This window comes from Chiloscyllium punctatum, chromosome 9 (genome assembly GCF_047496795.1).
Source record: "Chiloscyllium punctatum isolate Juve2018m chromosome 9, sChiPun1.3, whole genome shotgun sequence".
In the NCBI taxonomy this organism is placed as follows: domain Eukaryota; kingdom Metazoa; phylum Chordata; class Chondrichthyes; order Orectolobiformes; family Hemiscylliidae; genus Chiloscyllium; species Chiloscyllium punctatum.
Window position 1 is genome coordinate 127,672,126 of NC_092747.1, and position 288,358 is coordinate 127,960,483.

Here is a 288,358-nt window from a genome sequence, read left to right on the forward strand (position 1 = left end):
GGTATGGCAGACATTAATTCAGCAATCTCACTCAAAGTAATGTTGCAAGAATAATGTGGAAATGGAAAAGTCACACTGGTACAGGAGAGTTTGTTCTTTTGAGTTCGCTGTTTCAGAACATTATGAGGACAATCGCACGTTTTAGAAGGGAGAGAAATATTACACAAAAAAGTAAAGCTTTAAAAGGAATGTAGGAGCCAAGAGATCTTGGGTTCAGAAAGAAAAGACAAAATGATTAAACTGAGATTTTAGATTCTATAGTGGGGATTGATTACAAAAGCAGAAAAACACTGGTAATTGAAGAGAGGTAATTGATTTCTGTGCAGTTAGAACATTGTCTTCAAAATTGACTGGTTACAGTAGGAGTGCAGTACTGACATAATGAGGCAGGCAAGTCAAGGGATGGCATGAGGACTGTGTGCTGGTGGGAGCGGACTTGAACTGTCAGATCCCTGACCAGACGGAATGGATCTAGGAATATCCTGTGGAAGAATAGCAGCTGGTAGTCTTCGTGCAGTCTGTGTAGTAAAGATGTGTGATTAGTGACATGGTACAACATACTTGTTCAAAGAAATGTTGTTATGCCCGAAAGGGTAGACAGACCCATGTCCAACTGAGTTGCCAGGGCAGGAGGAAACAAGAAACTGATGTTTGACCAGCAGAAGGACTGCTTACTAAACAGGACCCATACACATTGTAGGTACAATGGTGGAGGACCCACATGTGCTTATCTGAGGGGCAATCTCCACATTAGAATGCAGTATACATTCGACAAAGTGACTGAGCAGGTAAGTACACAAAAATATCTGAAAGAACTGCTGATGCAGAATATCTGAAACAAAAACAGAAATTGCTGGAAAATCTCAGCAGGTCTGACACGTCTGCAGAGAGAAAGCAGAGTTACTGTTTCAGCTCCAGCAACCTTTCTGCAGAAACTGGTGGTTGGTAGGAAAAGGACGGTCTTTGTGCTGAAGAGGAGGTAGGGGCAGTGGGGGAGTTTAACCAATAGGAGATGGAGCCTAAAGAGAGCAGAAAACAGTTGGACAGGCAAAGGATTGGGTAAAAGGTCACTCGGGGGACTATTAGTGACTGACAGTGGGTTATGTGTGTTAGCAGCTTGTGTAAGGGGTAAGGACATGAGAAGGTGCTCAGCCCCAAATTATTAAACTCGAATATTGAGTCTGGAGGCTGAAGGGTCTCTGAGTGGAAAATGAGATGCTGTTCTTCCAGCTTGTAGTTGCTGTGCTGGAGTACTGTAGCAAGCCTAAGGCACGGATATTGGCCAGGGAACAGGGGGGTGTGTTGAAGTGGCAGGCAACTGGACAAAATGGAGGTGTCCTGCGAAGCAATCATCCAGACGGTGCCTCACTTCCCCACTGTAGAGGAGGTCAGATTGTGAGCAGCAAATAAAGTAGACAAAGGTCAGTGCAGTCTCCCTGTTCAGAAAAAAATTAAATTCAAAAGGGTTTGCAAAAGAAAGTGAATTAGATTTTTTTTCTCTTTCATATGGTAGGGGAAGTCTGCAATGTAATTTTCACCTCAGCCATCTGCACTTTGTCTCTGCAAACTTTTGTTATCTTTCATTTTTGCTCATACTCCTCACTCCCTCCCACGCATCCTAACAAGGCTCTCTGTATTAATGCAGGAAACACCTTGAATCTCAATCAAAGCTTGGAACATTGCAAGTCACTTATCAGAAAGCTGAGGAACAACACCCTGTGAGCTAAGATCACTGAACAAATGTTTGGATAGCTTGCTAACTTTGACACTGGAATTTATGAGATGGTTCCTCAACATCCCAAACTTTAAAACAAACATGCAAATTCTAAACTCTAGCCCATCATTCCAAATACATTTCAGGTCATCAGATGACCACAGAGTAAAGTGGTTCTCTGGTTATTATGGTGGATCTTCAAATGAGAACTTCCACCTTCTCCATAGCAAATTGCGAAATTAATTTGAAAGAATTTGCGACATTTGTAGACTACAATCAGAAAATCACTGAATTATAAAAGCACAGCTGCTTCATTATTGTCCTCGGGGAAATCAGAATCCATTTCTAATTCAAGGTTCTGAAATTTTGTGGCACTTCAGGTGCTTAATTTTCACCACATTGTCTGGAAACAGGAGCTAGGCCAATGCTGAGGTGAAACTAATTGCAATCATAATATTCACTACTTTTTCATTCATTAATTGATATGGAGCTTGGTTTCCCACATGATTAGAGCGAGTGTGAGCAGGAAATGATTCAGGTTAGACAACTTGAAGCAGGTGGGACTCACTTGGATTCACCATGACAGATCGGAGGGTGCTGTCTTCCCTGAGGAAAGCTGAGCATCATACCAAGGAGAGGGGAGATTCTTATGAGAATGGGAGGACCAGCTCCCAGAGTTAAGCTACTCCTCTCCTCCTTGGCCTAACCCATCCTTGAAGGAGGCATGCATGTACAATCTGAGGGAGAGAACTCATTGAGGATGAAGCGTTCCCTTCCTCTATTGTATAACCTTCATGGAGAAGGCATTGGACAAGGCTGGGTCACTGGAGAAATGGAAACCAAGCCAGGTGAGACTGCAGTCCCTGTTGCCACCTAGTGGTTACAAATGGTAAACTAGTGATTGACAGGGCACAGAGTTACTCCACAATGAATGGAGAAATATTGTTAGCCTTATAATGCAGATGTTTCCACTTTCTGCAACTGGTTCTCAACATATTTTTGGTGTCTCCAAAAGTGTAGGTATAACTCAAGGATCACTCACCCTCCACTTCGGTCTCTGTGAGCTCACAGCAACACAAAAATGTATTGGGTCATCCTGTAGGTGTGTTGTTCACAAATCCAGTTCCTTTCACTTTAGTGTAGATAGACTGTCACGAGGTATTCGGGAGGAGGCTCCAGGCAGAGAGGTACCTGCGGTCTGTTTCCTTCCAAGTATAATGGACAGATACAGCTCTGCATGGCTTGCCACAAATACATCATGCCCTGGGGAGTCAGTGCAAGGGTGGCTTTTTCTTGAGATGTAGTCCCACACGTTAGTGTGCTGTGATGGGGTGAGCAGTCTTCAGTGAGGAATTAAGCAGGTCATCGAGCCCCTTTGTAGCACAATGGGTCAGGGTTCTGAATGCAGGAGTTCCTCCAGAGAAGGTAGTCATCCTGACGGAGAGAGACATATGCACCTCACTCAGAGTGCATGCACAAACTGTGCGCTGATACGTACTGGAGTGATGTAAGCAGCTGCGTGGCATTGGGTTGTAAAGTGGTGCTGGTGGTGGGAGTATACCAGCTGGTGCCCTCTGTCAGACCCAAAGAAGGGGCTTAGAATATCATGGAGGATGGACAGGATGCCACCCCTCAGAGGATGCAGATATCCAAGTACCTTGGGAATGATGCCAGGTAACTGCCTCTGGAAGTGCCCCAGGTACTGGGTGCAACTCAGCTGCGAGGCAAAACAAGTGAGGAGGTCACTTCTATATTTTCCCAATTCACTCAGGAGGCTCGGTGTAGGACTGGCTGAGCACAGTGCTCTAATATGGAGCATGGGATTGGTACTGTGATTACTGATGAAATAATAAAGCATTCATCTGGAACATCCTGCAGTGACAGGAAAAGTGGGATTATCTAGTGAAAGAGATAATGTGAAGTAATAACCTCTGGACTGATGCCACTCTGCCACTGGTAGGAAGTGATTAGAAATTCCAGTCTGCACATTGCATCCACATGGGAGCACAGACCCTCAGACTCTCATGTCATGCCTCACAATCTGGATACTCTTAATTCAAATAAGTCTCCTGACCATCTTTTCCACAATTACTTTGGTACGGTTCATTAATTCCTTTGGGAGTTTAGTACTGCAATTGTGTTGCAGTTTGGATGACTATATCCAGTTTCAGTTATCTTGCAAATGCTTTTCTGAATGTTTTTAAAATGCCATTATTAATCTCCATTACATTTCAGAAAGTGATTCCTATTAATATGTACGGTATACAGATTGGTTGTCTTAAAGACCAGTTTACCAAATCTTCAAACTGGGATCATAATTAGCTGTTGAGTTCCAGCACGATAACATGTCTAGATCCTGATTATAAACATGATGAAGTGCACTTATTTTGTGAAGCCATAGAGTTACAAAATAAAAAGCTACATCTAAACATCTAGGCAGCCTTTACAGAGAGATTTGTTGTATTCTTGGGTATTTCTTCAGCTAAGGTGCACTAATTTTGAATTAATTAACCTTGTTACAATTGCAGACCAGACCACCAAATTTATGTCAGCATCAGACTAGGGACCAATGTTTTATTTTGCAATTAGGTGAAAAGTTTGATTTTGGGAACATAGTAAGAAGATTTCAGCTTTGAACAAATGTCAATAAATGTTATTATATCACGTTGGAACTGTAGTATAATCTAAAATGTATTCATAAGTTATTTCTAAAACCAGAATTAACATGTCGTAAACATTGGTAATAGCCCATGACCACACACACTACAGTGCATACTAAACATCACATACAATCAAGATAGAGTTCATCAATTTGTTAACAATTACACACTTCACCACCACTCCCACCCCCCCCCCCACCCCACCCACATTGTTAATAATACATTGAGTCATTAAGTCTCATTAAAATTGACAAGGGATCCCAGTTCTTCCCTTACTTCCGATCTGGTTTGAACACCCTGTCAATGGCTGCTTTGTTACAGACTGCCTCAATAACTGCTCCCATTCTGTTTATGTCCCTCCTTTCCTGGATCTAAACTCCTTCTGGACTCCAAATGTACTTTGCTGCTCAGTTATAAGACAACATCAGTTCTTCACTGACAGCTAGCTTCACCAAAAAGCTGAAACTACGTTTTTCCCTGAGCTTGAATCTCACTCAGTTGCATCAAACAAATGTTGTTCGTGAGCTTTTCACACACCCACTCTCACAGCTGCACTGACCTATTAATGTTTGTAGGCTGCTTCCAAGCATGTCACAGGTTTCCCCAAAACAGACCCAATGATCTTCCCACTTCCTCAGCTCTCCAAGACTTCGAAGTCCTTCTGCCAATGCTTAGCTACCTATTAGGTCCCAAAACTTCACCTGAGTTTGAATAGCACATCATTCAGCTGCTCCGAAGATTTACTGAATGAATGTAGGTTTAGCTGTTTTCACAACTGTGCAGCTAACTACAGAACATAGAACATTACAGCGCAGTACAGCCCTTCGGCCCTTAATGTTGCGCCGACCTGTGGAAGCAATCTGAAGCCCATCTAACCTACACTATTCCATATATCTATCCAATGATCATCTAAATGCCTTTAAAGGTGGCGAGTCTAATACTGTTGCCGGCAGTGCATTCCACACCCTTATTACTCGGAGTAACGAAACTACTTCAGACATCTGTCCTATATCTATCACCCCTCAATTTAAAGCTATGTCCCCTTGAATTAGCCTTCACCATCCAAAGAAAAAGGCTCTGACTGTCCAATCTATCTAACCCTCTGATTATCTTAGGTGTGTCAACTGAGTCACCTCTCAACCTTCTTCTCTCTAACAAAAACAGCCTCAAGTCCCTCAGTCTTTCCTTGTAAGACCTTCCCTCCTTATAAATCTCCTCTGAACCCTTTCCAAACCTTCCACATTCTTCCTATAATGCGGTGAGCAGAACTGTATGCAATACTCCAAAAGTGGCCACACCAGAGTTTTGTACAGCTGCAGTTGACCTCATGGCTCCAAAACTCAATCCCTCTACCAATAAAAGTTAACACACCATTTATCAACCTTATCAACCTGGGTGGCAACTTTCAGGGATCTATGCACATGGACACAGAGATATCTCTGTTCATCTACACTACCAAGAATCTTACTGTTAGCCCACTACTCTTTATTCCTGTTACTCCTTCCAAAGTGAATCACCTCACACTTCTCTGCATTAAATTCCATTTGCCACCTCTCAGCCCAGCTCTGCAGCTTATCTATCTATTTCCTCTGTTACCTACAACATCCTTTGGCACTATTCACAACTCTACTGACCTTAGTATCATCTGCAAATTTACTAATCCATCCTTCTATGCCCTCATCCAGGTCATTTATAAAAATGACCAACAGCAGTGGACTCAAAACTGAACCTTGCAGTAGACCACTAGTAACTGAAATCCAAGATGAATATTTCCCATCAACCACTACTCTGACTTTCAGCTAACCAATTTCTGATCCAAACCGCTAAATCACCCTCAATCCCCTGCCTCTGTATTTTGTGCAATAGCCTACCGTGTGGAACCTTATCAAACACCTTGCTGAAATCCATATACACCACATTACTGCTTTACCCTCATCCACCTGTTTGGTCACCATCTCAAAGAACTATATAAGGTTTGTAGGGCACAATCTACCCTTCACAAAACCATGTTGACTATCTGTAATCAACTTATTCCTTTTGAGATGATTATAAATCCTATCTCTTATAATCCTTTCCAACCTTTACCAACAACTGAAGTGAGGCTCACTGGTCTATAAGTACCAGGGTTGTCTCTACTACCCTTCTTGAACAGGGGAACCACATTTGCTATCCTCCAGTCTTCTAACACTATTCCTATGGACAATGACGACATAAGGATCAAAGCCAAAGGCTCGGCAATGTCCTCCCTGGCTTCCCAGAGACTCCTAGAATAAATCCCATCCGGCCCAGGAGACTTATCTATTTTCACACTTTCCAGAATTGCTACCACCTCCACCTTGTGAACCTCAACCCTGTCTAGTCTAGTCGCCTGTATCTCAGTATTCTCCTCGACAACATTGTCTTTTTCTAGTGTGATTATTGAAGAAAAGTATTCATTTAGCGCTTCCCCTACCTCCTCTGACTGCACGCACAACTTCTTACTACTATCATTGATTGGCCTTAATCTTTCCAGAGTTATTCTTTTATTCCTGATATTCCTATAGAAAGCCTTAGGGTGTTCCTTGATCTATCCGCCAACAACTTCTCATGCCCCCTTCTTAACTCTTTAGGTCTTTGCTGGCTAACTTGTAACTCTCAAGCACCCTAACTGAGTCTTCACGTCTCATCCTAATGTTAGCCTTCTTCTTCCTCTTGGCAAGAGATTCATCTTCCTGAGAAAATCATGGTTCCCCTGCTCGACAACTTCCTCCCTGCCTGACAGGTACATACTTATCAAAGACCCGCAGTAGCCGTTCCTTGAATAACCTCCACATTTCAATTGTGCTCATCCCTGCAGTTTCCTTCCCCATCTTGTGCATCCTAAATATTGCCTAATCACATCGTAATTCCCTCCCCCCAGCAATAACTCTTGCCCAACTGTATATACTTATTCCTTTCCATATCTAAAGTAAACATTACTGAATTATGGTCGCTATCACCAAAGTGCTCACCTACCTCCAAATCTAATACTTGGCCGGGTTCATGACCCAGTACCAAACTCATGGACCACGAGTTGGAGCTGCCCCCCCTCCTCCTTAAGGCTCCTGAAAACATGATCAGAGACATCACGAACCCTGATACCTGGGAGGCAACACACCAACTGTGAGTCTCTCTCATTCCTACAGAACCTTCTATCTGTCCCCAATGACTACTGCTTTGTCCTCTTCCTCCTTCCCTCCTGAGCAACAGGGACAGACTCTGTGCCAAATAACTGTGCCCAATTGCTTGCTCTGGTAAGTCCACCACACACACCCTGCACCCACCCCCAAACAGTATCCAAAACGGTATACATGTTGTTGAGTGGAATGGCCACAGGAGATCCCTGCACTGCCAGCTGGTTCCCTTTCTGTCCGCTGATGGTAACCCATCTCCCTTCTTGTACCTGAGGTGAGACGACCTCCTGTAACTCCTCAATAACCCCCTCCAGCTCCAGGTCCCTAATGCAGTTTGAGGAGCTGGAGTTGGGTGTATTTCCCACAGATGTAGTCAGCAGGGACACCAGTGGTGACCCTTACCTCCCACATTCTGCAGGAGGAACATTCAACAGCCCTCACCTCCATCCCCATTGTTCTAAATTCCCAACGAGACTACAGAAAAGCTAAAACAAAAAGAACCAGTGACCTTACCAATCCAGTGCACAGAACCCTTTATTTTGGTTAGAGGAGGAGGATGGGTGGGAGACGCTTACCGAGTAGCGTTTCGGGAAAAGCAACCGCACAACTATAAAGCCTCACTTACCCAACAGCCCAGTGTCCACTCCTGCTCAGTGCGCGCTCCGGCTGTACATGAAGAAAGCTTTTATATATTTGACATTTACCTTCCCATCATGCCTCTGGACCTCACTGTCACTCCAGCTGCCACTGAGAGATGAAGAAAAAGGAGTCCATTTCTATTCTTCTGTCTTCCAGACTCACTGTCTTTATCAACTGCCTATAAACTTCAATCTCCTCTTTAGTGTGACACCCAAACTTTTATGAGTGAAAACATTGCAATAATCCCCTCCCCTATTGTGAGACAGAAAAGAGAGTTATTAATATTTTGTAACAGTCAAAATGTAGTACTGTTGAAAATGATGGTGCTCTAAAAATTGCATTCTTATACTGAAAATGGACTTCATCAAGTAAAAAAAAATTTTAGGGGAATCATTGATATTATAAATGTATCCCAACAGATCCTTCTCCTTCAACTCAACAACACCTTCACTGTCATCAGCTGGTGTGCAGACAGTGCTTGCATCTGTGTACCAAGTAATTGTTAATGTATTCACAGAGTTGTACAGATAAGGGTCTTAGGCTAATGTACTTACCAGCCTGCTGCCAGAACACAGTGCTGCACTTGGACTACCAAGATCCACAGCAAAATCCTGGACAATGTCAATTAATTCCCAAGATTTAGGAGCCTTATTCAAAAGAGTTAAAAAAGTCACACAACACCAGGTCATAGTCCAACAGATTTATTTGGAAGCACTAGCTTTCGAAATGCTACTTCTCCATCGTCACCTAATAAAGGTGAAAGCAATTGCCTCCAATTAAACCAATTGGACTATAACCTGGTGTTGTGTGATTTTTAACTTTGTCCACCCCAGCCCAACACTGGCTCCTCCAAATCATTCTTCAGCAAAGCCATACATCGAATCACGTCCCCAGTTCCAGCATAGCCTTTGGCCAACTGTGAGAAAGAGTATTTGATGACAAAGACCTGAAGTCTAACACCAAGCTCAGTTTCTACAGGGAAGTAGAGTTAGCTACCCTGCCATTGGCACGGGAGCACAAGGGATTGGAGGGTAATAAATGAGCATGGATTGAATATTGGTTCATAAGCAGAATGCAGAGAGGAGGAATAAATTGGTAATCCTTTCATTAGCGACTGTGACTAGTGAGATGCAACAAGAATCTAGCTGCTCAAAACCTCAACCAATGATTTGGATATGGTGAGAGGGGTATTTGTAACAGATCCAAGCGCGCATATGGTACATCAATGGGTGGTAATGTGAGTTTGAAAGGAGCATGAAGAGGCTTCAGCGTAGTTAGACAGATTAATTGAAAGGCGAAAGTGACAGGGTAGTTAGACAGATTAATTGAAAGGCGAAAGTGAGGACTGCAGATGCTGGAGATTAGAGCCGAGAGAGTGGTGCTGGAAAAGCACAGCAGTTAGGTAGTGTCCAGGAAACAGGAAAATTGACATTTCGGGCAAAAGCCCTTCATCAGGAATTCAGATTAATTGAAAGGGTATGAGCATGGCAGATGTGATACAGTGTGAGGTCATCCACTTTGGCGGGAGAAACAAAAGTTGCAGACTATTTCTTAAGCGATGAGAGATTGGAAAGTTCTTCTTCATAAGTCACTAAAATGTAGCATATGTTTGCAGCAAGCAATTTGGAAGGCAAAAGGTATGTTAGACTTTATTGTAAGAGGATTTGAGTACAAGTGCAATGAAATCTTGTTTAAAATATCCGGGGCAGCAGTGAGACTGTACCTGGATTATTGTGGGCAGGTCTTGCCTAAGGAAGGTATAATTACCACAGAAGGAGCGCATTGAAGATTCCTGAGATGGTAGGATTATGCTATGACAAAAGATTGAAGAGATTAGGCCATTTTTCACCTCAGTTTAGAAGATCGAGAGGAAATCTCATAAAAACTTACAGCATTCTTAAAGGATTTGACAAAAGTCAGTGCAAAAAGCATGTTTCCCCTCACTGTAAGGTCTGGACCAGGAGACACCATTTCAGAATAAAAGCCGAGATGAGGATGAACTTCTTCACTCAGAAGGTAGTGGAATTGGAGCTCTCCATCCCAAAGGTTATGTGCAAGGTCAGTCATTAAATGAGTTCAGACAGAGATTGATAGATTTCTAGTTGCTAATGACATGAAGAGATATGGGATATTACAAGAATATGATATTGAGGTAAATGAACAGCCCTGACCAAGAATGGCAGAGCAGGTTTGAGGGGATGAATAGCCATGCATTTAATTGAAAATTAATTTGAAGCATGTTTTGTTTGGATATTTTCAAAGTGGGAACATAGGAACAGGAATAGGTTGTTAATCTCCTCGAGCCTGGTCTGCCAATTCAATGAGATCACTGCTGACCTGTAACTCCACCCCACATTCATAGCTTCACTCTAAATCACTCAGTATGTTTAACCAGCCAAAATTCATCAACCTTAACCTTAAAATTAACAAATAATTCAACATCAATTATTGATTTTAAGAGACAGTCGTGAACTGAAGAGTTTTCAAATTTCACTCCTGAATGGTCTGCCTCTAATATTTTGATAATTCTCTCTAGTCTAGGACTCCCAAACTTCCAGTCTATTTTATCTAGTGTCCTTTATTTTGAAACTCTTACCCTTGAAATTTGAGGAAATATAGTCATCTTTATTTAATTTCTCCATTTACCTTCACCCTTAGAGTCCAGGGTGCCATTCTACTAAGTTTATGTTGCCCTTCTTCAAAGATCAAGATATTTAACCCACCATGTGATGGTAAGGTAGCTGTTTACTCTACTTGAAGTGTTATCCAACCAGGGCTTTGCATGAGGCTTCTCTATCAGTAGTTACATTGCTGCCAGTTCATTTATTGCATTTGATCAACATTCAGATGTTCTGATTCATTTATTCATAATGTGTTTTTATCACATCAAATAGTCTGACACCTTGGAACAGGAACAGTTCAGCTTGAAACTCCTAAATAAAAATAAAAGATCAGAGTCCAAGGAAGAAAGTTGATTAACTCATATTGCAGTCAGAGATTTATGAAAAGAAATACCAGGTATTATTTCAAAGTTATTTCCATAGGATTACCTTAGTCCTTCCAATTGCAATATTTTTAATACTTTGTCAACTTGAGTTATGTGGCATAGTACCAAGTACAAAAATGAAAACATTATATGACTCTTATTAATGTATCATTATTTATTTCTCTCCAATAAAATGTCTGATTAGGATCAGTTATATGCATGTTTTGGACTGCTTCAGTTTCTGAATATTAGTCAATGATACAAAGAGTATTTAACTTCCAGCAAACCTCTGACTTTAGAAGGCAAAACCAGTAAAATCTTGGAAATGTCCAAACTGGTCCAACTCATCTTGTATTCCTTAACATGGACGTTCGGTTTGGACCAGTGTGCTCAATTCCATGTTTTTGCCAATTTTTTTAAACCATTTTTTTCTATTTTGTGCAGTGAAGGAAAGGTCATTGATAAATTAACTGAAAATGGTTGTCCACAGATTCTGTAATGAGGAACTCTTGCAATGATGTCTTATGACTGAAATTATTGGTGTTTCATAACCACAATTATAATCTTTTGTGCTGGTTATGATGGGCATGAATCAGTTACTGTTGATTTTCCCCATGATTCCACTGATTTCGATTTTTCTCAGATTCTTTGGAATCATGTGGTTAAATTTTCTCTTAAAGTTAAGGGAGTCAAAGTCACCTCACCTCTGGTAATTATATTTTTTTGTTCATGTTTGAACCAGCTGTAAAGTGGCTTGCAGTTGAGTGGTCTTGAAGGAACCCAAGGGGAGTAACAATGAGCAGGTTCTCTGTGAGTAAATGTCACTTGTTAGGGCTATCAATGACAGCATCCACCACTTCTCTCATATTTAAGAGGAGACTGATGTGGTGGCAATTGACCAATTAGGTCTGTCCTATGTTTTGTGAAATGGATATATCTGAGTATTTTGCACATACTTGGACACAACTCAGTTGAGGAATTATGCTTGAATAAATTGGCCAGCTTAATTTCAAAGTAGACTTTATTCATAAAAATATAGATACTATATCACCAAAGTTGACATTACATGAAGTGTGAAATCAGTTTCTTTCAGTTCAGTGTGTAACCATTTGAAGTGTGTTGCTGTACTTACAATAACAGTTACTATTTGTAATAATAATTTCCTGACAAATATATTGCTCCAGTTTTGTGTAGTTTCCAGCTCCTTGGTATACTGTAGTAGAAAGACTATGTATAAATGAAGCAGAATTAGGAGCTGAGTCAACTGAACTCATTGAGAACATGTGTGTATTTTCACAAAAACTGTGTCCTCTGATCTCATTGAGCAGAGGTCCATGGAAACAACAGTGGCCTTTACTTGATGACCACTAGCGCCAGCAATGAAGGTAACTAGGAAAATAGATTAGATTCCCAACAGTGTGGAAACAGGCCCTTCGGCCCAACCAGTCCACACTGACCCTCCGAAGAGTAACCCACCCAGACCCATTTCCCTCTGACTAATGCACCTAACACTATGGACAATTTAGAATGGCCAATTCACCTGACCTGCACATCTTTGGATTGTGGGAGGAAACCAGAGCACCCGGAGAAAATCCACACAGACACAGGGAGAATGTGCGAACTCCACACAAACAGTCACCCGAGGCTGGAATCTAACCTGGGACCCTGGTGCTGTGAGGCTGCAGTGTTAACCACTGAGCCACCATGTCGCAAGTTAGTTTCCCAGCTTGAGGTCTAATGAGTCATTCCTCAATGAGGGCTTGGATGTTCTTTCCCATTGTGCCTTTCTGATATTTGCTCAAAGCATGATGCATGTTCCTGAACCCTGGAATATGCCAGTCTGTGACCCCTGGTCATTGACTGCTCTTTTCACTGGAAGAACAGGCCAATGTCAGACTAAAGAGCACCTTTTATTCAGCTGGTGGTCCTCCAGCAGCAGTTCATGTTTAGCTTATGGCCCTGGAGCAGTCCATAGAGACCAGAGTCCTACATTGCAGAGCTGGTGTGAATAAACCTGGACTAAACCATTGCTTGTCTTTTCTTTATCTGAGGCTGGGTTTGAATAAACAATGCAGCTTCCTGACTAAGTTTGATCTCAGGTAGGAAAGGGAGATCCAACAGCACAATTCCTCACCTGACTCCTGTACAGACCGATGTGGCGCTCTCTCAGTAGTCCCTTAGTGTGGCCTCAGCGTGGACTTCCAGTGTCAAGGTGAAGCCCAGCATGGTGTGGAGTCAAGGCATGGTTTGGAATAAAGGCTAGGAGCAGGTGTGGACTGGGTTGGAAGGACTGTTATTCAGAACTTTTATTTCTTTATTTTTCTAATTTATTTCCCTGAGAACTTGTACTGACGAATCTGTATTTAGGTACCTTTACACCCAAGATGATGTAGTAAGTGGCAACTTGTGAACTTTACACTGTACTCATGGGAGTACACGTGACAATAAAGCTAATTCCAATTCAAACAGGATCATAGGACACATAATTTATAGCAAAAGATTACAGTGTCATGCAACTGAAACAATATATTGAATAAACCTAGAATTAGCAGCAGTCTAGGTTTGTTCAATATATTGTTTCAGTTCTATGACACTGTAATCTTTTGCTATAAATTCTGTGTCTTATGGTTCTGCTCCACAACCACCTGATGAAGGAGCAGTGCTCCAAAAACTAGTGCTTCCAAATAAACCTGTTGGACAATAACCTGGTGTTGTGTGATTTCTGTCTTCATTTATAGGAAAACTTTGACCTTACTGTCTCTATGATCAAGGATTTTTATCCCTTGTATACCATATCCTTCCTGACTGACTGTTGATAGAACCTAACAACAGGACAGTGGAGATGGCAACACTGTATGCTCTGGAACTTATTGATAAACTTTTGGATTTCCAACCATTAACCAAAACTGTGCAGCTGAAGTTTGTGTAGAGCAGTCAGATCTAATTGAGAATTCCCCACATCCCATTTTGAAGAACACATGACTCCTGTTCGTGTGTAATATTCTGTCAAGGGCCTCCTACTGATCCAACTGGAGGATGTCTGTGTCCAAACATAGGTGATCATAGGAAAAAAAACTGAAAGAACTGCAAATGCTGGAAATCAGAATGAAAAACCGAAATTGGTGGAACCCCTCAGCAGGGCTGGTAGCATCTGTGGAGAGAAATTAGAGTTAATGTCTTGGGTCCAGTTTGTTTTGGGGGACGGTTGCTGCACTGAACATTAACTCTGATTTCTCTCTAAAGATGCTGCCAAACCTGCGGAGTTTTTCCTGCAATTGCTATTGTATTAGGTGATCATATCCCTGTGTGGTGAGATCTAGAGCAGTCTCGTTGGGATGTGTCTGGTATTGCAGTGCACTACTCTGGCTGGACGGCATACTGAGACATCAATGAAAGGTTAGCCACTGGGCACTTCGAGAAGATTAACCTTTCCTTTCAGGAGCTGTTGGGAACACTGGCAGAGTCTGTTCCATCCAGTAACTGTTTCAGTGTTCGTGTTAAACGCAGGAGATGGGAGTGTACAGCTTTGACCTGTCACTGAGCCGAGCTCTGACACAGGGTTCACCAACTATTTGTACCAGAGGTGTTTCCAGTAGCATGGGAATATACAAAGGAAAAGCCGTGCTGTAGGACTACCCCAGAGTGTACATTTACCATATTACAGTTTGATACTCCTGACAGTTCCGCGGAGAATCAGGATCGGGAGAGATGAATTTGTTAAATGTTTGATTAATGAAGGCCGCGTTCTCTGCTGGAACCTGACTGGTTTATTTCTGTTGTCTGTAGGCTCCTGTTAAACACTGACGATCCACACAGAGCTGCCCTGTTGCTGTGATCTCCACACTGTCTGTCACTTAATTTGGCTAGCGCCTGGTCCCTCCAGCTCCAGCCGCTCAGAGAAGTTGATCGTAAACCTGACGCATCTGAAGCGTCACTTGAAGGGAGGCGGTTTTTTGGTCTGAAGTGACCTGGTATCCCAGTTTACAGGCAACCCCGTGATTGGAATGGGAGCAGTGTGGAGCAGTGATGATGAGTGAAGGGAAGAGGCGGCTGGCTGCCAGGAATTCCGTGCCTACAGCAGCAAAGGAAGGCTCTATCCCAATGAAGAGGCTCGGCAGCAAGGAACCATACACCCCTCGGTATGGGCACTACTGCTCGTAAGTAACCTAGCCAGACCCATTCCCCTACCCTAATACTCTAGATTTCCCCTGACCTACCTTACAGAGCACAGCTCGAGATGAGAGTGGTGCTGGAAAAGCACAGCAGGGTCAGGCAGAGCACACAGCACAGCTCCCCAGCGGTTCTCTCATTGGCACCTCCCTGCTGCTCAGTGCTGCTCAAGTTGGAATTGTGTCTGGATCCGTTCATACATTTAATACTTAAGGAAATCACTGGAAAGTTGCTCATTGTTGTTGTGGGGTGTCCGCGATTTTGTGGTTGTCTTTAGAATGTGACTTCTATGGACAGTATTTGAAATACTGACTGATATTTATGTTGCTGTATGGTGAACATGTGGCTCCGTTATATCAGTAACAGCGCGTTTAAATATTGGGGAACTGATAGATCCGTAAAGTCAGCGGAATTTACAGAGTTCACCTTCTTCCGCGGAGTTCATTGTTTCACAAACACACTCTCTCTCTCCATGCCGCTATCTTTTTGTTTAAAGTCAGACAACACCAGGTTATAGTCCAACAGGTTTAATTGGAAGCACACTAGCTTTCGGAGCGATGCTCCATCATCAGGTGATAGTGGAGGGCTCGATCGTAACACAGAATTTATAGCAAAAATTTACAGTGTGATGTAACTGAAATTATACATTGAAAAATTAATTGTCTGTTAAGCCTTTCATCTGTTAGAATACAGTGATAGTTTCGCTTCTTTCATGTGTAAATCACAAAACCCTTTTTTTTAAAAGTTGCATTCTCAGGTTAGCTGTTAACAATGGTGATAGTTAGACAATATGTTGAAAGTGTTCACTTTTTAGATTAGAATCAATCTAAACATCAGGTCATAGACAGAGAATACAGGGGGCTAACACCTTCAACATATTGTCTAACTATCACCATTGTTAACAGCTAACCCGAGAATGCAACTTTTAAAAAAAAGGGTTTTGTGATTTACACATGAAAGAAGTGAAACTATCACTGTATTCTAACAGATGAAAGGCTTAACAGACAATTAATTTTTCAATGTATAATTTCAGTTACATCACACTGCAAATTTTTGTGTTATTGTGTTAAATTCTGTGTTAGGATTGAGCCCTCCACTATCACCTGATGAAGGAGCGTCGCTCCGAAAGCTAGTGTGCTTCCAATTAAACCTGTTGGACTATAACCTGGTGTTGTGTGATTTTTAACTTTGTACACCCCAGTCCAACACCGGCATCTCCAAATCATAGTCCATTCAGGTTTATTTGAGTCAAGATTAGAGTGGTGCTGCAAAAGCACAGCAGTTCAGGCAGCCCCCCCCCCCCCCCCCCCCGAGGTTTATTTGATATCCGCAGCTTTCGGAGTTGTCTCAGTCCTGACCTTGTACTCCCACCACCCAGCCCAAGCCCAGCACCTCCTCACCTTCGTTTAAACTCAGCGACAGTCACTTGCCGCTGGGAACCTTCAACACCAAACGTCTGTTATTTCTGACACCTCCACCTTGAAGTTGAACAGATTGGTCGATAAAGTTTACGGTGGAGGTGGCTGATAGTTTCACGAAGATCGTCTGGATTATTTTGGAAGGAAGGCTATTTTTGTCAGTTACAGAAAGGATTATAGAATCCTGTTCTTCTATTCTGAACTTATTCTGCATTTGACACTTATTTCAATGGACTGAGTTACAGGGAGAGGTTGGACAAGCTAGGACTTTTTCTTTAGAATGTAGGAGATTGAGGGGGGATCTTATAGAGGTGTATAAGATCATGAGAGGCATGGATAGGGTGAACACACTTAGTCTTTTTCCCAGGGTTGGGGAATCGAGGACTAGAGGGCATCAGTTTAAGGTCAGAGGGAAAAGAACAGAAGGGAACCTGAGGGGTAATGTTTTTATACAGAGGGTGGTACACAGATGGAATGAGCTGCCAGCGGAAGTGATTGAGGCGGGTACATTAACAACATTTAAAAGGCATTTGGACAAATACGTGGATAGGGAAGGGTTAGAAGGATGTGGGCCAAGGGCAGGGAAATGGGGTTAGTGTGGATGGACAGTTTGGTCAGCATGGACCAGTTTGGGCCAAAGGGTCTGTCTCCGTGCTATAGGACTCTCGACGCTAAAGGTTACCATTCTAGATTTTTGACCTGCAGAAAGTTGGTCCTAGCTGCTCGTGACTAGAGTTTAATAGCTTCCTGTCTGTATTGTTATGTCCAGCGAACTGGGTGACCCCTGGGCAGAATAAAGGCCAATTCACACATTTCTGCAGCAATTTAAATTGGAATACTTAAAGTTCTTTTTTCTGCAATAGTACAAGTTCACATGGAAAAGGGGAACACTTTCCTGTGCCTCTCTATACTGAGGCTTAGTCTAAGGACATGATCATCTGCCTCCAAATGTAACACTTTATGAAACACTGCAATAAACCTGAAAACAAGAAATCACAGGTCAGGCAGGGTGGATAGAGAGAAAGCAAACTAACGATTTGAATCTAGACGACCTTTCCAGCATCTGCAGTAACTTGCTTCTACACTGCAATAATTGTGCATTTGCCCGAGTCCTATTAATGATCTCCATCCTACTGCTTCTCAAAGAACCTAAACAAAGCTGTGTCTGGGTAATAAACTGTTCCGGATAGGACTTGATCAAATATGGGGATGGCTCAGAGCTAAGTAATAGTGATTGGGGTTTAAATGTGCTTTTGCAAAGCAATACGCTCTATCTCTAAGACTGGCAATGTGGCACTCATTCAAGAAAGGATAGTTTCACTGAAGGATACTATTGGAATCAATTCTGAGGGACAGAATTAATCTGCGTTTGAAGAGGCAGGGGTTAATCCAGACCGGTCAGCATAGTTTTGTTAGGGGCAGGTCATGTTTGACCAAGTTGACTGAACTTTTCAAAGAGGTGGCCAGGTGTGTAGATGAGACCAATGCTTTTGATGTATTCAACTTAGACTTCAGCAAGACTTTTATAAGGTCCTGCATGGGGTGCTATTAGCAAAGGTAAGATCCAAGGAAATCTGACAATTTGGATCCGCGATTGGCTGAGTGGCAGGAAACAGAGGGTGATGCTTAATAGGTGTTTCAGGTTTTTTTAACTGCAAGTCTGTGACTCACAGGGATCAGTGTTGGGGCCCTTGATCTTATGTGCTTTATGTAAATCATTTCGACTTGAATGCAGGAATGTTGATTTGTTTGTAAACCATACAAAAATTAGTGGTGGTAGTAAATAGTGAGGAGGATAGCCTTAGATTAAAGTGAAAATATACAGGCTGGTCAGATGGACGTATCAGTGGCAAATGGAATTCAATCTGGATAATTGTGAGGCGATGCATTTGGGTGGGACAAACAAGGTGAGGGAATATGTGATGAACCGTAGGACCCTAAAAAGCACCGACAATCAGAGGCACTTTGGTGTGCATGTACACTGGTCCCTTAAGGTGTCAGGGCAGGCGGATGGAATGATGAAGAAGGCATAGGGGATATTGGCCTTTATTAATCAAGATATAAGATCAGGGAGATGATGCTGGAACTGTAGAAAATGTTGGTTAGGCCATTATCTGGGAACTGTGTGCAGTTCTGAACTGAAGAAGATGCAGTGGAGATGACCAGATTTTTTTGTCATGTGTACTGAAGTACAGGAGTATAGTGACAAGTGACTCATGACACCACATGGCCCCATCTTAGGTACAAAGGTCCCAAGGTTAAAAAAAACTCAGTTACAAAGTAATAAAAGAAGCAAAGTTTAAAATGTTAAGCATTACAGTCTCTCATTGAATAAGTAGTAAAGTAAATAAATAAGGTAATAGTAAACACTAAAATCCTTCTTTATGTACATTAGAAAAATAAAGGTATAAGTTAAATGAGTGCTTGTTGGCGCCCCAATTTCTTCTGCTTAGCTCGTTCTCCGGAAAACTGTTCTTGATGCTACTGCAGATACCAGGGGACCTCCCTCACCACTCGCTCTCCCCACATATGGCCGTGATGCTATCGGTGCGGAAGCTTCCTCCCCTGATCTCCTGTCTCTGGAACATTCCAGCTGGCCTCACTCACTGCTGTCTGTCCCCTGGGATGCCAGGCCGAGGGATCATCACCGGCCACTGAAAGACTCCCACGATGGGCTGGGAGGATGGCTCACTGCATCCACGCTGAGGCTGGGTGAAGAAAGAGGAACACAAACAGGAAAGAGAGAGAATGGGCAGAGAGGACAAACTCTAACTGAAACCATCTGCTCTGCCACTTGGAAAAATGCTTGGGCTGGTGAATTTTAACTATGAAGAGAGACTGGAACTGGGATTGTTTTCCTTCAAGCAGAACAGAAGAGGGAGAGAGGGGCATAGGCAGGAAGAAACTTTCCACTTTGATGGAGGCATCAATGACCAGGGAACATTGCCTCTCAACCTTCTACCAGTTAAAATCAATGTGAGAAAAAACATTTTCACTCAGAACGTGGTGGCAGTCTGGAAGTTACTGCCTGTAGATGTTGGAAGAGACAGAAACCCTCAATATTTAAGAATTATTTAGCTGTGTACTTGTGATGCCAAGACACACATGCAGGAAAATGGATTACAGTAGTTAGATACCAAAACAGGAATTGATGGAAAAACTCAGCAGGTCTGGCAGCATCCGTGGAGAGAAATCAGAGTTAATGTTTGGGTTAAGTGACCTGAAAGGTTAACCCTGATTTCTCTCCACAGATGCTGCCAGACCTGCTGAGCTTTTCCAGCAATTCCTGTTTTATTTTCTCTGACTTCCAGCAGCCACAGTTCCTTTAGTTTTGATTAGAATATTTGGTGGTTGTTTTTGACTGACAGGATGTTTTGGGCCAGACTCTGACTCTAACCAGATTTTCTTCATCAAATAAATATTCATGTCCATTATTCTAGTGAAAAATCATTTCCACCTATTCCAATTATTGCTGGTCACTGATTTTAAACTCCAGGTCACTTGCTGTTCTAATTCTAATTACATTTACTATGGTTAAATATAAAGTGTTCCTTGATCCACTCTCTCCATTTTTGACTTGATAGTGAAAGAGTGTCAAAGTTGAAGAAATATTTATTGTGACGCAGGAACATGTCTTGCCATGTAATGTAGTAAGACTGAGTCTTGCTTGGTCAGATCTCAATAAGGGGAGATGTATTAGTAAACATTATTTTTATATGCAAACTATACCTAGAAATTTCAAATAATTATGTTGGAATTTCCTAGAATCATCTTTTGCTTCTCCTACAAAGTGGCATCCTGTTTTCAGGAGGTCCTCCTTTCCTGTTTTCCTGATGCATACTTCTACCTGATGTTAGGATCTGGGAGTGAGGACATCTGATTGTGTATCGCTCCCAGAGCTGTATCTACTCTTTTTCTTTATTTGTTGTTCCCTTAAGTCGAGCCTCCATTAAGACTAAGAGCAGCAGGCCCATGATCACTAATTAATGTTGGCCTGTACATTCTTCACCAGGAATAACCTTGTTGATTACAGAATTCCAATCACTTGTCTGCCACTTGGGACTCTCTCTGCCTCCGTTTTGGTTGATGAAGTGGTGAGATTTTATTGCCAAAGCTGTTCATGGCTGCAAGGTCAAATGCAATGACAACATCCAGAATATTCAAACCCTGTTGGTGTGTAGTTCCTATGCTGTGTACTTTCTTTTAGCCTGCTCTGGCCACTCCAAGGTGACCATTGAGATCTTCAGTACAATGATTGTTTTCTGATGGTCATTTTGGCAGAGGAGTTCTTCCATGGTCCTCCAGAGGAGATCTTCCATGGTCCTCCAGAGGAGTTCTTCCATGGTCCTCCAGAGGAGATCTTCCATGGTCCTCCAGAGGAGTTCTTCCATGGTCCTCCAGAGGAGTTCTTCCATGGTCCTCCAGAGGAGATCTTCCATGGTCCTCCAGAGGAGTTCTTCCATGGTCCTCCAGAGGAGATCTTCCATGGTCCTCTAGAGGAGATCTTCCATGGTCCTCCAGAGGAGATCTTCCATGGTCCTCCAGGGGAGTTCTTCCATGGTCCTCCAGAGGAGTTCTTCCATGGTCCTCCAGAGGAGATCTTCCATGGTCCTCCAGAGGAGATCTTCCATGGTCCTCCAGAGGAGTTCTTCCATGGTCCTCCAGAGGAGTTCTTCCATGGTCCTCCAGAGGAGATCTTCCATGGTCCTCTAGAGGAGATCTTCAATGGTCCTCTAGAGGAGATCTTCCATGGTCCTCTAGAGGAGTTCTTCCATGGTCCTCTAGAGGAGTTCTTCCATGGTCCTCCAGAGGAGATCTTCCATGACTTGGAGGCAGCTCCACATATTGCTGCTGTAGAAGATGTTCTAACCAGCTTTTAGCTTCATGGCATGCCCTCCTGTTGACCTTGTCTCTTGAATGCGGCAAACATGGCTCCTCCTCCTTTCCATCAGGTCTACCAGCTCACTGGATCTCCTGGACATGTGACAGAAACTAGTAAAAGTCCTTATTTCACTGTGTACATTTGAATCATAGAATCCCTACAGTATGGAAGCAGGCAATTCAGTCCATCAAATCCACCCCACCCTACCCCACCCAGACTCAGCCCCCTACCCTATCCCTGTATTTCCCATGGCTAACCTGCACATCTTTGGATTGTGGGAGGAAACTGGAGCATCCAGAGGAAACCCATGCAGACACTGTGAGGACATGCAAATCCCACACCAAAGGGTGGAATTGAACCCAGGTCCCTGGTGCTGTGAGGTAGCAGTGCTAACCAATGTGGCACCTACTTATAGGTTTGTGTAGTGCTAATAGATTTCTGTTTATTTACAATCCAGCAAAGTAAATAATCCGGCTTCATGGTCTGTTAGTCACTTCCAGATCTTGTTTTTGTTACACTTAAATAAAAACATTCGCAGCTGAGAAAGGAACTTTGGGTTTCAGCTTTTAATTAGAGTGGTGTAGTCCTGTGAAGTCTTTGTAATAAAACAGCTTTGGTGACCATGTTCCTGAGAAGGAGAGGATATATCGTGAACTAAGGCACCTTAGAGTGAGGAATTAGTTTTAGTCCTAGACCCAGAAATGTAGGAGAAAACCACAAAGTGGTTACATGTAACTGTACTTATAAGCCTGTGTATGATGGTTTCTTCCCAGAGCTACCTGTATTATGATCCAAAAGTTTAAGTCACAAGTGACGTAATCCTGCTGAGGTATTAGACACGGACAGTGATGTTTTGGGTACTGTACCGGAGTTATGTTTTGGATACTATACTAATGTTGGTTCTTTGTAATTTTATATAAGTAGTGCTTTGGGATTAATGAGATGAGGAGAAAGTGAGGACTGCAGATGCTGGAGAGTCAGAGTCGAAAAATGTGGGCTGGAAAAGCAGGTTAGGCAGCTTCTGAGGAGCAGGAGAGTTGACATTTTGGGCATAAACTCTTCATCATTCCTGCTCCTTGGATGCTGTCTGACCTGCTGTGCTTTTTCAGCACCACACTTTTCAACTTTGGGATTAATAGGATTATACGCTGTGTATTTAATCACCTTTGAATTGATGTTGTCAGTTGGTTCATTCGACTTTCTCCCTTTTTTTAGTAAACTGTTGTTAAAACAATGTCAGTAACAGCTTATGTTTCAGTGAGAGATCACTGCATTTAAGCTAAAATAAATCAAAATATGATCTATTAAGCCAGGTTCTTGTCTGGGATTGAATATTTTGGGTAAGGACATCAGCTGGGATCAGAACACCGTTTTCCTAGCAATGCATTCTTACCACCAGAGTCTTGCCCTGATGCAGTTCGACATGTAAAGAGTAGATTCTGAAATATGGTAAACATCACATTACTGAATTATCTTAATCTAATCCATTTCACAATATGAATGAAGACATGGTCCTTTAAAACTTTTACTTGGCTGTTATTGAAAGTAGTTAAATAAAAGGTAAAATCTTTAACCTAATTCAATTGCAATGTGATATAATAACATTTTAGCATTATTTCCTTGCAGCAACTCTACCAATCCACTTTAGCCATCGCACTTTCATATTTCATAGAATCACTACTGAGTGGAGACAGGCCCTTTGGCCTAACGAGTACACTCTGAGCCCTCCAAAGAGTAACCCCCTCAGACCCATTCCCCTACCCTATATTTACCCCTGACTAATGCACCTAACCTATACATCTCTGAACACTATATGGGCAATTTGCCATGGCCAATTCACCTGACCTGTATATCTTTGGATTGTGGGAGGAAATCAGAGCACCCAGAGGAAACGCACACAGACACAGGGAGAATGTGCAAACTCCACACAGGCAGTTACCTGAGGCTGGAATCGAACCCAGATCCCTGGTGTAATGAGGCAGCAGTGCTAACCATTGAGCCATCGTGCTGCCTTTATTGATTCGTAGTAGTCAGCTGTGCTCCAAAGCAATCCATATGTTGCAAATCCTGTTCAAGTAGCATTTACATGCAAGATGCAATTACTACACAACTCTGGTTAGAATAATTAATCCACAATGATCAATATTGATGAAAATTAAGTAACAGTAATCGTAGAGTCATAGAGTCACAGAGATGTACAGCACGGAAACAGACCCAATCTAGTCCCACCAATCAGTACTTGGCTCATATCCCTCCAAATCCTTCCTATTCATATATCCATCCAAATGCCTCTTAAATGTTGTAATTGTACTAGCTTCCACCACTTCCTCTGGCAGCTCATTCCATACACGTACCACCCTCTGCATGAAAGAGTTGCCCCTTAGGTCTCTTTTATATCTTTCCCCTCTCACCTGAAACCTATGCCTGCTAGTTCTGGACTCCCTGACCCCAGGGAAAAGACTCTGTCTATTTATCCTATCCATGCCTCTCATGATTTTGTTAAACTCTATAAAGTCACCCCTCAGCCTCCGACACTGCAGGGAAAACAGACCCAGCCTGTTCAGCCTCTCCCTATAGCTCAGATCCTCCAACCCTGGCAACATCCCTGTAAATCTTCTCTGAACCCTTTCAAGTTTTACAACATCTTTCTGATAGGAAGGAGACCAGAATTGCACGCAATATTCCAACAGTGGCCTAACCAATGTCCTTAATGGCTAAGCTCATGGGTTTACTGTAGCCCAATGATATTTAGACTTTGGATTATCTGGTTTGTTTTTGGCTGCTTTTCCCATTGATGCTATGACAAAATATTAGCTACGTGCCAACATTTTTAACAATCAAAAAAAACAATACCACAATTTAGAGAAGACCTCAGAATGGATCCTGACCTTACTCCTCCTAACTTATCACACTTGTCTAAAACTCTCTTCTTATATTTAATAATAGGCATATTAGATTAGATTAGATTAGTTATCTTTGAAGTTCTGCTGAGAAGACTGATGAAACACATTAATGCTAAATGAGAATAACTTTATAGAAAAAATTACAGCATCTGGCAAGACATGAACTGCCTTACCAATAGTGAACAATCTAAATAAGCAGATGTTTGAATGGTACATGAAACTGACCATTGGTGCACACGTTTGCGTCAGTACATTTCAAGCAAATATTATATTGTATATAATTTATTACATGTTGTCACAAGTTTCTAAACAGGATTATGAATTTATATCTGGTTTGTTTCAACTAATCAGATTTCAGTGACTGAAGACTTTGTGTTTTACTCCTAAAACAGGCCTCCAATTAGAAACAGGGTTCGAGATTAGAGTTGAGATTAAATTTAATCAGAAGAAGATACACTATTAAGACAAATGTTTCTGCTTAATGGTGATATTTTAAAAATCAGCTTTGCAGTGAACATTGTCCAACAGAGTAATTGCCTGGGGACAAAACACTTAAGATCTTTTTAAGGCCAGAATGCACAGGGTAACCTTTCCTGAATTGCTCAAAATATCTGTCTAAGAAAACACGATCAAAGAAAGTGCATTATGCACGAGGGAAATGGAGCACTTGTGTGTGATGACCCATAACAAGAAGCTTCTTTTCCAGACTCAGTCAGTGTCTTCAGCCTGAACTACATGTATTAATTGTTCTGGTTGTTTCTGATTCTAGCACCAAAGGTCAGCCAGAATTCCCTCTTCTGATGCCTATTTTGATCATCTGTGAAGACATTGTGTTAGGTGAAGATCAGGCTTAGCTATGGTATTCCGCCCCCAATACTGACACTTGCAGTCTAGATCGAGACACACAGTGAGACTGGGTGAGGTATGGAATGGAAACTGGGCGCTGTTATCCTGAAGGTAAAAACAATGACTGCAGATGCTGAAAACCAAATACTGGATTAGTGGTGCTGGAAGAGCACAGCAGTTCAGGCAGCATCCAACGAGCAGCGAAATCGACGTTTCGGGCAAAAGCCCTTCATCAGGAATAAGGCAGTGAGCCTGAAGCGTGGAGAGATAAGCTAGAGGAGGGTGGGGGTGAGGAGAGAGTAGCATAGAGTACAATGGGTGAGTGGGGGAGGAGATGAAGGTGATAGGTCAAGGAGGAGAGGGTGGAGTGGATAGGTGGAAAAGAAGATAGGCAGGTAGGACAAGTCCAGACAAGTCAAGGACTGTTATCCTGAACACAAGTGCCAGCCTTCTGGGAAGAAAGGGAGAAAATTGTAAAGAGGGAAAAACAGAAAAAAAGTTTGCATAATATGGAAACAACAACAACAACACAAATAAACAGTCAATAACTGCTGAGTGAAAATCATTGCCTGGATTTTTAAACAAATCCAGGGTTGGTGTGGACCTAATGGCCCAAATGGCTTGCTTCCACGTTGCAGAGATTCTATGATTTCTCTGAAAAGAATTGTTTGAAGTGCTGTCAGTTGAAAGTGGAATCTTCAGTCAAGTAATCAATTCATTTTATTGAGTGATTGTTTTCTGTGCGTTAGGACAGGCTTGTTTTAGCTGCTGGATATCACAGGATGATTTACTGTACTGATCTACTTCAAGTTAGTTAAAAATGGAAATGAAACAAACAACTGAATGTTGCCTGGTGATGTGTTTCTGTAGTCTGAAGAGCAGGTTTTAAATTATATGAAAAGGTTTCTCATTGCATTCTATCATTGACTCGAATGTATATTGCATTTGACTTGTAATCTGTTTGTACCACTGTGATTAAATTGAAACACCATCATATCCCACGGGAGACAAACTGGCTGAATTGTTACTCTTACAAATGGGTGGAATGGGTAAGAGGTATGAGGTCACAGGTTAATGGAAAGCCAGCCTGTCTTTGATCTGCTGTTTGAGCTGAGGATTGATGATCAATATGTTCATGTGGTATTGTCTGACCATTTAATTATGATAATGGAGCTAGCACTTCACAAGTGCATTCGATTTATTTCCTGATCATTTGGGTTTCGAGACCTCGGTGAAAGGAACTGAATATATTGAGTTAAAAATCACACCACACCAGGTTATAGTCCAACAGGTCTAATTGGGAGCACACTAGCTTTCGGAGTGACGCTCCTTCATCAGGTGATAGTGGAGGGCTCCTGATGGAGCGACGCTCCGAAAGCTAGTGTGCTTCCAGTTAAACCTGTTGGACTATAACCTGGTGTTGTGTGATTTTTAACTTTGTACACCCCAGTCCAACACCGGCATCTCCAAATCATGAACATATTGAGTGTATTGTTAATGCCTTTCCCAGCAGTATTTATGTTCAGGGAGAGGGAAGGAACCTTTTCTCTCAGTACAACAGACTGTCCAAGAATTGGCATTAACTGTTTGCTCACCTCTAACCCTGCCCCGAACCTCCCCAATCATTATTGGATTTCCCAATACCAGCGAACCACAGTCAGAGCCGAGTCTGTTTCCAGCAATCTGGATCATCCCCCATCCTTCATTAGAACCACTTTCTCTGTAGCTGCAACTAAACCTGTACTACTGCCATCTCCTTAACCTGACAAAGCTCCAGACTTTTAATCAGTCTGCCTGGGACAGGAAACAGACAGGGGAAGAAAAGAAAATGACGTCTTTTAAATAATGTCACTGAACAACCTCCTCCTGCTTTGCGTTAATCTGCTCCCCTACATAGAATGCTTCACCAAATTAACATCCACATGACTGGTCATACCATCACAGAGTCACAGAGATCTACAGCATGGAAACTGACCCTTTGTTCCAACCCATCCATGCCGACCAGATATCCTAAACTAATCTAGTCCCATTTGCCAGCACTTGGACCATATCCCTCTAAACCCTTCCTATTCATATACCCATCCAGATACTTTTTAAATGCTGTAATTGTACCAGCCTCCACCACATCCTCTGGCAGCTCATTCCATACACATACCACCCTTTGCATGGAAATTGCCCCTTAAGGTCCCTTTTAAATCTTCCCCCTCTCACCCTAAACCTATGCCCTCTAGTTCTGGACACCCCCACCCCAGCGAAAAGACCTTGTCTATTTGCCCTTTCCATGACCCTCATGATTTTATAAACCTCTATAAAGTCACCCCTCAGCCTCTGACACTCCAGGGAAAACAGCCCCAGCCTGTTCAGCCTCTCCCTATAGCTCAAATCCTCCAACCCTGGCAATATCCATGTAAATCTTTTCTGAACCCTTTTCAAGTTTAACAACGCCCTTCTTACTGCATGCAATAATCCAAGACTGGTCTCACCAATGTCTTTGTGTAAACACAGCATTTTCCACCCAAATTATCACAGCTTAATTACTTGCCGTAGCCAAAAAAATCAGTTGGGAAGCATCACATCCAACTTTGTACTTTTTCTGATGAATCAGATCTTTATCATTCTAGTTTTAGCTGGAATATCCTGCTTTTGAATGAGTCTAAACACAATTGGAATTTCTTATTACTTGTTCTGTGTCACACTGGGAGAAAATGTTTTAGGTATTTCTCAGTTGCATTTACTGGAATTCTTTAACAGATAAACCCTTGGGGCATCTAACAGTAGGAAATCAACCTTAATATCAACAGAAATAAAGTATTGCAGGGAGAACTATTTCAGGCAGGTTTTTACATAAACACGGTATCTAAATATTAATAATCACTGCAAATCCTTTCTTCATAAATCTTTAACCAGCCTCAAAGGCCACCATACTTTTGTATAGAGTTGTAGATAGAACACGATTCTTGTCCTTTTGCGGATGTCAGTTGGCAGGCGTGAAATATTCATCATGAAGCCTGATCAAAATTTAAAAACTAGCATCTTCCCATCCTTCTATTTCAATTAGGAAATGAATTGGTTTGTAAAGTTTCTGAGAATTGAAATACATAGTATACACCAATTGGCACAAAGGTTCATTAAGGACACGAGTGATTGTAGCATACTGGGGTTTAGGTTAGCTATGGAAAAGAACATTCTAGAGTGAAAACACTCAACTGGAGGAGAACCAATTTCAGGATGTTGAGAAGAGATTTAACTCTGGGAAATCCAAGTCAAAGACTGGAGGCAAGGCTGAACTCTGAATTGCCTTTAAAGAGGTTTTAGTTTGAGTACAGAGAAGGTACAGGTGAGTGAGAAAAGTGGGACAAGGAAAGCACAATCTTTCTGGCTGATGGCAGAAAGGACAATAAGATGCAACAGTTAACAGACATACATAATAGATGTCAGATTAATAATGTAAGTGACATCCAGACTGAAAAAAAACATTCACAAGGAAAGTGGAAAAGGAAATAAATGAAACAAAGAGAGTGAGAAGAGACCAGCAACTAATAACAAATAGAATCTAGAGGTTTTCAATTGGCAGTTGATGTAGCAGAAGGTAATAGCAGGAAGCATGTAACCAACAAGTGACCATCAGAGGATTTGCACATCATGTTGGGGGCATGCCTCAGGTACTCACTGAGCACTTTGAATGAGTCTTTATGAAAGATGCTGCTGCTGAAGTGATAATGAGAGAGGAAGGAGTGAAACATTTGAATAGTCTCTGTAGCATTTTCAATCATCACTATCTAAACACTGCCTACTAATATATCCACAGGATGAATACAGGTGCCGAGAGAAACATGACACTCAGATGTATCGGAAGACAGACAGATATCAGCCATAAACAGACCACGATGACTGGGAGAGGTTCATGATGTTCAGGAGTCTGTCTACCAGACCCAGTTTGTTAGTTCATCATTAATCCTCAATGTCAGGTCAACAATGTTTGAGGAGAATGCCCAAATTCTAGAAGGACAAGGGAGTTTGTAAATCATGTGCTTAAATAAACTTCATTCACCAATAAAGTTATTAGGAATGACAAAAGCAATTAAACTTCTGAAAAGATCAAGGAATTGATGCTACCCCAAACACATATTGTTGGAATTATCCTTTAAGGCTGTTGTAGGTCTTTAAGTTAAAGGAAATCTTGAAAATATAAACGGTGAGAGATGTAATAGGACAGCTGACTAATTACACATTTACATCATCACATAAAAGAATGATTTATTGCATTGGATAAAGACACATTTTTCATTATCAGCCGTAAATGTAAGTTTTACTGATTAAAATTTGTCACTTTGTTCTATTCTTGTAATTTACTTGAAAGTAATGTTTGGATTTATTGTTTCTATTGCCTGGAGTATCTGATACCACTCTAAGGTCACTTTTCTTTCTCAGTGGGCTTTGTTTTGGGCTGAATATCTCAAGGTGTTCTTGATAATTCAGATATTAAAAGTGCCCCCTTAGTTTTCTGCTGCATTGTCTTCTGTGTTCGAGTGTTGTCCTGATTTTTACCAGGTTCGAGACCTTCTCTATCGTGGTGAAATCTAGAATCTCAAAACCAACCCTGAACCTGGTCTCTCTCTCTCTCATTTTACTGGGGGGGAGGAAGGTGGGGGGTGGGGGGTGGGGGGTGGAATTGGAGATGCACATATCCTTGGGGGCAGCTGGCCATTTCACCAGCCTCCTCTATTGAAATGTAATAGAATGAAATCCCTAGAGTGTTGAGATGAAACCAAGTCAAAGCATGTCTGTTTAGGGCATTTCTTTTGGATAGCCAGGGTATGCTGAGAGCTGAGGTAACCCTGAGGATGTGGTTCCCAGATACCTTGGGATTGAGAGGGGAGTGAAGTGCCTTTGAGACAGTTAACTGTAGAGAAGATCGTACCATTTATGCACATAGATCCCCTGGAGCTGTTGAATTTGTTGAGGTCTGTCAGTAGTTGTCCAAAAGTTCTAATGTGGGAAGAAGTGTCTAGAAAGCTCAATACATGGCTTACCATTGACCATAAATAGAACAGAATGAACCATAAAGCAGCTGTGGCTATGAGTGGGTCAGAGGCTGGGAAATCTGCAACAAGTGAGTCACCTCCTGACTTCCTAAAGCCTGTTCCAAAATCCACAAAGACTAAGTCAACAGTGTGCTGGAGTGTTTTAACCTCATCTGCAATTCCATCCATATTAGCAGCACTGTGGGTGTGGGGATGGGTAATGAATACTGACCTAGACAGTGATGCCACTATCCCAAGAAGGAATTAAAAAAGTATACACGCACATGAAAGAAAAGATACATATATGCAGAAAAATCTAACAGGTCTATTGTTTAAATTCCAATGAGTACTACACTCTTGAGTAGAAACACTGTCATTTATAACTCTTTAATTTGCCAAATGGGAGTGTTGCTGGCTAGGTCACCATTTATCACCCTTCAGAGGGTATGGTCAGCTGAAGTACTGTAGTCCATTTGGTGTAAGTACATTCACAGAGATATCCCAGACTTTGAGCAGGGACTCTGTCAGAGCTCCAAGTCTCATGTGGCTTGGAGGAAAGCTTGCAGATGGTAGTGTAAGCATATGTCTCCAGGCTTTGCCTTTCTAAATGGTAGTATTTGTGGATTTGGAAGATGGTCTTGAAGTAATCTTGATGAGTTGGCACAGCCCATTTTGTAAATGGATATTGCCAGTACTATATATTGGTGGTGAATGGAGTAAATATTGAAGGTGATGAATAGGATTAAACAGGCTGCTTTGTGCTGGTTCGCATTGAGTTGCTTGAGTTTCATTAGACCTGCACTCATCTGAGACACTCAATGATTTATCACCGTAAGGGAAAAGAGTGGTGGGTAGAATTAGGCATTAGTTGCATGTGTTGTCATGGGTGAGGCATTGGGAGTGTGTGGGGTGGGTGAGACTGAAGGGGGTTGAGTGATTGTCAAAGCTGTAGGAATTTATTTTTATTTCTCCCTTTTTCTTCTGGGAAAGGTACGGCAGCGTTTGGAATTGTAAAAAGGTCAGGATCACTGAGCTGTAATTGCATCCCAACTCCACATTGCTGATATAGGACAAGGGATTCCACACAAAGACCTGTATTCAGTACTCAGGGTGTGGAATGAGCACAGCCTCCAGTTTTGATTCTAGTTGGAATTAACTGTGTAATTACAAATCTAATTAATTGGTGGTTGCTCTGCATCGGTTAGAGATTTTGATCATTAAATCTGTGACTAAGCGTGGATCTCTTCCAATTTCACTTGGCTGTTTAAGTGCATTCTGAACTTGTTCAATACTGAAATTGAAGTTCAGGAGAGAATTTTGAATTTCAGGGAAGCTAACAAATGTTAGCACCTGGTTTGTAAAGTACAAAATACTTGCTGGTCCTTATTGACTAAAGCTTGTGTGCTCTGCAGTTTGGTTACTAAAATGTTGCCATTGAAGCCAGATAAACACTGACCATGGGAATACCACATTTTATAGTAAGTTCCTTCTTACTGGCTAGCTTCCTGTCATTCCCGTTTTCAAAATCATGTAGGATGAAAATGTATGAAGTAAACTCATTAATACCACAATGTTAATTCACCTGCATGACTGTGCACCCAAGGGGCAGGATAAGTCTGTTTTGACAAAAGGCGGAGTAGAAACACTTGCAAGTTGAATTTTAGTATACATTTATGAGGAAAATCAGCAATATTGCAAGTTACAAGATGAAGAATAATAAAGTCTCATCTCTCTATTGTGCAGGCTATATTGTGCAGAGGAAAATAATTGAGGACAGATTACATTAACATCTATATTTATATGTTATCTTGGCTACCTGATAATCAGAATGATTTCCCTGTTTCTTTCCTATGTGTCAGGTCGGTGTATCTTATGAAATAATGCTCACAAATTCAATCCAATCGCATGAAAGGCTGTTTGTTTGCTGATTGTAACAGTGTTTAGACATCATTCACTTTGTACTTTGGCACTGACTGTGGCTTAATTTTGCACAAAATTGGCAACACCATTTGAGGAATCAGTGGTTGAACAGTATCAGAAATTGGAAACTCTCTCACTGACCTCTCTGCTCCGAGAGAGGAATGGTGGACATTGCATGAACAGATTAAGGAATTTTGCTTTGAATGTATATAATTTGGGAATGCTTAAAAGACAAGCATTCAGTTTTTCAGTATTCATATCCTTTATGAAGATAGCCATCAGGTATGTTAAATGCATGTATTGAGAGGTTGTCTTTTCATTTGACAAAAGCAATAAGTTTTAAATAGTGTCATTATAATCCGAAAAACAATTAAGATTTTCCATGCAGAGTGCAGAATTGTCTTATCATTATAAAGGTGTCAATGAAAACTTAGTTCAATACGAAAAACTAATTTCTTTCAGCATTGAGAGTGCTTCTTTTTCTTCACTCCTGGGATGTGGGTGTCACTGTTTGGCCAGCATTTACTGCCCAATCCCAGCTGCCCTTGAACTGAACGGTTTCCTCGGCCATTTCAGAGGGAATCGAGAGTCAACGATGTTGCTCTGGATCTGGGGTCAAATTTGACCCAAAGCTGTATTGTGGCCAGGAGCTGGGTGACCCTGGTGGAACCCAAACTGGGTGTCACTGAGCAGGTTATTGCTGAGCAGGTGCTGCTTGACAGCACTGTCAATGACACCTTCCATCACTTTTTTGTTGATCGAGAGGAGACTGATGGGGCAGTAATTGGCCAGGTTAGATTTATCCTGCTTTTTGTGTACAGCACATCTTAGTAATTTTTCAAACTGTTGGGTAGATGTCAGTGTTGTAGCTATAATGGAACAGCTTGGCTAGGGGAGTGGCATCTTTTGGGGCACATGACTTCAGTCCTGTTGCTGGAGACTGGAGGCCTGTGACCAGTGGAGTGCCACAAGGATCAGTGCTGGGCCCTCTACTTTTTGTCATTTATATAAATGATTTGGAAGTGAGCATAAAAGGTATAATTAGTAAGTTTGCAGATGACACCAAAATTGGAGGTGTAGTGGACAGTGAAGGGGGTTACCTCAGATTAAAACAGGAGCTTCACCAGATGGGCCAATGGGCTGAGGAGTGGCAGATGGAGTTTAATTCAGATAAATGTGAGGTGCTGCATTTTGGGAAAGCAAATCTTAGCAGGACTTATACACTTAATGGTAAGGTCCTAGGGAGTGTTGCTGAATAAAGAGATCTTGGAGTGCAGGTTCATAGCTCCTTGAAAGTGGAGTTGCAGGTAGATAGGATAGTGAAGAAGGCGTTTGATATGCTTTCTTTTATTGGTCAGAGTATTGAGTACAGGAGTTGGGAGGTCATGTTACGGCTGTACAGGACATTGTTTAGGCCACTGTTGGAATATTGCATGCAATTCTGGTCTCCTTCCTATCGGAAAGATGTTGTGAAACTTGAAAGGGTTCAGAAAAGATTTACAAGGATGTTGCCAGGGTTGGAGGATTTGAGCTACAGGGAGAGGCTGAACAGGCTGGGCTGTTTTCCCTGGAGCTTCGGAGGCTGAGGGGTTTACAAAGGTATATAGAGGTTTACAAAATTATGAGGGGCATGGATAGGGTAAATAGGCAAAGTCTTTTCCCTGGAGTTGGGAGTCCAGAACCAGAGGGCATAGGTTTAGGGTGAGAGGGGAAAGATATAAAAGGGATACGCAGAAGGTGGTACGTGTACGGAATGAGCTGCCTGAGGAAGTGGTGGAGGCTGGTACAATTGTAACATTTAAGAGTTCAGTGACAATGTCACTACACCATTGCCTCCCCCTGAGCATGACCAATCCTGAGGACCTGATCGTCTGCATCCCATGGTTTGAACAGAAGTGACTAAAGAAATACTGGATGCATTAGGTTATAAGTTTTCATTACTGAAAACATCCCAGAAGATTTGGAAAACTACAAATGTAGCACATCTGTATAAGGAAGTGGTGAGGGTGGAGCAGGGGGGAGGGGGAGGTGAAGCAGGAAACTACAGGCTACTTGACCTAACATTCAATATTGAGAAAATGCTTGAATCTATTCTTAAAAAGAAAGATAGGATCAAGACATTTAAAAACATCTTAACAGTCAGGCAGGGTTGACATGGTTTTGTGTAAAGGAAAACGTGCTTGGATGGAACAAATAGGAATGGATAAAATGGAACCAATCCTTAACACCGTAAGAGATAGGAGCAGGAATGAGGCTATTCAGCCCATTGAGTCTGCTCCACCATTCGAAAATGGCTGATAAGTTTCTCAACCCTGTTCTCCCGCTTTCTCCCTGTAACCTTTGATCCCCTTGACAATCAAGAACCTATCTATCTTGGTCTTAAATACACTCAATGTCCCGGCCTCCACAGCCTTCTGTGGCAGTGAGTTCCACAGATTCATCACTGTCTGGCTGAAGAAGTTTCTCCTTATCTCTGTTATAAAGGATCTTCTCTTTACGCTATGACTGTGCTCTCAGATCCTTGTCTCTCCTGCCAATGGAAACATCTTCCCAATATCCAGGCCATTCAGTATTCTGTAAATTTCAGTCAGATCCCCCCTCATTCTTCTAATCCTTCCAATCATTTGTGTCTGTAGATTGCTGCCATCAAAGGGGAGTGTCAGAGATGCTGACCCTCTGATAGCTGACTCTGAATGAAGCAACACTAAAGTCAAGGGCTGTTCATGTGTAAATTAATAGTGACTTGGAGACTAGATAACTCTGTGGAGTTATTTCAATTATTATCTTTTTCTCTCTTTCCCTTGCCTTTAACAACTTCACACCTTGCTCAAAAAGCATCTTCACTTGGACATCTCCTCTTTATAATAATCCTAATTTGAAGTAAGTCAGAGAGGCCTTCTGTATTTGATTTTCCCAGAAATTAAACAGACAATTTAAAATTGAATAAGCTTGTGAAATCTGCCATTCAAAATGCAGGACAGTTGGAATTAAAAAATGATTAAGGTATTTTTACTTATGAAATATCGTGCCATATATTGGGTGCCATTGAACAGTCCCAACATTCAGATATAAAAGGAAGATGGGATTGATGTACACATTAACACTGTCAAACCTCCGGCTGTGTTTCCTTTGGTATCTCCACTGGAATCCATTACAGAATCATGTAAAATCACACATCACTTTGAGAATCATTTATTTTCACTGCAGAAACTTCATTTTAATTACTTCAATACAGCGAACAAAGCATGGCAATACTGTTAATCTCACAGCAGATTGATTGTACTTTTTAAAATTTGAGTACCTCATTCAATCATAATTAAATATGAGAAAACGAAATGAGGAGAAATTGATAGTACTTTGATTCAAAATATGAAAAATCCATAATTTGCTTGAAGTGAAAGTATATCACTGAAGGCAGTGTCAGCTGTAGAAGCCAGAAATTTAAGCCATTTGTACCTTTTAGAGAGCTAGATGCAGAGAATATTTTTTAAAAAACTGCTCAGTTATCAGTAACTAAGTGTAATAAAGGGAGATTTACAAATATGACGTTGAGAGGTTGGTTTTCTGAATTGGTGCATGGAGCGATGGATTTTTATTATTGAGGCAGGTGGCTCATCCCCAGATGTGACCTGGTTATAAAAATACCCAGAATCCCACTGATGTTTGCTTTTGAAAGTGCTTATTGTTGGACCCACTGAGTGTGAAAGCAGGACGGGACAGTGATGTCTGCAGTGGGGTGGTTCAGTATTGGGACAGGCTGCTTCGAAGGCCAGCCTGGAACTTTACAGCATCATATCAGTTGTTTCAGAAGCTGATAAGCCCTTTAACCTTCCCTACATCTCATCTGCCACAATAGTTCATCATGCCCCCTGCCAATTAATTGCTGACGTATGGCCCCTCGTACCCACAATCCCATTTAATACCCTGTGACCACCCACCTATGATACACGTTATGGACCAGACCAGACCCCTAAAATCTTCTTATTTTAAAGGCAGATGGAATGTGTCTGTTCCAGATGCAATGCGAGTGGTCAAATTACTTCGCATTAAGCAAAACACAATTTATTTAAACACTATAGTTAAAATGCAATCAAAGAAAGAGGAATTTAGAGTAACTTAACTCTATTGGTAAATTTAACAGAATAATAGATCCAGTAACATTTACTAATTAACTGTTCCAATATAGCAACATCCCACAGACACACCAGGTCACCCTTTATTTACATGGGCTGTGACCAGCCAGCTCAGATCCAGTGCCTGGACTGAGGAGGCTTCCTGAATCTCCTGGTTATTATCAGGGGCTCCCCTGATTGGGGCTGTTAATCTGGGCCAATCCGGGAAATCCATAATCATTAAATTCCATCTGGCCTCGGTTCCAATCACTAAAGAGAGTCAAACTTTGAGAGTATTAATTCTTTAAGAGATATGAGTCTAGAATTAGAGCTGTTATATAATAATCCCTTTATCACTGGATTCTTGAATGTCAGAAACAAAGGGCTAGTTCTCACTTTGGGAACACTGCTTGATGGGATTAAGACATGGAGGAGAGAGATGACATTTCTAAAATAAGGAATTGCTGCTAAAAGAAAAAAGAACATTAATATTTAGGTTTTGGGACATAAGTGTCTAAAACATGGTTCTCCAATAGCCTTTCTTTAGAAAGAAATTCACCTTCTAAACTTTAATCATCTTCATCATCAAACATCTCTCAAAAATTGAACACTTGCTGCATTGAACCAAATTAACAGATATGGATGCAGTTAGAATGTGGGTATACTGCAAGTAAACATTATGTTTGAACTATTTGTCCCCCACTTTCACAATTCTTCATGCAGCTTGCCTGAAAACAAGCAGCAACAGAACTCTGGCCGTGTTTCTGGAAATGTACAAATTTACTGGAGATGAGCCCCACAATGGTTTCAGCTCGGTTTCAGCTCGGTTTCAAATAAGATCAGGCTCATTGTGACCAGCTTTCACTCTTCTTCTTGGGGAAAGTGGCTGGGGTCAGAAATGCAGGTGGGATTTCCAGCTAAGTGGTTATCTTTATCTCAGCCTTGCCTCCTTCTCTGTCCAAAGCAATACTGAAAATTTATGTCCTTTGCGTCTTTTTAAATGCCAGGATGAGCTCCCAACAATATTTGTATCATAACTGAAACCACCCGTTTCCAGCTCTGTCACATTGTCCAAATCTGCTTTATAATATAATGCAGTACTTAGTCCAAACGCACACCTCTTCCTACAGCAGGTTTTTGGTAAAGTTATATTAATCTGCATTATTTCTTCTTTAACATTTTGATTTTAAGGTTGAATATAGATTTTAAACAAAGAACAAATTGCATTTAAATCTTCAGTTCTGAATAAGAGTCACTTGACTCAAAACATTGACTTTGCTTCCTCTCCACAGATGCTGCTAGACTTGTTGAGTTTCTCCGGCAATTTCTTTTTGTATTTTTTCCCAGTGTCTGCAGTTCTTTGATTAATTGCATTTAAATGATGCCTTTCATGTTCCAAAATACTTTACAGCCAATGAAGGACTTCTGTTGTATTTTTAGGAATGACAGCCAATTAGAGCACAGCATGTTTTTGAACAGCAATATGAGAATGACCAACCTTGCCATTTTTGAGTGATGTAATGTGAGGGATAAACATGAACTGACACAGCATGGAGATACTCTCTGCTCATCCTAATAGGCCAGATGCAGCCTCTGTTTAATTTCTCATTAAAAGACCAATCTACTATGACTTCTGGTTGCTGTTAATTTTGCCACAATTTTTTTTTGTTTGTTTTTGAACATGTACATGGAATGCGCTGCCCGTGGGAGTGGTAGAGTCAGAATCATTGGCGACCTTTAAGCGGCATTTGGATAGGTACATGGATGGGTGCTTAATCTAGGATAGAAGTTCGGCACAACATCGTGGGCCGAAGAGCCTGTTCTGTGCTGTATTGTTCCATGTTCTATGTTCTATGTTCTACATTTGATGCATTTGCCTTTTAAAAGACAATAACCATCAACAGTCAGCTGACTGTCAGGAATCAGTTTGAATCTATCCTTCCTTTAAGATGATGCTTGCTGTAAGAACGATTGGCCTGATCAGCAAAATAGTGAAATATACACATGACACGAACGCACACACGTGCGTGCACACACACACACACACACACACACACACACACACACACACGGATACAGGTACTCTGACACACACACACACACACACACACACACACGGATACAGGTACTCTGACACACACACACACACGGACACAGGTACTCTGACACACACACACACACACACACACACACGGATACAGGTACTCTCACACACACACACACATACACACAGGTACTCTTTCTCACACACGCACGGGCACACACAGACACAGCTACACACAAACACACACGAGGACACAGCCACATACACAAATGCACATAGACACACGCATGCACACACTGACATGGACACACACACACACTAACACATGGACACAGCTACATACACAAATGCACACAGACACACACACACATATACACTGACATGGACACACACACACACGGACACAGCTACATACACAACCACACAGACATACACACACACACACATACATGAACATACATACACGCACACACAGACACAGACACGCACAGTCAGGATAAAATCAAACAGAATTTCACACGAAAGTTGGGAAACTGTTAATTTATTAATTTCACTGAATTAGCAATTAGTTATAGGTGCTAGCCTCTGGTGACAGTGCTTCAGCAAAATTAAAAAGAACATAATTCAGATTAGTTTTTTCCCGTATAAAAATGTGATTCCAGAATATTATTTTTGGAGGACAATAAGTGGTTTACAGGACACTGTTCTACTTTGGAAAGTAGTTTTCAGGAACGCTGTTGAACCTTTGTTTCAATGGAAATCATTTCCTTTCGTGCTTTAGCACGTGTGGACTTCAGGCAGAATGACCAGTTCCATTAGTTCCAGTAAGACAGGTACTTGTGGTACTGTCCCTTCCTTTGAACTGGGAGGCCCAAGTTGAAGCCCCACCTTCTACAGAGGTGCATATTTGAATATGAAGTTTCAGAACAGGTTTCAGAACAAAGGAAACGGGTGGATTAGACAATATCTAGCCCCAAAGGGAAGTGCAGCTATTTCAAGGGCAAGAGCTCAGCAGCATCAGGCTCAATGGATTACAGATAAAACCAAGTTCTTTAGGGAAGTGTGCAGCCATCCAAGGCCAAGTAATATTGATTAGCTTTTCTGGCCTTTCAAACAGAAAAAGTAACTTGTAGCCTTTTCTCCCATCTCGAGATGCAGAAGCTGATTTTTGTGGTGCACTCCTAATTAACCCTTTACCCAAACAAACAAAGTATACCCTTTTTGTTAGTGTCTACGTCCCACCAACCAGCCATGAGGGCCAGAATAAACACAGAATGTGCCTGACCCAGTGTGCTCCTAAGGTATTGTTGGTGTCTGGCTGATGTCACACTTGACCTTGATATTTAAAGTCGGGTTGATGGGCCTTCTCCAGGCAGTTTCACCCGTTATCCATTCTGCAGCCTCATTAGTTTCTTTTGTAAATTAATGCAAAAATTAATCCTGCATGAATTCAGAACTGGATTGAAATTAAATCAGTTGGCATGCCCAATTTTCCAAGTCTTCTGAAGTTGTTCACAAAAATACTTCATAACAACAGTTTTGAATGTACAAAACTGACCAGAGTTTTAAGATTCAAATAAAAATAATGCAAAGTATTGTAATTGTTCATTGTTAGTCATTCTAATAAACCTTGCTAATGAACCAACAATCTCTTTCACCTTGTGATTTTATTAAATATTATATGGAAATGTGAGCAAATTGTAGAATTTCAACCTTTTTTCTTAAATTAGAGATGCTGAATGAGCATGAAGCTAGATGTATTTCTACTTTAAAAAATCTTTCTTCTCTTATATTTAGCAGTCCTTTTGGTGGGGAGAGACCACGGAGACAAACTGTGCAGAAAGGGAGGAGACAAGCATTCCGGGGGCCAGCTTACATGTTTAATGACAGATCCACCAACCTAACTCCTGAAGAAGAAAGGTTTTTAGATGCAGCTGAATACGGCAATGTTCCTGTGGTCAGAAAGATGCTGGAGGAATCCGAATCACTGAATGTGAATTGTGTTGATTACATGGGTCAGAACGCATTGCAACTGTCTGTCGCTAACGAACATTTGGAAGTCATAGAGCTCCTGCTGAAGATCGATAACCTGTCCCGTGTTGGAGATGGTTTGTTATTGGCCATCAGTAAAGGGTATGTGCGAATTGTGGAGGCCATCTTGAATCATCATCTGTTTGCTACAATGCACACACTAGCTCTCAGTCCAGAGCAAAGAAACCCAGGGTACAATGATTTTTACGCCTATGATGAAGATGGCACAAGGTTTTCCCATGATATCACTCCGATCATTCTGGCAGCTCATTGCCAGGAATATGAAATAGTTCATATCTTACTGAGAAGAGGAGCCCGGATTGACCGACCCCATAACTATTTTTGCAAATGCAAGGTGTGTACAGAGAATCAGCTGAATGATTCTTTCAGCCACTCGAGATCTCGAATCAATGCCTACAGGGGCTTGGCAAGTCCTGCCTACTTGTCACTGTCCAGTGAGGACCCAGTACTTACTGCTCTGGAGCTGAGTAATGAGCTTAATGTACTTGCCAATATTGAGAAGGAATTTAAGGTAAGTTCAAATTCCTGCTGCCCTCTTGGAATCGATAATGGATAGAACCCATAATGTTAACTTAATCAGAATAAGCCAGTCATTCTACATTGGACACTCATGTTTTCCACATATCACAGTAGCTTATTCTATACTTTAATTTAACCCATTGTTATGGGGAAGTGATGGCCTAGTGGATTATCACTGGACTGTTAATCCAGAGATCCAGCTAATGTTCTGGGTTCCTGGGTTTGAATCTCACTATAGAATATGAATTCAATAAAAAAATCTCTGGAATTAAGTCAATGATTACCATGAATCCATTGTTAGAAAGATCCATCTGGTTCACTAATGTCCTTTAGGGAATAAAGCTGCCATCCCACATGTGACTCCAGACCCAGCAATGTGATTGATTCTTAATGACCCTCTGGGAAATTAGGGGTAGGTAATAAATTCTGGGCCTAGCCAGTGATGCCCGCATCTTGTGAACTAATTAAAAAAAATTAGGAGTTGCTTATATAAAATGTCAAGAGTTGAGATACATACACTTTATTCTTTTGCTTTTGTACAGTAAGAATCAGAGCAGGCCTGATACACTTAACAGTAAAGCTTGGGGACTGTTACTGAACAAAGAGACTTTGGAATGAAGTTATATAGTTCCTTGAAAGTAGGGTTGCAGGTTGATAGCATATTGAAGGCGGTGTTTGGTATGCTTTCCTTTATTGGTCAGAGTATTGAGTACAGGAGTTGGGAGGGTCATGTTGCAGCTGTCGGAAGATATTGTGAAACTTTTCATTTACAGGTTCTAAAACTCGATATTTAAAATAAGACGATTTTCCCAGACATACTTTGTGCATTAGGGAGGGTTATCTACTGCTGGTACTCAGTCGAGATATGACTTTTGACGCACAGTAATGTCGTTGACCTTTAGGTGACCGAGCACTGCCTCCAGGTTAAGGCATGAGTAATAAATGCTGCCCTTGTCAGTGATAGCTGTTTCCTGTAAATTAAAAACGAAAAAGTGATTTTAACATCAGACCTGGGGGAGAGCTTAGTAAGTAACAAACAGAAGTCTTCTTGCTCTGTTTGCTATTAAATATCTGAACTGAATAGGCAAAATAACTATTAAATTATGTAACTACATAGAGCTAAAGGCCAATCTTAAACAGCTTGTGATGAAAAGCCTCTGAGATTGGCCTGATCCATTTTTAATAGCAGCCCTCAGGCAAATCCTTATTAAAAACAGGGAGGTGGACAACATGCAAGAGAAGGATGGGTGCATTAGCCAGGGTTACAGAGAGTGATGGAACAGGGATTGAAGGCTGGATTGATAGAAAGCAAGAAGGATCAAAGTCATGATCTGGAATTTGAAATTGCAATCTGAGCTCATTGAAGTTGCGTGTTGAGATCCATGAGCAGGAACTGACTGGCTTACATTGTTTAAATTAGGATCAGGAGAAACCTTCATCCTCCTCCTCACCCCACATTCAAGTTAGTTTTTATTTTAACAAACATACCTTTTTAATCGAGATATTATTTAAGGGCCATGAAATAGATTGCCAATTATGCCTCATGAAACCAATACTTCTCCAGTACCTGATAAATAAATCAGGCCTGAAATGTGATGCTTCTTTGGTTTCATTGTCTGCGGAATTTACATTGTGAAAGCTCTGATTAGTTTTATTAAATCAAGGCAATCAGAGACTTCAATACACTCTCGGATTCTGGTTTGCTTTATGATTGAAGCAAATACTCTGAAGTAATCATTGGTGTGTCTCTTTCAAAATGAAACTGGCTTCATTGCCAACAGATGGTAAAATCATTGGCCATATTTTAAGACCATTGCAATTTTGGGAACAGGAAGGAAAAGGAAAGCAAATGAACCACAACATTTTGTTGGAAACTAACTATTCTAATAAGTTCAGTTTTCAGAACCATGTGAGATCCGTTATGACATGAACTTTGTGTAAGTAATGTAGTCTTCTGAAAGGAGTGAATAATCAATTCTAATTAACTTCCATCGTTTCTGGGGGGAGTTTCCCATGATCCAGTGTTACACAACAGAAGGTAACTGCTTTGATTATAGCTTCAGATGGCTAAGGAAATACGGCATATCCACAAAGACACACATCAGTGTTTATACATGCCCCGAGGAAGCATCCTCTATGGATGTGTCACAGCATGGTTTGGCAACGGCTCTACCAAGACCGCAAGAAACTGCAGAGAGTGGTGACCGCAGCCCAGTCCATCGCACAAACCAGCCTTCCATCCATTGACACGAGCGATACTTCCCGCTGCCTCAGAAAGCAACCAACATAACAAAAGACCCCTCCCACCCCAGTTACACTCTCTTCCGCCCTCTTCCATTGGGCAGAAGATATAAAAGTTTGAATACACATCTGCCTGTGGAGCATGCAAAACAACATTTTTCACTGTATCTTGGTACATAGAATATGGAACATTACAGCACAGTACAGCCTTTTCGGCCCTCGATGTTGCACCAACCTGTAAAATTAATCGGATGCCCCTCTAACCTACACCATTCCATTATTATCCATATGTGTGTGCAATGCCCATTTAAATGCCCTTAAAGTTGGTGAGTCTATAACTATTGCAGGCAGGCTGTTCCATACCCCTACTACTCTGAGTAAAGAAACTACCTCTGATATCGGTCCGAAATCTATCACCCCTCAATTTAAAGCTATATCTCCTTATGCTAGCCATCACCAACCAAGAAAAAAGGCTCTCACTATCCACCCTATCTGACTCTCTGATTATCTTGTCTGTCTCAATTAAGTCATCTCTCAACCTTCTTCTCTCCAACAAAAACAGTCTCGGTTCCTTCAGCCTTTCCTTGTAAGACCTTCCTTCCATTCCAAGCAACATCCTAGTAAATCCTCACTGAACCCTTTCCAAAGCTTCCACATCATTCCTATAATGCAGTGACCAGAATTGTATGCAATACTCCAGGTGCAGCCTTACCAGTGACTTGTACAGCTGAAGCATGACCTCGTGACTCCGAAACTCAATCCCCCTACCAATAAACACCAACATGCCATATGCCTTTACCACACACCGAGATCTCTCTGCTCATCTACACTGCCAAGAATTTTACCATTAGCCCAGTACTTTGCTTTCCTGTTATTTCTGCTGAAGTGAACTACCTCACACTTTTCTGCATTAAACACTATTTGCCACTTCTCTGCCCAGCTCTTCATCTTACCTATGTCCCTCTGTAACCCACAACATCTTTTGGCATTATCCACAGCTCTGCCTACCTGAGTGTCATCTGCAAATTTACTAACCCATCCTTCTACGCCCACCTGCAGATCATTTATAAAAATGACAAACAGGAGTTGCCCCAAATCGATCCTTGTGGTACCTCACTGGTAACTGAACTCTGGGATGAACATTTCCCCATCAACCATCATGCTTTGTATTCTTTCAGCTAACCAATTTCTGATCCAAATCACTAAATCACCTTCAATCACAAAACTTCTTATTTTATGCAATAGCCTACCATAGGGAACCTTATCAAACGCTTTGTTGAAGTCTAGATACACCACATCAACTGCTTTACCTTCATCCACCTGTTTTGTCACCTTCTCGAAGAACTCAATAAGGTTTCTGAGGTACAACCTACCTTCACAAAACCGTGTCAACTACCCCAATCAAATTATTCCTTTCCAGATGATTACAAATCCTATCTCTTATAACCTTTTCCAACACCTTACCCACAACCAAAATAAGGTTCACTGGTCTATAATTACTAGGGCTGTCTCGACTCCCCTTTTTTAACAAGGGAACAACATTTGCTATCCTTCAGTCTTCTGGCCCTATTCCTGTCCACATGATGACACGCAACAACAACAAATCAAATGCTGTTTATCTGAGTGAATCATACTCCATTAAATTCCAGCTTGACTGATAACCAACTCGCTGTATTTAAACAACCAATACACACCCAATTGCTCCAGAATTTAAATTCCTTTTGATTTAAAATTACAATAAAATCAAATTACATACCACATACACAGATATATGCAACAATGATAAAGAAAACAAACCAAAAATCAAAAAGATGACATTATTTTGCTTTTTTTTAACACAATAAAGTTCTAGGTGTCCTCCATCCAATATGGCCAGCTGTTTTTGCTCAATTGCATCACTGAAAACATCAAGGTTCCTTTTCTTAACTTCTCCCAGTGATGAAAATTTCAAAACACAATGCTTCATTTTTAATTATTCAATTCTTCTCCCTAATAATACCATGAACCTTGGGATTTTTCATAGTAGTTCTCAAATACAATACTTTGAAACTGCCACCTGACTTTGTTTGTTTGCCCTGGCAATCCAATGTCCAATTATACTTCACAATTCCTCGAGTTCAGTTTTGGAAACTGCGGCATCTTTTTGTAGACTGTACTTTGATGAATGGCAATGGGACTAACATTTTCTAAAGATGATGGACATTTTGATTAGTTCTCTGCTGGGCTTTTCCCTCAATTTCTGTTTTTGTTTTGGACTTCCAGCATCTGCAGTTCTTTCGGGTTTTATCTACAAGGTGAAGGGAGTGGGGGAGGATTGTCTCCAATGTGACACCTCTGCATTGACCTCCAAATTCACTCCAGTTTTGTTGTTTGACATCTTTTATTTACTTGCCTTCTAGTTTGTTTGTGGCCCTCAAGAATTCCTGCTCAAACATCCTTCTGCTCTTGGTGGCATTCATGTGTATGTACGATAGTACTTAACCTACATCCTTCACCCTGTCTTCTATATATCCATGTGTTTGTACTATAGCACTTAACCTACATCCTTCACCCTGTCTTCTATATATCCATGTGTTTGTACTATAGGACTTAAACTACATCCTTCACCTTGTCTTCTAAATATCCCTGTGTTAGTACTGTAGTACTTAAACTGCATCCTTCACCCTGCCTTCTATATATCCCTTTGTTTGTACTATAGTACTTAGCCTATAACCTTCACCCTGCCTTCTATATATCCCTGTGTTTGTACTATAGTACTTAACCTATATCCTTCACACTGCCTTCCATATATCCCTGTGTTTGTACTACAGTACTTAAACTACATCGTTCACCTTGCCTTATATATATCCCCGTGTTTGTACGATAGTACTTAGACTACATCTATTACCGTGCCTTCAATATATCCCTGTGTTTGTATTATAGGACTTAACCTATAACCTTCACCCTGCCTTCTATATATCCCTGTGTTTGTACTATAGTACTTAACCTATATCCTTCACACTGCCTTCCATATATCCCTGTGTTTGTACTACAGTACTTAAACTACATCGTTCACCTTGCCTTATATATATCCCCGTGTTTGTACGATAGTACTTAGACTACATCTATTACCGTGCCTTCAATATATCCCTGTGTTTGTATTATAGGACTTAACCTACAACCTTCACCCTACCTTCTATATATCCCTGTGGTTATGCAAAAGTACTTAGTCTACATCCTTCACCCTGCCTTGTATATATCCCTGTGTTTGTACTATAGTACTTAAACTACATACTTCATCCTGCCTTCTATATATCCCTGTGTTTGTACTATAGTACTTAAACTATATCGTTCACCCTGCCTTGTATATATCCCTTTGTTTGTACTATAGTACTTAATCTACATCCTTCTCCCTGCCTTCTATACAACCCTTTGTTTGTACTATAGTACCTAATCTACATACTTCTCCCTGTCTTCTATATATCCCTGTGTTGGTATTATTGTACTTAAACTACATCCTTCGACCTGTCTTTCATATATCCCTGTGTTTGTATGAAAGTACTTAATCGACATCCTTCACTCTGCCTTCTACATATCCGTTTATTTGTCCTATAGTACTTACTCTACATCCTTCTCCCTGCCTTCTATATATCCCTGTGTTTGTACTATAGTACTTAATCTACACCCTTCTCCCTGCCTTCTATATATCCCTGTGTTGGTATGAAAGTACTTAATCTACATCCTTCACCCTGCCTTCTACATATACCTGTGTTTGTACTATAGTACTTAAACTGCTTCCTTCACCCTGCCTTCTGTATATTCCTATCTTTGCACAATAGTACTTTGCCTTCGATACATCCCTGTGTTTGTACGATAGTACTTAAACTACATCCTTCACCCTGCCTTCTATACAACCCTTTGTTTGTACTATAGTACCTAATCTACATACTTCTCCCTGTCTTCTATATATCCCTGTGTTGGTATTATTGTACTTAAACTACATCCTTCGACCTGTCTTTCATATATCCCTGTGTTTGTATGAAAGTACTTAATCGACATCCTTCACTCTGCCTTCTACATATCCGTTTATTTGTCCTATAGTACTTACTCTACATCCTTCTCCCTGCCTTCTATATATCCCTGTGTTTGTACTATGGTACTTAACCTACATCCTTCAACCTGTCTTCCATATATCCCTGTGTTTGTATGAAAGTACTTAATCTACATCCTTCACCCTGCCTTCTACATATACCTCTGTTTGTACTATAGTACTTAAACTGCTTCCTTCACACTGCCTTCTGTATATTCCTATGCTTGCACAATAGTACTTTGCCTTCGATATATCCCTGTGTTTGTACTATAGTACTTAAACTACATCCTTCACCCTGCCTTCTATATATCCCTGTGTTTGTACTATAGTACTTAATCTACATCCTTCACCCTGCCTTCTAAATATCCCTGTGTTTGTATGAAAGTACTTAATGTACACCCTTCACTCTGCCTTCTTTATATCCCTTTGTTTTTACAATAGGACTTAATCTGCATCCTTCACCCTGCCTTCTATATATCCCTTTGTTTGTACTATAGTACTTAACCTACATCCTTCACCCTGCCTTCTATAAATCCAAATGTTTGTACTCTCGTACTTTTCCTTCTATATATCCCTGTGTTTGTACTATAGTACTTAAACTATATCGTTCACCCTGCCTTCTATATATCCCTGTGTTTGTACTATAGTACTTAAACTGCATCCTTCAAGGTGCCTTCTATATATCGCTGTGTTTGTACGATAGTACTTAAACTGCAACCTTTACCTTGCCTTCTATATATCCAAATGTTTGTACTATAGTACTTTGCCTTCTATATATCCCTGTGTTTGTACTATAGTACTTAAACTACATCGTTCACCCTGCCTTCTATATATCCAAATGTTTGTACTCTCGTACTTTGCCTTCTATATATCCCTGTGTTTGTACTATAGTACTTAAACGTCATCCTTCACCCTGCCTTCTATATATCGCTGTGTTTGTACTATAGTACTTAAACGTCATCCTTCACCCTGCCTTCTATATATCGCTGTGTTTGTACTATAGTACTTAAATTGCAACCTTCATCTTGCCTTCTATATATCCAAATGTTTGTACTCTCGTACTTTGCCTTCTATATATCTCTGTGTTTGTTTTATAATACTTAATTTAGATCCTTCACTCTGCCTTCTGTATATCACTTTGTTTGTACTATACTACTTAAATTACATCCTTTTCCTGATGAAGGGCTTTTGCCCGAAACGTTGATTTCGCTGCCCCTTGGATGCTGCCTGAACTGCTGTGGTCTTCCAGCACCACTCATCTAGAATGTGGTTTCCAGCATCTACAGTCATTGGTTTTATCTTCTAACATCCTTCACCTTGCCTTCTCTATATCCCTGTGCTTGTACTATAGTATTAACCTATATCTTTCACCGTGCCTTCTATATATCCCTGTGTTTGCACTATCGTACTTAAACAACATCCTACACCCTGCCTTCTATATATCCCTTTGCTTGTACTATAGTACTTAATCTACATCCTTCACCCTCCCTTCTACATATCCCTGTGTTTGTACTATAGTACTTTGCCTTGTATATGTACCTGTGTTTGTACTATAGCACTTAACCTACATCCTTCACCCTGCCTTCTATGTATCCCTGTGTTTGTATTATAGTACTTAAACTGCAGCCTTCACCCTACCTTCTATATATCTCTTTGTACGAAAGCACTTAACCTACATCATTCACCCTGCCTTCTCTATATCCCTGTGTTTGTACTATAGTACTTAACCTACATCCTTCACCCTGCCTTCTACGTATCCCTGTGTTTGTACTATCGAACTTTGCCTTCTATATGTACCTGTGTTTGTACTATAGTACTTAACCTACATCCTTCACCCACCCTTCTATATATCCATGTGTTTGTACTATAGCACTTAACCTACACTCTTCACCCTGCCTTCGATATATCCCTGTGTTTGTACTATAGTACTTAAACTGCAACCTTCATCTTGCCTTCTATATATCCAAATGTTTGTACTATAGTACATTGCCTTCTATATATACCTGTGTTTGTACTATAGTACTTAAACTATATCCTTCACGCTGCCTTCTATATATCCCTGTGTTTATGCAAAAGTACTTAGTCTACATTCTTCACCCTGCCTTCTATATATCCCTGTGTTTGTACTGTAGTACTTAAACTACATACTTTATCCTGTGTTCTATATATCCCTGTGTTTGTACTATAGTACTTAATCTACATCCTTCACCCTGCCTTCTATATATCCCTGTGTATGTACTATAGTACTTAACCTACATCCTTCACCCTGCCTTCTATATATCCCTGTGTTTGTACTATAGGACTTAACCGACATCCTTCTCCCTGCCTTCTCTATATCCCTGTATTTGTACTTTAGTACTTAAACTGCAATCTCAACCTGGCTTCTAATATATCCCTGTGTTTGTAATAAAATACTTAACCTACATCGTTCACCCTGCCTTCTACATATCCCTGTGTTTGTATTATAATTCTTAAACTGCAGCCTTCACCCTGCCCTCTATATATACCTATGTTTGCACAATAGCACTTTGCCTTCTACATATCCCTGTGTTTATACTATAGTACTTAACCTACATCCTTCACCCTGCATTCTACATATCCCTGTGTTTGTATAAAAGTCCTTCAACTACATCCTTCACCCTTCCTTCTTTATATCCCTGTGTTTGTATTATAGGACTTAACCTACAACCTTCACCCTACCTTCTATATATCCCTGTGGTTATGCAAAAGTACTTAGTCTACATCCTTCACCCTTGCCTTGTATATATCCCTGTGTTTGTACTATAGTACTTAAACTACATACTTCATCCTGCCTTCTATATATCCCTGTGTTTGTACTATAGTACTTAAACTATATCGTTCACCCTGCCTTGTATATATCCCTTTGTTTGTACTATAGTACTTAATCTACATCCTTCTCCCTGCCTTCTATACAACCCTTTGTTTGTACTATAGTACCTAATCTACATACTTCTCCCTGTCTTCTATATATCCCTGTGTTGGTATTATTGTACTTAAACTACATCCTTCGACCTGTCTTCCATATATCCCTGTATTTGTATGAAAGTACTTAATCGACATCCTTCACTCTGCCTTCGACATATCCGTTCATTTGTCCTATAGTACTTACTCTACATCCTTCTCCCTGCCTTCTATATATCCCTGTGTTTGTACTATAGTACTTAATCTACACCCTTCTCCCTGCCTTCTATATATCCCTGTGTTGGTATGAAAGTACTTAATCTACATCCTTCACCCTGCCTTCTACATATACCTGTGTTTGTACTATAGTACTTAAACTGCTTCCTTCACCCTGCCTTCTGTATATTCCTATCTTTGCACAATAGTACTTTGCCTTCGATACATCCCTGTGTTTGTACGATAGTACTTAAACTACATCCTTCACACTTCCTTCTTTATATCCCTGTGTTTGTACGATAGTACTTAAACTACATCCTTCACACTTCCTTCTTTATATCCCTGTGTTTGTACGGTAGTACTTAAACTACATCCTTCACCCTGCCTTCTATATATTCCTTTGTTTGTACTATCGTACTTAAACTACATGCTTCACCCTGCCTTCTACATATCCCTGTGTTTGTACTATAGTACTTAATCTACATCCTACTCCCTGCCTTCAATATATCCCTGTCTTTGTATGAAAGTACTTAATCTACATCCTTCACTCTGCCTTCTATATATCCCTGTGTTTGTACTATAGTACTTAATCTACATCCTTCTCCCTGCCTTCAATATATCCCTGTCTTTGTATGAAAGTACTTAATCTACATCCTTCACTCTGCCTTCTATATATCCCTGTGTTTGTACTATTGTACTTAATCTACATCCCTCACCCTGCTTTCTATATATCCCTGTGTTTGTACTATAGTACTTAATCTACATCGTTCACCGTGCCTTCTATATATCGCTGTGTTTGTTTTTTAGTACTTAAACTGCAACCTTCGCCTTGCCTTCTAAATATCCCTGTGTTTGTACTATAGTACTTAAACAACATCCTTCATCCTGCCTTCTATGTATCCCTGTGTTTGTATGAAAGTACTTAATCTACCTTCCTCAACCTGCCGTCTATATATCCCTGTGTTTGTACTAAAGTACTTAACCTACATCCTTCACCCTGCCTTCTCTATATCCCTTTGTTTGTAGTATAGTACTTAATCTACATCCTTCAACCTGCCTTCTATATATCCCTGTCTTTGTATGAAAGTACTTAATCTACATCCTTCACTCTGCCTTCAACATATCCCTGTGTTTGTACTATAGTACTTAAACTATATCCTTCACCCTGCCTTCTATATATCCCTGTGTTTGTACTATAGTACTTAATCTACATAATTCACTCTGCCTTCTCTATATCCCTGTGTTTGTACTTTAGTACTTAAATTGCAACTTCAACCTGGCTTCTAATATATCCCTGTGTTTGTAATAAAATACTTAACCTACATCCTTCAACCTGCATTCTACATATCCCTGTGTTTGTATGATAGTACTCAAACTTCTTCCTTCACCCTGCCTTCTACATATCCCTGTTTTTGTACTATAGTACTTAATCTACAGCCTTCACCCTGCCTTCTTTCTATCCCTTTGTTTGTACTATAGTACTTAAACTACATCCTTCACCCTGCCTTCTATATATCCCTATGTTTGTACTATAGTACTTAATCTACATCCTTCACCTTGCCTTCTAAGTATCCCTGTGATTGTAGTATATTACTTAAACTGCATCCTTCACCCTGCCTTCTATATATCCCTGTGTTTGTATGAAAGTACTTAATCTACATCCATCACCCTGCGTTCTATATATCCCTGTGTTTGTACGATAGTACTTAACCTACATCCTTCACTCTGCGTTCTATATATCCCTGTGTTTGTACTATAGTACTTAACCTACATCCTTCACCCTGCGTTCTATATATCCCTGTGTTTGTACTGTAGTACTAAAACTACATCGTTCACCCTGCCTTCTGTATATCGCTGTGTTTGTACTATAGTACTGAAACTGCAACCTTCACCTTGCCTTCTAAATATCCCTGTGTTTGTACTATAGTACTTCATCTACATCCTTCACCCTGCCTTCTTTCTATCCCTTTGTTTGTACTATAGTACTTAAACTACATCCTTCACCCTGCCTTCTACAAATCCCTGTGTTTGTATGATAGTACTTAAACTTCTTCCTTCACCCTGCCTTCTACATATCCCTGTTTTTGTACTATAGTACTTAATCTACATCCTTCACCCTGCCTTCTTTCTATCCCTTTGTTTGTACTATAGTACTTAAACTACATCCTTCACCCTGCCTTCTATATATCCCTATGTTTGTACTATAGTACTTAATCTACATCCTTCACCTTGCCTTCTAAGTATCCCTGTGATTGTAGTATATTACTTAAACTGCATCCTTCACCCTGCCTTCTATATATCCCTGTGTTTGTATGAAAGTACTTAATCTACATCCATCACCCTGCGTTCTATATATCCCTGTGTTTGTACTATAGTACTTAACCTACATCATTCACCCTGCGTTCTATATATCCCTGAGTTTGTTCTATAGTACTTAACCTACATCCTTCACTCTGCGTTCTATATATCCCTGTGTTTGTACTATAGTACTTAACCTACATCCTTCACTCTGCGTTCTATATATCCCTGTGTTTGTACTATAGTACTTAACCTACATCCTTCACTCTGCGTTCTATATATCCCTGTGTTTGTACTATAGTACTTAACCTACATCCTTCACCCTGCGTTCTATATATCCCTGTGTTTGTACTATAGTACTTAACCTACATCCTTCACTCTGCGTTCTATATATCCCTGTGTTTGTACTATAGTACTTAACCTACATCCTTCACCCTGCGTTCTATATATCCCTGTGTTTGTACTATAGTACTTAACCTACATCCTTCTCCCTGCCTTCTCTATATCCCTGTGTTTGTACTTTAGTACTTAAACTGCAATCTCAACCTGGCTTCTAATATATCCCTGTGTTTGTAATAAAATACTTAACCTACATCGTTCACCCTGCCTTCTACATATCCCTGTGTTTGTATTATAATTCTTAAACTGCAGCCTTCACCCTGCCCTCTATATATACCTATGTTTGCACAATAGTACTTTGGCTTCTACATATCCCTGTGTTTATACTATAGTACTTAATCTACATTCTTCACCCTGCTTTCTATATATCCCTGTATGTGTACTATAGTACTTAACCTACATCCTTCACCCTGCCTTCTACATATCCCTGTGTTTGTATGATAATACTTAAACTTCTTCCTTCACCCTGCCTTCTACATATCCCTGTGTTTGTACTATAGTGCTTAATCTACATCCTTCACTCTGCCTTCTATATAACGCTGTGTTTGTCCTATAGTACTTAAACTACGTCCTTCACCCTGCCTATTATATATCCCTATGTTTGTACTATAGTACTTAATGTACATCCTTCACTCTGCCTTCTGCATATCCCTGTCTTTGCACTATAGTACTTACTCTACATCCTTCACCCTGCCTTCGATATATCCCTGTGTTTGTACTGTAGTACTTAAACTACATCCTTCATCCTGCCTTCTATGTATCCCTGTGTTTGTATGAAAGTACTTAATCTACCTTCTTCAACCTGCCTTCTATATATCCCTGTGTTTGTACTATAGTACTTAACCTACATCCTTCACCCTGCCTTCTATATATCCCTTTGTTTGTACTTTAGTACTTAATCTACATCCTTCAACCTGCCTTCTATATATCCGTCTTTGTATGAAAGTACTTAATCTACATCCTTCACTCTGCCTTCTACATATCCCTGTGTTCGTACTATAATACTTAAAATGCTTCCTTCACCCTGCCTTTTATATATACCTATGTTTGCACAATAGTACTTTGCCTTCTATATATCCCTGTGTTTGTACTATAGTACTTAATCTACATAATTCACTCTGCCTTCTCTATATCCCTGTGTATGTACTTTAGTACTTAAATTGCAACCTCAACCTGGCTTCTAATATATCCCTGTGTTTGTAATAAAATACTTAACCTACATCCTTCACCCTGCATTCTACATATCCCTGTGTTTGTATTATAATTCTTAAACTGCAGCCTTCACCCTGCCCTCTATATATACCTATGTTTGCACAATAGTACTTTGCCTTCTATATATCCCTGTGTTAATAATATCGTACTTAACCTACATCCTTCACCCTGCATTCTATATATCCCTGTGTTTGTACTGTAGTACTTAAACTACATCCTTCATCCTGCCTTCTATATATCCCTGTGTTTGTACTGTAGTACTTAAACTACATCCTTCACTCTGCGTTCTATATATCCCTGTGTTTGTACTATAGTACTTAAACTACATCCTTCACCCTGCCTTCTATATATCCTTTTGATTGTACTATAGTACTTAATCTACCTTCTTCACCCTGCCTTCTATATATCCCTGTCTTTGTCTGAAAGTTCTTAATCTACATCCTTCACTCTGCCTTATATATATATCCCTTTGTTTGTACTATAGTACTTAAACTACATCCGTCACCCTGCATTCTACTTATCCCTGTGTTTTTACTATAGTCCTTCAACTACATCCTTCTCCCTGCCTTCTATATCTCCCTGTGTTTGTACTATAGTAATTAACCTCCATCCTTCACCCTGCATTCTTCATATCCCTGTGTTTGTACTATAGTACTTAAGCTACATCGTTCACCCTGCCTTCGATATATCCCTGTGTTTTTATTATAGTACTTAAACTGCATCCTTCACCGTGCCTTCTATATATCCCTGTGTTTGTACTATCATACATAATCTACATCCTTCTCCCTGCCTTCTATATATCCCTTTGTTTGTACTATAGTACTTAATGTATATCCTTCTCCCTGCCTTCTATATATCCCTGTGTTTGTATTATAGTACTTAAACTACATCCTTCAACCTGTCTTCCATATATCCCTGTGTTTGTACTATAGTACTCAACCAACATCCTTCTCCCTCCCTTCTCGAAATCCCTGTGTTTGTACTTTAGTACTTAAACTGCAATCTCAACCTAACTTCTAATATATCCCTGTGTTTTTAAGAAAATACTTAACCTACATCCTTCACCCTGCCTTCTACATATCCCTGTGTTTATACTATAGTACTTAATCTACATTCTTCAACCTGCCTTCTATATATCCCTGTCTTTGTATGAAAGTACTTAATCTACATTCTTCACCCTACCTTCTATATATCGCTGTGTTTGTATTATAGTACTTAAATTGCAGCCTTCACCCTAACTTCTATAGATCTCTTTGTACTATAGCACTTAATCTACATCCTTCACCCTGCCAGCCACATATCCCTGTGATGGTACTACAGTATTTAACCTACATCCTTCTCCCTGCCTTCTATATGTACATATGTTTGCACAACAGTACTTTGCCTTCTACATATCCCTGTGTTTATACTATAGTACTTAATCTACCTTCTTCACCCTGCTTTCTATATATCCCTGTGTTTGTACTGTCGTACTTAAACTACATCCTTTATCCTGCCTTCTATGTATCCCTCTGTTTGTATGAAAGTACTTAATCTACCTTCTTCAACCTGCCTTCTATATATCCCTGTGTTTGTACTAAAGTACTTAATCTACACCCTTCTCCCTGCCTTCTATATATCCCTGTGTTGGTATGATAATACTTAAACTTCTTCCTTCACCCTGCCTTCTATATATCCCTGTTTTTACTATAGTACTTAAACTGCAACCTTCATCTTGCCTTCTATATATCCAAATGTTTGTACTATAGTAATTAACCTACATCCTTCACACTGCATTCTTCATATCCCTGTGTTTGTACTATAGTACTTAAGCTACATCGTTCACCCTGCCTTCGATATATCCCTGTGTTTTTATTATAGTACTTAAACTGCATCCTTCACCGTGCCTTCTATATATCCCTGTGTTTGTACTATCGTACATAATGTATATCCTTCTCCCTGCCTTCTATATATCCCTGTGATTGTATTATAGTACTTAATCTACATCCTTCACCCTGCCTTCTACATATCCCTGTGTTTGTACTATAGTACTTAATGTACATCCTCCTCTCTGCCTTCTATATAACGCTGTGTTTTGTACTATAGTACTTAATCTACATCCTTCACCCTGCCTTCTATATATCCCTGTGTATGTACTGTAGTACTTAATCTACATCCTTCACTCTGCCTTCTACATATCCCTGTGTTTATACTATAGTACCTAATCTACATCCTTCACTCTGCCTTCGATTTAACGCTGTGTTTGTACTATAGTACTGACTCTGCAACCTTCACCTTGCCGTCTAAATATCCCTTTGTTTGTACTATAGTACTTAAACTTCATCCTTCACCCTGTCTTCCATATATCCCTTTGTTTGTACTATAGTACTTAATCTACATCCTTCACCCTGCCTTCGATATATCCCTGTGTTTGTATGAAAATACTTAATCGACATCCTTCACTCTGCGTTCTATTTCTCCCTTTGTTTGTACTATAGTACTTAACCTACATCCTTCACCTTGTGTTCTATATATCCCTGTGTTTGTAATATAGTACCTAACCTACAACCTTCACCCTGCGTTCTATATATCCCTGTGTTTGTACTATAGTACTTAACCTACATCGTTCACCCTGCATTCTATATATCCCTATGTTTGTACTATAGTACTTAATCTTCATCCTTCACTCTGCCTTCTATATTTCCCTGTGTTTGTCCAAAATTTCTTAAACTACTTCCTTCACCTTGCCTTTGATATTTCCCGGTGTTTGTATTATAGTTCTTAATCTCCATCCATCACACTACCTTCTATGTATCCCTGTGTTTGTATTATCGTACTTAAACTACATCCTTCTACCTGTGTTCCATATATCCCTGTGTTTGTACTATAGTACTTAATCTCCATCCTTCACACTGCCTTCTATGTGTCCCTTTGTTTGTACTATAGTACTTAAACTACATCGTTCACCCTGCCTTCTATATATCCCTGTGTTTTATTATAGTACTTAAACTGCATCCTTCAACCTGTCTTCTATATATCCCTGTGTTTGTACTATAGTACTTAATCTACATTCTTCACCCTGACTTCTATATATCGCTGTATTTGTATTATAGTACTTAAATTGCAGCCTTCACCCTGTCTTCGAAATATCCTTGTGTTTGTAGTATTTTACTTAACCGACATCCTTCAGCCTGCCTTCTACATATCCCTTTGTTTGTACGATAGGACTGAACCTACATCCTTCACCCTGCCTTCTACATATCCATGTGTTTGTATTATATTACTTAAACTGCAGCCTTCACCCTACCTTCTATATATCTCTTTGTACGATAGTACTTAAACTACATCCTTCACCCTGCCTTCTATTTATCCCTGTTTTGTACGATAGTACTTAAACTGCAACCTTTATCTTGCCTTCTATATATCCAAATGTTTGTACTATAGTAATTAACCTACATCCTTCTCCCTGCCTTCTATATATCCCTGTGTTTGTACTATAGTACTTAACCTACATCCTTCTCCCTGCCTTCTCTATATCCCGGTGTTTGTACTTTAGTACTTAAACTGCAATCTCAACCTGGCTTCTAATATATCCCTGTGTTTGTCATAAAATACTTAACCTACATCGTTCACCCTGCCTTCGACATATCCATGTGTTTGTATTATATTACTTAAACTGCAGACTTCACCCTACCTTCTATATATCTCTTTGTACTATAGCACTTAATCTACATCCTTCACCCTGCCAGCCATGTATCCCTGTGTTTGTACTATAGTACTTAACCTACATCCTTCTCCCTGCCTTCTACTATCCCTGTTTTTGTATTATAGTACTTAACCTCCATCTTTCTCCCTGCCTTCTATATGTACATATGTTTGCACAACAGTACTTTGCCTTCTACATATCCCTGTGTTTATACTATAGTACTTAATCTACCTTCTTCACCCTGCTTTCTATATATCCCTGTGTTTGTACTATAGTACTTAATCTACATCCTTCACTCTGCCTTCTATATATCGCTGTGTTTGTACTATAGTACTTAAACTACATCCTTCACCCTGCCTTCTATATATCCCTGTGTTTGTACTAGACTAATTAACCTACATCCTTCACCCTGCATTCTTCATATCCCTGTGTTTGTACTATAGTACTTAAGCTACATCGTTCACCCTGCCTTTGATATATCTCTGTGTTTGTACTGTCGTACTTAACCTACATCCTTCACCCTGCCTTCTATATATCCCTGTGTTTGTACAGTAGTACTTAATCTACATCCTTCACTTGGCCTTCTATATATCCCTGTGTTTGTACTATAGCACTTAATCTACATTCTTCACCCTGCCTTCTATATATCGCTGTATTTATATTATAGTACTTAAATTGCAGCCTTCACCCTGTCTTCGAAATATCCATGTGTTTGTACTATTTTACTTAACCGACATCCTTCAGCCTGCCTTCTACATAATCCCTTTGTTTGTACTATAGGACTTAATCTACATCCTTCACTCTGCCTTCTACATATCCCTGTGTTTGTACTATAGTACTGAACCTACATCCTTCACCCTGCCTTCGACATATCCATGTGTTTGTATTATATTACTTAAACTGCAGCCTTTACCCTACCTTCTATATATCTCTTTGTACTATAGCACTTAATCTACATCCTTCAGCCTGCCAGCCATGTATCCTGTGTTTGTACTACAGTATTTAACCTACATCCTTCTCCCTGCCTTCTATATGTACATATGTTTGCACAACAGTACTTTGCCTTCTACATATCCCTGTGTTGATACTATAGTACTTAATCTACCTTCTTCACCCTGCCTTCTATATATCCCTGTGTTTGTACTTCAGTACTTAAACTACATCGTTCACCCTGCCTTCCATATATCCCTGTGTTTGTACTATAGTACTTAACATACATCCTTCTCCCTGCCTTCTCTATATCCCTGTGTTTGTACTTTAGTACTTAAACTGCAATCTCCACCTGGCTTCTAATATATCCCTGTGTTTGTAATAAAATACTTAACCTACATTGTTCACCCTGCCTTCTACATATCCCTGTATTTGTATTATAGTACTTAAACTGCAGCCTTCACCCTGCCCTCTATATATACCTATGTTTGCACAATAGTCCTTTGCCTTCTACATATCCCTGTGTTTATACTATAGTACTTAATCTACATTCTTCACCCTGCTTTCTATATATCCCTGTGTTTGTACTCTAGTACTTAAACTGCATCCTTCACCTGCCTTCTATATATCCCTGTTTTTGTACTATAGTACTTAATCTACATCCTTCACTCTGCCTTCTATATAACGCTGTGTTTGTACTATAGTACTTAAACTACATCCTTCACCCTGCCTTCTATATATCCCTGTGTTTGTACTGTAGTACTTAATATACATCCTTCACTCTGCCTTCTACATATCCCTGTGTTTATACTATAGTACCTAATCTACATCCTTCACTCTGCCTTCGATTTAACGCTGTGTTTGTACTATAGTACTTAATCTACATCCTTCACCCTGCGTTCTATATATCCCTGTGTTTGTACGATTGTACTTAACCTACATCCTTCTCCCTGCGTTCTATATATCCCTGTGTTTGTACTATCGTACTTAACCTACATCCTTCTCCCTGCCTTTTCTCTCTCCCTGTGTTTGTACTTTAGTACTTAACCTGCAATCTCAACCTGGCTTCTAATATATCCCTGTGTTTGTAATAAAATACTTAACCTACATCGTTCACCCTGCCTTCTACATATCCCTTTGTTTGTAATATAGTACTTAATCTACATCCTACACCTTGCCTTCTATATATCCCTGTCTTTGTATGAAAGTACTTAATCTACATCCTTCACTCTGCCTTCTAAATATCCCTTTGTTTGTACTATAGTCCTTCAACTACATCCTTCACCCTGCCTTCTATATATCCCTTTGTTTGTACTATAGTACTTAAACTACATCCTACACCTTGCCTTCTATATATCCCTGTCTTTGTATGAAAGTACTTAATCTACATCCTTCACCCTGCCTTCTATATATCCCTGTCTTTGTACTATAGCACTTAATCTACATCCTTCACCCTGCCAGCCATATATCCCTTTGTTTCTCCTATAGTACTTCACCTACATCCTTCTCCCTGCCTTCTATATGTACATATGTTTGCACAACAGATCTTTGCCTTCTTCATATCCCTGTGTTTATACTATAGTACTTAATCTACCTTCTTCACCCTGCTTTCTATATATCCCTGTGTTTGTACTATAGTACATAACCTACATCCTTCACCCTGCCGTCTATATATCCCTGTGTTTGTACTGTAGTACTAAAACTACATCGTTCACCCTGCCTTCTGTATATCGCTGTGTTTGTACTATAGTACTGAAACTGCAACCTTCACCTTGCCTTCTAAATATCCCTGTGTTTGTACTATAGTACTTAATCTACATCCTTCACCCTGCCTTCTACATATCCCTGTGTTTGTATGATAGTACTTAAACTTCATCCTTCACCCTGCCTTCTACATATCCCTGTTTTTGTACTATAGTACTTTATCTCCATCCTTCACCCTGCCTTCTTTCTATCCCTGTGATTGTACTATAGTACTTAAACTGCATCCTTCACCCTGCCTTCTATATATCCCTGTGTTTGTATGAAAGTACTTAATCTACATCCATCACCCTGCGTTCTATATATCCCTGTGTTTGTACGATAGTACTTAACCTACATCCTTCACCCTGCCTTCTACATATCCATGTGTTTGTATTATATTACTTAAACTGCAGCCTTCACCCTACCTTCTATATATCTCTTTGTACTATAGCACTTAATCTACATCCTTCACCCTGACAGCCATGTATCCCTGTGTTTGTACTTCAGTACTTAACCTACATCCTTCACCCTGCCTTCTATATATCCCTGTGTTTGTACTATAGCACTTAATCTACATCCTTCACCCTGCCAGCCATATATCCCTGTGTTTGTACTATAGCACTTAATCTACATCCTTCACACTGCCAGCCATATATCCCTTTGTTTGTACTATAGTACTTAACCTACATCCTTCACCCTGCCTTCTATATATCCCTGTGTTTGTACTATAGTACTTAACCTACATCCTTCACCCTGCCTTCTATATATCCCTGTGTTTGTTCTATAGTACTTAATCTACATCCTTCACCCTGCCAGCCATATATCCCTTTGTTTGTACTATAGTACTTAACCTTCATCCTTCACCCTGCCTTCTATATATCCCTGTGTTTGTACTATAGCACTTAATCTACATCCTTAAACTGCCAGCCATATATCCCTTTGTTTGTCCTAAAGTACTTCACCTACATCCTTCTCCCTGCCTTCTATATGTACATATGTTTGCACAACAGAACTTTGCCTTCTACATATCCCTGTGTTTATACTATAGTACTTAATCTACCTTCTTCACCCTGCTTTCTATATATCCCTGAGTTTGTACTGTAGTACTAAAACTACATCGTTCACCCTGCCTTCTGTATATCGCTGTGTTTGTACTATAGTACTGAAACTGCAACCTTCACCTTGCCTTCTAAATATCCCTGTGTTTGTACTATAGTACTTAAACTACATCCTTCACCCTGCCTTCTACATATCCCTGTGTTTGTACTATAGTACTGAAACTGCAACCTTCACCTTGCCTTCTAAATATCCCTGTGTTCGTACTATAGTACTTAAACTACATCCTTCACCCTGCCTACTATATATCCCTGTGTTTGTACTATAGTACTTAATCTACATCCTTCACTCTGCCTTCTATTTAACGCTGTGTTTGTACTATAGTACTTAAACTACATCCTTCACCCTGCCTTCTATATATCCCTGTGTTTGTACTGTAGTACTTAATATACATCCTTCACTCTGCCTTCTACATATCCCTGTGTTTATACTATAGTACCTAATCTACATCCTTCACTCTGCCTTCGATTTAACGCTGTGTTTGTACTATAGTACTTAATCTACATCCTTCACCCTGCGTTCTATATATCCCTGTGTTTGTACGATTGTACTTAACCTACATCCTTCACCCTGCGTTCTATATATCCCTGTGTTTGTACTATCGTACTTAACCTACATCCTTCTCCCTGCCTTTTCTCTCTCCCTGTGTTTGTACTTTAGTACTTAACCTGCAATCTCAACCTGGCTTCTAATATATCCCTGTGTTTGTAATAAAATACTTAACCTACATCGTTCACCCTGCCTTCTACATATCCCTTTGTTTGTAATATAGTAGTTAATCTACATCCTACACCTTGCCTTCTATATATCCCTGTCTTTGTATGAAAGTACTTAATCTACATCCTTCACTCTGCCTTCTAAATATCCCTTTGTTTGTACTATAGTCCTTCAACTACATCCTTCACCCTGCCTTCTATATATCCCTTTGTTTGTACTATAGTACTTAAACTACATCCTACAATTGCCTTCTATATATCCCTGTCATTGTATGAAAGTACTTAATCTACATCCTTCACCCTGCCTTCTATATATCCCTGTCTTTGTACTATAGCACTTAATCTACATCCTTCACCCTGCCAGCCATATATCCCTTTGTTTGTACTATAGTACTTAACCTACATCCTTCACCCTGCCTTAAATATATATCCCTGTGTTTGTACTATAGCACTTAATCTACATCCTTCAACCTGCCAGCCATATATCCCTTTGTTTCTCCTATAGTACTTCACCTACATCCTTCTCCCTGCCTTCTATATGTACATATGTTTGCACAACAGATCTTTGCCTTCTTCATATCCCTGTGTTTATACTATAGTACTTAATCTACCTTCTTCACCCTGCTTTCTATATATCCCTGTGTTTGTACTATAGTACATAACCTACATCCTTCACCCTGCCGTCTATATATCCCTGTGTTTGTACTGTAGTACTAAAACTACATCGTTCACCCTGCCTTCTGTATATCGCTGTGTTTGTACTATAGTACTGAAACTGCAACCTTCACCTTGCCTTCTAAATATCCCTGTGTTTGTACTATAGTACTTAATCTACATCCTTCACCCTGCCTTCTACATATCCCTGTGTTTGTATGATAGTACTTAAACTTCATCCTTCACCCTGCCTTCTACATATCCCTGTTTTTGTACTATAGTACTTAATCTCCATCCTTCACCCTGCCTTCTTTCTATCCCTTTGTTTGTACTATAGTACTTAAACTACATCCTTCACCCTGCCTTCTATATATCCCTATGTTTGTACTATAGTACTTAATCTACATCCTTCACCTTGCCTTCTAAGTATCCCTGTGATTGTACTATATTACTTAAACTGCATCCTTCACCCTGCCTTCTATATATCCCTGTGTTTGTATGAAAGTACTTAATCTACATCCATCACCCTGCGTTCTATATATCCCTGTGTTTGTACGATAGTACTTAACCTACATCCTTCACCCTGCCTTCTACATATCCATGTGTTTGTATTATATTACTTAAACTGCAGCCTTCACCCTACCTTCTATATATCTCTTTGTACTATAGCACTTAATCTACATCCTTCACCCTGCCAGCCATGTATCCCTGTGTTTGTACTTCAGTACTTAACCTACATCCTTCACCCTGCCTTCTATATATCCCTGTGTTTGTACTATAGCACTTAATCTACATCCTTCACCCTGCCAGCCATGTATCCCTGTGTTTGTACTTCAGTACTTAACCTACATCCTTCACCCTGCCTTCTATATATCCCTGTGTTTGTACTATAGCACTTAATCTACATCCGTCACCCTGCCTTCTATATATCCCTGTGTTTGTACTATAGTACTTAACCTACATCCTTCACCCTGCCTTCTATATATCCCTTTGTTTGTTCTATAGTACTTAATCTACATCCTTCACCCTGCCAGCCATATATCCCTTTGTTTGTACTATAGTACTTAACCTTCATCCTTCACCCTGCCTTCTATATATCCCTGTGTTTGTACTATAGCACTTAATCTACATCCTTAAACTGCCAGCCATATATCCCTTTGTTTGTCCTAAAGTACTTCACCTACATCCTTCTCCCTGCCTTCTATATGTACATATGTTTGCACAACAGAACTTTGCCTTCTACATATCCCTGTGTTTATACTATAGTACTTAATCTACCTTCTTCACCCTGCTTTCTATATATCCCTGTGTTTGTACTGTAGTACTAAAACTACATCGTTCACCCTGCCTTCTGTATATCGCTGTGTTTGTACTATAGTACTGAAACTGCAACCTTCACCTTGCCTTCTAAATATCCCTGTGTTTGTACTATAGTACTTAAACTACATCCTTCACCCTGCCTTCTACATATCCCTGTGTTTGTATGATAGTACTTAAACTTCATCCTTCACCCTGCCTTCTACATATCCCTGTTTTTGTACTATAGTACTTAATCTCCATCCTTCACCCTGCCTTCTTTCTATCCCTTTGTTTGTACTATAGTACTTAAACTACATCCTTCACCCTGCCTTCTATATATCCCTATGTTTGTACTATAGTACTTAATCTACATCCTTCACCTTGCCTTCTAAGTATCCCTGTGATTGTACTATATTACTTAAACTGCATCCTTCACCCTGCCTTCTATATATCCCTGTGTTTGTACGATAGTACTTAACCTACATCCTTCACCCTGCCTTCTACATATCCATGTGTTTGTATTATATTACTTAAACTGCAGCCTTCACCCTACCTTCTATATATCTCTTTGTACTATAGCACTTAATCTATATCCTTCACCCTGCCAGCCATGTATCCCTGTGTTTGTACTTCAGTACTTAACCTACATCCTTCACCCTGCCTTCTATATATCCCTGTGTTTGTACTATAGCACTTAATCTACATCCTTCACCCTGCCAGCCATATATCCCTGTGTTTGTACTATAGCACTTAATCTACATCCTTCACACTGCCAGCCATATATCCCTTTGTTTGTACTATAGTACTTAACCTACATCCTTCACCCTGCCTTCTATATATCCCTGTGTTTGTACTATAGCACTTAATCTACATCCTTCACCCTGCCTTCTATATATCCCTGTGTTTGTTCTATAGTACTTAATCTACATCCTTCACCCTGCCAGCCATATATCCCTTTGTTTGTACTATAGTACTTAACCTTCATCCTTCACCCTGCCTTCTATATATCCCTGTGTTTGTACTATAGCACTTAATCTACATCCTTAAACTGCCAGCCATATATCCCTTTGTTTGTCCTAAAGTACTTCACCTACATCCTTCTCCCTGCCTTCTATATGTACATATGTTTGCACAACAGAACTTTGCCTTCTACATATCCCTGTGTTTATACTATAGTACTTAATCTACCTTCTTCACCCTGCTTTCTATATATCCCTGAGTTTGTACTGTAGTACTAAAACTACATCGTTCACCCTGCCTTCTGTATATCGCTGTGTTTGTACTATAGTACTGAAACTGCAACCTTCACCTTGCCTTCTAAATATCCCTGTGTTTGTACTATAGTACTTAAACTACATCCTTCACCCTGCCTACTATATATCCCTGTGTTTGTACTATAGTACTTAATCTACATCCTTCACCCTGCGTTCTATATATCCCTGTGTTTGTACTATAGTACTTAATCTACCTTCTTCACCCTGCTTTCTATATATCCCTGTGTTTGTACTATAGTACTTAACCTAAATCCTTCTCCCTGCCTTTTCTCTCTCCCTGTGTTTGTACTTTAGTACTTAAACTGCAATCTCAACCTGGCTTCTAATATATCCCTGTGTTTGTAATAAAATACTTAACCTATATCGTTCACCCTGCCTTCTACATATCCCTGTGTTTGTATTATAATTCTTAAACTGCAGCCTTCACCCTGCCCTCTATATATACCTATGTTTGCACAATAGTACTTTGGCTTCTACATATCCCTGTGTTTATACTATAGTACTTAATCTACATTCTTCACCCTGCCTTCTATATATATCTGTGTTTGTACTGTAGTACTTAAACTACATCCTACATCCTGCCTTCTATATATCCCTGTGTTTGTATGAAAATACTTAATCTACCTTCTTCACCCTGCCTTCTATATATCCCTGTGTTTGTATTATAGTACTTAAACTACATCCTTCACCCTGCCTTCTATATATCCCTTTGTTTGTAATATAGTACTTAATCTACATCCTACACCTTGCCTTCTATATATCCCTGTCTTTGTATGAAAGTACTTAATCTACATCCTTCACTCTGCCTTCTAAATATCCCTTTGTTTGTACTATAGTACTTAAACTACATCCTTTACCCTGCATTCTACATATCCCTGTGTTTGTACTATAGTCCTTCAACTACATCCTACACCTTGCCTTCTATATATCCCTGTCATTGTATGAAAGTACTTAATCTACATCCTTCACCCTGCCTTCTATATATCCCTGTCTTTGTACTATAGCACTTAATCTACATCCTTCACCCTGCCAGCCATATATCCCTTTGTTTCTCCTATAGTACTTCACCTACATCCTTCTCCCTGCCTTCTATATGTACATATGTTTGCACAACAGATCTTTGCCTTCTTCTATCCCTGTGTTTATACTATAGTACTTAATCTACCTTCTTCACCCTGCTTTCTATATATCCCTGTGTTTGTACTATAGTACATAACCTACATCCTTCACCCTGCCGTCTATATATCCCTGTGTTTGTACTGTAGTACTAAAACTACATCGTTCACCCTGCCTTCTGTATATCGCTGTGTTTGTACTATAGTACTTAATCTACATCCTTCACCCTGCCTTCTTTCTATCCCTTTGTTTGTACTATAGTACTTAAACTACATCCTTCACCCTGCCTATTATATATCCCTATGTTTGTACTATAGTACTTAATGTACATCCTTCACTCTGCCTTCTGCATATCCCTGTGTTTGTACTATAGTACTTACTCTACATCCTTCACCCTGCCTTCTATATATCCCTGTGTTTGTACTGTAGTACTTAATCTACATCCTTCACCCTGCGTTCTATATATCCCTGTGTTTGTACTATATTACTTAACCTACATCCTTTACCCTGCGTTCTATTTATCCCTGTGTTTGTACTATAGTACTTAATCTACATCCTTCACCCTGCCTTCTATATATCCCTGTGTTTGTATGAAAGTACTTAATCTACATCCTTCACCCTGCGTTCTATATATCCCTGTGTTTGTACTATATTACTTAACCTACATCCTTTACCCTGCGTTCTATTTATCCCTGTGTTTGTACTATAGTACTTAATCTACATCCTTCACTCTGCCTTCTATATTTCCCTGTGTTTGTCCAAAATTTCTTAAACTACTTCCTTCACCCTGCCTTTGATATATCCCTGTGTTTGTATTATAGTACTTAATCTCCATCCTTCACACTGCCTTCTATGTATCCCTTTGTTTGTACTGTGGTACTTAAACTACATCGGTCACCCTGCCTTCTATATATCCCTGTGTTTGTATTATAGTACTTAAACTACATCCTTCAACCTGTCTTCCATATATCCCTGTGTTTGTATTATAGTACTTAATCTCCATCCTTCACACTGCCTTCTATGTATCCCTGTGTTTGTACTATAGTACTTAAACTACATCCTTCACCCTGCCTTCTATAAATCCAAATGTTTGTACTATAGTACTTTGCCTTCTATATATCCCTGTGTTTGTTTTATAATACTTAATTTAGATCCTTCACTCTGCCTTCTGTATATCCCTTTGTTTGTACTATACTACTTAAATTACATCCTTTTCCTGATGAAGGGCTTTCACCCGAAACGTTGATTTCACTGCTCCTTGGATGCTGTCTGAACTGCTGTGGTCTTCCAGCACCACTCATCTAGAATGTTGTTTCCAGCATCTGCAGTCATTGTTTTTATCTTCAAACATCCTTCACCTTGCCTTCTCTATATCCCTGTGCTTGTACTACAGTATTAACCTATATCTTTCACCGTGCCTTCTATATATCCCTGTGTTTGCACTATCATACTTAAACAACATCCTGCGCCCTGCCTTTGATATATCCCTGTGTTTGTATGAAAGTACTTAAACTACATCCTTCACCCTGTCTTCTATATATCCCTGTGTTTGTAGTATAGTACTTAAACTACATCCTTCACCTTGCCTTCTATACATTTTTGGTCTGCTTCTGTTTGACTAGTCCTGCTATTAACAGTCTGTGACCTCATTTTGGGGACATGTGCCCTTCTAAACACAGTGTTTGGTATTGTGTTTGGTATTGCCTTCTATCTTGTATTTTCCCAATCCCTGGACCTTAACGTCCTGTCCATTATTGTGTGCATTCAGCAGCATCTGTCATTCTTTTTCACTGACCTGCTTTGTTCTACTTACAATGGTCAGAATTCTCCATTGGCAAGATATGTGCCTATACTTGATGCTTGGACACTGGCCAATAGCTTAAATGGCAACATCGTTTGGGGAATTTCCAAATGAAATATCTGCAGTCTTGCTCTCTTCTTGGTACTATCCTCCATTCTTCTACATTTGTTCCACTCTGACCATACCTCATAAGCATTCCATAAATCATTATTTTGATAAAATCTTGTCCATTTAACAGCTTGCCCAAGCTTGTCGTCCTTTTTTTTCGAAGACCTCCATTGCTCCTTATCCTATTTCTTTTGTGAGTGAAATATGTTAAGCCTGGACCTTTTTTCCGTGTGTTTGGTGAAGAGGTACCTCAGATTTGCATCACAGCTTCATTCTTTCACTGGTTACAAGACGCAGTTTCAGAAAGCAGGGATGGATAGTCATATCCAGAAACTTTATTATTGACTTTACCATCCTCTGCCTCTACTATTATACACTGAGAACCAACTGCCTTTGGACAGATTTCACATCCACACTTTTATTTCAGTTCATGACCTCCCAAAAAACTAGCTGCTCAAGTTCATAAACAAATTCACACCCGAATACCCCTGATCTAATGTATCCATCACCTTTTCCCTTGTTCCCTGAAGGTTTGAAGGGATGCCTTTGACTTACTGGATGGCAATATCCAGTCAGTGGCTAAGACACAGGTGCTGCAACATGTAGAAAATAGAGGAAAACAAAGGAGGTCACTGTCAAAGAAAGAGACGATTCTGTATATGTATATTAAAATAGTTTGGCTTTAATGCTTTGTAAAAAAATGCTGTTAAATTAAGTTTAATGAATTTCGCTTGCCTCATGAGTTTAATAACATTTGGATTACATGAGAGATAATGGGGCTAATGTTTGGTTTTGAAATTACTAAGCAAGGTTATGCCATTTGAAATCAGTGGAACAAAAGAAAAGTGAGTTCTGTATCAACTGATGTAATTGCTGAACATGCAGCAAGAACAGCTGGATGATCTGTAATTATCACATACAGTTCAAAGAATTATGAAATCTGCTGTAACAGCTTGATGATCTTTTATAACAGCAGGTTGACATATGACAAGGTCTAGATAATCTTCTATAACACCAGCTGCTTGATCCTTCTCCTTTCTCTCTTTTTTGTCTCCCTCCCTCTCTCTGTCTCCTTCTCACTTAGTGATGTGTTGGAAGAAAAGAATGACTGTTGCTGATGTAGAATCTTATCCAATAGCAGGCAGGTTTGCTATGATAACTGTTTCAAACCTATAGATGATCCAACTGGAAAAGCTGCTGTGATGACTGGGTGATTATGGAATGGATAATGGAATGATGTGGAACTGCTGAGGGATACTGAGCATCCTGATTTAAACAAACAGAGCAACTTCACTATGAACTGCCTGGTCTTAACATCTGGCACCACCTTTTATTAAAAATGTGATGATCCACTGTAACAGCTGCTGCACTGAGTCTCAGGAAAATAGTTTCTGGAAAAAGGGAAAAATGCTGATTTTGTGTTCCAATATTGTTTAATTTTCCAAAGGAGATTCTGAAAGTGAATAACTCAGATTACAAATACCCATTTCACCCTTAGCTGCACTAAGGTCTATAAGCTAACAATAAAGATTGTAACATTGTTCCTTTGGGAAGATGTGGAGGTGATATAGAGGCTCATACGTTGGTGCTGCAGTGCACTCTGCTGTTGACTGTTAGGATATGGCTTCATGGTTTGAGAAGAATTTTTAGCCTAGACCTTCTACTAGTTTTAACTAATTAAATAATTATAATGTTTTCACACGGTGGGTGGTGCGTGTACAGAATGAGCTGTCAGAGGAAGTGGTGGAGGCTGATACAATTATAACATTTAAAAGGCATCTGAATCAGAAGGGTTTAAAGGGATATGGGCCAAGTGCTGGCAAATGGGATAGATCAGGTTAGGATATCTGCTTGGAGCAGATGAATTGGATTGCAGGGTCTGTTTCTGTGCTGTAAGATTCTATGACTCTATAAGACTGCAGTTAAAATGATGGCAATTTCAAAATTGAGGCTGACTGTTTTCATTTGGAAAATTGATAACTAACAGACTGTTATTTACCAAATTTGGTGCTCTCATACAACGGAACCATCTTTTCCTTGAAAATAAATGCAAAGAGATTTGTTTGGAAGATGCTATGATCACCTCCTGCTTTCCTTTACCATGCCTCTGCCACTTCATCATCCTGAAAACTCACGGCTTTGCCCCGTGCTGCCTCGAGGGGTACTCCCCTTTGTCTCACTAATGCAGACTTCTCTGCTTTTCCCACGCTGATGTCTCTCAGTCAACAAGACAAGTGCAGATTCCAGAAATGTGAAACAAAGAGAAAACCACAGATAGGTTTGATACTACAGCCAGCACTATCTGTGGATTCTTTGGCACAAAAATGAAGTGTTAGTGATTAGTAACAGACCAGAGCAAAAATATTAGCCTGTCTTTCCTCTCCACAATTTTCGAAACATTCCACACTTCTCATGTTTTCTGCTTATGTACCTTTGTTGCCATTCTGTTTACCAAGCAGCTGGAGGAGAGAAATGAGAAAATAGATTCATACAAATTTCAAAGGTATCCCTCAAAATCTTTGATTTTTCAGTCAAATTGCCTCTTAAACTCTAAAATCCAGATGAGTCTGTTCAGTCCTTTTCTGATAAGACTACCCATCCATTCCAGGAATTAGTCTTGTAACCATTGTTTGAACTGCTTCCCACAGATTGACATCTTTCCTTATATAAGATGACCAACACTGTACACAATACACCTGATGTGGTTTCATTAGTGTCCTGTATAACTGAAGCATAACTTCCCTAACATTATATACAGTTCCCTTTACAATAAATTATCACGGTCAATCAGCTTTCCCAATTACTTCCTGCACCTGCACACTAACCTTTCATGATTCATGCAGAACACCAGATCCCTCTGAATCGTAAAGTTCTACAATCTCTCACTGTTTAGAAAATCTGATTCTTGTTTTACTTATTCTGCCAAAATGGATAATTTCACTTTTTCTGATTTATTGCTGTCACATGTACCGAGATAGAGTGAAAAATGTTTTGCTTGTTGTACAGGCAGATCGTACCATAGAAACTGCATCAGGGTAGCAGAACAGAGTGTGGAATACTGTGCAGCCACAGAGAGGGTGCAGAGAGAGAGAGGTCAACATTAACATTTGAGAGGTCAGTTGAAAAGTCTGATAACAGAGGGGATGAAGCTGTTCATACATACTTGCAAACTTTTATACCTTCTGCCCAACAGATGAATGTGGAAGAGAGTATAACCAGGGTAGGAGGAGCCTTTGATGATGTTGGTTGATTTCATGAGGCAACAGGAAATATAGATTAAATCAATGGATGAAAGGCTGGTTTCTGTGATGGACTGGGCTGTGTTCACCACTCTCTGTAATTCTTGTGCTCTTGGGTTGAACAGTTGCCAGACCAAGCTGTTATGCATCCAGAGAGAATGCTTTCTATGGTGCATCTATAAAAATTGATAAGCACCTTTGTGGACATGCTGAATTTCCTTAGCCTCCTGTGGAAGTAGAGATGTTATTGTACTTTATTATTTTTTGCTCTGATGTGTGTAGATCAGGACAGATTGTTGGTGATCATCACTCCCAGGAACTTGATGCTCTTGACCATCTCCACCTCAGCACCATTATACAGACAGGGGCATGTCCTCCACTTTCTGTAGTCAGTGACCAGCACCATCATTTTAGAATTAGAATCCTTACAGTGTGGAAACAGGCCCTTCGGTCCAACAAGTCCACACTAACCCTCCAAAGAGTAATGCAGCCAGACCCATTCCCCTATCCTATCACCTATATTTATCCCTGACTAATGCCCCTAAATTACACATCTCTGAACACTATGGGTGATTTAGCACGGCCAATTCACCCAACCTGTACATCTTTCGATTATGGGAGGAAACCGGAACATCCCGGTGGAAACCGACGCAGACACGGGGAGAATGTGCAAACTCTGCAGAGACAGTTACCCGAGGCTGGAATCAAACCCAGGTCCCTGGTGCTATGAGGAGCAGTGCTAACCACTGAGCCACTGTGCCACTCTTGTTGACATGATGGAGAGATTGCCACCTTTACATCATGCTGCTTAGCACTCAGTCTCTTTTCTGTGTTCTGTCTAGTCATTGTCTGTGATTTGAACTACAATGTTGGTGTCATCAGTAGACTTGCAAATGGAATTGGGGCAGAATTTGGCTGCACAGTTGAGGAGTACAGTAGGGGGCTGAGTACACAGCCTCTGGGAGCACTGGTCTTGTGAATTATGGTAGAGGAGGTATTTTCATCGATTCTTACTGATCAGAGTCTATGGATCAGGACGTTGAGTGGGGAGCTGAGACCTAGGTCTCAGAGTTAGAGATGAGTTTGTTTGGGATTATGATGTTGAAGGTGAAACTGTACTCAATAAGTAGGAGCCTGATGTTGGTATCCTTGTTATCCCGGGATGAGTGTGGGGCCAGGGAGTTGCTGTCTGTTGTGGACCTGTTGCACTGGTAGATGAATTGTAGTGCATCAGGGCATTCATAAGCTGGAGCTGATGTGGTACATGAGCAGCCTCTGAAAGCGCCAAATAACGATGGAGGTCAGAGCCACTGGGTGGCAGTCTTTGAGGCACAATGCATGATCTTTCTTTGGTACTGGGATGATGATGGTGGTCTTGAAGCAGGAGGGGACTTCAGATTGTAGTAAGGAGAGGGTGAAGATGTTAGTGAATCCTCCCACCAGCTAGTCTGTACAGGGTCTGGGTTTTCTTACAGTACATTCTATTTGCCAGACCTTTGTCCATTTGTGCAAAATACCATATTCTTTTATAGCTTTCTTATGTCTTCTTCACAATTAACTTCCCTATCTTTATCATCAGCAAATGTGCTAACCATACCTTCTGCCTCTTCATCTAAATTATTTATCTGAATTAAATATATTTGAAATCCCTGTTATATCTTGGGGACCCGGGTTCAAGTCCAATCCATTCCAGAGATGTGTCATAATATCTGGGAACAGACTGATTTTAAAAAATGCATCTTGCCAATCTGTTAAAATAAAGAGCCCAATTTCTGCTTCCTGTCAGTTGGCCAATCTTCTAACTATACAAATATACCCTACTACACCCTGAGATCTAACATAGCAATGAGGATTCAACAGCAAAATCAATACATTAAAGGATTAGGGCTGTGAGCATTGCTTTGCCATATTCCTGGTCATTTAATTGTGTGTCGTTAGGTCACATGACTATCACAAGTGGTGCCAAATGATAATTACATAATTATCTGTAATTTGATGATGTGATATACATCCACTGTAAAGGTTAATTCATTTATTTTAGTCAACTGTTAAAGTATAACTGAGGTCTAAATAAAATATTTGACTTTTGAATTTGCAGAGGGATAAATAATACAATATATGAGAACAATCACAGAAAAAGATTTCTGGAAAAGTGATGATTAAATAAAGACCACTTCTGTGATGTTTCAATTATATTGACTGCAATGATGGAAACACAGAGACAAAGTCACTAGCACTGATTCAACAATGAATCTCCAACAGCTAGGGACAAGCTATAATGCTGGCCAGCCAATGATGCCATTTCCCACAAGATAATCAAAAATATGTCAGTTGTCATGAAGGTTCTCATGCATGGCCTTTTGCAATTTACAGCCACCTATAAGAACAGTTAAACAACAAAAAAGTCCAAGTCACTTGATTGACTTAGAGTGTGATTCTCTTCCTTCTATGGAGGTAATGAGAGAAGAGAGAGACAAGTCTCTTGTCTGTTGTCTCTCTGATTACCTACCAGCTGCCTGCATTGCCCCCCCCACTCCCTCACCCCCCCAGTGGGATTGAAAGACACTAGTTTTCTGAATGGGAAACCATGGCAGTCAGCCTAACAGTTTGGGAAGTTCCATTTGCCACAATCTAGGGGCAATCAGAGGCACAGATCGGATGGTGCAAAGTTGAAAGCCATCCCTTGCCTCAAATATCCCTGACCCCATCTCATTGCAGGCCTCCCTCCTCCCTCTGCAACATTCCCAGGAGAGGAAGCCTGGAGAAGTGGAATTTGTGAGCCTGTGATGGTCTGGGTGTCCTGTGTTGTGATCTGTGATCATCTGAGAATCTCACTCATGCTGAGTTAGCAGCTTCTGTGAGCTGGCTGATGGGCTGAGTTTGCCTGGCCGTGAAGCTGGTATGTTGCTGACAGTTTAACACACTTTCACCTACATTTACTGAGAAAATGGAAAACTTCCAGCCCCAGTGTTTATCTCTGTATCCTTGCTACAGGCAGGTGGCTGCTCACTCTCCAAGGAGATGCTGCCTGACTCCCAGAGCAGAGCATATTATACAAGGGAGCGCATCACAGGCTGACAGAACACTTCCGCTCTCTGGTTTGTCACCCCCCACCCCATTGAAGCCTGTCAGATTGTGTGTTGGGAAATTTCAATACCATTGTTATCATTGAATCATGAGCATTCCAATCAAAACTCCAAGCAGGTTAATCGCTTCAAACTTGTGTTTTTTTCAGAACGATTACAAAAAATTATCTATGCAATGCAAAGACTTTGTAGTTGGACTTCTAGACTTGTGCCGGATTACTGAAGAAGTGGAAGCTATTTTGAATGGGACCGTGAAGACCAATCCCAGCATTAACCGAGAGTTTCGCCCGAGTCTTAGCCGACTAAAGTTGGCCATTAAATATGAAGTCAAAAAGGTTTGAAATATTTTTAATATTTCAGTAGGCTGCTATCTTATAAATACTTAATTAAATTTTCACTATAATGATTTTATTTTCTCAGTGTAAGTGGGTTCACTTCTAAATGGAGTTTAATTCAGATAAATGTGAGGTGCTGCATTTTGAGAAAGCAAATCTTAGCAGGACTTATATACTTAATGGTAAGGTCCTAGGGAGTGTTGCTGAACAAAGAGACCTTGGAGTGCAGGTTCATAGCTCCTTGAAAGTGGAGTCGCAGGTAGATAGGATAGTGAAGAAAGCGTTTAGTATGATTTCCTTTATTGGTCAGAGTACTGAGTACAGGAGTTGGGTGGTCATGTTGCGGCTGTACAGGACATTGGTTAGGCCACTGTTGGAATATTGCGGGCAATTCTGGTTTCCTTCCTATTGGAAAGATGTTGTGAAAATTGAAAGGGTTCAGAAAAGATTTACAAGGATGTTGCCAGGGTTGGAGGATTTGAGCTATAGGGAGAGGCTGAACAGGTTGGGACTGTTTTCCCTGGAATGCCGAAGGCTGAGGGGTGACCTTATAGAGGGTTACAAAATTATGAGGGGCATGGATACGATAAATAGGCAAAGTCTTTTCCCTGAGGTCGGGGAGTCCAGAACTAGAGGGCATAGGTTTAGGGTGAGAGGGGAAAGATATAAAAGAGACCCAAGGGGCAACCTTTTCACACAGAGGTTATAAGTGTATGGAATGAGCTGCCATATGATGTGGTGGAGGCTGGTACAATTGCAACATTTAAGAGACATTTGGATGGGTATATGAATAGGAAGGGTTTGGAGGGATATGGGCCGGGTGCTGGCAGGTGGGACTAGATAGGGTTGGGATATCTGGTTGGCATGGACAGGTTGGACTGAAGGGTCTGTTTCCATGCTGTACATCTCTGTGACTCTCTGACTCTAATTGTATGATTTAGGTCAATAACAATTAGACTTTGTTGCGAGAGTTGATCAAAAGAGATTACTTTATTCAGACTAGCTACAAACCATGTTAGGTACATGTCATAGTGTCTTGCACCTTGAAACCTTCGGCCCATCATGTCTATACTGATCAACAAACATCAAACTACACTCGTCCCGTTTACCTACATTTGATCCATAGTCTATTATGTCATTGCATTTTAAGTGCCCATCCAAATGCTTCTTAAATGTTGCCAGAATACCTGCCTCCACCACCTCATCAAGCAGCACGTTCTGTACTTCTACCACCCTCAGGGTGAAAACCCTGTTTCTCCTATCTCCTTAAGACTACATTCTCCTCATCTTAAACTTATCCCTTTGGTCATAAAGACAACAGCCATGGGGAAAAAAAATTCTCATGATCTATTCTTTCTCTGCCTCAATCAGATCCCCCTTCTGTCTCTTCTGCTCCAGGAAAAACAAACCCAGTCCATCTAGTCTCTCCTTATAACTGTGACTTTCCATCCCAGGAAGTATCCTGGTGAATTTCCTCTGGACTGTCCCCAGTGGGGTGGGGTGGGGGGGTGTTAGTTTATTAGTTGTATTGCCCTTGTAGTCAAAAATCGATACGCCTATGCCACACGGCTGCTGTAAAATATTCTACTACATGAGCGTAATAATGAGTGAAAATCATTATTGGCTGGAGGTAATGTAAGGGAAGTTGTAGCATGTTGGTAATGTCACTGGATTCATAATCTAAAACACCAGGCTGATGTTTAGATGATCCAGGTTCAAATCCCACCATGGCAGATGGTGAAATGTGAGTTCCATAAAAGCTGGAATAAAAAGCTAGCAACTAATGGTAACTATGTTAATATTTGCAATACCCCATCTGCTTCACTAATATCCTTTGTGAAAAGGTATCTATTGTCCTTACCTGGTCTGCCTGACATGTGATGTCCTGCAATGGCAAACTCTTAACTTGTTGCCCTAGTCAGTGATGCCTGCAGCCCAGAAAGAATTCAGCTTCAATGAGAGAACAGAATGTTTGCTCACTCTCTCTCCAAGGATGCTCCCTGAGCCACTGTCATCTCCAAACACATAAGCATGTGTGCAGTAACTTGATAGGTTGATACCTATTCTTTCGGTAGTCTCTTGTATTCTTATTAATTGGAAAATACAATAAAATTTGATTATGGATTTGAATATGTTATTGGGACAGAATTTATGTCTTTAACGACTGCAAAATTGTCAGCATTCACTGTCATTACTGAGAATCTTGCAGCAACTTTGTCATTCAAACATGCACAGTTAAATTGTAGAAATTCAGAAGCTGCTGTTAGTGATAACTTGCAGGCTTCACGGGTACAATCAGCACTGAATCCATTATTTATTGTGAACTTCAATTTTTTCACACTATTTCAAACTATAAAAATTAATGAAAATGTTAAGCTTTGATGAATGAGGTACAGTTGAATAGTTATGGTGCAAATGAGGTCATAATTACTCCATACAAGCCACCTAACTCTGAATGAACCTAAATTTAACTGCCTGGAATGCCATTCCTATCATTTTATAATAAAAAAATTCCCTTGCTTTTGAATAATGGAAACTTTTTTTTGAAAGTTTAAGATATCACCTATAGTTTACACAATGTTGATGTCCCAATCTATCAAATGACAATCAAAATTCAAGATGGCGGCAGAGAGAAACGGTTCCAGAAGGAAACGTTAGAAATTGGTGTTTGTGACAAACTATCGATTTACAGTAAAACCCTTGCAAATTGCCTGCAGGTTTTTGTTTTGCTGCCTTATTTAATGTACGGATTAGGGTCTTCTGAACAGTTTAATGAAGATAGTTTGGATAGACTGGGTTTGTTCCCATTGGAGATTAGAAGAGTGAGGGGGGACAGGATTTAAGTCTATTGGATCCTGATTAGTATCGACAAGGTGATCATGGAAAGAATGTTCCCTCTTATGGGAAAAAACAGAGTTGTGGGGCACTTTTAAAATTAGAGGTCATCCTTTCAGGACAGAGATGAGGAGATTTCTTTTTCCTCTGGGGGATGTGTGACTTTGGAATTCTCTGCCTCCGAAAGTGATCAGGGAGGGTTTATTGATTACTTTTAAGAAAGAAGTGGTTAGGTTCTTTTTAGGCAACAGATCAACGAATTGGGAATGTGGATTCTGAAACACAAACACGTCAACTATTATTGAATGGAAGATCAAGCCCAAAGGGCTGATTGGTCTATATTGATTGCTATTTTGTACATTCATGCATTGTGGAAGAAGGAGATTTGATCTGTCATGAGCAGACAGGCTTTCTGGAAGAGCACCTCAGCCCGATCAATGACCTGGCCTTTCCCCAGAGCAGTGCAATTTCTTTCTCAACAGGTTACTTATTTCTTTTTGAAATCCATGGGGTGCATCCATACCAGCCATAGTTTTGAGATGGTGCTTTCTAGATCCTAACTACTCCAGCTCTCAGAAAAGCTCTTCTGAAAAAGGATCACTGGACCCAAAATGTTAACGCTGTTTCTCTGTTCACAGCTGTTGCCAGATCTGCTGAGTTTCTCCAACATCTCTGTCTATTTAATCTGTCACATCCCCTCATAATGTTTTAAATCCACTGCCAGACTTTCCCTCAATCTTCTCTTTAAGGTGAAACAACGACAGCTTCTCAAATATCTTCTTCAATGAAGTTCCCTGTTCCCTGAAAGTATTTTCATGAATCTTTCGATTATTTTCTGTTTAAAAGTTTTCATTATTGGGGTCCCCAATCAGCAGGTCATGTCCGGCTAAGATGGGCTATTCATATACGTGTTGGTGAAATCTGGTTATTGATGTTGGTGAAATCTGGAGATTAATCTGGGATGTTGATACAATTAAAGCAGAAACTCAAGTTAAATACCAGAAGCAATGCAATGAGGCATTTACATGGTCCTCAATTCAAAGAGAAGGTCATTCTTGATTCTTTTGCCCTGGAGCTATTGAGGCAGACTCTGGAATGAAGCAGATTGAACTTCTCTATCACATGCACAGTTTCAGGTGCAGCCAGCCATTCTAATGACAGATACCTGCAATGAGATGGCATGTTTGAGAGCCTGCAGTGTGGAACACTGAGTTAGAAATTAGACCAGGTCAGAACAAATCTGATTTTGGATAGAACTGATGTACCCATGTAGATCTGGTCCCAGCACACCTTGGAAGTCAGAGACAAGGATTCTTTTGGAGGTGGGGAGCATCCAATATCCTTTGCAGGTAGGGGTCACAGATCCTTTACTGGAGGGACAATCAGGAACCTTTGGGAAGCTCAACACTATCCAGGACAAAGCAGCCTGCTTGATTGGCACCGCATCCACTATCTTTCAGTGACACAACGTGGCAACAGGGTGTCTCATTTGCAAAATGCTCTGGAACAACTCCCCAGCAGCTAACTCTCAAACAGCACCTTCCAAATTGTGACCTTTATCACTAAAAGGACAAGGACAGCAGATACATGGGAACACCACTTCCCCTCCAAGCCAGACACCATCCTGACTTGGAACTAGATCATGGTTTTTTCACTGTCATGGTGTAAACTCCTGGAACTCAGCGCTCTGGGTGTGCATAGCTAGCGATGCTTACAACCCATGAGTGAATTTTAAACATCATAGAACCACACAGTATAGAGGAGGCCCTTTGGTCCATCAAACCTATACTGTCAAAAGTACACTGCTACCTACTCTAGTCCCATTTTCCCACTAGGTCCATAGCCTTGAATATTATGATGTTTGCTGTGCTCATCTATTTGTTAAAGGTTGTGAGGTTTCCTTCTTCAACTCCCCTCCCAGGCAGTGCATTCCAGGCCCCCATTACCCATGAGTGAAAAGGTTTTCCCTCAAATCTCCTCAAAACCTCTTGAATTTCATTTTTAAAATTATGCCCCTGTACTGACTAAGGGGAACAGCTGCTTTCTATTCACCCTGTCCATGCCCCTCATAATCAGGTCTCCCCCTCAACCTTCTCTGCTCCAAAGAAAACAGCCCAAGCTCCTGCAGCTTCCCTTCATCGTTGAAATATTCCATCCCATGCAGCATCCTGGTGAATCTCCTCTGCATTCCGACCGGTGCAATCCCATCCTTCCTATAATGTGGGGACCAGACCGGCACACAGTATTCCAGCTGTGCCCTAATCAAAGTTTTGTACAGCTCCTCCCGGTTTTTATAATCTCTGCATGACTGATAAAGGCATGTGTCCTGTATGCCTTCCTAATTCTGCTATTAACTTGCCCTATCTCCTTTAGGGATCTGTGGAAAAGCTTCCCCAGATCCCTGTGTTCCTCTAATCTTCCTAGTGTCCTGCCATTCATTGTTTTTATTCCTGATGAAGGGCTTTTGCTCGAAACATCGATTTTACTGCTCCTTGGATGCTGCCTGAACTGCTGTGCTCTTCCAGCACCACTAATCCAGAATTCATTGCTTATTCCCTCGTCTTGTTACTTCTTCCAAAGTACTTCACCTGACATTCTTCAGGGTTAAATTCCATCTGCCACTAATCTCTCAATCTGACCAATCCTCCTGTAACTGAACACTTTCTTCCTGAACACTTGTCAACTGCCCAGCTAATCTTTGTGTCATCCACTATTCTCCCCTGCATCGTTTATGAATATCCCAAACACTAGGGGACCCAGCACTGACCTCTGTGGTACACCAATGCACTCCAGGCTCCAGTCACACAAACAGCCTTTTACCATCACCTTCTGTCTCCTGTCGCTGAGGCAATTTTGGATCCATCTTGCCAAGTTACCCTGGATCCCATAGCTTCTACCTTCTTTATCAGCTTTCCTTGTGGGACCTTGTTAAAAGCCTTACTGAAATCATATAAACTATATCAACTACCCTATCTCATCCAAACACTTGGTCACCTCCTCAAAACCCCACCAGATTTGTATGACATGACCTCCCTTTGACAAAACCATGCTTTGCTCATCTGTTTACTACCAGCTGAAACAGTAAGTAAGGAAGAGTTCAGTCAGAGACAGGACATGCTTACAATTGCATAGCTATACCACAGTGCATTGCAATTAAATTTCAAGTAATTAATCAAAAAAGGTTTGAAATTATATCAAATGGTAATTTAATGGCTGGATTTTGAAAACCTGATCACTTTTTTTTGTTTGTTACTGAAATCTGTTATAAAGGAGTTGGTAACTTGAAAACATATCAACAAAGTTCCTCATTTAAATTTATTTAAATGATAAATATACCTTTTTAATGACTTTTGTTCTTATATCATTAATATGTTTATCAACATTTGAGAGTATTACATTAGAAATGTCATGTAAATATCAAATTTCTTCAGTTTCATTCATTACTTCTATTTTGCTTTCTAACTTACAAATTGTGACTTTTCCTCTGTTCAGTTTGTGGCTCATCCAAACTGTCAGCAGCAGCTTCTATCTATTTGGTATGAAAATCTCTCAGGACTACGGCAGCAGTCAATAGCAATCAAGTTCCTGGTCGTGCTTGCTGTAGCCATTGGTCTCCCGTTTCTGGCCTTGTCCTATTGGATTGCACCTTGCAGTAAGGTTGGCCATTTTCAACTTTAAAGTTAATTTTCAGATTGTGGAGGCAAAACCAAATAGTTGAGTGCAAATATTCTAATCTTATTTCCAAGCGAGTAAATTGTGCTGTGGAGTTACTCGTTCAAATCCCTTTCTCCACTTTTGCATGATGGGTGACTCGATCGTTGTAGGTCTATAATTCTGGGTGAAATGCAATGCTGCTTAACTTTGATACTTCTATCACACCACTGTTTTTTTCTTATTTAAATAGTTGCAAATGTATTTCACAGCTGTTGTTAATTTTATTCGGTTGATCTTAATAACTGAGAGGTAATTAGTGCAGCATTAATTTATTGATTCTATCTCATCTTTCTAATTGTTCCACATATTTCCTACTGCCTTCTCCCGTCAATGTTAAGAAAAAGACATCAAGCATTTCCTATCTGTGGTGTGTGCTTTGTAGCAATTCCAGTTTTTGCAGGTTTGACCTTAACTTCCAACAATTGAAAGCTTCAAACTGTATTTGATTCATGACATTGGATATTTGTGGTTTTTCCTCAACTCCAATTTGTGGTTGCAATAGTTATCTTGAAAAATCACATCTTGATCTAGCGATACAAGTTACAGTTACAAACGAATGATGCAATAAAATACATCAGTGGATATAGGTCAGACTATAAAGTATACGTCTCACTGCAAGGACACCCATGGAGGTCAGTAAGTGAGACTAATTCTGGCACAAATAAGAGCTTGTAAAAACGGAGAGATTTGCTCGTAAAAGCAAAATGCTTTGAGGGGATCAATGAGTAAAATTAAATCCAGTAATACATAATCACAATGGCAAATATTTTCTGGGAATCTCACAATTTTTAAAATTGAGATCTTCTGTCTTTTTAATTTTTTTTAACAAGGATGATAAAGAATGCTGTAATCTATAAATTTGTTTTGTGGTCTTACAGCTGGGGAGGATCTTGCGTGCACCATTTATGAAATTTGTCGCCCATGGAGCTTCTTTCACTGTTTTTCTTGGCCTGCTGATTATGAATGCAGCTGACAGGTTTGAAGGCACCAAACTCCTGCCAAATGAATCAACGACTGATCACCCCAGACAGCTCTTCAGAATGAAAACAACTGGCTTCACATGGATGGAACTTTTAATAGTTTCCTGGGTAGTAGGTAAGTATTCATTATGATTTTCAATTTAGCGCATCATAACGTAACACATTTGAACTTTATTGATGAAGCGTTTTAATACAAGCTGAGCAACCTCACCTCAGAATCTCTACTGTGTGAAAACAGGTCCTTTAGCCGAACAAGTCCACACCGACCCTCCGAAGAGCTAGACTTATTCCCCATTACTCTACATTTACCCCTCCAGATTAGAGTGGTGCTGGAAAAGCACAGCAGGTCAGGCAGCATCCGAGGAGCAGCAAAATCGACGTTTCGGGCAAAAGCCCTTCATCAGCTTTTCCAGCACCACTCTAATCTAGAGTCTGGTTTCCAGTATCAGCAGTCATTGTTTTTACCTCTACATTTACCCCTGACTAAAGCACCTAAACTATACATCCCTGAACACTATGGATAATTTAGTATGGCCAATTCACATAACCTGCACATCTTTAGACTGTGGGAAGAAACCCATGCAGACACGGGGAGAATGTGCAAACTCCACACAGTTGCCTGAAGGTGGAATCGAACCCAGGACGCTGGTGCTGTGAGGCAGCAGTGCTAACCACTGAGCCACCAGTAAAAAGCAACTTTTTCCTGGGAATATGTGTGATGCAGATTGAACAGCAATTTGCATAGTAACAGAAGAACCTGCATTATCAGACATATCTGCAGAGTTGGCTTAAGCTGCCAAACAAAGATTGCTTTATTAAGTGAAGGCTAAATAAATTATTGTGTATGATTACACCAATACGTATGAGTGTCTGATCTAGTTTCTTGGGTTAAGTAGTAATACCAGCTTGATCTGGGGCGAGAACAGGCCTAATGGTATTTTCACTGGACTGTTAATGCACAGATCCAGGTAATGTTCTGGGGAGCTGGGGTTGAATCCTCCCACAGCAGAGGATGGATTTGAATTGAATAGATATCTGGAATTAAGAATCTAATGATGACCATGAATCCATTGCTGATTGTCAGAAAAGTCCATCTAGTTCACTAATGCCCTTCAGGGAAAGAACCTGCCATCCTTACCTGGTCTGTCATATATCTGACTCCAGATCCACAGTAATGTGATTGACTCTTAACTCTGGGCAATTAGAGATGCCCCCATCCCATGACTAAATTAAAATAACCCCATATACTTTAGTCAATGTAACGTACACCACAAAACCTAGATTTTCGTTGAGACAGGTGTCTTGAAGTTTATGAACAATTCTTTACACTGTAGGTAGACCTCAGACATAATCTGAATTCTATGCTTACTGAGGCTATAGGTATGTTACACGATTATAACACAATGTGATTGTCTACAATTGCTTCATTCCACTGATAACTAAAGGTGAGGTGAAACCTTCACAAAGGAATGTCAGATATCATGACATTGTAACTAAAGTCTTATATATACTTAAAGGCCTTTTTGGGATCAATGCAATAATACAGCAATACAAAGAAGATGCAGTTAATGAACAACAGCAAATTGAACTTGTATTGTTTTAACTTTGGAAAAGGTCTTGAGGTACCTGATAAAATTGGGATGAGATAAAAATGGATATTGAGAAATGCAGGACTTTGCTGTGGTTGTTAACAAGCTCATTTAATGTGGGTCTTTAAGGAAGAGAGTGAGTGGAGAGTGATGGTGGAGGAAATCAGCGAGTTTAAGTCCCAGCTGAGTTCACTGGACGAATGTACGGGAGGCCAGAGCTGGAGAAGTATCAAGTTCTTGGAGGACAAATAATAAAACTAAATGTTTAGGAGCTGAGTTTAATTAAAGCATCACTCATTGCACTTACTCTGCTGGACAATACACTTCCAGTCCATTTTGGTTTTCATTGTCTGAAAGTCATAAACCAGACCCCTTTGTGACCTGTCACCTGGAAAGAGGAGGAGATGGAGCTGCATTAATGCCTCCTGTGTTACTGCAGCACAGAGGGGAATATAGCAGCTGAGAAACCTTGTGGTTGCCTCAGTGGAATCATAGAGTCACAGAGGTGTACAGCATGGAAACAGACTCTTCAGTCCAACCCATCCATGCCAACCAGATATCTCAACCCAATCTAGTCCCACTTGCCAGCACCCGGCCCATATCCCTCCAAACCCTTCCTATTCATATATCCAACCAAATGCCTCTTAAATGTTGCAATTGTACCAGCCTCCACCACATCCTTTGGCAGCTCATTCCATACACGTATCACCCTCTGTGCGAAAACGTTGCCCCTTAGGTCTCTTTTATATCTTTCCCCTCTCACCCTAAACCTATGCCCTCTAGTTCTGGACTCCCCGACCCCAGAGAAAAGACTTTGTCTATTTATCCTAGCCATGCCCCTCATAATTTTATAAACCTCTGTAAGGTCACCCCTCGGCCTCCGTTGCTCCAGGGAAAACAGCCCCAGCCTGTTCAGCCTCTCCCTGTAGCTCAAATCCTCCAACCCTGGCAACGTCCTTGTAAATCTTTTCTGAACCATTTCAAGTTTCACAACATCTTTCTGATAGGAAGGAGACCAGAATTGCATGCATTATTCCAACAGTGGCCTAACCAATGTCCTGTACAGCCTCAACATGACCTCCCAACTACTGTACTCAATACTCTGACCAATAAAGGAAAACATACCAAACGCCTTCTTCACTATCCTATCTACCTGTGACTCCACTTTCAAGGAGCTAGGAACCTGCACTCCAAGGTCTCTTTGTTCAGCAACACTCCCTAGGACCTTACCATTAAGTGTATAAGTCCTGCTAAGATTTGCTTTCCCAAAATGCAACAATTCACATTTATCTGAATTAAACTCCATCTGCCACCTCTCAGTCCATTGGCCCATCTGGTCCAGATCCTGTTGTAATCTGAGTCAACCCTCTTCACTGTCCACTGCACCTCCAATTTTGGTGTCATCTTCAAACTTACTAACTGTACCTCTTATGCTCGCATCCAAATCATTTATGTAAATGACAAAAAGTAGAGGACCCAGCACCGATCCTTGTGGCACTCCACTGGTCACAGGCCTCCAGTCTGAAAAACAACTCTCCACCACCACCCTCTGTCTTCTACCTTTGAGCCAGTTCTGTATCCAAATTTCTAGTTCTCCCTGTATTCCATGAGATCTAGCCTGGCTAATCAGTCTCCCATGGGGAATCTTGTCGAACGTCTTACTGAAGTCCATATAGATCACATCGACTGCTCTGCCCTCATCAATCTTCTTTGTTACTTCTTCAAAACACTCAATCAAGTTTGTGAGACATGATTTCCCATGCACAAAGCCACGTTGACTATCCCTAATCAGTCCTTGCCTTTCCAAATACATGTACATCCTGTCCCTCAGGATTCCCTCCAACAACTTGCCCACCACCGAGGTCAGGCTCACCGGTCTATAGTTCTCCTGGCGTGTCTTTACTGCCCTTCTTAAACAGTGGCACCACGTTTGTCAACCTCCAGTCTTCCGGCACCTCACCTGTGACTATCAATGATACAAATATCTCAGCAAGAGGCCCAGTAATCACTTCTCTAGCTTCCCACAGAGTTCTCGGGCATACCTGATCAGGTCCTGGGGATTTATCCACCTTTAACTGTTTCAAGGCATCCAGCACTTCCTCCTCTGTAATCTGGACATTTTGCAAGATGTCACCATCTATTTCCCTACAGTCTATATCTTCCATATCCTTTTCCACAGTAAATATTGATGCAAAATATTCATTTAGTATCTCCCCCATTTTTTGTGGCTCCACACAAAGGCCACCTTGCTGATCTTTGAGGGACACTATTCTCTCCCTAGTTACCCTTTTGTCCTTAATGTATTTGTAAAAACCCTTTGGATTCTCCTTAATTCTATTTTCCAAAGCTATCTCATGTCCCCGTTTTGCCCCCCTGATTTCCCTCTTAAGTATACTCCTACTTCCTTTATACTCTTCTAGAACCCTGCCTGTTAATCTCGGTGTTGGGGCAATGGTTTGATTCTGTTGGTTCTCTCCTCTGCCTGTTAGCAGTGTCAGTGTTCTAATAAAGCTTTCATTTAAATACCTGCAAAGATTAATTAAATTAATAAATCAGTGTCCTCTGCCTGATTAGAGCTCTTTAGCAGAGATTCAACTTCATCCAACTGCTGGATTTGGAATCTCTTGCAAGTTCTGATTGCAGCATTGGGGTATTATGTAATTCCTAAGGACTTACATTGTGTGTTCCTGCAGCAATGATTAGGAAATGATGGCTCTTTCATTCTCTCTGACAAACTTTACGTGAGGGTTACAAATTTGGGGTGACCAAACAAGAAGGAGTTCTGTGGCTAGAGTTGAAGTGAGGAAGTTGATGATCTAGTATTAGCTGGATGCTGGAGAGCTGGCAGCAGTGGGACTTTGTCTAGTCAATAGGTATGCCACATAGATCTGAAATGTCCCAATGCAGCCTTTGTTTGTATTGAATTATCTGACCTCAGTATGTTCAGTCTCCATTTGACCAGTTTATCCTTTCCCTTATTGGCTATTGCACCATTAACTGCTTGGGATGAGAGCTCTGCCTCCCAATGGGGAAGAAGTCCCACCTCAAAGAGTTACTAGCCAATCAAATGGGTGGCAACTTTCTCATTTTTAGCAGCAACATTTGGAAAGGTAGCTCTTTTTGGAATATGAAGCAAACCCCAGAACGAGGAACTTTGCATCAGGAAAACTATGTATCGCTGAGATTTTGCAGAATCTAGCCTTGCATGGTCCTGTGAAGGTGGTGGGAGACCTTGAATTGGGAGGCCCATTGGAAGAATGGGGAGGGAGGGCAGTCTCTGTTGGGGACAGAGTGCCTCAGCAAGAGGAAAGAATTCAGTTGCCCCAAAGGCGCATAGGCCTTCCCTGTCTCAGGAACAATATCAACAGAAGTGGGTAGAATGGGCAGGAGAACAATGTCATGGCATCTCTACTACAGAGGCAAAAGTGAGGACTGCAGATGCTGGAGATTAGAGTTGAGAGAGTGGTGCTGGAAAAGCATAGCAGGTCAGGCAGCATCCAAGGAGCAGGAGAATCGACGTTTCGGACAAAAGCCCTTTGTCAGGAATTCCTAATGAAGGGCTTTTTCTGAAATGTCAATTCTCCTGCTCCTCAGATACTGCCTGACCTGCTGTGCTTTTCCAGCACCACTTTCTCAACTCTACCACAGAATCCACTTTTATCACTACCCCCACCTGCCAACCCACTCCCAAGGAGCTTCATAAAGTTCTGCTTGTGATCCATGCAATTAAGTAGCCTGCTAATGCCTGTTATAATGGCTCACTCAGGAATTTTGGATAGTTGGAGACCTGGATGGTGGGAGATTTTCAACAAAATCAGAAATCTGCATTCTCCAGTGAGGGAGACAAGACATGACAAGGTTGATAAAATGTTTGAAATCTTCCTTGATAAACCATAACTGTGCACCCTCATTAGCTTTCCCAGTCATTGTGTGAAATGGTTGTTGTTTCGGATGAAGAATAGAATGCTGAAAGAAATAATTGTCTCACATTGTGATAAATCTGGGTGTTAATTCCCTACTGTTAAAGTCCTGTAGGTGCCGCTGCTGTGCAGCAAATCAGCAAGACCTTGACCTGGTTTCAGACTGTTAAACTAATATTAATTACATTTCACAAATTCAGTTCAGTCAAGAGAAATTTGTAAAATGTGAAGCTGAATTACTCTGAGATTAAAGGCCCTTGGGTATTGAAGTAATAGTATCTCACAGCCAAATTGTTACTTGAACAGATTTATTTATCCAGGAAAGGCACAGCCATTGAAAAAATAGCCCCTTTGTAAACTCCCATCTGGCTTCAGGACAAGAACAACAGACTGCAGAGCAGCAGGTAACTGTGAGACTGTCTGGGTCAGCGAGTTAACTGGAAGTTAGCTTGTTCCACTGGATGGCTCATGAAAAATGTAATACCCCTTTTAAAGTTGTGTTGCCAACTGTGACTGAGTGTATTCCTGGAGGTTCCACCATATGATCTCCCTTATACCCAGCCAATAATCAGCTGACACATCAATCCTTGTGACATGTCATCTTCCTTGGCCAATTGGAACACAAACTTTGCCCAAATGGAAGCTGCTTGACTGTCAGCCAAAGAGCCTTTTTGTTCCCATTGTCAATTTGTTTTCTATGTGGTGGGAAAAAAGATTTACATGAAGTGACTAAGGAAAGGTTTTGTTAATGTCCTGGTTATTTTTCTCCAAAGTTGCATTAGCAGTCCTGGAGAATGATCATTTTTCTAGAGACTCCTGTTGAGTCAGTAAACCCACTCTAAAACCAGGGACTTCACTGGAGAATGTGATAGAGAAAATGAATACATGGAGTAGGACTTGGTAAAGATGCTCAAAACAATATGTTTCGACATGGCAGAGATTTTAGCCTAGAGAGAACCTTTTGAAGGTCCAGGAAAGGAAGCTGCCAGACATGTATCTCAGGCCATCTGCTCACATTGCTCCCACAGGACAGCTTTTGGAGGAGAAATTGTTTGTGAAAAATTGCAGCAAGCCTGCTGTTCGGGTGCAGGGTTCCACACATGTCGTCATTACATGATCTAGGTATTCCCTGAGAGGTAGCTGTTACAACTGAAGAGATGGAAAGAGTGGGTCTGGAGCTCACAAAGCATTCTGAGTGACATTGATTGTACCCTGCACCTTGAGAATGTCAGTAGCAGTATAAAACTGGTGTATTGTTGTACCCATACTGTGGGAGAGTGTTCCAGAAAGGATCATCAGTTGATAGGTCACTGAAAGCCCAGATGATACCATGGCTGATACTTCACAGATCCTCATGAGTGCCAAAAATAAACAAAAATGAGCACAACACGTCCTTCATATTGACAACCAGCATGAGGGCAGCCAATCAGAAGGAATTGGATTAGAGCATTTCACTTGCATACCTTGCTCCACTGTGCATTTAGATCCTGGCTCATCAGCAACCACAATTCCACTTTCCTGCACCAGCTCCACGTCTCCAGATATCCATCAGTTTCTGAGTTTGAATTTGCTGAAAGACTGCGCTTGTGCATCTCTCCAGGGTAAGAGAATTCCAAATACCCACTACCCTCTGAGTGAAGGAATTCTTCCCGATAGATGTCCCTGTAAAACCTGGCACAATTCCTATTCTGGTGCAACTCATTAGAGAATTTCATAGGAACTGTGTTCCTGGTGTACATTTTGGGTGGGGTGTTGGGATATTGGGTGCAGGAAATGGGGGTTGTGGTGGGGTGGTGGGGTGTTGGGTGTGGGGGTAGGGATGGGGGTTGTGGTGGGGTGTTGGCTGTGGGGATGGGGGTTGTCAGGTGTTGGGGTGTTGGGTGTGGGTATTGGGGTTGTGGTGGGCTGTTGGGGTTTTGGGCATGGGGATGGGGTTGTAGTGAGGTGTTGGGTGCAGGGATGGGGGTTGTGATGATGTGTTGGGGTGTTGAGTGTGGGGATGGGGTTGTGGTGGCTTTTTGGGGTGTTAGGTGCAGGGATAGGGTTTCTGGTGGAGTGTTGGGGTGTTGGGTGTGGGGATGGGGTTGTGGTGTGGTGTTGGGGTGTTGGGTGGGGTGAGGGGCATTGGGGAAATGGACAGAGGGACATAGCTTGATGGGGGAGGGTGACAAAACTTCTTCAAATGATGCTTCAATCTTCTTTCCTATTTCCTGCTCTTTGTAATTCTCAATGATAATGGAAAATAAAATCTCAGCTGATCCTGGTAATGAAAACACCTTTTATTTCCTGGTGAACACTGCAGTAAGAGTGAAATCTCTGGATGTTCAGACAGCACACCCACAGGCCAGACCCCCCCTCAAAAACATTTCAAGAAGGTAGCCTAGACCCTAACTTTTTCTTATTTTAAAGGTAGATGTGAAGTGGATATTCCAGATGGGATGCAGCTGGTCAAATCATTCAGCTTTAAGCAAAACAGAATTTATTTAAACACTACAGTTAAAACATGAACAGAAGAAAGTGGAATTTGGAATAACCTAACTATTGGAAAACTTAATCAAACACACAGAGTAACTATTACTAATTATTAATTAGTTGTTCCAATATGATAACATCCCATAAACACACCACTTGGCAAAAAGGTAGATTCAAACAAAAATTTTTGCAGGTAAGAGGGAACAACATCCAGAGAGAAAATTCAGAGAATGTCAAAGGAATCATTTACTGAAGCTTGCAACACTCCTGGACTCACACATCTTGTGACTGCTACAGCCAAAAAAAAATCTCGAAAGCCTGAACTGGGAGAGCTGGCCGCTCCCCCTCCATTCTCAAACTGCTCTGAAGGCACCTCAAAACCCAGACTCTTTGGTACTTCTGCTACTCCACAACCTCTTTCCAAAAAGCCCAAGGACAAAACAACATTCTTAAAGTGACAGCATGGTCACAGTGTATGGACAGCAAGCCTATGGTTCCATACTGGGACACATGGCTTTCAGGATTATTGTTTCAGTTAACTGGGCTTTGTTCAAGTATAGAATTTTGTTCAATTTGAAGATCACTTTTTAAATCAACCTAAAAATTAGAGGATTCAGAGACTGTCATTTCATGTTAGTTTTGAGAATATATCTTGGATTGATTATAAGACAGGATAGAGAGGATGAATTGAATTGATTAAGAAGGAGAATGTTGTTTCGTGTTGTGCATATAATTCCTTTGGATTGGGAGAAACATTTCAGGCTATTAAAATATGTTAACCCAGACTGTATATTGTGGAATATGAATGGGCCTCCACACTTCAGCAAATAGGAGTTTTCTGTTTGGTGTCTTATTGAACAATGCTCTTTACACATTCTCTCCAGGATCAGTCATGGCTTCAGTAGCCTTTGTAAACCAGTGTAGTCACAAACTCAACCCACAGACTCCCTCATTCCTTCACTATACACATCCAGCCAGCCCCCACTGACAGCTCAGATTCACATTCAGTCCATAAGCTCCCCTTCCCCTCCCTGGGATTTTGCTGGATTCCGATTAGTGGCTGACATTCCATCTCGGTGCTGCTGTCAGTTAAAAGAGTGAAAACAAAAACTTAGAAATGAAAGGTGCTGGTCCAAACTGGATTTTCATTTTCACAAGACAAATTCAGACCAGTTCCATTGTTTCCAATTTTACAGGATTTTCTTTTGCCTTGAATTGTAAAGAGATTTCTTGAAAACCATCAGAGGCATAATGCAATGTTGTATAATCATTTAGATGCAATTTCATTTGTAAAATTGATCAGAATTGGTCCATAATTACATCTAAATATTTCACAGGATGAAGAACAGAATATGCTAACAATTTTACTCTTTTTGTTGAGCATGGGATACTTTCTCTCTGTAATCTGCAGTATTCCAAAACCCAAGCTTTGTATCACCAAGCCTGGTTTATCATTTCTTCTGTTTCTGACCTTGATTGTGTTCAGTGTTGTCGACCTTGACTCTTCACTTCAGTTTTTTTAATGTTAAGGACGCAATACCTCTGCTCTTCAAACTTCAGCGGTAATTAAAAAGTATTAAGAAGAGTTGCCTTTTTAATGTTATAGCTGATAGGAGTCAAGGATACAATATGATTGTTAATTTTCCAACAACAGTTTGTAATTATAGTATCCTGCATGAACAAGAAATTAGATTAGATTCCCTACACTGTGGAAACAGGCCCTTCAGCCCAACAAGTTCACACCAATCCTCTGAAGAGTAACCCACCCAGTCCCACTGACTAATGCACCTAATACTATGGGCAATTTAGCATGGCCAATTCACCTGACCTGCACATCTTTGGATTGTGGGAGGAAACTGGAGCACCTGGAGGAAACCCACACAGACACGGGGAGAATGTGCAAACTCCACACAGTGAGTCACCCAAGGCTGGAATCAAACCTGGCACCGTGAGGCTGTAGTGCTAACCACTGAGCCACTATGCTAGATACTAGATAATAAAGAAAATACTGACACCATGGACATGAAACTTGGACAAAGAGGAGGGAAATGGAAAAAAAAAACATAGTTAAAGAATAAAGTTTTCTGGAGGATCTTAAATCAGGCAATGCCTCTGAACATGGCTGCTTCCTTTTTTCCTTGCAGAGAGAACATTTCACAGGAGGTGAGGGAGAGTAGTTCAGAATTTTGTTTACCTTCTCCACAAAGAAAGAAGGGAGAGGCCTCTGGAGGCTTTTGCCTCTCGGGCTGTGATATTGTCCACACCGTGTCCACCTGTGCCCACGAACCCATCCAGTGGTTGTTACAAAGGTGTGTGCTCCTGTGCCCACAACACCAATCAAGGAAAATGTCTGGTCAAAATTGCCCCGAACACCCACTGGCACCATTCTGTCTGGAATGCTGCCCAACTGCTTGAATAAAATAAAGCCAGTACAACTCACAGTGGCTCCTAGGAGCCTGTTTTTACATCCTACATCATTTCCTTGGTTAGAAGGAGTATCTTCTACCATTTTTATTCCATGGTAGAGAAAAAAAAGAGTGATCTTTTCACTATCCACACTCTTTACCCTGCATTAGAGAAGCCTGATGGAATTGGAAATGGATCCCTCCAGTGCTCCCTCTAATTTTCAGGTTGGCTGTGCCAGCCCCAGGCTTGGCAGCACCTTCTGGAACTGAAAGCCAAGGTCACAATCAGCGGTTATGTGCAGCTGCACAGTTTAGAGGGAGTGTTGGCCCCCATCCATTATTCTTTAATATCCATTCCAACACAGACAGAGACATAACTTTCCAGACCAGTGTCCAAATGAATGCCATCTACAAATGGAGCAGAACAGTTCTTTGATTTTTGATTTGATTTGATTTGATTTATTGCTCAGTAGAAATCTGGAATTAAATGAATGCAAAATTTGCAAAACTGTGTATATCATTAGATGTGATTTTTCAACTAGGCAACCATTTTCTGGATAATCTTGAACGAGAGAGGAATTGTGTTGACAATCAATTCAGTATTGTAGTTAAGCTCATGTCTACTGGAAGCTACATCTATTAAGAACCAAGACCTTATTCTTGTGCACATACTGATCAAAATAGACGACTGGTCCATTTTCCAGGGCAATGCTCTGACCAATTAAAATCAACCTGCCTGATTCAAAATTTAAACAAAGTCCAGCTGTTAACTATCAATCACCATTAATGTGAGCTTTCTGCATGTCCTGCCTCTGCTAAAGAGAATCCACTTGCCAATCAATCAGCATCTCCTCTCTTCAGTATAAATGTTGCTTTTCTCCTTAATTTTGTATTCATGTGAAAGGTCCTGATGAGTGTAAAAGATTCAGCAAAAGCTTCATTTCCTTCAGCAAGACTCAAGTTCTAAACACTAAGAACTTTTTCGAAAAAAAATGAACTGGAGCTAATGTGATGAGTTTCTCTGATCAACTGAGACTTCTATCATTCAGTTATGAACTAACTGGGAAAGTACATTTTGCATTCATTTCTAGGATGTCTGCAGATCTTCTGGAAGAGTCTTAATGGGTGAACAAAAAATCCACCTGTGGAAGCCTGGCCCCTAAAAACTTGAACTTAATTATTAAAAGCATGATCTTGTCTATATTCATTTCTAAAGGAGTTTCATATTCACCAATCTGAGTGAGGCAGGTATTAGAAGAGTTCAAATCTTTGGTAATAATCACTACAAGCTACTATCTGGTATTCCTGATGACAGCCTGACAAAGAAAATCACACCCTGCCACATTATTCATTTACTTCCTAAGTTTTACAGTCAATGGTGTCACAAAGGTTCATGTAGGGATCCAGACAGGCATAGACTTCCTTCAAACCTCTAAGTGAGCTGTCTCAGAGTCTGTGATCATGATGGCATCTCTTCTGTCTCTTGTCAGAAATGTATGTAAGAAGTTCATAAATAAGTTGGCTTGATGGGATAACGTGGGTTGGAGTTTTAAATAAGTTTTGAAATTTGTTCAGTGGGAAGTGGGTATCGCTGGCTGGGTCAGCATTCATTGTCCATCTCTAATAGCTGAAAGTCAAGAGTTAACCACATTACTGCTGGTCTGGAGTCACATGTAGGGACAGCAGATTTCCTCCCCGAATCACCATTAGTGAACCAGATGGGTTTTTACCACAATAATTACATAGTCACCATTAGGCTAGTTTTTAATTATAGGTTTTTAAAATTGAATTCACAATCCACTATCTGCGTGGTGAGATTAGGGCCCTGTCCCCAAATTATCAAACTGAGATTTGTGATTCAGATTTCAGTGACATTACCACTACACCACCAACTCACCCTAAGAAGCTTATAAAAAGTTGACAGGTGGGAAACCTTACTTGAGAAAGGATGTACTGGCACTGGAGGGGGTGCAGAAGAGGTTTGCTGGTTGATTATGGAGTTGAGGGGTTTGGCTTATAAGGAGAGACTGAGTAGACTGGGATTATATTCACCAGAATTCAGAAGAGTGAGGGGGGATCTTATAGAAATATTTAACCTTATGAAGGGGATAGATAAGATAGAAGTAGAGAGTATGTACCTACTGGTGGATGAAACTAGGATAAGAGGACATAACCTCAAGATCAGGGGAAGCAGATTCAGGACAGAATTGAGAACGAACTTCTTCACCCAGAGGGTTGGGAATCAGTGGAATCCCCTGCCCAGGGAAGTAGTTGAAGCTTCCTCAGTAAATGTTTTTAAAGCTAAGATAATTTTTTGAACAGTAAAGGATTTAAGGGATACGATGAGTGGGTGGGTAAGTGGAGCTGAGGCCATGATCAGCCATGATCTTACTGAATGGCGGAGCAGGCTCGAAGGGCCAGATGGCCTACTCCTGCTCCTCATTCTTACTTTGTTCTGTTGTTATTACCAATTCATTCATATGGGAATTATATTATTCTTGGTAATAGTATCTATGAGATGCAATGGTAGTCTTCACATTTAATCTACAATATTTTATTATCGACTGGCACAATTTGATATTTTTAATGTGCAAATGAGTAAGTGTAATCTTCTTTTTCCTTTCCATAGGAATGATCTGGTCAGAGTGTAAAAAAATGTGGTCCCAAGGCCCGAGGGAATATTTGCTGGAACTGTGGAACTTATTAGACTTTGGAATGCTAGCCATTTTTTCAGCATCATTCATAGCACGATTGATGGCGTTTTGGCATGCTTCCAAGGCACAGAGTTTTGTGGATGAAAAGATCAAAATGGATTTAACTAATGTTACTCTTCCAACAGAAATAGAGTACTACACTCTTGGTCAGTTTGATGCATCTTCTATCAATCTTTATTATTCTGCTTAATTAGCTCAGAAACGATAAATGCCAAGTACTAAGGTTTTTTTTACTATTTAATCACATCCTACTGATTGAAAATTGAAATTGCTATAAGGATAGAACCAATTTCCACTTAAAGATTCTAATGAAATTTCTGTGCAATTTCTATTCCAAAATCATAGACCCCAGTTTCTCAGAATGTGCAGTTCTTCAGACGGTGAGTTTGCAATCTCAATATAAAAAAAAGCTGCTCTCTGACACTATGAAAACTGTTTCCTTAACAGCAGTAAATCCATGATACACAAAGCTTTATGACCATGTTAATTTTGATTGATTAGTTCAAGGTACTATTCTTGTTAATGCTTTACTGTTTCCATGATGATTCTCTTGCATTGGCAAAGAAAAGGATTTCCTACAAATGCTTTATTGTTGTGCAGGGATGTCTTGAAGTGAATACTTACAATGAATGCTTGCTACTTGCATGATGTAAAAATTAAGACATTATTTGTTGCCAACTCAGCGAGATGATGTTGATTTTTGATTATAAACATAATCGATAATGTTAGCTTGGGAATTCCAGCATAACAGATACTGTGCAGTGAGAATAATGGTGAGGTATTTTATGATTGGTCAAATCAAACTGTATTGATCCTGTCAGAAAACTTGGGATTGACTTATTTATACAGTACATTGCACCAGAGGCCTGGAAGGTTCAGGCAAAGGCAGAACTAGGGTGTAACATCAATCTTTAAGAGGTGACCATACAGCTTCAGGGCTGTGCAAGCCCTTCGTTCATGTTACTAAAGTGCATAACTCAGTCAGATAAGTAAATTAGCACAACAAATTCACAATTTGTAGCATACGTCTTAAAATCCACTGTAGATGTTACTGAAGTGCATAACTCCTTTACAGATCATAATCTCCATTTCAAGCAAATCTCTTAAAATCTGCTGTAAATGTTACTAAAATGTAGATCTCGGTGAGATAAGCAAGTTTAAACAACAGAAGCACTACATCTTGCAAAGTTCTCCAAAGTGCTGTTATATTTTTAAAGCCTGTTGTGAATGTTACTAAATTCATAACTCAGTGAAACAACCAAGTTGGCACTACAAAATCAACATTCCTAGCAAACTTCTCCAAAATGCTGGCATTTTCTTAAAATCTGCTATAGATGTTACTAACGTGCAAAACTCAGTCAGATCAGCAACTTTGCACATCACAATCTCATTCTAGCAAACTTCTTAAAATCTGCTGTAGATGTTACTAAAATGAATAACTCAGTGAGATGAGAAAGTTTGAACAACAGAACACCACATCTTGCAAAGTTCTCCAAAATGCTGGCATATTCTCAAAAATCTGTTGTGGATGTTACTGAAGTGCACAACTCACTGAGTTAAGAAATTTTACACATCATAATCTCCATTTTGAGCAAACTTCTTAAAGTCCACCATAGATAAGAAACTCACTAAGATAAGAAAATTTAAACAGCCAAAGCTCAAATACTAACAAACGCCTTAAAATGTGCAGTAGATAGTCTTAAAGTGCATAACTCAGTGAGATAAATAAGCTGTGTGACAAAATCAGCACTTCCAGCAAACTTCTCCAATATGATGGTATATTCTTAAAATCTCTTGTAGATGCTACTAAAGTGCATAACTCAGTCAGATAAGAAACATTGAACATCAAAATCACCATTTCTAGCAAATGTCTTCAAATCCGTTATACAATAAGCACATTTGAACAACAAAATCACTATCTCTTGCAAACATCTCTAAAATACTGGCATATTCTTAAAATCTGCAGCAGATGTTGCTAAAGTGCATAACTTGGGGAGATAAGCAATTGTACACACCAAATCTCCATTTTGAGCCACTATCTTTTTATAAATGTTACTAAAGCATATAACTCAGTGAGATAAAAATGTTTGCAGATCATACTCCACCATCTCTAGCAAAGGTCTTGAATTCTGTAGTAGATATTGCTAAAATACATAACTCATTGTGATCAGAAAGTTTCAACAACACCATTTCTAGCAAACTTCTCCAATATGCTGGCATATTCTTAAAATCTGTTATAGATGTTCCTACAATGCATAATCCAGTGAGATAATCAAGTCTGTACCATAAGCTGGATTTCAGTATCCTCTGCATTACATCAAACATCTAGTACCTTCAATGATATCTATTACCAGTCCTCTAATTGTGAAATATCTAAAGTATTTTCCATGATATTCTAAGGACTCTTGGAGATTTTCTTAAAAGAGTTGGAGGGCAGTTTTAGTTTTTGGGTCTATTTTCTGCTTTTTAGGTTGTCCTTTTAAATTCTCACGAACTAATTTCGCATAAGATGCAGAATTGTAACAATTTCTTTGCACTTGTGTTGACATATGGAGTGTTTGATATTTGCTAGAAGCAGAATTAGAAAAATTCTTCAATATTCTCAATAAATAACAACCCTCCAATAATCCGGAAGCCATCACGCACAAGTAAAGAATTCATTGCTGAGACCAAATTATTGAAGATGGTACGAAACAAGAGCTGGAAGTTAACAATTGGAGTTTCTGTTCACCATTGCAGACTAATATTTCTAAATATAAACAAAACAAATGTTTATTCTGCAGACAAGAAGGATTACTGCCAATCCATTTCCATCATACTTGCAAAACAGCAGATTAAACAGGCAGCTAGTACATTCCCTTTTACGGCATTTCAGTCTTAAATTTAACAATCGACAGAGTGTTCATCGCAATAGAATCCACTTTTATTTTCTCCCATAATGTGACTCCTGAACCTGTGTAGTGTTAACTGCGAGGGTCAACATTCTATTTTAAGGAATACTTTATTTTAGAGAGTTCAGTTCTCCGGGCTCCCATTGATTATTAGTTCACATGTTTAAAATGATTCTCTCTCCTTTGATGCATCCCTTACCTCACCTCTTTGTAGGTTTCCTCTCTCCATTCCTCCATTCCTCCACCTTTTGGAGATGATATATCTACCACCTCCCCCCCCCCCCCCCCCACTCCCCAAGTTTGTTGAGTGCTGACTAAGGGCACATGTTAAAAGTTTTTAACTTTTTGTCATGTGTTCTTCTAATCAGTTGAGTAAAATGATTCAGAAAATCCAAAATACATTTAAAAAATCAAAAACTAAGAAAAATAAGTGCTTTAAGGCCATTACAAATGATTAGAAAGTGGCATCAAAACAGAAATGGAGGAAATGTTGTTCCTCTACACATGTGCTCCCTGATCTGCTGAGTATTTCCAGTCATTTCTGTTTTGATTTCACATTTACAGAATCTTTTTGTACTGCCTATTACTTTGTTATAATTCTTCATCAGGAAAATAATAACCAGAACTCTCAGATATCAAACTTCATTTTTAAAGTGAACAGATTTGGAAGCAGGTGGCAGGGGTGTATTGGAGGTTCACAATGTTGGAATGTAGAGAGCACTGACAAACCAACCCCAAACCCTCTGGCTTTAAATTTTGACCGCAGTGGAGTGTGCTTTGTTTAAACAATCGAAGTGAGAGAGGCAAATTGTTAATTTTAATACGCTAATAACTCACACAATGAGAGTGACACTAACATGGGTTTTAGCATTTATTTCGTCAGCTTCACTGGAGGCTTCCTGAAATTCAGCAGTGATGGCAACATGAGAGATGATCTAGGCAAATGCTCAGAAAGCAACAAGCGTGAGCAGAGGTGATCAATTGCAGAATGTAGCTCAAGGATCTGGATGCTGTCTAGATAGAAGATTAATGTTCTCACCTAAGTTATCAAGGTTAATGCATGTCTGTTTAGCCATCATACCCCATTAACTGCATTGCTAACCTCGTCCACTGCTCAAATCACCATAGCACATCATTCACTTAAAAAACAATTTCCATCAATCAGGACTCATGTCTGCAATGTGCATGTTTGACATCATCCTCATACACTTTAAACAACAGTAACCATCAATCCCACACACCTGGTCATTATTCAAAAATGCCTGTGACAACATCCAAAGTTAATGCATAACACTCACCGATACATGTACTTCTCTCACTGAATGTAACTGGACTGACATCTATGTTAGGGGACAGTATTGATCATGAGCTGGGAAGGGATGTTGCTGACATCCTCTCTCCTTCCTCTTCTATGAGCTTATCTTGCTCCACATGGCTTCTGCTCATTCTGTAAACCACGATCAGTGCCAAGAAGAAGTCCTACCAGGCCACCAATGTCTGAAAATCACTAGTTTGCACACAAAACATTTAAGACCTTGATAAAAGATACTGGAAGCACTAAAAATATATCAAACTGCAGCAACAAAGAGAAGAAATAATCAAACAATTTACCTGCATTTAGTTGATGATGCATTAAAGAAAATTGATAGGGGATTCCTTCATGGTCATAAATGTTAGTTCAGCATTCAAAGACATGAAAGGTTGTAAGCTAGAGTATGGAACTCCATAATGTCAGTGCTGACATCAGTTCAGTATTGCACACTAATTGCGAGTATCATGATTTGTCTGTTCTGCATGTTGTATATACCTAGGCTCCTCATCAACTTTGCAGTCTGGCATGCTTCACGTTGCAGCTGTGCGTGCACATCATGAACACAAATTTTGTAGTTTTAAGAACCTTGTAGCATCAATAGATACAAATATTTAAAAAAGGAGTAGTCTTCAACTGCAAGTACAAAGAACACATTGATTTTGTGGTTCTAGTGGATGCTGTGCTCAAAGCAGAGCAACTTTGCAAAATACTGCAAAGTATTGTAACTGTCCTTCTACCCGTGGTGCTGTTCAACACAATTATTTACAGTTTGCTTATGAATGACAACTGTGTGGCCATTACTGATAACTGAATCTATACCATGGTCTGTCAGCGTAACAAAGCTTTGGATATAAGTCACATCCTGTGTGTTAAATATGTTTGGCAAAGTAAGGTAGATTGTGAGAATCTGTTCCCTATGGCAGACATGTCTAAGACCAGAAGGCATGAGTTTAAAGTGAGGAGCAAATGGTTCAGAGGAGATATGACAAAGGATTTTTTAATTCTCAGGCTGGTTGATTTATGGAATGTGTTGTCTGACGAATGATGGGGGCACGTACTCTCGCAGCATTTAAAAACCATAGAGTTACAGAGATATGCAGCACGGAAACAGACCCTTTGGTCCAATTCGTCCATGCTGACGAGATATCTAAACTCAAACAGTCCCATTTACCGGCGCCCGGCCCATATCCCTCCAAACCCTTCCTATTCATATACCCATCCAGATGCCTTTTAAATGTTGTAATTGTAAGAGCCTCCTCCATGTCCTCTGGCAGCTCATTCCATATGCACCACCCTTCCGCTTGAAAACATTGCTCCTTAGGTCCCTTTTAAATCTTTTCTCTCTCACCTTAAATCTATGCAGTCTAGCACTGGACTCCCCCACCTCAGGGAAGAGACTTTGTCTATTTACCTTATTCAGGCCCTTCTTGATTTTATAAACCTCTATAAGGTCACCCCTCAGCTTCCAACACTCAAGGGAAAATAATCCCTGTCTATTCAACCTCTCCCTATGGCTCAAACCCTCCAAACCTGGCAAACTCCTTGTAAATCTTTTCTGAACCTTTTCAAGTTTCACAACACTTTTCCCATAGCAGGGAGACTGGAATTGCACACAATATTCCAAAAATGGCCTAACCAATGTGCTGTACAACTACAACATGACCTCCCCAACTCCTATACTCAATGCTCTGATTTGCCTTTCCAAAATGCAGCACCTCACATTTACCTAATTTAAATTCCGTTTGCTACTCCTCTGCCCACTGGCCCATTTGATCAAGATCCCATTGTACTCTGAGGTAACCTTCGTCACTGTCCACTACACCTCCAATTTTGGTACCATCTGCAAACTTACTAACTATATCTCTGATGTTCACATCCAAATCATTGATATAAATGACAAAAAGCAGGGGGCCCAGCAATGATCTTGTGACACACCGCTGGTCACAAGCCTTCAGGCTGAAAAGCAACCTCCACACCACCCTCTGACTTCTATCTTTGAGTCAGTTCTGTATCCAAATGATTAGTTCTCCTTCAATTCTATGCGATCTAACCTTGTTAACCAGTCTAACAGAGGAAGTCCATATAGATCATGTCCACTGCTCTGCCTTCCTTTTTTTACTTCAAAAAAATCAATCAAGTTTGTGAGACATGATTCCCCACGCACAAAGCCATGTTGACTATCCCTAATCAGTCCTTGCCTTTCCAAATACATGTAAATCCTGTCCCTCAGGATTCTGTCCAACAACTTGCCCACCACCAATGTCAGGCTCACCAGTCTATAGTTCCCTGGCTTGACCTTACCATTTTTCTTAAATATGCCACCATGTTAGCCAAGCTCTAATCTTCTGGCACCTCACCTGTGACAATCAACGATCCAAACTTCTCAGCAAGTGGCTTAAGAATCACTTCTCTAGCTTCCCACAGAGTTCTAGGGTACACCTGATCAGGTCCGAGGGAATTATCAACTTTATGCATTTTAAGGCATCCAGCACCTCTTCCCTTGTAATATGGATATATCTCAAAATATCATTATTTATTTCCCAACATTCTCTATTATCCATGTCATTCTCCACAGTAAACACTGATCCAAAATACTCATTTAGTATCTCCCCCATCTCCTGTGTTTCCACATATCAGCTGCTTTGCTGATCTTTGAGGGGCCCTTTTCTCTCCATAGTTACCCTTTAGTCCTTAACGTGTTTGTAAAAACCCTTTGGATTCTCCTTAACTGTATTTGCCAAAGCTATCTCATGTCCCCTTTTTGCCCTCCTGATTTCCCTCTTACGTATGTGCCTACTGTTTTTATACACTTCTAAGGATTCACTCGATCTATCCTGTCTATACCTGATATATGCTTCCTTCCTTATCTGAACCAAAACCTCAATTTCTCTAGTCATCCAGCATTCCCTATCCCTACCAACCTTTCCCTATCCCTACCAACCTTTCTCTGCACCTACCAACCTTCCCCTGCACCTACCAACCTGTCCCTGCGCCTACCAACCTTTCCCTGCACCTACCAACCTTTCCCTGAATCTACCAACCTTTCCCTGCACCTACCAACCTTTCCCTGCACCTACCAACCTTTCCCTGAATCTACCAACCTTTCCCTGCACCTACCAACCTTTCCCTATACCTACCAACCTTTCCCTGCACCTACCAACCTTTCCCTGCACCTACCAACCTTTCCCTGAATCTACCAACCTTTCCCTGAATCTACCAACCTTCCCCTGCACCTACCAACCTTTCCCTGTGCCTACCAACCTTTCCCTATACCTACCAACCTTTCCCTGCACCTACCAACCTTTTCCTGCACCTACTGACCTTTCCCTGTGCCTACCAACCTTTCCCTGAATCTACCAACCTTTCCCAGCTCCTACCAACCTTTCCCTGTGCCTACCAACCTTTCCCTGAATCTACCAACCTTTCCCTGCACCTACCAACCTTTCCCTGCACCTACCAATTTTTCCGTGCATCTACCAACCTTTCCCTGAATCTACCAACCTTTCCCTGAATCTACCAACCTTTCCCTGTGCCTACCAACCTTTCCCTGAATCTACCAACCTTTCCCTGCACCTACCAACCTTTCCCTGCGCCTACCAACCTTTCCCTGAATCTACCAACCTTCCCCTGCATCTACCAACCTTTCCCTGCACCTACCAGCCTTTCCCTGCTCCTACCAGCCTTTCCCTGCACCTACTGACCTTTCCCTGCACCTACCAACCTTTCCCTGAATCTACCAACCTTTCCCTATACCTACCAACCTTTCCCTGCACCTACCAACCTTTCCCTGCACCTACCAACCTTTCCCTGCACCTACCGACCTTTCCCTGCGCCTACCAACCTTTCCCTGCACCTACCAACATTTCCCTGCACCTACCAACCTTTCCCTGCACCTACCAGCCTTTCCCTATACCTTCCAACCATTCCCTGCACCTACCAACCTTTCCCTGCACCTACTGACCTTTGCCTGCATCTACCAACCTTTCCCTATACCTACCAACCTTTTCCTGCACCTACTGACCTTTCCCAGCTCCTACCAACCTTTCCCTGAATCTACCAACCTTTCCCAGCTCCTACCAACCTTTCCCTGTGCCTACCAACCTTTCCCTGAATCTACCAACCTTTCCCAGCTCCTACCAACCTTTCCCTGTGCCTACCAACCTTTCTCTGAATCTACCAACCTTTCCCTGCACCTACCAACCTTTCCCTGCACCTACCAATTTTTCCGTGCATCTACCAACCATTCCCTGCACCTACCAACCTTTCCCTGTGCCTACCAACCTTTCCCTGAATCTACCAACCTTTCCCTGCACCTACCAACCTTTCCCTGCACCTACCAACCTTTCCCTGCTCCTACCAACCTTTCCCTGCTCCTACCAACCTTTCCCTATACCTACCAGCCTTTCCCTGAATCTACCAACCTTTCCCTGAATCTACCAACCTTTCCCTGAATCTACCAACCTTTCCCTGCACCTACCAACCTTTCCCTGCACCTACTGACCTTTCCCTGCACCTACCAACCTTTCCCTGCACCTACTGACCTTTCCCTGCACCTACCAACCTTTCCCTGCACCTACTAACCTTTCCCTTTCACTCTTGTTGTCTCATTTTTGAAGGCTTCCCATTTTCCAGCCATATTTTTAACTGCAAACATGCACTGATCAGCTTTTGAAAGTTCTTGCCTAATACCATCAAACTTGGCTTTCCTCCAAATTAGAACTTTAACCTTTAGATCTGGTTTATCCTTTTCCATCACTATTTTAAAACTAAAAGAATTATGGTCACTGACCCCAACGTGCTTCCCCCACTGACACCTCAGTCACCTGCCCTGCCTTATTTCCCAAGAGTAGGTCAAGTTTTACACATTCTCTAGTAGGTACATCCACATACTGAATCAGAAAATTTTCTTGTACACGCCTAACAAATTCCTCTCCACCTAAACCCTTAATAGTCTGGCAGTCCCAGTCTATATTTGGAAAGTAAAAGTCCCCTACCATAACTACCCATAACCATCCATGACCATAGAATCCCCTACCATGACTAGCCATAATGATCCATAACCATAAAATCCCCTCCCATAGCCACCCATAACCACCCATAAACATAAAATCCCTTCCCATATCCAGCCATAACCGCCCATAGTCATAAAATTCCCTACCATAACCACCATAAACATAAAATCCCCTCCCAGAACCACCCACAGCTAGCCTATCCCCTCCCATAGCCAGCCTATCCCCTCCCATAGCCAGCCTATCCCCACCCACAGCTAGCCTATCCCCTCCCATAGCCAGCCTATCCCCTCCCATAGCCAGTCTTTCCCCTCCCATAGCCAGCCTATCCCTTCCCATAGCCAGCCTATTATTCTTACTTCTGGATGAGTACATAAAATGTCAGGGCAGAGTATCCTCTGGACTGAATGCAGGTACATGGGATTAGTGCAGTTTGGTCTTTGTTGGTCAGCATAGACATGGTGGGCCGAAGGGCCTTCCTCTATGCTGTATGACTCTATGACTCTAAAGTAGATTGACAAACCCACCAAAAATAAAAAAAATGCTGAATTAATTTTAGATGGTGTTTTGAATCTATAAGAAACTATGGCACAGAAGATGGCCCTAGGACATGTTTGAATCATCTTTATATTTAGCTAACTTATTACAGAATTAATGTTTTTTTATTTTGACTTTTTCTTCCAGCACGAATTAAATGGTTCCCATCTGATCCCCAGCTTATATCTGAAGGCCTCTATGCAATAGCAGTTGTGATGAGCTTCTCTCGAATTGCATACATTCTTCCAGCCAATGAAAGCTTCGGGCCTTTGCAAATATCTCTGGGAAGAACTGTGAAAGACATATTCAAATTCATGGTCATATTCATTATGGTTTTTGTTGCATTCATGATTGGGATGTTTAATCTTTATTCTCACTACCTTGGAGCGAAGCAAAACAACGCATTTACAACGTAAGTACTTATACCGGTTTCATTGCTTTTCATGAAATATTTGCATCTTTGGTACTTGCAAACGTTTCAGATAAGAAGTAAGATTGCTGTGTATGCTGTAAAACTACTATTAAAATTATTGCCTTGGTGCTTTGCGAGTTAGAATTCTGTTCTACTGTAGTAGATTTGTATTTGAAGAAATACTGTGTATATTTAACTATTTTCTGAATGCTAATTTGAATCACATTAAGAAAAATGTTGATTTGCCTTGTTTACAGTTTCAAGAAGGCACACAATCTTTCTCAATGACTGATGTTGAAACATTTAACATTGATATATTCCTCCTATTTAACACCTTTTTTCTTAAAATGCTCAACTATATTGTTGTGATAGTTTGTAAAAACAGCTGAATGGAATTGGGTTTTTTTATTATTTGTGATTTGGTAGTCTGGAGGCACAAACTATCTGGATTCACACGGAAAGGTTCACCGATCCAGTGAAGTAAGACCGTTGTCTAAATAATTTGAAACTCTGGATGCCAAAAAGTCAATGCCTTTCGATGGGATATGGAGAAAGATGGAAGACAATGGAGTCTTCTGACCCTTTTGAATATTTCCTAAAGCTACGCTGACTGTTACCATTTACCATTCTCTAAATAAACATTTACACATAATCATATTTTCTAGCATTTGTTTTAAGTTGTACGTTACATCTGCCCCGATTTGAGATAGCTACAACAGATTCAATTTGAGCTGAAGGCAACTGCACTGATGATGGCTTTTCAGGCAAAAAATGATTGTTTTTCTTCACTTTGAAGTATTAACTGATCATAATCTAAGCGTTATTTTACCAAAAATAAAACTACCCTTGAATATGCAATTTTACTGCTTTCTTAATTTGTGGACGCATATCAGAACAATCATACAGAAGGTTCAATAGTCAGGACCAGCACCTTTTTAAAAGTAGCCAGTGGTTTGAGCCAATTAATTAGCATCTGTGTGGCCAGGCTCCTGGTATATCAGAATGTGACAAAATCTCACAAAAGGTAAAATCTGAACTCATGGGAGTTAAAAGGTAATGCGAAAACATATTATAAAACTCAAAAGTCCTGCCAAAGTAAGTTAACTTTATTACTTACATTTGATGTAAGTAATTCTTCCAAACTGCTCAACCTTCCCTATCTCCCCACGTAAACCACATTGAAGATTTCCCGCAGTGCAGTGCAAGAATGAAAAGTATTTTAAAAAGTTCAACAACACGAAAGTGGATTATACTTATAAAAACAATATAATGAATACACTAGCTAATCTTTGTGCACAGACATTGCAATCAGGAAGGAAGAGTGAAAAATATGAAATTAAATTAACATTGAAAATATTTACTTCCATTCTCACAATCAGTTTGATCAGACACATTACGAACCATCTTTGGGGTGGGTGGGTGGTTCTTGAACCTGGGCTTCTCAGCTCAGCGGCCGGGACAGCGAAAGAGAAAGTGTGAAGAGGTTAACGTCAGTGAAAATGGATAACTTCCCAGGCCCTGGGCTGTTAAGGGGAGTATGAAATAGCAACCACTTTGACCATAGCTTTCTGATTCTCACTGGTTACAGTGTGGTACCAAATGACTGGAGAACAAGTTATTTTATTACATTAAAAAGGGAGTCACAGATTGACCAAGTAGTTACAGATCAGTTAACCTATTGTCAGTGACAAGAAAGTGATGGTATAAAATACTGGGAGAACAGGATAAATCCTAATTTATAAAAAAATGTGGATTAAACAAAGACAACCATCATGGATGTGTTAAAGAAAGATTACATGCAAAATACAATGTATTTCTCTTAGAAGCTGCAGTAAAAATATTTTACAAACAGATCTTCTACATCAACTGTACCAATTTGATTCTCCCAGTCTAACACAAACCTAAAGGTTTCCCATAATTATTTCATCCCTTTTTTGGAATCATTTGTTTTAATGTTTAATGCTCTCTTCAATGGTTTAGCAATTATTAGGGGATTGGAACTTCTCCCAATGTGTTCTAACTTTTGTTATTCCTAACTCCCATGCATACTCTGATGGAATATTCTGAAGAAGGGTCCCTGGACCCGAAACATTAACTCTGGTTTCTCTCCACAGATGCTGTCCGATCTGCTGAGCTTTTGCAGCAATTTCTCTTGTTGTTCCAATCCATATTTCCTCCATTTTGCAATTTCCTGAGCTCAGGTCCTTTCTCACTAATTTCCTTTTGTCATCATTGACAGGGCTATCCCTCATCCTTTGCAATCCTGTCTGTCTTTTGAAAAGATGGGCCTGGAATTTTCCATTTTTTAGGTTAAATCTTGACCTGTGGGCTTCATGATCCATCGGGCCCCACCCCTCCAGGGATTGCTAGTCAATCAGAGACCGATGGTCACTGTTTGCAACAGTGATTCATCCAAGACTGAGGCTGTGGTTGAAGACTAGTCTGAACTATCAGGGACCAATGAAAAGATCAGTTAGTCTTTGGGGATGATAATGGGCTGGGGGTCACAAGCAGGGGCAGTTGGAGCATAGCGCAGGGATTGACTTTCACTAGTTACCTCTAAAACCACCCCCCACCCCCCCGGATCTGTGCCCCCAATTGCCTCTAGATTGGGGCAAATGGAGGCCCACCCCGAATCTCGCAGAGGCAAAACCCAATACAATACCAGTAATACTTACAAATGAATGCACTGGTCACACAGGAGCATTGTTCTGAGGTATACAAAACAAGTCAGACCAGTATGTATCATACACAAGTTTTACTGGTTTGCCCTTCGGGAAAGTAGGTAAATTGAGTTAGTGGGTTGAGGTTTTTAAATGGTCAATAATTGACCACTCTTTGGCTTTAATTGGTTGGTGATTGTCAAGATCACCCATGAACCATCCAGTTCAGGCCCTAATTGAGCACGGTGGCTCAGTGGTTAGCACTGCTGCCTCACAGCAGCAGGGACTGAGGTTCAATCCCACCTTCAGGCGACTGCTTGTGTGGAGTTTGCACATTCTCCCACTTACAGGCTGTTGTTTACCCTATAGTGAAACATGTAGTTTGTGCCAAAAGTTTCTACTTCATAAGAGAAAAGCCAAATGTCGCAGAGAAGCCAAAGGCTTTACATCTGGGTTAGCACTGGCTGTCACCTTGCTGGTGTTGACCTGAATCTAAAGCAGATGCAAGAAGAGGGAAGAGAGAGTCTTCTTCCTCAATGGATGGAGATGGAGACTATCTTGTAATGAAGCAGTAATATCTCTTTGTTGAGTGTCTTACCTCTCCGTCTCTATATCCTTCCTCTCGACTTCCTCCTTCTGCACCTTCCTAAACAAGCTGACCAGGGCCTCTCCACCTTCAGGGTCTGCACCCCTTTTATGGACCATATTTTGTAGACCAACTTCTCCAGAAGGTATTGGAGTCCACTACCTGACTAATACTGTACAGTTGGTTCTGCTATAACATGTGTTTCTTCAAGACGAATTGGCTTTAACACAATTGAAGAATTTAGACTGTTATTTAGACAATTGAAATGTGGAGCGTATTCAAGGAACAGCTATTGTGTGTCCTTGATAAGTATGCACCTGTCAGGCAGGGAGGAAGTGGTCAAGCAAGGCAGCTGTGGTTTACGAAAGAAGTTGAATCTCTTGTCAAGAGGAAGAAGAAGGCTTATGTTAGGATGAGACATGAAGACACAGTTAGGGCATTTGAGAGTTACAAGTTAGCCAGGAAAGACCTAAAGAGAGGGCTAAGAAGAGCCAGGAGGGGGTATGAGAAGTCGTAGGCAGATAGGATCAAGGAAAACCCTAAAGTTTTCTATAGGTATATCAGGAATAAAAGAATGACTGGACAAAGACTGGATCAAGGATAGCAGTGGGAAGTTGTGCGTGGAGTCCCAGGTGATAGGAGAAGCACTAAGTGAATATTTTTCATCAGTATTTGTCATTTGTCAAGGAGAATACTGAGATACAGGCTACTAGACTAAACAGAATTGAGATTCACAAGGAGGAGGTGTTAGCAATTCTGGAAAGTGTGTAGACAGATAAGTTCCCTTGGTCGGATGGGATTTATCCTAGGATTCTCTAAGAAGCCAAGGAGGAGATTGCAGAGCCTTTGGCTTTGATCTTTGTGTCATCATTGTCGACAGGAACAGTGCAGAAGACTGGAGGATAGCAAATGTTGTTCCCTTGTTCAAAAGGGGAGTAGAGACAACACTGGTAGTTATAGACCAGAGAGCCTTACTTTGGTTGGGGGTAAAGTGTTGGAAAAGGTTATAGAAGATAGGATTTATAATCATCTAGAAAGGAATAAGTTGATTAGGGATAGATTGTGCCTCACAAGCCTTATTGAGTTCTTTGAGAAGGTGACCAAACAGGTGGATGAGGTAAAGTAGTTGATGTGGTGTATATGGATTTCAGTGAGGCAGTTGATGAGGTGAGCTATTGCAGAAAATACAGACCCATGGGATTGAGGGTAATGTAGCAAGTTGGATCAGAAATTGGCTAGCTGAAAGAAGACAGAGGGTGGTAATTAATGGGAAATATTCATCCTGGAGTTCAGTTACTAATGGTGTCCCACAAGGATCTGTTTTGGGGCCACTGCTGTTTGTCATTTTTATAAATGACATGGATAAGGACGTAGAAGGATGGGTTAGTAAATTTGCGGATGACACTAAGGTCAGTGGAGTTGTGAATAGTGACAAAAGATGTTGTGGGTAACAGAGGGACGTAGATAAGCTGCAGAGCTGGACTGAGAGGTGGCAAATAGAGTTTAATGAGGAAAAGTGTGAGGTGATTCACTTTCAAAGGAGCAACAGGAATGCAGAGTACTGGGCTAATGGTAAGATTCTTGATAGTGTCGATGAGCAGAAAGATCTCGGTGCCCATGTACATAGATCCTTGAAAGTTGCCACCCAGGTTGATAGGGTTGTTAAGAAGGCATACAGTGTGTTAGCTTTTATCGGCACAGGGATTGAGTTTCAGAGCCATGAGGTCATGCTGCAGCTGTACAAAACACTGGTGTGGCCGCACTTGGAATTGTGTACAGTTCTGGTCACCACATTATAGAAAGGATGTGGAAGCTTTGGAAAGAGTTCAGAAGAGATTTACTAGGATGTTGCAAGGTATGGAGGGAAGGTCTTATGAGGGAAGACTGAGGGACTTGAGTCTGTTTTCATTAGAAGAAGGTTGAGAGGTGACTTAATAGAGACATATAAGATAATCAGAGGGTTAGACAGGGTCGACAGTGAGAGCCTTTTTCCTTAGATGGTGATGGCTAGCATGAGAGGACGTAGCTTTAAGTTGAAGGGTGATAGATATAGGATATCAGGGGTAGTTTCTTTACTCAGAGAGTAGTGAGGGTGTGGAACACACTGCCTGCAACAGTAGTCGACTCACCAACTTTGAGGGCATTTAAATGGTCATTGGATAAACATAGGGATGAAAATGGAATAGTGTAGGATAGATGGGCTTCAGATTGTTTCCAAATGTCAGCGCAATGTCAAGGGCCGAAGGGCCTGGACTGTGCTATAATGTTCTATGTTCTATATTTGTAGAATGTGAACTTTCCATACTTGTACTGTTAATGATGCAATTCCAGTCCCATTAGTTTAAATGGTGTGGCTATTGCACAATTATCTTATAATGCAAGATCATAAAAGGACAGAACTATCATGTTGTACCAGTACGGACTGTATGTTCAGAAACCCAAAGGCCTTTATCTCCTACTGAGAAAATGGCATGGATTGAGTCATCTCAGTGCCTTCTGCAGGAACTCCCTTAGACGGTTCAGTGACAACAGATTCAAAGAACTTGCTTTCTCTTGAAACATCCAGAAACACAATTGCTGGGTTCGAAAAAAGATCAGAGATTGGACTGGCAGAAAAAGTTAAAATGTCATGGTATCTATCAGAAAAATTGAGTGCAGATATTGAGAATGCTCTTGTTGTAGTTGCAGACCAGTTAGATGTTGAGGGAGTAGGAGCTTTCTCTATTGATGAATCTCATTGGCTGGTGGCTCGGTGCTTTCCGATAGGTGCGGTTGGAGATGGCCTGCACCTGCTGCATTTCAGCAGTGGGTGAAAGAGCCATTGCCTTTGAGGACATGTCTATTGTTAAAGGAGTCAGTTGTTCAGTTCTGGCAAAGAGCGCTTTCGTGTGTAGCAAGAATACAGCTGTTTTGCGATATTACTAAGGCCCTTAGGAAAACAATCCATTGTATTAATTGGTTCTGAGGGAAGGAGATGAGTTAATTTGGGCCACATTTCTTCTGAGAGAGTTATGTTTTATTGATGGTATTCCAGAAAGGCTTTCCAGATTATTTGTACAATTACTGTTAAAATTGTATTAGATGTTAGCCAAGACAAATGTGTGTCTTGATGGATTTTATGGCACACAGAAGAGCCTTCTGGAATAGCAATTATGTTGGAAAATGACAGCCTCATTGAAGTATGTCAAAACTTGGACTGAAATCTCCACTACCTTAACCGTGACAAGGGGATTTCTGATGCAGTACATGTTGTACCAAGATGTAGCAACACATCTGTGTTCATAATTAAATGGCTAACATTTGATTATCTAAAATTGCCAGTTTGAGTCCTAATACACATATTACTTTCTCATCATTATAAAAATGATTGGTTGATTAACATTGAGAAATTCCAACGATTCTCAAATTTTTATGCCATTTTCAGATTATTTAAAAACTGTTTTCATTATTGACGAGTGCTTGAGCACATCACACTTCAATCTGTCATGTGATAAACTCCGTATTAAAATAATAAGAAACAGACTTATCTGATTTTATGTTCACAATGTATTGTGCTGAATGTGTTCATGATTCAGCTCTTCCTGATGAAGGGCTTATGCCTGAAATGTTGAGTCTCCTGCTCCTTGGATGCTGTCTGACTCGCTGTGCTTTTCCAGCGCCCTACTTTTTGACTCTGACTCTCCAGCATCTGCAGTCCTCATTTTTTCTCTGAATCTTTTCATGTTAAAAACTCGTCAGCATTTCAGTAAAATCATTCCCTGGACAATAATGAGATAAGAGTTTGGTGCAACAAAGGTTAAAAGGGATGCCAAAAATGTGCAGAATACAAACAAGTCCCAGGTCTGGGTGAGGTGTGATTTTTTTTTTCGTCTGATTGTATGTGACTATGCACTTAATTAACATCAAACTGAGTTATTTTTAAAATGGCATGATTGTGACAGAAACATTCTTTCGTGGAAGTTTACCAAAGGGCTTGTATCTCTCTTTGCACCCACACCTGCCAATTAATTCACTTTGTGCAATCCTTCTGTACCCACTTGGTGTTGGAAACTATTTTCTCTGATAATCATATCCTGATCTTTTAATATTTGGTGTAGCTACTTTGCAACTTCGTGAGTCCAGGCTACTTCCTATTTTGAAGTGCTTTCTAACATCGCCTTGAACGAATCTAATTCCAGGTTTTTAAGATTATCACTCATTGTTCTGGACTTTGCATGCCAGAGGCAATGGTTTCTCACTATTTACCCTGTCAGACCTTTAAACATGGAAAAAGTGAGGATTGCAGATGCTGGAGAGTCAGAGTCGTAGAGTGTGACGCTGGAAAAGCACAGCGGGTCAGACAGCATCTAGGGAGCAGGAGAGTCAACACCTTTAAACGTACAAGTTAAAAATTATAGCTCAAATAAAAATCGAGGAAATAAGGAAAACAGCATATTCTGTAAATTTAGAATAAAATCACAAAGTGTTGGTAATAACGGATAAATCTGTCAACATCCGTAAAAAGATAATGTAGAAACCAGGTTAAAAAAAAGTTGGTCATTAGTATTTAATGAAGTGAGGTCCTAGGATCAACCAAAACAATGAGGAAAAGGGAGTGGCAGTAGGTTACAAAAACACACTGACCAAACACAGGCAGAAAATGAGCTGAAGTGTTTCTTTTTGTTTGAACTGGGGAACATGTGAAAAATACCAGATGATATCAGCAGATCATCTCAGTTAGAATATGATAAAATCATTAAGAAGAGAGTCAAACTTCTTCAAATTAGAAGGAAGCAAAGTATGATGGAATGTGAAATACTTTAAGGTAGAAGTGGCCCACTTGTATGTTTCTCTATTTAGATATTAAACATAAAGCTGCCCACTCCCACTAATGGCAAGTAACTGTTGGTTTTCATATATTAATGTAATAATTCTGGCATACTGATTATTTCATCCACCTTCTGTTCTTATTTCAGGTTCTCAGCATTTGTAATCATTGACTTTGAAATTATTGTTTAGTTCAGAGACACTTCTCTTCCCAGAATACTCACTTTGGGACAGTCTCTTCTTCACCCTGGCCAGTTTTCCTTATCCTCTTTTCCATTCCCATCTTCATTGCTTTCTGTTTCCCTCATCATCTTTGATCAGATATTTTGAAACATCCCCCTTCACTGCAACATCTCTACTCTCAACAACTGACAAATTCCATGTCAACTGAAATTCAACTTGTCACATTTCAGATCCAGATTAGAGTGGTGCTGGAAAAGCACAGCAAGTCAGGCAGCATCCGAGGAGCAGGGAAATCAACGTTTTGGGCAAAGGCTCTTCAACAGGAATCAGGCTTTTGCCTGAAATATCGATTTTCCTGCTCCTCGGATGCTGCCTGACCTGCTGTGCTTTTCCAGCACCACTCTAATCTTGAATCTACTCTCCAGCATCTGCAGTATCCACCACCCCTGACATTTCAGATCCATCCTTGCTTTGAGATAATTGTGAGATGTTCACCATTTCTTGAACAATATTTCTTCCACTGTTCTCCATCCACACTCAGACTTCCGTGTTTATTCCATTTCAAACACCTTTCTGCCCTTTTTCCCACAATGAAGAGAACGTTCCATCCGTTCTTATTCTTATTCTTCACCCCGTCAGCCTCCTTTGTAAATTAGCTACTTCCAGCTGAAGGATATCATCAAATCTATCTTACCCTCTTTTCAACATTCAGATGGGGCCATTCCATTTGCCAACACCTTGACCTACTCTTCAATCACCTCAAACATCCCTTTCCCTTCCCTCGATATTTCCCTGAGCAAATACTGCAGCTGTAAGGTCTGCAGATGGATGCCTGCACTTTTTCTTATCCTTTTGCACTCTCCAGACAAACACTCTGAAGTGAAGCAGTGATTTGCTTGTGTTTTCACCATAACAGTGTGTGCATTTGCTGATTACAATGCAGTTTTCTCTCTTCTGGAGAGATCAAAGCAGTGACTCCAAGTTATCAGTTGCCTGCCATTTTAATGCTTCATCCCACTTCCCCTCTGACCTCTCTGTCTTCAACTTCTTACAATGTTCCAATAAAACTTGGTGGTAGGTTTCAAAGATTGTGAAGCAATGCTTGTCTTGTTTTTTAGTTGGGTCATAGACGATGTCCAAATAGTTAAAAGGAAGCTGATCTCTGATCAGATATCCTCTCTGAATCTATAACCTCTGCAATGTGTTTCTTCAAGTCCAGCCCTCCTTCTCATGTGAACCACGTTAACCTCTACCTCCTGTGAAATCAAACACAGACTTGAGGAACAACACTTCATGTTTAGATTAGGCACTTGCAGGTCTTTCAAACTTTACACTGAGCTCAACAATTTCAGATTGCGTCTCTCCGATTGCGTTCAGACTGTAATTCTTCCAAAGTATTTATATAATCTCTCAACTCGTGTTTTGTTTCCTCACTTTCTCCTTTGCACTTTTGCTTTGCACCATTATTAATTTTATCATTTAATCTCTTATATCTTCCTTCTATCCTAGAACATTCCTCTTGTTCTATCCTCCACTCTTCATCCTATCCAGATTCCACAGCCTCTCACGGTGGCTCAGTGGTTAGCACTGATGCCTCACAGCACCAGGAACTGAGTTCAATTCCACCTTTGGGAGACTGTTTGTGTGGAGTTTACACATTCTCCCCATGTCTCCATGGGTTTTCTCTGGGTGCTATGGTTACCTCCCACAGACCAAAGATGTGCAGGTTGGGTGGATTGGCTAAGCTAAATTGCCCTTAATGTCAAGGAATGTGCAGGCTGCATGGATTAGCCATGGGAAATGCAAGGTTACAGAGATAGAGCAGGGGAGTGGGCCTGGGTAAAATGTTCTTCGGAGGGATCGGTGTGGACTCGATGGGCTGGAAGGTCTGCTTCCACACCGTAGGGACTCTGAGATTTTGTTTTTGTAAATAATATTGTGCTTGCACTGTTGTAGATTTTATTAAATTTAAGTTTTCAAAACGATATTGAAATGCAAACTGGTTTCACTCTTTTTAATATTTCTTTCTGTTTTTCAGTGTTGAAGAAAGCTTTAAAACTTTGTTTTGGGCGATATTTGGATTATCAGAAGTCAAGTCTGTGGTCATCAATTATAGTCACAAATTTATTGAGAACATTGGCTATGTTTTGTATGGTGTATACCATGTGACAATGGTCATTGTCCTCTTAAATATGCTGATTGCGATGATTAATAGCTCTTTTCAGGAGATTGAGGTGAAATTCTAATTTCTTTTTAATAGATTTAGCTTTAATATTTAAAACAGGTCATTAGTATACAATGTTGTGAGGAATGAAAAATACTGATTCTGAAATTATGAATTAATGTGAACATTAAAGTATAAGACGGGAATTTATAATGTTTGTGTTGATCAACAATCAAAAAAACTTCAAAGGCTTAACAGTGGCACAGCTTTAATGGGCTGAACGATCTCCTTTGATATTGTAACTGTTACGTTTGAAATGCTTACTGCACTGCATGCAATCATAATGCTTTGCAATATTGGTGCTGGCCTACTTATTTTAATACACAAAGTATTCTCAGACTTTCAAAATGCCCCTTTCTAAAATTTTAAACTTTGGTTTGTAACTGTAATCACTTTCTCAAGTCAAATATTAAATCAATTTTATTAAAATTTCTGTTTGTAGAGAGATCCCTTGATGTCTGATTTAATTAACTTTTGTTCGTTACTAATTACTCATTCTAGTGTAGCCTTATTATTTCTAAAATACTTTGTTCCAGAAAGCAGTTCTAAAATATTCTAAATGCTCATTGTCTTTATCCATGAGCTGTTTTCCTAGACACAGTCTTTGTGAAAATTAAACTGTCCTATTGCTGGTTGTATTTCTGACCCTGTGTGAACATATTCCCTCACTACAATACTGCTCCTAGGTAGATTAAAATTTAACTCAGAGTCTTACATCACTTGATGTACTTTAATACTCATTGTTTGTTTCCACTGCTTGATAAATTGTGTTTATTGACAATATTGTCTTGACCCTTCCTTTCAAAATGTATCCTTGTTAAAGATCCAATGGTGAAGAATATTTTGTTTTCAGTCGTGTTTCAATCAGGTTGTGGCTGGGTCTCTTTACTGGCAACAAATCCTTGAAGCTGACTTATACTATATACACATAACTTTATTCTGGGTAACTGTCCACATATCCGTTAGGTCTGTTTTCTAATATTTATTGGTTTCCTGTGCGGGTTCCCACATCCCCTCCCACCCACACTTGCTGACTTAGTTTAAATCTTTCCAAACTGCACTATTTACCCGTTTGTACACAGGCAACGCTCTGGTTTAGATGAAGTCAGTTGGTTGCATTGTTACAACTACCCCCATCGTAAATGGGGCTTATCCCAATTTACCTGATAAGATCGACAGAAAGCACAGTTCAGGTTTCTGTACTAAACAAATATTAGAATTTATGATAGAATAATTAGACTATAACTACAACTAAACAAATGTAAATTAATGACATATAACAGGACAGGTGTTCCCAATTTACAAATGTTCAGCATACGAATGTAATACCTTACATGGGTGTCGTTTTAAAGATCTTACGTATTCATTTCCTGTCCACCCATCAGCTGCTTTCCTTTGTCCCCCTTGTGTTTAAACTTGCAAACAGACTTCAGAAAAAAATCAGCTTTCATCCAGGGACTGCTTGTATTAACTAAAACTGTAATCCCCTTATACCCTCCCCCTTTACATATGCCCAGGCAGACAGATAAGAATAATGCAGTATTAGTGGTGGCAGTAAAAAAAACTGGAGCAGTTCAGTGGGTCTTTGCTTCCCATTTCTGATGTGGAGATGATCCTACAGCAGCTTGCCCAGGCTTTGGTATCTTTCTCTGAAAGCTGCAGCTGGTTTGTGACAGGTACAGAGTGACTGATTCACTTGGAAGATGTCTCTGAGAATAGGCAGCTCTCTCACTCTCTCTCTTTCTCTGTCCCTGTCTCTCTCTCTCTCTCCCTTCACTTGCAGTCTGACTCTCTCTCTCTGTTTATGTCTGTCTGTCTCTCTCAATCTGTCTGTCTTTTCGCTCACCCTCACTGTCTCTGCCAATGTATCCCTCTCTCTGTGTCTCTGTAATTTGCTTCCAATTCTTACCTGTTCAGTTTTCTAAGAGCTATTCAGTTTTATTTGTAAACTCAGCTCCTGATCATTTGCACATTGCAGGAACCCATCGCAACAAAGGCACAGCACACAGCAGTATCAAATTCCTTGCTGTGAAATTATACAGCCATCCTGGTAAATCCCTGTTTTAAAAACAAATCTATCTTCATGTAGTCCACAGCTTTAACAACAAAAGAATAGAAAGACACAATTCGTACAGTACAGTCTTCTTGGTGTAAAGGGAGGCTGTGAGGAAAGGTAGAATAAATTGGCAGGAGGATGGGAGTCCAGGCAGAAGGGCAGAAGGAAGCAATGCAGACACCAGAGCAAAAGTTAGAAAAGAGAAAAGTAAAATTGGGTGACAAAATCATATACAAAAGGCAAGGAGATGGCTAGATTCTACATGGGCAGTAAGTATAAGGGCACTTTATCTGAATGCCCAGAGTATTTAAAACAAAGTTGATGAATTTCTTGTGCAAATCAGTACAGTGGGGTATGATTTTATTGTCATTACAGAAATGTGGTTGCGGGGTGGTGATGACTGGGAATTGAATATCCAAGGGTATTAGGTAATTAGGAAGGATAGGCAAGAAAGCAAGGGAGGTGGGTTTGTGCTCTTAATTAGGATGAGATTAGGACTTTAGGGAGAGACGAAATAGGATCAAAGGAGCAAAATGTTGAATCCGTTTTGATGGAGACCAGTAAGGGGGAGAAGTCACTGGTGGGAATAGTTTGTAGGCCCCCCAGTAATATTTCTACAGTGGCACAGGTGATCAATCAAAAAATATCTGACACATGTAAAAATGGAAAGATAATAATTGTGGGGGACTTTAACAAGCATGTTGATTGGCTGAATCAAGTTGGTAGAGGCAGTCTTGAATAGGTGTTCATAGAGCTCATCTGTGATAACTTTCTTGAACAGTATGTTACTGAACCTACAAGGGAGTGTGCAGTCTTAGATCTGGTTCTGTGCAATGAGACAGGTAAAATTAATGATCACAGTATGATTCAATGGCAGGTACAAGTGGGGATGAAATAGTTTCATCTAAAACCTGGGTGTTAGTCCTAAACAAGGGCGACTGTAATGGGATGAGGGAAGGAGTTGGTTAAGTTAGACTGGGAATTCAAATTATATGGTGGAACAAAAGAGACTTTTCACATTGCTCAAGGAAAAGTATATTCTGGTCAAAAACAAAGATAGCAAGGGTAGGAAGAGCCAGCCTTGGATAACCAAGGAAATAAAGAAAGGCAGCCACATAAAAACTCAGGCTTACAAAGTAGTCAAGAGTAGTGGGAAACAGGAAGATTGGGAAAAGTTTAAAAAGAAACAAAGGACCATGAAGTAAGTAATAAATAAAGGAAAAATAGATTATGAATGCAAGCTAGCACAGCACATAAAAAACAGATATGATAAGATTTTATAAATACATAAAATGGAAAAGGATGGCTAAAGTGGATGCAGGTATTAGTGAGTTTTGAGTTGAAAAGTGTGGTGCTGGAAAAGCGCAGCAGGCCAGGCAGCATCTGAGGAGCAGGAGAATCGATGTTTTGGGCACAAGCCCTTCTTCAGGATTCTCCTGCTCCTCGGATGCTGCCTGACCTGCTGCGCTTTTCCAGCACCACACTTTTCAACTCTGATCTCCAGCATCTGCAGTCCTCACTTTCTCCTTAGTGAGTTTTGAGCAGATTTGTAGCTCAGGTTGAGGTTCTGGATGATTTTCTGCCTGCTTGTCCAATATAGTGTTTGTTACAGTTCTTGCAGGGTATTTTGTAAATGACATTAGTTTTGTTTGTTGTCTGTATTGGGTCTTTCAGGTTCATTAGTTGCTGTTTTAGTGTTTGGTGGGTTTGTGGGCTACCATGATGCCAAGGGGTCTGAGTGGTCTGGCAGTCATTTCTGAGATGTCTTTGATGTAGGGGATAGTGGCGAGGGTTCCTGGACGTGTTTTGTCTGCTTGCTGTTCTTTTTGAATACACTGTATAGGTGATTTTCCTCTGCTCTGCGTAGTTCCTCTGTGCTGTAGTGTGTGGTGGCTTGTTGAAATAATTTTCTAATGCAGCTGCGTTTATGGGTGTTGGGACGATTGCTTCTGTAGTTCAATATTTGGTCCGTATGTGATGTTTTCCTGTAGATGTTGATTTAAAGTTTCCCATTGTCTGTTCGCTCTACTTTGCTGCATTTCCTTGCAAGGTCATGCTCGGCATAATTGGGGCAGGCAAAGAGGGAATGTAATGGTTAGCAAAGAACTGGAGAGTGCAGTTGTCTTCAAAGGAAGAAGACGAAGACATGAAGCAGAATGAACATCAGCGTCAGCGTTATATAGTGGTGCAGTGAACAAGCCAAACAGAACTAAATTATCCTCTGATTCCAATAGATGGAAGTTGGGTGAAGTGATCAAGGATTGAATGTGAGATTATCGCTGCTCAAAAGGCCAACAACCCATGTTTGTTCCCAGAAGCAACTGCAGCCTTTTCCATGTCTGTTTTTTCTTTGATATTCCTGTTGCTCAAGAGTAAACATTTTCAACAATTTGAAGGTATTCCAGCTCAAATGCTCACGTGGTGAACAATGTTTTGCGTTGGTTGTTAGTGTAGAGAACTCTCTCAGACAGATTTTGAACATTGTGTGTAGCTGAAGTTACAATGACAGTCCATTAGGGAGATGGTGATAGAAGTAGCAAAACATTTCCAAACAGGACTCTCTATTCCCAATGAAGTGTCAGTCCAGTCATCCGTGTGCCCTCAGCAGCTGCTCATTTCACGCTCCTTGCCATCACGTGACCCGTAAGGGGCTGTTTGAAACTGGCAGCAATTGACCAGATGCACAACTGGACTTTAAGTGGATTGCTGGTTGTGGAAATCCAGAAAGATGCCAACATTAGTTAGTGAGTACTGTTGCTGCTCAGGAGGTCATGACAGCAAGGCTATGATGCCAGTGTCATCATAGAATCCCTACAGTGTAGAAACAGGCCATTTGGCCCAACATGTCCACACTGACCCTCCAAACAGTAACCCATCCAAACCCATTCCCCCTACCCTATTTACTCTACATTTATCCCTGACTAATGCACCTAACCTACACATCCCTGGACATAATGGGCAATTCACCTGACCTGCACACCTTTAGATTATGGGAGGAAACCGAAGCACCCGAAGGAAACCCACGCAACCACAGGGAGAATGTGCAAACTTCACACAGACAATCGCCCGAGGCTGGGATTGAACCTGGCGCTGTGAGGCAGTACTGAGCCACCGTGCTGCCCAGTCACGGTGCAGGCTTAATGAGACAAGCAGCAGACAGTCGCAGGACAGAATGTGTTAGCATCTGAGTGACTCCTTCAGATTGACTCCATTCAATATTTGGTGAAATGCAAGAAACAAAATCCATCTTAGGAACTAAACAAGACAGAAAAAAAGTAAATTGCAGCCATTTGTACAGACACAATTGGCTAAATGGTCTCATTCTGTGCTCTATCTATTGTGAGTCAATTTCCTTCCTTTTCAACACTGCCATAATCTCTCCTGTTCATAGGCTCCCAGTTGTGCTATCATCTCTGCCACCTATAGCAGGGCAATCAGTACCAATGAATGGCAGGACACTAGGAAGATCAGAGGAACACAGGGATCTGGGGAAGCTTTTCCACAGATCCCTAAAGGAGATAGGGCAAGTTAATAGCAGAATTAGGAAGGCATACAGGACACATGGCTTTATCAGTCATGCAGAGATTATAAAAACAGGGAGGAGCTATACAAAACTTTGATTAGGCCACAGCTGGAATACTGTGTACAGGTCTGGTCCCCACACTATAGGAAGGATGGGATTGCACCGGTCGGAGTGCAGAGGAGATTCACCAGGATGCTGCATGGGATGGAATATTTCAACGATGAAGGGAAGCTGCAGGAGCTTGGGCTGTTTTCTTTGGAGCAGAGAAGGTTGAGGGGGAGACCTGATTATGAGGGGCATGGACAGGGTGAATAGAAAGCAGCTGTTCCCCTTAGTTGAAGGGTCAGTACAGGGGGCATAATTTTAAAGTGAAAGACAGAAGGTTTTGAGGGATTTGAGAAAAAGAGTTTTTACCCAGAGGGTAGTGGGAGGTCTACCATGCACTGCCTGTGAGAGGAGTTGAGGTAAGAAATCTCACAAACTTTACCAAGTACATGGATGAGCACTTGAAACAGCCTAACATTCAAGGCTATGGGCAGCGTGCTAGAAAGTGTAACTAGTGTAAATTTAGAGTAGTTTTTTAACAGTGCAGGATGAGAGCTGAACCAAAAGGTGAGAAAGAAAGTATCAAAGGTACTCCAAGTTAGAGGGCACGAGGAAAGAGAATGAGAAGATTAATTATTTCTGTGAAAAGACCATAATGAAGAGGAGTGTCACATATTCCTTTTATATATCTTCGATTGAAATCCAGACATGGCAACTGTGAATGTTACAAATCACACACAACACCAGGTTATAGTCCAACAGGTTTAATTGGAAGCACACTAGCTTTCGGAGCGACGCTCCTTCATCAGGTGATTGTCACTATCACTACCACCTGATGAAGGAGCGTCGCTCCAAAAGCGAGTGTGCTTCCAATTAAACCTGTTGGACTATAATCTGGTGTGGTGTGATTTTTAACTTTGTACACCCAGTCCAACACCGGCATCTCCAAATCGTGAATGTTACAGTAGACTGTAATTATTATTGCCTTTGAAGATAGGAAATGACCTATTAGCAAAAATAAAAACCATTTATATGAACTGGTAACTATACAAGAATGTCAGTTTCTCAATGCTAACCTCTTGATGTCACATCTCTGTATTTAAATTTCTGAAGAGAGACACGCCCATAGGTTACACTGTTAGGAGTCAGTGGTTTATTCTATTATTAACTTTCCATTTTCCTGGCTCTGTAGAATGATGCCGATGTAGAATGGAAGTTTGCCAGAGCCAAACTGTGGATTTCCTATTTTGAAGAGGGGCGAACACTGGCAGTGCCATTTAATTTGGTGCCAAGCCCAAAGTCCTTCTTCTACCTCCTACTAAGATTGAAAAAAACACTAACCAGCCTTTTGAGATGTAGAAAAGGACAATATCAAGAAAATGCAGAAATGGAAAAGGTAATGGATTAGTAATGACTCTACCCAACGATCGTTTTATGGTGTAGAGGTTTTGGAAAAGATGCATATAATCAAAGTGAAGTAGAAGATCTGCCATTCAGTGTACATATCTCAAGCAATAACCACATATAAATATACAACTCTTCCAAATATTGAACAGAACATGAATCAGAAACAGCCAAAGATAATATTTTATGATTAAATGTGTGAAAGTGAAGAGTCTTATTGTCATTCAGAAATTGAACAATTTTGAAAAGAAAGATATCTTTGTGAATCTTTTCATATTTCATTCATCAGGACAAATGCAAGAATTCTACATTTGAAATGCTCTCCATAGTTTATACAACAGGAATAAAGAGTGTTGATTCATTAGTAAGCCAACTCTGACTTAGAGTTCCATAGAGAAGAAAACAGGAAGCAAAAGGCTTCCATGCTCCTCGATAATTCAAAAACAGCACAAGGCTTGAACATGTTCCTTTTGTTTGCAGAGATGAGGTCCTTGTGTAAAAATGCATGCTGGTTCAAGCAAGCGTAAATAAACATTGTCACAAGCTCAAAACTAAAATAAAGAAGCGCAGATGCTGAAAATCTGAAACAAAAATCAACAGTTCAGTAAATCTGAAAGCATCTGTGAGGAAAAGGTAGAGTTAATTGAACTGGAACTGTTCTGAAGAAGGGTCACTGGATCTGAAACATTAATTCTGTCTTCTATCTCCACAGATGCTGTCAGACTTGCTGAATTTCTCCAGCGACTTCTATTATTATTACAATCTCAATCGGTGTGCTTCAGTTGCTTATTGGTGAAGCTATTAGTATGGTTGGGATTGTTCAGCCAGTCATGGAATCCCATCTAACAGGAATGTTGTTTTATTTTGGGTTTTGTGAGCTGGGCTGGTTGAGTATAATTTGTACTCTGCCTGTTACAAACAACCAAAGAACATGCTGTTTGATTCATTCAGTTAGTCACTATGTACCCGACATCAGGTTTCATTTCAATTCATACATGATATTGCTCAATTATGTCTAAGCAGACCATCTTTCGGGATTTATGGCAATAACTGTTACCACTCATGCAACCTTTGAATAGTAGCATTGGAAAAGGATTTGCTTAAACTGTTTTTATGTTTGTTTTTGAGACACGTTCCCTTTCCAGGGTAATCTGAAGTCAATTTGTCACTTTTCAGTTTGGATCTGGTAGCTTTTTGCCCCTTAGTAAATTTGAGTGATACCCATCAAAAGCAATCTGACCACAATAGCCTGTTGTCCTGCAAGATGACTGTTCTGTGCTCTGTTTCTGCACCAAGCTTGCAAAATGAGAAAGCAATGGACTTGGCTTTCTCCTCCCCAGCCTACCTGTCACAGGTGTGTCTATCTGTGATTGTAGGTAGGAGTGACCACCATAAAGACCTTGAAAAGATCAAAAGCTTGTATTTCACTCACTCTCTGGAAATGATTAGGATGCAGCAGTTCTTGTGAAATAGAGTCAAAAGGTGTTTTGATGAGATCTGCTATTTTCCAGTTTCTATGGGATATTCTGTCTGGCAGGAATGGCAGAGGCATATCAAATTCAAAGGCCAATGATGATCACCACCAGACTCTGCCATGTGGAGAAACCACCACACAAACTGATGGCACCCTCCTGGTGGGTTCCCAGGGTGTGGACGATGGGCCTTCCTTAAATATTGTTAACATGACCCATCGAGGGGCCCCTCTTTATTGCTGGAGACTTCACTCCTCCCATCACCAGGCCTACCTGCTTGACTGCACAGCGTTAACTTCTTTAAAAAATGAAGCTGACTTTTGAAATTGCCTCGTCCTCCCGCAGCCTCAGTAATGGACACCTATATCATTGGTGCTGTTCAAGCTGTAGGCCGTCTGATTGGAGAGATGGGCTCCCATTCCCAATTGTTTGTGACCCAGCTGCTGCTGGTAACCCTGTTGCCCACTCAGTAGTGGCCTCATGACCTATTGCCACTCAACAGTAGGATGATCCTGCAAAGGTTGGGAGATTTCCAGCAAAGCCTTGTCCCCATCACCATGAAATGGAGCATTAGCACAGCCCATGGCATATATTATAAACTGAGTGCCCTGAGGCATTACACTCCATCAGCAGCAGTAGAATCCAACATGATGACAATCTGATATCACTTGAACTGACAAATCCCTGAGCCATCCATCTTCATTAATCCAGAAGATTATCCTTAGATTCAATGGAGAGTGTAAAAAGACATTTGGAGATTATGATTAACTCACACTTCAATGTCCAGCTCACTGACACTTGACTTCTGCTAAAAGTACTTGGTGGTGCAAGAATAATGTGTTGGCAGAGAGATCGGTGAAGTTGCCCTCAAGTTCAAGATGGAGAATGAATGAGTGCTAGTGAAATTGAAGCTCACAAGGATACAGAGAACATCTCTTACTTTCCACTAGGAAAGACTAGAGGAGTCACAACACCATTGTTAACTCATCCCTTTCTCATTCACACAGCTTCATAGCACTGACCTATCAGCATTCTTTAGAAATCACAACATCGGAATCCCTATTTAACATCAGTGAAGGAGTACCACATTCACAATGACTGTTACAGTTCAAGGTGAATGACCTACACCAACATTTGAAGATGATTTAATGCAGATATAAACATTGTCTCATCAGTATCATCCATATCCCTGGAAACCAATTAAAAATGGAAAAGAAAGACTGCCTTAGAAAAGTGAAAAATCACACAACACCAGGTTATAGTCCAACAGGTTTAATTGGAATCACACTAGCTTTTGGAGCATTGCTCCTTCAGATGGTTGAAGATTTAGAAAAGTGAGTTCTTCAATTAATGTATGAACATAACCTCATGTCTAGTCAAGATTCAAAAAACCGTAGTTTAGTTCTTGAAATAGCATGCATTAATCCATGTTTTGGAGACAGAATAAGTGACAATATCTCTACATCGGGACTATGACAGTTTATTTTAGGAAAGGTAAGGATGGCGGTCTTTATCTGGTTTGACTTACCACATGATGGATATTTCAGGACCAGATAAATCAGTCTAGCAAGTCGAAATAGTGAAAATATATTTTGCCATTTTCAAGCAGTTATTATTTTCTACCTCCAGCTCAGATACAGCAAACATTCGAGTATTCAAAGTACAGAAGATCACAGTTTACAAAGCATCAGGAATCCACAAACAAGATACCAGGTAGGTTGATTCTGGGCAGTGATGGTGCAGTTGAGAGAGCGGCAATCCTTACAATTGCCAACAGATGTCTTTAAATCCATAAGTTCCAGGTGCATGAAATCCTGAGGATGGGAGTTATTTACATCTTTGGTAAATGGTGTCATTTACAGAAAAAAACAATTTACAAATCTATGATAATTCTCCAAACACTAGATCCATATGGTGTCATCTTTAATTGGCAGTATCAAAGTTTTATAGTCATTAAAGCTATTTTGCATTTTAAATAGTAATGCACCTTTCTCTTTCCATTTGAATCATAGCATGTTTTTATCAAAGTCTTTATTTATCAAGGTAATTTATTTGCAAACCTGCTGCAAGAGGAATTGCCTCAGACAATCTAAAAAAAAGAAAGAATTTGCATTCAAATGGCACCTTATGAAACATCAGAATACCTCAAAGTGTGCTTTACAGACAATTAGTTTATTTTAAAGTTTAATATTTATTGTAATCATAGAATCAAAGTATAATATCACTTTGTGCCTATTCTGGCTGCTGTTTTCCAGGAGTTTTCCATCAGTTATTGTTCCATTGTTTTGTAAATCCTTCCTCTTCAGGTGTTTATGAGGATGTTGGGGAAGCTGTCATGTATTTACAGTGTAGTTTGTGAAGCAGGAGAAGCAGAACGTTTCTCTCAGCCAACAGACTATACTGTCCCCTTCTGACCCCTCCAGCTGACCACCTCTGATCTCCCTTCCAATAACTCTTCATCATCTCTGTAAACCCCATCCACACTCCATTTCTCTTCAATCTCACTTGTCATTAAGCTCTGAATGCATTCTACCGACCATTTGATCTCTTCCCTTTTTCCCACCTCCAACATTTTCCCCTTTCTTCCCCAAACCACTAGGTGTATTATTTCACATATTGTTAACCAACAGAAAGCTTTTTTGTTTAAACCAAATCTCTTCCTTCCTGTTATCATCGCCCCACATTGGAAAATTTGAGAGCCATCTTTCAGTAAACTGTACAATCACAAAAGCCACAATATTTAGTGCATGGATATTTCAGACAGTGGCATTTAATCTTAATCTTGCGCTTTAAAGGATGGGCATTTCTTGCTTCTTGGGGAGTGTACCCCAACGGTTGTTTTTCCCACAATCCTCTGGAGCCCAGGTTTTAGTAAACAGTACTACCACCAGAGTGGCCTTGAGTTATCTGTAGCTGCTGGATCAGCTGGTAGTGTAGTGTGACATGTACTCAGCTCAAATAAAACTTTCTATAAGCATTGGGTAAGTCACAACTTTCAAAACCAAGCACAATTTTTTTTAGTGTGGCCAGCACTGTTAAATCTGTTCCGCAAATTCAATGTAATGAGCTTCAGAACACCCCACGTTCTGGACATGACACAATTGATTCCATTTGAAGACATTCTGTAACAAGAAGGCTGACTAACCTTCTTTACAAAGTGAGCATGCTGGGTTAACATGATCTGGGGCGTAATTGTACAATGAGGTGGAAGTGGCTTTACTCCAAAGTGTGAATTGAAAAATAAATGAAAGACGCTGTAGATCCTTTTCAATGTAATGATTGTGAGACCATCTTCAAACTTTTGTGAAAGTATAATGGATTTAGCTTCAACGCCTTTTTAAACTGATCATTTAATGGCAGATAAATTGCATTTTTAAGCAAGCGTTGCTCTCCCCTTTTGTTAATTTTGAAGTTGAATCTTGTCCAATAAGTTGTCACCTTTTATTGCTGATATATAAGGCGACCTTCAGAAAATGCAACAAAATGGCTTACTTCATTGGGTTTTAAAATGTCTCTTGGTTATTGGTGTGAACTTGTTTCAAATGCAGAAAGATCAATTAAATGAGCTGGCCAGTTAATTTAACACTACCTTTATGTTGCAGATGTCCTTATGAAAGCAGCTTTGCAAAACCCATCATATCTCCCAATACAGGAACAATGGTTCTCTTAAATTGTACAGTGGTTTCTAATGTTTGAACTCTCAGCTCCTTTTTATTTTCTACTTAAAACTAAGCAGGTGTCACTGTGCTATAATTACTGCAATGATTAATTTGTAACTTTGTTCTTTCTTTCTATCTTGTTTTTAATATTCTGTACCTAGGTACCTGTACCTAAGATGGCACCTTGTGTAGTGACATTAGACACTTTTCACTGTCCTCCTGTACTTGAGGAAAAGATGACAATAAAATCAAAATTAAACAAATGTTTACATTGGTTTTTCACATGTTCAGCTATTTTACCAGCAAAAATGATGGCTGGGTTTTCTGAATTGCCTCTTTCTGGCACTGGATCTGAACCTATCCAGATTTCAGAGTGCCCACATTTGGAAGGTCAGATTAATTGATCATACATTGCAGATCCATATGTAGCTCTGCCCAGTGCCATAAAGAGGGCAGAATTTGGCTGCAATTCTAGGCTTGAGGTATTTTGGAAACTTCTGTGCCTCAGAATTGATTTTAACAAAGACAAAGCCGAAATGATGAGGGCATATGGGATCATCCCTTCCCCAGTCATTTAAATTTGTGGCCTATGCCTGCTACAACTGTGCTTGGAGGGATATACTCTTGCATTGTACATTTGTGGCCTGTCATAATCATGTGACCGCAACTGGAACTTGCTTTCCCTTTAGCCATTAAAACATTACTGGAAACCCAATGTTTGAATTGTGAAGTTGAAGTTGTGTGGACCTTTGGAACTGTAAGAGAGCCAGCTACTGTGGGAAACAGCAAAGGAGAATTAAACCAGTAACGTATAATATTGATCTACTGGATGATTCAGAAAGGCTGTGAATTTTCCTGTCCCTGCATAACCAAACTTGGAATTTCTTCCAGTCTGAGGCCAAACTGAAGAGTCACCAAGATGAAATAAGAAGTCTGAACAAATAAGAGTATAACTCTGTTATCAGTGCTGGGAAAAGAGAGATACTAACTGTATTGCATACTAGATCTCAGTGAGGAGCTGAAAAGCCAGACTGGAGAAATTTTGAAGGCCTTGACATAGGATCATGGAGTCCCTACAGTGTGGAAGCAGCCATTCAGCCCATCCAGTTCACACCGACCCACCAAAGAGAATTCCACTAAGACCTGCCCTCCTACCCAAGCCTGCACATTCCTGGATGCTATGGACATTTTAGCATGGCCAATCCACTTAACCTGAGCATCTTTGGACATGCAGAATCCTTACTTAATGCTGCTTAAGAAAAGTAGCTGTCCAGTGTCAGAGCTTGGAGGACAGGAGAACCATTGATCAGAAAGCGATGGCATTGGTGCATCGTGCTAATACCTGTAATACTAGAAAGCAATTGCATTGATACATTGCACTAATACCTGTAATACCAGTAATACCAGAAACAGGGTATTACAGGTACAAGAGTGATGAACTTAGAGCATGGATTAGTACTTGGGGCTACGATGTTGTGGCATAACAGAGACGAGGGTTTCACAGGGGCAGGAATGGTTGCTTGATGTTCCAGGGTTTAGAATGTTTAAAAAGAACAGGGAGGGTGGAAAAACAGGAGGGGGTGTAGCATTGCTAATCAGAGAGTGCATCACAGCTACATAAACAAAGGTTGTTGAGGAAGGTTTGTCTACTGAGTCAGTATGGGTGGGAGTTAGGAACAGCAAGGGAACAGCCACCTCATTTGGGGGTTTTCTACAGACCCCCTAATAGCAGTAGGGAGATTGAAGATCTCATAGGCAGACAGATTCTGGAAAAATGCAGATGTAGCAGGGTTGTTGTTATGGGTGACTTCAACTTTCCCAATATTGACTGGAACCTCCTAAGTGCAGATGGTTTGGATGGAGCCGTTTTGTCAGGTGTGTTCAGGCAGGTTTCCTTACTCAGTATGTAGACAGACCGACGAGGGGAGAGGCCATTTTGGATTTGGTGCTCGGCAACGAGCCAGGATAGGTGTCAGATCTCGCGGTGGGAGAGCACTTTGGTGACAGTGATCACAACTTCCTCACATTTACCATGGCCTTGGAGAGCAAAAGGAACAGTTACCGAGGGAAGACATTTAATTGGAGAAAAGGAAATTATGACGCTATCAGACAGGAGTTGGGAAGTATAGACTGGGAGCAATTGTTCCACAGAAAGGACACAGCAGACATGTGGAGACTGTTTAAGGAGCAGTTGTTGCGAGTGATGCACAAATTTGTTCCTGTGAGACAGGTAAGAAGGGGTAAGATTAGGGAATCTTGGATGACGAGAACAGAAGAGCTTCTTGTCAAAAGGAAGAAGGCAGCTTACATAAGGTGGAGGAAGCAAGGATCTAGCACGGCTTTAGAGGATTACAGGCTTGCTAGAAAGGAGCTCAGAAATGGACTGAGGAGGATCAGGAGGGGGCACGGAATAGGCTTGGCAAGAAGGATTAGGGAGAACCCGAAAGCATTTTTCTTATATGTAAGGAATAAGCGAATGATCAGGGAGAAGATAGGACCGATCAGGGATAGTGGAGGGAACTTATGCGTGGAGTTTGAGCAGATAGGGGAAGCCCAAAATGAGTTTTTTGCTTCAGTTTTCACTAAGGAAAGGGACCTTGTTGTAAATGAAAACTTTGAGGAGCTGGGATACAGGCCTGAACAGATCAAGATTGATGAAGATGATGTGCTGGAAATTTTGGAAAACATTAAGATTGATAAGTCCCCAGGGCCAGACCAGATTTATCCCAGGCTGCTCCCGGAAGCGAGAAAGGAGGTTGCTAAGCCACTGGAGAGGATATTTGCCTCCTCACTCTCCACGGGAGGCGTATCGGAGAACTGGAAGGAGGCGAATGTTGTTCCTCTTTTCAAGAAGGGTAATAGGGAAATCCCTGGCAATTACAAACCAGTCAGTCTCACGTCTGTGGTCAGCAAGGTTTTGCAAAGAATTCTGAAGGAAAGGATTTATGACTATTTGGAAAAGCATAGTGTGATTAAAGGCAGTCAGCATGGCTTTGTGAGGGGCAGGTCATGCCTCACAAATCTTATTGAGTTCTGTGAGGAGGTGTCAAGACAGGTTGACGACGGTCGAGCAGTGGGTGTGGTGTATGTGGACTTCATCAAGGCATTTGATAAAGATCCCCATGGTAGGCTCATTCATAAAGTCAGGAAGTATGGGATACAGGGATAAAAGCAAATTACTGCGGATGCTGGAATCTGAAACCAAAAGAGAAAACGCTGGAAAATCTCAGCAGGTCTGGCAGCATCTGTAAGGACAGAAAAGAGCTGATGTTTCAAGTCTAACTGACCCTTTGTCAAAGCTGACAAAGCTTGGGATATAGGGAGCTTTGGCGATCTGGATTCAGAACTGGCTGGCTGACAGAAGGCAGAGAGTGGTTGTAGATGGAAAGTATTCTGCCTGGAGGTCAGTGTTGAGTAGGGTCCCTCAGGGCTCTGTTCTTGGGCCTCTGCTGTTTGTAGTTTTTATAAATGACTTGGATGAGGAGGTTGAGGGATAGGTTAGTAAATTTGCAGATGACACAGAGGTTGGAGGTGTCGTCGATAGTATTGAGGGCTACTGCAGGCTGCAGTGTGACATAGGCAGGATGCAGAGCTGGGCTGAGAAATGGCAGATGGAGTTCAACCTGGATAAATGCGAAATGATGCATTTTGGAAGGTCGAACTCAAATGCTGAATATAGGATTAAAGACAGGATTCTCGGCAGTGTGGAGGAACAGAGGGATCTGGGTGTGCAAGTACATAGATCCCTCAAAGTTGCCACCCAAGTGGATAGGGATATTAAGAAAGCATATGGTGTTTTGGTTTTCATTAACAGGGAGATTGTGTTTAAGAGCCGCGAGGTTTTGCTGCAGCTCTACAAGTCCCTGGTGAGACCACACTTGGAATATTGTGTCCAGTTCTGGTCGCCCTACTATAGGAAAGATACAGAGGCTTTGGAGAGGGTGCAAAGAAGGTTTACCAGGATGCTGCCTGGACTGGAGGGCTTGTCTTACGAATAAGCTCAGACTTTTCTCTCTGGAGAGAAGGAGGAAGAGAGGAGACCTAATCAAGGTGTACAAAATAATGACAGGAATAGATAGAGTCAATAGCCAAAGATCTTTCCCAGGGCAGGATTGACTGGTATGAGAAGTCATAGTTTGAAGATATTAGGAGGAAGGTGTGGAGGAGACATCAGAGGTAGGTTCTTTACGCAGAGAGTTGTGAATGCATGGAATGCGTTGCCAGTGGTGGTGGTGGAAGCAGAGACATTAGGGACATTTAAGCAACTGCTGGACATGCACATGGAGAGCAGTGAGTTGAGGGGTGGGTAAGTTAGGTTACTGTATTTTACATTAGGATTAAACCTCGGCACAACATCGTGGGCCAAAGGGCCTGTTCTGTGCTGTCCTTTTCTATGTTCTATGTTCTATCGTGTTAATACCTGTAATACCAGAAAGCGATGGTATTGGTACGGCGCGTTAATACCTGTAATACCAGAAAGTGATGGGATTGGTACATCGCGCTAATACCTGTAATACCAGAAAGTGATGGTATTAATACATCACACTAATCCTTCTTTTTGACAACTGGGAGTATGGTTTAATCAGAAATAAGCTTATCTCTGGTATAAGTGATCTCAACCGTAAGGGGTCTAAGCTTGAAAGCACATTTGCTGAGGGGAAGAAATTCACCCTTAAGAAAGTTATTTGCGTGTGTAGAGACTCTCGGGTTGTCAACCATTGATGATTGAATGATACTTAGTGGAAGAGGAGAAATGAAGAATCTCATGCGATGGGATGAATGAAGATCTTCAGTTCCAGACAGCAGTCATAAAGAAAAATTTACTCATCGCTTGAGATGGCACATTGACCTACTGCTACCTCTCAGTGCCAGGCCCCAGATTCAATTCCACCCTCAGGTGATTGTGTAGAGTTTGCACATTCTCCCCCGTGTCTGCATAGGTTTCCACTGGGTGCTTTGGTTTCCTCCTAAAGTCCAAAGATGTGCAGGTTAGGTGGATTGGCCATGCTAAATTGCCCCATAGTGGGTTAGGTGGATTAACCATGGGAAATGCAGGGTTACAGGGATACAGTAGGGGAGCTGAGTTGGTGTGAGCCAAATGGAACACCTCATGCCAACCTAGAAGAAATTTTGCCAAAACCTGGAAAGACAAAGTTTTGTTCCCCTTGATGCAAAGGTAGTTACTGGCAAATGAAGCTGGATGAAAAAGTGATTTTCTACCCAGATTTTGTCTATCATCTGAGATATACAGATGGTAGCGCACACACCTTTTGACATTTTCATTACCCTGGAATAATATCAACACAGAGGGCATGATGTTGTCAGTGATTTTTCCCAGAGTGCAATCTATTGTTGCTGATCCGCGGATCTATAAATATGGAGGCACAATAGAAGAAATCATTGCAGACCATGATCAGAACCCAGTGTTCCTGATGGTGAGACTTCATCAGATGGACATGAAGATGAACATGAAAAAGATGCAACTGAAGATGTCCAAAGTCAGGACAATAAATCATGTAGTGACAGTGAAAGAACTTTGTCTGATGCTAATGAGGTGAGAGCTCTCACAGAGAAGCAGTGACACAGCTTTGAAAATGATGCAATGATTTGGTTTGCTGTTTGAGCTGTCCATTAAAGCTTTTCCCTTGAAGATCACAGCTGAGGTCAGTGTACAAAACAAGAAACAGCTTTCACCAGTGATGGCAACACCAGTGCTCAGGTACTACAATGTCAATGACAAAGTCATCATTCAGTGCAAAGCCAGTAAATGGAGAAAAACAGTCAGTGGAGGGATTCCCTGTGGTCTTTCCCCTGAAAAACATGTATACCGTTTTGGATACTGTTGAGGAGGATGACTTACCAGGGGCAAGCAGTGGGGCCCACGTCTCTGGCACAGAGCCTATCCCTGTTGCACAGAAGGGAAGGAGGGAAAGGAGAAGAGTGGTAGTCATTGGGGACACAATAGTTAGAGGCTCAGCTAGAAGGTATGTTGGGAACGAACGAGACTCGCGATTGGTGTGTTGTCTCCCAGGTGCCAGAGTCCATGATATTTCGGATTGTATCTTTGGGATCCAGAAGGGTGACCAGCCTCAAGTCATTGTCCATGTAGGTACCAATGACATAGGTAGAAAGAGGGATAGGGATGTAAGGCAGGATTTCAGGGAAGTAGGGCGGAAGCTAAAAGCTAGAACAGAGTTATCTTAGTTTGTTACCCATGCCATATGATAGTGAGGCAAGGGATAGGGAGAGATATCAGCTGAACACGCAGCTGCAAGGATGGTGCAGGAGGGAGGGTTTCAGCTACTTGGATAATTGGGGGTCATTCTGGGGAAGGTGGGACCTGTACAAACAGCACGGTCTTCACTTGAACCAGAGGGGTACTAATATCCTGGGTGGGAAATTTGCTGGTTCTATTCGGGTGGGTTTAAACTAGCTCAGCAGGGGGATGGGAACTGGAGGTGTAGTTCCAGTGCACAGGAGGATGGGAGTAGGAAGGATAGGGACAGGATTTCAGGGTCACAGGAATGTGCTGGCAGCGAAGTGGTTTGAAGTGTGTCTACTTCAACTCCAGAAGTATCAGAAATAAGGTAGGTGAGCTTGCAGCATGGATAGGTACCTGGGACTTTGATGTTGTGGCCATTTCGGAGACATGGATAGAGCAGGGTGAGGAATGGATGTTGCAGGTTCCAGGGTTTAGATCTTTCATTAAGAACAGGCAAGGCCATAAAAGAGGGGGAGGTGTAGCCTTGTTAGTCAAGGATAGTACATCGGTGGCTGAGAGAACTTTTGACGAAGACTTGTCTACTGAGATAGTGTGGGCTGAGGTTAGAAACAGGAGAGGAGAGGTCACACTGCTTCGCGTTTTTTAAAGGCCTCCGCAGTGTTCCAGGAAAGTGGAAGAGAGGATTGGCAAAATTATTCTGGGTAGGAGTGAAAGGAACAGGGTGGTCATTATGGAGAACTTTAACTTCCCCAACATTAACTGGAAATGCTATAACTCTAGCACGTCGGATGGATCAGTTTTTGTCCAATGTGTACAGGAGGGTTTCCTGACACAGTATGTCGAAGGGCCGACAAGAGGGGATGCCACACTGGATCTGGTGCTTGGTAATGAACCAGGCCAGGCGTTTGATTGAGTTGCAGGTGAGCGTTTGGAGAGAGTGACCATAATTCAGTTACATTTAGTTTAGCGATGGAAAGGGATAGGTACATGCCACAGGTCAAGAGTTATTGATGGGGCAAAGGCAATTATAATGCAATTAGGCAAGAATTAGGATGCATAGAATGGGGTAGCAAAATGCAAGGGATGCAGACAATCGAAATGTGGAACTGGTTTAAGGAACAGATATTGCGTGTCCTTAATAGGTATGTCCCTGTCAGGCAGGGAGGAAGTGATAAGGTAAGGGAACCGTGGTTTATGACAGAAATTACATCTCTTGTTAAGAAGAAGGAGGAGGCTTATGTGTTGGTGAGGCAAAATGGTTCAGATGAGGCGATGGAGAGTTACAGATCAGCTAGGAAGGATTTAAAGAGAGAGTTAAGAAGAGCACAGAGAGGACACGAGCAGTCTCCAGCAAATAGAATAAAGGAGAACCCTAAAGCTTTCTATAGGCATGTGAGGAATAAAAGGATGATTAGGATAGGAATAAGGCCAGTCAAAGGCAGAAGTGGGAAGTTGAGTGTGGACCCAGTGGAGAATGGAGAGGTGCTAAACGAACATTTCTCATCGGTTTTCACTCAGGAAAAGGAGAACATTGTAGAGGAGAAGAATGTGGTACGAGATATTAGATTGGAAAGGATCGAGGTTAGTTATCAATTCTAGGAGTGAAAGAAGACAAGTCTCCTGGGCTGGATGGGATTTATCTGAAGATTATCTGGGAAGCTAGGGAGGAGATAGCAGAGCCTTTGGCTTTGATATTTGAGTTGTCATTGTCTATAGGTTTAGTACCAGAGGACTGGAAGATTGCAAATGTTGTGCCCTTGTTCAAGAAGGGCAGCAGAGATGACCCAGGTAATTATAGACCAGTAAGCCTTACTTTTGTTGTAGGAAAGGTTTTGGAAAGGATTATAAGATTTATAATCATCTAGCAAGCAACAATTTGATTTCAGATAGTCAACATGGTTTCGTCAAGGGCAGGTCATATCTCACAAACCTTGCTGAGTCTTTTGAGAAGGTGACCAAGCATGTAGATGAGGGTAGGGCAGTTGACATGGTATACATGGACTTCAGTAAAGCCTTTGATAAGGTTCCACATGGTAGGCTGTGGGAGAAAATGCAGAGGCATGGGATTGAGGGTGATTTAGCAGTTTGGATTAGAAACTGGCTTTCTGAAAGAAGGCAGTGAGTGGTGGTTGATGGAAAATATTCAGCCTGGAGTCTGGTTACTAGTGGTGTGCCACAAGGATCTGTTTTGGGACCACTGCTGTTTGTCATTTTTATCAATGACTTAGACGCAGGCATAGGTGGATGGATTAGTAAGTTTGCAGATGACACTAAAGTCGGTGGAGTAGTCGGTGCAGTGTGGAAGAATGTTACAAGTTGCAGGGGACTTGGATAAACTGCAGAATTGGGCTGAGAGGTGGCAAATGGAGTTCAATGCAGCTAAATGTGAGGTGATGCACTTTGGGAAGAATAACAGGAAGGCAGAGTACTGGGTCAATGGAAAGATTCTTGGTAGTGTGGATGTGCAGAGGGATCTTGGAGTCCGTGTACATAGATCCCTGATAGTTGCCACCCAGGTGGATAGTGCTGTTAAGAAGGCATACGGTGTGTTAGGTTTTATGTGTAGAAGGATTGAGTTTGGAACTGCAATATCATGCTGCAACTATACAAAACGCTGGTGCGGCCACACTTGGAATATTGTGTACAGTTCTGGTCGCCATATTTAAGGAAAAATGTGGAAGCATTGGAAAAGGTGCAGAGGAGATTTACCAGGATGTTGCCCCTGGTTTAGAGGGAAGGTCTTATGAGGAAAGGCTGAGAGACTTGGGTCTGTTCTCATTGGAAAGAATAAGGCTAAGGGGCGATTTGATAGAGACATACAAGATGATCAAAGGATTAGACAGTGAAAGTCTTTTTCTGAGGATGATGACGTTAGCTTGTACGAGGGGGCATAACTACAAATTGAGGGGTGATAGATTTAAGACAGATGTCAGAGGCAGGTTCTTTACTCAGAGAGTGGTAAGGGTGTGGAATGCCTGACCTGTCAGTGTAGTTAACTCAGCCACATTAGGGAGATTTAAATAATCCTTAAATAAGCACATGGATGATTTTATGATAGTGTAGGGGGACGCGCTGAAAATCGTTCACAGGTCGGCACAACATTGAGGGCTGAATGGCCTGTTCTGCTCTGTATTGTTCTGTGTTCTAAAACAATCCTTATGCAGTAAGGACAGTCGGTTGCAAATGATACAAAAGAAATGATGTTGTGCACTTATAAAGAAAGAGTGTGGAGCTCTTGTTTTTGCTTATAAACATTTTAATTATGAGAGAGGAAGTGACAATAGGACCTGACTATTAGTCTGTTTGAATCATCTTTCTCAATCCACTTCTATTTGATAAAAACATCTGCAAAAACTGTTATTTGTTTGTAGAAATATTATTTGGATGTGGTGTACAAGCAAGGGTAGCAGATGTACACTGTTGCCATGCTGTTGAGAATGCTAAGACAGAATGAATTTGGAAATTTTCACAATGAGAAATAACAACTCTACATTCTCTGTAATTTCTCATTGAGCTGAGATATTGAATGTGAAAGACAAGTATTTGCTCACATCAGGCAAATGGTGCAACTCTCCACATCCTGCAGGAATTAATAATGAAAAGTTAGCTTGAAATGATTGAGGACACACACGTTGCGATGTGTGAGAACATTTGCATCAAAAGATGAAATGATAACCCAAGATGACCTTTTGTAAAACAGAAATAGAGTCATTGTCCTGAAGGAGATGAGAAGAGTGATGCATCAGGGAATTAAGATTCATGTGAGGAAGGCAAAATAAATGCTGTCCATGCTAAACGTGAGATTAAGGACAGTATCAGCCATTGCAATGTTTGTAGTGAATACAATGCTAATGAGCCACTTACAACTCATAATATTACAGAGAGACCATGGAGGAAACTTGCAGCAGACCTCTTCATTCTCATAGCAGATAATTATCTCATCACCTTCAACTACCGCTGGCTTACTCCCATTGAAACTGTCAAATGTTTGGAAATATGTTTAAATGTTACAGCATGGAAGACATTGTGATCAGTGAAAAGTGCTTTAAATACACCAGTAAAAAAAATCATGTGCTTCATAAATAATTAGGAAATTCAACATCACACACATGGCTCAGTGCCAAGGACCTGGGTTTAATTCCTGCCTTGGGCGACTGTCTGTATGGAATTTGCACATTCTCCCCATGTCTGCTTGGGTTTCCTCCGGGTGCACTGGTTTCCTCCCACAGTCCAAAGATGTGCAGGTCAGGTGAATTGGCCATGCTAAATTGCCCATAGTGTTAGGTGCATTAATCAGGGGTAAATGTATGGGAATGGGTCTGGGTGGGTTGCTCTTCGGAGGGTCAGTGTGGACTTGTTGGGCTGAAGGGCCTGTTACCACACTGTAGGGAATCTAATCTAGTCTAATCACATCATCTCCACACTATTTCCAGTTCAATGGAAAAGTTGAGGCAGTGGTAAAAGTCACCTAAACAAGGACTATCCAGCATGGACCTGTAGAAAGCAATCCACGAGTGGAGAATTACACTTACTTGAAGGCATAGAGAGTAGTTCAGTCCAATGATTAATGTCACATCATACCCAAACTATTTTTCAAATGACAACTTAAAAAAAGTCTGAAACTAGAAGCACTGACAGGAGTGAGCTTTAAAATCAAAGTGAACTGATAGGAAACCAATCTGCACTTTGACAAAACTGTCAAATTGTTGGGGGATTTGTGCACTGGAGAGCTAGTCAGAGGGCAAACATTCAACACTCTCAATAAGGGTCAGTCCATAGGACAACATGGTACTTGTGGAGTTATCACTAGCTGCCTGTGATGAACATGAACACTAATTAAATCATCATAAACACAGATCTAGACATATAACTAGACAAGCTCCTCCTTCATTGCACAAAACTGATGAGTAAAGTGTGATATTCCCGACAGCACAGAGTACAGAACAAACATCAATCTCAGAGTCTATTGGCCCCAACAAGGACAAGAGCAACAACAGTTACTATGGGAACAGTACTCACTCCAGGATTGATATTCCACAGAGTCAGTACCTCGGAAATGGTCAGGTGCTGAATGAACAGCTGCAATTCTAGCAGGCCCCATTTTTGTCACTCAGGACGGTGGGTGTGATCAGTCAGGTGGCAAAGCAATGCAAACAATCCCTTCAAACTGAGAAACATTTGCATACTTCAAAAATTTCTGAATTCAACCTATGTACCTTAGTGAAACTCAGTCTCTGATTTTTGTACCATTTGCTTGAATTAAAAATGCTATTGAATCATTTATTGACATGATGGTTTTTTGCTGTTCTTGGAGCTGCAGTTGCAATTACACAACCTTTTTCGCTTAGCACTTCAAGTAAGTACAATTCGTACAAATGTGCTGCCTGAGAGAGTGGTGGAGACAGGTTCTTGCAAAACATTTCTGAAGCCTCTGGACGAGCACTTAGAATGTAGGCTATGGACTGAGTGCAGAGAAATGGGGGCCAAAGAGCCTGTTTCTATCCTGTATCACTCTAAAACTGTCTGATTCCTGAAGGAAAACATTGATGTATATCATTTCTAACTCATATATGCAATATTTGGAATCCAGTGCTGGTCAGTTAGCTACCACAATGAACAAACTGTCAGGCTTTGATGCTGTGCTGTGGAGAGAAAGCACCAATTAACATTTTGGGCCCAGTGACCCTTCTTCAGGATTCTCTCCACAGATGCTGCCAGACCTGCTGAGTTTCTCCAGTAATTTCTGTTTTTGTTTCTGACTTGCAGCATCCATCTACAGTTCTTTGGTATTTTATGTGCTGTCAGTTTATCATGTAACATGCTCCTATATTATTATCTGCAGAAAATAATGAAACGTCTCATCAAGAGATACGTACTGAAAGCTCAAATGGATCGAGAAAATGATGAAGTCAATGAAGGTGAGTCATTAAGAAAGGTTGCTATATTCATACCACATATACATTGAAAAATTTCTGTTTTTCTCAGCACTCTCTGTTGAGTGGAAACTGCTATATTTTGAAAAACTTCAGATCAAATCATGACATCTCCTTTAAACTTTACCCCTCTTACCTTAAAGCTATGCCACTTAGTATTTGTCATTTCTATCCTGTAAAGGGACCCTGACTATCCACCCTATCCATGTCCCTCAGAATTTTATCTACTTCTGTCAGATCACCCCTCAGCCTCTGATGCTCTAGAGAAAATAATCTGAGTTTGTCCAACCTCTTCTTAAAGCTAATGTACTCTAATCCTGGTAATATCCTGGTAAAACTCTTTAGCACCCTCTCCAAAGCCTCCATTTCCTTCCTTTAGTGTGGTGACAAGAACTGTACACAATATTTAAAATGTGGCCTGACCAAAATCTTAGACATTTGCAACTTAACTTGTCAACTATTAAACTCAATCCCCTGACCCATGAAGGCAAGCGTGCCGTATGCCGTCTTCACCATCTTTTCCAGTTGTGTTGCCACTTTCAAGGAGTTATATACTTGTATCCGAAGATCCCTCTGTATATCAGTGCTCCTCGGGGTCCAGCCATTTACTGTATACTTTTCTCTTGTATTTGACCTCCCAAAATGCATCACCTTATGCTTGCCTGCATAAACCCCATCTGCCATTTCTCTACCCAACTTTCCAGCTGATCTGCTTCCTACTGTATCCTTTGATATCCTTAATCACAATTCCATCCATTTTTGTCTCATCTGCAAACTCACTGATCAGACCATTGGCATTTTCATCCAAGTCATTTCTGTGTAGAACAAAGAAGAGGTCCAAGTACTGCTCCTTGCAGAACACCACTGGTTACAATCTCTAGTCAGAAAAACATCCCTCCACAACCACTCTCTGTCTTCTATGGCCAAGCCAATTTTGTATCCAACTGGCCAACTCACCATCGATTCCATGCAATTTGATCTTCTGGACCAACCTACCATGAGGGACATTGTCAAATGTTTCAGGAAAGTCAATGTAGACAATATCCACTGCCTTGCCCTCAAAGGTGGCAAAAAGCTTTACCAATGCAAGCTTTTAGCTGTGACATCTGGAGATTATTGCTCAAGCAACAATTTGTTGCTAACATTAAGTAATGCAAATTACAAGAGTTTTGTATTTTTTCATTCCCCACAATATTTGTGTTCGCTAAGATGAAAATATCACTTCCTTTTATTCTTTTTCTTTGCGTTATTGCTAAAAAAAGACAAGGAGTAAAAATTTGCTCAAGTTTGCTGTTGCTTTTCCGGCATGACTTTACTAGAAGTGCGTTGAAAAACTGCGATTACCTTTGGAAGCTGGGATTCCATGATATGAAATGAAGTTACAATTGAGAGAGAGAAGTTCAAAGAAAATTCCTAGCCAAAGTTTGAAAAAGAAGTATGTTTCAAGACAAATTATTCATCCACTGTGTAGATCCTATCTCAAGTTGCCCATTTGATATCATTGAGTCTCTCAATGGGATATCAGAAGCAGATTTCAATTGGTTTCCTCATTGACCTCTATATTTGGAGTGTCTCCCCCTGTTTGAAGAGCAACAACTTTGAAGAATCCGATTTACTCTATGTGGTGATTTAGTAGGATGCAGGAACGGGGTAAGAGGATGGCTAGTGGGACATGTCTCCCACACACATCAGATTCAGCTAACCACAGTGGAACATAACATGATGTTCAGAGCTGGTGTCTGACCCCTGACTGTTCTGGTTGTCTGCAGTGGAACCCTGACTCAGAGCAGGAGAATGTGGTCATTCTAACCAAGTATCCTGCTGGATGTCAACCCAGTATCTAAAGACTAGCAGAGTCCACTTGCTGGAACTGTCTGGAGTGAGGCTTGAACTTTTCAACCTCTGACTCAGGGTGGAAATTCCCCCAGAAAACTGCTGTCATGAAAATCAGAAAGATGGCTAGTGTGAGAAGTAGGAAAGTGTCATCATGGTGCAAATAAAAATGCTGTTTGGAGATTGAGACATGGGAACATTTAAGGGGAACAGTGAAGGGAAATTTTGTCTGTGTCTAATACTGTTGTACCAAAACTGAAAACAAGAATTGCTGGAGATCACAGTGAATCAGGCAGCATCCATGGAGAGAAATCAAGCTAACGTTTTAAATCGAAATGACTCTTGTCAGAGCTGGAGTGTTGGGGGAAAAAATACGTTGATAGTTCAGATTAAGAGAATAGCAAAACAATAGTCTGTCTAACTGTAACTGTCCTTAAAACCTTCTTGGCTCAATATTGAGTTCAACACTTTCAAATTGTGAACCCAATCCATTCCCTTTCTTTTAGCTTTGCTTGTTACATTCCCTGTCACCCTCTCTCCCCTGCCCAACCCCAGTGGGACTACTTGGTCTTTGGCAATTAGATACACCATTTTGTTTTGCTGCCTGGTCTGCTGTCCTTTTCCAGGACCACTCCTATCTTGACTCTGATCTTCAGCATCTGCAGTTCTCACTTTCACCTACTCCATTGTTCTGCCATTCTCACGTTCCAATCACTTAATCTGAACTATCAACATCCTTTCTCCACCAGCACTACAAACTCCCCCCATCCCTCCAACTGTAGCATAAATGCTGACCCCTCCACACTTCACTTCAGCTCTGAGGAAGAGTCATCGCGATTGGAAATGTTAGTTGCTCTCTCTCCATGGATCCTGCCTGACCCGCTATGATCATCAACATTTGTTATTTTCAGTACAGATTCCAGCATCTGCAGTAATTTGCTCCTGCTGTTGTACCTGACCTTTGCAAACATTTGGCAAAGAAAAATACCTAATTCCCCAGCACTAATATACTTCACTTTGATGAGTACCTAAAACTTTAAACAATAGAAATCAAAATACTTAATATCATTAGTTTGAGAGAAGGAAGCTCCTTTAATTTAAATGTCAGAAAGTATAAATCAGAATATCCACATCACTAACCGTTGAGAGGTGGATGTTAATAGGAACTAGATTTATAACGTTCTAGTCTTCAGTCCACTGCTGTTCGCCCTGGTGACACACAACTGTGCAGTGATGCATAGGTTGAATTGCATCATCAAGTTTGTTGATGGTACAACTGTAGTGGGTCTCATTAGCAGGAATGACGAGTCAGCATACAGAAAGAAGGTGCAGCACTAATGGACTGGTGCAGAGCCAACCTCTCCCTGAATGTGGACAAGACAAAAGAGATGGCTGTTGACTTCAGGGAGGGCGTGGAGCGACCACTCTCCGCTGGACATCGACGGCGCCCCCGTGGAGATCGTGAAGAGCACCAAATTTCTTGTAACACACCTGATGGAGAATCTCAACTGGACCCTCAACACCAGCTCCATAGCCAAGAAAGCCCAGCAGCATCTCTACTTCCTGCGCAGACTGAAGAAAACCCATCTCCAAACCCTCATCCTCACCACATTCTACAGAAGGTTCATTCAGAGTACCCTGAGCTACTGCATCACTCCCTGGTTCAGGAATTGCACCATCACGGATTGTAAGACCTTACAATGGATAATGAGAACAGCTGAGAAGATCACAGGGGTCTGCCCTTTCCCCCATTACAGACATTTACACCATACGCTGCATCCAAAAGGCTAAGAGCATTGTGGGAGATCCCACACACCCCTCACTCAAATTCTTCTTCCTCCTGCCATCTGGTAGAAGATACTGGAGCATTCAGACTCTCACGGACAGACTGTGTAACAGTTTCTTCCCCCCAGGCCATCAGGCCCCTTAACACAGTATGATCAGACTCTTTCCCATCTGAAATTCATTTGTATTGCTGCTATAAAAATGTCTGTTATTCATCATTCTTCTGTTACATGTTAACTTGTGTGTTTTGCACTTCTTATGCACTTGATGCGGTGTACGAGTGTGTAGTTTGTGCTGTCTATGTAACACCCTCAGTCCTGGAGGAACACTGTCTCATTTTTACTTTATTTGTTGGATATGGTAGAAATGACAAATAAAAGCTACTGTGCTCTACTATTTATGTGAGTACAAAGGACAAGTTAGAAAAAATCCATAGATTAGTCTAAAAGGGTGGTTAAGCAGCTTGTATATTATTATGATAGCTATTATTTTATGTTACAAGAGTACAGTTAGTTTATTGAACAACTGATATCAATATATTGTACTTAGAACTGGCATGGATGTTTGTTAACTTTAGACCTGAGCTGCGGGTATTTTTTATTCAATATTGTAATAATCTTGCCTTTTTATGTTTTTAGTTCCAAAACTTCCATTCAAAATCATTTATGTTGCAAAATTTCTTCTTTATCAACATAGTTTGTTCACTTGTTTGCCTCTTGTTATTTTCAAGGTGAACTCAAGGAAATCAAACAAGATATTTCCAGTCTCCGATATGAACTCCTTGAAGAGAAATCACAAAACACAGAAGATCTTGCTGAATTAATCAGAAAACTTGGAGAAAAGTTGGGAGCATAATCCACAAAAGCAAACAATAACATAGTGACGTTAAACCTTAAACAACTCTTTACAAAATCCATAACAATGTGATTGATTCTGCATGTTTATTACAATAATGCCAAATGTAATTTTAGATACAAACATTCCAATAGAAATTGAATGAATAATCAAATCAGTAGTTTTGCAATGATTTGTATAATATCAGATATAGTTCTATCCAATGACCAGGAAACATTGAGGTACTCATTATATTAAATGTTTATAGAACAATGAAAACCATGTAAAGTATATGTTTTATTTACAATGCAAAGGATCTCAGGTGAAGTTGGAATGCTTTGCACCTTCCTTATACTAGGTTATATTTTGAAGAGAAAGTTACATTCTGATGTGTTAAAGTGAACATTTCTGTACCATAGAAATTGATTTCAAACCTGCTTGGAATGAATCTAAACAACAGATTCATGTTGCATTGTCATCTACATAATAGAGTCGTAAAGATGTATAGTACGGAAACAGACCCTTCAGTCCAACTCGTTCATACTGACCAGATATTCTAAATGAATCTAGTCCCATTTGTCAGCATTTCGCCCATATCACTTCAAACCCTTCCTATTCATATATCCATCCAAATGCCTCTTAAATGTTGCAATTGTACCAGTGTCCACCACTTCCTCTGGTAGCTCATCCATACACGCACCACCCTCTGCATGAAAAAGTTGCCCCTTAGGTCTCTTTTATATCTTTGTCTCTCACCCTAAAGTTATGCCCTCCAGTTTTGGACTCTTCCCCCCACTCTCCCCGCTCTCCCCCCAACCCCAGGAAAGAGACCTTGACTATTTACCCTATCCATGCCCCTCATGATTTTATAAACCTCTATAAGGTCACCCCTCAGCCTCCAATGCTCCAGGAAAATAGCCCCAGCCTGTTCAGCCTCTCCAGCAACATCTTTGTAAACCTTTTCTGCACACTTTCAAGTTTAGTGACATCTTTCCTGTAGCAGGGAGTCAAGAACTGAATGCAGTAGTTTAAAAGTAGTCTAACCAATGTCCTGTACAGCTATATCATGATATCCCACTCCTATATTCAATGTTCTCTTCACTCACCAGGAATCGAAGTACAACTCTCCATCAGAACAAGGCAGAAAAATGTTAGAAAGATGATTGTTCCATTTGAATTATATTTCTGTGCAATGGTCCTAGTTTATGCTAAAAATATAACAAAACATGTTTACAGAGAGTGGCCCATAGGATTTTTAAAGCTTTCTTTTTGATCAGTTATTGTTGCAAAGCAACCAAAGTAAAATGTTATAAAAGACATTGACAATCTACCAATCTTGAAAATTGCTGTAGTCCCTAGAAAAGCATATATATCATGGAAATACCTTTTCCCTCCTGAGATATCATCACTGATTGCATACTCTCACCCGTACGATAGGTGTTATTGTTGAGCGATGTGTGTGAGTATTCCTGTTAGCTTCACAGTGCTTCACAATGCCTTGGCTGCAGTCCTCAAAGTTAGAGTTGAAGGATCCTTCCTAAGACCATCCCCAGCCAAGGACCCAGTGGCTCGTGAGGCAATTGCAACATCTTGAATCCTTGAGGTGTAGGAAGAGGCTTCTCTTCTCTCATGAAAAAATAGTACATCCAGATATTATAACCTTCAAGGGAAAATGCATTGGCAAAGTTAAAGGGATTGTTATTTACAATAATTTATTTCTCTGCATTGTCCATCTGCCCTCAGTATCTTTTCTGTCTTCCACTATATCTCGATGCAGGCCTGATACTAACAGTTGGAGTGGATGTTCCATGTTCTGTGGATGTTGAATAACTGTGCACTTGCTCCCTTGTGCAGGTTGGAGTTTCTCACTGAGTGTGTCCTGCCTCAGTGCAGGCTCCCACCTTCCTGTACTGCTGCAGGCTTGAGATTCCAGGAATGGGGGATGTGGAGGAGTCAGGCATGTCTTGAGTGTCTTGAGACAAGTCTTCTCGGGTGTGTGTCTGTTGCTCCCTGTCCCTGTGGTTCCTGCTGGCAACACCTGTTCTCTCTGAGAGAAAGGATCAGCTGGAGTGAGCTGCAGGGATCTTGTGCCTTACTATTGATCCTGAGCACTCACTGACACAGTGCAATTCCACCTGGAAACCTGGACGCCCCAACCATTCTGCTGGAATGGGTCTCTGAGGCAGCTGAAAATGTGTTGCTGGAAAAGCGCAGCAGGTCAGGCAGCATCCAAGGAGCAGAAGAATCGACGTTTCGGGCATCAGCCCTTCTTCAGGAAGCTGAGATCGAGGGCGGATAACAGGCCAGCACAGGGTGTCCCACGCATCAATGAATTTAATACACGCCGTGACGTCAAACACTTCTTCCGCCACCTCCACCTCCGAGCTTACTTTCACAATCAGGACTCCCGCCCACCTTCCGAGGACCCCTTCGCCCACCTCCAACCCACCTCAACCTGGACACCCCACGCTGGCCTATTACCTGCCCTTAACCTCTTCATTTCCAACTGCTGCCGGGACATTAACTGCCTCAACCTGTCGACCCCCCCTCCCCCACTCCAACCTCTCACCCTCACAACACACAGCCCTCCAATCCCTTTGCTCCAATCCTAACCTCACCATCAAGTCAGCAGATAAAGGGGGCGCAGTGGTAGTCTGGCGCACTGACCTCTACACCGCTGAAGCCAAATGCCAACTCGAGGACACCTCTTCCTACTGCCCCCTCGACCATGACCCCACCCCCCATTACCAAACCATCATCTCCCAGACCATACAGAACCTCATCACCTCAGGAGATCTCCCACCCACAGCTTCCAACCTCATAGTCCGGGAACCCCGCACTGCCTGGTTCTACCTCCTTCCCAAGATCCACAAGCCTGACCACCCTGGCCGACCCATTGTCTCAGCATGCTCCTGCCCCACTGAACTCATCTCTACCTACCTCGACACTGTCCTATTCCCCCCTAGTCCAGGAACTCCCCACATACATTTGAGACACCACCCATGCCCTCCACCTCCTCCAAGACTTCCATTCCCTGGCCCCCAACGCCTCATCTTCACCATGGATATCCAATCCCTCTACACCTCCATCCGGCATGACCAGGGCCTCCAAGCCCTCCACTTCTTCCTCTCCAGACGTCCCCAACAGTACCCTTCCACTGACGCTCTCATTCATTTGGCCGAACTGGTCCTTACCCTTACCAATTTCTCCTTCGAATCCTCCCACTTCCTCCAGACCAAAGGGGTAGCCACGGGCACCCGTATGGGCCCCAGCTATGCCGGTCTCTTTGTTGGCTACGTAGAACAGTCGATCTTCCGTAATTACACCGGCACCACTCCCCACCTCTTCCTCCGCTACATTGATGACTGCATTGGCTCTACCTCGTGCTCCCACGAGGAGGTTGAGCAATTCATCAACTTCAACAACACATTCCACCCTGACCTTAAATTTACCTGGATCATCTCTGACACCTCCCTCCCCTTCCTGGACCTCTCCATTTCCATTATTGACGACCGACTTGACACTGACATTTTTTTACAAACCCACCGACTCCCACAGCTACCTGGATTACACCTCTTCCCACCCTACCTCCTGCATAAATGCCATCCCGTATTCCCAATTCCTCCGCCTCCGCCGTATCTGCTCCCAGGTGGACTAGTTCCACCACAGAACACATCAGATGGCATCCTTCTTTAGAGACCGCAATTTCCCATCCCACGTGGTTAAAGATGCCCTCCAACGCATCTTGTCCACCTCTCACACCTCCGCCCTCAGACCCCACCCCTCCAACCATAACAAGGACAGAACCTCCACCCTACCAACCTTCGCATAAACCAAATCATCCGCCGACATTTCCGCCACCTCCAAACAGACCCCACCACCAGGGATATATTTCCCACCCCACACATTTCCACTTTCTGCAAAGGCCGTTCCTGTTGCTCCCGATATGGTCTCCTCTACATTGGGGAGACTGGATGTCTTCTCGCAGAGCACTTTAGGGAACATCTCTGGGACACCCGCACCAATCAACCCCTGTGGCCCAACATTTCAACTCCCCCTCCCAGTTTGCCGAGGACATGGAGGTCCTGGGCCTCCTTCACCGCCGCTCCCTCACCACCCGACGCCTGGAGGAAGAACGCCTCATTTTCCGCCTCGGAACACTTCAACCCCAGTGCATCAATGTAGACTTCACCAGTTTCCTCATTTCCCCTTCCCCCACCTCACCCCAGCTCCAACCTTTCAGCTCAGCACTGTCCCCATGACCTGTCCTACCTGCCTATCTTCCTTCCCACCTATCCACTCCACGCTCCTCTCTGACCTATCACCTTCATCCCCTTCCCCACTCACCTATTGTACTCTCTGCTACTTTCTCCCCACCCCCACCCCTCTCTCATTTATCTCTCCACTCTGCAGGCACCCTGCCTCTATTCCTGATGAAGGGCTTTTGCCCGAAACGTCGGTTGCACTGTGCTCGAGTCTAATGGAGATATCATACCCACTGATGAGGGAGTAGGTGGATAGTCTTCCCTCTGCATCCTTGAAGGTTCACTGGCTTCCTCCTTAAGGTGGAGGTGGAGCTGACGGCCTCTGACACTGGCCTCTTCCTTGCAGAGGTTCGCTGTGTGAGGAGGAAGTGACGAAATTGAATGGAGAGAATGGATAAAAGATTGTGCAGATTCAGAATGAATTTGTGCTGGTGGCAAAAGGGCAGCAGCACAACACAGTGGAACTGGCTAAGTTTATTGTCTACTGGCACCTTGCTATCAGCAAGACCTGGTCTTCTCCAATCATCTCTACCACCGTCTCCTTGTACACACCACATCAGTTGACATGATAACCCCCATCCCTAAGCCTGCACTGGGCTCTCTGCATGGTCAGGGGCGTGCAAGGAGATCAGAGGGAGGGATTGGGTATAGTGCACCTGGATGGTCATACACAAGCAGGCGAGATGGTGAGGTTACCCAATGTGGGAGTAGGAAGCATAGAGGGGAGGAATGGATCCTAGTCACAGTGAATGAGATTCATATGAGCCCTTGAACAAACATGAGGCATGAGAGTATGAGTGTTGTGGTCTGTCAGCATTGGTGATCTGTGTATGCACTGACTGGATTCGTGTGCTGTGTAACTTTGAGTGGAAGGTCAGTGTTATTTATCCTTGCAGAGCACAAAAGATCAAAGGTGAGTTTTCTTATGTTAATTTCCATTTATCAATCTCATTAACCTTGTTTGCATAATTAATGATGTTGATAAATGGAAAGTAGCATAAGAAAACTCACCTTTCTCCATTGGGGGGGGGGCTCTCTATGTGGGATTTCCTTCAGGGATCTGGGTGGAGGCTGTGGTACACAACAATCCCATATATCTGCAGATTGTGGAAGTTCACTGACTCCCAGCCCAACTGTTTATTTTCCAGCACTGTGGAGTCTGTAGACCATTTAGTTATGGGTGATTATACCCCCTTTTTAGTTATTTGAAAGATCCTTCTGTGTTTTTTTTTACACTTCAGCCCCACAGTCCTGATCTTAGGGCACCAGAGGGTTGTGTGCAGATTTGAGGAGCTCCTCATGGGCCTGGCCAGGCTGGACATTCATTGGTTCAGGCAGTGAGGCCATGGAGGGGTTCATTTCTATTGGCTGCCTGCCCTTCTTGTGCAGTTCCATTTGAGCCCAGGCATACATCAGTTCTCGGTGGTCTCGGTGAGCCTAAGCTTCAGTAATGGCCATGGTGTTCCTCAGTGTGGAGAGTGACCTCTGATGCTCTTAATGCCGTAAGAGAGGGATGGACACTACGGGGGACACAGTACTTCATCTCCCCCTCCAACTCCATTTTGATTTTGACCCCTTCTCCCTCTCCCTCATCTTTGAGGGTTTACATTGATAGTATTGGGCTTTGCTTGTAAATATTTTATTGGCTACACAGTGATTGCTGCTGGTGGTTAATAGCTAAAAAGAAAGTCATAGGGATTTAGTGAAGGATTCAGTTGTGTGTCAGAGCCCTTCTGGATATAAAGTAAAAATCACCACACTTTAACTGGAAATGGGAAAATTCCTGTTTGCTGCATCACATCAAGGGATTTGAACAAATCTGCACAGATGCTAAACAAAGCCTCATGGAAGCTTTTGAAATTTCCACAGTTTCGATAAATGATAAAGCTCTTTCCTCTCCAAAGCTACCCTGCTATTGAGGAAGCAACATTTTCAGAGAGCTGAGTTTTTCTTTTTGCAAGGAGTGGGGACTAACAATCCAAGATTCTGTGTACCAAGCAACTCCTAACTCTGCCTCACTGTGTCCAAATGGCCAATTTGCCGAACAGCAGCTGTAAAATTAGTAAATGAGGAATGATAAATAATCACATTTGGCAGAGAAAAATAAACTTCCGAGATGGGTTTGAGTACTTTGATTAGTGTTAATGGACTTTCTAAATTATACCTGGCTAGTTTTCTCAAACATTGGATGCTGGTGTGAGGTGCTAGGTAAAAAGATATTTCATTGTCACTTTCAAAATGAAATCACACAAAGTACACAAATATTGAACGCTGGGGTTCATGTGACTGCCTTATAATGAAGTTTATGATTAGGAGCCAGTTTCTAATTAGAACTGAATGACCTGACCTGAGCTGTGGTGATGGAGCTGAATTGATCCTCCAGCTTTGGGGCTGAGAATTTCCAGCTGGATGCAAGTCCCAACCAAAGTTAATATCTTTATAAATCATGATCACACGACTCATACTGTGCTGATTCTGGCTAAACAAAATACAGTCCAGGCTTTAATTCATTTCTGAGCTTAAAAGTGTGTTGCTGGAAAAGCGCAGCAGGTCAGGCAGCATCAAAGAGAATTGATGTTTCGGGCATAAGCCCTTCTTCAACATCTGCAGTCCTCACTTTTAACTCATTTCAAGTCAGGCTTGGGGTATAGGGTCTGTTGCCTTTGTAAGCTCACTCATTAAGAGACAGCTCACCAACTGTTTCCAGATTAGTCCTGTGGTGGCTTAAAGGGGGGAAAGATAACTGTAATTTTAAACTGCAAATCAGCAAGCATGTTTAACAGCAAAGGTGTCTGGAAGGAAAATTTATTCATGGCAGAAAATGTTCCATTTGAGAAGTGAGATTTCTGCAGTTATCACATCATGTCTCAAACAAGAATGGCCCTGGGAAGGGGCACAGAGTCACACCATTGGGGCTGTCAGCTCCATAATACAACATCAATTCATTGGCCTTACTGAGGTATGGGCTTCCATTGTGATCCTTATATTAACTCAGCACATACAGCAGCTCAAGTGTTTTTACTTTAAATCTAGTGCTTTTATAAAGTGATGCGGAGTCAGGATATAAACTTTGCTTACCTGCTGCTAGATGCCCTTCCCCACCATCTTCCCAACAACAGCTGACCACTTTAACTGGGGGGCAGTGCTTGATGGCCAGGCAGCCACGGTTTTGCTTATTCAGTTTGGAATGTATTTGCTCTGTAACAATAGACACTGAGGGAATGATGTTCAGGGATTCATTTCTCATAAACCCCAAGGTGCAGGCAGGCATCAAGGAGTTTGACTAAAACTGAAGTCAATAGCAATCAGGCAGAAAAATATTCACTTGGAAAGATACTCAGCACACAAAAAAATAGCAATTTAAAAAAAATGTTTGGTCATGGGTTGTGGGCATTGGTGGTTAGGCCAGTATTTATTGTCCATGAGGAAGTCTTCTTGAGCTGTCTTCTTGAACTGTTGCTGTCCTTACCAAATAGGCTTACCCACAATGCTGTTCAAAAGGACATTCCAGAAATTTAGCTCAGCAACAGTACAGGAACTGTGATGTAGTTCCAAGTCAGGATGGTATGTGGCTTAAGGGGAAGTATTCCCTTGCATCTATCCTCCTTGTCCTTCTAGGAAATAGAGATCACAGGTTTTGATGGAGTCTTTGTATTTGGAGGCTACACAACTCTCTCCTAGGATCTCTGCAGGAGTTCCTCAGAATAATGTCTTCAGCCCAACCATCTTCAGCTGCTGCATCAATGACCTTCTATCCAACTTCTCTGGGGTCAGAAATATGGGCTGTACAACAAATGCTATCCTGACAACAAAGCTAACAGCATGGAAAAGGATAATAAAAACGGCTCTGTCAGCAGCTGCAGGGTTTTCGCTATGTGCAAATCTGGGAATAGCGTGTGAAAAAGGGCTGAAATCAAATTTAAGGGTGTTACGTTATTTAGGAGAAAATGAGGACTGCAGATGCTGGAGATTAGAATCAACAGTGTGGTGTTGGAAAAGCACAGCAGGTCAGGCAGCTTCCGAGGAGCAAGAGGATCGAAGTTTCGGGCAAAAGCCCTTCATCAGGAATTAGGCTTGTGGGCCAAGGGGGTAGATAGGTGAGAAGGATGATGGACAGGTCAAGAGGGCGGTGCTGAGTTGGAGGCTTGGGACTGGGATAAGGTGGGGGGAGGGGAAATGAGGAAACTGATAAAATCCCTATTAATCCTGTGTGATTGGATGGTCCTGAGCTGGAAGGTGAGGCGTTCTTCTTCCAAGCGTCAGGTGGTTAGGGCCTAGTGATGGAGGAGGCCAAGGACCTGCATGTCCTTGGTGGAATGGAAGGGGGAGTTGAAGTGTTCAAATTATTTAGTACAGCTTTTCTCTCTTTCTGTTCCTGAAATATGTCACAATTAGTAACTTTCATCTGCACTCACTCCAAGACACTTGCTTTTTTTTCACACTTGGGACATGGGCATCACTGGTTGGGTCAACATTTATTGCCCATCCCTATTTGCCCTTGAGAAGTTGGTGGTGCGCTGCCTTCTTGAATCGCTGCAGACCACTTGCTGTAGGTTGACCAACAATGCTGGCTGGGAGGGAATTCCAGGATTTTGACCCAGTGACAGTGAAGGAACGATGATATATTTCCAAGTCGGGATGTTGAGCGGCTTAGAGGGGAACTATAAGGTGGTGTTCCCAAGTATCTGTTGCCCCTGTATTTCTAGTTGGAAGTGGTTGTAAGTCTGGAAGGAGCTGTGTGAGGATCTTTGGTGAATTTCTTCAGTATTTCTTGTAGATAGCACACACTGCTGTTTCTAATTATCTGTGGTGGAGGAAGTGGATGTGGTGCCAATCAAATGGATTGCTTTGCCCTGGATGATGTCAAGCTTCTTGAGCATTGTTGGAGCTCCCCCATCTAGGCAAGTGGGGAGTATTCCATCACACTCCTGACCTGTGCCTTGTAGATGGTGGACTGGCTTTGGGGAGCCAGGAGATGAGTTTCTCGTGGCAGCATTACTAGCCTCTGACCCATTCTTGTAACTACTATGTTTATGTGGTAAGTCCAGTTGAACTTCTGGTCAATAGTAACCCACAGGATGTTGATGGTCGGGGATTCAGTAATGGTAACACCATTGAATGTCAAGGGGTGGTGGTTGAAAATGTGTCTTATTAGGGATGGTTATTACTTGCCATTTGTTTTGTGTTAAGAGTGTGGTGCTGGAAAAGCACAGCAGGTCAGGCACCATTCGAGGAGCAGGAGAATTGATGTTTTGGGCATAAGCTCTTTATCAGGAATCAGGAACTATTTGTTTTGTGTGAATGGTTCATGCTATTTGTCAGCTCAAACCTGGATATTGTCCATATATTGCTACAGTTGAACATGGACTGTTTCAGAATCTGAGGAGTCACAAAATAACCACAATCATCTTTCTCTGTGCCAGGTATGACTCCAACCACCAGAGAGTTTGCCCCTTGATACCTGCGAATCCCAGTTTTGCTCGCTCCTTGATGCCACAATCTGTTCATAAAATCAGAGAGTCCCCCCTAGCGTGGTTTCTGCCTGTAATTACCAGCTGGAGAATCATGTGGCAGACTTTCCCGGCTGTGCCACTTAGATTATTCCTGACTTCAACAATTTTGTTCAGCAGGGGAAAGAGTTAATTTGTACTCTTAAATCTTACTCATAGTTAAGCTCAGTAACCAAAAAATGTACCTGATCAAGTTTTATAAAACTTAATCTAAAACCTTGGTCATTGGATGCTGCAGATATAAGGATTGAAAATGTTCAAGCAGGAAATGGCAGTAAAAAAATAATATCAGAAGCAGCATCAATTATCTCATTGAAAATACTGAACTAGCTTTAAAATATTTCTAAGCCAATATAGGGGCATAGTAATGGTTCCACAGCCAATTGTGAACATACATTATGGGGCAATTTTTAACTTCATGACTACTTTGGGCAAAAGTTTGTGAAGCAGCCATACTTTCTTCCTAAAGTTCATTTCAAGAGAATCAAAGCTTTTACCAGGTCAAACCTGAACAATATGAGGTGTTGCCTCATGAGCTGCTGAGTACGCCGTGGATGCTGGTCAGTAGGTTTTTCAGCACGTTGGGTGAAGAGGAATTCTGTGGCACAGTTAGCCAGCTGAACTGTAGACAATTGTACAAAAGGTTCACCAGGTCAGTGTAGGAGGTCCTGACAGACATACCACATGATTCTCTTGCAACTTATGAAGAAAACTCCAAGTACTTTTCTAGAGTTGCCTCCAGTAATTCATTTAACATTTTTGAAAGGCCACATATAGATGGATTCAAATGGGCAGAATGTTAATGACATATGCTCCACCCAAAATAATCTGAAAATGGCAAACCTGCTCCTAAACATCCCATAAGCAGCTTTCCGTCCGCGTTAAGGAGGTGTCTGAGTCTGCTAGGTGGTACAGGTTGTTGGTTTGGAAGATGCTGTTGAAGGAGCCTGTAGTGTGTTATTGTAGTGTGTTTTGTTGATGGTACATGCTGCTACTGTCCATTGCTAATGGAAGAGAGAATGATTAGATCATGTGGGCTGCCTTGTCCTGGATGGTGTCAAGCTTCTTCAGAGTTGTTGGGACTGCACTTCTCCAGGTAAGGAGAGTCTGCTGTTGTAGTCACTACATTTACTTCAGTTCATTTCAGTTTCTGGTCAATGGTAACTGCCTGGATGGGAATAGAGGGGTTTCAGTGATGACAATGCCATTGGAAGACTTGGGGAGATGGTGAGGATGAAGTTGAATACATTTGTCTCTCTTGTTGTTTCCCTCACTAGCTGCAGCATACCCAGTCTAGCAGCTATACCCTTTAGCACTTGACCAGCAATGATGCTACTGAATCACTGTTGGTGATGGACATTGAAATCCTCAACCCAGACTGTACTCTGTGCCCTTTCCATGCTTCCTATTGGTGTTCAACATGGAGGAGCACCGATTCATCGCCTGCGGGGATGGGGGTAGGTGGCAATTGGCAAGAAGTTTCTTTTTCAATATTTGACCTGATGCCGTGAGGCTTTCTGAATCATAGAATCCCTACAGTACGGAAGCAGACCATTTGGCCCATCGAGTTTACACTGGCCCTCTGAACAGCATTCCCCCCAGATCCACCTCCTTACCTTATCCCTGTAACCGTGCATTTCCCGTGGCTAACCCACATAGCCTGCACATCCCTGAGCACTATGGACAATTTAGCTTGGTCAATCCACTTAACATGCACAGCTTTGTGGGAGGAAACCGGAGCAGCCAGAGGAAACCCACTCAGGCACGGGGAGAATGTGCAAACTCCACACAGTTGCCCAAGGCTGGAAACAAACCTGGGTCCCTGATGCTGTGAAGGAGCAGTGCTTAGCGCTGAGCCACGAGCTGCCCAGTTGAAGTCTGGAGTCAATATTAAGGATTCCCACGACAACAACATTAGCCACTTCTGCGCAGTCTGTCCTGCTAGTGGGGAAGAACATATCTAAGAATAATAACAATGATGTCTGGAACATTGTGCAGCAAGATTCCATGAGTATGACTGTGTCAGACTGTTGCTTGAGTAGTCGGTGATGCTGCTGTCCCAATTTTGTTACAAGGTCCTTGATACCCAGTTTCATTCTTACCTTTAGATGCCAAAGCAGTTTGGAGCTGCTGATTGGGAAACTCAGCTATTCCTAAAGGTTGGACCAGGTAAAGGGGAAGGGAAGGAATGAATTATTTTGGTAATCAATAGTAGTTGCCTGGTCACTTTTGGACTAGCTTTAATTTCAGATTTATTTGAACATAAACTCCCTAATTTCTATAGTGGGACTGGAATCCATGTGCCCCACAGCAAAACCCAGGTGATTGGATAACCTGTTCAATAACATTTCCACAGTGCCAGCCCCTCCTGGTCTGTTGCAATCGTTTCTAGGCCTGTCTGAGAGTTAGATAAGATGGGTTTATGTGTCTAAGAGATGACTGAGGATCAGTCATTCTTTTCAATACAGACTTCATGCAGCTGCTAACCTGAATAAAACGTTCATGTTGAATGCTGAATGAGACAATGAATTGCTGAAGCCTCAAAACCAATTTCATCCAAGGCCCACATCACTTAAAGGTGAGGTACATTCTGTAAATCATAAAGGTGATGTACATTCACTGTAGGTATCTGGGAACGTGTGTCTGATGTTCAAAGACAGTAAATATGGTGTATCATTGTAAGGACTGTGGTACAGGTTTCTCTTGTGTGGAAATCTAATTGCTAGTCAGCCAGCAACACCCATTTCCCATGAGAGAAGAACTGGACAGGGAGAGAAAGATCTTCCATCTTCAGGAGGGTAGCCTTCCAGAGAAGCTTCACAAGGCAATCAGAGCATACAGCCATAGCTGTCAATGCTAACTGCCGAACTCTAAAACTGACCATGCTGGAAACCATTCAACAGTTGCCTTTCAATGGTCAAGGTCAATTTTGTTTCTTCCCTCCACTACACTTGCACAGTTCACATTTCAGATATCCAAGAACTCTAAGCAGTGTGGCTCTCATACACATGCTGCCCACCTGTGCATGAACTATACACCCAAGACCCATGAGCCAGGTGGTCAGCAGAGAGCCTTTGATGCCCATGTGCCATTCTCTGGTCTCTAATGGTAGTTCAGATGTAGATGGTTTTGAACATTGGCACAGGCATTTTGGCAACTGCCAGGGCACTGTGTATCGATAATATGCTGAGTATTTCACAGACACCAGCTGAGGGTTGATAAGTTGGAAACCTTTATAATTGTTGAATTTGAATGAATGCTTGCAATGTAACTAGTGTGGACTCAACAGCATCCTTCACCACAGGAAATCCACAGGAAAGCCTGTTACCTTGTAAAGTCACATGCCCACACTGCTTACTTCTCTCAGGAACCAGAAATGGGTCCTGTCTCTCTCCCTACAATATATCAGTCACATCCCTAATAGAACAGCGAATGGGGAAGTGTGAGATGCTAGAGATATCCCCTTGCTCCAGCTTAGAAGAAACTAATGAGAAGAAGTTGGGTCCCTCACTCACCGTTACAGATATTGGTAATGCCAGACTTTCACTGCTCTGCCAGGCTGGGGACAGGTTTCAATGAGCACTTCCTTATTGAAATGGAAATATCTCACACTGTTCTTTCAGGAAGTTGGGGGAGGAGAAGTTCTGGGTATTATGGTTTGCTTCTGTGAACCATTGTTTCTCGTTTCCTCTTCCCTCCTTGAGGATCTTGTCCTTTTCTGTGATGCTTTTGCTCAGTCTCCCCGTCAGATTCCAGGAAAGGCAGGATTGTGAATGGACCTAAACCATGTGGATTGTAACTGTTCAAACAGCCAGCTCAGTTCCATCTTATCAAGGATCATCATGGATGTATGCGTGGGGGGTGAAGGGACTTGGATTAATGCAATGGGCCAGACAGGGGGTCTGTAATGCAGAATATACCAATAACATTGGTTCAATTCCCCATACTAGCTGAGGTTACTATGAATGTCCTACCTTCTCAAACCCTCCCCTCAACCCTGAGATGACCCTCAGGTTAAACCACCACCATTCATCTCTCTCAGAGTAATGCGATGTTCCAGGAGGACAATAGCAATGTTGCCTTTTAACAATGGATGGGTAATTAATTCTAGCCTTACCACTAATGCCTGTGTCACAGGAATGAATAAGAAATACCTTGTCTGCGTACAAACAGCCTGAGCAGAAATTCAAGGTCATCATCACATGCCACAACTCTTCCTGTTAACCTCCTGAACCTGAACTCATGGGACAAGGCACCAAACATTTCAGCTAAAGCAGCAACAGTCAGTATAAATCAATCAGCAATTAATCTGAGGGAGTTGAATGATTACTTCAAACAGGAGGGTGTATCCTGCTGGTGAATGCAGTGCAGTTGTATTAAGCTAAGAAAGTCAGAAGTTACATGACACCAAGTTATCGTCTGAAACCACAAGCTTTGGGAGTGCTGTTCCTTTGTCAGGTGAAAATTTTAATTGTGATTTCAAATAAATCTGTTCCACCAAAGCCTGGTGTCATGTGACTTCTGACCATATCCACCCCAGTCCAACACCGGCACCTCCATACTGAGGCTAAGAAAGAGCATAAAGAGTATTGAGAATCAAAGTGGTGCCACCGGTGTCAAATCAGAGCTACACACAAGCTAACATTACCATCTGCTTATTCTGGAGTACACCCACAGTGCCTGCACTAAATATCTAGTAACAATTGTGCCTCAGAGGTCAAAATATAAGGGAATGTGTTTGCTACAGATGTCACATTGGGTTTAAAACAGCACTCCCATCACTGAAAGTATGGAGACGACATGGTTCGAACTGTGTGGCCAGCCAGCCTGTATTTTACCAACTGTATCAGATGAATTTAGGTGAGCTTGTTTCTCTGAAGCTAAAAGTAAAATCTATAATGTTGGGTTGACATTCTTATAGCTTCAAAGATATTTGAATAAAACATGCAGTGTTCTGTAGTGATCTGATGTTGGCTGATGTTACTGTGAACATTTATACATCAAGTGGGAAAACACAGGACTGGGAAGTTTTTAAAGAACAACAGAGGATTACTAAGAAGGAAATACGCAGAGAAAAAATGAGGCACGATGGTAAACTGGCCAAAAATATAAAGGAGGATAGTAAAAGCTTTTTTAGGTATGTGAAAGGGAAAAAAATGGTTAAGACCAAAATTGGGCCCTTGAAGACAGAAACAGGGGAATATATTACAGGGAACTAAGAAATGGCAGAAGAGTTGAATTGGTACTTCAGATCTGTGTTCACTGGGGAAGACACGAGCAATCTCCCTGAGGCAACAGTGGCTGAAGGACCTGAACTGAAGGGAATTCATTTTGGCAGGAATTGGTGTTGGAGACACTGTTAGGTCTGAAGGTTGATAAATCCCCGGGGCCTGATGGTCTACATCCCAGGGTACTGAAGGAGGTGGCTCGAGAAATCGTGGATGCGTTGGTGATTATTTTACAGAGTTCGATAGATTCGGGATCAGTTCCTGTGGATTAGAGGGTGGCTAATGTTGTACCACTTTTTAAGAAAGTTGGGAGAGAGAAAGCAGGAAATTATAGACCAGTTAGTCTGACCTCAGTGGTGGGAAAGATGCTGGAGTCTATTATTAGATTAGATTAGATTAGATTAGATTACTTACAGTGTGGAAACAGGCCCTTCGGCCCAACAAGTCCACACCGCCCCGCCGAAGCGTACTCACCCATACCCCTACATCTACATCAACCCCTTACCTAACACTACGGGCAATTTGGCATGGCCAATTCACCTGACCTGCACATCTTTGGACTGTGGGAGGAAACCGGAACACCCGGAGGAAACCCACACAGACACAGGGAGAACGTGCAAACTCCACACAGTCAGTCGCCTGAGGCGGGAATTGAACCCGGGTCTCCAGCGCTGTGAGGCAGCAGTGCTAACCACTGTGCCACCGTGCCGCCCGAAGGAGGTGGCTCGAGAAATCGTGGATGCGTTGGTGATTATTTTACAGAGTTCGATAGATTCGGGATCAGTTCCTGTGGATTAGAGGGTGGCTAATGTTGTACCACTTTTTAAGAAAGTTGGGAGAGAGAAAGCAGGAAATTATAGACCAGTTAGTCTGACCTCAGTGGTGGGAAAGATGCTGGAGTCTATTATTAGATTAGATTAGATTAGATTAGATTACTTACAGTGTGGAAACAGGCCCTTCGGATGAAATTACGACACATCTGGATAATAGTAACAGGATAGGTCAGAGTCAGCATGGATTTATGAAGAGGAAATCATGCTTGACTAATCTTCTGGAATATTTTGAGGATGTAACTCGGAAGATGGACGAGGGAGATCCAGTGGATGTAGTGTACCTGGACTTTCAGAAAGCTTTTGATAAAGTCCCACATAGGAGGTTAGTGAGCAAAATTAGGGCGCATGGTATTGGGGGCAAAGTACTAACTTGGATTGAAAGTTGGTTGGCTGATAGGAAACAAAGAGTAGTGATAAACGGCTCCATTTCGGAATGGCAGGCAGTGACCAGTGGGGTACCGCAGGGATCAGTGCTGGGACCGCAGCTTTTTACAATATATGTTAATGATATAGAAGATGGTATTAATAATAACATTAGCAAATTTGCTGATGATACAAAGCTGGGTGGCAGGGTGAAATGTGAGGAGGATGTTAGGAGATTACAGGGTGACCTAGACAGGTTAGGTGAGTGGTCAGATGCATGGCAGAGGCAGTTTAATGTGGATAAATGTATGGTTATCCACTTTGGTGGCAAGAACAGGAAGGCAGATTACTACCTCAATGGAATCAGTTTAGGTAAAGGGGCAGTACAGAGAGATCTGGGTGTTCTTGTACACCGGTCAATGAAGGTAAGCATGCAGGTACAGCAGGTAGTGAAGAAGGCTAATAGCATGCTGGCCTTCATAACAAGAGGGATTGAGTATAGAAGCAAAGAGGTGCTTCTGCAGCTGTACAGGGCCCTGGTGAGACCACACCTCGAGTACTGTGTGCAGTTCTGGTCTCCAAATTTGAGGAAAGACATTCTGGCTATTGAGGGAGTGCAGCATAGGTTCATGAGGTCAATTCCTGGAATGGCAGGACTACCTTACACTGAAAGACTGGAGCGACTGGGCTTGTATACCCTTGAGTTTAGAAGACTGAGAGGGGATCTGATTGAGACATATAAGATTATTAAAGGATTGGATACTCTGGAGACAGGAAACATGTTTCCGCTGATGGGTGAGTGCCAGAGGACACAGCTTAAAAATACGGGGTAGACCATTTAGGACAGAGATGAGGAGAAACTTCTTCACCCAGAGAGTGGTGGCTGTGTGGAATGCTCTGCCCCAGAGGGCAGTAGAGGCCCAGTCTCTGGATTCATTTAAGAAAGAGTTGAATAGAGCTCTCAAGGATTGTGGAATCAAGGGTCATGGAGATAAGGCAGGAACAGGATACTGATTAAGGATGATCAGCCATGATCATATTGAATGGTGGTGCAGGCTTGAAGGGCTGAATGGCCTACTCCTGCACCTATTGTCTATTTTCTATTTAACTTCTGTTATGCTGTATCTGGTCAATAGGGTGTTTGATGCAAGTGAATTAATTGATAAAGCAATTTCATTTGTTAAGAACTATGCCTCAGTACCTATAACAACCACAGCAGAAATTCACAGGCTATCTGTGCTGATAATAAAGATTTCTTCATAATGTAGCATTTCAGCTGAGGTTTCAGCTCTACTCAATATAAAGGCACAAACTAGTGAAAATACAGAAAGTTGATCAAGCGCACATATTACCATTTCAATTGATCTTGCATTTGTGTTGTGTTCCTGCAAAATATTCTCTGTTTTGCCACAATAGCTTTTAACCTTAATTCTACTTTACCATAATTATTTACAAAGAGATTCACACCATTTTCTGGAGAGAGACAGGAACGAATTCATGTTTTCTATGGGGGAGAATTAAAATGCCATCACCACTTTTAATTGGTAAAAACTAAATAATTGGTGGAGCATTGTGGAATACTGAATTAATTCCACTTGTGAAGGCAGTTTTGCAAATTCATGTGCAAACTACTGAGATGTTGCTCATTTTTAAAATAAATTCTCTCATCCACAGCTCCAACTAAGTAGTCTGGAGAATTCACTGGGGAATAAGATTCAAAATGTGCAGTACCAGAGAAACCTAGTTGTTTATTAGATTTGTCAAACTGATGAGAATTCTGACCTAGCATCACTTTTGACATGGGCAATTGAGAATGACGTCTATGTTAGTAATAATCCTAGTTTGGATAGGTTTATATCAGAAATTGCCATAACATAAGTCTGAAATTTTTCAATCTTATGCAGAAAGACAAAGTAATTAGTAAGAAGCTTTACTTTGCATCTGCCTTGGGAGTGCTTTAGATAGCCAAAACAAAATGTAGTTCTGAAAAAGAAAGTTGCTTAACTCTGTTGATATCGAATTAATACTGAATATTCCAAATGGGAGAGGAGAGAATCAGCCAGGCCAGTAGCTCTGCAGACCCAGCAGCACCAAGTTTGAGTGGTGTCCCAGGCACTACAGACTGACCTGAAGAAGGAGGTGAGGATTTAACACTGACAAAGCCTAGCTTTGGGCTCTTGGCAGACCCTGATAGGCAGACAGCTTCTGGATCTGGGCCTTGCCCTTCCGCAGGAGAAATGATGGAAAAAGGAATGAAAATGATAAGGGCTTCAGTCGGCGTGAGGGTAGGAACCTGCCTGACCCTTCTGTTGCTCATTGTAAACTGGGAGACAGGTCAGGCTGGGCATCCTGACAGTGGGAAGGACATACTTTGTATTTTACAATGCTCCTTGCTTTCACATAGGCCGGTGAGTGTGTGCAATATCAAGCTGTGAAGTAGAAAATAATTTTGTTCCAACTACCTTTTCAATTTTTTTCAAGTGCTCACGGGATAAAGGGCTAGAAATTAATCGAAACCATTAATCATGCGACTCCAAATTTGCAATTAGCCAAGATTCAGTTCTAGTTGAATTGAGATACTTGTCAGGACTTCAATAAAATGCATTTATCAAATAAAACAATCAGATATAGTGACCCCTTCAATTTTCTGAAGCAACGTGTTTTACTGAATGACTTTAAAGGTGAGTTTATCTGAATTCCAGTGCATATTGCTGTCATGTTATATCTCACAGTCACTACACCTTTAGAAGACATATTCATGTTATCATCATTACATCACAGTTTGTGGCCTGAGTGTGCAACAATCTCATACTCCACAGGATCTTCCACCACTTGAAGAATGACATTCTACTGGAAGCATTGTTCCATTGCTGTAATTTCTAAGCAACCTATTTACCTCTGGAACAAGTGGAACTTGAGCACGAGCCTCCTGGGTCCAGGGGTAGGGATATTACCACTGTACCACAAGAGCCCTTGCACATGCTCCAACTTTATAACAAATAGCAAGCACACATGTGCCTGAGGAATGTAATGTTTGTACATAGTAATTAGTTACAATAAATATGTTGGATTTTTCAATGCAGCAACATTCATGTCTTGCTCCCTGTGTTATGTGAGTTACCAGGAACACTGACACATCAGATAAAGCACTTGTCAGTGTGAAAGGAGCCATTATTTAAAGGAGCCATTATTTAATATATTTCAGACCTGTGAGTGCCAATAATAATAATGACAGACTGTAAACCGAGGCCGAGTGCCTGAAGTGATTTGTGTCACACAGACAACCTGAATTGTTCTCATCTAATACTCCATAACGCCTCAGAGAGTCTGCATAGTCTGTAATATTCACTTTAGCTGTAATAATACATTTTAGTGATTGTTCACACACAAAAAATGTTAAATCAAATAATGCTACTGAATCTGACATGAAAAATGACAATGGGGCTATTACATTGAAATAGGTGTAACTATTGTTTAAAAAGAAAACAAAGGGTAAATTCTGGTGAAAACAATAACATTAATATTTACTGGGGTAGGTTTGGAGCAAGGAATATTGGTAAAGGTGGTGGGTGAGGAGAATAACAAATTGTTGTGGAGATCCAGAACTACAGTTTTTCCTACTCATGCTGGAGCATTAACTCCAGGTTATGTTTGAAGGGATTTCTTAGATGTTTTGCTGAGCAGCACCTGATCGACAGGCAAGTGACTTGATGCACAAGGAAGGTTGTTCTGTAAAGCCAAGGAGAAAGTTCCTTCTGAGGTGGTGTAGGGATGGAGGTCACATTGGGCTTGCAGGCTGCAGGAAATAACAGATAGCAACGGCCCATTCCAATGGAGGTGAGGACAACAACAAGAGGTTTTGGGGAAAGCGCATCGGGGGAGGTCAAAAAACTGGGGGTTTGGCAGGTCAGAGAAAGCTTAATATTCTTGCTCTCATCTGTGCTGAGCTAAAGCAATATCTAAAGACAAATACTTTAATCCACATTTTTCTCATTTACTTTTACCTCCTTATTTTCTTAGAACTTGGGGCTTACAGCAACCATTGGTTAAAACCCAAACTTAGTTAAAATGGAGACGCATAATCTCTTAAAAAGGTTTCACGGGCCAAGCCCCACCTGCTGAATAATTGAGCACCTGCTCATCCCAGGCTCCCAGTCTCTTTAAAACTGGAAGTGAGTGTGTTTCAAGGTGGTTTGGATTGCATTTGAAGTTTATTTTAAAGACTATTTTCCACCCACACCAAACCCACCGGTCCATTGAGAGTTAAAGTTCACTCATGGTTCAGATCAAACCTTTGCTATCTATCATGCAGCTGCTCTGTGGAAGCAACATTATGGTTCATACTGTAAAGGCTGATGTACAAAGCATGGCTGTCTATTTGAGATACTCGAAACGGCTCACATTTATGGACCTATAGCTCACTGGCAATCCAACTTTTAGAAGATGAGATAAAAAAACAAGAGAAAGCCAGAGGAGTTGGATAAACACCACGTAGTAACTACACATTTATCTGGAATTTAACTATTCCTGAAGATTTAATGTAAATTGTAATAGCTTCAAGCTACCACACAGAGGCAAAAGCTGCACATAGATGCATTGTCAGAATTATGCATTTGACGTGTTGCCTTCCATCATTTGTTAAGTACAATAAATAAACTGGGAGATTTAAACAAATTGTAGCACAAATTATGCCATCCATCACAAACAATGAGCTGTATAACTACTGGTTGTCTACCAAGCCAGCCTGTTTCCACAAGTCATTGTAATAGCGAATACTTAAAAAATAAAAATTCTGTTTCAAATTTATTTTCTTACATACAGTGTACTGCCTGCATTTAATTCCTCTGTGTCTTGTTTTTGCTTTTTGGTTATGTTTAGATTTTATTGGGCAATCTCTCAAAAATGAGAATAGTGTCTGTCATGTGTCTGTCAGGCTAGATGCGTTCTCAAATGACTGAAGACGAAGTTCGGATCCACAGGTTTTTCCACAATGCAGCCACGTTGTTTTATTGACAAGTGACATTCACAGCCATCTGTTGGCTTCTTTCTTCTTCCTTTGCTGCTGCCATTGACCTCATGGTCAGCTGAGAGTGTGTGGCAGGTCAGGCAACATTCGAGGAGCAGGAGAATCGACGTTTCAGACTGGAGCCTTTCGTCAGGTTCACTCTGGCCTGAAACATTGATTCTCCTGCTCCTTGGATGCTGCCTGACCTGCTGTGCTTTTCTAGCAACATACTCTCAACTTTGATCTCCAGCATCTGCAGACATCACTGTCTCCTCATGGTCAGCTGGCTCAGCCTCAAATGGATCAGGAAGGGCTGAACCAAGTGGTCAGCAGTTTCTTCCTCCCAGTCTCAGAGCTATCAATGATTTTGTGCTTTAGGGTGACCTTAAGGTCATCTTTATACACTTTCTTTTAGCCTCCCTTTGAATATTGACCAATGGAAATCTGGACGAGGAGAAGCTGCTGGGGGAGGTGGTTTTCAATCTTTGGGATGGAATGACCCATCTATTGAAGTTGGCTCTTCGAGAGAAGGGCTTTGAAAACAGTTTAATGCAAATAAGAGAGCAGGAATATAATCTAAATGGTATTACTTTGAGGTGGGGAGTGAGAGAACAAAAAGAGGTGTGTAATGAGATACCTTTGAAGCTGGCTAGATTATTTGGAAAGATAGTTATTAAAGGTATTGAATGCAAAAACATGGAGATATGAACTGCTGGCTGTCCCTTTAACCTATGCTTCTCCAAGTGAGAGTTAACTTTGACACTGACAATGATCTCTAGTAGCATTCCTGCCACTAATATTGTATACGTTGGCCTATTGTCACACTCTCTCGCTTATTGAACAGGCTTGAAATATTTGCAATCTTCCTGTCCTCTGGATGTTCAAACTTTCTGTTATCTCCAACCATTCTTCCCTCAGCTACAGGGCCTGAAGGGCCATCATGTTACTGGATGTGGGCCAGGAACAGCACCCTGCCTGTAATTTCTGTCTCTGTCTCCTGCCCAGTAACACATCTCTATTCTCCTTTTACAGTTGCGTTATTAACTGCCTTATAGAATAGAATTCCTACATTGCAGATAGAGGCTACTTGGCCCATTGACTCTGCACCTATCCTCTGAAAAGCAGAGCCATCCCTTACCCTATCCCTGTATTTCCCATGGCTAATCTACCTAGCTTGCACATCCATGAACACAATGGGCAATTTAGCATGGCCAATCCACCGAACCTGCACATCTTTGGACTGTGGGAGGAAACCAGAGCATCTGGAGGAAACCCACGACGACACAGGGAGAATGTGCAAACTCCACATAGATAGTTACCTAAGGCAGGAATCGAACCTGGGTCTCTGGTGCTGTGAGGTAGCAGCGCCGTCCTCTTTGTGAATTATCCAGGGCTGTTTATTATATGGCCCACCATAGGGTATTGATTTGGCAGATGGGCTTGTAGTATAAGAGAATTCAGAGCGAACACTCCAGGTCCAGAACTAAAAAAGGGTCACTAGACCTGAATGTTGACTCTGCTTTCTCTCCACAGATGCTGCCAGACCTGCTGGGATTTTCCAGTTATTTGTTTTTGTTTCAGACTTCCAGCATCCAATTTTATTGAGTAGGAAGGTAGTGGATACCCACCCATGTTATATTACAAGCCACCTGTTGGGTTTTCTATCCAGCTTTGAACTCATTCACAATGTTCAGGATACCAGCACTCCTAATGTCCAGGGTACTAACATTCCCAATGTTCAGGATACCAACATTCCCAATGTTCAGGATACTAACATTCCCAATGTTCACAATACCAACATTCCAATGTTCAGGGTACTAACATTCCCAATGTTCAGGATACCAACATTCCCAACATTCACAATACCAACATTCCCAATGTTCAGGATACTAACATTCCCAATGTTCAGGGTACCAACATTCCCAACATTCACAATACCAACATTCCCAATGTTCAGGATACTAACATTCCCAATGTTCAGGGTACCAACATTCCCAACATTCACAATACCAACATTCCAATGTTCAGGATACTAACATTCCCAATGTTCAGGATACCAACATTCCCAACATTCACAATACCAACATTCCCAATGTTCAGGATACTAACATTCCCAATGTTCAGGATACCAGCATTCCCAATGGTCAGGATACTAACATTCCCAATGTTCAGGGTACCAACATTCCCAACATTCACAATACCAATATTCCCAATGTTCAGGTTAATAACATTCCCAATGTTCAGGATACCTACATTCTCAATATTCAGGGTACTAACATTCCCAATGTTCAGGATACTAACATTCCCAATGTTCAGGGTACTAACATTCCCAATGTTCAGGGTACCACCATTGGCAGCTGATCACAGACCGTAAAGATTGGATTGTTAAAAGCATGATTATTCGAGTTCATTCAGAGGATGTGGGTGGTGCTGGCTGGCCAGCATTCATTACCCATCCCTCATTGTCCTTGAGAAGACGGTGGTGAGTTGTCTTCTTGAACTGCAGCAGCCCATTTGCCACAGGTTCAACACTGAGCAAAATACAGTTGGTATGGAAAGCAAATAGAAATTGGATTCCCATTTCCTTAGGTAAGACAGTTTGTAAATATCAGGAGGAAAGTGGGATACCATCCTCAGGGGATGTTGTTTGTTCATCTAGGACACGTCCCTTGAAAGTAGTTCCCCAGTACCTTCCCACCACCTGCTCTTCAAAGCACATACCTGAACAACCTTTGGCCCCCTCCCAAATCTTCCGAAACGCTCTCCAGGTCAATGGCTGTTTCCTTATCTTGGGTCAGTTTCTATGAAACCTCCCGGTGGGGCCTGCCTGTGGTCTGGCCTCAGGCTGCTGCTGGTATTGCTGAAGCTGTCAGCCAATCAGAACAGCTCATACCTCCTGAGGGTAACACCTCCTCCTCAGTAAAGATGGAACATTTTCTGGCAATGGCTACTGCCCACAATTCCTTACAGCTACATCATGAACTTCTAACCTTCCTTCCTTCAGGGTCAGGGGAAGCTTGGGAACAGTTATCTACCCATCCCTCGCTGAAATGTTCAGACCTCTGGACCTTAGTCACACTGTCTGCCTCAGAACAGCATTTCCTCCAGTCCTTATTTAACACCAAGATTCCTTTTTAACTAAATCCTTTACCTTTTAATGATTATTGATGAAGATTGTTGAGCTCCCTTGGACAGGCCCATTAATCCTCTCTCAGTGTATCTCTTTGCCTTGCTTATATCATTTTTCAATTTCCCCTACTAAAGGTAACAAAAACTGTTGAAACCTGAATCCTTAGAATCCTTAGTACAGCACCCCCCACTTTATAGTATACACTGTCAGTTGGTTCAGTATACTTCATTTGCTTGTTTATTGTTTTTTATTCCTTCTGGGCTACAATACCTATATTTTGTCTGGTGGTTGACTATAATGTATAGATTCAGTTTGTAATGAAATTTATTTTCTGTTTTATTTGAACTTCTGTTTCTTTTGTCACTTGGGAGCTCTAGATTTAGAGGCCAGGTTATTCCACTTTATAATTTATGCTCAAAGTTTGAAAAGGAAATGTTTGCAGGTCTATGTAGAATAGGCTGAGGAGTGGCACTCGGTGAATTGTTGTGAAGAGCTAGTACAGACAGGACAGACTGAGTGGCCTCTGGCTGTGCTGCTACCATTCTCTGTTTGTTTTTATCCAAGGAGCCTCCACTCTGCCATTACTCAATTACTGTTTCCATGGCCAACACTTTCTTTCTGATCCAATCTGTACTCAACGTCTTTCCAATTTTCATTGACTTCCCTCCAATTGCATCCTTTCAGCATTGATTTTCTTTGACCCTTTAGATAAGTGTGATTATATTTTGATCATTGTTACTCAGATCTTCTTTCACTGCAATGCTGTTCACATGGTCTTGTTTCATTTTCCAGAACAAGACCCTGCACAGTTTTCCTGCTTGTTAAGCTGAAAACACATTGATTGAAGAGGTTATCTTGTATATATTTTGGGTATTCATCAATTACCTTTCATCTTCTTGTTTTTATTCAGCAGTAACATAAATGCTATTGAACAATTTTGACAGGGTAAAGAGGATATTCTGTTCCCACTGGTTAGTATGTCAGTAACTAAGAAATTAGTCAGCAAGAGAGCTATGAGCCCACATTGGTACCAACAACATAGGTAGGAAGAAAGGTGGGAATCTAAGGCAGAAATTCAGGGAGCTAGGGTGGGAGCTTAGAGCTAGAACAAATAGAGTTTTTATCTCTGTTTTGTTCCCTGTGCCATGTGCTAGTGAAGCCAGGAACAGGTACAGCGTGGAGCATAACACATGGCTACAGGGATGGTGTAGGAGGGAGGGTTTTGGATTTCCGGAAAACTGGGGCACATTCTGGGGAAGTGGGGCGTCTACAAACAGGATGGTCTTCACCTAAACCAGTTGGGTTATCAATATTCTGGAGGGAAGTTTGCTCCAGCTCTTCAGGGGAGGTGGGTATTTAAACTAATGCAGCAGGGGGATGGGAACATGGATTGTAGTTCCAGTGTAAAGGAGGTTGAGGGTAGTGAGGTCAGGGATAGGCTTACAAGGTCACGAGAGGACATCGGCAATCAGGATGTTGGTTTGAAATGTGAGTACTTCAACGCCAGAAGCATCCGGAATAAGGTGGGTGTACTTGCAGCTTGGGTTGGTATCTGGGATTTCGATGTTGTGGCCATTTCAGAGACATGGCTAGAGGAGGGACAAGAATGGTTTTTGCAGATTCCGGGATTTAGATTTTTCAGCAAGAACAGAGAAGATGGTATAAGAGGGGTGTGGCATTGTTCATCAAGGATATATTATAGCAACTGAGAGAACGTTTGAGGACTCATCACTGAGGGAGTTTAGGCTGAGCTGAAAAACAGTAAAGGAGAGGTCACCCTGTTGGGAGTTTTCTATTGGCCTTCGAATTGTTCCAGAGGTGTAGAGGAAAGGATAGCAAAGATGATTCTCGGTAGGAGCGAGAGTAACAGGGCAGTTGTTATGGGGGACTTTAACTTCCCCAATTGACTAGAAATACCATAGTTCAAATAGTTAAAAGGGTCAGTTTTTGTTCAATGTGGGCAGGAGGGTTTTCTGACACAGTATGTAGACAGACAATAAGGGGCAATGCCATATTGGATTTGGTACTAGGAAATGAACCCAGCCAGGTGTTAGATTTGGAGGTAGGCTGGGAACTATGGCGATAGTGACTACAATTTGGTTATGTTTACAATAGCAATGGGCAGGGATAGTTATATACCACAGGGAAAGAGGCATAACTGGGGAAAGGCAGTTATGATGTGATTAGACAAGATTTAGGATGCATTGGATGGGGAAGGAAACTGCAGAGGATGGGCACATTTGACATATGGAGCTTATTCAAGGAACAGTTACTATCCTTAATAAGTATATACCTATCAGGTAGTTGTTGACAGAGGGAGTCATGGTTTACTGAAGAAGTTGAAGTTCTTGTCAAGAGAAAGAAGAAGGCTTATGTGAGGATGAGGCGTGAAGGCTCAGTTAGGGGGCTTGAGAGTTATAAGTTAGCAGAAGAGATCTAAAGATAGACCTCAGAAGAGTCAGGAGGCGACATGAGAAGTTGTTGGTGGATAGGATCAAGGAAAACCCTAAGGCCTACTGTAGGTGTATCAGGAATAAAAGAATGATTAAAGTAAGATTAGGACCAATTAGGGCCAAGTAGTGAAAAGTTGTGTGTGGAATCTGAGGACATAGGAGAAACGCTCAGTGAAAACTTTTCATCAATATTCACATTGGAAAAGGCCAATATTAGTGAGAATACAGAGATACAGGCTACAAGATTAGATGGGATTGAGGAAGAGGAGGTTTTAGCAGTTTTGGAAGATTTGAAAATAGATAAGACCCCTGGGCTGGATGGGATTTATCCTCGGATTCACTGGGAATTCAGGGAGGAGATTGCAGAGCCTTTGGCTTTGATCTTTATGTCGTCAATGTCGACAGGAATAGTGCCAGAAGACTGGAGGATGGCAAATGTTGTCCCCTTGTTTAAGAAGGGGAGTAGAAACAACCCTGGTAATTATAGGCCAGTGAGCCTTATTTTGGTTGTGGGTCAGGTGTTGGAATAGCCTATGAGATAGGATTTCTAATCATCTGGAAAGGAATAATTTGATGAGGGATAGTCAACACGGTTTTGTGAGGGGTAGGTCTTGCCTCACAAACCTTATTGAGTTCTTTGAGAAGGTGACAAAACAGGTGGATGAAGGTAAAGCGGTTGATGTGGTGTATGTGGACTTCAGTAAGGAGTTTGATAAGGTAGGCTATTGCACAAAATATGGAGTTTCAGGATTGAAGGTGGTTTAGTGAATTGGATCAGAAATTGGCTAGCTGAAAGACAGAGGGTGGTGGTTGATGGGAAATGTTCATCCTGGGGCTTAGATTTCAGTGGTGTGCCACAGGATCTGTTTTGGGGCCACTGCTGTTTGTCATTTTTATAAATGATCCGGATGTGGGCGTAGAAGAATGACACTAAGGTAGGCAGGGTTGTGAATAGTGCTGAAGGATTTTGTGGATTACAGAAGGACATAGATAGGATGCAGAGCTGGGCTGAGAAGTGGCAAATGGAGTTTAATATGAAAAAGTGTGAGGTAGTTCACTTTGGAAGAAGTAACAGGAATGCAGAGTACTGGGCTAATGGTAAAATTCTTAGCAGTGTAGATAAACAGAGAGATCTCAGTGCCATGGTGCATAAATCCCTGAAAGTTGCCATCCAGGTTGATAGGGTTGTTAAGAAGGCATATAATGTGTTGGCATTTATTGGTGGGGAGATTGAGTTTTGGAGCCACAAGGTCATGCTTCAGCTGTACAAGACACTGGTAAGGCTGCACCTGGAGTATTGTGTGCAGTTCTGGTCACCGCATTATAGGAAGGATGTGAAAGCTTTGGAAAGGGTTCACCGGAGATTTATCAGAATGTTGCCTGGTATGGAGGGAAGGTCTTACGAGGAAAGGATGAGGAAACTGAGGCTATTTTCATTGGAGAGAAGAAGGCTGAGAGGTGACTTAATCGAGACGTATGAGATAATCAGAGGGTTAGACAGGGTGGACTGTGAGAGCCTTTGTCTTCAGATGGTGATGGCAAACATGAGGGGATATAGCTTTAAATTGAGGGGTGATAGATTTTGGACAGATATCAGAGGTAGTTTCTTTACTCAGAGAGGAGTAGGGACGTGGAACGGCCTGCCTGCAACAGTAGTAGACTCACCAACATTAAGGGCATTTAAATGGGCATTGGACATACATATGGATAATAATGAAACAGTGTAGGTTAGATGGACATCAGATTATTTTCACAGGTCAGTGCAACATCAAGGGCCACAGGGCCTGTACTACACTGTAGGATTCTATGTTCTATGAGTGAGATGAGGAGAAACCTGTTCACTCAGAGTGTTGTTAGGATTTGGAATGTGTTGCCTGGGAGAGTGGGGGAAGTGGTGGGTTCCATATGAGATTTCAGAAGACAGTTGGATGTATATTTGAAAGTGATGAAGAGGGTGACTGAGATAATGGAGGAGAGTGGGTCCACCTGGGCAGCTCTTTCAGGGGCTGGTACAGATATGATGAGTTGAATGGCCTCATTCTTCTATACAATCCTACAATTCGATGATTCTAACAACTGTCAGTACATCAGGGAAATGCTCCACATTTGTGCACAATATCCAAGGAACTGTCACATTCTGGTGCACTTTAACGTGGCTGAAGCTTTGAATAGGCCTTTTCCAATCCAGAGATGACTGATGTGAGACGAGAGCTCACCTTCTGAATGTCTGGCTGACGTTATTTCCCAAAGAGAGGTATTGGAGATGTGGTTCCCCAGGATTCTGGTTGGTGCTCCTCCTCTCTGTCTGTAGCGTCTGAAATCTCTCAGTTTGCTTGCAATGAAGGGAAACCTGGAGTGAGGTCCTGGTGCCTTGTTCCTCCTTTCTATGACTGTGATTAATCCAGGTTCGAGTATATCTGATTACCCTGAATGGACAGCAGCCACCTTTCCTGTGGAGGTAGCCAAACAGCCACACAGTGGGGAGACCCTGGGTCTCCTCCTCCTGCATCTTTCACTCCAGTCTAGAGCGGACCTCTGGATTACTGCCTGGTGATAGAACATCAGATATAGAAATAGGTATCAGCCAGTAGATCCCTTAAACCTGACCTACTATTCAACAGGATCATTGCTGAGCTATCCTGGACCTCCATCCCTCTTTTGTGCCAATCATCAAAACCCTCAACTCCCCAATTCTTCAAAAATCTATCAAACTCATCTTTCAATACTTTCAGTAATGTAGCCTCCACAACTCACAGGATCAGGGAATCATGGGTGTCATTCTCCTTTGGGAGAAAAAAGTTTTCTTATCTTAGTTTTAAATGAACGTCTCCTTATTTTGTAACTGTATCCCCTTGGTCAAGAGTTGCCACTTGAGGAAACTCTTCTCAACATCTACCGCATCCTCACCAAGCTCCCTTCCTTGTTTCAATAACATCATACATTCTTCACTAATCTAATGAACAAAGACCTCACCTGTTTAGCTATTCAAGATCAGTCATTCCCTCCATCCTGGGAAACACATTAGTAAATACCTTTGGAGCTGTTTCCAATGTCAGTTCTGAAGTATAAGGAACAAAGCTGTACACTATACTCCAACTATGGACTCACCAACACCCTGCACAAGACTGCTTTGTTTTAAACACTAATCCTCCAGCAATAAGGACCAAAATTCCATTTGCTTTTTGAATTATTTGCTGCATCTGCATGATAATATTTTATGTTTCATGAAGAAAACACTCAGATCCTTCTGCACTGTATCTTTTTTTGGAATCTCTCCATTTTAATAATAGTCTGCCTTTGATTCTTTCTCACCCTAGTCCACATTAAACCCCATTTGTCTCATACTCTTCTTTTGTGCTGGCCACTGGCACTGATTTTGCTCCAGGGCAGCCTGGCTATGATAGCAGGAGCTCTGTTCTTTCATAGATGGTCTGGACCAGAACATTTGCCAAGATGTTGCTGAACCATGGGGCCATCTAATTGTGCAAAACAACCCATCTCAGGAGTAGGTGGAAATGATGACCTTGTGACGATGCTGTCAGGTTTTTGTGACCTGGGCTATTTTGAAGAGAGGCTTTATGGCACAAGTGTGGAGCAGTCTATCAGATCCATTAAAAGAAACAGCTTGTGAGGTCTTGTGGTTTTTAAAAAGTTGAAACAATAGAAACAGCCTGAAGGGGTGTGGTCAAACTCCCACAGAACCAGAATCTTCAGCAGTTGCTGTTAGGGTCTTGAAGAGGTGAAAGCTATTTTCTCCCCTCCTCTCAGTTACAGTCAAAAGCTGGGGATTCTCTGCTTGCTGCAGGAACTGCATGTGAGACAATCTCAATCTGAATTTGCCTTTGTCCAAGGGAGTGTTTCTGGGATGTAACTATATTGCAACAATTAACTCACGATAGTAGTTACTGCATCCATTGTTCTTTCAAGTTCTAAAATAGAGTTAAGATTTTCCAAATCTTCTTCCTCTTGTTATACTTTAACTACAGTGGATAAATAAAGGGTGTTTTGCTTTAAACCTGGTAGTTGGACCAATTGAATTGCATCTGGAATACACCTTAGATTTACCTTTAAAATAAGAATAAAATAGAGTCTAGTTTATCTTCTGAATATTTTGCGAGGGTTTGGACTGGTCCATAACAGCCTTTACCACACCCGATGGCATACTTAGAGACCATTGTGGAAAATCCCACATTTCATAATGGGAGAGGTTCTTCAAAACTGCTTCACGTATAATGTGAGTGCCTGGATCTTGGATTAATGTTCACGCTTGGCCTTTCCTACAATCAAATGCATATCCTTTAGATAAGCCACAGGGACAATGCTAGAAATGGCTGATGGTGCACTGTGCATACCCAGAAGGCTGTTCCTTTTCTGTACTGCCATCTCCAGTGGCACCATAAATCTGAATTTTATGTCCTCTGTTTTCTGCTTTTAAGTCCCCTGTTCCTTCATTTGTTTGATTTCTTCTCCTTCCTTCCTGCTTTTATTTGTTTCTGTTGTGTGTATTTTATTCCCACTCCTCTTCACTGTTACAAATTGTGCTAACAGAACATACGCATATTGAACTAAAGAAGATCAGCATAGATTGCTGAATCATCCAGTTGGTTTTAAGAGGTTTTTTAGCTGCTTGTTTTGACATCTTTATTGTGGGATTTAATTTTAATGATCTGCCTGACATTCTTAGCCATTCTTAAGTTGATATTAATGAATAAAACAAAAAAAAGTTGAGAATTGAAACTGTCAGAACCTTTGACAGTTATCATTTACACAGATACTCAGTGCAGCACGTGCACATAAACAAAATAAGCTATGAAATTAATAGAATCGAAACAGGTTATTCAAGTAATTGACAGTTGGTAATTCTTTTGTCAGCTGATAAGCTAAGGGTGCAGGTTTGCTCGCCTGGCTGGAAGGTTCATTTTCAGAAACTTCATCCAGAGGCTCACTGAAGATGTTACCTAGTATGGTGATGAAACTTCTGAAAATGAACCTTCCAGCTCAGTGAGCAAACCTACAGCCAGAACCTCAACCTGAGCTACAAATCTTCTCAACACTTGCTCATAAGCTAAAGCAGATGGTATTTAATGGATAGGAAATTGGCTGGTTGCTACTGTAATATATTTTGTTTTGGGTGTCATATTAGTGAGCAAGACAGTTCCATGGTTACAGGTTGCGTTTATTAGTTCTTGAAACTTAACCTAAATATTTATGTGTGGATGAATTAACAGCACAGAAATGAAAATTCAATATTGATTGTCTGCTAACACTAACATTTTAAAACCATTCCTTAGATGAATATCAGAAACATTTTTCAGAGTTAATTTGTACATAGTAATAATGATTCTAGTTTTACTTTAATTCATAATTTTCTATCATTTTACTCAAGTTGATTGATTAGCCTAGGCTGTATCCCAGGGCATATTGGTTCCCTGAACATAAAGAAAACCTCAGAAGATATAATTTCACAAAACAGAATCTTGTGGGTATCAGTTCGAATGTGAGTATAGAATCAAAACTTAGTTTAATTCCCATGGTTAAAACTTCTGAGTAATTGTTATGGATCTGCTTGGAGCCCGGTGGTGCCACCATAGTTACTTTGCTAGAAATGCTGTTCGGGACACTGCACATTTTATTTCTGTGAATAAGCTGCACGTAGATGTCAGGGGTGGTCACCAGTCTGCAGGTTACAAGAATTTGAGCTCAGGACCATGTAAGGATTATGGGAGAAGAGCACATTCAGATGTCATGGGGGTAAGGCAAATAACTTGGCTATAACAGCCAGTGGAGAATCAGAAAATCTTACAGAAGGAGTCCTGTTGCATGTCTTCTGGATCTAACTCCACATTTCTGAGGTTTAGTTTAAAAAGATGTAATGTGTAGACTCAGGCTTAGTAGAGTGAAGGGCCTATTCCTGTGCTATGTTACGGACCAGACCAGACCTCCTCAAAATTTCATATGAAAGCAGCCTAGATGCTAACGTTTCCTTATCTGAAAGGCAAATATAAAGTGTCTATTGCAGATGCCATGTGATTGGTCAAACTACTCAATGATATGCAAAACACCATTTATTTAAACACTATAGTTAAAATGTCAGAAAAGGAAGAAGAATTTATGATGACTTAATTCTATTGTAAGATTTAACAAAACAATAGGTACAATAATTATTGCCAATGAACTGTTCCAATATAGTAACATCCTATAAACACACTCCTTTGCAAAAAGGGAAATTCAGAAAACAAATTTTCTTACATTCAACACCTGCACTACAAAGAGAAACTCCAACAGCTAGTTGTAACTGAGAGAGGGGAAAAATAGCTTCTATTTCTTCAAAACTCCAGCAGCTTCTGCTGAATCTAAATGCCAAAAAAAACCCTAGAAATCCTGGTCTGTGAGAATTGGCCACACCCGTTCCGGCTGCTTCTATTGTTCCAGCTTTGAAAAAAAAACCTCATGGCCTCACAAGTTGTTTATCTTCTCATTGACTGCTCAGCAACTGTCCCCAATTGTTCTCTAAAAGAAATCAGAACAAAGCACACATCTTACAGCCATAGCACCATCACAACCAGCACTGTTCTTTGAACTTTGTTCTTTGTTCTTTGTATTTTGCTGTCTTTGAGGTTTGCCAGTTGTTAGCCGGGTGTTCCCTGAAAAGTATCCAATACTCTCTACTCCCTGTTCCTGAGCCTTCCATCACCCATTTCCTTTGTAAATACATATGCAAAGTCACCAATTAGGGATAAATTGGATTAGAATGGTAATTAACACAGATGTTGTGGTGCATAATTAACCTTCGCACATTCAAAGTGATGTGAGGCACAGAAGGGCAGTTAGGGAAGCCGGAAGGTGGGTAGGTCGTCCTGATTATTGTCGTCCTGGGAGGGTGGGGAAACAGGACGGGCTGCCCTCGAGGTGTGTCAGGGTGGACCGAGAGCCGGAAACGGGCATGGGGCGGGCTGCCTTCGAATGGCTGGAAAGTGGGAGAGACGGGTGGTTTGTGGGTTGCCGGGGTGTCTGTGTGATATATACTGTTTTATTGTTCAGTTTATCAAACTGTCTGTACATGATTGCATTCACTGTTTGATATGATAAGGTGGGATTCGAGGTTTGTCCTCGTTTCCTGTGAACTGGTTGTACAGTGGGGTTGGGGCCTGGCTTTGTCAGCCCTTTCCCCTGGAAAATGCTGTTTCTTGTCTACAGCTGATAATGTGTACAAACTGTTTGTTTGTAATTTGTACTGGTTAATAAAACAAAAAAAAATTCAAAGTGATGCAGACAGCTTGCAAACTCTGTTAATGTAACAGTAGCAGCTCAGAATTAAGTAGAGTGCTGAGGACTAACCCACCTTAGCAGAGGACCAACATTCATCCAAAGCTAGTATCACTTACCCAAAATAAAAAGAAAAAATGGTGCTATCAGCCAAACAATGGGCTCTGAGATTCTCTTGTCCAGCAGGGGCCTGAGCATAAGATGTTAACAGCAGGAGAAAGTTCTTCTGTCCAGAGGACAGACAGGCGGGAGAAGTTAGCTATTACAGTCTAGCTCCAATAACTGGGGGATGCATTGACGTAAAGGTTTCAATGTTGTCACAAGTGGGCAGGGATACTTAATGAGAGTACATATGAAAAATCCTTTAACTGAATCACTAACCTCACAAACTGCTCAATTAACCTGCCCAGACTCTTCACTTGGCTACCAATAAACTCAGTCAAGCATGACTCCTACAGCAATTGAGTCACTACCTCTCATACAAAAGTACTGTTTTTACCTTCACAACTCACACATAACTTTAAGCTATTTATTCATGGCAGTCACATTATCCAAACAGACTGTAGAACACTCACACTCGGGCTGTGGGCCTTGACAAATTTTCGACAATGATACTTACGACTTGTGCTCTGGGATTAGCTGCATTTTCAGCCAAGCTAATCCAATGCAGCTGCAAAATTAACAGCTACCAATGCACAACATTGTGCTCAAAAAGCAGGGCAAACCCAACCTGATCAATTACGATCCCATCCGTCTACTCACAATCATCAAAAGGCTGATGGAGATTGTTGTCAATGATGCTATTCAGTGACATTTACTCAGCAATAAACTGCTCACTGATGCTCAGTTTAGGGTCAGGGACATTCAGTCCTGACCTTATAACAGCCTGCATCCAAATATAAATAAAGGAGTTAACCTGCAAGGGTGCGGTGAGTGAAAATGACTGCTTTTGACATCATGGCAATATATAACCAAATATGACAACAAGGAGCCTGAGCAAAACTGAAGTCAATGGAATCAGGACTTGGAATTATAGCTGGCAAAAAGTAAAACGATTGTGGTTGTTGGAGATCAGTTATAATGATCTGGATGAAGGAACTTAACTTTGACAAAAAAATATGTGGAGGGGTGGGTAGTGTTGAGGAAGTTGGAAGGCCGTAGAAAGAATTGGACATGCTAGAAGAGTGGACAAAGAAGTGGTAGATGGAATACAATGTAGGAATGTGTGAAGTTATGCTCTTTCATAGAAAGAATAGAGACTGTCTTCAAAATGGGGAAAGGCTTCAGAAATCTGAAGTACAAAGAGACTTGGGAGTCTTAGTTCAGGATTCTCTTAAGGTTAACATGCTGATTCAGTTGTCGGGAAGGCAAATGCATTGTTAACCTTCATTTAGACAGGGCTAGAATACAAGAGCAGAGATGTACTGCTGAGGCTGTATAAGGCTCTATAAGGAGGAACTGAGGTCTGTAGATGCTGGAGATCAGAGTTGAGAGTGTGTTACTGGAAAAGCACAGCAGGAAAATCACGTTTTTTGGGCTGGAGCCCTTCATCATTCCTGATGAAAGGCTCGGGCCCGAAATGTTAACTCTCCTGCTCCTTGGATGATGCCTGACCGGCTGTGCTTTTCCAGCAACACACACTCGACTAAGGCTCTATAAGGCTGTGTAAGGCAGCCATATAATAAAGTGGCTACAAGAGCAGGTCAGAGGCTATGAACTCTGCAATGAGTAATTTGGTCCTGACTCCCCATTCATTTCCATCATCAACAAGGGACAGGTGAGGAATGTGATGGGGGTATGTTCCCTGTTTACCTGGTTGATTACAGCTCTAACATACTCCAGTAAGCTTGACACCATCCGCTACTGTTAACATCCACTCCCTTTACCACTGATACAGTGACACAAAGGGGACCATTCACAAACTACACTGTAACATCTGACCAGGCATCCTTTGAGACCTGTCACCTCTACCAGCTGAAAGGACAAGGGCAGCAGGTGCATTACATTCCTCCTAAGTCACACACCATCTTGATGTAGGCATTGCTGGCTAGGTCAGCCTTAAGTGCCTATCCCTAATTGCCCAAAGGACAGTTAAGAGTCACCAGCCTTTCTGTAGCTTACGTGTAAGTAGCATATAATCATGTCAGGATTGAATAGTTTCTTCCCTCATGGACATAAGTGAACCAGCTGGGTTTTATGCCAATTTTCAATGGGCACATGGTTGCCATTAGGCAAGCTTTCTACTCCTGATTTTTATAGAATTAAAATGTCACCATTGACCCTAATGGGATTCAAACAGATGGCTCCATAAAATCCCTTAATTGCTTTATTTTTCAAAAAATGATCTACCTTAGCTTTAAAAGTGTTTCCTGAAGTAACACCAACGACTTCACTGGGTAAGGAATTACATAGATTCACAACCCTCTGGGTAAAGACGTTCCTTCTCGATTCAGTCCTAAATCTGCTCCCTCTAATCTTGAGGCTATGCCCTCTTGTCCTAGTTTCACCTGCTGGTGTAAACATCCTCTCTACTTCTATCCTATCTATTCCCTTCATTATTTTATATGGTTCTATAAACTCATCCCTCCAATGAATTCCAATGAATATGATTCCAAACTACTCAGTCTGTCCTCATAAGCCAAACCCCTCAACTCCAGAATCAACCTAGTGAACCTCCTCTGCACCCCCTCCAGAGCCAGTACATCCTTTCTCAAGTAAGGAGATCAAAACTGCACACAGTACTCCAGGTGTGCCCTTACCAGCACCCTGTACACCTGCAACATAACTTCCCTCCTTTTAAGCTCAATCCCTTTCACAATGAAGGACAAAATTCCATTTGCCTTCCTAATTACCTGTTGTGCCTGCAGACCAACCCTCTGTGATTCATGCACAAGGACACCCAGGTCCCTCTGCACAGCAGCTTGCTGCAATGTTTTACTATTCAAGTAATAATTCTTTTTACTGTTATTCCTAACAAAATGGCTGACTTCACATTTATTAACATTGTATTCCATCTACCAGACCTTTGCCCACTCACTCAATGTATCTATATTCCTCTACAAAGCTTCACAGTTCTCCACACACGTTACTCTACCACTCATCTTAGTGTCATCTGAAAACTTTGACACACTACACATGGTCCCCAACTCCAAATCATCGATGTAAATTGTAAATCATTGTGGTCCCAACACCAATACCTGACACACACCAATAGTCATTCATTGCCAACCAGAATAGCACTCATTTATCCCCATTCTTTGCTTCCTGTTGATCAACTAATCCTCCATCTATGCTTATAATTTACCCATAATGCCATGCATCCTTATCTTATATAGCAGCCTCTTGTATGGCACCTTATCAAAGGCCTTTCAGAAATCTAGGTGAACCACATCCACTGGGTCCCCATTGTCCACTTGTTCATTGTAATGTCTTCATAGAATTTGAAAAGATTTGTTAAGCATGACCTAGCAGCCTTGAACCTATGCTGCATCTGCCCAACGGGGGCAATTTCTATTGAGATGCCTTGCTGTTTCTTCCATGATAGTAGACTCCAGCATCTTCCCCACTACAGAGGTTAAGCTAACAGGTCTATAATTTTCCATCTTTTGTCTACCTCCCTTTTTAAGAAGTGGCATCACATTTGCTGTTTTCCAATCTGCTGAAACTGCCCCAGAGTCCAGTGAATTTTGGAAGCTAACTATCAGTACACCTGCTATTGCTGCCACCATCTCTTTTAGTACCCCATGATGCATTCCATCAGGGCCAGATGACTTGTCTATCCATAGCTCCGTTAGCTTGCCCAACACTACCTCTTCCATAATACTGATTTGTTTCTTGTTTCTCCCCATCCTTTGTCTCTTTGTCAATTACTGGCATATTATTCATGTCCTCCACTGTGAAGACCGATACAAAATTCCTCTTCAGTGCCTCAGTCATTTCATCATATCCCATAACTGAATTCCTCTTCTCATTCTCTAAAGGGCCAACGTTTAGTTTAGCCACTCTTTTTTTTGTTTTATATATTCATAGAAACTTTTGCTATCTGTCTTTATATTCTGTGCCAGTTTTTTCTTGTGTTCTATCTTACTTTTTTAAAAGCACTTTTTGTGGCTTTCTGTTGACCTTTAAAGCTTTTCCAATCTTCTAATTTCATGCTGTTTTTGGCCACTTTGTATGTCTTCTCTTTCAGTGAGTTTTGAGAAGACTTGTAGTTCAGGTTGAGGTCCTGGATGTAGGTTTACTCACTGAGCTGGAAGGTTCATTTTCAGATGTTTCATCACTATACAAGGTAACATCTTCAGTGAGTCTCTGGATGAAGCACTGTTGTTATGACTCACTTTGTATTTATGTGTTTAGATTTCCTTGGGTTGGTGATGTCATTTCCTCTACCTTCTCTTTGAATCTGATAGCCTCCCTTATTTCCTTCGACACCCATGGCAGATTATCCCTTTTCTTACAGTCCTGCCTTGAAAGTCCTCCATTGCTCGTTAACTGTCCCACTGTAAAGTCTTTGTTTCCTATCTACTTAAGTCAAGTCCTCCCTCATCCTATTGTAGTCCCCCTTGTTCAAATACAGGACCCTGGTATTTTGATTTTATCTTCACAGTCCCCACCTGTATTCTAAATTCAACCATACTGTGATCACTCCTTCCAAGAGGATCCCTAACTATGAGGTCATTAATTATTCCTGTCTCGTTAGACAGGACCAGATCTAAGTTAGCTTGCTCCCTCGTTGGTTCTATTAATACCATTCAAGAAAACTATCACGGTTACACTCAATGCACTCCTCTTCAAGGCTACCATGACAGAGTTGGTTCAACCAATCTACATGTAAAGCAAACTTCCCCTGTGCTAATTACCGTACCATTTTTAGAGGCATTGGTTATTTCGTTGTTTATTGACCACCCCAATGTGATATTATTATTTGGTGGCCTATAGTCTATGCCTACCAGTGACTTTTTCCTCTTAGAGTTTCTAATGTCCACCTGAATGGAATTAATCTCATTCTCCATAGAACCTATGTCATCTCTCAACACCATCCTGATGTTGCCCTTGAATATCAGAGCTACACCACCTCCCTTACCTTCCTGCCTGTCCTTCCAAATTGTCTGATACCCCTGGATATTTAACTCCCAGTCATGACCATCCTCTATGTCTCCATAATGGCTACCAAATTGCGATGATTTACGCTGTTAACTCATCAATCTTGTTACGAGTGCTACGAGCATTCAGGTAAAGTGCCTTTATGCTAACTTTCTTACCCTTATGATTTCCAGCGTCTCTAATAATATCTCCTGAGTTATCTTTCCTTTTCACTTCTTTCATAGTTGGCCTTGAACTTAAACCCTGCTGCACACATGCCAACCTGCTGTTTACCTTTTATTAACCATCATACTCCTTGTCCCGGCCCCCTGACTCACTGGGTTAAAGTCCTATTGATCACTTATCCTTTTTGCTGGAACACTGGTTCTAGATTGATTCAGGTGGAGACCGTCTCATGGGTACAGATGCCCCCAGTTCCAAAACTGATGCCAATGCCCCATGAAATGGAGTCCCTCTTTCCCACACCACTCCCATAGCTATATGTTTACTTCCCTAATTTTTCTTATCCCTAGCTATTTTCACATAGATTGGACAGTGATCCGGAGATTATGACCCTCGAGGACCTGTTCCTTAGTTTTGTTCCTAGTCCTTGATAATCCGCAAATGGGTCCTCCATCCTACCCTTGCCTATGTTGTTAGTCCTGACGTGGACCACAACAACTGGATCATCCCCTTTCCGCTCCAATGTCCTTTCAAGCCGGCCGTAGATATCCTGAATCCGGCACCGGGCAGGCGTCACACCATGCAGGACTCCTGACCCGGTTTGCAAAGGATGCTATCTATTCCCCTAATTGTAGAATCCCCTATAACTGCCATTTGTCTTTTTGCTACAACCCCCCCCCACCACCACAACCACCACCACCTTCTCCACAACCTCGAATGCTATGGTGAGCTTACTCATCCTCCCTGCAAACCTTTTCCTTGCCCAAACAGGGAGCAAGTATCTCGCACCTACTGGGTAAGGTCAAAAGCTGAAGCTCTTCCATTCCTGAACTCCGGTTCCCCCTAACTACTTCACTTGCAGTCACACCCTGTTGTCCCTGATCATGAACTGAATTTGAATTACTTAATCTACCAGGTATGACTGCCTCCTGAAACAAAGCATCCAGGTAACTCTTCCCCCTCTTGGATGTGCCGCAGTGTTTGAAGCTCAGATTCCAGATTTTCAATTCAGAGCTGGAGTTCGTCCACCAACCAACACTTGCTGCAGATGTGGTCGCTGCCGTTCACAATGGGATCAGCCAGCTCCCACATCATACAGCTAGAGCACATCACCTGCCAATCCATCTCTGCTTAGTTCCTTAACTTTATTTAAAGTAATAAAGTATGAATTAAATACCTTCTAATACTTCTCTGCTATGGTCTTTTTCAAATAACCAATTAATAGATAAAGAAAAAAGCAAAAGTAAATTTTTAACCAAAATACACAATACAGAAGAAATAGAAAAGCCTTACTTTATCAGATCTTGATGGTCTACCTGAGAATCCCTACAGTGTAGAAACATGCCCTTCAGCCCAACAAGTCCACACTGACCCTCTAAAGAGTAACCCACCCAGCTGCTGCCCAAATATATCAGTTCATTGCCTTCCCAGAGTGCAATTCAACAAGTCCCACTCAGCTCCTCACTGTTGCCTTTCCCTCTGCTGCTGAATACGAAGTCTGTTGATGCACAAGCTAAGAGGGATGTTTACCTTCCCTGCAGCCCCCTGGTCCTCACTGTTGCCTTTCCCTCTGCTGCTGAATACGAAGTCTGTTGATGCACAAGCTAAGAGGGATGTTTACCTTCCCTGTTGCCTCTCCTGCTGCTGCTGCAAATGAAGCTCTGAACTATAATCACCACATCTTCACTGTCACTGGGTCAAAATCCCCAAACTCCCTCCCTCGCAGCATTGTGGGTCCCATATGCTGCAGTGATTCAAGAAAGCAATTCACTCTCACCTTCTGAAAGGCAATTAGGGATGGGTCATAAATATGACCCAGGCAATGATGCCTGAATCCCACACAAGAGTATATTTTTTTGAAAACTCAGATGTAATAATGCAGTGGTGTAGGTTAGATGGGCATCAGGTTAATTTCACAAATTTGTGCAACATTGAGGGCTGATGGGCTAGTACTGCGCTGTGACATTCTTTGTTCTATGTTCTATGTGATTACATCCCTCCATTGCAGAACAAGGTGACATATAATTGGGGGCATGAAGAGGCAGACCCCACTCCTCTGGGCATGCTTTCTGTCTGTTAAGGAAAGGGAATTCAGTCTTTACTCTTAGTACAGCTACTGAACATGTGGGAAAAGAGCAATATCATTGTGGCTTTGGATTTGGAGCCGAGATCTGTAGGGAACTAGATAAGGTAGTTTCTCTACACTTCCTCTGTATAATATTATATTTAATAAAGCTCGTTGCTGTTCATTTGCTTGTGTGGAGCTGATTTTCCGCTACCATCGTTAACAACCTTGTTATGCACTCTACGTGCTCTCTCCTCTGTCATCCTTTTGCTAGTCCTAACCTTCCAACACTCTCTAATCTAGTTGTCTCTGTTGCAGGCCACTCCTTTGTACTTTCTCCTGTCTCAACAGCTCTCCCCCAGCCCCATATCTTTACAATTCTCCTCAGTACTGCTGTGCTGTCCATCAGTGCTGCTCCTTCATATCTCAAACTGCTCTGACTCTCCCAGACCAATCCTTTACACCTCTCAATACCTGACTGTGCTCCCTCTAGACCCTCTCCCTCTGGTCACACTGACTTTGATCATGCCCCATTCCTTTATAAAGCTGGTTTCACTGTCTTCCCTCCTGTAGAGTAAAAGGTGAATGTCCAATATGTAATTAACCAGCCTACATCAGTAGTGATGTAAGAGATCACATGATAGTTGACTCTGGACAATGTTGATTCTGGTTGTAGCTTGTGCTTATGTTAAAGTGAAAAGGTAATCTTACCAACAACTTAGATTCAGATCATCTCACTGGATGCTATCAAAGACACTCTTCCAGACATAGCACCATTTCAACAGATGGTGACAGCAAGTGACTGGCCTGATATTAGGAGAAAAGTAATGGAGAACAGCATTGGAATTAAAGTTGAGCTTCAATGAAATAGAGCAGACAAAGAGAAAAATAAACCAGAACCTGTTGGAAAGCAGCTGTAAGCAGAAAGATGACGATTGTGGTTGATGGAGGTCCATTATCATAGACACAGCCTCAAGAAACAAAATTGTCAGCTGTTTCAACAACAACCCTCTCTCTACTGCAACATCATACATGGCCACACAAATACTGATGAAGCACATCAACAAGACCTGGATAATATTCAGATTTGGCCTGGTAAGTGAAAAGTAATGTTTGTATCACAAATGGCAGTCATTGGAGAGAATTCAGTAATTGCCTCTTGGCATTCAGTCCTATAAAGCCCCACCACCAACACACTGACAGGAAAATGAACTGGACCAACCATATAAATATTGTAGCAATGAGAATACGTCAGAGGCTAGAAATCCTACAGCAAGTAATTCATCTCCTGACAACCCCCCCCCCCCCCCCCCCCCAAGCATGTCACCATCAACAAGGTATAAGTCATGACTGTGACTGACTTCCTAGATAAATGTATGCAGCTCTAACAATCTCAGCGCCATCCGGGGCAACACAGGATTTAGGAACTCTTTGGAGTTAGATGATAAACTAAATCAGGACTGGGTCAGAAAGCTTCTCTACACATTTAGCCACAATGGAAATGTTTCGGTGAGACAATGTATAAGTGGAAAAACCATCATATATGAATTTATTGTTGGGATTTTTGATGTTTATTTCAGGCTTCAAAGAAATACAATTAGAGAAAGGGTAGCATTTTACAAATGCACTTAAAACCTGGGAGAGAATACACATTCCTTCATTAGTGGTTTGTATTGAACAACAGATAAATGTGAAAATGAAAGGTGAAATGGGTAACGAACCAGGCCAGGTATTAGAACTAGAGGTAGGTGAGCACTTTGGGGACAGTGACCACAATTCGGTGATTTTTAGTCTAGTGATGGAGAGGGATAAGTGTGTACTACAGGGCAAGAGTTATAGCTGGGGGCAGGGAAATTATGATGCGTTGAGGCATGACTTAGGATGTGTGGATTGGAAAAGTAGATTCCAAGGCAAGAGCGTAATTGATATGTGGAACTTGTTCAAGGAGCAACTATTGAGTGTCCTTGATAAGTACGTACCTATCAGGCAGGGAGGAAAGGGTCGTGTGAGGGAGCCGTGGTTTAATAAGGAGTTGGAATCCCTTGTTAAATGGAAGAGGGCGGCCTTTGTAAAGATGAGGCGTGAAGGTTCAATAGGGGCGATTGAGAGTTATAAGGTAGCCCGGAAGGACCTGAAGAGGGAGCTAAGAGCAGCAAGGAGGGGACATGAAAGGTCCTTAGTTGGTAGGATTAGGGAAAACCCTAAGGCTTTCTATAGGTATGTTAGGAATAAAAGAATGACTAGGGAAGGAATAGGTCCAATCAAGGATAGTAATGGGAAGTTGCGTGTGGAGGCTGAAGAGATTGGGGAGGCGCTGAATGAATACTTTTCGTCAGTATTCACTCAGGAACAGGACATTGTTGTCGATATGAATACTGAGGCACGAATAAGTAGAATGGATGGCTTTGAGATATGTAGAGAAGAGGTGTTGGAAATTCTGGCAAGGGTGAAAATAGATAAGTCCCCTGGGCCTAATGGCATTTATCCTAGGATTCTCTGGGAAGCAAGGGAGGAGATTGCAGAGCCATTGGCCTTGATTTTTGTGTCCTCTTTGTCGACAGGAGTAGTGCCAGAGGACTGGAGGCTAGCAAACGTGGTTCCCTTGTTCAAGAAGGGGAGTAGGGATAATCCTAGTAACTATAGGCCAGTGAGTCTCACTTCTGTTGTGGGCAAAGTCTTAGAGAGAATTGTAAGGGATAGGATTTATGCACATCTGGATAAGAATGATGTGATCAAGGATAGTCAGCATGGTTTTGTGAAGGGCAGGTCGTGCCTCACAAACCTTATTGAATTCTTTGAGAAGGTGACGAAGGAGGTAGATGAGGGGAAAGCGGTAGATGTGGTATATATGGATTTTAGTAAGGCGTTTGATAAGGTCCCCCATGGTAGGCTACTGCAGAAAATACAGAGATATGGCATTGAGGGTGAGTTGGAGGTTTGGATTAGGAATTGGCTCTCTGGAAGAAGACAGAGGGTAGTAGTTGATGGCAAAGGTTCATCTTGGAGTGCCGTCACTAGCGGTGTTCCGCAAGGATCTGTTTTGGGACCATTGCTGTTTGTCATTTTTATAAATGACCTGGAGGAAGGGTTAGAAGGTTGGGTGAGCAAGTTTGCGGATGATACGAAAGTCGGAGGAGTTGTAGACAGTGAGGAAGGATATGGCAGGTTACAGCGGGATATAGAGAAGCTGCAGAGCTGGGCAGAAAGGTGGCAAATGGAGTTCAATGTAGCTAAGTGTGAAGTGATTCACTTTGGTAAGAGTAATAAAAAGATGGATTACTGGGCTAATGGTAGACTACTTGGTAGTGTGGAAGAGCAGAGGGATCTTGGTGTCCATGTACACAGATCTCTGAAAGTTGCCACCCAGGTAAATAGTGCAGTGAAGAAGGCATATGGCGTACTGGCTTTTATTGGTAGAGGAATTGAGTTCCGGAGTCCTGAGGTCATGCTGCAGTTGTATAAGACTCTGGTGCGGCCGCATCTGGAATATTGTGTGCAGTTTTGGTCGCCATACTATAGGAAGGATGTGGAGGCACTGGAACGGGTGCAGAGGAAGTTTACCAGGATGTTGCCTGGTATGGTAGGAAGATCCTATGAGGAAAGGCTGAGGCACTTGGGGTTGTTTTCTTTGGAGAAAAGAAGTTTAGGGGTGATTTGATAGAGGTGTACAAGATGATTAGGGGGTTAGATAGGGTTGACAGTGAGAACCTTTTTCCACGTTATGGAGTCAGCTATTACAAGGGGGCATAGCTTTAAATTAAGGGGGGGTAGATATAGGACTGATGTTAGGGGTAGGTTCTTCACTCAGCGAGTCGTAAGTTCATGGAATGCCCTGCCAGTAGCAGTAGTGGACTCTCCCTCTTTATGGGTATTTAAGCGGGCATTGGATAGGTATATGGAGGATAGTGGGTTAGTGTAGGTTAGGTGGGCTTTGATCGGCGCAACATCGAGGGCCGAAGGGCCTGTACTGCGCTGTATTCTTCTATGTTCTATGTTCTATGATTTAATTATGGTCTGATCAGAATCTTGGAAGAGAACTTTTGGATTTTTTACAGTAATGAGAAGATTTGTTAATAACAAAGACAATGTAATCAGAAATGCCAGAAAGAGGTAAGAAAATAAGAATAAATATTTGAGGTAACAGACGCATCCCGGGGAAAACTGGCAGAGACAGGACAGCTTGTGGAAGATGGAAAGTAGAATGAGGCTGAGGCCGGGGAAACAAGGCAAGTAGATGCCATTCATCATGATGCAACATTCCCACTGAGTTGCACATAGATTGTAGCAGTGTGTAGAGTATCCTACAAGAAAGGAAAATGTGCCATTCCTGGAAGAAGACAAGGCATTTTAAAAATATTTGCCATGGCATAAAGGGGCTACTTAAACACAAATGGAAAAGTTAACATGCAAGATCGTAAAGAGCCATAAACAATTAAATGACTTTCCTCTGACAAAAAGCAGAATGCAAGGGAAGTTATTGGAGCTAATGGAATTAAAGTAAATGGGCACAAAACAAATTTCGAGTTAGACACCACAGCAGGTTTATCAGTTCTTGGAGACACCAACAAGTGGACAAAACAAAACTTCCTTCAGCTTTGCACCATCCAACTCGAGGGATCGGGAAGAATACAATCCAGAAAAAAATGACAATTAACTGCAACATTGCAGTGTAGAAAATGAGCAATCACAATCAAGAATAGTCCTTAATAAACTGGACAGCTTACACAGATCTGTGACTCATTCAGCTATGTAGCAATCTTGGAAAAGTAAAACCAGCTTACTGTATCATGTTGCAATCAGACACCAACCCACTGTGCTTTTTCACAACAAGAAAGATTCATATCACATTTAAATAGAAAGGTGAAAATCACAGACCCGTCTACAATGCAGCCAGATCTTTGGTTGAAATGGAGTAATGATACGCAGTGGTTGAGAAGAAAGACCAGCAGCTACACTCCTCTCTCTGTTACAGCTAAAAGCTGGGGTTCTCTTCCTGCTGTTAGAATTGCATCTATTTTACTGACTTTGCCTTTGCCAAGGTGTGCTTGTGGGATGTTACTACATTGGAACAGTTAATTAGCAGCATTTAATATATCCATTATTTTGATAAATGTTTTGATAGAGTGAGAATTAAGCCAATTATTTTATTTTAATTTGTTAATTTATTTTATTTTAATTTAATTTACACTGTAGTGTAAAAATAACATGTACTCAAAGCTAAATAGTTTGACCAATTGAATTGCATCTGGAACGCAGTGCCTTTCACTTACCTTTGAAGTAAAAGAAAGCTTAGGTTCTAGGCCAACTTCTTAATATATTTTGAAGGAGTTAGGTTTAGCCCATACCATCCTATTGAACAAAAATCACAGAAGGACAAGACTCTTATTGAAGAAATGGAGTTCTGTGGTTCATTGTCTACAATATATTGACTGAAACAAAGAGATTAGCAAATATTTGGAGAGCTCAAAAAGGGATGAAGCATATGTGAAAATTCATCGAAACTGTATTAAAAAATGGCAAGAATAGATTTTAAGTAATCTCATTCTCAAATAATATTTCAAACAGTGAAAAGTTCTTAAATAATGGAGATGACTTGTCAGTCCAAAAATCCTCAGACTTTACATTCTTCAAAGGATTCATTTGTATGATGCACCAGGCTAGGGCACAAAACTCCAAAAGGTACCAGGAATTTAAGGATGGTTGGAAGAATTGATTGTGAACTGCAACTGCACGGTCCAGGGTCAGAAACAAAACTCTCTGTTCCAGGAAGGAGGGATTAGAAGAAAGATGAAAAGCCTCAATGGAATAGATCAGCTATCCAGAAGTTTAGGAAGGCAATCTGAATAAACAACTGACATTCTCTGATGACCCAAACATTGGTTTACAGAGTGGAAGCAAAAACTTGTAAATGAAAGATCCTTGACTTCGTCCAAGAGAGTTCAGAATAGGATTGCGGTTTGGTGAAACCATGACAGCATTCAGCTCTGTGAGTCAGAGACAAAGGTGGAGACAGCAAGACTGGTGCCACACAAAGACACAAACAGATAGATATCTAACTGATTTCCTTTGCTGAACAGGTACTTAATCAGAGGGTTATTTATCACCTTGTGAGGAGACCTTTCATGTAACTTTGGAAAGAGAGCCAGGGTAGAGGGTAGATATATTGAGTTTACCTAATGTTAGCAGTTTATAAATTATTGCAATTTTCTGATGGTTTATTGAGAAGCAGCAGTTGTCTATATGGTCTATTAGTTAATTAGATATTGGAAGTAAATATACGTCCGCTGAGAGATGCGAATGTTCCTGGAACCATTCTGTAGAATGGAGCAGTAAAGGCAGCACACCCACACATCCTGCGTCTTTTTGAGTTGACAATCTTTGGTGGTACCAGCAATCTTTGTCCTTAACTCAGTCTGTTACAGGGGGTCACCTGGTCATCCTTTGAGGAGATTGTGTGGCCTGTCTCCATGGATATTCCTGCCCTTTCTTCCCTCCTTTTCCTGTTAATCTCAATATTTCAGGGACTGGCCATCAATGCCACATCAGTCGCCTGTTTATTACCTTTCTTAAGACCATAAGACCATAAGACATAGGAGTGGAAGTAAGGCCATTCGGCCCATCGAGTCCACTCCGCCATTCAATCATGGCTGATGCGCATTTCAGCTCCACTTGCCAGCATTCTCCCCGTAGCCCTTAATTCCTCTAGACAACAAGAACCTATCAATCTCGGCCTTGAAGACATTTAGCGTCCCGGCTTCCACTGCACTCCGTGGCAATGAATTCCACAGGCCCACCACTCTCTGGCTGAAGAAATGTCTCCGCATTTCCGTTCTGAAATGACCCCCTCTAATTCTAAGGCTGTGTCCACGGGTCCTAGTCTCCTCGCCTAACAGAAACAATTTTCTTGCATCCACCTTTTCAAAGCCATGTATTATTTTGTATGTCTCTATTAGATCTCCCCTTAATCTTCTAAACTCCAACGAATACAATCCCAGTATCCTCAGCCGTTCCTCATATGCTAGACCTGTCATTCCAGGGATCATCCGTGTGAATCTCCGCTGGACACGTTCCAGTGCCAGTATGTCCTTCCTGAGGTGTGGGGACCAAAACTGGACACAGTACTCCAAATGGGGCCTAACCAGAGCTTTATAAAGTCTTAGTAGTACATCTCTGCTTTTATATTCCAACCCTCTTGAGATAAGAGACAAATGGCTATGGGACAGCCACTTATGACATCAGATGTTATTGCCTCTTTGTCCATCTCTGTCTGAAGGTTCATTTTCATTCCTTCTGTGATCAAAAACCTTCTTACATTTGTAATGGAATACGGTGCTGTCCGATGAATTCCATTACTTACAGTGTGGAAACAGGCCCTTCAGCCCAACAAGTCCACACCGACCCGCCGAAGCGCAACCCACCCAGACCCATTCCCCTACATTTACCCCTTCACCTAACACTATGGGCAATTTAGCATGGCCAATTCACCTAACCTGCACATTTTTTGGACTGTGGGAAGAAACTGGAGCACCCGGAGGAAACCCATGCAGACACAGGGAGAATGTGCAGACTCCACACAGTCAGTCGCCTGAGGCGGGAATTGAACCTCAGTCTCTGGTGCTGTGAGGCAGCAGTGCTAACCACTGTGCCACCCATAATCTTCGATGTGAGCCAGAACCTTGTTGATTCTTATGACTTCTCTTGTTTTCATGTATATTTGCAGAAACCTTGTTACTAATGCGTTGACACAGGTGAGTTGTCATGTTAAACAGGTACTACCAAATATGGAATGCTGAGTTAGCGTTAACTCAAAAGGGCCCCCAATTCTCCACAAAGATCACACCATAGAACAGTTGGGAAAAATACCAGATAATACAGAAACTAAAACAGAAATCATTGGAGAAATTCAGCAGGTCTGGCAGCATCTGTGGAGAGAAAACAGAGTTAATGTTCAGGTCCACTGACTATTCTTTCTCCAGCAATTTCTGTTTTGTTTCTGATTTCCAGCGTGTGCAATTCTTTGTCTTCTCTTTGTTTTTGTTAACCAGGTGATACTGATCATCTCCAAACTAACCTTTGATGATCTGAATGGTGGGGAGATGGGGAAGAGTTTGTGGGGGTCGGGTAGTTAAACAAGACTATCCATATTCTTTATCCCCAATTGACCTTAGCTGTCTTCTGCATTTTGTTGAATCTTTTCCAGAGGATTCCATGGTTGATGATGATTAGACAGAGTATTGAAGCTCGATGTTACCTGCCCCATGACAGGGTCTAACAGGCTTGAGGAAGAAGATGACCTTCACCTCTCCTCCATTTTAAAATGTAATCTGATGGTCAAGTCATGTTTGTAAAGATAAATGTCATGATTTGTAGGTGCCAGTGTTGGACTGGGGTGTACAAAGTTAAAAATCGTACAGCACCAGGCCACAGTTCAGCACCAGGTTTATTTGGAAGCACAAGTTTTTGGAGCACTGCTCCTTCATCAGGGGGTTGTGGAGTATCCACAGAGCTCTGAAAGCTAGTACTTCCAATTTAACTTGTTGGACTATAACCTGGTGTTGTGTGATTTTTAACACAGATAAATGGACAGTACACTCCACAGACAGAATTTTTCCAAGTCTCTGAACATTGTGAGTCAGTTTGAAAAATACACACAATGGGATAAAATAAGATTCTTGGCTTTGAGAAAACAGACAACCAAGTTTTGAATGACAGATAAGAGTCTTACCAGCTGTTGGTGAGTGGCCAATTTACATGCATTAACATCCTCATTTTATATTACCAATTCTGATCCCGATTATATGTAATTTTCTGTTCACCCACGGGGCAGAAAGAAACGAGATGGTGACAATGCTCAACATATAAGTCTGAGCAGCCACTTGTTCATTCAGGCCTCAATCTTGGCCAGTAGACACCAACACCTCAGGGCATGCTCCTCAGACAGAGACTGCCTGCACCCCCTGAGGGTGGCATCAGATACATACCAGCCTCAGCAAATCATCATGGCCCACCTCGGACTCAACTAGATTATAGTCCCTTACTTCAATACTGTACTTTGGAATACACTAACACTTTGCATTGCAATGTTTTTGCTTGGTAATAGAGTCATGGAGTCACAGAGTCCTGCAGCATGGAGACAGACCATTCGGCCTAAACTGGTCCATGCTAACCAAATGTCCATCCATGCTAACTCCATTTCTCTGGACTTGGCCTGTACTTCTAATCTGTTCCTATCCATGAATTTGTCCAAATGCCTTTTAAATGTTGTTAATGTACCCGCCTCAACCACTTCCGCTGGCAGCTCATTCCATATGTGTGCCACCCTCTGTGTAAAAATGTTTCTCCTCAGGTTCCCTTTTATTCTTTCCCCTCTGACCTTAAACTGATGCCCTCTAGTCCTTGATTTCCCATTCTGTGACAGGAACCTGCACCCATCCCATGGATTAGAGCAAGGAGCATCTCAGAGCTATCAGCTTGTTATCTTAGCACTCACTCATTTTCACACACTTGGATGCTCACAACCTCTCTGCTGTGCCTTATCTTGCTTTTTTGTTGCCCCATTCAGCCTCAACGTCTTCTGTCTTCATTTCTGTCTTTTGTGCAGACACAAAGGCAGGTAGCATGGGACATGTCACAGTAGTGATTAGTCAGTGAGGGGGGAATGATATATTGCTACATTGCACAGTGCAATGTCAATCTCATACTGACATCAGGTGCCAGCAGTTTACAGTAGTCCTCTTGAGTGCCAGTGACCTTCCTCAGTTAGCTGCAGAAATGGGTCAATGAGGGTCATTTTCCCTGGAGCGTCAGAGGCTGAGGGGTGACCTTATAGAGACTTATAAAATCTTGATGGGCATAGATAGGATAAATAGACAAGGCATTTTCCCTGGGGTGGGGGAATCCAGAACTTGAGGGCATAGGTTTAGGGTGAGAAGGGAAAGATGTAAAAGGGACCTAAGGGCAACGTTTTCACACAGAGGGTGGTACGTGTATGGAATGAGCTGCCAGAGGAAGTTGTGGAGGCTGGTACGATTGCAACATTTAAAAGGCATCTGGATGGATATATGAATAGGAAGGTTTGGAGAGATATTGGTCAAGTTCTGGCAAACGGGACTAGATTAATTTAGGATATCTGGTCAGCATGGATGATTTGGACCAAAAGGTCTGTTTCTGTGCTGTGCATCTCTATGACTCTATGTGCTGCCAACTCTAAACTATCTAAAATACCCAGCTTGGTGTGAATATCTGTGTTGGTGAAGGATTCCAGGAAATAGACTTACTGCTGATTCCTCAGAAAGATCTGTAACTTTTTCCTTCATTGTAGAGGAGGAGCTGATGACCTAAGGAATTGTCTCTTCATGGTACAGGGAATGAATTGTTCAATAGGGACTATGGGGAGTTTTGGTTATGTCATGAAGACATTCACAATGGAGCTAATGGGAGAAGAGTACAACACTCGACAATGAATGGTTGCTGGGACGTGGAAGTCTTGGCTTGGCCCGAAATGTTGATTCTCCTGCTCCTCGGATGCTGCCTGACCTGCTGTCTTTTCCAGCAACACACTCTCAACTCTGATCTCCAGCATCTGCAGTCCTCACTTTCTCCTAATTGATTCACCATCTGAGTCGTCTCGATCATGTCCTGTGAAAGCAAGGGATCTCACCTCATAATGAAATGTTGGGCACCCCACTGCCTGTTCATAGCTCTCTCTGCTCTGTGGTGGAATGTGTCCTCCTGGCATCAGTTAAAAGTTGCAGGCACAGGGTGTGTGTTGGAGAGGTGGGGGAAAAGTGGTGAGTGAGTAAGAACCACAGAAGGAATATAGACTTAGAGGTGAGGGTGACAGAGGGCAAGTCAGGGAAGATATTGCATGCAATTCTAAGAATGGTAGACCATGGGCCTAGGGGGGAGTTGGGTGCAGTAACACAGGTAGAGTGGGTGTGATGTAACAGAGAGTAGATAGTGGCACTATTCTTTACTGAGCACAAATCTTCATTAACCATCCAAGGACCAGGAGAATCAATATTTCAGGCGAAAGCCCTTCATCGGGATGTTGATTTTCCTGCTGCTTGGACGCTGCCTGACCTGCTGTGCTTTTCCAACACCAGACTCTCGACTCTAATCTCCAGCATCTGCAGTTGTCACTTCCACAAACCTTCATTAAACTGCTTCCTGTGAGGCTGGGTCTTCCTCTGGACCATGGATAATGCACTGACTCACCCTGTTTACTGCAGAGCAGGCCAACAGACTCTGGGGCTGTGCTCTTTTCTAACAGACCTAAGGAAAGAGGGTAATTCTCTTCGCCATCCAACCTCCCACCTCCGACTCTCTGCCTGAGGAACAATGATCAATTTCCCTTTCTCAGCCAGGTCTTTTGGAATTGCCCACTAACACAGTGTGAATGGCATTTCTAGGTTTGCAGCTTTTGACCTGGTGCACAGCTGGGATTTAGACATGATGTCAAACCAGGAATCTGGGAATGTGCTGACCATGGTGTGTGCTGCCTCCACTGATGAGCACAAGAGCAGCTCCATGGAGACACGGTGCACACGCAATGAGGTGACCCATGACAATAATATAAAAAACGTACAAGGTCTCACTGAGTAAAACCCTCCATAAAATTCCCTGAAACTAACACTCAACCAAGCTCTGATAACATTGAGCCTGTATTTTTTTTTAAAAGAGCAAAGAATCATGGACTAGTGATCACTCTGTTTCTCACAAAGTTTACCAGAGAATCAGGTAATGTTTGTTAGTATTTTCTGACCAGTACTGTCTCAGACATTATTTAAAATACAAATGGATTTACAGGTACGAATGGAATGTGCTCACCAGCATAATGGAAACAATTTCAGAGACTGAGATTGTCAGAGGTTACACAACACCAGGTTATAGTCCAACAGGTTTATTTGAAATCACAAGTTTTCAGAGCACTGTCCCTTCATCAGGTGATCTCATTGAACAATGCAACAGGCTGGAGGGGCTGAGAGGCCTCCTCCTGCTCCTATATTCCTATAACATAAGCTTGTGAACTTTGGGGAGGTAGTTGTTGAAGGTTTTAATATATAATCTCCTACCTCCAATCGCCCCACCCAGTCAAACAGTGTTTGGCATTCCCATGTATTTTTGGAAATAATAAACAAAAGTATTGAAAGAATCTGAAAATGCAATTGAGGTGGGAAAAAGTGGGAAAAAGAACAAGTATGTGGAATGTTTGTTTCAGCTTTGGGAGGTGTTTGTTGATCCTCAAATGAGTTTGAGTGGAATCTCTTTTCAAAAGGAGCATGGTTTTTGGTGATGTTTGTGTCAAATTGGTAATTAGGCCCAAAGTGGTCTGCAAGAGATTCCATCTGAGATGTTTCTAATTGAGACTTTTCCCTGTGCGTATTGCTTTCTTAAGTGTAATGTCAGGATTTATTTTCCTCATGAAAAACTGTATTTTGAGCAAGACTGAGTAAACCAACACTAAAAGACCTGAGTGAGCTCAAAACATAAAGATCTCAGTGAGCAAACACGATAAAAATGTTTAGTAACAGCATGCAAACATCTAAGATGTAGTATCCATTCTGAATATCTTACTAACCTTTAGGTACCACTTCTTAAATGGCAGTAAAATCAGGATAGAAATTTGGAGAAATCAAAGTTTCACCTGCACGTCCACCAATATCATTTATTGTATCCGTTGCTCCCGATGTGGTCTCCTCTACATTGGGGAGACTGGGCGCCCCCTAGCAGAGCGCTTCAGGGAACATCTCCGAGACACCCGCACCAATCAACCAAACCGCCCCGTGGCCCAATATTTCAACTCCCCCTCCCACTCTGCCGAGGACATGGAGGTCCTGGGCCTCCTTCACTGCCGCTCCCTCACCACCCGACGCCTGGAGGAAGAACGCCTTATCTTCCGCCTCGGAACACTTCAACCCCAGGGCATCAATGTGGACTTCAACAGCTTCCTCATTTCCCCTTCCCCCACCTCATCCTAGTTTCAAACTTCCAGCTCAGTTACTGTCTCCTTGACTTGTCCGACCTGCCTATCTTCTTTTCCACCTATCCACTCCACCCTCTCCTCCTTGACCTATCACCTTCATCTCCTCCCCCACTCACCCATTGTACTCTATGCTACTCTCTCCCCACCCCCACCCTCCTCTAGCTTATCTCTCCATGCTTCAGGCTCACTGCCTTTATTCCTGATGAAGGGCTTTTGCCCGAAATGTTGATTTTGCTGCTCGTTGGATGCTGCCTGAACTGCTGTGCTCTTCCAGCACCACTAATCCAGTATTTGATTTTCAGCATCTGCAGTCATTGTTTTTACCCTATTTGGAGAAATGAGTCTGAGGTTTTGGTATATCCTCTGGATCTCTTCAACTAGCCTTAAAAACTATAATTTATTTTCAGGATGACAATGGAGAAACTGTTTTTGAGCCATGAATTCGAAATAGTAATTTCTAAGAACCCATTTAATATTGTTTATTGCTGTCAATTCATCCCAAAGTCAGCACCAATTCAATGGAAGCACCAAAGATTTGTTGATTATTGTCTAATCTTGCTTTCATTTATATATGACATTTCCTGGTGTACATTCATATAATGACTTGGAGAATAAACTCTGAGGACTATGATATCTGTGTTAAGGAAAATCTGGGGTCATTGTATTCCAATGGAAATGTTTGATTGGTGAAACTCACTAAAGGAATAGAAAACAGCAGGTGGTATATCCCATAAAGATTTCTTTGAAAACTGGATGCCTGTTCAAGGCCAGAGTATGCTCTCTGGAACTGCCTGAGAGTCATAAAGCATTTCAACTGTGCTTTCAGTGTCTGATAGCATGTGAAACATTAAAGATATTACCCATCTAACCATCACAGCTCTAGTCACCTATTACCCTTGAAAAATGTATACTGAACAATTTACTCTCTGGTACTCTCTGATCCTGCACTTTCACTAAATTTCCATGTGATGCCTACTCCTCAATGTTTCAATCTCAATTGGGACCAATAACTACTAAAGAGCAATTCAACTCCCAGTTAACAGCTGAAAGAATAACACTTCAAAAATTCTTGCTTTAAAAATGTTACTGAATCACATTCCTGAAAACACTATTGATTAATCACTTTTATTGTAGACAACTTATACTTTGAACTATAGAAATAAACAGTTCCTTTTCATGCATCTCACACTCCACAGAATTACCATCCTGAAAGCAAACAGTTTACAGGTACATTAGCTTCCAAGGGCTTGCTCGGCATCTTCCCAATGCAGGAAACATGTAATTCCAGAACAATCAGTCAATTACACTATGGTCTTCATTCCCTCACTTCAAGCTAAGCAAATCTCCTAGCCTCCTTTAACTCCTGACAAACCTAGCCTTCAATCTGAGCTCCCACACAGGTGAATCAGTGGTGAACAATACAGGCAGTACTTTCTCTGTTAAATGTACAGTTTTGGCTACTTCTTATTTTATACTTCCCTGTTGGCTATCACCAATGCAAGCCAGAACTACCATCTTTCTGTGATATCCTTTGTGTTATGAGAAGCCTGTAACCTCAAATCAAAATAATTTCCTGCACTCTTGTCTTTCCGTTCTCCTGGCAGCAGGAAGACATTAGCTTTGTACTGACAAATAAATGTTATGTAGCCACCTTTGATCCACCTTTCATTCAATTTCAAAATGAATGGACAGTTTTATGTCTTAATATATAGAACACCTTTCTGCCACTTTGAAGGTCTTTTTCAAATGCTTCAGGTAGGAACCAGGTCAAATGCAATAAGTTAAGAGGGCAAGTGAAGAAGGGCTTATGCCTGAAATGTCGATTCTCCTGCTCCTTGGATGCTGCCTGACCTGCTGCGCTTTTCCAGCAACACATTTTCAGAGCAAGTGAAGAGGAAAATAAGATTTACAAAGAAGATATATGGGAATAGAATTAGGTAGTTAATATAAAAATAAATCCAAAAATCTTCTACTAACTTTAAAGTGTAAGTGGTGTAGAAGTGGTGGTATGATGGCTATCAGGTTCACCGTGAGTATGAAATGTTCAGAGGAACAGGAGAAGGCTAGAATGCTTAATGACTACATTGTAATCATGCTTCACCATTATTCATGAGAATAGATCCAAGCATGAGCAACTTCAGTGTTGAAGGTAATTTGGAGAGGTTTGGACTGTATTCCTTAGAGAAAAAAAGGCATTTAACGAGGCACTCAGAATCATGAAGGATATGAACAGAGTGGACAGAGAGGAAATGTTCCCTTTGGAAAATACCATGAGCAAAAGGGCACAGATTTCAAGTGATTACATGAGAGTGGGGCTTCCAGCCTTTCGGGAACACTTTCAGGAAGACATTAGTGTCCTTGAGAAAGTGCTGAAGAGTTCCAGGGATGAGTCATTTTAATGATAAGGTTAGTTTAAAGATGCTGGGGTTGTGATCCTTGGAACAATACAGATTGAGATTTGATAAAGTTGAACAAGATTATGATAGATTTAGACAAAGAAAGTTGTTCCAACTTTCTGATAACTTGAGGTTTTGACCAGTGTTGCAGGAGGGATGGGAGAATGAGCTTCTTCATTCAGGGAGTGCTAAATACTTGGGTGTCAGAGCTGCTTTGAGTGGTGGTAACAGGCAATTGATAATTTTGCAAGGAACTTGCTTTGCCATTTGAAGGGAGTAAACATGCGACTAGGTTGAGGGTATCAAACTGACTGGATTAATGTACAATCAACACAGTTTCAATGGGCTACCAGGCGTCCTTCTGTGCTATAATTACTATAGGTCTAAAACCACTATGCAGTGAAGTAATTTGTGAACAAGAATTGAACAGCTTATGCTTTCAGTAGGTTTCATAGACAATAAACAAGCTTGAGGCTCTCATATTATTTAAAGGTCTTTTTGTCATTTATAAATTGTAAAAGTTTAATCTTGTGGTTTATTGCATTATCAGCCGAACCTGCTGATTGAATTATAACCTTGTAAACCACTGCCAACTATTACCTTCTGGACTCCACTTAATACATCCTTTGACTGTAACATTGCTTTTTCACAATTGGGCACAGATATTTATTATAGAATTAATGTGAGCAGTAAAGATCTATTGCTAAATAAAAACCGAAACAACTGCAAATGCTGTAAATCAGAAACAAAAACAGAAATTCTTGTAAAATCTCAGCAAGTCTGGCATCATCTATGGAGATAAATCAGAGTTAATGTTTCGGGTAGAGTGACCTAAGGGGGTCAACTAAGTTGGTCTGAAGGAACATTGAGACTGGGTCGTGCAGCAGATGGCATGGGTGGGGCATGGGTGGGGCATGGGTGGGGCATGGGTGGGGCATGGATGGATAAGGAGGTGATGGTCAAGAGTAGTAAAAGGATGAGATGAATGATGGCTGCATATTTGATGTGCCCCCTTTTTGAGAGGGACAAGGCATCCTTTGGGATTGTGAAAAGTCATGTTTGTGCATTAAAAGCACATGAACCTATCAGGCCTGACAGTTTTATCGGAACTGTCCAAACATATGTGTGGAGTTAAATACATAGTGCAAAGTATTTCAGAGTGAGTGGTCACTTTAAAGGATTTGTTCTGCATGACTGACTTCTCAAGCTATCATTTTCAGAATGGGGTGTCTATCCACTGAACTCCAACAAATTATTTAATGGAAATGTGAGTCAAGAGTGTGTTGCTGGAAAAGCACAGCAGGTCAGGCAGTATCCAAGGAGCAGGAAAATTGATGTTTCGGGCATCAGGAATACTTTTGCCTGAAATGTTGATTCTCCTGCCCCTCGGATGCTGCCTGACCTGCTGTGCTTTTCCAGCATCACTCTAATCTTGACTCTAATCTCCAGCATTTGCAGTCCTCACTTTTGCCTAATGGAAATGTTACTGACATAAGAGATTCAACACTGAAATGAAATGTTTGTTTACATGAGGGATTTGTTAAAGGAATTTCATATTTTGTTATCAATGTTTGCTTTTACCAATATTTCCATCATCAGTCGACAAGTCAGCCTCTATCCTAAGCTTTCCCCTAAGTGTAACCGAGCAGAGTTGTATGGAGAGGACAGAGGGCATAAAGGGCAAAAGGTCATAGGTAGAGAGGTATGAATTGACATTGGTCTATGAAGGCTCATAGGGAGTCCTAGTGAAAGAAAGGTATAAGAAAGGTTATGGACACGAGTAGATCAGCATAGGCTGGCATTAGAAGGGGCATTGTGTGTATGAGAGGCGAGGGCAGTGAGCAAAGGCATTGCGTTGTGTCTTAATATCAATTTTCTTAAACTCTGACATAGTGCAGGAGCCCTGAGGTCGGCTTTCTGCTCATCCCCTTCACAACTGGCTGCCTCTTAAGTTCTTCTCAGAACACTCAGCCTGATTCCCACCTGTGTGGCCAATTAAGATCCTCTTCCCACTGATGCTGGTACTTTAGTAACAGAAGGTAAGGCCTTTGTCTCAAAGAGGGACCACTTGATTTCACTTGGCAGCCTCCCTTTAGGGTTAGATGGTGCAGCCCATCCTATTCAACAAAGCTTTCATCTAACGAAGAGCCCGCAGGTGACAATGATCTTTTAAGGACATCCTCCCTCTCTCCAGCAGTGGCCCTTTGCCATGGTCTGTCAGACTCAGGCACAGCCAGACCCATTACCCAGTTAGGAGAATGGCTGTTCCCATGGTGACTTTTCATTCAGGTGCAGTTCCCAAAGTGGCCAGCCCCCCAATGGTGGCCATCCTAATGTCAGCTAATTAGTTGCTAGTGTTAAACATCATGATCAGGTCTTTTCCACTTTCTGAGTCAAAGTTATCCCTTTCAGGGATCACTGTTGCACAGATAAAAATCCAGTGAAGCTATGGGGTGTGCTAGCTGAAACACAGCAGCGTGGTACTCATTGAAAGGCTGCATTGGTTCTCAGATGCAGAACTGGAAACTGATGGAAAAAGACATTCTGTCTAACGAGTCCATCTAAACCTCTTGTGCATGTTTCCTGTAGCCACTGGTGCTGTTCAGCCGAGCTTGATCCCCATGAAGACCCAATATCTTTTTTGTCATGACTGCTGAAAGGTGTCCAATGAGGTTGAGCAAAGAATAAACTTACAGACATTTATAAAGTCATGAAGGGCATGGATAACGTGAACTGCAAAAATATTTTTCCCCAGGGTAGGGGAGTCCAGAACTAGAGGGCATAGATTTAGGGTGAGAGAGAAAAAATATAAAAGAGACCTAAGGGGCAACTTTTTCACACAGACGGTGGTGCGTGTATGGAATGAGCTGCCAGATGAAGTGGTGGGGGCTGGTACAATTACAGCATTTAAAAGGCATCTGGATGGGTAAATGAATAGGAAGGGTTTGGAGAGATATGGGACAAATGCTGGTGTATGTGACAAGATTAATTTAGGATATCTGGTCAGCATGGACAAATTAGATCGAAGGGTCTATTTCTGTGCTATGTAAGAAAATAAGAGCTAGGAACAGGTGTAGGTCATCTGGTCCTTCGAGCCTCCTCCACCATTCAGTGAGATCATGGCTGATTGTTTTGTTGGAGAAAGCGAATACAGCAGATGAGGATCTGATGAAGAGCTTATGCCCGAAACGTCGACTCTCCTGCTCCTCAGATGCTGCCTGACCAGGTGTGCTTTTCCAGCACCACCCTTCTCAGCTCTGATCTTTTTGTTGACTCAGCTCCACTTACCTGCCAGCTCACCATAACCTTTTATTCCTTTACTGTTCAAACAGCTAGTTTTGCCTTAAAAACATTCAACAAGGAAGCCTCAACTGCTTCACTGGGCAGGGATCTCCACAGATGTGCTGTATAACTCTTTGACTCAATGTATTTTGAGAATGATCCTCATGGCCACCTTTTGGCTCAAACCGTTTTACAGCATTGAAGTAATTTTCCAATGTGTCACTGTTGAAATGTTGGTAAAAATAAACACCCATTTTCATTTAAGTAAATTCTTCAGGAAATTTCTGGATTAAGTCTTGATGAGCGAGTTTTAAGAAGATTTGTAGCTCAGGTTGAGGTTTTGGATGTAGGCTTGCTCGATGAGCTGGAAGGTTCATTTCCAGACGTTTCATTACCTTACTAGGTAACATCTTCAGTGGACCTCATGCGAAGCAATGCTGAAACTTCCTGCTTTCTATTTATATGTTTAGGTTTCTTTGGGTTGGTGATGTCATTTCCTTTGGTGATGTTATTTCCTGTGGTGAATTCACTTCCTGTTCCTTTTCTCAGGGGTGGTAGATGGGGTCTAACTCGATGTGTTTGTTGATAGAGTTCTGGTTGGAATGCTATGTTTCTAGGAATTCTCGTGCGTGTTTTTGTTTGGCTTATCCTAGGATGGATGTGTTGTCCCAGTCCAAGTGGTGTCTTTTCTCATTATGGATAATCCCCTTACTGGCATAAAATTCACTAAAGAGGAGGAAAACAACAACAAACTGCCATTCCTAGATGTCGGAGTCGAGCGAACAGCCAATGGAGCTTCAAACCAGCGTCTACAGGAAAACAACACATACAGACCAAATACTGACCTTCAGAAGCAATCATCCCAACATCCACAAATGAAGCTGCATTAGAACATTATTTAAATGAGCCACAACACACTGCAGCACAGAGGAACTACACAGAGTAGAGGAAAATCACCTGTACCGTGTGTTTAAAGAGAATGGGTACCCAATGAACACAGTCCACCAATTTCTCAGCAACAAACCCAAACAAACAGACAAAACACATCCAGAAACCCTAGTCAATCGCCCCTACATCAAAGACACCTCGGAAATGACTGCCAGACTATTCGGACCCCTTGGCATCCTGGTAGCCCGCAAACCCACCAACACACTAAACAGCAGCTAATGAACTTGAAAGACTCTATACAATGAGCAAAACTAATGTCATTTACAAAATACCATGTGAGAACTGTAACAAACACTACATCGGACAAACAGGCAGAAAGCTAGCCACCAGGATACATGAACACCAACTAGCCACAAAAAGACATGACCCTCTCTCACTAGTATCATCACATACGGATGAGAAAAGACACCACTTGGACTGGGACAACAAATCCATTCTAGGACAAGCCAAACAAAGACATGCACAAGAATTCCTAGAAGCATAGCATTCCAACCAGAACTCTATCAACAAACACATCGAGTTAGACCCCATCTACCACTCCCTGAGAAAAAGAAGAGGAAGTGAATTCACCACAGGAAATAACATCACCAAAGGAAATGACATCACTAACCCAACAAAACCTTAACATATAAATAGAAAGCAGGAAGTTTCAGCATTGTTTCGCATGAGGTCCACTGAAGATGTTATCTAGTAAGGTAATGAAACGCCTGGAAATGAACCTTTCAGCTCAGCGAGCAAGCCTACATCCATAAGTCTTGATTATACATGAAGCCTTGTCAAAGTGTCAATGGAAGTCTCTAAGTAATTCAAAATTCCTTTCCAAACTTACTGCAGCAAGTGAACAGTAAAATGTGAAATAAATTTAATTAATGGTTGAAGTTTTCTGAAACGACTATTTTACTCCCAATCTGTTCAGAGAGGAATTTAGTCCAAACACTACTCACTTAAATGTCATTCGGATTTCTAAATGAGCATCAGTAGGTAATTTCAGTGGAGATCAGTTGCCTATACTAACACAACTATCAACACTTTCACCAAATAATAGCCATATCCAATGTTTCCACAGAAGCCACATCTCAGATTATTATTTAGATATTTTCCTAATTGATCTGTTCAGAGATGTTCCTGCACACCTCTGGACCAGATGGGTCTTGAGGCTCTCAGTCCAGGATAAGGACATTGCAGCCACAGCACAAGTGCTCTCCTTGGATTACTATTATTATAGCAAATGGGAACCATCTGTAGTAATCCAGGAAGATCATCCACCATCCACTTCTATCATATGCTTTTCACTTCCTTGACCTTAGCTCAGGTTATTGACAATTCTCCCATCATCCTCCCTTTCTTGGTTAGAATCCACTCCCACTAGTCAGTGACTGTGTTTGGCCCATTAACTGTGAATGGAAGACTGCATTATAAACTGCTAAAGGATCCTTGGACTGTGGGGCCTCATTGTCTGGAGGATGGGATTGATTCTCATCTGTTTTGCCCTTAATTTTGGATTTCCTATCCAATGGAAGTAGAAATGAATAAGTTTAAAAAGCCACCTGTGGCTATTTGAATGCCAGTACGTTTACGATGGGGCTGTAAGAGCACAGAATACACTAACAATGTAGATCACAATTTAAGTATTCATTCAACAATCCAATGCAATTTATTGAGCAGTATTGTGAAAGTGCAATTTGAGTCAACTAAAATATATTTCTAACACCAAGGCACTCACATTTTATCTGATGTTGTTCCCAATAACGGCAGGCCCAACAGTTTGGAACATAACACCAAGCAGAAAAACGTTTTTCTTATCCACATTTCTAGCCTGCAAATTGCATGGAGAAAAGCTTCAAGCTGTACTTCACAAACAAGTGATATTAAAGCTGTACTGAAGGAAAGGGGCTTTAAGGGCTGTAGACTGGAGTCCAGCCAAATACTGCAGTCCCACCTGTCCATTTTCAATATCAAGTGCTGTTGTTCTGCCTAACAAGAAATTCAATCAAAAGCAACACCCAATTTAAAAAGGAAGAGACACTGAGTAATTGATATATATTTCCAAGGTGCGCATCTCCTGGTTACAATGAAGAGCTTCATGACCCAATAAGAAGATTTTCTTATTCTTTTGGTAGGCTGTTACTCAATTTCATGATGTCACTATTACCTAAGCTGACTCACAGCACAATGATTAATGAGGGCATGGTATAACAATGTGACATTCCCAGTCATTATCAGGTCATTTTTTTTCACTCCATTGTGCACTTGCCTTTAAGATAATGAGGAATGAGTGAACTAGGTTTGACATAGAGGTTTGGTTTGGTTTAGCTCAGATCAAAAGTTCAGAATTCAACAAATGTTGCAATATCTTTGAGCTGAAGATGCCTTTATTCACCTTGCTCTTTTGGTTATTTTCCTTAACAATGATACCGTTTCTGTGATAAAGCTTGTTCAACAGGAAATTAAAAGGCACTCCAGAACACACACTTAATTTTTCTCTCTCTTTCAGCTGTACTGAGTGAGTGTTATCTCCAAGAAAGCCTGAGAGATCTATTAGTTTCTCCCTCCCTTTGATATAAATTGTACTGGAATCCAATTCTGGAAAGTTGGTTGGATGGCCATGAAGTAGAGAATGGTTTTTTTAATGGCCTTCCTCAATGTGTTATTTTGATACAACTGGTAGCATAGGATATAAGCTCAAGGATTCATTTCACTCTGACATTTTTTTTGTGTGTTGGATGAATTGGTAAGACAAGAAAAGGATAATTTATTTACTGGCCTCAAACTGTCACACTGGCTGTTATATGGTCTACTGCTTTTCCAATATACCAATCCTTATCAGACTAAAAAAGTGCTGGTGTTTCTTCATCGTGGTAATTTTCTATCTTTGGTTATGAAACACTTTTTCTTTGTGAAGTAATTATAGAGTGTGAATGACCATATGGAACACAACCGAAGTGTGAATGAATATGTTTTTGTGGGCATGTTATTAGATATAAGAATTAAATTAATGTGAATCTTCCCAATTAAATTATCTTTAATGAAAGTATAGTTGCAGGAAATCTAGTAGGTGTGAAGGGGTTGTAAGCATCTTCTGAACATTTCAGGGAAGTAATAAATGGTGTTTGAGCCCTGGAAAGAAAGGTGGTGATAATATGAAACTTGGCTGTGACATTAGTTTGAAACAAAGTGCTTTCTCCTGCCTCAGTTAACCTGGTGAAGTCAGTGAGCAGCTTTCACTCCATGATTGACAGACTTTGTTGGACTAGCCTATGATATTAGATATTTGAATTTATATGATTGACAAACAAATCATATCCTTCCTCACAGACTGACCCTGAGTAATACGAACATCCCCAGCTAGCATGATACAGGCAGGGTTCCGTCACTCGCTCGTTTTAAGCTGCCTCCAGTTCGCTGCAACAAATACTTTTATTTTACCACACAGCTTCTTCACATAAAGTAAACATTAGATAACTGAATCAAAATAGATGTGACAATTTCAAGGTTTTCTTGATTGAAAGACAGAGGAATTTTATAATAAACAGTCCCTAAAAAATGACATAAAAAGCAGTCACACTCTCACTCCCACACACTCTCAGACACACAATCTCACTCACACTCAAACACATACTCTCACACACATACATACTCTTATACACACATATACGTGCACTCACACACACACACACTTTCACACATTCACACACAGACGCACACACATGCACTCTCGCACAGATATACACATACACTCACACATAGACACATAGGTACACACACACTCTCACTCTCACACTCACACACACTCTCACTCTCACCCACAGATACACACTTTCACTCACACACTCACACATACACGCATTCACTCACAGACAAGTACACACACACAAACACATACATGCACTCTCACACGTACATACACACACTCACACAAAGTGAAACATTAGCTCCAACTGTTGAAGTGGTGATCCTGTTTCTTTACTCCTCCCAGAGTTTTAGTCATTATTGTTATTTGCAAAAACTTAATAATGAGTCTGATTGTCCACCTTGGAAATTCCATGTTAGTGCTGCTGGGTTCTGTGAGTCCTTGCATGGCTGATCAGCCCAATCCTAGAGTGATATCACCTAGCACATATCAGGCACATATTTCTGGGAGGTGGAATTGGCCTTTGGTCTCCAGGTTTTTGGCATTCCATATTTCCTCTTACCAATGGGCGTCCTGGGAGAATTGTGTCCATACACCCAGGAATTTCCTTCAAGTCAGTTTCTTCTAAGCAAGGTGCTCCCACAAATTGATGTTGATGTGTGTTTCTTGATGGAAGTCTAAAGGGAGTGTTTGAAACCCTTCCTCTGTCCACCTCTCATTTGAGTGGGGCAAAGATAATTTGTTTTGGTAATTGAAACTCAGGCTTCCTAAACACATGGGCAGCCCAGTGGAGTTGGTTTTGGATGATGCTAGTCTCAATGTTGGTGCTATTTGCTGCTTCAAAGATGCTGATTTTAGTACATCTGTCCTCCTAGCTGATCTCAACATCTCAAGCAGCATTGATTGTACTTCACAAGGACTTTGAAGTGGCGTTGATACATAATCTAAGCTTTAGAGCCAGGGAGAAGAGTTGGAGCAATGACTGTTTCATACACAAAGCTCCTAAGTTTCAGTGGCTCTAGATTAAAAAGGCTATTACAGCTGGTTTTGAATAGTACACGGGAGTCACTGGGGCTTTCAAGGTGATCACAGCAGGCATTTTAGATCAATAGTTAAAGAAAACAGAAACTCCTAAAAAAACTCAGCAGGTCTGGCAGCATCTGTGGAGGGAAATCATAGATAGCATTTTGGTTCGAAGTTCTGAGAACGGTCACTCGACCCAAAACATTAACTCTGATTTCTCTTCACAGATGCTGCCAGACCTGCTGGGCTTTTTCAGCAATTTCTGTTTTTTTTTCTAATTTACAGCATCCACAGTTATTTTGGTTTTTATTTAAATCATTCGTGCCCTTTTTAAACCATTTTTAATCCACACTAAAGTCAAAGTATTAAAGTTGAATATGATCGTCTATTTTCACTATAATTGTATCATACTTGTGTTTGGCATCAAATTGGCACCTGCCATCAGATGTATTGGAATTAGAATTAGAATTGGATATTACTGTCATGTGTACTCAAGAACAGGAATACAAACGTCCAGCGAAACGTGTACAAAGTGATCATTCTGCAGCACCTTTGATTCACTCTTGTTTACAAAACTGGAATTTTGAAAAAAGGCAGAAATAAAGGAAACAGAACCAAAAGGAATGAGAAACATCCAGACATTAAAGTTATGTTTTAGTCTTATCTCTAAGCAGGTACCTGGGCCAAGCCACAGCCTGGTGTCTCAGGAGGAGCTGGGTGCTTTGTGCCTTTGACTCTAACACCCTCTGATCTCCTGCTGCTGTCTCTGACTCTATAACTACCGGTGCTGCAGCTAGATCCTGCAACATGCTCGGGCAGGGCACGCTCAGAGCCTCCAATCACTGGATCCCTCACCGGATCTGCAAACCTGCTTGGATAGGTCCTGCTCACAGCCTCTGATCACCGGATCCCTCACTGGATCCAGGAATCTGCTCAGACAGGATCTGTCACCAATGCCTAGCTGAAACAATACACTTTAACGGGAAGGGGGAAAAGAAAGGGCAACAGCAAAAAGAAAGCCAAGCAGGTGAAAGTGAATGGGCTCAGGAGCTTGAAATCAGCATTGCTCCTCTGTCACCATCTTGTGGCAGATTGGAAGCACTTCCTGGTTGATAATTAACCTGTTTGGCACCTTCTATAGCTAACAAGTCCTCGAAATGAACTTACTTTAGTAATAAGATAAACCAAAGAAAATCTCAGATTTCCTTAACAATTTACTCAGCTCAGCATCCTCAGATAACATTCGATATTGTGCCATAACTATCATGGTCACTGGCATTGGCAGACCTCTGGTGGGATGGCACTGTAATATAAAATTAGCATGCATTTAGATAATTTAATGCCATGGTTCTGATTTTCATTTGTGCTGATCTCTTAATATTCTTTCCTGTCAACCTTTTCTCCTTTTATCTTTTCTCCATTGTGATTGGCCAGTTCCAACTGGTTTTGTAATAGATATTAGAATTTTGAAGGGGGGGATTTGATGTCCCCGATGCTCTCTATTGGCAATCAAATGCAGATCCAAACTTGTCCAGAAAGAAACACATCCTGAAACAGACATTTGTCTGGAACATAAGATGTAGAAAAAGAAGTAGACCATTCAGCCCATTGAGACCACGCTATGGTTGAATGAGATGAATTTTGATCTGTTAATCCTCGACTCCACATTTCTGTCATTGTCCCAGAACTCTTGATTCCTTCAAGGTTCTCCATCCATCACATTGACCTGGGTTTCCGATGACTAGCCCCATGACATTGTCACGACACCACCACCTTCCCATACAATGGTCTGCTCTACAGTGCCCTGTCCAGTCGTGCAGAAAGTACTGATGTGGAGAAGGACAGCAGGCAGAATATCTTTCAGAGGTGTGCTGAAAAGGTTCAGAGGGTGCATCTGATCATAAGATTAAACAAATTCGACCTTCATCGCCATTGTCTGAACTCATTCACTTATAACTTTAAGTAAAAGCCTATTACTTCACTCCATCACCTTATCCTAACACTCCTTCATGTCAAATATGTTTGTCCTTGTATTATAATAATAATAATCTACTTGAATAAATCAGCACAAAATAAGTATACCCTTTCCTGTATGACTAACCAGAATGAATAAAAAGCAGACAGAACTGAATATTCTCCTTTAAATTACCAAACTCCAGAACGATATAAATTACTGGATCTGAACACCTTGTTTTCTTTGTGTGGTTTAAGATATCTTTATCTCTCCTATTCAAAAAATATACAAAGAACTGCAGATGCTGGAAATCAGAAATGAAAACAGAAATTGCTGGAAAAACTTGGAAGGTCTGGCATTGCCTGGGAGGAGAAAGCAGAGTTAACAGGAACAATGTGTTGAGGCTGTTAATAAGTTTGGTCCCTGAGGACTTTGGACATTTTCCCAGACAGAGTCATGTAAAGACATTGATGTTTACCTCTCCCTTTCTCAACATTTTGTAAATCAAGATTTTTGGGGCAGTTTGACCTCGTTAAGTAGTTACATTGAAAGCAAATCTATTCCCATTTGTCATTTTGTTGACTTCAAGTATGGTTTGGTTGATAACTGGATGCATTAATGTATTAGAAGGTCTGATTATTGTTTATCATTACAATAATTGTGAACATTGTATTTTGTCTTTAAATATTGATGTATTATTTCAGTAACAATCATTTTTGCATTTTTATAAACATGTGTAAATATATATGTGGCAGCTGGGACTAAATGGTTTCTGTTTGGTTTAATTAATGTCTTTGGCTCCAGCGTATATCCTTCTGTTTCACATAAAGTATGCAACTGGGAAAAGAAGATGGGTGCGTTTCATTGGCTGTACGACTAATGCAGTGGCTAACTTTCAGTCCATCCATATAAAGGTTTTAAATCCTTTGAGTTAACATTGAATATATCTTCAAGCTAAGAAAAAGTTCAATAGAAAACGGAACATGTTTAATCTCTCCAGATTGAGTTCTGAGGAAACATCTTTAACCTCTGTTGATGTGTATCCGAGAGTACATTCAATTACAGAGACACTCACTATAACAGAGGGTGTTAAAGCAGGAGAACTCAATAATTTATGGTGTAAAGGCAGCAGCATTTGGAGTGTAATAAAAGCCAATTCAGCTGCTACTTTTTCTCTATAATGCTGCCGATTTTCATTTTCATCTCATTACTGCCCTGGTCTTGGACCTGAGGCAGATAGGCAGCAAAACAAAATAAAGGATGCATATTGCTGATTTACCATTGAATATTTAGGAAAACATCAATTTACATGTTTAATGTTTCACACAGGTACAATTTGGGATGTAATTACAATATTTAACCAAGGGCCAATTTGAACATAGCCATAGAAGTAGCCATTTGAACATAGAACAGGATAGCACAGGAACAGGCCCTTCGTCCACCATGTTTTAGATTAGGTTACTTACAGTGTGGAAACAGGCCCTTCAGCCCAACAAGTCCACACCGACCCGCCGATGCGTAACCGTACATTTACCCCTTTACCTAACACTATGGGCAATTTAGCATGACCAATTCACCTGGCCTGCACATCTTTGGAGTGTGGGAGGAAACCGGAGCACCCGGAGGAAACCCACGCAGACACGGGGAGAACGTGCAAACTCCACACAGTCAGTTGCCTGAGTCGGGAATTGAACCCGGGTCTCTGGTGCTGTGAGGCAGCAGTGCTAACCACTGTGCCACCGTGATGCCCATGTTCTGGGCATGACCCCAAATTAAACTAATCCCTACTGCCTGCCTCCATTCCTTATATATTCATGTAATTATTTAAAAGTCCATTAAATACCACAATTGCATCTGCATCCATCACCACCCCAACTGCACGTTCCACATTCCGACCACTCTCTGTGTAAAAAGAAAAGTTCCCCTGATATCTCCTGTGAACTTTCCCCCTCTCATGTTAATACATGCCCCCTATTATTAGACAACTTGAGGAAAAAGATTCTGACCATTAACCATATTTATGCATTTCATAATTTTAAGACTTCTACCAAGTTATAAACTTCTATTTTTAGATTAGATTAGATTACTTACAGTGTGGAAACAGGCCCTTCGGCCCAACAAGTCCATACCAACCCTCCAAAACGCAACTTACCCAGACCCATTTCCCGACATTTACCACTGCACCTAACACTATGGGCAATTAAAAAATTTGTACTTAAAAAGATCCTAACTTGCAGATTGGTAAAGATACAAATAAGACGTCTTTATGTATAACTCCTTTCTGTCTTTCTGATCCTCAATCCAAACCACATAAATCTCCTTCTCTGTTAGATTTCAATCTTTCCAAAGTTCTTCTTTTAAACTGCTACTACAAACTCATATGAGATAGTATTCCTCACATCTCTGATGGTGATATACCCTTTGGGAGCTTATTCAGGTTCACAGTTCACCTGCTCTATTTATACTTGTTCAATATTTAGGAAAACATCAATTTAAATGTTTAATGTTTCACACAGGTACAATTTGGGTGTTGAAGGTCGGCTAGCCCTTATTGTCCAACCCCAGTTGCCTTTGAGAGGTGGTGGTCATCTGTCTTTGTGATCACTTCAGTCCATAGGGGTAGGTACACCAGTTAGTGTTTCAACACCAAAGCAGAATGTTGTGTGACTTGGAGGACAACTTGCAGATGGTGGTGCCCTTGTCCTTCTAGTAGAGCTCGCAGGGTTTGGAAGGTGTAGTTGAAGGAAGTTTGGCGAGTTCCTACAGCACACTTTGTACGTCAGTGGTGGAGGAGAGAATGTTGAAAATGGTGGATGTGGCACCTGCCAAGAGGGCTGCTTTGTCCTGGATGGTTTGAGCTTCTTGAGTGTTGTGTGAGCTGCTGTCATTCAAACAGAGTTAAAAAATCACACAACACCAGGTTATAGTCCAACAGGTTTAACTGGAAGCACACTAGCTTTCGGAGCGACGCTCCTTCATCAGGTGATTGTGGAGGGTTCAATCCTAACACACAGAATTTAGAGCAAAAATTTACAGTGTGATGTAACTGAAATTATGTATTGAAAAACACCTCAATTGTCTGTTGAGTCTTTTATCTGTTCGAATACCATGATAGTTTCACTTCTTTCATGTGTAAATCACAAACCCTTTTTTAAAAGTTGCATTCTTGGGTTAGCTGTTAACAATGGTGATAGTTAGACAATATGTTGAAGGTGTTGGCCCCCCGTGTTCCCTGTCTATTCCATGATGTTTAGATTGATTCTAATCTAAAAAGTGAGATAACGGAGTTTTACATGAATTCATGCAGTTTTTGAGCAAAGTACAATGTAACCCTGCATCCACCGGCATCTCCAAACCATTCAAACAGAGAGTATTCTACCATACTCTTGACTTGTACCTTGTTCAGAGAGTTGGGAGGCAAATTACTGACTACAGTATTTCTGGCTTTCATCACCTTGCGTAGCCCCAATATTTACATATCTACTCCAGTTCCATTTCTTATCAGCTGTGAAACCCAGGGAAACAATTATAGGGAATTCAGCAATGATAATACCATGTATACTAAGGAGTGATGGTTAGATTGTCTCTTATGGGAGTAGGTCATCAGCACAAATAACTTTAATTGTGGCCTCACTATGAAAGTTGATCAGACCTTTGTGAAATACGACATTCCTGACTTATCCCAGATGCAAACAAATTGACCCCAACATCTTCCTCATGTAGAAACATGTTATTTTGGAGTTGCATTATTTTCTACTAAAATTGTATCTTTAGGCCAAATCTTATGAAGCTCTGAGTGATGTGAGCCATGGAGAGATGGGTGATAAAATCAGGTAAGATGTTGAGAACCTTTTACTACAACCTTCTCATGTTGCTCAAGAGTGTGGCAAGATTCACACTAAAGAGCAGTGAGCTCCCAATTCACTCACTGTGTTGCTTATTTATACAGCCTAACCAGTCCAACTCACCAAAGTTCTGATTATTAGCAAAGTCACCATCAGGAAAACCTGGCATGGAAACCAGAGCAGGTTCAATTTTCTGTTTGCTCCAAAAATCCTTCAAATTGGACACCAGGCACCAACATCTCAGAGAATGCCCCATGGGGACTGAGCACACACTCCCCACTTCCATTGACATTACCAATGGTCATGTACTAGCCTCCATTGAACACTCATGGGATATGTTCAATCTACTTACAGAATCCTTCCTGAAGTTACATGCATACCCTGTAAGCTGGTAAGGTGATCTAGAACTGATCATAGATGACAGAGAGTATGGTGGAAGGTTGTTTTTCAGGTTGGACATCTGTGACCAGTGCTGGGACTCATTTTGTTTATAATTGGGAGGAGAATGTAGCTGGCTTGATTAGTGAGTTTGCAGATGACACAAAGCTTAGTTGTGGATAGAGAGGAGGATTGCCAGATTGCAGAATATAGATAGACTGGAGACTTGGGCGGAGAAATGGCAGATGGAGTTTAATCCAGACAAATGTGAGGACATGCACTATGGGAGTTGCATTCTTTGCAAACATGAGATGTGCAGCTGTGTCTGTGTGCAAACCTGTGTCAGAAACATGCAGGTGGAAGCTACCATTCCACTCCAAAAGGGAAGTGCTGAAGGACTGAAGTAGATGCTCCTTGGCCAAAGCCTAGACGTGACAATGCGATGAGTCTGGTGGTTGGCTGACGCAGAATTGTGTGGATAAAAAATCCATGGAGAAGGCAGAGACTTTGTGGAAAAAGAGTTGGAAGATAGCTGGAGCAAACAGTAGTCAAACTGCCACTGCCAAGTATCTGCCGGGTATCTGCTCTGACTTAATGTTGAGAATCTAGTCTCTTGGTGAAGGAGAGGAGACTTGGAAATGGTATAGAAATGAGGTGAGTTGGGGTTTTAGTAAGATGCAAATGTATGGGAAGACGTTGGTGCAAGTCAATGGTAGGATTCTGAAAAAAAACCATCTAGAGCTCAGGGGAAAATTATTTTAAAAACTTGACATTAAGATTTTGATTTTTTCATTCCCTCTGTATTTTTCCAACTGTCTTGTCATCTCTCATGGGGAATATTCCATCCATCAGATTTATTTTGGCAAACTTGGAGTCAAAGAGTCATAGAAATGCACAGCATGGAAACAGACCCTTCGGTCCAACCTGTCCATGCTGACCAGATATCCTAACCTAATCTAGTCCTACCTGCCAGCACCCGGTCCATATCCCTCCAAACCCGTCCTATTCATATACCCATCTAGATGCCTTTTAACTGTTGCAATTGTACCAGCCTCCACCACATCCTCTGGTAGCTCATTCCATACATGTACCACCCTCTGCGTGAAAAAGATGCCCCTTAGATCTCTTTTATATCTTTCTCCCTCACCCTAAACTTATGCCCTCTAGTTCTGGACCCCCCCCACCCTAGGGAAAAGACTTTGTCTATTTATCCTATCCATGCCCCTCATGATTTTATAAACCTCTATGAGATCACCCTCAGCCTCCATGCTCCAGGGAAAACAGCCCCAGCCTGTTCAGCCTCTCCCTGTAGCTCAGATCCTCCAACACTGGCTAACATCCTTGTAAATCTTTTCTGAACCCTTTCAAATTTCACAACATCTTTCCGATAGGAAGGAGACCAGAATTACATTCAATATTCCAACATTGGCCGAACCAATGTCCTGTACAGCTGCAACATGACCTCCTAACTCCTACTCAATACTCTGACCAATAAAATAAAGCATACCAAACACTTCTTCACTATCCTATTTACCTGCAACTCCACTTTCAAGGAGTTATGAACCTGCACTCCAAGGTCTCTTTATTCAGTAACAGTCTCTGGACCTTACCATTAAGTGTATAAATCCTGCTAAGATTTGCTTTCCCAAAATGCAGTACCTCGCATTTATCTGAATTAAACTCCATCTGCCACTTCTCAGCCCATTGGCCCATCTGGTCAAGATCCTGTTGCAATCTGAGGTAACCCTCTTCACTGTCCACTACACCTCCAATTTTGGTGTCATCTGCAAACATACTAACTACACCTCTTATGATCATATCTTATATTCGTCAAGAAAAATAATTTCAGCAAATTAATCCAGGTCATTCACAAACAATGCTTGGTTGAAGATCCTCAAGAAAAGTTTTTGTTTCTTTAGAAGCAACAAAGTAATGTTTAAATCTCCAAAAAGGTTACATGATGTGAAACACCTCCTGGCTTCCCTCCTAAATTCTCCATCATGTGAAACAGCAGAACATTAACCTATTGCTGCAGTACATACTTAAAATATTAACCTTATCCATTGTCTCAGAAGTACCAGAATTATGTTATATTGGAGAGAATGTCATTGCCAGTACCTCCCCTTTCTGACACTGTATATGTAACTGACATGCTACTGTTTTTGCCAGAAGCCTGTTCCGCATGTCCACATGTTAAGGTCAATAACTTCTTTCTTACTGACAACTAACTGTCAATCATCATGAAACTTACCAATCACCATCACTCATATTCATTTCCTCACTGGATTGGTTCCATACCAAACGTGGCAGCTTCTCACAATCTATCATGATATTGGACACCAGAATTGGCTTGGAGCAGGATTTCAAAGTATTGTGTAAAAATGTTAAACCTCAGCCTCACACAGAACAACAATTAAAATGATGACTGTTTACAGCTGTACTTTCTAAAAGGAAAACTATGCATACAGTTCAGTATGCTCTGAAAATATAACATGGCTTTCATTAATTGGTCAAAATAGTTAAGTTTTTGCTGACAGTCAGAGAATAATTATAAGCTTGCTCTACTAAACAATTTGCAATTCTAATACTTTGGTTGGATGTGCCTGCCTTTTTACATTCAAAGTAAAGGAACTTTGATAATTCACACCACAACATGACCCACTTATATCACATCAATGTACTGTCATAGGACACCTTACTAGAGAACTCAAAAGCAAAATTTGACAGCGAGCCAGATAAGAGGATATAAGTGCAGAGAATCAAAAGCTTGGTCAGGGAGTCTTTAGGAAGCAGAAAGAGAGGTGGAGAGGTTTAAGCAGTGAATTCTAGAGAGAACGGTGATGGTAGTCAAAAAGGGCAGCATGGTGGCTCAGTGGTTAACACTGCTGCTTCACAGTGCCAAGGACCCAGGTTCGATTCCAGCCTTGGACGACTGTCTGCGTGAAGTTTGCACATTCTCCCGGTGTCTGTGTGGGATTCCTCCGGCTGCTGTGGTTTCATCCCACAGTCCAAAGATGTGCAGGTCAGGTGAATTGGCCATGCTAAATTGCCCATAGTGTTAGGTGCATTAGTCAGAGGGAAATAGGTCTGGGTGGGTTACTCTTCGGAGGGTCGGAGTGGACTTGTTGGGCTGAAGGGCCTATTTCCACACTGTAGGGAATCTAATCTAAAGCTTGGTAGCCAATGTTGGGATAATGCTCAAGAGGCCAGAGCAAAAGCAATGGTTGTGGGGCTGGCAAATATTACAGAGATGTTAAGGACAGAGGCCATTGAGAGGTAGAACACAATGATGAACATTTTAAATTGGAGACACAGTTTAATTTGGAGTCTGTGTAGATCAGTGAACGCAGATCTGAAAAGTGAATGTGGCTTGGCATGATTAAGGATGTAGACAACACAGTTTTGGATGACCTGACATTTACTGACACTGGAATGTAAGAAGTCAGCAAAGAGACACTGAGTCCATGAAGCTGCACTCCAGTCATAAAAAGCTGTTAAATGTGCAGTGAAATAATTTTATTCATTGTCGGCTAGAAATCCATGACAATCACAGCAGCAGCACTGTCACAGTTTCATATATTGAATTCCCTTAAGAAGTGGTTGGTAGTTTGTTTTGATTTTTAAAGGATTGGTACATTTTGTACGAAAAGGTGAGATTAAACTATTTGACAATCATAATTAAAATTTACTTTATTGACTAAAGTCAACAAATATTTTTGCAAATGTTACATGGATCTTATACTATTTAGAAAAGTTATTCAGGGTCAATGGAAGGCCTCTAGATTACCTGATATCAAAATTAAATATGTTGTTTCATTCAGCTTTGTACTCAGATATGACCTTGTAACACTGCCTGATGCACGTACTGTAACACAGTCTGACATGTGCTGTAACACTGCCTGACGCATGTACTGTACCCCTGCCTGACACGTACTGTAACAGTGTTTGACACATACAGTAACAGTACCTGACGCATGTACTGTAACACTGTCTGACATGTACTTTAACACTGCTTAACACATGTACTGAAACACTGCCTGACACATGTACAGTAACACTGAATAACACACATACTGTCTAACTGCCTGACAGGTGTACTGTAACTCTGACACGTACTGTAACACTGTCTGACGCATGTACTGTAACACTGTATGACACGTACTGTAACACTGTCTGATGCATGTACAGTAACATTGCCTGACGCGCCTACTGTTAAACTGTCTGACACTGTACTGTAACACTGTCTGACACATAGTGTAACACTGCCTGATGCATGTACTGTAACACTGTCTGATGCATGGACTGTAACACTGTCTGACATGTACTGTAACTTTGTCTGACGCATGTACGGTAACACTATCTGACACATGTATTGTAACACTGTCTGAAACGTACTGTAACACTGTCTGACGCTTGTACAGTAACACTACCTGACGCATGTACTGTAATACTGTCTGACATGTTCTGGAACACTGTCTGACGCATGTACAGTAACACTGCCTGACGTGTGTACTGTAACACTGTCTGACACGTACTGTAACACTACCTGATGAATGTACTGTAGCACTGTCTGACAAGTACTGTAACAGTATCTGACACGTACTGTAACAATATCTGACACATACTGTAACACTATCTGACATGTACTGTAACACTGCCTGACACATGTACTCTAACACTGTATGATGCATGTACTCTTACACTGTATGAGACGTACTGTAACACTGTCTGACGCATGTCCAGTAACACTGCCTGATGCGCCTACTGTAAAACTGTCTGACACTGTACTGTAACACTGTCTGACAAGTGGTGTAACACTGCTTGACGCATGGACTGTAACACTGCCTGATGCATGTACTGTAACACTGTCTGACACGTACTGTAACACTGTCTGACGCATGTACATTAACACTGTCTGACATGTAACATGTACTGTAAAACTGTCTGACACTGTACTGGATCACTCTCTGGCACATGCTGTAACAGTGTTTGACACGTACTGTAACACTTTCTGATGCATGTACTGTGACACTGTCTGATTATATACTGTAACACTGTCTGACACGTACTGTAACACTGCCTGATGCATGTACTGTAAAACTGCCTGACACGTGTACTGTAACAGTGTCTGACATGTACTGTAACACTGCCCGATGCACGTACTGTACAACTGCCTGACACGTGTACTGTAACACTGTCTGACATGTACTGTAACACTGTCTGACACGTACCGTAGCACTGTCTGACGCATGTACTGTAACACTGTCTGACACGTTCTGTAACAGTGTTTGACACATACTGTAACACTTTCTGATGCATATACTGTGACACTGTCTGATTATGTACTGTAACACTGTCTGACACGTACTGTAACACTGCCTGATGCATGTACTGTAACATTGTCTGACACATACTGTAACACTGCCTGATGCATGTACTGTAACACTGTCTGACACATACTATACACTGCCTGACGCATGTCCTGTAATAATGTCTGACGCATGCACTGTAACACGGTCTGAGATGTACTGTAACTCTGTCTGACACGTACTGTAACACTGCCTGATGCATGTACTGTAACACTGTCTGACGTATGTACAGTAACACTGCCTGACGCATGTACTGTAACACTGTCTGACATATGTACAGTAACACTGCCTGACGCATGGACTGTAACACTGCCTGATGCATGTACTGTAACACTGTCTGACACGTACTGTAATACTGTCTGACGCATGTACAGTAACATTGCCTGACGCGCCTAGTGTAAAACTGTCTGACACTGTACTGTAACACCGTCTGACACGTACTGTAACACTGTCTGACACATGTACTGTAATACTGTATGACACGTACTGTAACACTGTCTGATGCATGTACAGTAACACTGCCTGACGCGCCTACTGTAAAACTGTCTGACATTGCACTGTAACACTGACACGTAGTGTAACACTGCCTGACGCATGGACTGTAACACTGTCTGACACGTACTGTAATACTGTCTGATGCATGTACAGTAACATTGCCTGACGCGCCTAGTGTAAAACTGTCTGACACTGTACTGTAACACTGTCTGACACGTACTGTAACACTGTCTGACGCATGTACAGTAACACTGTCTGACGTAACATGTACTGTAAAACTGTCTGACACTGTACTGGATCACTGTCTGACACGTATTGTAACAGTGTTTGACACGTACTGTAACACTGTCTGACACATGTACAGTAACACTGCCTGACGCGCCTACTGTAAAACTGTCTGACACTGTACTGTAACACTGTCTGAAACGTAGTGTAACACTGCCTGACGCATGAACTGTAACACTGCCTGATTTATGTACTGTAACACTGTCTGACACATGTACAGTAACACTGTCTGATGCATTTACTGTAACACTCTCTGACACGTACTGTAACACTATCTGACATGTACTGTAAAACTGTCTGACACTGTACTGGATCACTGTCTGATACGTATTGTAACAGTGTTTGACACATACTGTAACACTGTCTGACGCATGTACTGTAACACTGTCTGACGCATTTACTGTAGCACTCTCTGACACGTACTGTAACACTATCTGACATGTACTGTAACACTGTCTGACACGTACTGTAACACTGTCTGACGCATGTACAGTAACAATACCTGACGCATGTACTGGAACACTGTCTGACACATTCTGGAAAACTGTGTGACACATGGACGGTAACACTATCTGACACATGTATTTTAACACTGTCTGACTCCTACTGTAACACTGTCTGACGCATGTACAGCAACACTACCTAATGCATGTACTGTAAAACTGCCTGAAACGTACTGTAACAGTGTTTGACATGTACTGTAACACTGCTTGACTCATGTACTGTAACACTGTCTGACGCATGTACAGTAACACTGCCTGATGCGCCTACTATAAAATGGTCTTACACTGTACTGTAACACTGCCTGAAATGTAGTGTAACACTGCCTGACGTATGGACTGTAACACTGCCTGAAACGTAGTGTAACACTGCCTGACGTATGGACTGTAACACTGCCTGATGCATTTACATTAACACTGTCTGACATGTAACATGTACTGTAAAACTGTCTGACACTGTATTGGATCACTGTCTGACACGTATTGTAATAGTGTTTGACACGTACTGCAACTCTGTCTGACGCATGTACTGTAACACAGTCTGAAGCATTTACTGTAACACTCTCTGACACGTACTGTAACACTATCTGATATGTACTGTAATACTACCCGATGCACGGACTGTAAAACTGCCTGACACGTGTACTATAACACTGTCTGAAATGTACTGTATCAGTGTTTGACACGTACTGTAACACTATCTGACTCATGTACTGTAACACTGTCTGACATGTACTGTAACACTGTCTGATGCATGTACTCTTACACCGTCTGGCACATGTACTGTAACACTGTCTGACACGTACCGCAGCACTGTCTGACGCATGTACTGTAACACTGTCTGACACGTTCTGTAACAGTGTTTGACACATACTGTAACACTTTCTGACACATGTACTGTGACACTGTCTGATTATGTACTGTAATACTTTCTGACACTTACTGTAAAACTGCCTGATGCATGTTCTGTAACGCTGCATGATGCATGTACTGTAACACTGTCTGACACATACTGTAACACTGCCTGACGCATGTCCTGTAACAATGTCTGACATGTACTGTAACACTGTCTGACGCATGTACTGTAACACGGTCTGACATGTACTGTAACACAGTCTGACATGTACAGTAACAGTGTCTGACATGTACTGTAACACTGTCTGATTCATGTACTGTAACATTGTCCGACATGTACTGTAATACTGTCTGACGCATGTACTCTTACACTGTCTGACACGTTCTGTAAATGTGTTTGACATATACTGTAACACTATCTGACACATGTACTGTAACACTGTCTGACACGTTCTGTAACACTGTCTGATGCATGTACTGTAACACTGTCTGACACGTTCTGTAACAGTGTTGACATGTACTGTAACACTGCCTGACACATGTACTGTAACCCCGTTCTGACATGTACTGTAACATTGTCCGATGCATGTACTGTAACACTGTCTGACACGTTCTGTAACACTGTCTGATGCATGTACTGTAACACTGTCTGACACGTACTGTAACACTGCCTGATGAATGTACTGTAACAGTGTCTGACACGTACTGTAACACTCTCTGACATGTACTGTAACACTGTATGACGCATGTAATGTAACACTTTATGACAAGTACTGTAACACTTTACTGTAACACTTTATAACACTGCCTGATGCATGTTCTGTAACAATGTCTAACATGTACTGTAACACTGTCTGACATGTACTGTAACACTGTCTGACGCATGTGCTGTAACACTGCCTGACACATGTATTGTAATACTGCCTGATGCATGTACTGTAACACTGTCTGACACGCACTGTAAAACTATCTGACGCATGTACTGTAACACTATCTGACACATGTCCTGTAACACTGCCTGATGCATGTACTTTAGCACTGTCTGACAAGTACTGTAACACTGTCTGATATGTACTGTAACACTGTCTGACACATGTACTGTAACACTGTCTGACACGTACTGTAACACTGTCTGACATGTAATGTAACGCTGCCTGACACGTACTGTAACACTGCCTGATGCATGTACTGTAACAGAGTTTGACATGTACTGTAACACTGTCTAACACGTACTGTAACACTGTCTGACATGTACTGTCACATTGCCTGAAGCATGTACAGTAACACTACCTGATGCATGTAATGTAACAGAGTCTGACATGTACTGTAACACTGTCTGACTCATGTACTGTAACACTGTCTGACTCATGTACTGTAACACTGTCTGACACGTACTGTAACACTGCCTGACGCATGTATCGTAAGACAGTCTGACATGTACTGTAACACTGCCTGATGCATGTACCGTAACACTGTCTGACATGTACTGGAACACTGCCTGATGCATGTACTGTAGCACTGTCTGACATGTACTGTAACAGTGTCTGACATGTACTGTAACACTGTCTGACGCATGTACCATAACACCGTCTGAGATGTACTGTAACTCTGTCTGACACGTACAGTAGCAGTGTCTGACATGTACTGTAACACTCCCTGACACGTACTGTAACACTGTCTGACGCATGTACTGTAACACTGCCTGACACGTACTGTAACACTATCTGACACATGTACTGGAACACTGTCTGACACGTACTGTAACACTGTCTGACGCATGTACAGTAACACTACCTGACCCATGTACTGTAACACTGTCTGATTATGTATTGTATCACTGTCTGAAACGTACTGTAACACTGCCTGATGCACGTACTGTAACACTGTCTGACACGTCCTGTAATAGTGTTTGACACGTACTGTAACACTGTCTGGCACATGTACGGTAACACTGCCTGACACATGTACTATAACACCTTCTGACACTGTACTGTAACATTGTCTGACACATACTGTAACAGTGTCTGACATGTACTGTAACACTGTCTGACATGTACTGTAACACTGCCTGACACGTACTGTAACACCGCCTGACACGTACTGTAACACTGCCTGACGCATGTACTCTAACACTGTCTGACACGTACTGTAACACTGTCTGACACGTACTGTAACACTGTCTGACGCATGTACTCTAACACTGTCTGACACGTACTGTATCACTGTCTGACACGTACTGTAACACTGTCTGACGCATGTACTGTAACACTGTCTGACACGTACTGTAACACTGTCTGACGCGCCTACTGTGAAACTGTCTGACACGTATTGTAACAGTGTTTGACACGTAGTGTAACACTGCCTGACGCATGAACTGTAACACTCTCTGACACATTTACTGTAACACTCTCTGACACGTACTGTAACACTATCTGACATGTACTGTAACACTGCCTGATGCATGTACAGTAAAACTGCCTGACACGTGTACTGTAACACTGTCTGACACGTACTGTAACAGTGTTTGACACGTACTGTAACACTGCCTGACTCATGTACTGTATCACTGCTTGACACATCCTGTAACACTGTCTGACACGTACTCTAACACTGTCTGATGCATGTACTCTAACACTGTCTAACACATGTACTGTAACACTGTCTGACACATACTGTAACACTGCCTGACGCATGTACTGTAACACTGTGTAGCACGTACTCTAACATTGTCTGACATGTACTATAACATTGCCTGACGCACGTACTGTAACACAGTCTGACACGTTCTGTAACAGTGTTTGACACATACTGTAACACTGTCTGACACGTACTGTAACACTGCCTGACGCATGTACTGTATCACTGTCTGAAACGTACTGTAACACTGCCTGATGCACGTACTGTAACACTGTCTGACACATGTACTGTATCACTGTCTGAAACGTACTGTAACACTGCCTGATGCATGTACTGTAACACTCTCTGACACGTCTTGTAACACTGTCTGACACATGTACTGCTGTTATAACATACATGGCGCAAACTGCTCCTTCAAACCCTATTGCTTTTGTTACTCTCTTACACTGAGTGTTTCAGTGTTGTATACTCCATCATAACCTCATGCACAAGAACAGCCTCCTGCTCTACCAAGTCTTTCCCCAATGAACCTCTTCAATATATCACAAGATGATCATACACAAGACGATGGGCCATACACAATGCTTTTCATGGATTTTGTGTTTTAGAGAATCTGTTGAGGTTTTATAATGTTACAAGTTTGTACTTTTGTAATTTTACATTTATAGAAAAACGGCTAGTGTGCTGCACAGATGTTCAGGCCACCCATTACAAGCAAGGAGAAACTCATCTTTATATTCCAATTTCAAAATTTCAGGATATCTCAAATAGTTTCACATGCAAGTGTAATATTTTTGAAACACAGTCATTGTTGCACTGTTGAAAAAACTGTTAGCAAATTTGAACACAGCAAAGCACAGTGAGATAAAGAACCAGGTAATCTACCTTAATAACGCTGATGCAACTGTTGGCTACAACACCCTCGCTTTTCACTGAAAAATTAGATTAGATTAGATTCCCTACAGTGTGGAAACAGTAACCATGTTATCTATCTGTTCTGATCCACACCGACCCTCCAGAGAGTAATCCACCCAGATCCATTCCCTTCTGACTAATGCACCTAATACTATGGGCAATTTAGCATGGCCAATTCACCTGACCTGCACATCTTTGGACTGTGGGAGGAAACTGGAGCACCCAGAGGAAACCCACACAGACACAGGGAGAATGTGCAAAATCTGCACAGACAGTCACCCGAGGCTGGAATTGAACCTGGGACCCTGGTGCTGTGTGGCAGCAGTGCTAACCACTGAGCCACTGTATCAAAGCATCGAATATTTTCATTTGAGGACATTAATGGGGCAGTGGTTTAAGGTCACATCTGAAGGGCAACACTTTCAGAAGCATAGAAGTAGCAGTTTAGATTGTGGCTACAGATAGACAGTGGAAACAGGAGCCATGTTGAAACCACACCAGGAAGAAGGGGAGGGGCAGGGTGGTGGTGGAAGGATTGTGGGGGGAGGTGAAGGTGGGGGTAGGCAAGGAAGAAAGTTGTCAGCTTGCTCCAACAAAGTGGACAGCAATTGCCTCAATTGAAGGGCCATTTACTGCTGGAGACAGGATCTTTGCCACAATTAAAATCTTCCCTTCATCAGATGTGGAGCTGACCAAATTTCTACAGATTTTGTCCAAGTATCATGCTGAGGGGAATCATCAAGTGACCCCAGGTCAATATTGTCCTGGCAGCGGTGGCCACACTAACAGTGAACAATGACAAATGTCCTTTTTATCGGACAGTATGAAATATTGTGGTGTTACCCATCACTGGTAATGCTCTGATGTCCTCATGTTATTTAATATACTCCTTGACGCAAACTTGGAATGCAATTTCACAAACAGTCAACTGTGAAAACAATGGTTCAACTCTCCTGCTTCTTGGATGCTGCCTGACTGGCTGTGCTTTTCCAACGACACTTTTCGACTCTAACCCTCCAGCATCTGCAATCCTCACTTACTCCTAGTTATTGTTACTTTGAAATTATATGTGATACCTACCCTTTTGTTTGTTTACAATGTTCTTTCCAATAAGCTTATTTAGAAACTAGGAACACTGTAAAATGGGATTCAGATTAATCATGCTAATAATGTTTTTTTGATTCAAAGAGAATCTAAAATGAACCACACAGTTGTCATAGCAAATAATAGTGACAACATAATTCCCTGAACTAGTCAATGAGCTTCTGACATTCAGTGACAATTAAGGAGTATCTGACTTGGTGGACTTTACAATTATTGGTGACAATGATTCCTTACTGTTTTACATAATTATTATGTTATAGCTTGTTATTACACAGATCTTTTGATTGGGTTTTGTGGTAAGATTATTCAATTTGAAGGCTTCTGGACTATTTGGCTTGACCCAGTTCCTATGATAGTACATTCGCTGAGTAAATCAAATCTGCCTTATTTCCTATTCTTTTTATAAGTAAGCAACTTGTATATATGACCCCTAAATTTATATTCACCCACCAGTGGAAACAATATTTTCCATTCACCCTGGTCTAGAATTCCTCGGCTTTGTTCTACTTCTGCTGTTTGTTAGTCCCGTAGAGTCTAAGAAACATTTTACAATAATAACCCTTGTGTCTCAGTTATCTTGGTTTTTACTCACTGGGGTACCATGCAGGAATTCAATTCCCACCACTCCTGGAGACATTACAGAAGTTTTTTTAAAAAATCAGAATATGCTGGTTACCCAGGATGTCTCCAGCCAGACCTTCAACACATTAGAAGTCACATCACAAGTAGTTCAGCAAAACCCTTAGACTGTATCAGAGTGAAGAGCAGTTTGTGGCCTTTATCACACCCTGAGGCAATAACTGAGGCATTCCAGTTAGTAAGTTTAGTTTAAGGATCCCAAACTCACTTTGACAGTGGCTGAGAAAAGTTAGGTGTGGAAGGTGTGAGACCGGGCAGGGTAGAAGGTGTGTGGAGGGGTACAGTGGCAGGTAACTGGTTGAGAGGGAGGCTATGCCAGGTATCAGAGGAGTGGTGTCTGTTCAGAGGGAGTCAAGTGTTTGGGGAGTGGTGTTTGTTGCCCAAGCAATGGGGAGGGGTCTGTCATTTGGAGATGGAGGAAGGTCCAGTCAGTTGTCCATGTTGGGGGATTAGCTGTGCCTTTGAGAGAGTGGTTGTCAGTTGAGGAACAAGGATTTTCTAATTGGCTATCCATGGGGAGAGAGTTGGTGTTGCCAGTGTGAGTGAATGTGGGCTCTGTGAGAGTGATTGCACAGCTCCAGTGCAGAATAGGGGCTTGCAGGATTATGCTTCATTAGGAATTAAAACAGGGTTTTCGTTCCTCTGACTTATCCTAGCTAGCCATTCATGTAGTGAGTCAGCACTCTGTAAATGGTATCGTTGTTCGTGATAATATTTTTTGACTATTTATCCAGAGACCCGGTTAATGTTCTGGGGATCTGGGTTCAATTTCTGTCACAGCGCATGGTGGTATTGGAAATTAAAAGAATCTGGAATTAAGAGTTTAATCGTGACCATGAAACCATTATTGATTGTTGGGGAAAAAAACCCATCTGTTTCATTGATATCTTTAAAGAAGGAAACTGCTATCCTTACCTGGTCTGAACCACATTGAGTCCAGACCCACAGCAATGTGGTTGATTCTTAACTGCCCTTTGGGCAAATAGGAATGGGCAATAAATGCTGGTCCAGCCAGCGGCACCCCCATCCTGTGAATGAATTTAAAAGATAAATCCCTGACTTTAACTGAGCTTGGGACCTTTTCACAGGTTTCCAGATGTCAGGTATTGCTTGTTGGAAGTTTAAACCAAATTAACAGCAGCGATAACCCCTCCATCAGTCGCCTCACAATGAACATGTGAGGATACATACAAAAGACAGCAACAAATGCTTAGATGGTGAGCTGTCAATATTGACATCACTCACCTAGCATATTGCTCCACACAAAGGAACAGGGAGCACTCAACAAAGTTCACACATGGCACTTTGACAGATGATTTTATTCCAATGAATGCATCAGTTATCACAGGGGAAGAAACAGCTAGAGTTTGTATGAGTTACTAGGCTCATGTTCTCCCAGCCCCATAACACCCATTGTGTAGAAGGGCATGTCAATGAATAAGTGAGAAGGAATCATTTCCATTGCCCTGTTCAGCCTGACTGACCAAGCTTACAGCATCATTGCATATTGTACCACTTTGAAAGTTGCTGTTTTCACTGAGAGGACTGTCTTGAATCTGCAAGGTTACAATGTTCAAGATTGCTTCAGACCAGAATTTGTATCTCACACTGTTCGACACTGTGCAATGCTGTAATTACAAATAATTTCAGCTAGGCATTCTGTAAGTACCTAATTCATGCAACTGCTTCTTATAATGCTTCACATCACTTGTTAGTAAAGCCCACACAGACAGAAAAACTGTAACTCTACCCACTCTACATTTGGTTGTAGCTATTCTCTGTTGACAGTACAGGGTTCTGAGGTGATTGAATATGACAGGAAAAGGTGGACTCAATGATTTTCAACCTTGCTTTTGTAATCCTAGCCTCCTCCCTAAACCACAATGTGCCTTTGTTCCTGGCACTCCCTGACCAGCCCAGCAGCATGATTCCTCCACAGCCTCGGACACATTCGCTGAAAGTTGGATTGTAGCCCCTTCACTTTAATCCCTGAGGTCCAGCCCTAAGCTTTAGTCTTGCTAACTGTTATATTGCACTGTGCCTCCCAACCCCAACTCCACCATCAAGAGCACTGTTGTGGTGACCTCTCTCATAGTGTCATATATCCTCCCAAGATTAATGTCTCTTCCACTTAATGTGCCCAACTTGTCTCCTTCTTTATACTTAACCCTTCTACACTCCAGCTTGTGTCCTCTAATCCCCAGCATTAATGTTCACAACCACCCCCGCACCAGAACAGCGCACTCTTATGAGCCCCATTCCCCCTTTCACTTTCATGCAGATAACCCTTAAGACCAACCGTCCCTTAAACTCCCAACCAATGTAGATGGATTGATCTGACTGATGACTGAGCAGACCCATTGAACGATCTGTGTGTAGATTCAAACCTGATCCACCCTGACCTGGCTGACTGTTTGTACTGGTCCTGAAGGACTGACCATAGCCCCTCCCTGGACTGTAATGATTATAATCCTCTAACTGCGGCTGCCGAATTGCTTGGCTGAATGTGTCCAAACCCCTGGACTGAAATTGGACAATACCAATGATTGACTGCACCAAGACATCCTGACTGTCTTGACCGAGGAACACTCCCTTAGACACAGAGACATGGCCGGTTGGTTGATGCACAAGGAGAGTTTGCCTCATAAACGGGCTGGCCCATGGTGTAGGCATGAGATTGACAGCAACATGTCTATCCCCTGTAACTGTTCATTGCTGATAAACATGACAAGCTGTGTGGCTTATATCTGCTTGGAAAAACAAGGCATGACTGTAGCCTGCGAGCTCTGGCTGAGTTGGCAAAGTGCCAAAAGGCAATCTCGGGCGTCTGCAAGAGTCCAAGTGGTAAGTGAACACAAAGAGAGTGAACAAGCAGCCCTGAGCTATACCCTGGTCCAATGATGAGCATCTGTCTCTTAACATATAATATCCTGGTAGCAGCAGAATCATATTGTGACTGGATTTGTAGTAAGGTCACAGATAATAAGAACAGGAGGAGGCCATTTGGCCCATTGAGCCTGCTGTGCTATTCAACAGGTTTGTGGCTGATCTGACATTCCTCATGTCCATTTTCCTGCCCTTTTCCCATAACCATTGATTCCCCAACTGATCAAGAATCTATCTCACCCTGAGGTATGTACAAGGACTCTGCCTCCGCATGGTGTCTGTGGCAAGAAGGTCCAAAGATTCACAATCCTCTGAGATATGTCATGATGTTGCTGGAAGGCTGGTACATGTCAGAAGGGAAGGTGTGTGGATGGGTGGTCTGTGCTGTCACTGCCCACAGTGTGCACCCATGGTGGAAGCTAGGAATGAAGAACCACAGGCTGGAATAACCAGGTAAATGCTTTGATTTTAATGCCGGGAATTGCTATTGGGTAGGTCTCATTGCTTACTCACAGGAATCCCTTCTTGGTGTTAGACATCGGGTCAGAAATGGAACTTTGTGCTCTCAATATCAAGAAGTCTTCACTGGCTTTTTCATATAATTTTCCCAACTTTCTTGCCATGGTCCATGGTGTCAGGGTCTGGGGAGATTCCTGTCTCCGTGGCTCCTATCAGATACTGGCTGGGTAGCTGCAGTCAATCTTCCAGAACCTCCACAAGCAGCTGTTCATTGTCAGTAATCAAGGATATTTGGCTGGTTGACAATTCAGCATATGTGATTTCATATTCACAACTAATCTAAGCCTCATCTGATGTCTAGGTGTGGACAGTTTTGCAATCCGAAATCTATAATTATGTTTTGTCACTTAATATATGCCAATACATTGACAATCAGGTCTCTTTCTAAGCCTGAGCTTCAATGATATTTGGTCAATTTTGTGGTCAGAGCCACCAGATCCACCTGAGATACTTTGGGAGATTCATTACCAACAATTAGGAAAGACTGGTATTGGTAATTGCTACTGTCAATATTATATTGTTGATTACTGATATTAGTGTAAGTTACTGATACCAAGTGGCCGATTGAGTTCAATATAAGCAAGTGAGGAAGGCAAAGACCTAATGGTTTTATTGTTGGACTGTTAATCCTGACACCCAGGTAATGTGCTGGGGTCTCGGGTTCAAATCTTGCCACAGCAGATGGAGGACTTTGGATACAATTTTTAAAAATCTGGAATTAAGAGTTTTAAGATGACTGTGAATCTGTTGTTGATTGTCAGGAAAAACCCATCTGGTTCACTCTTGTCTTTTTGGGAAGTGTAGTGTTTGGCACCAGGTGAACCTCATTGGGAACCTTAGGGTACAAAGTTCTCGGTTGGGGTCGTTAACCTGGAAAGCCTTGGCTGGTCACAAAGGAAAACTAAGAGAGAAGGGCACTGTTAGTCACTGGGTGTTTCCTTTTTTTCCTGGTGGTGGAATATAAATAAAGATTTAAGTACTTGTTGTTCTTCACTGTGTCATAGCCCTGTGCACACACCAGATGGGTGCTGGGGAAAAATAAGAACAAAACAAAAAATCAGGAGCTAAGTGAACTGCTCATCAAAAACAAATAACCAGGAGATTAGAATCTCCTCAGTTCAAGAGAAAAATAAATAAAACAGGGGATTTAGAATCTCCTCAGTTCAGAGAGAAAAAAAAAACAAGAAACAAGATGAAAATATTATTAAGAGATTGGAATCTCCTCAGTGGAGGACTGACTATGAGCTGGCTAGCTACAGTCAGTGTACTGTGGGGAAAAGTTCCCTTGATTGGGGGGCATTGCTTTCCGTTTTTGTGTTTTCGGTCTGTTGTTTTGGGCTATACTCAGCTACACCAGTGACCACCACTGTCACCACTGCAGCTGCTGTAGCCTGGCCTTAAAAAAAAAGTATAACCAGGAGATTAGAATCTCCTCAGGAGGACTGACTCTGAGCTGACTGACCACAATATGTGTACTGTGTCCTAGTAAGTAAAGGGTAAATTGTGACATGATACTGACCTCTGTACAGTTATGACTTGGAGGTGCTGTTGTTGGACCTGGTGTTGTGTGATTTTTTTTAACTCTGTACATTTACCACAGGAAGGAAACTGTTATCCTTACCTGGTCTGGTCAACATGTGACTCCAGACCCACAGCAATGTGGTTGACTCTTAACTGCCCTCTGGGTAAATAGGGATGGGTGATCCCCAACAGTACCCTTCCACTGACACTCTCATTCGTTTGGCCGAACTGGTGCTCACCCTTAACAATTTCTCCTTTGAATCCTCCCACTCCCTCCAGACCAAAGGCGTAGCCATGGGCACACGTATGGGCCCCAGCTATGCCTGTCTCTTTGTTGGCTACGTAGAACAGTTGATCTTCCGTAATTACACCGGCACCACTCCCCACCTCTTCCTCCGCTACATTGATGACTGCATTGGCGCCACCTCGTGCTCCCGCGAGGAGGTTGAGCAATTCATCAACTTCACCAACACATTCCACCCTGACCTTAAATTTACCTGGACTATCTCTGACACCTCGCTCCCCTTCCTGGACCTCTCCATCTCCATTAATGACGACCGACTTGACACTGACATTTTTTACAAACCCACCGACTCCCATAGCTACCTGGATTACACCTCTTCACACCCTACCTCTTGCAAAAATGCCATCCCGTATTCCCAATTTCTCCGCCTCCGCCGTATCTGCTCCCAGGAGGACCAGTTCCACCACAGAACACACCAGATGGCCTCCTTCTTTAGAGACCGCAATTTCCCTTCCCACGTGGTTAAAGATGCCCTCCAACGCATCTCGTCCACATCCCGCACCTCCGCCCTCAGACCCCACCTCTCCAACCGTAACAAGGACAGAACGTCCCTGGTGCTCACCTTCCACCCTACAAACCTTCGCATCAACCAAATCATCCGCCAACATTTCCGCCACCTCCAAACAGACCCCACCACCAGGGATATATTTCCCTCCCCACCCCTTTCTGCCTTCCGCAAAGACCGTTCCCTCTGTGACTACCTGGTCAGGTCCACACCCCCCTACGACCCACCCTCCCATTCTGGCACTTTCCCCTGCCACCGCAGGAACTGTAAAACCTGTGCCCACACCTCCTCCCTCACCTCTATCCAAGGCCCTAAAGGAGCCTTCCACATCCATCAAAGTTTCACCTGCACATCCCCCAATATCATTTATTGTATCCGTTGCTCCCGATGTGGTCTCCTCTACATTGGAGAGACTGGGCGCCTCCTAGCAGAGCGCTTTAGGGAACATCTCCGAGACACCCGCACCAATCAACCAAACCGCCCCGTGGCCCAACATTTCAACTCCCCCTCCCACTCTGCCGAGGACATGGAGGTCCTGGGCCTCCTTCACTGCCGCTTCCTCACCACCAGACGCCTGGAGGAAGAACGCCTCATCTTCCGCCTCGGAACACTTCAACCCCAGGGCATCAATGTGGACTTCAACAGCTTCCTCATCTCCCCTTCCCCCACCTCATCCTAGTTTTAAACTTCCAGCTCAGTTACTGTCTCCTTGACTTGTCCGGACTTGTCCTACCTGCCTATCTTCTTTTCCACCTATCCACTCCACCCTCTCCTCCTTGACCTATCACCTTCATCCCCTCCCCCACTCACCCATTGTACTCTATGCTACTCTCTCCCCACCCCCACCCTCCTCTAGCTTATCTCTCCACGCTTCAGGCTCACTGCCTTTATTCCTGGTGAAGGGCTTTTGCCCGAAATGTCGATTTCACTGCTCTTTGGATGCTGCCTGAACTGCTGTGCTCTTCCAGCACCACTAATCCAGTAATGGGGGATTAGTGCTGACCTAGCCAGTGACACCCATATCCTGTGAATGAATGAAAACAAGAATGAGGTCATCCATTTTGAAAGGAGAATGAATAGAGCAGGATACTTTCTAGATGACATGAACTTAAATACAGTGAATATCCAAAGAGACTTGGGAGCTCAGGTGTATACAACTTTTAAATGTCACATACAGGGGCAGAAAGCAATCAGGAAAACTAATGGAGTGCTGACTTTTATATCTCGAGGGGACTGGGGTACAAGGATACCGATGTTATGCTGCAATTGTACAAAACCCTGATTAGACCGTACATGGAGTACTGCGAGCACACCTGGAAGGATATATCCACCTTGGACGGAGTACAAGAGAAATTTACAAGAATGACACCTGAACTTCAGGGGCTAATTAATGAGAAGAGATTATGCAAATTAGGCCTATTCTCTTTGGGATTTAGAAAGTTAAGGGCTGAGCTGATGAGCAGGAAAAGACTGGGTAGATAAACTATTCCCATTGGTTGGAGATTCTAGACTGAGAGGCATACTCTGAGAATTAGGGCCAGAGCATTCAAGAGAGATGTTAGGAAACACTTCTATAGCCAAAGGATGGGAGAGGTTTGGAACTCTCTTCCACAAATGGCGGTAGATGATGGATCAGTTGTTAAGTTTAAATCTGAGACAGATAAGTTTGATTAAGTTAGGCCACAGACCAGCCATGATCTCATTGAGTGGTGGGACAGGCTTGATGACTGAATGGTCTTCTCCTGTTTTTATGTTCCTAGCATAGGTGTATAACATAATATATAACAAGTTATATTATGTCTCACTATGTGAAGCATTATTCTAGTTACTAAATTGTTCAAATAATTGTTTCAATTTTTAAAATTAGATTTATCACTAATATATCACTGACTTTTTTAATACCTGAAGATTTGGTTGGGTTGGAAGTCTGTTAGCTGAGGATAAAATATTTAGGTTCATTTTGTTGCTGAACTGGAATTTTGGTAATATATATATATATAAATCTCAATAATCACAACATTCTGACAACATCTAAAGATCATTGATAAAATTGTCAACAGTTCTCTTGGAAGATGTAATCTTCCGTTAAATCTTACTCTCTCCCTTATATTTTGTCTGTTAGTGTATCCTGGATTATAGATGTTATCGAAAATATCTATTTCCTACATTGTCATTTTAAAACATGACCTGCTACTGTACCTGCAGAATAAAGAAACATTTTTCCATGTTCTTCTCTGGGTTCTGTAGTCCTAAAGCAATTACTTATCTCATGAAATGTCTCTTCCATACAACCAGTCTTAATTCCTCCTCAGAATTATCTGTGATCTTAAATCTGTTTGGAGGTATAATATCTTTCTCCATTGTCACTGTATTTGATGCTGTTACTTCTCTTATTTTAATGATTTCCTTGAAAGCTATTGAAGGAAACTTTCAATCTACTCAATTGATCATGTTTTCAAGGTGAGAGGTGGAAAGTTTAAGGGGGATACATGCAGCAAGTACATCACACAGAGGGTGATGGGCATTTGGAACGCGTTACCAGCAGAGGTGGTAGAGGCAGGCACGGTAGATTCATTTAAGATGCATCTGGTTAAATGCATGAGTCAGTGGGGAGTAGAGGGATACAGATGCTTAGGAATTGACCGATAGGTTTAGACAGTAGATTTGGATCGGCTCAGTCTTAGAGGGCCGAAGGGCCTGTTCCTGGGTTGTAAATTTTCTTCGTTCTTTGTTCTTTGTTTGTACATAGAGCTTAAAAATGTTTTGCTGGAAAAGGGCATCAGGTCAGGCAGCATCAAAGGAGTGATTCCTGACGAAGGGCTCATGCCCGAAACGTCGATTCTCCTGCTCCTCGGATGCTGCCTGACCTGCTGCGCTTTTCCAGCAACACATTTTTAAGCTCTGATCTCCAGCATCTGCAGTCCTCACTTTCTCCTTGTATATATAGCTGTTTTGGCTGTTTGGTGTCATAAATTTAATAATTATTTCAAATGTATTAAATATTGAGTCTTCAGCAAGTTTTTGAAGAATGCATTTTTGCATTAATTGGTAATAAAATATTATCGTTAAGATGCTATGTTTCAATGGAGCTTTTTTTAACTTCTTTTATTTTCTGTTTCAGATTGCCAGACTGACAAAATAATCAGTGTACATATGTTCATCTGAAAATACTAGGAAAATGTATTAAAAATCCTTGAGCTGTAGTTTTGTAGAAACCTTTTCCTAAAAAGAAATTGTTCAAATATAAATTTTAAATATAATTCTAATATTAAGCAAAGATCAGACCATTGGGATTTAGGGAGTGAAGTGTCTGTTATTACATTGCTTGGCAATCATCATAGAACAGGATATTAATTCCGTCTGTTGTTTTATTAGTTAATTAAATGGCCATGGAAGTGGGACAAATAAAGTAACCATTCTAGTATTCTTAGCTCTCACACTGATAGTGACTTTATCAAATGCCATAAGGCAGGTTTTTGTTTTGAACTGAAAAAAGAGCTTTTTATCTTCAATATCAATATCATGTCTCTATACGTGACATTGATTTCCATATCTACTTCATAGAGTTGTTATTTTCTCTAAGTCATTCTAAGTTTAGCCCAATCTTCTTGCCGTAGTTAACTTTGCCACAGCTGAAGTTGGCTAGAAGTCCTACCAAATTTTGCTGGTAGGCATTTGGTTTCCTCGTAATTCGCCAGTTGCTCACTGAGAAATTTCATTATCTGGTGTTGTTTGGTCAAAGACAATATTACCCTGAGAAAAACATTCTCTTCAGAGGCTCTGGCCATCTGTGGTTTGATGAACCACTTACAAAATACCTTGCAACTTGGGACAGTATTAGAGATGATTGAGATTGTTCTTTACATTAATCATCCGTCTTCATTTACTAACACAGATCCAGATCTCAGCAATAAATAAAATAGTACTTTGATTTCTATTAGCTACACATCCCTTGACTCTATTCTATTGTTCTTTTGTACAGTTGGATCTTTGTCAAAATCCCTGAAGAAATGGCCATTGCATTGGAACATCAGCATTTTCAAAAAGATACTTTAAATTAATGTATCAAGGTAATCTTGATGCTCAAAATTGTAGCTTGATCTGACTCCAATTCTACTTGTAATGACATGTGATTGCACCTTTTTTGGAGAATTTAATATGACTATTCACCTTAGTATCATCTGTTTCAAGGCAGACATGAAATGTGATAAATTACAACATTTTCAAAAATTGAACCAGTGCAAAAGTACCCCTTTCATCATCCGGAAATATCAATGAGCTTCAGTTCAAAGATGTCACGTGCCCTCAATGTGACAAAGTTACAGTACCTACTGACTTTGGAAAGAACTAAACTCATTCCTTTAGCATTCAAGCTTTCCTTATAGCGATTGAAATGTTTCTCACTGTCTGAAGTTCTCTTTGAGTAACTCGCTCACAGTGTATCATCAAAACCTTGGAACTTGTGCCTTTGAATTCCTAAGGGGTTCGAATTGGGATATGAAAGGTTTCGCGATGAACCTTCACCTATATATTAATTTTCTGATATTGCTGTTTACAGGTACTTGTATGAATTATGTGGTCTCTGGATTTCATTACACACTCCAATGTTTCTAATGAAGTTATTCTCACGTAGAATATCGTGGGAGGCACGGTGGCACAGTGGTTAGCACTGCTGCCTCACGGCGCCAGAGACCTGGGTTCAATTCCCGCCTCAGGCGACTGACTGTGTGGAGTTTGCACGTTCTCCCCATGTCTGCGTGGGTGTTCTCCGGGTGCTCCGGTTTCCTCCCACAGTCCAAAGATGTGCAGGTCAGGTGAATTGGCCATGCTAAATTGCCTGTAGTGTTAGGTAAGGGGTAGATGTAGGGGTATGGGTGGGTTGCGCTTCGGAGGATCGGTGTGAACTTGTTGGGTCGAAGGGCCTGTTTCCACACTGTAAGTAATCTAATCTAATTGGTAATGATGCAAACAAGCAATAAAAAGGTGATTTTTCTTCAACTCGGCTTGGGGATAGTTTTGCTAACTAGAAACCATGTTTGATGTGTTCAATCTTCAGTATTCCAATAACATTTCTGAGGTTTACTTTGACCTGCATGCTGTGAATATGTAGGTTTAATCATTTAAATTAAAGAGTAATCTGATGGATTTTGGTCCAATTTTCAGCATTTGGAAAGGTTTTACATTGGTTAATTGCTTGCATATCTTTGTAAAATTATATGATATGCTTATTTTAATGTTTGAGGTTTTATTTTCCCTTGAGAAACCCAGGTGCATTCGTTATCAGTCGTTTGATTTGCCTCGGCTGCTGTTTCTTCCTTCCTTCCCGACTAGCTCCTGCTTGCTTGCTTTGAGGTGACAAAGTTTTGTCGATGAGGCCTCTCCTGATGAGTCCAAGTTAGTTGCCTAATTGAAAGGAATGCAAGGCATTTGTTTATGAGCAACAAGTGCAAAACTATCAGCTCCTGCAGCACTTTGACTGCATTCCACAGGCAGGATCTTCACCTGGATGCAGTGCAGAATTCAGTCAATGTTGCTTCACAAGGCAGGTTACTAGAACCTTATTCAACTGTTGCTCAGCATTCTGCACTGAGGGTCAAAGCAAGGATTATCCTTCCTGTTGAATGGTCAAAGCACAATGCTTTCATATCACAATGTCATAATTTAAAAATAACAAGGTCGTTCATTTAAAACAGAAGTGTGGAAACTGATTTTTTTTCTCTCAGGGTTGTAACTCTTTGGAATTCCCTTTCTCAAAAATCAGTGCGTGCAGAATCTTTAAATGTCTTTAAGACAGAGATAGATCAAGTCTCGATTACCAAGAGTAATGAAAGATTATCAGGGATGTGCAGGAATGTAGAGTTGAGGTTAAAATCAACCAGCCGTGACCTTATCGAACTACGGGACAAACTTGAAGTGCCGTGTGGGGTTGAGAACATGGTGCTGGAAAAGCACAGCAGGTCATGCAGCATCCAAGGAGCAGCAAAATTGATGTTTCAGGCATAAGCCCTTTTCTGATGAAGGGCTTTTGCCCAAAATGTCGATTTTCCTGCTCCTCAGATGTTGCCTGACCTGCTGTGTTTTTCCAGCACCACACTCTTGAGTCTAATCTCCAGCACCACACTCTTGAGTCTAATCTCCAGCACCACACTCTCGAGTCTAATCTCCAGCACCACACTCTCGAGTCTAATCTCCAGCATCTGCAGTCCTCACTTTTGCCTTGAAGGGCTGTGTGGTCTCCTCTTGTTCCTTGTTCATATCGTCATGCAGTAAGCTGAGGCCTTCATCAGAAATCTGCTTTATTGGAGCAAAATTAAGCGGGTGGATGAGGGGAGAATATTTGCTTGTGGAGGAGACTGGATATTCAGGACACAGTTTAAGAACAAGACTGTGATGAGGAGAATGTTTCTCTCTTAAAGCATCTCTTGTCATAAGTAACGCTGAGTCACTGAATAACGGGCAAAATAATTCATCAGGTTTTTGATTGGTGTGAGAATCAAAATAAAGACAGGCAAATGGAGTAAAGACCAGAACAAGATCAGCAAGGGCTGCATGGTGGCTCAGTGGTTAGCACTGCTGCCTCACAGCACCAGGGATATGCATTCTATTCCAGCCTCGGGTGACTGTCTGTGTGGAGTTTGCACATTCTCCCCGTGTCTGCGTAGGTTTCTGGCAGGCTCTCTGGTTTCCTCCCACTGTCCAAAGATGTGCAGGTTTGGTGAGTTAGCCATGGTAAAAGGGTCTAGGTAGGACGCTCTTTGAATGATTGATGCAGACTTGATGGGTCGAACAGCATCTTTCTGCACTGTAGAGATTCTAAGCTCTTGTTGAATGGTGGAATGTGCTCAAAGGGCTGAGTGGCCTACTTGTGCTCCCAAGCCCCATGTTTCAGGCAGGGTACAGAGTGTACATGTGACACAGAGGTAGCAATTGCAATTTTTCTAAGAGACAATAAGTTTCTTAATATTATTGTGAGAAGGAAATTCTTTGTTAAACAGGGTGCAGAGTTATCAGAAAGTTGCACAATCCCCATAATTGTGAGCAAGTGACTTCAAGCCCATGTAAGCATGAAAGCCTTTCAGAGGTAATTTTCACTTTCAGCAGGAAGATAATGGTTTCCAATGACCACCAGACAACACAACATGAGAATGATTCACACATTACAAGGAGTTTGCAACCTTTGAGATTACCCTGGGAACAATTGGACCTGACATTAGTGAAGAAGTAGGCAACTTAAACTGAAAAGTTGTAAAGTTCTAGCCCTGCTATGCCTTGTTCCTTTACTCATTGACACAACAGCACAAGGATTAGTCACAATTGCGTACATATCAAAAATACTGCAATGAAAGGAATAGCTACTTAGAACATGTTTTACTCAGAGACACTGGCTGTATGGAAAGGATGTTGAAGTTATTCAAGACATTGGCTGGATCACAGATAAAGTTCCATTAAGTATAGTTTTGGGGATTACCTCATAAAAAGCATGATAAAGTGATTGGATATTATTTTAAAAGTTTAAAATTAGGTATGAAAGCAGATACAATGTTGTGGGTATTACAGACATGTGCCTGCAATGGGATCAGAGCTGGGAGCTAAATGACTAAGGATGTCTATCCTATCGATAGGCAGGTAGGCAGAGAGAGTGGGGTTGTCTTGACAGTAAGAAATGAAATGAAATTAATAGCAAGAATTGTCTTAGAGTCGGAAGACATAGAATTGGTATGGTTAGAGTTGAGGAAGTGCAAAGGAAGAATGACCTTGATGGGAGTTATGTACAGACTTCCAAGCAATAGTCAGGATGTGGGGGAAAAAATGAATCAGGAGATGGAAGAGTCATGTAAGAAAGGCATTATTATAATAATCATGGAAGACTTCAATATGCAGGTGGACTGGGAAAATCAGGTTGGTAATAGATATCTGGAATGTCTACAAAATGGTGCTTCAGAGCTGATTGTGCTAAAGCTCACTATAGAACAGGCAATTCAGGATTTGGTGATGTGTACTGAGGCAGAATTGATTAGGAAGCTGAAAGTGAAGGAACCTCTCGGACAATGACCATTATATGATTGAATTAAGTGTGCAGTTTGAGAAGGAGAAGATTGAATTAGATGTGATGTGATTACATTTGAGCAAAGACATGAAGGAGGAGCTGGCCAGAGTTAATTGGAAAGGGAGCTGAGCAGGGACGATGGTGGAGCAGCAAGAGCAGCAGTTCCTGGGGATAATTAGGGAGGCACAGCAGAAATTCATCCCGAGGAAGGAGAGACATACTTGGGGGAGGACAAGGCAACCATGGCTGATAAGGGAAGTCAGGGACAGAATAAAAGCAAAATGAAAAGCATACAATGTGGTGAAGATTCGTGGAAGCCAGAGGATTTTAAAGCAGCAGAGGATAACTAAAAAAGCAATAAGGGCAAAGAAGATGAAACATAAGGGTAAGCTAACAAGTAATATAAAAGATGATTGCAAGAGCTTTTATAGATATCCACAAGGCAAGAAAGAGAGGCAAGTGGATAATGGACTGCTGGAAAATGAGGTTGGAAAAATAGGGGAACAAGGAAGTGGTGAACATACTGAGCAGGTGCTTTGTATGAGTTTTCACAGTAGAATACAACAGTAGCATAACAGAACCTCAAGAGAGTAAGGGTCAGAGGTGAGTGTAGTGGCCATCCCTAATGAGAAGGTGCTGGAGAAGCTGAAAGATCTGAAGGTTGATAAATTACCTGGACCAGACGGCCTACCCCAGAGTTCTGAAGGAGATAACTGAGGAGATAGTAGCGGCATTGGTGGTGATCTTTCAGGAATCACTGGAGTCAGGGAGGATCCCAGAGAACTGGAAAATGTCTAATATAACAAACCTGTTTAAGAAAAGAAGGAGGCAGAAGACAGGAATCTATAGTCCTGTTAGCCTGACCTTGGTCATTTGTAAGATTTTACGGTGCATTATTGAGGATGAGATGGTGGAGCATGAGGAAGTGAGTGATAAAATAAGACAGTAGCCCAGATCCTAACTTTGCGAGTTGTTTTGAGCAGGTGTAATGCAGATATTCCTGGAGGAATGCATTTGGTCAAACAATGTAGTCTTAAGCAAAACAGAATTTATTTACAAGATTACCGAATGAAACACAAACAAAAGAGAACAGAATACTGAATAACTTAACCTGTCCAAAAACCCAACAGATTGTCCCAACTTAATTATGCTGTTCCAAATACTTGCAATAATCCCCATAAACACCCCTTGGTACAAAAGATAAAGTCAAGCATGGTGGCTCAGTGGTTAGCACTGCTGCCTCACAGCACCAGGGTCCCAGGTTTGATTCTGGCCTCGGGTGACAGTCTGTGTGGAGTTTACACATTCTCCCCGTGTCTGTGTGGGTTTCCTCTGGGTGCTCTGGTTTCCTCCCACAGTCCAAAGATGTGCAGGTTAGGTGAATTGGCCATTCTAAATTGCCCGTAGTGTTAGGTACATTAGTCAGAGGGAAATGGGTCTGGGTGCGTTATTCTTCAGAGGGTCGGTGTGGACTTGTTGGGCTGAAGGGCCTGTTTCCACACTGTAGGGAATCTGATCTAATCTAAACCCAAGGTCTTACAGGAGAGAGGTCAGAGAGAGAGGAGGATCAGCCTGGACCTGCTTCTTGGGTCCAGCAGTTTTTACAACAGCCTGACTGCTTTCAGACTGCAAATGACCAAATCAAATCAGAGCAGAAGCTGAGCTGGGAGAATTGGCCATGCCCTTTCATTCTACAAGTGTTTTTTTCAAAAACTTGAAAGTCTTTTTTCTGAGTATCTGTTAGCCACAATCAAACTGACCCTAAAACCCTTCAAGCCCTATCTCCTTCAGAACTCTGGGGTGTAGGCCGTCTGGTCCAGGTTATTTCAGAATCTGTGTCATTAATGACCTCACTGAAAAGAAAAGCCAAGTACAACATAACCTTGTTAAAGGAGCAGCATTGGCACAAGATAGAATACAATGTGGCAAAGTATGAGGTTATACATTTTGATGGGAAGATTGGAGACATAGATTATTTTATATATGAAGAAAGGTTTTGTAAATCTGAAGCACAAAGGTACTGGGAATCCTAGATCAGGATTCTCTTCAGGTTAACATTCGGGTTCAGTTGGCAGTTAGGAAGACATTTGCAATAGCATTCAATTCATGAGGGCTCGAATACAAGAGCAGGAATGAACTGCTGAAACTGTAAAATGCTCTGGTAAGACCACATTTGCAATATTGTGAGCAGTTTTGTGTCCCGTATCTAAGGAAGGATGTGCTGGTGTTGGAGGGGATCCAAAAGAGGTTTACCAGAATGATCCCGGGGATGAAGGATTGTCATATGAGGAGCAGTTGAAGGCTCTGGGTCTGTACTCAATCGAGTTTAGAAAGATGAAGAGGGACTGCACTGAAACTTACAGAATACTGAGAGGCCTGGATAGAGTAAATGTGGAGAAAATGTTTCTACTATTAGGGGAGACTAGGACCCAAGGCCACAGACTCAGAATGAAGAACGACCCTTTAGAACTGAGATGAAGACAAATTTCTTCAGCCAGAGTGTCATTAATCTGTGGAATTCATTGCTACAGAGGGATGTGTAGGCCAAATTACTGAGTGTGTTTAAGACAGAGACAGATAGGTTCTTCATGAGTACAGGGAATCAAGTGTTACAGGGAGTAGGCAGGACAATGGGGGTGAGAAATACATTAATATTAGATTGATGCTGGAAAAGCACAGCAGGTCAGGCAGCATCCAAGGAGCAGGAAAATGATGAAGGGCTTTTGCCCGAAAAATCAATTTTCCTGCTCTTTGGATGCTGCCTGACCTGCTGTGCTTTTCCAGCACTACACTAATTATGACTCTGATCTCCAGCATCTGCAGTCCTCACTTTCGCCTGAGAAATATATTAGCTATGACTGAATGGTGGAGCAGACTCGATGGGCCAAATGGCCTAATTCTGTTCTGAAATCTAATGTCATAAGGTTTATAATGCCACACGTAAGAGCATTGATATGAAGAAATGTGATAGTTTTCATTGATACGTAGAAGGGAAACAGACATATATTAGAAGTTTTCAAAATTAGGAATGGGTTTGAAAGGATAAACAGTGAAAGATTTTATCTTCCTAATTCACACAGTATCTGTAAGTAAACTAATGTCATCAGCATCCTATAAAGAGAATTACCACTCATCCTACAAAGGGAAACGTTAAAAAATTCCTTTCGTATGGAACAGTATTAAAACACGGAACACTTTTCCCAAATGGCAATTGAAGCAGGACTGTAACATAATGTAGAAAGAAATTGGATAAGTATTTCAAAAGAAAAAAATATAATATAAGTAAAGTGCAGGGAAATAGCTGACGATTATCCCATCTTGAGAGTGAGCAGAGACAGTTGCAGTCAGCAGGTTACAACTGCCTTCTGTGATGTAATTCCTATAATTCAATGATTGTTTTAAAAAGCTTTCTTTCTGAACCTTCATTTTGATGAACATGCCATTTTTTTTGTTAACCTGACAGATCATGAGGGTCACGTTTGGGAAATGTTGAAAACAGCATTAATTGGGCACTATTAATAAGCCATTAAAGGGGTGATTTTGGTCTGAATTGCTATTTGCCATAACTTGAATTTGCCTGTAGGCTCTAAAATGTGCCCCATGCACAATCTGACTCGGCTGAAGACGTGGAGTGCTTTGCAGATATCCAACAGCAGGTTTTTCAGATTGATGTCAGCACTCAGGAAGAGAGGATGTGCAGGATCCTGGAGGCTGTGCTGGAGTTGCAAGTGGAAGTGTCCTAGGCCCAACCACCTTCAGCTGCTTCATCAAAGATCTTCCCTCCATCATAAGGTCAGAAGTGGGGATGTTCGCCAATGATTGCATAATGTTCAGCATGAATCATGACTCCTCAGATACTGAAGAAGTCCATGTTTAAACACAACCAGGTCAGAAGTCACACAACATCAAATTATAGTCCAACAGGTTTATTTGAGAAATGGCAAACACAAATGTCAGGGAATAACCAAGTCCAATAAGAGACTTGACATTCAATGGAGTTATCATTGAATCTCCCACCATCAATATCCTTAGGGTTACCATTTACCAGAAGCTCAGCTGGACTCACCAAATAAACACAGTGACTACAAGAGCAGGTCAGAGGCTGGGAACATTGAAGTGAGTAACTCACCACCTGACTCCCAAAGCCTAGGAATCAGGAGTGTGATGGAATACACCCTACTTGCCTGGATGGGTGCAGCTCCACTAATACACATGGAACATGGGTGCCATTGGTTGGGCAGCATTTATTGCTTGTTCTTAGTTGCCCTTGAGAAGGTGGTGGTGAGCTGCATTCTTAAACTGCTGCAATTTGAATGCTGTAGGTTGACCCACAATGCTCTTAAGGAGGGAATTCCAGGATTTTGACCCAGTGATACTGAAGGAATGGTGATATATTTTCAAGTCAGAATGGTGAATGGCTTGAAGGGAACTCACAGGTGGTGGTGTTCCCATGGATATGCTGCCCAATTGATTGGCACCACATCCACAACCATCCACTCCCTCCACCACCGGCACTCAGTAGTAGCAATGTCTACCATCTACAAGATGCACTGCAGAAATTCACCAAAGATCCTCAGACAGCACCTTCTGAACACATATTCATTTCCATTTGGAAGGACAAGGGCAGCATATCCATGGGAACACCACCACCTGTGAGTTCCCTTCAAGCCATTCACCATTCTGACTTGAAAATATATCACTATTCCTTCAGTATCACTGGGTCAAAATCCTGGAATTCCCTCCTTAAGAGCGTTGTGGGTCAACCTACAGCATTCAAATTGCAGCAGTTTAAGAACACAGCTCACCACCACCTTCTCAAGGGCAACTAAGAACAAGCAATAAATGCTGCCCAACCAATGGCACCCATGTTCCATGTGTGAATATACAAAAAAAGAAATTGAGAGGAGGGGACTATCCAGTCAATTACTAAAAGGGATGAGGAATGGGTAAGGTTACTATCTTACTTTGGCTCTAACTCCTGCGTCCATTCAACATCCAGGCCCAGGGCGTGGGGAGGGGCTGGTGTAAGGAGGGAATGTGATCATGATCCAAATAATCGTGTCTCCTTTTTCCTGACAGCTTCTGTAAGACTGACCAATGTTCCTTCCCTGGAAGGATGTGATACACATACAAGCTTGAAGTCTAGTGTATTGTTAAGCATTACAAAGACTCTTAACAGTATTCTCATAAATCTCTCCAGCACTCTATTCAGTGCATTCACATCTTTCCTAAAGTATGACACACAGAACTCTACACTGTAAACCACCTAAGGTCAAATTAATGTTGTATATATGTCCAGCATTATGTCTGTGTTTAATGAAGCCTAGAATATTGCATTTTTTAAAGTGCTCTTTCTCTTCTGTCATGCTACCTTTAATGACTTATGTACATAAACAGCTAGGTCCTCTCTGCTCTTGGTTTAGTGGTGCTGGAAGAGCACAGCAGTTCAGGCAGCATCCAAGGAGCAGCAAAATCGATGTTTTGGGCAAACGAAGAGCTTTAGCCCGAAACGCCGATTTCGCTGCTCCTTGGATGCTGCCTGAACTGCTGTGCTCTTCCAGCATCACTAATCCAGAATCTGGTTTCCAGCATCTGCAGTCATTGTTTTTACCTCTCTGCTCTTGCACAGCCTTCAAATCAGCTGTGTCAGATGTTTGATACTGTCTCTCTATATTCTTTGTAATAAAATATATCACCCCATTTCTCCAGATTGAATTTCACCTGTCCGCTCCACCATCTTGCTAACGTCCTTTTGAAATTCTACACTGTCCTCTTTTCACAGTTTACAATCCTTCTGTGTCTTCCACAGACTTTGAAACTGTCCCATGCAAGGTCCAGAATATTTATGTTTTTGAAAAAGCAAAGTCTCAGTATTGACCTCTGGGTTCCTCCACAACAGAGTTCCCCTCAGCCGTTAGCCTCTGCCTCTCTCTGCCTCCTGCCTCCTTGCTCTCTGCCTCCTATCATTCAGCCAGTTTTGAATCGATGTTGCCACTGGCCCTTCTATTCCTTACCTGTAACTTTCTCACATGTCTGTTATGTGGTATTTTATCACTGGCCTTTTGGAAGTTCACATACACGACATCAACCCTCATCAACCCTCTCTGTTATCTCTTCAAAAATACTCTAACATGTTGGTTAGACACAATTCTCCCTGAACCAATCCTTGTTGACTTTTCCAAATGAATCCAAATTTCTCCATGTTTATCATATTCATTTTATCTTGAATACCTGTTTCTAGAAATTTTCATATTGTCAAAATTGATTGAAATCTGCCTTTCTCAGTTTCATTTTAGTTATTGCCCTAAAATCACTTCAAGTTGTGTTACATGAATTTCATTTCCTTTGGCCTGGAAAATACAATAATTAGACCAAAAGTGCAAGAATGAATCTTCCATTATCTCAACTTTATAATTGGATCGTTCACTCTGGTCTCCATTTTAAACAAGATTCAAGTAGCTCCATGTCAACTCCATGAATTTCTTACTTGTTTTGAAATATCTTGACCTTTATTCCACATGATGTCTGTAATTAAAATTGTGTAAAATTGGTACCCTCCCTACTCTGATGTTCTTTTTATTTGGTTCAATAATTCTATATCAGTTTCTTCCTTTTGCTTCAGTGCACTATAACAATTTCCAATCATTAACTTCTTTTCCTCAGCTTGACAAGTTTCTGCCTAAATGGATTTATTCCTCTCTTGTCTGTGGTTCATTCTTTTTGATTCACTTTCTTATTAACAATGCTTCGGCTCCCCAGGTAATCTTTTTTTCTTCTGTTCCTTTGAACCTCACAATCAGAAGCCCTCATTCAGTATTAGACTTTAATCACATCTCTTGCAAGCTGTTATATCTATCATTTTATTTTCATTTGAATGATTCAAGCTCCACTATCTTATTTGTTCTGCTCTGCAGATATTGCAACAAAACACAAACTTATCAATATCCAAAAACATTAAGTTATGATGAAACGTCAGCACGTAACATGAAAATCATGTAATGCTTAACAGTTACTAAGTACAAGTACACTCTCTTGAAACTGGCTACAAACAATCTGACACTGTCCAAAAACTGGACTTTTTTTTTGATTGAACTTATCTCATTATAAACAGTTTGAGTCAATGTAGGAACATTGAAAGAGTAATTAAATCCAATGTGTGAGAATTGAATTAACATCAGCAGCTACATGGCTATTAAAAGGTTTAAGTCAGATTTTGGTCTCTTTTGTGTAAACTAATACAGAAATATAGAATGGTGAAGGTGGGAACAAATCAAAAAGAGACAAACAAAAACAAAGGACTTTACGTTTATGCAATATCTGGTTTGAACCCTTTATGTGAAAAACATTTCATAACCAATGGATTACTTTGAAATGAGTCATGAATCAGCTTGGCTGTACAAACTAAAAACAAATGAATGATTTTTTTTTGATGGCATTGCCCAAAAAAGGAAGGTTCCCGAGGACACCATGAGAATTTCCTATTCATTTAATAATGTTAGGACCACAGTAATGGCAATGTCCCCAAGTTTTTGTGGATCTGAATGGGATACCCTTAAATTGGTTAATTACCGACTGAGGAATAATAAACTGGCTCTAATTGGTTAAACGTTCAGCCCTTCAGTTGCTCAAAGTAAGATTATTTTAAAAAGGCTTCCTTCCCTCTTGGATGTCTTTCACCCAGACACAAATGAACTGATGTTTTAATATGAACCAAATTAACAAGAATTTCTTGAATTAGCAAAAATTGTGAGTTTATATTTTTGGTAATTATGAGAAAAAAATAGTAACAGCACATATACATGGAGTAGAAGTAAAAGGTGAGTTGGAAAGGGTAAAAAGTACAAAGTAAATCTCTGAATTATTGATGGTGAGCAGATAGGAAGACATTATAGCTGAGCTTGGTTGGGCTCAGTAGCATTGACTTTAGCCATTGAACAGTCAATCTCGAAATTCTTGTTTGTAATCTTGAAATTTCAGTGTCCCAGTTCCCTTTGAACTGATTGGTCACAGTCAGAGAGGGACTCTTTTCCTTTGTTTTGATTGCAGTGTTGAGTAGTTTTAAACAATAATGATCAACGCTATGGGCCTTACAGCACTCTAGAGCACAGACTAGGATATTCCTCAATAACATATCCAGCCTTGTGCTGCAGTCTGTTTGTAATCCCAGAGTTTTATATATATACCAGGAGAGTAAAGCAGGCGTGTCTGCAAGAGCAGACTTTTTGCTGAGGAGATGAGCAGGAGGATGCTGGAGATTCTGAAGAATAAGTTATTTTGGGATCAGAACATTTCCCTCTCCACAGCTGCTGAGTTTCTCTAGCACTTTGTGCTTTAATGTCTTATCCACTTATGAATGAGGAGATGATCAGGAGGGAGGCAATATTTAGTTCGTCTCGTTATCTCTTCTTGAGAAGTTTGAACTGTTTGAATGTTCCTGACCTTTTACAGATAGGGCACACCATTGGCTTCACACAGCATTGGACAAGCCTGTCACTGAATTTACACCCAGCTTTTGTCTCTTTCTGCAATTCTATTTTGAAAGAAAAGGAATTAAAATAAAAAAAATGGTAAATACTTTGGGGTTCTGATCCATCGCAGTAATATTGCTGAGCCAACTTTAACAAAAAGCCGAAATTTGTGAAAAATTATTTTACTAAATCAACTTGTTCAAAATGTCTGCTTAACTCAGAGGCAATTCCAGTCCCTATATCAGTACACCTAGCATTAAAGAAATTTGGTTGCTTCTGGGTACCTTGTATTCAGTTACAGTCTCCATGCCACAATATCTCTGTGCCCATTCCATTTGATATGAAGCTTGTTAAATGCCTCTGCACTTTTGTCAGGCAAAAAGAGAATTTCAGTATACAGGCACGTTGCATGGGTGTGCTGGGAACCGTGTCCAACAGATGAGTTGTCATCATCATTTTCCATAGTATACATTACAGGACTGTTACAGTGCAGAAGAAGGCCATTTGGCCCAACATCCTGCTGGACCAGCTCCACACTTTGCTCCATTCTCCCATCTTCTCCGTGTACCTTTGCTCATTTTTCCTTATTCAGATAATTCCCTTCTGGATAATTTGAAGAAGCTGCTTCAGTGTAACCTCAGGCAGTGAGCTCCACACCTTAATTACTCAATGTGTGTAAGTTTTCTTCTCATGATAATTTTGATTCTTTGACCAACTTATTTATATCTGCGCTCTTTCATTCTTGATACCTTTCTGAGTAGGAGGTGTTTCACCCTGTGTACTCTGAACAGACCCTTCATTAATCTCCCCTCATCAAATCGGGCTCCTCTCAACCTCATCATCATCCGGCAAAGCATTGGGAACTTCTCCAGTCTACCTTCATTTTGAAGTTCCTCTTCCTTGGATTTCCTCTCCTGAATCTTTTCTGCTATTTCCCTAACAGTTTCATATCATTCCTAAATATGTGGCAGTTAGAATTGGTCATAATAGACCATATGAAGCCAATCTTGTTGGCTGCGGATGCTGGAGATTCTGAAGAATAAGTTATTTTGGGATCAGCACATTTCCCTCTCCACAGCTGCTGAGTTTTTCTAGCACTTTGTGCTTTAATGTCTTATCCACTTATGAATAACCAGCACAAAATCCATGATAGCAGATTCCTGGAAGGCAAAATTTTAAGCATGATGGTTGCTTTTGCTACCACTGGTAAGCTGTAGTTATCAAATACAAAAGGTTTGCTTCTGAGAGACTGCAGGAGTCTGCTATTATCTGCTGTGACAATCTGAACCTTTGGCATCCCAGTTTTTCTGAGAGTCCAAGAAATCTGAGCCCCGGCTTGTGTATACTTAGAGAACAACAGCCTATGGCAAGTCCCACCTTTCTGCCTTCACTCTGTCTGCTCAACAGTATCAGCACCTTCCCAGCAGTCCCACTCAAAAGAGGCACAAATTGGCTTCTTAGCACAGGCACACTCAGCAAGAAGGAAATAGCAAAGCAGCTGTGAGCCTCAGGATTTATTCAACTGACTTTTTATGAGTTGCATGAGTTGCTATTTAGTCAGCTCTCTATGGATTCAATGGGGAGTTTCAAAAGTCCTGTAAAATATAAATGTTGGATTTATATTTCAAAATTTGAAATTTACTATTTCAAATATTCAAATTATGAATCTATTTCTTGGGATGAGTTTATAAACTCATGGCCAAACTCCCCATGTTAAATACAGAATTCTATATGACAGAGCATTATATGTGTATTGATGTTAAAGTCTCCCAATGGATCAGTAAGGTGCCATTAGCAACAGTCGTGAAGGCATTTTCGCGTCTGCCCAACAATCCACTTCCCAAATGTGGCACATTATTCATTGTAGCCATGTGCCTCTCTGAATAATCTGAGACCATATGAAAACAGAGATGAGCAGGAAAGGGTTCCACTCCTTGACCCTGCATACAGCTGTTAACAGTTCTGTGTTTGACAATGCTGCCCAAGGATGATTTTTTTTAATCATTTTGAGAAAGATGAATGACTGAGCTGTTTGAAGTGGCAGGTCATACAGAAGGATGTTTGCCACAATCATAGAGATTAATTGTTAAAGCTTCTGCCTGATGTTAAAGGAACAGCACAGGCCTCAAAGTTGAGCCTTGCCCTGAATCCACCATCCATTCCCTGGCCTCCCCACACCCTGGCCTTAGTCACTCATTTGCTGCCTTCATACAGAATGAGACCTATCACTTGACACCCAGAAGTGCCCACATGTTTCAGCTTTGGCTCGTTTTAATATGGAAAACAGAATCTTCGAAACATAGAAATTAGCAGCAGAAGGTGGCCTTTCAGCCTTTCGAGCCTGCATCACCATTCAATATGATCCTGGCTGACGATGCAACCTCAGTATCCCAATCCCGCCCACCCTCCATACCCCTTCATCCCTTTAGCTACAAGAGCCATGTTCAGCTCCCTCTTGAATATATCTAAAGAACTGGCCCCAATAGCTTCCAGTGGTGGGCAGTTCCATAGGTTCACAACTCTCTGAGGGAAGGAATTCTTACTCATCTCAGCCCTGAATGGCTTATCCCTTATTCTTAGTCCATAATTCTTAGATCTGGACTTCCCCAACATTGGAAACATTCTTCCCACATTTAGTCCGTCCAGTCTCATCAGGATTTTTTGTTTTTACGAGATATCCCCCCTTGTTCTTTTCTATTCCAGTGACTGTCACTAATAGGATGTTGATTACCAGGTTAAATCACAACTGGACTACAATTCATGCACAAGGGCTTTCTGTCTTTTTAATTTTGTGCTCTACTACATTTTTCCACGATTACTTCCTGTTCTGTTGTAAACAGCTGAACACGCCATCAAAGGGTGTTGACATTTAGAAACACTTACTGAGCCATTTGATGAGTGATATCAAAATATTGTGACACAGTCCCTTTTAATGTTAAATCTGCTGCATTCTATATTCCTTGTTGTTTTATAGTCCTTGGAGATAAGTTCCAGCATTAGATTTATCAATAGCAAAACCCTGAAATTTTCAATCATTGCCCTTGACCTTAGCTTCGGTTTAGATACCTTTCTGCTGATGTGACATGTTAGATCTCTTTCTGCTGCTCACATTTGTTCAGTCCAATCTTGCCAAATTATATCAGGGTTCCCCTTAGACTTCCCTTGTGACCCTTAGGTCCTCTTGTATTTATAGTTGTTTCCTTCAGCTAACTTGCATACGTAGCCTTGCATATCCTGAAATCTAATTCTGACATTACCCCCGAATCAGTTGTAATTGCATTATGCCAGGAAGATGTCTAATCCTTCACCTTAAACTGCCCTTTCCTTGACAACAAATCACATCAGCATTAAATAAAGCTAAACATGATATTTTAACCCTACATTTGTCTCTTTCACTCTGACTGTTTTCTTTTTCCTTCTGCTCTGAGCTGGGATAGTCTAATTCCACAGAAAGGATCTAATCTCTGCCTCAGTATCAGAAAGTGGTTGGAAGGTGGAGCAGCTGGTCATGGACTGAGAGGAGTTTTGAGTAATTCGGGAATGAAGAGCCATTTAGCCTCTAACTGGATAGTTTCCTGTTCAGTTGCTTTGGGCCTGAGGAAAAGTTGCCAAGCATTCCGAGCCCAGCACCCAGAGATAAAATCGAATGTTGAGATGGGAAATTAGTTTTGGGTTCAGAGAGAAAAACTAGAACCTGGTCGAGAATGGAGAGACCTGTACCTGAGCGAGGAATGAGAATTTTAACCTGGTTCTGTTTCGCATGGATTACAGCTGGGAAAAATGGGGTTTGTTATATCCAGTGAATTGTAATCAAAGACATGAACAACATCATTTCATTTGGAGGCTAAAAACTAATTGCATTTTCTTAGTATGCATAAAGGCTGATACATTTGCTGCAGTGCCTGAAGTCATGTCTTTGTTCTTTTGTCAGAAGCAAAAAAGAACTTTAATGATAGGTAACTATTCACTTTGTCTGGAATTTATAATGATGATAAAAACTTTAAATTGAGACTGAAATAGAGACATATTGCGAAGGTTTCCTATGAAAAACAAAACCTGTGGCATGATTCCTTAAAACCAGCAAAGATTCTCTCTCAAAGCAGCAAATAAAGATGGAAAAGCAAAGAGGAAGGTGTGGGGTGGGGAAGGGGTGGTGATGGAGGGGGGTACATCTTCTGTCAGAGTCATAAACACATCTTATAGCCAGGTGTTGAATGAACAAAGTATGTTTTGACTGTTTTCAGAATGGATAAATGAACATGGATTTTCTTACATCAGCTGAAGATCCAATGCATCACTTGTGCCGCCTAATTTGTTTTCTATGACATTTTCCAGGTCGATTTGACAAAATGAGTTAAGCTGTACTTTAACATTCCATTAATATTAAAATTGGATTCCAATTAAATCTCACAACTGCAGATATGACACCTTTCGAGATGTGCCGTTTCTCCATTTAAAATGAATTCATGGGACATTCTGTAACTTAGCAAAGCCAAAACAGACTTCCTTAAGGGAAGTGCAAGTTGCTGGAACAAAACCAGCCATCTCAGCTTAACCACCTGAAGGGTAACTGGGTGATTTACATAAAACCGTTTTGTTTTCTCTGTAAATGTGTTAGATTCAGTTTGTAAATTTTAATGCATTTGTGTTCATCTTCCAAGATTCTTTAGATGCTGAAACATTCCCTTCAGATTGGAGTGTAGCCAATGTAGCTCCTGTATTTAAAAAAAGGGAGGTGGAAAGAAAACAGGGAAATATAGACCAGTCAGTCAGACCCTGGCAGTGAGGAAGATGCTGGAGTCCATTATCAAGGATTTTATAGTATAGTGCTGAAAAAAGAATGAGATAGAATCAGACACAGTCAGCGTGGAATATGTGCTTAACAAATTTACTGGAAATCTTCAAGGATGTAATTAGTACAGTTGATCGGGGGAAACAGTAGATGTGGTTTATATAGATATTCATAAGGCTTTCAACAAAGTCCCATTTAAGAGATTAATTAGTAAAATGAAAGTGCACAGGATTGAGTGTGGTCTATTGAGATGGATAGAAAATTAGCTAGCAGACAGGAAGCAAATCGTAGGAGTAAATAGCAGTTAGTGACTATCTAGGTACCATAGGGATCAGTAGGAGAACCCTAACTATTCACAATGTATGTTAATGAACTAGATGAGGGAACTAAATCAATATTTCCAAATTTGCAGCTGACACAAATCTGGGAGGGAGGGTGGGTGAGCTGTCAGGAGAAGACAGAGATGTTTTTGTGCAATTTGGAAAGGCTAAGTGAGTGGGCAAATGCATGACAGATGAAGAATAATATGGATAACTGTAAGGTTATCCACTTTGATTGCAAAAATAGAAAGGCAGATTATTATTTAATTGTCTGTAAATTGAGAGAGAGGAATGTTCAATAAGACCTGGGTGTCCTTGTGCACCAGTTGCTGACAGTAAGCGTGCAGGTGCCGTGTGCAGTGACCCCCAAAGGCAAACTGTGTGTTGGCTTTTGCAGCAAGAAGATTCAATTACCAGAACAAGGATAACTTGCCACAGTTATACAAGGCTTTGGTGAGACCACACTTAGAATACTGTGGGCAGTTTTGCTCTCCTTATCTGAGGACGGATGCTGTTGCTGTAGAGGGAGTGCAGCAAAGGTTTACCAGACTGACTTATGGGATGGCAGGACTGATGTATGAGGAGAGAATGAATCAGTTAGGATTGTGTTCACTGGGATTTAGAAGACTGAAGGGGGTGGTGGTTTCTCATAGAAAGCTATAAAATTCTAACAGGGCCAGACTGCTTCAATGCAGGAAGGATGCTGCCAATAGTCAGGGAATCCAGAATCACAGGTTGTAATTTAAGGAAAAGGGGTAAAACCTTTAGGATTGAGATTATGAGAAATATCTTCACCTGAGGTGAACCTGTGGGATTCACTACCACAGAAAGTGGCTGAGTCAAAAACATTTTATTTTCAAGAACAAGGTAGCTATAGCTTTTGTGGCTAAAGGGATATGGGAGGAAAGGAGATGAGGGTAATGAACTTGATGATTAGCCATGACTTTATAGAATGGTGGAGCAGACTCAAGGGGCTGAATAGTCTCCTCCTGCTCATGTCACGTTGAGATTATATCGTTTCCTGTGATGATGGGTATTGTGGTGTTAATATGTTGCACAGTCAGACTGAAGCTGTCGTACAACAGCTACCCACATAGCTTTGATCGGTTTGTGGAGATTAACTACTCTGCTTCAAGTATTTTCAAATCAGCCCATTCAGAGACATTATTACACCCCATTGGAATAGTTAGGACCAGAACTCAGGCTTCCTGGCTCTAAGGCAAGGATGTTACCATTGCACACCTATTTTAGACTGTCCCATTCAGTTCAACAGTGTCATTACCATAAACAACTACTTATGTGATGAGTAAATATTGATTTATGTGCGTATTGGTACTGACCTACCTTAAGTTTTTTCAAGACACACAACACATCCTCCTTTCTAATATCAACATGCTCCAGAATATTAACGTACCCTTCCCTAATCTTACCACCATCCATGCCCTGCTCCTTGGTAAATATCAGTGTGATATGTTCATTAAGATGACACAAAGATGGGTGGAAGGATAAGCTGTGAAGAGGATATAAAGATACTTCGGTGCTATTTAGATCAACTGAGTGAGTGATGCAAGAGTGATGCCAACAGCATGGGTTCAATTCCTGCAGGAACCGAGGTTACCATAAAGGACTCTTCCTCTCAAACTCTTCCCTCGTGAGGCATGGTGACCCTCAGATTAAAGCTCTATGAGGCACTTCTCTCTCTCTCTTCTCTCTGATGAGAACAGCCCTATGATCCAGTAGGATTATGGCAACTTTACAGTCAAGATTAGAGTGGTGCTGGAAAAGCACAGCAGGTTAGAGAGCATCAAAGGAGCAAGAAAATCAATGTTTTGGGCAAAAGCCCTTCATCAGGAAGAGGCAATCTCTCCACCCCGGAGGCTCCCTGCCTCTATTCCTGATGAAGGGCTTTTGCCCGAAACGTCAATTTTCCTGCTCCTCAGATGCTGCCTGACCTGCTGTGCTTTTCCAGCACCACTCTCATGTTGACTCTGATCTCCAGCATCTGTAGTACCCACTTCTTCCTGATGTTGACTTTACCTCTACCACTCCTCGTGGGCTTTGTATGTAAATTAATCAATTGCAAAACAAATGGGGAAAAAAATATACTAAAGGTGATTTGGTGATGGTAAAAAGGAAACATTTAGTTCTGTGAAACAGTACTTCTGGACATAAAAAATAGTGTAGCAAGGATGTGAGGACTCTTGTGATGCAGTGGCTGTGTTACTTCTGGGTCAGAATGCCTGACTGTAAGTCCCACGTACCGAAGGCATGTATCTGAACAGGTTGATACATACAAAACTCAGCAAGGATGTATTAAAACAACATCAAGCATGGATGCCTGTGACCAAATGGAGCTAGGAAACATGGGATGCTTATATGTAAATTTAGAGATAATTGTGTGTACTGTGTATGCAGGGATGGTGGGGGCTGCTTGTGGGTGCAAGAGGAAGAGTAGACAATGTGTTGATTTTTTTGTAAAAACCACGAGAACTGCAGATGCTATAAATCAGAAGCTAAAACAAGAAATTGCTGGAAAACCTCAGCTTTGAGGAAGGGTCACCTGACCCAAAACATTAACTTTGATTTTTGCTGGAAAAGTTCAGCAGATCTGGCAGCATTTGTGGAGAATAATCAGAGTTAATGTTACAGACCTGGTGACAATTTGCTCAGAGCTGAGCTTTTCCAGCAACTCCTGTAGATCCTGGGTGTTGGGCCAGTGGAAATAAAACACTGACAAGAAACCTGTGTCACCCGAAGGAGAAAACATTGTTTTATCGTTTTGTTAGATATATTTTGTTAATGATTCATGTTTGTAAAGACAGTAGAAAGGCTTGTTAGTTTTTACAGTTTTGGCAGTGACACTGGGATTGACATCTTGAACCATAGGTTGAAAAGTGGGCCCTCGGAAAAAGCACGTCAGGTCAGGCAGCATCAGAGGAGCAGGTTTTGGACATAAGCCCTTTATCAGGAAAGTTCACCTTGAACTATAATATTGATTAGAAAGTTATGAATGGTTGTTTTTAAGCTTTATCAGACACTCCATTATCCTTACAGAGTTCCTCAGTCCTGTACCAAGTGTACACTGGATGAATGAGATGGTACAGAGTTTTTACGGGTTGTTTTTGGTGGTTTAGGGTATGCAGGATGATCAAAGGGTGTGAACGGAGGCACATGTTTTGACATGGAAGTAGTGAGGGATTATTGGGAGTGGATGGGAAATGAGCTGACAGATGTGGGATATAGCTCAGAAAGTAAAACATGTCAATGCTACATGTTAGAGGGTCTAAAACTGAGCAAAACATTGGGAACAAAGTGCCTGACAATCAAGGCAAGTCTTTTCATCAAGAGTGAATAACAACAGGCTTTTCCCCATGGTGGGGAAGTTCAAAACTAAGACACATATTTTCAAGGTGAGAGGAGCAAAATTTAATAAGGACATGAAGGACAACGTTTTCACACAGAGAGTAGGTCTTATGAGGAATGAGCTGCCAGAGGAAGTGGTGGATACAGGTACAGTTACAACATTTAAAGACATTTGGATAAGTTCATGAATAGGAAAGGTTTGGAGGGATATGAGCCAGGAGCAGGCAGGTGGGATTGTTTCGTTTGGGAAACATGTACAAAGTGATCATTCTGCAGCACCTTTGATTCACTCTTGTTTACAAAACTGGAATTTTTTTAAAAAGGCAAAATAAAGGAAACAGAACCAAAAGGAATGAGAAACACCCAGACATTAAAGTTATGTTTTAGTCTTATCTCTAAGCAGGTACCTGGGCCAAGCCACAGCCTGGTGTCTCAGGAGGAGCTGGGTGCTTTGTGCCTCTGACTCTAACACCCTCTGATCTCCTGCTGCTGTCTCTGACTCTATAACTACCGGTGCTGCAGCTAGATCCTGCAACATGCTCGGGCAGGGCACGCTCAGAGCCTCCAATCACTGGATCCTTCACCGGATCTGCAAACCTGCTTGGATAGGTCCTGCTCACAGCCTCTGATCACCGGATCCCTCACTGGATCCAGGAATCTGCTCGGATAGGTCCTGCTCACAGCCTCTGATCACTGGATCCCTCACTGGATCCTGGAATCTGCTCAGGCAGGGCCTGTCACCAATGCCTTACTGAAGCAATAAGACTTTAAAGAAAAGAGAAACAAAAGAGAAGACAAAAGCAAAAAGAAAGAAAACTATAAAGAAAAGCAGACAGAAGTGAATGAGCTCATGAGCTCAAACATAGCTTCTGCCATTTTGTAGACACATGATCCAGCGTTGTAGTTTCAGCAGGTGAGTACTTCATATTGCTGTACTCCTGGTAAATGTTGTACTCCTTGGTATATTTCTCATTGTTTTCCCCCACTTGACAGTAACAGTAGAGTTATGGATATGTCAGGCTGTGACACTGCAGATTATAATTGAACGCAGTTTTGTTGATACTGATGACTGACAGTACCTTCTGGGAATTGTTATTTCCTTATGATTCTGGTTAGAAATGGACCAGAACAGAAGAAAATAAAATATTTCCTTCAAATGGATTTGAATGTAGCAGATAGGTTTTTACATAATCCAACAGTTCTGCAGTCACCGTTACTGATATTTGCTTTTTATTCCAAGTTGATTTAAGAGGCCATAGCTCCAGTTGTTGTGTGGAATTCAACCTCCTAAGAACATAAGAAATACCAAGAGTAGGACATTAATCCCCTCAAACCTGCCCCACCATTCAGACAGATAATAGCTGAGCTGGTCCAGATCCCAACTCCTCTTTCTTGACAGTTTTTCCTAATCCTTAATTCCTCAATATTTCAGAAATCTATCTCTCTCTTTAAATATTTCAGTGATCTAGCATCTATAACTCTCTGTGGTGGAGAATTCCTGATATTTACCACTCTGTAGGAGATGAAATTCCATTATATCTCAGTTTTAAATAAATGTCCCCTACTTCAAGAAATCAAGAAATGTGGAAACATTTTGTCAACAGCTCCACTGTCAATGCTCGCTCAGAATCTTTGATGTTTCAGTAAGATCATGCCTCATCCTTCTAAACTCTAATAAATAATTGACTAACCTGTTTGGAAGTTCTGGAAAGTGAAGTTGTTCATTACCCCACTCCACCCCCACCGTCCTCTCATTTATCTCTCCACCCTTCAGGCTTTCTGTCTGTATTCCTGATGAAGGGCTTTTGCCCGAAACGTCAATTTTCCTGCTCCTCAGATGCTGCCTGAACTGCTGTGCTTTTCCAGCACCACTCTAATTTAGACTCTGGTTTCCAGCATCTGCAGGCATTGTTTTTACCATTACAGGAATAGGCCCAGTGAATCTCCGTTAAACTACCCCAATGCCAGTAAATCCTTTCCTAAATACAGGGACTAAAGTACAGTATGTGACCTCACCAACACCCTGTACAGTTGTAACAAGACTTCCCTGTTTCTAAACTTGAACTTGCTACTGGTAAAGACTAAAATTTCACTTGTTGTCTTCATCATTTCTGCACCTGCATGCTAATTTTTGTGCTTCATTCACAAGAACACCCAGATTCCTCTCTGCTACAATTTTTTTGGAGCCTCTCTTCATCTAAATAATAGTCCGCATTTGTGATTCATCCATTTGTGATTTGTCCAGCTAAAATGTATAACCTCACATTTTCCGATGTTAAACTCTATCTGTCAAGTTTTATGGTCAGGTGGGTGGTGTCCCCTCATTCACCATTACATGCTGAAAGCTTTATAGCTTCAAAGCAGCCAGTGTCAGATAGTATAACCCTCTGGAGGTCAATGTAAGTCATGGCAGTGATACTGGGCAGTGTATTACCAACACACCAGAGTGCTTGGGAAATTCCATCACCAATGCCTCCACCACATCCTTCAGCTTCAGCAGGTGGTCTGTTTTACAAAACACTTACGTCCTCCCTGAGACCAGCTCCACAAATATTCACACAATATTTCTCCAAAATCAGTTTTGACTGACATTGTGCCTGCATGACTGAAAAATGTCCCTCTGCCAATCATATTTTTTAAAGCTCTCAAATGTCCAACCTCCCAGAGTCTAACAAAGAGAACATGACAGTAACATTCTTAATATCTTCTTGAAGGGGTGCAGCACACAACATTAATGACTTGGAATCATTTGCTACTAACACCTCAAAATAGTGACGACTTGTTTGTTAAGCTGCACCATGTTTTGAGTTACAATGTCATAAAGATGAGGTAGAGCTGTGGCAGATAAAGAAGAAAAAGTGCACTTGGACACCCTTTCTCATGTGACTAAACATTTATTGGTTGAGAATTTATCTTTTTGATCACATGAAGATGTGCAGGAGGAACTCCTAAAGCTGTGGAGGCATCATCCTTGAATCAAGGACTGGCTGCTTCTGATCATATTCGGGGGAATGAGCCACATGAAAGAAAATTGTTTGCATCTCCACTTTCCAACTCTCTCTCTCTCTCCATCTCTCTGTTTTTCTCTCTTTATCTTTTCTTCTCTCTCTTTCTATCTCCCACTTTCTCTCTCTGGTTCTCTCTGTTATTTCTCTCTATCTGTCTCTCTCTCTTTTTATCTCTGCCCCTCCACTTCTCTCTTTCCGTTTTGCTCTCTCACTCTCTCTGCCTCACATACTCTATATCTCTCTTTCTAAATTTTTCTCTCCTCTTTGTCTCTCTCGATCTCTCTGGCTGTCTTCATCTCTCTTTTTCTCTATCTATGACTTTCTGTCTCTTTCACCCTCTCTATCTTTCTTTCTTTCCATCTCTGTCTCTCTCCCTCTCTCTCTGTCTCACACACACACACACTCTGCTTCTCTCTCTCTCTGTGTTGCTCTGTTGCTGTAATACTGAATGATCTTCAGGGCATCAGTGACATGTCTAATGAAACAATAAACTGTTTACTGATTGCTATGACTAACGTCACCCAAGGGTGTCTAAAAACTGTTGTCAAATTCACTGTCATTACAAACAGGTCTGCTTATGGAATGATGTTGAAAGTGATGTTCAACATTTGATATCATGATAGCAAACAGAAGGAAATAAAATGCTGGCTAGGTCTTTTATGGTGTTTTGGTATTCAGGTATAGATTGCTGTGGGTCCGATGTTTGTACTTATGCAGCTGCTGCTACTTTTCTTGATTTTCATTCTCTCCCACTTCCAGTCCTTATCCTTCTTCTCAAAACTCAGGATAAACAGAATCAAGGGAGAGAGTGAGAAATCCATTGCTTTATCGTGCAAAGTATCTTTACATTCTCAATATTTTTCATAAAATATCTAAAAACAGTCCACTTCAAAGTACTAAAAGTGGCATCCAGCCCAGCTGATGTTCACAGCTACATTCCAGCATGACCTTTCACCTTCCTGAACCCTTCTCAAATGTAGATTTAGGAATCGGTTTAAGTTTCTACTCCTGGTGATTCACGATGGACCATGCCCCATGACAAAGTGTTTGGTCATGACCCCTGATTCCTTTCAATGTGGTGAGGCAAATGTTCAGTTGGTGGATTGCCAGTGGACTCAGTGAGAATTCATGGTAAATTTGTTTGTGGGTCAGAGTTTTGGCAGAGAGCCTCTCTGTTTATTTTTTACCTGTCAAACTAATCTTACTTTCCTCCAGTCAAGGGAGGCTATCTTCTGGAAACTCAGGGATTCAGTGTCATAACTGCTGCAGCTGCTTTTGTGTCCAGAGACTGTTCATTCCTGGCATCAAAGCTGAGGCCAATCAACTCTGTTATCTCGCAACAAAGACGTTTAGAAAACCTTCCAGATCCAGATCAAAACGAAAATATTATAACACTCAGTTAACTTCATAAAAATAAAACAAACTCCAGGTTTTAATCGCACAAATGATGATGAAGAGAATGACATCATAACAGTTATTCGAAAGGTATCAGACTTGTTACCTTGATACGAACTCAATGTACATGACAAGCTGAAGAATCTTACTGCACGGACTGCTTTAAAATTGGTAAAGAACAAGTATTATATTTATTTATTGTGGATGGGCTCTGTGCGTATCAAATGGATTACATTGATAAAAGAACACATTATAAACAATTGTTGCAGACATCTGTTGTGTGGATAAACATGAAAATGAAGACAAAGCATTTTCAACACATACACAGGATTACATATTTGTTGTTCATTTAAGTATGATTAGAAATTCATTCTGCTGACCTTCAATATGCATAAAGGAATGGGGGAGGCAGAGTGTGGAACTGTGAAAAAAATTCCAGTTTAAACCAGAAGTCCAAAGAAATATTTTCCTAACTATAGAATTATGAAGAAGAAGCTCACAACTATCACGTGACATTGATCTAATAACATGAGTAATGTGACACGATGTCACAGTGACATTTCATTTCATACTGCCTGTTCCCTTCTCTAATAGGCAGATAGCTTCCTTTCAGTGTCCTTGCTCTACAGTCTACTGTAGTTTTAGTCTGCCTCTAAAATTTCATAATATATTTGATGTTTACATGTCTGGATATTTAGAATTGAGACAAACACTTAATAAGATAAATTTATGAGTCAAGTTTAACATGCAGTTGCAGATTTAAAACTTTTAGGCTTGAATTCAAACCTAAGAAACTTGAAGGATTGAAATCTGAGTCATTTAAACAAAAGCTATAAGGTAGTAGGGAACAGCACACTAGCTGACCATGAAGTTAAGCTGATGCTATCAACAAATTGTAACAAGCTCTGACCAACACAGCGGTTAAATTGCTGCAACCTTTAACATATACCATTTTCTGAAATGTCTTTTTTCTTTAAGTAGTAATCCAAACTCTTCGTCGAATAGTTTGGGGAAATTCAAAACCCAGTGTTATAGTTTGAGGATTTGAATTCAGTTTTTTTTAAATATCTGAAAACAATTTTAAAAAGCTCTTATCCAACTGAATGACCATGATGCTGTCAGATTGGCCTTGAGGAAAGGAAATGTTTCATGCTGAGCTGTTTCTTTTTGAACCCAATCCCACAGCATGGTGCCACTTCCAGCCTTCACGACTCAACTTTGAGTCCAACGGTAATTGTTGTGCCATTTTATTTCCTTTCCATATTTTTCAGTTTCTCTCTGTTTCTTTTGCCGTTTTTAGATATGTTGGTTGTTGTTGGTAACATGCTTTCTGTAGTTGTACCTTTTTGTTCTTTTCTTGGCTCATAGCCATTTTGTTTTAGCCCTGGAAGATTAACTCTTTCTGTCGTTCACTCTCTCCCGTCTTTCATCCTCCCACACACCTCTTGCTGTACCACACCCACCTCTTGCACAAAACCAATTATATATCGAAATACTCCCAGTTCTGATGGACCTGAAATGTTAACCCCATTTCTCTCGTCAGATGCTGCCATAATCTGTTGAGTATTTCCAGTACGTTTATTTGTTTTAATCTCTTATCATTACAGCTGACTCTTAACTGCCCTTTGATGCGGTTTTGCAGGTGATCAGGGGTTATTCAGCGACTATAGAAAATAACAAGAGCTCCCTAGCCAACAGCATCGTGGGAGTACCTTCAAACAAACAGGAGCAAATCAAGAGATAATTCTACCACCTACTTTTATCAGGGATGAATGCTAAATAATGGTTTTGCCAGCAACAATTGGCCAGTGAAAATGTTTTGAGTTTCTAACCTGGCTCCTTGTGTTGGTTGGAAGCCTGAAGCACTATGGAACATTAAAATTGCCATGTAAATGCAAGTTCATTCTCAAGGTAACACTAATGACAGATCATGCTAATAAATAGAATTTTAAAATTTAATGCTATTGAAAATAAAAAAAAGATTATACACTTAAGGTCTGAGTGTCAAGGAGCTGAAATATTTTATTGATTTTAATTATAGTCCATTGACACTTTAGTAATTGGTGTCAAAATACTAATTTTGAAAATAGCAATTTTTATATGGCTTCATAAAAAAGGTTTAGAATTTGCTCTAGCTGGTGTTATCAATGACTGCAACCCATAATGACTCAGTAGTGCCACTAATAATCTGGTTGGCCAAGTCCCAAGGAACGTAACTGCCAGAATGGCCTGAGTCAGATAATGAAGGATCCAATTCTGATGGAGTTTTATGATCACAAGTCAGCTATTGCAGATATGTTTGTCCATCATTGTATTGTGAAGATAGAGGCTCATCTTCAAAGTTAGAACATCCTCCCATGTATTTTGTGGTGCAACCATGGTGCTGAGTGGGGCACATCTGGGACATATGTGGGACAAATGTTGAACACCAAATTGGAGTAACCTACAGCGTTGTAGCCACCAGCAGCAAAAGTTGTACATCACCACATTTGTAAGCTAATGGATTGATAAATCCCTCATTGCTGCACTTCCATCCAGTCTGGAAACCAACTCCGACTTAATGCATATTTAATGAGAGAGCATGGTAGGTTTAATACAAGGGAACTTTAGAATGAGATACCAACTTGGTGAAGCTACAGATCTCAATTGCGAAGCAATAAAGTCAACGCTTATGGGCAGCACTAAGATCAAAGCCAAGGTGTGTCACCATACCACAATGAGGTGGTAGTGGGCAACCAAGCAATTAATAAAGGAGAATGTTCAAATAACATCTTCAAACAACCTCAACCATGGAGAGACCCAAAAGAAAAGTGCAAGAGACAAGAATGAAGCATTCAAAAATACCTTCAACAAAAAGACCTAAGGTACACAACCCCAATCTCTCTGAGCTTCCCACTATTTGAACTACAGTATAGAAACAATTTGACTCACTAAGAATGATTTTGAGAAGGAGCTGAGGCACCCAACCCAAAGTACAGATAACAATCGTCAGTTGGCCTAGATGTGTTGTCAGAATCTTCCAGGTCCATCTGGAATTTTTAGAACAGTGGATAGGAGAATATGTTTGGGTGGGAGATGTACCAACCATCTAGATCTTCAGGTAAAGAATAAGGGGAGTCTGAGGAAGCACTAGTGAGAAAAGACAAACAAGCCGAAGAGAATCTAATGCCAGCCATATTTGCAATCAAATGACTTTATATCAACATCTGAACCATTCATAAGTATTAACCGATTGTGGTGCAGAGATGTTCCTGTTTTCAAGGGAATTCTTGCTTCAGAAATGTGAAACATTGAGATACGTTTGACACTGATTATGTCTGAATTTGTTTTCTTATCCACACTAACCTTCCACTTTGTTTCTTGGCTGGAGTTCTCACGTGGTGCTCTGCAGACTTGTATCACGCTGTGTGTTTTTGACTCGAACCGATTATTTGCAAAAGGCATTAATCCATGGTTGGGAGTGGTAGTGGGGCTGCACTATGCTGATTGGCTGCTGAAACCCAACCTCCATGTAGATTACCCTCCTGCTCACCAGAAGTTTTACTCCCCCAGAGTACATCAGCAAATTTTAGTCTCAACACTATTAGGACTGATCCACCTTGGAGTGTCTGGAATAATCATCATCCCTCAGAATAGTCATCAAAGAAAACTGGAGCAGTCAGAGGTATTAACAGATTAAAACAGACCAGAGGATTATTGTTGTATCTAGTTCAGATATAGTGCTGTAAGAAGGTTGACACCCATGCAGCTAAAGCAGCTTCAGTATTCAATAGTCTTTGTTTTACTATTGCTATATCTCAGTGCCACAGTAGAAGCCACTGCTGAACTTGAGGGATCCTGCTTTCTGCTTTGCTGCCTAGCCTCTGGTGTCCTTTATACTGGGCCTAGGCTTAAAGGCTGGGGGTCTCTGTGCAGGAGCCACCTCCTTGACCTGACTGATTACAGTAAAGAAGTCACAAGGAAACAAAGTCCCAAAAACAAAAAAAAAACTGAGACATTATGACTGCATGAGGTCAAAGAGAGTCAACAGAAATTTTGGACAATCAAATTAATCATAGAATCCTTATTGTGTAGAAGTAGGTCATTTGGCCCATCAAACTAACACTGACCCAGGCTGCCCTATCCTGGAACCTTATGGGCAATTTAGCATGGCCAAACCATTTAACCTGCACAGCGTTGGACTGTGGAAAGAAACCCACACTGACACAGGGAGAATGTGCAAACTCCACACAGACTGTTGCAAGAGGCTAGAACCGAACCTGGGTCCCTGGCACCATGAGACTGTAGTGCTAACCACTGAGCCACCATGCTGCCCCAAATTACTACGACAAGGATTTGAAACAAAAAAGTAAATGTGATGTGAGGCAGCTGTTTCAATAGTGGCTGACAGCTTGCCATGGTTGAAGTCTGTAAATATAAAATTCCAAAGGCCTATGAAAGACAGATTTTCACATTTAGAACATAGAACATAGAACAGAGAGCAGCGGGAGCTGGGCGGAAGTTCAGACGGAGCGCAAAGCCGGTCGGGAAGGTAAGTGATTGCTATTAGAGTGGGTGTGTTCTAGACCCCAGGTCCTACAAAGTAGGGTCTCCCACCCTCCCTCCTCCTCTAACCTAAATTAAGAGTCCACAGACTTGCCACAAAAAGAGGGTCTAAGGAAGTTTGGATTGAAGAGAGAGTCTTTAGCTCAGGAGTCTTTGACAAGGAGGTTGAGTGAAGTGATTACGCCACAGTTGAAGAGGGTGAAGACATGACTGCCCAGCTGGTTCAGTGCTCTACATGCTTGATGTGGGAGGTCAACGACTCTGGTATGTCTGGCTCATATAAGTGTGGAAAGTGTGTGCACATTCAGCTACTGACCGAGCATATTGCAGCACTGATGAAAGAACTCGAGGACCTTAGGCTCATCCGAGAGAACGAGATCTTTCTGGACAAGACCTTCAGTGAGGTTATTACACCGACCATACCAGAAGAGAGCAGAAGAGAGCAGACGATGAGGAAGGCAGAGAGGAGACAGGTGCAAGAGACCCCGGGGAAGTACCTGTCAGGAACAAGTTGAAGCTTTTGGAAACAGTAGAGACTGATGACACTGTCAGTTCGCAAGGCGGTCAGGTCTGTCAATCAAAAATTGGCACAGAGATAGACATCGCACAGAGCCGTGGTAATAGGGGACTCCATCGTGAGAGGAACTGACCAGGGTTTTTGTGGCAGCAGACGGGACTTAAGGATGGTGTGTTGCCTTCCTGGTGCCAGGGTTAAAGACATCGCAGACAGAGTGCAGGAAATCCTCAAGGACGAGGGTGAAGAGTCAGAGGTGGTGGTACATGTCGGCACAAATGATGTCGGAAAGAAGAGGAGGAACATACTACAGCGGGACTTCGAGGAACAAGGAATAAAGCTGAAAAGCAGGAGGTCCAAGGTGGTTATCTCCGGTTTGCTTGCAGTTCCTCGGGCTGGTGAGGCCAGAAACAGGGAGATAATGGACTTGAACGTGTGGCTGGGGAACTGGTGCAGGAAGCAAGGATTTAAATTCTTGGATCACTGGGGTATGTTTTTGTGGTAAGCATAAATTCTCCAAGAGAGACGGTTTGCACCTTAATAGGGTAGGTACCAGCATTCTGGCAGGCAGGTTTTTTACTGCAACATCACTACATGTAAACGAAGTAGTGGGGGGGAGGGGACAAACTGGATGTTTAAGAAGGAAATTGAAGGGAAAGTTAGAACAAGGGAAGTCAAGAAAGACAACTGTATCAATGAGGCAGAAAACTCAGAAAGGGATCATGCTGTAAGGTTGAGTGAAATAGACAATAGACAATAGACAATAGACAATAGATGCAGGAGTAGGCCATTCTGCCCTTCGAGCCTGCACCGCCATTCAATATGATCATGGCTGATCATTCCTAATTAGTATCCTGTTCCAGCCTTATCTCCATACCCCTTGACTCCACTATCTTTAAGAGCTCTATCCAATTCTTTCTTAAAAGAATCCAGAGACTGGGCCTCCACTGCCCTCTGGGGCAGAGCATTCCACACAGCCACCACTCTCTGTGTGAAGTAGTTTCTCCTCATCTCTGTCCTAAATGGTCTACCCCGTATTTTTAAGTTGTGTCCTCTGGTTCGGCACTCCCCCATCAACGGAAATATGTTCCCTCCTGCCAGAGTGTCCAATCCTTTCATAAGCCTATACGTTTCAATCAGATCCCCTCTCAGTCTTCTAAACTCAAGGGTATACAAGCCCAGTCGCTTCAGTCTTTCCGTGTAAGGCAATCCTGCCATTCCAGGAATTGACCTCGTGAACCTACGCTGCACTCCCTCAATAGCCAGAATGTCTTTCCTCAAATTTGGAGACCAGAACTGTACACAGTACTCCAGGTGTGGTCTCACCAGGGCCCTGTACAGCTGCAGAAGCACCTCTTTGCTTCTATACTCAATCCCTCTTGTTACGAAGGCCAGCATGCTATTAGCCTTCTTCACGACCTGCTGTACCTGCATGCTTGCCTTCATTGACTGGTGTACAAGAACACCCAGATCTCTCTGAACAGCCCCTTTACCTAATTTGATACCATTGAGGTAGTAATCTGCCTTCCTGTTCTTGCCACCAAAGTGGATAACCAGACATTTATCCACATTAAACTGCATCTGCCATGCATCTGCCCACTCACCTAACTTGTCCAGGTCACCCTGTAATCCCCTAACATCCTCATCACATTTCACCCTACCACCTAGCTTTGTGTCATCAGCAAATTTGCTAATGTTATTGCTGATACCATCTTCTATATCATTTACATATATTGTAAAAAGCTGCGGTCCCAGCACGGATCCCTGCGGTACCCCACTGGTCACTGCCTGCCATTTCGAAATGGAGCCGTTAATCACTACCCTTTGTTTCCTGTTAGCCAACCAATTCTCTATCCAATCTAGTACTTTGCCCCCAATCCCGTGCGCCCTAATTTTACTCACTAACCTCTTGTGTGGGACTTTATCAAAAGCTTTCTGAAAGTCCAGGTACACTACATCCACTGGATCTCCCTCGTCCATCTTCCGAGTTACATCCTCAAAAAATTCAAGAAGATTAGTCAAGCATGATTTCCCCTTCATAAATCCATGCTGACTCTGTCCTATCCTGTTACTATTATCCAGATGTGCCGTAATTTCATCCTTTATAATAGACTCCAGCATCTTTCCCACCACTGAGGTCAGACTAACTGGTCTATAATTTCCTGCTTTCTCCCGCCCACCCTTCTTAAAAAGTGAAATAGGAGTCGATGGGAAGGGTGAGAGCAGTAACAAATTAAAAATACTATACATGAATGTACGAAGTATTGGAAATAAGATGGATGAGCTTGAGGCTCTTTTGGAAATTGGCAGATATGATATTGTGGGGATAATTGAGACGTGGCTTCAAGTGGACAGGGCCTGGAAAATCAATATTCAAGGCTACACGTGCTATCGTAAGGACAGACTGATGGGCAGAGGGGGTGGGGTGGCCATGTTGGTAAGGGATATATTCAGTCCCTTGCGCGGGGGGACCTAGAGTCAGGGGATGTAGAGTCAGTGTGGATAGAGCTGCAAAATACTATGGGTAAAAAGACCCTTTTGGGAGTCATCTACAGGACCCCAAACGGTAGTCTGGATGTCGGATATAAGTTGAATCAGGAGCTGAAATTGGCCTGTCGCAAAGATGTTACTACAGTTGTTAAGGGGGATTTTAACATGCAGGTAGACTGGGAGAATCAGGATAGTATTGGACCTCAAGAAAGAGACTTTGTGGAGTGCCTCAGAGATGGATTCTTAGAGCAGCTGGTGCTGGAGCCGACCAGGGAGAAGACAATTCTGGATCTGGTGTTGTGCAATGAACCAGAATTGGTCAGAGACCTCGAAGTGAAGGAGCCATTGGGAAGTAGTGACCATAATACATTAAGCTTCAATCTGCAATTTGAGAGGGAGAGGGTACAGTCGGAAGTGACAGTACTTCTGTTGAATAATGGGAACTATGGAGCTATGAGGGAGGAGCTGGCCAAAGCTGGTGCAATACCTTAGCAGGGAGGACCGTGAAGGAACAATGGCAGATATTTCTGTGTATAATGCAGAAGATGCAGGATCAGTTCATTCCTAAAAGGAAGAAAGATCCCAGGAGGAGACATGGGCGGCCGTGGCTGACGAGGGAAGTAAAGAAACATATAAAGTTAAAAGAGAAAAAGTATAACTTAGCGAAGATAAGTGGGAAAACTGAGGACTGGGAAGCTTTTAAAGAACAACAGAGGATTAGTAAGAAGGAAATACACAGAGAAAAAATGAGGTAGGAAGGTAAACTGGCCAAGAATATAAAGGAGGATAGTAAAAGCTTTTTTAGGTATGTGAAAGGCAAAAAAATAGTTAGAACTAAAATTGGGCCCTTGAAGACCGAAACAGGGGAATATATTATGGGGAACAAAGAAATGGCAGAAGAATTAAATGGGTACTTCAGATCTGTGTTCACTGGGGAAGACACAAGCAATCTACCTGAGGCAACAGTGGCTGAAGGACCTGAACTTAAGGGAATTTATATTTGCCAGGAATTGGTGTTGGAGAGACTGTTAGGTCTGAAGGTTGATAAGTCCCTGGGGCCTGATGGTCCACATCCCAGGGTACTGAAGGAGGTGGCTCAAGAAATCGTGGATGTGTTGGTGATTATTTTCCAGAGTTGATAGATTCAGGGTCGGTTCCTGAGGATTGGAGGGTGGCTAATGTTATACCACTTTTTAAGAAAGGTGGGAGAGAGAAAGCAGGAAATTATAGACCAGTTAGTCTGACTTTAGTGGTGGGAAAGATGCTGGAGTCTATTATAAAGGATGAAATTACGACACATCTGGATAGTAGTAACAGGATAGGACAGAGTCAGCATGGATTTATGAAGAGGAAATCATGCTTGACTAAACTTCTGGAATTTTTTGAGGATGTAACTCTGAAGATGGACGAGGTAGATCCAGTAGATGTAGTGTACCTGGACTTTCAGAAAGCTTTTGATAAAGTCCCACACAGGAGGTTAGTGAGCAAAATTAGGGTGCATGGTATTGGGGGCAAAGTACTAGATTGGATTGAAAATTGGTTGGCTGATAGGAAACAAAATAAACGGCTCCATTTCGGAATGGCAGGCAGTGACCAGTGGGGTACCGCAGGGATCCGTGCTGGGACCGCAGCTTTTTACAATATATGTTAATGATATAGAAGATGGTATCAGTAATAACATTAGCAAATTTGCTGATGATACAAAGCTGGGTGGCAGGGTGAAATGTGATGAGGATGTTAGGAGATTACAGGGTGACCTGGACAGGTTAGGTGAGTGGTCAGATGCATGGCAGATGCAGTTTAATGTGGATAAATGTATGGTTATCCACTTTGGTGGCAAGAACAGGAAGGCAGATTACTACCTCAATGGAATCAATTTAGATAAAGGGGCAGTACAGAGAGATCTGGGTGTTCTTGTACACCAGTCAATGAAGGCAAGCATGTAGGTACAGCAGGTAGTGAAGAAGGCTAATAGCATGCTGGCCTTCATAACAAGAGGAATTGAGTATAGAAGCAAAGAGGTGCTTCTGCAGCTGTACAGGGCTGTGGTGAGACCACACCTGGAGTACTGTGTGCAGTTCTGGTCTCCAAATTTGAGGAAAGACATTCTGGCTATTGAGGGAGTGCAGCGTAGGTTCACAAGGTCAATTCCTGGAATGGCGGGATTACCTTACACTGAAAGATTGGAGTGACTGGGCTTGTATACCCTTGAGTTTAGAAGACTGAGAGGGGATCTGATTGAGACATATAAGATTATGAAAGGATTGGACACTCTGGAGGCAGGAAACATGTTTCCGCTGATGGGTGAGTGCCGAACCAGAGGACACAGCTTAAAAATACAGGGTAGACCATTTAGGACAGAGATGAGGAGAAACTTCTTCACCCAGAGAATGGTGGCTGTGTGGAATGTTCTGCCCCAGAGGGCAGTGGAGGCCCGGTCTCTGGATTCATTTAAGAAAGAGTTGGATAGAGCTCTTAAAGATAGTGGATTCAAGGGTTATGGAGATAAGGCAGGAACAGGATACTGATTAGGAATGATCAGCCATAATCATATTGAATGGCGGTGCAGGCTAGAAGGGCTGAATGGCCTACTCCTGCACCTATTGTCTATTGTCTATTAACATAGAACATAGAACAGTACAGCACAGAACAGGCCCTTCAGCCCACGAGGTTGTGCCGACCATTGATCCCCTCATGTGAGGTAAACCTAATGTACGAACCCTCAAATTTCTGTGACCATATGCATGTCCAACAGTCTCTTAAATATCCCCAATGACCTCGCTTCCACAACTGCTGCTGGCATGCTCTCACAACTCTCTGCGTAAAGAACCCGCCTCTGACATCCCCTCTATACTTTCCGCCAAACAGCTTAAAACTATGACCCCTCGTGTTGACAATTTCTGCCCTGAGAAAAAGTCTCTGGCTATCAACTCTATCTATGCCTCTCATTATCTTGTACACCTCAATTAGGTCCCCTCTCTTTCTTCTTTTTTCCAACCTCTCTTCGTAATATAAGCCCTCCATTCCAGGCAGCATCCTGGCAAACCTTCTCTGAACCCTCTCCAAATCATCCACATCTTTCCTATAATAGGGCGACCAGAACTGGACACAGTATTCCAAGTGCAGTCTAACCAAAGTTTTATAGAGCTGCAACAAGATCTCACGACTCTTAAACTCAATCCCCCTGTTAATGAAAGCCAAAACACCATATGCTTTCTTAACAACCCTGTCCACTTGGGTGGCCATTTTAAGGGATCTATGTACCTGTACACCAAGATCCCTCTGTTCCTCCACACTGCCAAGAATCCTATCCTTAATCCTATACTCAACTTTCAAGTTCAACCTTCCAAAATGCATCACTTTGCATTTATCTAGGTTGATCTTCATCTGCCACCTCTCAGCCCATCTCTGCATCCTGTCAATGTCCCGCTGCAGCCTACAACAGCCCTCTATACTATCAACGACACCTCCAACCTTTGTGTCGTCTGCAAACTTGCTAACCCATCCTTCAATCCCCTCATCCAAGTCATTAATAAAAATGACCAAGAGTAGAGGCCCAAGGACAGAGCCCTGTGGAACACCACTCACCACTGACTTCCAGGCAGAATATTTTCCTTCCACTACCACTTGCTGTCCTCTGTCGACCAGCCAATTCTGTATCCAGACAGCTAAATTTCCCTGTATCCCATTCCTCCTGACCTTCTGAATGAGCCTACCACGGGGAACCTTATCAAATGTCTTACTGAAGTCCATATACACAATATCTACCGCTCGACCCTCATCAACTTGTCTAGTAACATTTGTGGTCAAATCATCACAAAATTCAATTACAAAGAAGGACAATCAATGATTCTGAGGAAGGGTCACTCGAACTGAAACATTAACTCTGATTTCTCTCTACAGATGCTGCTAGACTTGCTGAGCTTTTCCAGCAATTTGTTTTTGTTTCTGATTTACAGCATACGACAGTTCTTTCTTCTTTTTTCAGACAATGAGATACTCTACACACTAAAAAATCAGAATTCCTCACAAATAAATACAAATCATAGAATCCCTACAGTGAGGAAATAGGCCCTTTGGCCCAACAAGCCCACACTGGCCCTCCAAAGAGTATCCCACCCAAACCCAATTCCCTATCCTATTACTTGACATTTACCCCTGACTAATGCACCTAACCTACATATCCCTGACCACAATGGGCAATTTAGCTTGGTCAATTCACCTGACCTTCACATCTTTGGATTGTGGGAGGAAACCCACATTGACATGGGGAGAATGTGCAAACTCCACACAGTCACCCAAGGCTGGAATCAAACCCAGGTCCCTGGTACGATGAGGTAGCAGTGCTAATCACTGAACCACCATGCTGCCCATGCTTGCATTTGGCTAGACTTTTTAGAGGGAGCTGAAGCAATGTGAGAATGAGGGAAATTTTTGACAAGAATTTGCAACGTGTTTTAGAGCCTCAGGTAAAATAAAACAGGAGTACTAGATTACTCCACAATATGATGCTGAGTCCATGTACCTGTACATTCCAACGAACATTCCTCAACTTCAATTTGAAAAGATGGAATCTCACTTTGACACATAAGTAAAAAAAAACAAGGTCGTATGAAGGGTTATGGGATCAGTTGGGTCAGAGCTAGTAACCGCTCCCAAACTAGCTGAAGAACTAATATTTTGTGCGAATCACGTTTAGTTTTATTTAGTAGAAGAGAAATCCATGATAACAAGCAGTACAGTGTTCCTTCTGTGGGATGTTTGAGGTGAGGGACACCATTAGTGTCCCAGCTGAGTACATCTGCAGGAAGTGCACCCAACCCCAGCTCCTTGAAGACGATGTTAGGGAACTGGAGCTGGAACTGGATGAACTCAGGACCATTCGGGAGGCAGAGATAGTTGTAGACAAAAGCTGTAGGGAGGTAGTTACTCCTAGAAATGAAGATACTTGGGTGACTGTTAGAAGGGGTAAGAAGCAGTCAGTGCAGGGATCCCCTGTGGCCATTCCCCTGTATAACAAGTATACCATTTTGGATACTGTTGCGGGGGAACGATTTACCAGGGGGTAAGCCATGGGGTACAGGTCTCTGGCACAGAGTCTGTCCCTGTTTCTCAGAAGGGAAGGGGGAGATGAGCAGTGTATTAGTCATTGGGGAGTCCATAGTTAGGGGGACAGATAGAAGTTTCTGTAGGAACGGGAGAGAGACTCACGCTTGGTGTGTTGTCTCCCAGGTGCCAGGGTTCATGATGTCTCTGATCGTGTTTTTGGGATCCTTGAGGGGGAGGGGGAGCAGCCCTGATCGTGGGCCACATTGGCACCAACGACATAGGTAGGAAGAGAGATGAGGATTTAAGGCAGAAATTCAGGGAGCTAGGGTGGAAGCTTAGAGCTAGGATAAACAAAGTTGTTATCTCTGGTTTGTTGTCCGTGCCATGCGCTAGCGATGCGTGGAATAGGGAGAGAGAAGAGTTGGACACGTGGCTACAGGGATGGTGCAGAAGGAAGGGTTTTGGATACCTGGAAAATTGGGGCTCATTCTGGGGTAGGTGGGACCTCTACAAACAGGATGATCTTTACCTGAACTAGGGGGGGTATCAATATTCTGCTGGGGGAAATTTGTTAATGCTATTCAGGAGGGTTTAAACTAATTCAGCAGGGGGATGGGAAACTAAATAGTAGCTCCAGTGTATTGGAGGTTGAGAGTAGTGAGGTCAGAAATATGGTTTCAAGGTCACAGGAGTGTCGTGGAAGGTGGTTTGAAGTGTGTCTACTTCAGCACGAGGAGCATTTGGAATAAGGTGGGTGAACTTGCAGCATAGGTTGGTACCTGATTTTGATGTTGTGGCCATTTCAGAGATACAGATAGAGCAGGGACAGGGATGGTTGCTGAGAATGAACAGAGAAGATGGTAAAAAAGGTGGAGGTGTGGCATTGTTCATCAAGGACAGTATTACAGTGGCAGAAAGGACGTTTGATGAGGACTTGTCGACTGAGAAAGTACGGGTTGAGGTTAGTAACAGGGAAGGAGAGGTCACCCTGTTGTGAATTTTCTATAGGCCTCCAAATAGTTCCAGAGATGTAGAGGAAAGGACAGCAAAGATATTTCTGGATAGAAGCAAAGGTAACAGGGTAGTTGTTATGGGGTGAAAATGTGTTGCTGGAAAAGTGCAGCAGGTCAGGCAGCATCCAAGGAGCAGGAGAATCGACGTTTCGGGCATGAGCCTTCCTGAAGAAGGGCTCATGCCCGAAATGTCGATTCTCCTGCTCCTTGGATGCTGCCTGACCTGCTGCGCTTTTCCAGCAACACATTTTCAGCTCTGATCTCCAGTCCTTACTTTCTCCTAGTTGTTATGGGGTCTTTAACTTTCCAAATATTGACTGGAAATACTATAGTTCAAGTAGTAATGATTCGGAGATGCCGGTGTTGGACTGGGGTGTACAAAGTTAAAAATCACACAACACCAGGTTATAGTCCAACAGGTTTAATCTGAAAGCTAGTGTGCTTCCAATTAAACCTGTTGGACTATAACCTGGTATTGTGCGATTTTTAACATAGTTCAAGTACTTTAGATGGGTCAGTGTTTGTCTAATGTGTCCAGTAGGGTTTCCTGACACATTATTTAGACAGGCCAACAAAGGGTGAGGTCACATTAGATTTGATACTGGGTAATGAACCCGGCCAAGTGTTAGATTTCGAGATGGATGAGCAATTTGGTGATAGTGACCACAATTCGGCTTTGCTTACTTTCGCGATGGAAAGGGATGGGTATATACTGCAGGGCAAGAGTTATAGATAATGGAAAGGCAATTATGTGATTAGGCAAGATTTCGGATGCATAGGATGGGGAAGGAAACTGCAGGAGGAGGGCACAATTGAAATGTGGAGCTTGTTCAAGGAACCGCTATTGCTGGTCCTTGATAAGTATATACCTGTCAGGCAAGGAGGAAGTGTTCGAGCGAGGGAACCATGGTTTACTAAGGAAGTTGAATCTCTTGTCAAGGGGAAGAAAGAGGCTTATGTAAAGATGAGACCTAAAGGCTCAGCTCGGGCACTTGAGAGTTACAAGTTAGTCAGGAAAGATGAAAAAAGAGAGCTAAGAAGAGTCAGGAGAGGACATGAGAAGTCTTTGGCAGGTACGTCAGGAATAAAAGAATGTTTAGGGTAAGATTAGGGCCAGTCAAAGACAGCAGTGGGAAGTTGTGTGTGGAGTCCAAGGAGATAGAAGAGGCATTAAATGAATATTTTTTGTCAATATTCACACTGGAAAAAGATAATGTTGTGGAGGAGAATACTGAGATACAGGCTACTAGACTAGATGGGATTGAGGTTCACAAGGTGGAGGAGTTAGCAATTCTGGAAAGTGTGAAAATAAATACGTCCCCTGAGCCAGATGGGATTTATTTTAGGATTCTCTGTGAAGCCAGGGAGGAGATTGCAGAACATTTGGCTTTGATATTTATGTCGTCATTTTCTCCAGGAATAGTACCAGAAGACTGGAGAAATGGCAAATGTTGTTCCCTTGTTCAAGAAGGGGAGTAGAGACAACCCTGGGAATTATAGAGCAGTGAGCCTTACTTCGTGTTGGAAAGGATTATTAGGGATAGGATTTATAATCATCTAGAAAGAAATAAGTTGATTAGGGTAGTCAACACGGTTTTGTGACTGGTAGGTCGTGCCTCACAAACCTTACTGAGTTCTTTGAGAAGGTGACGTGGTTGATGTGCTGTATATGAATTTCAGTAAGGCGTTTGATAAGGTTCCCTACAGTAGGCTCTGCACAAAATATGGAGGCATGGGATTGAGGGTGATTTAGTGGTTTGGAACAGAAATTGGCTAGCTGAAAAAAGACAGAGGGTGGTGGTTGATGGTGGTGGTTTTTGGATCTGTTTTGGGGCCACTGCTGTTTGTCATTTTTATAAATGACCTGGATGAGGGTGTAGAAGGATGGATTAATACATTTGCGGATGACACGAAGGTCGGTGGAGTTGTGGATAGAACTGAAGGATGCAGCAAGTTATAGAAGAATATAGATACGCTGCAGAACTGGGCTGAGAGGTGACAAATGGAGTTTAAAATGGAAAAGTGTGAGGTGATTCACTTTGGAAGGAGTAACAGGCAGAGTACTGGGCTAATGGTAAGATTCTTGGTAGTGTGGATGAGCAGAGCGATCTTGGTGTCCATGTACATAGATCCCTGAAAGTTGCCACCCAAATTAACAGGGTTGTTAAGAATATGTGTGGTATGTTAGCTTTTATTGTGAGAGGGATTGAGTTTCAGAGCGATGAGGTCATGTTGCAGTTGTACAAAGCTCTGGTGTGGCTGCACTTGGAGTATTGTCTACAGTTCTGGTCACTGCATTATAAGAAGGATGTGGAAGCATTGGAAAGGGTTCAGAGGAGAGTTACTAGGATGTTGCCTGGTATGGAGAGAAGGACTTATGAGGAAAGGCTGAGGGACTTGAGGCTGTTTTTGTTCGAGAGAAGGTTGAGAGATGACTTGGTTGAGGCATATAAGATAATCAGATGGTTAGATAGGGTGGACAGTGAGATCCTTTTGCCTCAGATGGTACTGGCTAGCACAAGGTGGCATAGCTTTAAATTGAGGGGTGATAGTTATAGGACAGATATCAAAGGTAGGTTCTTTACTCAGAGTAGTAAGGGCGTGGAATGCCCTGCCTGAAATAGTAATAGACTCACCGACATTAAGGGTATTGAAATGGTCATTGGATAGACATATGGATGACAATGGAATAGTATAGGTTATATGGGCTTCAGATTGGTTTCACAGGTCGGCACAACATCAAGGGCCAAAGGGCCTGTACTGAGCTATAATGTTTTATATTCTATCTTCTAGTTTGTTGGTTGATTACAGTTTGGCCAAGTTAGCAAGAAGCAAGTTAGTTTTTACTAATTTAGATGCAAATGATGGATTCTGGCAGGTATTACTAGATTCTGAATCATGATTGCTGAATACATTCATTACACCATTTAAATTGCATTGTTTTAACAACTTACCATTCAAAATCGTCTCTGCATGAGATATGAACAATGTCAAGACTTCTGGAAGGAAAACAAGGAACCATCTATCACATGGACAATATTCCAATGCATGGTTAAACATAAAACAACACAATCAGAGAGTTAGGGAAGTGTTAAGGCTATGAAGGAATGTAAATTTTACACAACAAAAACTGCTAACTCTTGAAAATGATAATTACATTTCTGAAATACATATAATCCCAAAAACAGGGTAACGCTGTAGATCCGAGGAAAGCATGGGCGAACTGTGAATTCCCAACACAAAAGTGTGAAAGTTATATCCACTGTTTCTTCAGTCTAGTGGGAAAGTTCACCACTAACGTAGCCACTACCACTCAATCTGTATGGGAGGGTTTGAACAAAGACTTACAATAAGGCTGAACGAAGGAATAGACATCACTTTCTTTCAAAAATATGAAGGAGGATATATTCTTCACTGATGTTCCAGATGACTATAATCCAGGTTCATTTATGAGGCTACAAATGAACTATTCACTAGTCTAGGATCAGTCTAGGATCCCGGGGCAAACTGATTGAAAATGAAATCCTAAAAATTTCAGGTTGAGGGCTTTCACAGAAACTGAACAGACTTATGCAACAATAGAAGAGGCAGCACTGCATGCCAAATGGGAAGGTGAAATGTTTATAGATTATTCCATGAGTTTGAGATTCCAGGTCAAAATGGATCATAAGCCAGTTGCAACGTTACTTGGACCAAAGGAGGTCACTACAAGTGCATCATAAATACAATGATTGAGGACTGATGAGGTGTGACTGAATAATGGACTCAGCTCCAAGGAAGGCAGAAGGATCATTTTTGATTCACCCTCAAGAGCGGCAGTTGATGAAGCAGACAACAAATGGTTAATTCTTATCAAAGAACTGGAGTCTCATTCCTCAATAATTACCAATCTGCAACCAGCAACTCAGGGATATCACAAAGGAATCCATGCATCTCAAAAAACAGATGAGGGGTGTACAAAAGTTGGATAACTCTGCCTACAACAATATTTGAAATAATGTTAAATGGATCATTTATTGAAAGCTATCACAAGCAGAGACATGATAGATGGGGAAGACATATTGATGTATAACCATAGCATGATTATACAATAGTTAACAATGACCTGACAATGCTCCACAAAGGGGATGTACGCAATCACAAAGTTCACATAGTGATGGCCAGGCAGTTCAAAAACTGTAAAACATTATCTTGTCATGTCACTTGTGCACCATAAACAGTCAAGAAAAACAGACTCTTAAATTTCCTCATAATTTTCAGAAAGTTCATGGGAAAGTCTAGCAACAGATTTATTTGACCTCAAAGGGAAGATGCATTTGTTCTTGATAGATTTCTATTTAAGATGAATTAAAGTAGCATAATATCATTAAACCACAACAGACTCAGTGAGTTCAGCAGATCTTTCTAATGCAGTGTTTTCCAGGGGAGCTAGCATTGGATGATAGACTTCAGTTTGTGATGTGGATCTCACAGAATTCACTTCAGAAGCAGGAATCAGCCAGGTGACAACTTCCCAGATCCATCCTCAGTCAAATGGAGAAGTGAGAATATTCAAATCCCTAAAGTCAATGTACAAACAAATGCTGACTAGGAATTAGCACGATTCAAATAGTGAATTTGAACATAATTAAATAATGGGCATTCATCAGGTGAATTAATGATTGACTCATAGACATTTACAACGCAGATGGAGGCCATTTGGCCCATCATGGCCACATTGATCAACAAGAATTTGACTACACTAATCCCATTTCTCAGCTCGTAGCTCACAGCCCTGGAGGCAATAGCAATGCAAGTGACTATTTAAACAATATTTACAAGAGTTTCTGAAAAAGTCACCCTTTCAGGCAGTGAGTTTGAGACTCCTACTACCACCTGGATGAAAACATTTCTCAAAGAGTTCTCTAAAAAAAATTCTAAGCAATTTGGAAAATTAATGTATTAATGTTAAAATACAATGTCAAGCCAAACATTATCTTCTCATGGTCTTCAGAGATTACTAAAATGGTGAAACATCACAACAAAATGGAGCAGAAGTGTTATCACTCGAGACAAGACAAAATCAATATGAACTTGTAACACAGTTCCGAAAGTATGGTTAAGAGAGATAAAAAAAATTCAGAAGTAGCAGTCACTGGGGATGACTATGTTAATCTAAGATAGATAGAACACCTGACAGAAAACTCATAAGGAACAGAAAAGCATTGAGTCTTCTCGAACCAAGAAAGGGGACTGAATGCAATTTGCATTGAATGTGGGATGGAGATATCAATACAGAATATCATAACAATTTCTGTTATTATATAAAACCATCATCTTCGTGAATAAACCAGGCCTGGGTATCTATTCAGAGTTGCTATGAAGGTTGCTCCTTATCAAGCTCTCTTCGACCCGAGACACATGACTCTCAGTTTAATCCATCACTAGTTGTCACTCTGTGTTAGCTGGCTGTTGTTTCATCTTTGCTGGGTCATATTATTTGATCTCCATCTTCTAAAGTCCATTTATATCTTGAAACGGTCTTCCCTGTTTGAACATTCACCTCACTTGCCAACCTATTCATTACTATACAATTTAGTAAAACATAAGAATTTAATTAGTTAACTGAAAAGATTTAACTTATATTTGAAAGCACCAACATATCAAATTGAAGAAGAACTCATCATAGTATGTGTGACTGGTCATGCACTTTGCATCAAATGTATTCTGTATATGCTAGTGTTTCATCGTCAAAAGTTCAGCATAATTTCAGGAGATGATTGCTGTAGCGCTGAAGAATCAGGACAAATGTCACTTACACTGTATCGCCAAGGTCTCTGTGGATCTTTAGCAAATGTTGCAGCAGATAATTGGGAGAATTTCTATGCAATTTGCTGGGAGTATGGTGTATACTTCGATTATCAATTGGGAAATAATATGTTTGACAGAAATCCAAAGGGCTGAAAATGTGTTGCTGGAAAAGCGCATCAGGTCAGGCAGCATCCAAGGAGCAGGAGAATTGACGCTTCGGGCCTGAGCCCTTCCTGAAGGGCTTCCTGAAGAAGGGCTCATGCCCGAAACGTCGATTCTCCTGCTCCTTGGATGCTGCCTGACCTGCTGAGCTTTTCCAGCAACACATTTTCAGATCTGATCTCCAGCATCTGCAGTCCTTACTTTCTCCTAGAAATCCAAAGGCGTCAATTTACTTAAAATGTTACATTTTAAAATCAGGCCAAATTATCAACGCTAGAGGTAGAAAAATCATGAGGTTGCCTCTGTTATGTACTATTGCATGCAGGATTAGGAGTAAAAATTCAGGTATTTCACATTTTTTAATTGAAGGAGTATTAATCCCTTAATCTTCTCTGAACGCACCCTGTGTTTTTGATGATAAATGGACAACAAGTTGGACTGGGGCAGAAATTAGAACACATCACAATTTTAAGTCCCCATCATTTTTTTATTTAGCATTTACCCAAAAAGAGGAAGGCTTTTTAAGACAATCTACAAATGGGGCGATTACTTACACCATTTGAATCCAAGCAGAGGCCTGGGGACATATATTACTGGCATTAAACATTACAGTAAGGAGACAGCAATTTTAAAAGATTAAAAAGTATTGAAACTCCCACATTTTTAGACTTCTGAGATCTATTTATACTGTGACTCGATGCAAATTTTCACACCTGATCCCCCTGCATTAGTTGTTCTAACTATTAAAGCTGTGGACATTTGTCTGAAACATGTCTGAGTCTCACTCTGAAAGTACATTGTCACATCAATGAGACAAACAGACGTTCTGCCTGACCCCAAATCAAACCCCAGATCAAACACCTCCACAGGATTCCTTTTTCTCTGAGAAAAGTTCCAAGCCTCTCATTACCAGAGTTTTGTCTGAATGCTCCTTTTGGAAAAATTAGCCTAATTTCAGGAATGTGGATGTTTTCAAGTTGTACAAAACCATACCTTGGAACTAATAAGTTTTTAGGAAGCTGCGGTGTCTACTTTACAGGTAAACTTAATGTTGATTAATTCTGCAACTTGACCCATTTTTCTTTAAAATTTTAGTCCAGTTGTGAAAGTTAATATTGACTTTCAAACATCAAAGTAAACCTGCTTTGAGAGAACAAAAACAGACCAGATTCTGCATTCTAACTTATTTAAAATAAAGTAAGTTTTTAAAGATAAATTGGTTCCCAGCAATTCTGAGAAGGCCATAACAAATTCTGATACTTTTCAAACCCTTTTACTAATTTGTGCATTTTCACTTTTTGAATACTTTACAACTGATAGTTAAACTGTACAATAAGAGGTCATTTTAAATGTAGATGCCAAACTTCATTAATGCTTTTTTTCCATCGTCTTTAAATTTTTTTATGACAAATATTACATTTTACTTTTAGTGTTATTTTTAAAGTGCTATCATGGATAAATGCCAAGTTTCTGCATGGGAAAAGTTTTGAAATCCATGTTTCAAGGGTGAATGGTAATAAGAATGCATAAAAGCTTGAGCTACTAAAATGGAAACTAGCAAGAGATATTTTGTCTTCCAAGCAATTAGCAAATACAGTAAGTTGCACACTGGTTTTAAAACTGTTGATACAATATTTTAATCCTGATGTTGTCACCTCTGGGCAAAGCCAGCTTTAGTCAGTCACATCTAATACTGACAAAGCAATCTTTGTTGAACAGCATTATTGAATTCAGGGTTCACTTTTATTTCACTCTAATATCTCTTTCTACTTTTTTCACCCAGGATGAAACATTTTGAAACATTTTAAACCTAGTCACAAAAATGATCACACCAAAAAAAGTGATTGAATGCTTCTGTCGCTTAATCATTTTGTAAATAAAATTGTAAATGAATCCTTTGCCCAATCCTTGCTGAATCCCTTATACCTAAGGAGCATCTAATTTGCTGTCTCCTGTTCTAATGTGAAACCTACTCAATTGAACACAATAGCCTCATTAAAATGATGTTCTGAAGAATATTTTTAATGGATTCCACTTAAAGTTGCACCTCAAATACATTCATCACTGCTGAAAGCTCAATCAGAATTTGATTGCCTTCCATCACCCAGACGGAATTGTTACTAACGCTGTGTAGAGTTGAGGCGAGTAGTGGAATTAGACTGTGTTTTTTTGTTCTATCCATTATCTATACCACATGGAATACTTACTCAGGAATATATTAATATTAAATTATCTGTGATTTACTGTCAGACCATTTGCCAAAATTATATGTCCTAATAAAGTATTCAGTAATGTGGGCATTTGATCCAAATATTGTCTTGGTGCTGAATATAGTGAAGAAATCCCTTGACCACTACAACTGAGGTAGATTTCCTAATTTATCTCTGTAACCTTAACAGGAAGTAAAATAGATGGATTGCAGTTTGTTCTTGTATATTTGACTCTTTGAAGTTGAAACAGAGTGGGAAGATGCCATAGCTGATAATAAAACACAAGAAAAGAAACACATAACTCCTCTGGAGTACCTCCTGAAGGTGTTTCATTAAATAAAATCCAAATATTAGCACAGCTGTATCTGTGAGGTTTAATTTTATCAATAGTATGACATGCAAAAGCAAACAATTTCTGCCATCAGACTATTGTATTTAATCTGAAAGACTAGAAAGGTTCAGTTAATGGGCAGAATTTTATACTCCCCTTTCAAACAGCTGTCTCTCCCGACACAGCATAAACTCAGGCAGCAGTGCATCAACTCTGCTTCCTGACATGATTGTGCTAATTGTAATAGAACAGAATGCACGGCAGCCAGGGTGCACAGCCAGAGGTCAACCCATCTTTCAGAAGAGTCTAACTAAAGATATTTGAGTCAATGAGCTCTCCAACTGAGCATGCCTTTTTGCTGCCTGTGAGAATTCATACTGCTGACATATAGTCTACAAGGGATGGGGGCAGTAATTATGGTCATGTTTAATCAGAAGTACAAAGGTGGGATATGAAGACTGATATGAGGAAGACAATGTAGAGTTTGAGGCTGCAGTTAAAACTGAAGTCAGGGAGTGGGCATCAGTTCACGTTCTGTGCATTTCTTCATGAGGGATTGAATCAATGGCTGCAGCCATAAAGGCAATGGATAGGGAAAGCTGACAAGGGAGTCAGCACCATGGTGAAAGTTCACTTCAGTCTGGGGCCTGTAAGTGAAAATGAAAGCAAGACCAATGCCCTGCTGACCAATGAATTGTTTGTAACAGTGACTCTGGAGAGCGAAAAGGGGAGAGGGATGTTGGCTGTGACTTGGTCAGGAGCAATCCCGAGATCTTGCTCCAGAGCTGATGCTCCAGTGAGGGAGCACTGTCCTTGCTGGAGATGTCACCTTTCAGATGAAACATTCCACCAAGGTCCCATTTCCCAAGTGTTCCACTAAATGTAAAAGATCCAATGGCACATCTTAAAATGAAGCATAATGTGTCTTGACCAATCTTTATCCCCGAATCAATATCACAGAAAAATACACGATCTGGTCATTG

The 288,358-nt window shown here is 41.4% G+C and overlaps 1 protein-coding gene across 1 annotated transcript; it reads left to right on the forward strand.

Annotated features, from left to right (window-relative positions):
• The first annotated feature begins 14,464 nt into the window (after window positions 1–14,464).
• LOC140481688 (short transient receptor potential channel 6-like) lies at window positions 14,465–145,756 on the forward strand. The gene is made up of 13 exons (XM_072578260.1): window positions 14,465–14,547; window positions 14,938–15,308; window positions 40,268–41,033; window positions 75,315–75,500; window positions 81,828–81,992; window positions 82,928–83,144; window positions 96,045–96,275; window positions 106,026–106,290; window positions 116,567–116,762; window positions 123,569–123,772; window positions 126,882–126,965; window positions 140,977–141,052; window positions 145,416–145,756. The coding sequence occupies exons 2-13, from the start codon at window positions 15,178–15,180 to the stop codon at window positions 145,538–145,540; spliced, it is 2,646 nt and encodes an 881-aa protein (XP_072434361.1). The 5' UTR covers window positions 14,465–14,547; window positions 14,938–15,177; the 3' UTR covers window positions 145,541–145,756.
• Window positions 145,757–288,358: the final 142,602 nt, after the last annotated feature.

Excerpts from the sequence above, each read along its gene's own strand:
- LOC140481688 (XM_072578260.1), top strand. The coding sequence starts at position 15,178 with ATGATGAGTGAAGGGAAGAGGCGGCTGGCTGCCAGGAATTCCGTGCCT. Across the intron at positions 41,034-75,314 it reads ATATTGAGAAGGAATTTAAG|AACGATTACAAAAAATTATC; the intron begins GTAAGTTCAAAT and ends TGTTTTTTTCAG. Across the intron at positions 96,276-106,025 it reads AATAGAGTACTACACTCTTG|CACGAATTAAATGGTTCCCA; the intron begins GTCAGTTTGATG and ends TTTTTCTTCCAG.